Here is a 233,865-nt window from a genome sequence, read left to right as displayed (position 1 = left end):
TTGGGGGGCGGAGAGCTTTCTTGCTTATACTTTAGGCTGGCTCCGACTGAACATACAATTTTAGAGTCACAGTTGTGCTTTTTGTCCAATGTCTCTAAGTCCCATTGTGTGTAATTAGGAGAGAGCGGTCAGATTCAACACGGCGGCACTGATTAGGTCAACACAACAAACGCTGGAACTGAATTTCTGTGAAATGTGGGCTAATTGTAATTCGGACGCACCTCATGAACAAGGGCACGGCGCCCAGAATGTGACACGTTCCGCAATATAAAATGTCCTATTAAGTGTAATCCAATCTGCTACGGTTCCTATTTTAATCTGCATCACCACAGCTGGGTGTTCTGAGCTCCTAAAGCTCCTTCCAGCATGAGTGTTTGCCAGAAACACTCGTCCTGGTGAATAAGTTTATTTACTTACTAATTTATTTTCAAACTAGTGAAGAGGGGGAGTGATGGTTGTGGCAAAACTGACCAATGCTTAAATAAGGTCCAGATTTTTTTTTAATTTGGCCCCTTTCTTACATGTACTGCTTGGTCATTGTTGAATTCAACACATCTGATAACACAAAATGAACTGAATTGACTGAAATAGTGCATTAGAACATTGAAAAGTTGATTTATATCAGTAATTCAAATCATAAAGCTAATTACATACAATTTGATAAATGTAATTTATTTTGTACATATGTACATTTAGCTTTGGTAATTATAATTTGCAATTGAAGAAAAGTAAGTCAACATTCAGCATCTCGGAAAGTTGATGTATTGCATAAGTCTGATAAATGATTTGATACCAAAGTATTATCTTGTGGCCAAAAGAATCACGAGAAAAAGACTGAAAATATCAGTTATTGTCCAGGAGATAGTCTCATGTAACGTCATTTTCTCGGACACTGAATCTTGGGATTTCATAAGCTGCAACACAGAAATGCAACACCATGTGTAACCTGTTGGATCCATTTTAGTTACACATTTGTGTTTAGGATCACTTAAATAAATCTACTTTTTCATCAGACTGCAATTTACCGAGTTGCCTCTACACCTCTGCTCAGGGTCAGATGATTAATAGAAAAGATTTCTTGACCACTTGCAGTTCAGAACACGAACATTTCAGCTGTAACTCTGCAGTCCTGCAACATGTGAACCCTTGGCAGACTCACTGGAAGTCCTTTTTCGCTGCATTAGCTTTTGAGTTGCGCTGCCTGGATGTGCTGCTGTTCCCAGGAGCAGAAAGCGTGCAGATGTTTCATACATCTCTATTTGAGTGATATTAATTTATGATGAATGCTTAGCCTGTAATATGCCAGCGGCGCAGCTTTTTGAACGGGAGCAGTGTTGCTAAGCGACACAGTTTCTGCTACATTGCTCGAGGGGAATCTAATCAGCCATAGTGCTATAATAATTAATGCCTTAAATATCATCTGAGCTGCTGCTGGCGGCAAAACACGGTCTGATGTGTTGACAGGTCCCGATAAGAGTCCAAATCTTTGGTTTAAGTGAATATAAAAAAGAGGAGAAAATACATCAGACTGTAAAGGTCCTATCTATGGGGTCACGGTCAGGTGAGACGGCAGACCGTGGGTCAGCGCGAGCGCATTGAGGTCAGCCGATGCGCAGTTTGCGTGCAACTGACGCGTCGACGTCCAGCCATCACACACCAGAAGGAATCAGGTGCATAGAACATCTCCTCTAGGAATTATAAACAGCTGTCAGGCTGCAACACAAGAGGCTTACCTGGCCGCGCGACGGAGGCTCGTGACGCAAGATGGCTCGTTCCTAATGTTCCCTTCAGGGCATCACGTGATAAATCTGAACCTGGAAAGTAAAGGCTAGTCTTTGTCTTAGAAGTTAAAAGCCAGTAAAGTCGGATTATAAGTAACAAAAAATAAAGTTTTAAGAAGTTTTGGTCTGGATTAACAAGATGGAGCCAGTTCCTTACAGTTTATCTGGATATAAAAAAAAATATCTAGAATTATTCTCTCCAGACGATTAAAGCCATTCAAAGAAGGTCAGTTAAAAGTTACTGTATGATTATGCATTTGAAAAGAGCAAATAGTTAGTTTTGGTTTATATTATATTGATCTGTCACATCAAACCCCAATGAAATGCATACAATTTTGTGATTGTAATGTAACAAAAAAGCAAAACAGGTCAAGGTCAATACATTTCAAGGCCTTATGTCAGCAAACCAAAGATCCAAGTCTTTTCTTTTCTTTTTTTTTTAAAGAAAAATACCTTTCATTTGTCGCAGCAGCTCATGTTTTTGTCTCATATGACATTTAAATAGATAAAAATCAGTTTTCTTCCACATTCTTTTCTAGTAGAAGCCTTTAACTGGAGAATGCCTCACAGGAAGTGACAGCAGCAGGTCCCTAGAAAACAAGAGTTGCTGCTGAATATTTAGTCCCATTTTCTTTACATTACAAACACTAATGTCACACTGAAATAACGACTGTGCAGATTTTGACAATACATTGATTTGAAAGCAGATACAATTGAGATGAGTTTTCTGTGTTTGAGCAAGAATCCAAGCTGCTTCTGCAAAATTAGATGCATCCAGGACGGATCTCCGACCCCTAATTCACTTTATTGCTAAACATTATCGAAACAGGTGTTTACCTGAGATTAATGTTTGAGTTCAGTTTTTTTTGCCCTTGCATTCTTTTGGTCTCTTTCGCCTGTAGCGTCATTCACCTGTCATGCAGTAAAACCTTAGCCTGGATAATACTCAGCGCGATCAGCATGGCTTATCTCTCAGCTCAGGTGCTGTCAGTGGGACATACGTAGGCACCAAAGTGCTGACTCAGACTGAGGAGACTGGGTTAAAGAGCAATCAGCATGACTGACAGCTGGGTTTATTATCATGTGAGTGGCCTGTTTACACAATTAATGCGCCGTTTTATTATGCAATGCTACAAAGAAACGGTGAAACGTGTCTGCACCAAAAAGAGGGGTGAATCTAGACTCGAACAACAGATTTTTTTTGTTGTTGTTGTTTGCATTAAACTCACATGTTACATCTCATCTCAGTATTTTGTGCAGTTCTGACTTTAAAACATAAATCCAGTCACAGACCACCAGCTGTGCAGGAGCGTGGCTTTAAGAAGTGGCTGCTGTGAATTAAAGCAATCCTCCATCAGTGGTTTCATTTACCCGTTGCCTTGGTGACAGATGCAGTTCAGTCAACTTTAGCAAATCAAAAGGGATAATGTGAATGTCCAACACCTCCAGAGAGCTCGACTGTAGAAAGAGGAATATGGATTTGTCGAATCTATTGCCCTGCAGTTTGGTCAGTGGCAGGAAATTTTTTTTATCTTTGTGTCCTTCAAGACTAATCAAGTTTTTCTAAATGACTAAATAATGCATCTGTTGCATACTTCACCTACGATGTTGTTTGAGAACTTCCAGCTTTGATTGGATATTTACATTAGATATGTAAGTACCCAGTAAAATGGAACAATCTGCTATTTGTGGTGTGCATATATTCAGAGTAACAGATTATGTAAGAGGTTCCATTTCCATTAATATTAGTCAGGGTTAAAAGAAGGAGAAAGTTTTTCCTGTAGGGCTGAGATGTGTTGCAACCTGAAACCTGCCTACGCATCGCTCCATCTGGATGCAGAGATGATGCTCGCTTTACTGTAAACAAATGGTTAACCTTCTTTTCATGAAACAAGTCATTGTCCCCTTTACCTAAGAGCAGATCCGCAACTAGAAGGAGAATTTTCGGTTTTGCCTCTCCGCTGTCTGACTTCAGCTTTGTCTTCAAAGATTTAGTCTATTATTTTAACCTACAGCCCCATTTAATCAGGTGAACCACCTGCCCTGATGCCCAAAAGCTTCCAATCAGCACACTGGAGGGACTCTTGACAGTAACTTCAGCAGCTTTAAGGTATCAGTTCCTGATACAATGGAAGGAAGTGCGTCACAGGAACGCTGAAGCTCGAGACAAAGAAGAACGGAACACAACTCGGGGCACAAACAGCTCAGAGTAAGAAGGGGAAGTGTTGTTGGAGCATGTAGTGGAAGAAGTGAACAAGTGGCAGGGTCTGAGAGAAGAAAGCACACGAGTGGTCGGGGGACTTCAGCCACCTGCAGCTCGCAAACAAGCAGGATCCTGACGTTTCTTCCACTTTTACTGGACGGCTTGTTTTTGACGAAGGAAAACAAATTTTCCCTTTCCGGTTCCACCTCGATGCAAGAAACAGAAGAGAGGAAAGTGTTGGCTGCCTGACAAAAGTGGGCTTATTATTATGTTTTGGTCCTCCTGCGAGTTGTTTTCCTCGTTGCTGGCCCAAAACAGTCAAATCAAATAACACTGGAGTGGCGCTCGGTGAGAGCAGCAACAGTTCTCTCACAATGGGCCAGTTTATCTTCGTCTGTCAACAAGGTTGTCAGTAATTTATGAGCACACGGGTCTGAGAGCAGACTGTGGGTTGTGCAGTCTGGAATGTTAATGGATTTTTTGTTGAGAAGTCCTGCTGTTGTTGACCTTAGCCAACAAACATATACAGCTGAAAGCCAATACATGTATGTATGTATTGTATGTAAATAAAGCCTGGTTACCTTTTTTCTCACTGTCTGACATTAAATCTGACCGAACTGTACCTATTTCAGCTCAGCTTTAGATAATCAAAATTACCTGCATTTGCAACAAGCCAAAATTTTGGGAAAGCCAAGATAATGAACAATGTCATGACTTCCTAAGCTCCCGATATGTTTATTTACAACATCTGAGTGAAATGAAGGCACACCTGTGGACACATCTTAAGGAAACGCCTCAAATGCAATCCGTCCTTGTATGACATCATGGAAAACTCAAAATAAATCCTTCAAGATATCAGGAAGAGGATTGTGGACTTCAACACTTTGTAGCCTACTGTATATGTCCATACAGGTTATACAGGTGTGAACTGTATGAATCAACCCTCCACAGAGACCTTATGTTTGGAAACTTGACCTGTTGGAGGATTATTGAGGGAGTGTTTACCCAGGGTGGTTTTGTACTGGTTTTGTACTGGTTTTGTACACCTTATGAAGTGCTGAGGACCCCAGAGCTCTTCGCACTACAGTTTTTCACCCCCCCACACACACACATGCTGATGGTGGCGAGCTACTGGATAGTAGCCACACCAGGCAAAGTGGCTGAAGTGTCTTACCCAAGGGCACAACTACAGAAGAGAATGAAGTGGGGATTGAACCAGCAACCTGCCGATTGCAGTGCAAACTCCTACCACCATCGGCCATTAAAATTAAAAATAAAATTACAAAATGAGAAAAACTATTTAAGGAAAATGAAAACTTGTTTAGCTCCATTGAACAGGACGGAAAATAAGAAGGAAAAGAGAAGGGGAAGTCATGCAGCAAATACCTCGGGAATTGAACCCAGGACAAAATCGTCGATGACAACAGCCTCTGCGCATGGTGCATGCACTATACCGACCAAGCCGCCCAGCACGCCAAACATGAACACTTTTGCCGGTTACTGTTCTTTTTGCTTCTCTAAAAAAAAGCTGTTTGTGATACAGCTGCAGTCCATTTTTGTAAGTCACTACAATAAAGTACAGCCACTTAAATTCTAATTGTCATGCAATCTAAACTGGTTGCAATGATGATAGTGCTATTCCAGCCATTTTTCAGCTAAAACAACCTCAATCTCAGATTTCGGTGCAGCTCCTTGTGTATCCTGCTGGTGTTTATTTATACAACACATAACTCAGAGCACTCAGCACAATTATGAAGTACTGTTGTTCTCAAGTCGTGATTAAAATGCAAGATCAGCTTGCTGCCCCCATCTCCAACTGAGTCCTTCATACAGGACGCATTATGGTGAACACAACAATCTATGTTTCGGTCTGAAGCTTTACATCTGAAATGGTTCAACTGTTCAGCTGCTCAGTCTTTGTTTATGATGCTATTTTGTTGTCTGTGAAAATACTTCCCAGAAGTCTCCTGCTGAACTAAAACTGAGGGTGGTAAAGAGACTGTGTTTGCTTGGGATTTTCACCTGAGGATGACTTAGTTTCAGAGCTTTTGATCCGTTCTGCTAACTGTCTGCACATTTCTTCCTAAAGCCAGGAAATACTTACAAACCACTTGTCCCTGCCTCTGAAAATTGTCCCAGGAAGTGGTAGCAGTGTTTAGAAGCCTTCCCTGATCTGGTGCTGCCTACAGGAAGATTACTTGTGGCACGCTTTTACATGTAATTGTGCATCTACGGAAACATAAAAAGATATTGTGTGTGAGCTCAAAGTGCATTTGTGTCACTTCCTGACACTTCTCTTCACTGCAGAATAGTCTTCATTGTTTTAACTGTTGAGTTGAGTAGTTGTTCTGGAAGACTGAAAGATTCTTTAATGTGCTCTTAAATCCTCTCACTGCTCATTCTTGGAAATGTGCACTTCAAAAACCAGAAACACACAGTAGTTACTTAGGATTTCACTGTTGTTGTGCTCCTCCATAACACGCCTTTAAAAGTCTGCCCATAACCACTATTTTTACTTTAAAAAATTGGACTTGAATAAAAGTGTAAAGAGAATGAACAATGAAATGCAGTGAAGTTTGAGGCTGTAATATGTCAGGACCTGGAAATGTTTAGTTGTTATTTAATTATTTTTAATAGCACCATAAAACATGGTGAATGCGAACTTGTGTAAGTGAACTTTGCTCATGTTTAACCTCTTGTCTGTGTTCAGGAACTGCTTAACTGAAGTCTCAGTGTTTTGGGGGGTTTATTGCGCTTCTTAAATTTTCCATGGTTTTCTGAATGTGTTTGAAAATGTGGTGCAACCCTAATGCATGATTGTTTTGACAGTATGACATGAAAAAAATACATGAGTGTCTCATCATCATCACCAACAGTGAACTAAACCATATAACGTGAATCTTTAAAGCATTAATGTATTCTTACTGTTTAAGGTGAAGCTCAATGATCAAACCAAACCTAGAAAAGGAGCAGTGGCTGATCTTCTTTCGGGGGTTCTTCCTCCTCCAGTGCGTCCATTCCTTCCAGCTCAATGGAGGCTTAATGTGAGTGTTGAAAAGTGGAAAATTTAATTAGGCTGCCAAAGGGGGTTTATGTCACTTGGCACGAGCTGTCTCCATCGTCCGCCCCCTCCCTGCCCCCCGTTATCACTCCCCCTCCTCTGCTCTCGCCCTTTGCTCTTCTTCTTCGTCAGCTGCAGCAACCTTCTTGTTTGCACTTCTTCTTGTACTTTTAGCCGATCCTCCGGGACATGACCCACCAGGCCAAAGAGGCAGACATAGGTCAACAGTTTAGTGCAGAACAGAGCGGGTGTGAACTGATGTGTGGATACACTGAAGCAGCAAGGTTGCTTCTCGTGACATAATTACTGCCAAACTGTCACCACTTAGGCTTAGATTGGTCCTTCTATCTGGCGTTGAACCTTTAAGCGAAACTAAAATGTGACAATGTTATTCAAGACGCTATTACGTGGTTGCAGCAGACTGTGGAGAAGTTTCATAGGTACTCTCATCGTTTTGGATTATAAAGAAGCATTTTTGACTTAAATACCTTTTTTGTGTCTATGTTTACATCAGGTGTGGCTGGATCAGTGTCCCAGGAACAAATACCTGCTCTCAGGCCTGTTTTTGTCCCCACCCATCACGCACACACACACGCCAACTTTTGTCCACACTACTACACACTTTTCTCTTCTGAACATTGTGTTAAATCCTTCAAGATTCTCAAACCTGCTTCCTTCAGAGACTCTAGTTGTCTGATGATTATGCTGCCATTTATCAGAGTACCTGTGCTTCATTATAATAGAATATTTCAATCCATCTGTTGCATAAACACATGGATGCCAAAATGGAGGGGATGACGTCTTACTCTGCTGTTTTTAGTTATAGATGAGCACAGGCTGCACCTGTAACAATTTGATAGAAATAAATTCTGATTAAAAGTTTTAATTAAAAGTAGCCATGTCAAACAAAAAATATTGGATTCAAACAGAATGTTCCCAGTTAAATAATGTTTCTTTATTACATGCAGTTAAAACCAGACACTTGTGCTACATACCAAGGCACACAATTGTTTTTACAGTCTGACATTAAAATTAGACTAAAATCTTGAAGTTATTTCTTTTGCTTTGGTGGAATTCTTTTGAACACTAAAACTTAATTTATACATTTTGGTATCCTTCCACTAGGTTCGCATAATGATTGACAAAATATTCCCTTAGCATGTCAACCAGTAAAACACTCACGGTTGGGAGAGTGGTCTCAAACTTGCAAGCTTCTTTTATTCTTCAAATGTACCAATGGTCCATGTGGCCAAATTGTTCATCTTTACTGTAGTTTCATCACAACACACCTCTAAGTGTATTTGTAATCTGTAGCATTTTATTTTGCAATAGGTGTAACACTGTCTTCCTCTCTCACTGGCCTTGCAGCTCATATCCATAGACTCATTTCACTGTGGATAACGACACTCTTCATACGGTCGTCTGCTTCTGTTCTTGGGCAGAAATCGCTCGAGAAAGGATATGACAAATGGAGTAATTTGTGGGCAAACAAAAACAGAATGCTTGAAAGAAAAAAGCCAAACCACAACCATTATTAGCTGCCCAAGAGGTCAGTGTAACCTCTTGCCCACCAGTATATGTTTCGTCTCTGAGGTAACCAGAGGTTCTACTCACAGATAGTCTCCCCACAACACTACATAAGGTTTAAAACTGGAAGTGGTGACAGATAGATCCTTTCCTTTGTCATTTAGATGGAAGGATGGTCAGAAGGCAGCACTCTAGTACGTCCAGCTGGAATCGGAGGTGTTGCTATGGAGATAGTCGACGAGACAGCAGTCTCTCACTTGCGGCTTTAAATGCTGCATAGTTGCAACTGTAAATAATCCACCCTGTTATACAAGGGATAAACATTAGAGGGACGGAGCGGTGGTTGTTTCCTGCAGGTCAGCTCAAAGCTGTGCTCTGCTAACGGCTCAGCTGCCCAGCCTCCACCTTCAGGGACTCTGCATTTCATGCATCTTTTTTCTTTTTTTGACTAACATGGCTGCCTTCCAGTCACCCTCTTTCTTAACAAACTGTCCACCAACCGCCAAACATCATGAAGGTCATCTTTATCTACTGAAGAAAATCTCCATTCTAGGAATTTCCTGAAGTTTGAGAACATGCAACACCATTCTTGGAATAGATGAAAACAGGGTTTTTGCATGATTGCATGAATCCTATCTGCACTAACTCAGAAGATAATGCTGGGAGCTTTGCTTGGAGTCACCCCAACGAAACATATAAAGATCACCCTCAGAAGTAAACAAGAATATTTCCACTTTAACTTGCACAGGTAAAGGAGCAAAGCAGATAGCATTGCTGGAAAATAAAAAATAAAAAAACTAAATGTAAAGTCTGATGATGAAATATTTCTTCTTGGTTACACAATCTATCCACTGAGTAAAGAGCAATAGCCCTCCAATAACTGAAATTGCTAACGACTCATTTTCGGATACTCACTTTGTGCAAATCAGCAATTCGTCACGTGGCGGCATCACATTTTGTCAGTCTCAAACTAAAAACTTTCCCTCAACTCGTCAGGGAACATCCTCATTCTTTCTGCACTCTCCCAACTTATGGGTATTTATTTTTCCAAGGGAGGAGGTGGTTGGGGAGGAGGAAGGGAAGCGAGGAGTCTTGTCACATTACATGTACCTGTCTGCGCGCGTCTTCACTTGCAGCTGTCATCCCACCTGACAGGTCTATCAGTGTCCACGGCTGATCGGAACGCGTCCCTCAGCCTGACAGGCTGAACCGACAGCGCCAAGATCCAGACTGACAGCTCCCCAGGTAGGCGGGGGGGTGAGGAAGGGAGAGATGGGAGAAGAAGGCCACAGAGTAGGGGGAGTACAATAGTAAATGGTCTGTATTTGTATGGCGCTTTATCAAGTCAGAGGACTCCAAAGCATGTGATGCCACGGAATGTGATTCACCCATCCATACACATATTCACATGCTGTACAGTACCACTAGAGTGCATTTATAGACGCCTTTACTTGTTCCACTATTTGTAACTTTAAAGACCTGTTTGGAAACAGACTTTAGAAACATTATTTGTAAATGACAAGGCAAAAACTGGTTCCTAGAAAAAGGTGCACATTTGTAAGAACTAAATGTTTTCACACCTATGGCTGAATTATCTTAAATCCCCATTTGTTGCTGTCAGTGTCAAGTCTTCTTGCTCACATTTCTACATGCTTGGGATATTTGTTTTGGAGTATTTTCTTCTTTAATAGATCCTTAGATCAAGCTCAGCAGCAAGCAGAGCCAGGACTTTTTTAGATTTGTTCAGATAAAGTCACATGGAAACCAGATGCACCTGAGAAACATTTGTGTGATAATAAAGGATGTGAATTCTTATGTACTGTTTCACTTGCCATTGTGCTCAATTTTGTTTAGACCTTCTTAAACAAAATAGTGCTCAAATTTTGATTCACTATCACTCAAAATGTGGAACACGTAGATTGTTTCTGTTCCTGTAAATTAGAGCGTACAAATGCTTCAAGCTCATCAAAGCTCTTAAAGCTAATTTCACAAAATCATCTGCTTAGATGTGCATATCCGATCCAAATCTTCTAGTAAAGAAGTCTGTTTTGGCTAAGAGTCTGCAGAGGAAACACTCTGTGCCAGTTTCAGTATTTTTCACTAAACTTGTCATCTTCTGTGACGATCGTGCACACTTAAGCGAAGCCAAACAGCTCGCTTGAGGAGCTGTATTCCAGAGAAAATCAACCACCTGCGGGAAGTGCTTTAGTTAAGGTTTAAACCAAGTGTCAATGATTGCACCCACAGGGGGTGGAATAAAGAGAGTCCCCTCCCCAGTTTGAAGAAAATCTCTCTTTATCTTGTCAGGGGCCATCGAAAACAAGCTCCTTCCAGTAAAACGAGACAAAACGGGAAAACCTAAAAGCTCCTGGGCGAAAACTCATCTGATCAGCTTAGCTACGCTCTCCTGGCGTCTCGTGTATGAGGAGTAATTAGCAATTAACAAGCAGGGTTTAACTGGATCCAGTTATTAACCAAAGGTTTGAGCAAGGAGAGGTGTTTGACACGGGACTGCAGCATTTCCTCAAGTTTGGTAACAAAGAAAAAAAAAAGTAGAGTGAGGAAGCAGTAATTCTTTTTTTTTCCTGAATTCCTAGATCAAACAGGCTGCAACAAAGGCCTCAAAATCCCCCCTCCACTCTCCTCCTCCTGCTCTCTTTCCAAAATTAGTTAAGCCTTTCAGCTCCATCATCCCCAACATGGCTTGCATCAACAACCCTACGCTGCTCTGCAAATGCCGCACACGGCTCCTGAAATCCACCCTTCCCTTTTCGAAACATGCTGGAGATCAGGAGCAAGCCGCGAGAAACGGGGAAAACTTTGAGCACGCTGCTCTGCAAGGCTCTCAGCAGTCTGCCTTCTCTATGGGTGGAAACGTTGCAGAAAAGAAGAAAGATGCGGAGGAAGAACGACAGATCGAAAGAGTCGGAGTGCAGTCACACGAGAGGGGAAGTAAACTCCATTAGGGCGCCTGTCCACCTTCGCTGACACATTCGGGCCTTTTGGACGTTTCTTGTCTCCCTCAGATTAGCTCACTCTTGCGGCCGTTTGTCATCTCTCAGGGGGATGATTCAGGATTTTCCGTCACTTTTACAGTCACTCATTTTATATGTTTGTGTTTCTCAAAAGTTTCCCGTGACTCCGCTGACTTCTGGGATGAAGTGGGAAGGGTGACTCTGAGAGTTGCTGGGTTTTTGAGTGATCCTGTTTTGCACACTTGTCATTTCCTGAAGGCTGGCAGGTCCTTAGTGCCTGCAAGCGTCATGCTTATGGGTTTGTCTGTCACCACTACGTTAATCTAATGTAAATATTCATGCTTCCAGGACACCTTTTTCTGAACAAAGGTGAAACTCCTTAAGGAAAATATGACAGCTGAATTTACATTTGGGAGTCCAATCAGTTTCATGGAACAAACATCATCGTCTCATCAGTCTGATCACCCTGTGTCCGAAGATTCCCGACTAAAATTTCCAGTCTAATTATTCCATCTGACTGCAGTTGAAGACGGTCGGATTAGTGGATTTGGAGAATTAGCTGTGAGGGTTGGCAGACCTCTGAACTGTGATTCAGAGGGCTGAGAAATACATCTTCAAAAGGTACCTTCACAGGATCATTAACGCTGGATAAATCCATGTTAAGATGTCTAAAAGCGTGTTAAGGTGAGCCGCGCTTAGGTGCAGACGTGTGTTTAGACGGGAGGCTAACTAGATGTGACTCTGCAACACAGTTTAGGCCACTTTGGAGGGAATTGTTTGAGTTATTTAAAGGGCTTATGTCAGCTTGGATCAACATCAGCAACTGAAGGAAAACTTCAGGAGGGAATGCTTTCCCTAATTGACACTCCAAGTTGGTGAACTTTACCTTCTGTGGTGTTATAATCTCCATTTAAGCTCATGAATCAGTGACTGTGCTTTTAAACATTAGGTTAAACTCAGATGGTCCAATTCTTAGCGGGAGAAAAAGGGAAAAAAATTAAAAAATTAAAAAAATCAATCGTTACCTTTTTGAGCTCAGGGTTGTGACGCCTGGAGCCCGCTGTCATTTCCAACTATTCTTTTCTTGAGCTTGTTAAAGAAGCTGACCCCCACCGCCCCTCCTCCCTCCCCTCAAAATAAAAGCATCTTATCCTGCGGCTGACAGACGAGATGTTTCGAAAGCAGGTCGGGAAAGGTTAGAGCGACAAATGCGGAGTGGGGCATTGAAAAATATTCTTTGCTTTTTTTTTTTCTTTTTAAATTACTTTATTTAGAGGGTTGATGCTATTAAATGCCCCAGATACATTCAGCCTATAGTTCTCAATTAGACCTGACAGTTGCTGCTTTACAGACAATAAATATAGCGAGGGGCTGCGCCTCTGGCCAGGAAGGACCCCGAACTAGGAGCCTCATATTTAATGATGCAAACAAGTGAACATGCACACACACCCCCACACACATTCTTATCTTCCTGTCTCCAGATTACAGGAACACTGTCGCCCTGCTGCAGCAAACTGCTTTCTGAGGTTATAGATTTTTTTTGAAATACATAAGTTGGAAAAGTGTTTGCAAGAAAGACACAATATGATGAAACATCACTTAGGTAATTTGTGCACATATCTCTTGTGTTATTGTGTCATTGTTTTTCCTCATTTGCATGAACTCCTTTTCACTGCAGCTTTAACCAGAAGACATTCTCTAGCTATTTTTTCCAGCTGACATACAGCAGCTACTTGTCCAATGTTTATATATATTTTTTGCACAGTAAACGAGCTCAGAATTACAGCCGGGTTAAAGCTTTACACCTTGGTGTTACGTTACATTTCTGTTGGTGTGTTTTCACTGTGTGCCACCATGTGGAAACTATTTCTATCCACATGTCCTTTACAATCATGCATCAGTTTATTCCTCCTGGTAAATGTGGTGTTATTTGACAAATTAACCAGATAATAAATCATATTTTAATTGTGCATGCTACATTTCATGTGATTCTAATTTCTGATTGGCACACTTAATTCTCAGGAAAGAAATATGATCAAACCAAAATATCTCTAGGCAGCATCTTGCTGACAGATAATATTTACGGGAATCACATAAGTCTAGCAAATGATGAGTAGGTTCTAAAACTATACTTTACATCATTAGTTATTACAGTAGGTATGAAAAATGACCAAAAATGAACACTTTTCAATGAGCAATGTTATGCAAATCCATCCCACAATGTATTTTATATTTTCTTTCTAAAATCTTCGGGAAAACAGATATGCTCAATACAAAGACAATGACAGTCAGGAGAAAAGTGTTTTACTGAAAGAAAATTTTGGAATAACATTTTTGGGAATAACTCAAAGTATTGTCAACATGTCAGTAAAAGTCTTCACCAATCATTTAAGACAGGAAACATTCAAGTGAATAAGAAAAGCTTTAAAGTATTTTAACATCAACAGCTGTGCATAACTTGATAACAATATGATGAAAGCAAGTAAACAAAGCTTGTTCTTTCAGCTCCTTTTAAAGCAAATTTGTGCATGGAGTTTCCAGACGTCATACATAAAACAATGTTCATTGTTAGAAAAAGCGCAACACAAGCTGTCACGTTAATTTTCTGTCAGAGCTTCAAGAATGATGCCGTTTTACTCTGCTGTCAACACTTATGATGAATCTTCATGACGCCTAGAAAACAAAGTTCTACAAAAAAAAGTGGCTTCTCCCATCAGCTTCAGTGAAAAAAAAAATGCAGGATTCAAAGTCTTTGCAGACGAACCCCTCCGCTCCCTGCCCCCCAAAAAAAACAAGTACACAAGAACACAAACAGTGACACACTCCAGCAAATGTCAAAGCGAGACGAGAGCTACAGTTTCCCATTGGCGAAGGCTCCCTCCTGGAACTGAGGGATGAAGCTCTTGAAGTAGGCTCTGAAAGAAAGATCAAGGTTGAAGATTTAGGCTTGTTCTTTCTAATCACAATAAGTAGCACTTACAGTAGGACCTATACGCAGCAAGTGTTACATACTTTGCCCTTTTGGCCATCTCGTTGCCATCCCAACGTGGGCTGTAGGGATACGACGTCTGCACCTGAGAATAGAGCTGACCGCTGTTGGTGAAGTGGTACACGGACTGGAAGGTGAGGGCGGGCTGATCCCTGGGGAAGTACAGCGGGAGATCCACTACAAGGTGCAGAAAACAATGGACGAATGTTAGGAAAAATCTAGCTGAACACAATCATTAGGTTTGTGCTTGAGCCTCCTACCATGGACTAGGAAGCAGAAGTCTTTCCACATGAGGAGTAGAGTGAGTTTAGTGAATCCCTCTGCGTCGTACTCCACCACCCCCCTGAAACACGCCACACTGTTTATATCGTTTTATATTCATTACTGAGTTCTGATGCAGATGTGGAAAACCGACTCACATTCCAAAGTGGCTCAGAAAAGCAGCGATGTACTCCCTCCGTTTGTGGTAACCTTGTATGACATACTGTACCTGGACAGAATGAAGCAAAAATATGAGCGGAAAAAAACACAACCACAAGCATTTCAACATGTAGGCTCCCACATTTTTAAAAAACGAGGAGAAAACCTACATTTTTTATACAAAAAGTTAACAAAATATAAGTTAATCTCTCAGTAGATACAGTTAATCCCAAAATTATTCAAACCCATGACAGATTTAGCTTTAGTGATCTTTTCAATTTTTGCTAACTTTTTTTTTTTTGACTTGAAGTAAAGGTACATATTATACCGCAAATAGATCGCCATTGTGATATCAGTGTGCACAATATTCTTCTTGCAAAGGACTGTTTGGTCGAATATTTTTTGGCTAATATATTCCAATGAACTTGTACAATAAACTCAAATTTTGAACAAGGAGATCTTTAAATCTCAAAGACTGCAGCTCAACACCAAGATAAATCATCGAAATAAAGTGGAAACAAGCAAAAAGCTGGTCAGCACTTACAAGGGTTTAAATGCGGTAAAGTAATAGACATTTTCCATAGATTATGGAGAACTGAATGGATAATTTTCGAGTAGGACTTTAAAAAGAAAAATCATACTGCTTTCAACTTTATTTTTATTCTTTTAAGACAGAGCATCTCTCTTAAAAAAATACACCATGATTTTATGAAAACTTTATATCTGCCAGAGGTATAAATCATTGTGGACTGGTTACAAATATAAGATGCTTATTTCTAATGCTTTAAAACAAAACACTTATCTCAGTTTATTAGTGCTTCAATTCGCAGTCATGTATCTGTATATCCACAATCATCCTCTCAATCTTAAAAGAAAACTTAAGCTGACAACGCATAATGTTTTTTTTTAAATTACTTGATTGACATTTACACAGTGTGTATCGCGTACTAGCCAAGATGTTTCATCATTTTGTGCAGAGTAAGCTGCATATTTTGGGTTAGTCACCCTTCATGTATGAACGATACCGTTTTGTAATAGTAGTAATATGTGGCACACACACCCACACACACGCCGTTGTGTGTTTGATCGGTCTCATTTCTTGAAGAACTCTCAAACAAAGACGCCCATTGTGACTCAGGCTTTGGTTCAATTGTGATTACTCCAAACGGTGGAGGCGGCTGTGCAGCTTTCTGAAAAGCTGCAAGGCCACATAGTCAACGCGTGTTTATTTAATTACACTTTGAGCCTGTATGGGCATCTTAAAGGAAGTGTGGATCACTCAACTTTTACACAGACTCTGACAATGGACTTCCTGCTCTGCTCTCCCCCACCCCCAGCTACTGTCAGTGTACTACCACCTCCTATTGGCTGCCTGGAGCTTCGGGTGATGCAACATAGTTGATCTTGCTCGGCAGGTATTCAGACCTGCCCGCGCCCATGGCTGCTCGCCTGTGCATTCATTTATTGTGTTTGCTTGTGGCTGCAGGGAAGATGATGCAATAATGCAGGTAGCGTTTCACTGCTTTTGCTCATTTAGTTACATTGCGACCCATTCCTGCCCCGATCTTTTATCTGATTTTGTAAAGATGAAGGCTCTTTGGTTGTCTAAGAGTCCACTATGTACAGTGTAGAGTGGGCAGAAAAAAATGAATATCCAAAAGAAAATATTTGATAGAATCACTTTCATGTGTGGAAGAGGTTATATTACATGAAAATTGTACCTTCAAATCATGCTTGATTCAGTGCATTTAAAGGATACATGTGCTGCCCAACAAGAGATAAATATGGACTAAAAAAGCTCTCCATGTTGTGTATGATCCAGCTCTTCCAGGCTGTAATTATATAATTTTCCAGAATCACTGGTCAAGTTGTCTGTCTACTTTTAAATGGAATCAGCATTTGATGATTCCAAATATGAGCATTTACTGCAGATACTTCTATATGAAAAAAACAGAAAGAGGAAAAAGGAAGATGGATAATTGTACCCGCAAAATGCAGAAGATTAGTAGGTAGATTGGTGCTGCGCCTGCAGTGGTGAACAGAGACCTGAGCCAAAAGGTGAGGCTCTCGATTTACCAGTCGGTCTATGTTCCTACATTCATGACCTCATCTATGGTCATGAACTTTGGGCAGTGATCAAAAGAATGAGACTGTGGAAACATGACAAAGGAGTCTGTTCTCTCCTTCCAAGATAGGGTCAGAGGCTTGGTCATCCAGGAGGGACTCAGAGTAGAGCCGCTGCTTCTCCACATGGAGAAGAGGTGGCTCGGGCATCTGGTTAGGACGCCTCCTGGACGCCTCCCTGGTGAAATGTCCTGAGCATGTTCCACAGGAAGGAGACCCAGAGGAAGACCCAAACTGGAGGGACTATGTTGCTCAGTTGGTCTGGAATCACCTTGGAATTCCCCTGGAGGAGCTGAGAAGTGGCTGGGGAGAGGGAAGTCTGGGTCTCCCTGTTTAGGCTGCTGCCCCGGCAACCAGACCTCGGATAAGCAGAAGAAAATGGACGAACTCTGTTTTTTTCCCCCATAATTATCCAGACCAGAAATCCAAAAGCAACTCTGAGTGGCAACCCTATGCAATATCAACATTCCCACTGTGGATTTTTAAGACCACTAATAGAAAAATGGGCTCATATGAAGTTTAAGACTCACAGAAGTTAGTTCACTAATAACAAACTACAGTAGATTGGTATCAGATAGCTCTGTTTGTGTCAGCAGTGTGGTGGATGTTGAGAATGAAAACATCCACCACTGGGACCAAACTGTCCCAGAAAAAATGTAACACCTAGAGACATGAGGGAAATCTGACCTCGGTTTTGTGTTTGTATTCTTCCACCAAACATTCAAGAGTCTTTTCCAAGTTCACAGAGGTTGCTTCTGCGCTTCTAAAGCAGCAACCAAAACTCAATAGAAGAAATGAAATGATCTGTGCTGCAGATAAGATGCAAACAAAAGAGCTCAAAAGACAGCATTTGTCAGCAGGCCATGATAGCGTAACTCTGTGTAGATTTGTTAACTTAAAGAAATCGAATAATATTTTATCTTTACGGCTAAGTCTTACCAACAGTCGTTCTGTGACAAGATGATTCATTCTAAAGATCAGATTCAAATATAAGAAATATTGAGTCACGAATGAGTCATAATATTTTAAGAAGAGTGCCAGCAATGCTTGTTGCTCTTTTCTTTGTGTACGGTTAGGAAGTGGCTATATGGATTAATCATCCTGACGATCCATATGTTCTGCCATGTTGCAGCACCGCCATTAACGTGGAGGGCAGAGATGACAGTCGGTCAAACCAAGCATTTACTCAGCTTAATTCTGTTGCTGGTTTATTTTTAACAAGCTAATTTGAAGTTATTATAACTTTGAGTCACATCCCTTATTTTGGAAGTATCTCTAAGAAGTTGACACATTAGTGTTTTTCTCAGTTTAATTGTTGCTAATGGGGCCATTGGCATACAACTCACACCAGATATTAGCAACAATGCAAGTAATCCAGACATGCAAAGAAAACAAAACAAATTAGTCCACAAATTAATTTGTGTAAAGTAATGAAATAACACAATAATTATTGAACAAATTTATAAAATTGTTTTCCACGAGCTATTTGTTTTACGCATAATTTCATTTTCAAAGTAAATTGTTTAGATTTTTTTTTGTGTGGATTAAATCGACTGTTGGTTAAATTAAATAGTTAGCAAAGAAAAACGTTGATGTGTCCAATACTTATTTTTCCTCTGTACATGAATCTATTGTTTTGTTCGCAGAATGTATTATGAACACTGTAATAGTTTGTTTTTTTTTTACAAAAAAATGAAATTTGGTTTTTCTTCAGGGTTTTTTCTTATTTAAAAAAAAATTACATTACTATATTACAAAATTTGTGAAAATAATTGTACAGGTCTTTCCACAGATCCTAAAATAAATTTAGGATCTGTAAAACACATGAACACACTTTGATATAAACCATTCCATTTTACCTCTGGCTGAATGTTAGGTCATTGTCCTGAAGGAAGTTAAAAAGTTAAACACTTTTTAAGCCTTTGACATATTTTAACCAGGTATTTCTAGTATTTACATTCAGGTTTTTTTTTTTTCTTTTAATCAAATCTAAAATAAGATAAGATCAATTTTATTGTCCAGTGTTAATTTTCCAGTGCACATGTAGGCCAACATGTTCAACTCAAGGTGCTCTGATCAAAACACCTTCTTTCATATGTTCACTGTGTCTCCTACGTGGCTTGTAGCAAACTCCAAACACGACTTATTGCATCAAACAATGGCTTCCTTCCCGCTTCTTCTTAAAGGCTAGATTTGAGGAGTTCACATCTAATAATTGAATTTGCAGCTCCTCCAGAGTTACCATGGACTGATACATGTTACTGACATTATAGTAAACACATCTGGTCACTATTTGGTAATTGGGTGAGTTTTTTGGGGGGGCACACTGGATTTTAATTAGAGATATCAAAGGAGCTGAATACAAATGCATGCCACACTTTGAAGATTTTTATTTGTAAAAGATGTTGAAACCTATGCGTCAGTTGCTTTCCTTTTCACAATTAAGGAGTACTCTGAGTCAAGTTCATGGGAAATTGGAGTCTTGCACGATGTTTTACAGTCTTCTGAAAACCACATTAAAAAAATAAACATAATAATATTGTCAAAGTTTGTCATAAAACACCCTGGAAGATTAGACCACTCGAAATGGTTTGAGCTACCCATCAGGACTACAGAGCCCTTGCTGAAGCAGAAATGGCACATATATAGTTAACAAAATGCGAAGACGATCGACTTCAGCTGAATACCAGAAGATGAGAAATCTGAAGTGTGTTGGATGACATACACAGTGAACATCTGAGATCAAACAAAACAGAAAACTGAGCAATCAGAAATTCTTAAAAATGTTTGGTTTCCCAAAAGAAGACAAATTGAATTTCCCATTCAAGCTTAATTATTTATTTTCCTGCTTTGTTTGGATGTTGTTAAATTTTCAGTGGTCTGGGAATTAAGATGTTCTCTGCCGAACTGTTCATTTGTAGGATCAGAATGATCCAGCTAAACCACTTCAAGACAGCAGATCTGAAACCAATTGAGTAATGTCGTTAAGGTGTTTTGAACTGAACATTTTGTGCTTGTTCTTTTTAAATAGAGGCCGAGACGTTCTGAACACAACTCGTCTCTTTTTTTTTTCTTTTTTTTTTTTTTGAAGGGAGCGGCTCTGACTTGAAAAACCAGAAGGCAATCAGATGCATCTTTTTCCTCTTGCTCCTGCTGGTCAGACTGTAACATGAACAGGAAGAGATGGAGAATATGTGTGTGAGAGGTTTGGAGGGAGGGGGGATGGGCATTTTGCCTCGAAGGAATTGGCATTACACCGCGTTCATGCTGCATATCTGCTTGTCAACCTGCGGAGGCCAAAGAGCACTCAGACAGCCTATGGAGGCCGGCCAGTACGCCCACGTTGCATCGGCCCGACACACGTACATGAACACGCACTCTCACACACCTTTCGGTAGATGTTGCACCACATATACAATTACTGATTTATACACCTGAAAGCAGTCACATCAAGGGTCCCCGTGCACATGCTAAGGACATCAGCAGGACATATTTTACCTTGTTGGTGAGTAACTGACACACTTGAGGGACGTAATCAATTAGGCATCCTCCGCTGGGGAACGCTGGGATGTGAAGTGCTGAGGAGCCTCCCAGAGCGCTGATGAAGAAGGACACAGAAGCAACAGTTAGCAGTCGTTCTCATTTTTGCTTTATGTTAAATATCATGTATAATGCCGGGTCTATTTTTAGAGGTATTTGTGGCTCCAGGAGCAATTCAAGACCGTGCGTGACTGTGCCTGACTTTATGCGAGTGAGCGTTCACTGCACAGCACAACAAATCCAAAAATGAAGCACGTTAACATTTTCTGCAGTCTACCTGAAACTGAGGAATTACAATTTAAAAAAGAGCAAGTCAAGCCTGTGGCATTCTCTTCATTCTCCTTCAGTTATTATTTTGACGTCCATCTGATTTAATCCTGGAGCACAGCTCCATTAGTGATTAGCGCATGCTTATTTAATCTGGAAATCTGCTGCTGCAGCTCCCTGGTGACTAACCCACTGCCGAAGCGACTCCCTCGTTTCTTTCTGATCTGGGGCAAAAACTGAGGGAATACCCCGAGGACGAGTTAAAGGTCTCAGGAAACTGCTTTAATGCTTTAAATGCTCATTTAAAGACAAATAGAGGGGTGGGAGGGGTTCTTCCACAGATTTCTATTTTTAATTTCAGTTTTCAAGACAACAGGGAAGTCACAGAAGAATTAGAAATAGTTTCATCCTATGAAAACATAGGGTGAAGCCTCTGTTTATGTATAGATATATGGTGCAAAAGTGTTTTTGTCAGTTTATTAAAGTTTTTCCTTGGAATTTTGCTGCTCTTCCATAGGCTTTTGTTCAGATTCTGGAGCATAAATATATATATTTTTTTCTAAAGTTATTGTAATTTATGAATAATGGAGGCCAAAAAATACACACAACATGACAGACTAATGGATGATATGGATGGATGAATTATTTAGACAGCGGAGTATGAAATGAAGTTTGAATATACAACTCAATACAACAGAACATAATCAGCATTCTTTTTCATATCTTTCTAGATATGGAAAGCACTTCAAATCTTATACTTTTCCAGCGTGTGTGCAGAAGCCTTGCTAACCCAAGGAGATGAGGAGACGTCTCCTTGGGTTCAGTGTCTGGTCGTTTTTGCAGTTTGTACTGTTTTTTTTTAAAGGCAAGATTGCAGATACTGCTCATCTACTAGAAGCAGCTTTTAAAGCCAAAGGTTTCTTCTTTGTCTTTCAGTTGTCCATTTAACATTTTCTATGCTGTCATATTTCAGAAACTGGACTGAAAAGGATCTAAAAGTCAATATTAAAATAAAATATTACAAGAATGTCTAGTACCGGTAGTTTAGAAAAATATAAGTTATACTTTAAAAGGTTTCAAAATGTTAAAGGATTAGTCAGTTTCTCCAAATCCTAAAGTTTAGCATCAATCTCAAACTATTTATTTCAATTATCTACCATATCGTCTCCGTCTTTCAAACTAATGCTATAAAAAATAATTTCAGTGTTAGCTAAACATCTAAAAAGTGTCTATGCTACAGGAAAAACGGACCAAAAATGAAACAACCCATGTCTTCGAATGTCGTGTTTATCTAGTGTCATTTAAAAAGACAATCCCAAATTAAGCAATTCTGGGTTGTCATTCACCCTTCATTTCTGACCAAATGCACATTTGTGCATATTTCTGACTTCTGAGTTGATAAAAAGGCAAAAAGGTATGAATTATGCAATATTCTTGCCAAATTATAGAGATGGAAAATGCAGAAGCACATAAAATGGTGACAGTAAAAGAAAGGTTGCAACAGCCTGCTAATGCAATCACAGTACTAACCATGGTCAGAAAATTCTTCCCAACATGTAGGAAAAAGTTTCTCGCTTCTACAGTAAGTGACAAATCTAAAAACGTAATTGCACAAGACGATTCCAAAGAAGCGCAAGAGAAGTTATGAGAAAGGTGTCTCTCCTCCCACGTGCTCCACCTTGCTGCCATGAGTCAAATCCATGGCTGTTTACATGGGAAGAAAAAAAATGCCTTATTGATGTCACACAGGGTCAACAGGAAGAATCAGGTGGAATCAGAACAAAGAAATTAAGTTTAAGCGAAAGTCTGCAAATGAGAAGAAAATGCAAGTTTATATTTCAAATTAAAATAACAGCAACGTAAACTGGTGCACAGCTGAATATTAACGAGGCTCTATTCAAAGAAAAGCAGGCCATGTCATGAAGACGTTTTCATTGTCAAAATCCTTTTCTCAAGAACTCCAAAGCTACCATTTACAGTAGGCTTTGTGCACATAATTAGCATTAGCCTGTGCACCAACAAATGGTCAATTGAAAATAGCTCAGAGCCACTAGGAGAAAAGCTTTTGAAAATGAAAACCTAAATGATGCCCATCTATCCTCCCACAGATCTAAGAATAGCTGCACATCATTCAGATGGAAATGTGGACAAGAGCTACAGAATAGTTGGCTGTGCGTTCGTCATTCATTTGTGTCATTGGAAACTATCAGATCAAATGTGATGCACGCTGAAATTTGTTGCTTTAACATTTGAAAATATGTGAAGGCGGACGATTAGACAATGAGTTTAACCTTCCCTTCTCCAAAACGTCTGTATTTGTGTAGACCATTTCCATCTGATTAGTCAGACTCTTCATATTTAGCTTCAGTTCTAATGAACAAAAATAAAAAACAGATGGATAAATGGGGCGCAGATTCCCGAACACTACTTCACACCATTTAATAAAAACAAAATCAGGAATCAGAAATTGTAACTTTCCAAGCACAACTCAAGCTGAATTCCTTTTTCCATGAGGTTTTGATTTAGTCTTTAATAGGTTTCATGTTTCTTAAAGTTTTATTAGTTGTTTTGAATGTGGTTTTCAGAATTAGGGTAAAATGCTGAGAGATTTATTGGTTTATAACAGACTTTTACGACAAGAGGGGCTTTTAGTCTGTTAAATGTTCCAGACTGGCCTGCAGCCGTCACTAGCAAACCCAAATCCATTTTACGGTGAAAATTCGGTTTTTATTTTGAAAAAAATGATAAAAAGTGACAAATATAGATATATTTTTTTTACCTCACATAGACTTCTGAGTAAAAGCTGCACAAATAGATCATCTTTTATCATCTATTTAAAACAGGCTTGTATGGAAAATAAGACCTTGTGTTTCAGGGAGTTACTTGTGTATAACAGGTTAGACTCAAAAAATAATCAATACGTTTGATAACTTTTAAAATGACCAACATTTGATTTTTTCTCAGACATTGGAAGTATTATTAGAAATAAAATGCATCACGATTAATTTTAAGTGAAAAAGAGGAAAAAAAGACATTTATTACCTTATTTAGATTTTTTTTCTTTTTGTTTTGTAAAAAAGTTAAATATTTGCGCATGTTTGTTCTATGAATGTCCATGAGCCTTTAATTTCTGAAAAGCAGAAGTTGAGCATTAAGAAATGCATTCAATATCTTGCCTTTTTATCAGGAACATGTTATAGTGAAACATAACATTTCACTATATATGATTGAAAAAAAAAGTATAAACTTGATAAGAACAGAGTTGAATGATGTTTTTTGCCCATCTGTCCATCATTTGTCCATTCATGCATCCATCCATATTCTTTACCCGTTTGTACTTGCTGGGATCTCTGGTTCCTATCTCCAGAGGTCATTGGTCAAAATGTGGGGTACACCGGGCAAACAACCATGAGCACACACACCTATGAATAATTTAGAGAAACCAATTAAACTAACAGTGGTGTTTTTAAGACTGTAGGAAGAAGCTGGAGTACTCAGTGAGAACCAACGCATGAATGGTACTCACTGCATGCGTGAGAACCACGCATGCAGTGAGTACTTGTACTACAATTACAACTGTAGTACAATTACTACAATCGTAATTGTAGTAAAAAGGCTCTTTTTACTTTCATGCAAAAGGAGCCTTTTGCTGCAAGCTACCATCTGCGCCCCACACAGCCAAAGCTCTTTACCAGTTCTGTTTATTTCTTATTATTTTATTTCTCAATGTCACTTTGTCTCTGCTTTCATTCTCATTAGATCCTGTCCTCTCAGTGTTTACAACATTTCTACAGCATCAAACACTGATACACATTCATCATTAGTCACAGATGCTATACCTGGGTCTAATCACCAAAGCCAGCATTTTGCAGCAGCTGTATACATACCAAGACACTCTGTCCATGCCCGGTGGAGACTTACTTACTTACTTACCTAGGTGGACTTTGACCTTTTATGTGCATTCTGGAAATAGGCAACTTTTGGCCAAAAACACTTAAACCAATAGGCGTTACCTACCAAGTAAAACTAACTAGAGCAGTATTTCCTTCCTGGAAGTAATTGATGTCAGGTTTTACAAGCTTTCAGGGCACAGACTAGTCCTTGTTAAACAATGAATGTAATACGCCAGGTTAAAGACCCGACAAACACTTGATTATTCTTGGTTTAGTTACCAAAACATGGGCAACAATGCGCATACCGGTCATGAAAAAGCACTGTATTACTTACAAAGAGGTGTTCTCAGACTCTGTAAATGTTTTAAACTGAACCTCCTGTGGGTGGACTCAGAATCAAGACATAATGGTGTTTAACTCTCCCAAGTGGCACCCTGAAGTGTCTCCGCTGCCGTCTCCACTGGTGACACCACTCTCAGCACTACCCACACATGTTGGAGTCATCGTGCAGACATGCTGCCTGAGTCGAACCCTCTGAGCAATCCAACCCACTGCATGACATATTTACAGTAGAATGTGTACATGTAAACATGCAGAGTCTCATGCAGTACAGTGATGGGGCTGCCTGTGACTTCATCAAATGGAGAGATTATCCTGTGTGACTCAGGTGAATGGTGACGAAGCTCGGTTTGTTTGTTTATGTGTGTGTTTTATGCGTGTGTGAGGGAGAATTGGAGGAGCGTGTGTAGCAGCGTGGGAAAAGATAAAGGCTCCAAAAGAAGGAGGGCAGCTGTGATTCATGATGAAAGTGAAAGATGAGGCCAAGATGAACTGTTTGGGGATTCAAATGTAGCTTCAAAAGGAGAACATTTCCATTTTGATTGCCTTCATTATTTCCAAAAGCCTGGAAGGCAAAACGAGTCTCGATGAAGACTCTCTGGACAAAATAGCATTGTGTGGTTCCTCTGAGAAGGGACGAAGAGACCTTTGGCCTTTGGCAACAGAACTCAGTGACCTCTCCTCTGAAAGTAATGAAATTATGCAAATCTCCCTATCTCAACCATTGGGATAGAATCAGTTTATGAAATGCTTGAAGCACCACTTTTAGAGTGGAAGTAAAACCTTCTGAGACCTGGAGAAAGAAGGACTTTAAACATGTAGTCTTTTTAGAACTTTTATAATTGTAAGCATGTGTGAATGTGTAATTATAAATATGTACATCTACCTATCGTATATCCATGCAGGGTTGCAGAAGGGCAGGTGCCTACCTCCGTCGGTCATTGGGCAAGAAGCAGAGTACACCCCTGCTTCTTGCCCTGATTACGTCTGATAATAAGTAAAGTCAAAATTCAACCAATACAACTCCAATTATGATTGTTAGAAATGTGTCTAAGGAAGCCCAGTGATTGCTTTGAGCCTTTGACTGTGCAACTATCACTCATAATGAAGATTTATTTTTAGTTGACTTCAGAAGGATTGTCTTCATCATTGATGGTAACCTAAAGGGTCCTGAAAGTTGTTACTATGGTTATTGTGTTGTCCACTATAAATTGCCATTATTTAGGGAGGAAAAACAGACTTCTAAACCTGAGAGATGACCTAGCATTTTGCATACGAGACAAGTTGGTAAAAAAAAAAAAAAAAAAAACTTTTAATGTGGTTCATGTAAAGCTTGTCACAAGGACAATTTGCACTAATTTCTTTAGATGAATATAAAAATGTGTCCTTTGTCAGGTTTCAGATCCTTGGTCCAGCTTCCAAAAAATCTTGGAAAATTTCAAATCTAGATGTTTTTTCATATTAATTTGAGAAAGCCACTCTAACTATGAAACTAAAAGTTTATTTTGTCAAAATAAATCTAAATTGGGAAGGATAGTAAAAAGTTTTTGATACGGAGAAATCACATTTTTATGATTGGTTCGTAATGTATCCAAACTAATAGTTTGTGCAAGATCTATGAGGAAGTACTACAACTTGAATCTTTTTCAAAACAATTAGCTGTGTGAGCAAACATTTTACTTTCTCAAAGCAAGAAAAACTTTGTTCATATTTAATGATTTAGGAAAGGTTCTGAGATGAAGAAACTCTGCTTTTCATAACAAAGCAACATCTGAAAGTTTCCTTCAGAGAAACATGCAAAGTAGGAATCTTCAAGGAGACAGGAAGGAGGCAGCAGCCTGTGCTGGAGTGGGGGAGAGCTAGCCGTCTGCACTGACATCTCAGACTGTCAAGACTGCTTCCCGAGCTGGTGGAGAATTTATTTTATCAGACTGACAATTTATGACTGTGACAAGATGTTCATAAAACCTTGAAAAAAATAATCTGATTGAAATGCAGAGACTTTCAAAGTCAATAACACACCTCTACAAACCCTGGAGAGAGGACACACGCAAACAAAGTGTACACCCACACAAGCCGACGTGCAGATGTGCACGCTCAGGGTAAAGCATGTGTGGACACACAGAAACTGACACACACAGAAGCACCTACAGGCAAATGCAGATACACAAACATTAGTCCACTGCAGCCTAAAACTGTCTCTCTGTGTTGATTTTTCTGGGCTCCTAAATCTGGTTTGGGGGCAGAGACGGTGCCCACTCGATTCTTTTATGCAATGCAGCAGGTTTTCTGGGGGAAGAAGAGATGTATCTGACTCGTCTCATGGGCTTGGGAAAATCAGGTAAACGAGATGCGAGTGTAAAAAAAATAAATAAATAAAAAATTAAATGAAAAAAGGCTAGAGTCCGACCAAAAAAAAAAAAAAAGATGCTGTGAGAGGGAGGCTACAAATTAGCCAGAAATCAATGTCTGAGCAGATAAGTGCTTCTTTATGAGGAGTCCAGAGCCAGAAATAACCAATGGGATTCTGATGGCAAGCTACAGCGACACTAACTCATTACTTCCTCTAATCTTGCATTACCACAGGTGCAACCTCAATGAGCCGTGCTAATGAGCACTTTTATTGCTGCAGGTATCTGCTCCAGGAGACATTCCCTTCACACAGATACAACACGAGTGGAACTAAAAAGAGTTAATTGTTGAAGAAATTTCTCAAAGCGGTTACATTTAGTTTTTAATTAATTCTCTTGCCTTCACCAGAAATAGTTACCAAAGCTTAATTTTGTTGTTTTCATTGAACACTATCCCAAAGCACAAACAAAGTGGAGTTTAAGTTTCCAAATTGAAGACTGGGCATTTTTCTTCAAGATTTCAGGGTTCCATCAACTACAGCACACTGTCCAACTCCTGACCATCACACTAGTTAGTTCTACACAAACTGCACACAAAAAGATCAACTTTTGTTACATAATTTCGAAGATTTTTTTAGATTGAGGTATGATGTGTTGCTTTTCAATATCTTTTAACATAACGCACATTGTCAGACAGATTCTATTTAAGCCAGGGGTGTCCAAAGAGTGCGACAGACTGGCGACCTGTCCAGCATGTACCCCACCTCTCGCCCGAAACGTTCGCTGGAGATAGGTACCAGCACCCCTCCCAACCCCACTAGGGACAAGAGTCTACAGAAAATGGATGGATGGATGGTGTCCAAAGTGCGGGTAAGCGGACATTTGTGGCCCTCAAGATGATATTGCAAAATCCCCAACTGTAGTACAAAGATGATAGATATTTGATCAGCACAGGTAGTTCATATGTTGCAGCAAAGATGTTTGAAGAGTGTGACCCAACTCTTGTTCTTGTTTCTGTAAATAGCCTATATTAATTTAATCTAAAATTTCAAAAATTATATACCTGTTTATTTTAACAAGGCAGAAGTATGAGAGCCTTTTTATTTTTAGTGTTGAGCATGTAAAAGTAAAAAAAAAAAAAAGAAATCACAGAGAAATAAATGTGTGCATTTTCATGAAAAGCCTCATTTTTGTGCCCCACAAGTACATCTAACTTTACAATTTCGGTAGGCGTGGCAAAAAGTTTGATGCCATTCATTTAAGTGATTTAACAAGTCTACAGATCAAAAAGTAATTAGTGTGTGTAAAATAAAACTGAACTCTACTTTCTAAAAAAAATTGGCTAATTGGAATTAACGGATGATTTAACATGGGGCGCAGGGTTACTTTTCCACATTAGGACAGCATATTTTTGGTATCCGTCATCTCTTAATAAGTGAAAATATCATTTGAAAACAGCATTAATGCCAATATGTTGTCAGCAGAGTAACCGACAATGTCAAAGACCGTTTAAGTTTAGCTTTAAAGTCATTATTCTCAACACTTATGATCTTCAAGAATCTAAAAAGATTCATTATGAGTTATCTGGTGTTTGTAGCTAAGCAAAGCTGGTTGGGGCCTGTTTAAAATTATGCAAGCAGTCAACTCTGTTTTTTTTTTAATATCCTAAACATCTTTCTTTTTTATTATCATCTTGTAGTAAATCATGTAGTAAATTGATGAAATATAAAATAGATTAATTTCTTTGATACAAAAAGAACTGAAAAAGTCCATCAAAAACACAGGAAAACCAAGGCACGTTGTTCTGGCCTGTCGCTTCATGTATGATGACTTATTTGTGTGATTCAGGACACTGATTTATTGTTCACATTATTAAGAGACTCCTTAGATTGTGAATGCTGTTTTGTTAAAAAAAAGTGCACATAACTACTTTACTACATAGACTTGAGTGTGTGAAACAGCAGTAAATGATGCAATGAAAGTTTCACTTAAAAATTTATATCTCTGAAGATGTAAGAAAGAGGTGAACCTTGCTGGTACTGGTCTTTGATGTCTGTACCATAATGGTTTGGTCCACATGACCTTGTGAAACCAGAAAAGAAAGAAAACTTGATTTAAGCAAACAGTTGTTTCTCAGAAATAAAAATGAGTTTGCTTGCTGTTGTATAGTGAAATTACATTCATATCTATCTACTGAATTATTGGTGGAAAATGATGAATAAATATTTATGGAAAATTTTTTTGTCTGCAGCATTTGTTTAGCAGTGCATTTGAGATTGTTGACCAGACTGGTAAAAATGCAACACACTCCCACTTGACCTGGTTGATCCTTTTGATAGCATTATTGCCCTTCCTGATTACTTTTTCATCCCACTGTGATGCATGAAGCCCATATTTTAGACCTGATAACACCACAACCTCCACCCCAACAAAATCTATTAGAGACCTGATTTAACCTGGCAAACAACTTCGCATCAAAGCTTGAATTATTTATGCTCTCTAAATGTCTACATGAATTTAACAGCTACTTTAAATGAGTGTAACACCATCCGTTTCACAGTACATTTTCTTCCAGACGTCACGTAAAATATTATATAACCAATGAACACTGAATCTTAAGCAGGTGCGTTTTTTAAACCCGCAGAATGGGAGGTTGGGAGGTGTTGCACTTCAACTAATCAATGATTTCTACAGGAGAAGCAAATAAATCAGAGGGCTGTGCAATGGTGCTCATATGCTCAATGTTATTGGTGAAAACGTGGGTGTTTGTTGGGGTACTTCAACGTGTTTTTTCCCCCTTGTCGCTCTGAAGGGGCTGAAAACATTAGAGTGATGTTGCGTTTGAAGACAGAGGGAGGAAAAGCAGCAGAAAAAGCAGGAAAAAGAGAGGAAGAGAGAATAGGAATGGAGGTATAACACTGTAGCTCAGGGGGCTTACTAGTGTGCGTTCAGCGCGCTTAGATCCAAGCCCCTGCTGAAAGACAGCAAAAGTGAGATATCAAACAACTCAGGAGTGATGGAAGGAAAAAAAAGTAGAGAGGTGTAAGCGAAGAGAAAATGAATGCTGTTTTTTTTTCTCCGCGCTGCGTTTCAGTTGAGCGAGGGACGACCTTGCTGGTGAGAGCACAGCGCTTTCCTCTCTTTTAAGTCCCACTCACTCGCTCAGTTTCCCTTTGAGGATCAGCCAGAGGGATCAGCAGAGGAGAGAGAGAGAATGATGGAAGCATAGAGGAAGACGGAGGGAGAGGAGACGAGCGGCAATGCATGTGGAAAACAAGAGGGGCGAGGACGGGGGTGGAGAGCCATACGACCGAGGAGACAGGAGTTAAAAACTTAAAAAGATCAAGCTAAGTGATGGATAAACATACAGAACTCGACTGGATAGTATTTTCTAGATCCTTAAAGAAAAATCATGTTGGAATATTTTCCATATATAGTTGTTGCAAATTCCCAAGTTTGAAGAATGAAAAAGAAAACTTTTTAGAAAGAGATGGGAAATTACTTTGAAAAATTAAAAAAACAAACTTAAATTGAGACATTGGTAAACATTGTCGTCTACTGTATATTACACTTTACTTTCAGTCTCAAGTATGATAAAGCTTTTTTAATAAAGTAGATATTTCTGATCTCACTTTTTATTATTATTTTTGCATCATTGCTCTTCTTGATCAGCAGTACATACAATGTTAGTCCAAATGTATTTCCTTGTGCATGTATAGCCTGCTTGATTCTGTTGTAACAATCACAGATAAAAGTTTTAGTCTTTTGCAAATGGAACAAAAACCTGAACTGTTAAGAGCCACGAACGAGCATGATGTATGTAATGGATGTTTCCTAGAGTTTAGTTCAATAGCCAGACGAAACGAAATTATGGCTGGGTCGCCCAAAATGATATGGCTGACGATCGGATCAGTGCTTCTGTGGCGTGTTTTAACGTGTCTACAATACGTACAGGACAGAGGTAGGTATGTTAATCTACTTATTCAAGTCTAAATAAAGCAGTAGGTAGTAAAGCCCAACTTCAACAATACAATCATACAAACTATAGATTCGGGCAGGGCTAAATAGGAAAGCATGAGACACATTAGAATTTTTTTAATTCATAAAATACTTTTGTAAATTAAGTGTTTGTCTATTAGCCAAAAATAAAACGCAGTTTGTGGTTATAATGTTGCAAAACGTGAAAAGGTTCAAGGGACATAAACACATCTGGAAGACTCTGTACACAAATACAGACTGACAGAAAAATTGCAAAAACGAAGCAGCTCTGAACATTTTAATGCCGAGTAGATGTAGCTGATATGACACCCTGCACAAACACCAAAGCTGAGACAGTCTGTGAATCTGTCACTTGTTACAGTCACAACTTGATGGAAATGAGGATTGATTTAAACATTTTCCAAATCTGTTTTGATGCAATTTTTTTTTCCCTCTTGGCTTCATGAGATACTGTGAACATTTGTGATAACTGGAATCGACGCCGAGCCTCTTGAACGTCGATCAAATGCTTTGCTAGAAAAACACAGACGTGTGCAGGCGCGCTGCAGCAAATGAGTTTTCCTCTTCAGTGGAGCCAATGCAGAGATAATGGGCAGCTACACAGGAGCAAAGACTAACAAGGGTCAGTGGGGACGCGGAGGGAAGCTAACAGGGTTACACATCTGCATAAATACAAGTATCTGCATGCTAAATAAAGAAGCGCCCTCGATGGATGCAGCGCTGATGCTAAAACTCACAAATACGTTGCGGTCTTCAAACAACGGTGAATAAGACTTCTTTTTTTTTTTGCCCTGGGTCATGAATTAACACACTCCCACACAGCTGACAAAAAAGGTGCACAAAAACATGCAGCAGAGCATATTCATGGATAGCCTTGATATGCATATGTGCAAATATCACGAGACAAAGCGGCAACATTAAGCAGGAGGAGAGGGTTTGGAAAATGGGAGCTTGGCTCAATGAAGCGCTCTTAAGCCCCTGCATTTTGTGATGTTTCTGAGAGGGTTCGTTTCCTCTCCTCCTTTATCCAACCCCCCGCTGCTCCGCCGGCAACAACCCCTTATAGCTCCCCACTCTCTGCCGCCTTCAGCCTCCCTCGGTCTGCTCTCTGCACGATGCTGGCAGAGTACAGACTCCAACGCCGCTGAAACGCCGTCAGTCTGGTCACCAATGCCCATATGCATACGTTTTCTGTCATTTTAATAAGGCTCTTCATGATAGCCTCATCAATCGACATGTCCATTTAACCAGTGTTACGCCTTTTAAAAGCAAGCAAATCAATTGGTCAAAAATATGGAGCAAAGGGAGACAGATATGTCTGAGACATCATAATGTTACTTGGGTTTATTCCTGCATATCCGCGACCTGAAATAATTGAGGATTATGTGGGACAGTCAGTAGGTAGGTGACCTTTTGTGCCGTGTAATTAGCTGCTGCATGCGGATAAGGTCCTGTTCATGTCATCCTAATGAAGAGGAGAATCAGCTTTGTGTGTGTGGGTGTGTGTGTTTGGGACTCATTTATGTTTTTCTCTTGTATTGAAGTGTAAATGTTACATTTCCAAAAAAAAAAACCCAAACACACACCCAACATATTTTTAAGTTTAAGCACATGAGAATATTATGTAAAACCTTTTAAATTAAATTTCTACTACTGAATGTAGTTACTTTTTGGAAATGAAACACCTAAGTAATAACACTAGAAATACAGGTGATTACTCTATCAAATAATAGAGTAACCAATGATACCACATCAGTGCCATGCATGGAATGCTAAAAAATGGGTCTTAATTAAAAGACCCATTACCCTTTAAAAGGTGATTTATTTAAATTTTGAAAATAAACTCTAAAGATAAAGCACCATCTGTTGATATCTTCTATATGCTGTAAAGTGAATATAAGGCTAGATTTTGTTTATCATTGCCATTGTATTTTGCCAAGGGCATTCATGTATCTAAAAACATGAATAGGTGGATGCACTATTACTCTGCATCAGGGCAGAGTAAATAACCTTTGCAAGTGATGTCACTGCCTCATTTGATCTTTTTCTGTATTTATTGATGTTTTTAACCTCTTTGGATGAACCTTAAATACACAGTGTAGATCTCAAAAACGTAAAACAATTATAAGATTTGTTATTTAGACAATAGGTCAGATAGCCTTGTTTCCACTTCAATAATTCATTGTGCTCAGGTGAGTCAATCTTCATCAGTGCAGACAAAGCATCTGCATAACATAGCATGGAAATTATATAAATATAATTTATTTAAACCTATTTCTGATGAAATCAGAACAAATGTCTCTTTTTAGGTTAGTTAAAATTACCAAAAGTATTTCTATTTGTTAAATGTCACAATAAATTATTTATTAATGTCTTCAAAATCAGAGGTATTACATATATAATGACTACTATCTCTACAAACAATGAAGGAGAGCCTAGATGATGATGTCTTGGCTATAGAAACTTCTGATTGGTTAACTGACACATTTAGGTTAATTGAAAGCACACCTGTGGATATGTCTTGAGTTCACACGTGGAACACACACTATCTTGTTTGACATGATTGGAAAGTCAAAAGAAATCAGTCAAGATATCAGGAAAATAATTTATGGAGCTGCACAAGTCTGTTTCATCCTTGGGAAGAATTTCTAGATGCTTGTGCTGCATTCCTCTGTTCAAACAATTATATGCAAGTATAGACATGATGGGAATGTCCAATTACCGTACTGCTCAGGAAGGAGACAGGTTTTCTGTCTCAGAGATGAATATATTTTGGTCAAACATGTGTAAATTTACCCAGAACAAAAGCCAACGATCATTGAAGATGCTGGATGAAGTTGCTAAGATATTATCATCATCCACAGTGAAATGTCTCCTGTACCGACTGAAAGTCCTCTCAGCGAGGAGGAAGTCATAACTCCAGAAGAAACTGGACAAAGATCTTCACCTTAAGAGACATGCCCTGTGGTCTGATGAAACAAAAGTGGAACTCTTTGGCAATTCTACTGACTGCTACATTTAGAGGAAAAAGGGGGAAAATTGGAATAACTGTGGAGTAGAGGAGTGGCAGCTTCCTGATGGGAGGTTGTTTGTTATGGGTCTTCCAAATGGATAATGACCTTAAGCAAACAGCCAAAGTGGTTACAAGGTGGCTTAAAATTATGTAATGTGTACAATGATCCTACTTTTATGTTACAGTATGGTTGAAATCAGTTTATAAACTCTTCACTGGAATAAGTAATTACTTTATAAAAGAAAAATGACTAATTCTAGGTACTTAGGAGAGTAAATATTTCGCATCAACTGTCTGTTGCAAGTAATGTTGATCTTTGAGAGTCAGATATTTTCTTCCCTCTGATTCTTAAATCTCTACTGAATTATGAACTGATTTTCCTCTATATGTTTGCAAAATACATAATTTAAAAGTGGGCAAAATGTGTCAGCACAGTAAGAGATGATTTCACTCATGAATCAACCTGTCACCATGGTTCTACAGGCATTGATGTTGAGTCTGTGAACCCAAATTAATGAGTTTAATTCTGGCTTCTCTAGTTGTTGCTCTTCCCTCTGTACTTGAGCCCTTAACACTGTAAAGCCACTTCTTTGGTGTACTCTGCCTCCATTAAAAATAAAGAGCTGTTCAATTTTTACAAGTGGAATATTAGCTAAATATCCAGCTCAGAATGCTGGATATTGAGCAAAAGAAAAAAAAAAAAAAAAACTTTTAGTGGTCTTGATTAAAGCTTTAGATTCGTTGAATTTTTGAAAGTTTTTAAAAATGGACAATGCCTGCTTTTTCTCTGTCATAACGTTTGCAAAGAAGACACATTTTTAAACATTCTTACGGAAACTTGTTGGTCAAACAGCATCTTGAAGATGCTGTAATGATTACACCCGCATTTACATGGACCCATTTACTTGCGAGTGTTCTTATGGTGACAGTTAAGGGGTAAAAAATTTCCACAAGCAATGAAAGTTTTGGCCTTTCTGCAAAAATGCTATGTGAGGTAGAAAACAATCTCTGAACACACACACAATCACCATGGTGACACATGCTGGGAGGATGCGTTTGTTCAGCAATGATAACAAATTTGATCAGAGATGATGGAAAGATGGATGGAGCAAAATATTAGACAATCCTGGAGAAAACCTTGAGAAATGGCTCTAAATACAGCCAGAATGATAGGGGAAGTCCATATCTCTATTATATAAAACTCCAATAAATCCATTCAAGTTTGGGGCTTTAACTTGACTGTGAATGTGAAAGCGCTCAAGGAGTGTGAATACTTTTGATAGAATTTGGATTATCCAAAAAATAGAAGACAACTTGAGCTGTTTGTAAAAAAAATGTAGATTAATCTCGCTATAGACTAATTTGAACCTTTTTAATGTCTGTGTGTTGCTATTTTGCACCTGTAGACTTAAGACTGCAAAATATAACTTAAAAAAAAAAAATCTTTTTTTTTTTTTTTACATATTTGAATATATTTCCTTTTATTTGGAAAGGTTACATATTTGGAAATATAAAAAAAGATCAAACAAGTATGGAAAAATAAAAGGAAAATTAGATGGAAAAGGGAAACTGTGGAGACAAGGATGTAGAAAAGAATGAAAGACAGAGGGAGAGACAGAGAGTAAAAAAAAGCAGTGGTGGTGGGAGAAGAAGCATCTTAACCTGGTGTGACGGGGCGTGTGCTTGTAAATAAACATCAGTCTGAGATTATTCCAAGCATGGACGGCCAGACCATGAGGCCCTGAGGTTAGAGTGGGCCCATACCTGGCTCTCTCTATCAAACACACAAAACGCATCTACCCATACAAGGACACTGTGCTGAGAGCAAAGCCAAGCTGGAATACTGCTGCAAGCATGCAAACATGATAAAACCAGAAAATGGAGGCATATCCCTCATTTGGGACATTAAAACACTTGTTCATGCATGTATAGAAACACAAATCTGTCTCGACTACCACACAAAAGCAATAAAACGAGAACAGACAAATGCACACAAACACACACAAAATGTAGCAAGAGAAAAAAAAAAATACTCTGGATACACCTGCAGCAGGCAAACAGCTTTCATAAAAGTATTAAACCACCACCTGCAAACACAGACATGTTTTACAACCCAGATGTGTGCAGACATCTAGTCATCCCTGGTTGACACAGACTCTGTGTCATCCATCCAGTTTTCCCATTTTTACTTATAGTCTTTAGGAAAATGACTAATGAGTTCAGACATAAACGTGTAAGATTATCCTTAGCGACATAATATGATGCAAGATGTTAAACTTGCTCACCATAGCTTTGATTCTAAAAACCAGAGGGACTGATGAGTGAGAAGCACAGAAAGGACAACCACAGGTAGGGACCAGAGGATAAAACTTCCTCTATCTTTACCAGCTTTTGAAGTGAAGAAAACATGTAGCATGATAATCTTAAACCAACTAGTTCAGATAGATAACTAAACTGTGATCACAGTTAACAGATAATTCTCAACAGAATTGTATAAAAATAAATGAGGGCTGGGTAAATGTACTCACTGCTCAATGCTTGGCGAGAGGTAGAGTTTTGGGAAGACCTGGGTAGCTTCAGCATCCTCAAAGCTCACTGAGAGAAGAGCCACATCCTCTCCTGGGTCCAGTGTTGTGTCCTTGGGAAAACAAGGAGAGGTCAGTAATGTTATTTGGATAATTGGACCCAGAACATTACATTTTGAGTTACAAAAATAAGGCCTGGTGAACATCAGTACTGGGCAGTAAGAGCGTTTGACAACGTTACAAATCAAATCATATCTATTTTGGATTTTGTCTGATTCAAAACGGCTGCACAGGTTCATCTATAGACATGCAACCCCACTAATAGGTTCAAAGTCGAACCTAACCACATACTTTTCGTAATCATCAACAAGCTTTTGGTCTAATTCTGCCCAGATATTTCAGAACCTGTCTTGGCAGGATTGGTGAAGCTCGTCCAAACTGGTTGGTTTCTTGCCTAGACCGAGTTTTTAAGCACCACCCGGAAAGGGTTTGGTTTGGGATGGTATCCCAGCAGCTTGGTCTGGTTTATCCATCTAGATGTTGATTTGAGGCTAAGGTGAAGAATTTAGTTGTCCTACTTCATTATATCCCACCTACTTTCTGAACTGCACCAGGAACACATGCAGAATAACAGCCCCACAGCAGGACACTATCATCACCATGCTTTAAAAATAGTACATTGTTCTTATGTTCTAAAGCAACCCCTGGTGCCACAGTGGCCAAATGACACAGCCTACATGAGGTCAAAAATTCAACCAGAACAATAACGTATCAAAGAAACATGTTCATTGCTAAAGTGCAAAGTATCAGCTAGATTTTGTAATTATTGTGTCAACAATAAGTGCATCACACTAGAATCATTACCTTTCCACCAATGCTTCTATAAAAGCATGAAAGTATTAAAGAACAGCTGTATTCTCTCAGATGTGGAGTAAACAAGACTGAACCCGGCCCATTTCATTCCTTTATTAATTGCCAAGAGTCCTGAGGTCTGACACCTGCTAAAATGCATTTGACCTATGCTTACAGCTGCACCTGAATACATAATTTGCAGATGCAAGGGGAGGACTGAGGCTGTCACTGTTGCTATGCTGCTTTTCAACACCATCACCACTTAGCTCAAAAGAAATATACAGTAAACTGCAACCAGCAGTAAAAACAGGAATAAGAGGACAAGTCTGCATAGGGTGTGTTCATCTGGCCAAAACAAAAATGAACAGGAAAGACACCAGTGGAAACATCTGTTTTGCTTCATGCAGCATTAGCTTCAACAGCTGCACCATAAGCCTGAGTTTATGACTGCGAGTACCAATCAAATCGGCTGTAAGATGGATGCAGAAGCCACCCGGAGCTGCTCCCTGTGAACATCATCTGTCTCTCTGAGGTTGTAATTTCTACTTCTGTGATGTTTTTCCTGAAGCATGGCTACTGCTATTAGGGCAATTCCACATCAAGTACTATTCTGGCCTCACTCTGCCATCAGAGGCTCTGCAGCGTTAATCAAATGTCTTACAGATGGTTTGAACTCATCCATTTGTTATAATCGTTGCTTGCCATGGTGAGAGGAAATCTAACCACCATACACGATGGACAGAGCCACAATGCAACTAGTTTACTGTGAAGACTATTAACTAATCACACGCTTTGGTCTGCTGATCCCAACATTTCCTCCTGAACTAGACTGGAAGTAATTTCGTAACAGTTAATTTGATGATTGTTTAATCAAAGAAAAGGATAATTAACTAAATGGGGATAAAATCAATAAGAATAGTTGGAGCCCCAAGTGAAAGAGATGTGGAATGAAAAAATGCATTAATTAGCAGAGAAAAAAAGAGAATATCCAGATATTTAAGCTCTGTTGAGTGCCATGCAGCCTGCCCCATCACAGCTGATACATTAGCATCTACAGACAGAAGACGAGGAAGGCCGAGGAAGACGGCATCCAAAAGTGTTGCCTGATGAAATCAGCTCACATCAGAGCAGTGTGCATCAGTAAACAAGAACTGCTCTCTGCCTTACAGCAGTGCTGGGGGCTTCTCTCGCTGACAATATAGGACAGATAGGAACAGGCATGGTAAAGTGCGGCCGGGGTAGGGAGTGGGCTTTGGGAGAACATTGGTTTGCTCCAGTTTGTAGCTGTCATGTCCAGTCTCATCTTTAGAGGTGATTTAATGGATGCTTTCTTTGGACTTAAAGAGAGTAAACAGATGGATAAGAACCAACAGGAAGGTGAGAGGGCCAGGAAACGGGCACAGGACGACTCTGGACGGGAAGCGGCGGGCTGCCCCTCGATTTGGTCAGACCGAAGGCGCTGATGAAGGGCGAGCCTCTTTGTGGAGTGATTCAGACTTATCTTGTTCCAGAAGACAGCGAAAAGCTGTCACAAGTCACATTGAATCAGCAAAACAAACAAACCAAATCCAAAGGCAGACCCTTAAACTTTAAGTTGATGCCATCCTAAATTAATGTGCTGTCCATAAAACTGAAATAAGCAGACAAAAATAGTTGTTCTTGTTCAGTGGAGTCTGACAATACAGAATAAGCTACTTCTACAACTTTTGCTTGTAGGTTTCTTTTTTGTACAGCACATATCTAAACAGAAAATGAGAAATAATGAAGAACAAAAAGCATTGTGGTGTTTTCTCCCTGGGCAATTCAAACAATTAAGTTAAAGATCTCCTCAAAGTCTCACATAGTACTATATAAAGTGAGTGAAAAAAATTACTACAAAAGAGAGGACAAAAATAATACCAACCATTAAATCTTCCTGTATTTTAAAGCTGAATTTCAGTGGTATTTTATGTGTTTTTAATTAATATTCTGCAGCTTTTTAAGCGTAAATACAAACTTTGGGCAAAAATATGCTCTGTTGAATCCTTATTGACAGGTCAACAGAACATGTCAACGTTAGTGATGAGGTCTCAAAGGGTTCTGGTTTTGGGATGGAACATTTCATCCAGAATAAAATCTCCAATGTTTAGCAGATCACACTCAATTAAATGTATCTATGAGCATTAGTCATGTCAGACACTGGTTTCTAATGGTGGAATAAAAACAGTTCAGTTCTTCTTTAGTGAAGTCCTAACAATGCAGGACACTTCATGTGACCCTTCAACATTTTCAACAAAAAAAAAACAAACAAAAACCTTGTAGAATAGATTTCATTCAGTTAAAATTAAAATTTATAGTTGGATTGAAAAATAAATTGAAAAATTATGACATTTTGTTTTATAGTGGCTAATCTTTGTCAGCTTGTCTACCCGTTTTTTCAATATGTACTTCTGAAAAAAACTCCACTGATAAGCAAATGATTCTCAGCTACATTTATCTGTGAGAGATAAAAACAATCAGCTATCACAAACACGTCTAAGACCTAAAGATGGAATGGAGTGCCAGTTATGACACTGTATTCAATCCAAATAAGACCAAATAAGAGACTTATCAAAAAGTAAGTCTCTTATCAGTATATTTCAGAAATTATGAAATCTTCTGGGCATTTGTCACTCATAGGCCAGATAAATGAAATTCCTAATCTCTAGGTAGCAACTGGTGACCTAAAAGTCTGACTGAGAGTTTTACCTGGAACTTTATGAAGGAACCCCATCTATTTTGTGCAATTCAACACAACTACTGGTAGAGAAACAAACCCACAGCAAGATGCGGCTTACTACCATACTTTATAGTTGGCAAAGTGCTACACAGTGACACTTGGCCAAAAATCATCACCTTGACTGCTCCATACATGCTGCTCACCTTAGTGGCCCAACGTTTAAATTTTTTTGGGTACCTTTGATATCTAGCATATGACAGAACCAATCAAGGACAAAACAGTACCTAAAAACCTTCTTGTATCGACATCAGTGTTATATGTTCCAAGTGCAGTCTTATTTGTTAATAAGATTTTTTTATCAGCCACTTTCTATGTAACATCTAGTTCATCTAATTTTTGAACTCGCAAGTTGTATGAGCAGATGTCAACTGCTTCCAATTGCTACAATCAGACAAAACAGTGCAGCTGTTCAGATAGTAATGCAGGAAACTTGACTCACATGTGTCTTAAAAGATTTTTAAAATCTGACATTACATGCTTTTTCAGGAATCGCTGAAGAATCACAAATCAAAATCACTGAAATATACAAGGTATTGCAGAAACTCAAATGTTTGTTTCTTGGGTTCTTTCTCTACATGTAATGATCCAAGACAGAAAGACTTCTTAAATACCACTTTTAAAGTAAATTAAAGTGTAGAGAAGCAATTAAAATGATTTACTTGACAGTTGGTTTTGGTTACGGAATATACAGAGTACTGAAAGGATGCTGTTGAATTTCAGCGGTTATTTAGATGTATTTTAAAACTCTAATGCTCCTCTTCTTGCAAAACTTAACAGACCCATACAAGTGACTTGTGGAAAAATAATCCGGATGCTAATGTTGACCTTTCAGCCTCCTTGCCTTGAAACCTCTACTCAACCTTGGAAAGAAAAACAGACTCTAATGAAAGGAAAGGACCCCAAATGGCCATTAACGTTTCTCCCCTTATAACAAATTCACTTGAGTCAAAAGGGGATGTCAAAAAAAAGATTCTGCTGCAAAAGCTACAGGCTGGACTTTAATGAAGAGACTTTATTATTGGTAAGTAATGAGCGCTGAAATGGAGGCGTGCATGAATGAGGAGTGCATCCTGCATCCTGCTAATGTTTCGATGTCGAGGCAGTATATTTACTACGTACCCTCAAGAAGATGACTCAAGTCTTCAAGGACTGTCTTCAAGAGAGGAATCGAGAAGGACGTACATGGACACAGAAGACAGAGGAAGCCTCCCAGTCAACCCTCTTCACGTGTCCACCACCCAACATCCTCCTTTAATCTTTAACCACATGAATGCACACGCACACACACACAGGCTCCCTTCCCTGTGCCTGTCCTTGTGCCTTCGATGTCCCGGCCTCTGGCATCTCCTCAGTGTCAATTGTGACAGGTTGGAAATGTGACAGCTGTCCTTATGCCGGACCAAGTCTGGCCAAAGTCACAACAAACACACACATACAAACACGCTCATCAGCGATCGCTACACATGCAAGGCCTCATTCTCCAGGGCTCAAACGGAGGAGGTGAGGGCACTTTGTCCGCCTTCTTCGCCCAACTTTAAATGTCATGCCTAGCGTAATGGGGCAGCTTGACTGACAGCAGGGCTGTTGTGTGAGGACATGTCCAGCTTCAAGGCGAGCAGCTTTGAGTGCTGCTGTACATATGCTGGACACTCTTATCCCTGCACAGCTGCCTCATGGCCACAAGAGAAACGTGAAATTACAATAACAGATCATCAACAATGACAAGGTAGAGATAACTACCTAAATAGATCCCTTGCCTCGTCAAACAGGAGTAATCAATAAATTTGAAACAATATTTATATTTTCTTTCTGCTGTTCAAATCTATATTGTTTTACCAACAAAGACAATTATACTAATCTTAAGAGAAATTTTAACAATCTGTGTTGAGTGCTATTTCAAAACAACTCAATAGAGTTATGTCATTGAAACTACAAGAGCTTTTAAAAAGAAATAGCTTTCTGCATCCTTGGATAATCATTGCTTTAGATTAACACAACATAACTGTTTGTGTTAATCATTTATGATTGTGAGTCCTAGCAAAAAGGTAGGAAAATGTTTATAAGAAGAAAATGTTAAATTTTAGTCCAGAAGAAAAAGCAGCACACGTAACAAGATAATTGATTTACTAGAGACTTGAAGTGCATGTTATTGTCCACTGCCTGCTTAAGGCCTGTGAAGCACACACTTTGCTGTCTGTTGAAATACATCAGAGTTGCAGCTATCAAATCTTCAAATGTAATTTTATTTACACCATTTTCTACAGAGTTCTCAATCATCGTTTGTAGCAAACTTTTAAAGTACAACTTCAAACGTTCACTATGGTTTAATGACAACTATTACTAGAGTAGGCAATAGTAGATTTCACAAGAAGACGAGTTATGAAACAATTTTACAATTCCTACTCCCACAGTGTCAAAATCACAAAAGACAAAAAGTGAAGAAGAATAACCGGTGAGGAAAATTGTTCTGACGAAAAGAAAGAAACAAACAAACAAACAAAAAAAAACTTGGATATTCAACCACAACTTGAATGGAGAGAACACAGGTAGAACCATAAATCAAATGTAATTTAATTACAAGCCAAGCACCTAGAACTGGTTGTACACAAAAAGCTTAATCTCAGTGAGAAACTAAAGGGGGCAAGGTTGGTCATTAGTATTTTACTGACAGACATACTACATACTGATGGTATAAACTAATTGAGAAACATATTTATTACAGTTGTGGGTCCTTTGTTTGCAGGGAGGTGTACTTCATGAATCCCATTAATCCTACTTTCTCCACCTCAGTGTAGAGAGCTTGCAGCAACATGTAAATGTGGCCTCAGTGTCTGAGGGAAACTAACGCCTTTGTCTGTCTCCGGCAGCCTATCAGCTCATAAAATCATGCTGGTAGATAATTAACCAGGGAGCTCTGTGTTGCTGCATAGTTGAAGCCCGTGCCAGGGATACATTTTGACATGGGGACAAAAGACCAGAGATTAAGGAGCTCCACCTGGAATCAAATTGGTGGACCAGCACCCAAACACACCTTAACATTACCCAGTCGCTGCTGTCACGAAAGCTTAGTGAAAAGGGTGTGCAGAAAGCCTGAACAAGGTGCATGTATGCTACTCTCTTTCTGGACAACATACAGTATTGTACTATGTGATGTGGAGGCAGAATTGAGCTAATTCTGCAGGCTATGGCCACGTTTAATGTGTTGATGAAGAGTAAAAGATTTTTTCCCTTTATAAGCAAAATTAGAGTTACTAGACATGTTTTAGAAGTCGGTCTGAGCCTGGTCCTGCCCCTCCCCACGCACGCTGCTCCCGATGTCCCACTAGGTTGGTGCTGCCCCTTTCTCTTAGCATGTCAACTAAGTTAAAAATTTATAGGACAGTACTTATTCCTTAAAGGTGTTTCTATTAACATGCATTTACCCTATGGGCAGTACAACCTGTGCCCATTTCTTCCTGTATCCTGTTAGGTTGGCGTCACTCGTCCCTCCACATGTTAACTGACAGCTGGGACTCCTATAAGTTACTTCTTAAAGAGCATCTTTCACTCCAAACACATTTTTAACTCTTTGTATTGTAACATATCTGAAATAGACCTTTTGCAACAAAAACGACTCATATTTTAAAAGAAAAGGTGCTAATACTGCCATGCTTACTGCTCTGCCTAAAAATACCTCCCCTAGCAGAACAGCCGGAAGTAACATAACTGGAGGGGTCCGTTCCGGACTGTGCAGATAAAAACATTGAACCAGGAGGAGGTGACAGATCCTGAACATTAAATCGACTACAGGTTTATGATAGAAAGAAATTAACAGTCAGTGGAAGAATCCGTATTGGCATTACAGCCATCAAATGACTCTAATTAAGAAACAGCTTTTTCCACGTTTCTTCTGATTTATCTTTGGTTATGAGCTCCAAACCCTTGAGGTTCTTGTCATCACCCTAATCTTTATCTCCCTTCACAGATTCAAGTCAGGATTGTATGGGACATTCCAAATTGTTAATATAACTTTCAATCTTAACTTCCATTTATATTAAGTTATTTAATTATGGGTCTTTATTGTAATTAGTTTTAAAATACAACATTTCAAATATTGTAACAGTAAAATCTTGATTTGTATAGTCAAATAGCACCAGTAGTTAAACTTTCCAAACATAATTTTTTTAAATAAAACTCTCCAGTCCTTAGTATGTAAATTCAAAAAACAGATAACAGGTAAGAGGTATGAATAAACTGTTTAAATAATTACCACATTCCTTATATTTTAAAGACACAATTTCACGTAATTTTCCACATAATTTCAGACCTGTGTTTATTTACATTCACTTTTTAAGTGTTTTTTCAAGTGCCGATGTACGTCTTTCTGCAAATGTTGGTAATGTTGGTACTTATTATGACCTTTTTGGTGAGTCAGTCCAATCTAATTTCAAAATTTTAGAAACCTGTAATAGCAGGAAAGAGGTTAAAAGTGCAATCTGTTGCAATAGCATTAACCGATGAGTTCTCCACCCTAAACGCCCACAAGTTTTGCATTCACTTCATGGAGATATGAGTGACCTCTGTCACAAAGTCACAAGCACTCTGTTCCCTGTAGATTTCAAGCAATCTAATATATTAGGATCAAAATGGTATAGCTGATATCTGAGTAGAAATACTGTGTAATGTGATAATTGAACTGGAGGTCAGTCATGCAAAGAGTGTACACATAGGAAAATATGCTCCACTGCGCCATGTTTCTCAGTGAGACAGTCAAAATCGGCTTCATTTAAAATCTGGTACCGACACAATTAGGCGAGCTGGTGAAATTTTCCTGTAACAAGCGTCATAAGTGTGACTGGGGCCAAGTGTAAATGATAGCGTGTCACTGCAATGATCTGGCCCGCGCTGCACAGCTTGTGCTAAGAGTGTGATAGTGGGGCTCACAGCCACAAGGGTGACTCAAAGTATGTGACATTGCATGTGGAAAATTAACGAATGCATATGGTATGTTCATGCTGATGACATAATACAGAGTGAGCCATCAGTCGACTGCCTCCTGATTTATACATCATGGTCCCAAGATGATGCCAAACATCTTAAAATGTATCTTTCATACAACATTTGCTGTACTGTGGAGCAAATGATTAAACTATCACACTTGTTTCTTTGCTGTAGTATTTCTGAGGCTGATGAAAGTGACTACATTAGGTTCAAAGTGCATGTTCAAAGCTGTTTTTATCCATCCCACTGTACTAGTAATGAACTATTCCAAGCTTAACTGGGATGCAGTGTTGGTTCTAAACAACTAGGGTTTGAGCTACTGCAGAAATTAGAGACATTCAAAGTAGTTAGAGACAGATTATGACTGCATTGGTCAGGCTTGGCTGGGCTCCTGGGATTTAGGTAAAAGTGCACCCAACCTCGATACCTTTCCCCCACAGTTGGGTGCAAAATGGACTTACAAGAGGAGCCTTAAGGTGCAAGGTTGTTTTTGCTCTACTGGGTGATGTATCTTATTAGTGGTGTTGCTTTGTAAAAATGTTTCCTCAACCAGAAAAAAAGCTAAGCAATCCCTCAAAACTAAAGGTGAATCTTGGTCTCAAGCAGTAGAGTTTGTATTTCGAGGTGGCGTCCTGTGTTTACCTATGGTCAGAAAATTTGGGACAGAATTCTCATTTCGCTCTAATAAATGTGACTGACAGCAGACAAAATATAAAAAATATAGGTACAGTAGAAAAGAGAAACTAAACATAAGTCACAGTGCCATCTTCTTCTATTTCTTTGCATTCATACAGTCAGAAACTGTACATGTGTTGATATTTTGTAATTAAAAATATAAACCAAGGTCTCTATGTTGGGGATTGAAAATTCATGATTTATTTTCTTTTAATCATTAAAGAAAGAAAATAATATATAAATCCATGAATAATAAGAGTCCATTTATAAACAGGTTGACATTAACTGAATTAAACACCATGTGTTTGCTGTTCTAGTGAGAGCAAAGATGTGGAGAAAAATAACCTGACGTGTGCACACTGCAATCTTCATGCCCATGTATTTATAAGTGTTATCGTGTTTATCGTTTGCAAGTTAAGGCAACTTCTCCAGAGCGAGACCAGTGAGGCGAATGGTATATATACTTTTTAAGTGCCTCGTTGGCCAGTAACCACTCAAGTCCAAAATCAGCCACCTGCTGGGTAATCGGTACATTCCCACTTCTGCAAAAACCATCTTAACTGCTGTATTTTGCCTGAAAGACCTATTTTAAAATGGACTGCAATTATATTACCCCAAAACAATTTGATGTGCAGTCTGGATGACCTACCATCTGCTGAAGCAGACACATTCAAAGGGTTTCTTCAATAATGTCTCCTTTCAGGTGTTTTTATTTCAGCTATGAAATGAAAACAAGAAATTACGTAAACAATGTCTCCATATAGTAAGCTTTCAGACAACATGAAGGTTGATCCAAAATCAGCTAACTGTTCAGCGCAATAAATCCATGTCAAAGTTGGTTGTAGCTTGAGCTTGGTCCACATGCTAAGATACTCATGCTGATTTCTGACTTGATTTTCTTTTGTATTGTTTTTTTCCACACTGAAGACATCTCAATAGCCACAAACTATTGTCATTGCTTCTTCTTCGTCGGCCATGTTTTTTTACTCTGAACTCATGTTTAATCTTGTGAGGTTTTGCGAGGTTTCCAATCTGACATCTAAATGTTTGTGAGTGAAAACTGTCCATGCATGGTGTGTTGTCTTTGCCACGCAGCTGGACATCACAGGTTATAATACCAATAGTTTATTTTTATTGTCGTGTGTAGGGTCTCTATTCAGGCATTATGGAAGCTGCATATATTCGATTTTACATGGACTGTTTAAAATGGCATGAAAATAACTGAAAATGACTTGATAATTTCTTCTAATAAGTGACTACTTAGTTCAGTTTAGAACTACTAAATCTAAATTAGTATTTCTTTTTTTTTTTGCATGAGACACCCAAAAGTATCAGGTGAAAAAAATTTGTACAATATGAAAATTCAAACCTGTATGATCTGCACAGCTAAGATTGAAACAGTCATTATCCGCATATAGAGAATACATGAAACTGCCTCCCATGATTATTTCAAAAGTAGTTGGTACCTTTATTTGTGAAAATCATTAAAATATCTTGCTGAGGCAAGACTTAAAAATTCCACAGATGATCTCCCTACAATCAAACTAAGCTCGAGCTATTTTACAAAAAAAAAGGCATACATTTCAGTGTCTTAATGAACTGAACTTAAAGAAAATGCTTTCTTACTGAAAAATCCTTTTTGCAATATATTTAAACAGATTTGTAGATACAGGCCTTAGATTAGGGGTGTCAAAATCCAGTCCTCAAGGGCCGGTGTCCTGCAACTTTTAGATGTACCTTTGCTGCACCACACCTGAATAGAATAATTAGGTCATTAGCAAGGTTCTGGAGAACTTATCTACACAAGGAGGAGGTAATTAAGCCATTCCATTCCAGCGTTTTGTAGCTGTGGCACATCTAAAAACTGCAGGACAGCGGCCCTCGAGGACTGGAGTTTGTCACCCCTGCCTTAGATGATCAAGAAATACTGGTAAAATCGCCAATTGTTAAATAAACTCATCAGTTTATGAGGAGGGTTAGCACAATTATGAGCCATTTCAGAAGTTATGTTGATTTCTAGACATTTCTGCAAAGGAGCAAATGCATCCATATTGCATCTAAACAACAACAACAACACCTTAATAGCTTAATGACTTTAGCCCTGATTTTATTTTTCACTCATTATAAACTGGTCAAACAATCAGAAGATAAACTGTAGAGGATCAGAAGGAATAAAACATACACTTATTAAAGGAAAAAAGAAACATATAGATAGCACACAACTTGTTTGAGAGCGCGGGCGGAAAGTAGGCCATATGGAAGTAATCCCACGGAGAAGTGCGCGGGGGGTGTGGGGTGGGCTGAGGTTTGGAGATGGAGGTGCGGGTGAGGGGGGGCTTGGGCTATACTCCTGAGACGGCAAAGCAGGAAACTTCTGATGCTCGGCTGGGGGTACAGGCAGGTGGGTGGGAATCTTCATTTAGAGATGCAGTGTGGGTGGTTATGGGAAGCGGGGGTGGGCGTTGGGGTTGCGGGTTGAAGATTTGCAGAGGGAGATGGGAGACGAACATGACCTTTGGTTTGCAGGAGTCAAACTGGGGTCACTGGAGCATCGGGGAATGGATTTGAGCTTGGTGATCTCTTATAACCCCTCTTAAGGCGGCGGTTTCTCTCTAACAGCCTCACTCATATGAGGATGCTGAGGTGCTCTCCATCATCTCCCTAAAGGAGATTGTTCTCACATTTATTCAAAAAAAGAGGTAATGGAAGCTTTTAATGCTGCACATGTTGAAAGGCATGAGTGTTTGATCATTTCCTGATATAGAAAACAGGCACTTTATTTTTATCTGCGAACAGGGAGGTAAAGAACATCGATAATACGGTGGGTTTTTAACAAGCACACACTGAACTCTATAAAACACTTTCAAATTAAAACAGCCTCTTTATTGTGAGTCCTCAAAACAACAAAAAAGGGAGAAAAAAAGCTACGCAATGCAACCAACGTATCGCCTGTGGTGTCATCATCATCAAGGTGAGAGCTACTGAGAAAATATGTGCCCTGAATGCATGACATCATGATGCAACATGTGACTCAGATACAGTGAGGAAACTGTTCATCATGTGCAAACAATTATCAATTCATCACCGTCAGAGCTGTTCTGTGGTATTAGTCACCGCATATGCTCCCACACCTAGCTACGATATGATAGAGCAAGACTTCATAGGCCAAACGTGTCATCAGCAGGATGAGAGTGTGCCGAGATAGTGAATGATGAATTCTCACTTCTGATGAGAAATCTGTAGTCAGGTTCAGGGATGCATAGCAAAAGGAAATTGGTAGCGCACAATGGGGAAAGCAAAGCAAAAATGTCTCTGTTCTATAAAAGTACCTAATTTTTTGCTCAATGATTTTGCACATTATAAGGAAAACCAAATGCAGTCATTCACTATAAAACATCGTAATTGATGTACCTGCTCTGGCTTGAATTTTGGGGGGAATAAACTTCCCTAATGCAAAACATTCTTTTCAACACATCAGTTTCATATGGAGAAGAAATACTGTTAAAAATAAGATTAAATTCAGAAATAAATCGAATATATTTATTTTGTTGCACCATTAAGGGTGTCTGATAAATGTCTGATCAAAATATCAAACATAAATTACTATTTAAATTTTTAGATATTATTTATCTCTGCCTCATTATTTTTTCTTTATGAAGACCTTTCTGTTTTTACAAAAGTAAATTTATTATTATTTTCTGCAGCCCTTTTATTTTCATATTTTTCCCTTACTAATATATTTACAAAAAATATTTTTCTAGATACTTTTTTTGTCCTTTTCGTCTAAACATGTTCCCCACCAGCAGAGTTCCTTGAGCTCATTTAATCCTATATTTTTGTATATACACATCGATTTTCACCCTTCGTATATAGGGTGGCTGCTCTACATTTAGACTATGGACCGCCCCTCATCTTTCTTTTTTACTTTCTAAATCTATGTAGCTATATATTTATAAAAAATAAAGCCTAAATAAATATGTATAATAATAGTCACCATAATAATATTTTTTAAAAATTAAACTGCTATTCAAGGAAGGTTTCTGTCCTGATTAAGAGTTAAGTCTCTATAATGTCAGCCCAATGTGTTGCTTTAATATTTCTCATGGCATTTTAAAATTTAATTAACTAATTTAAAATTAAAGCCCCATAAATCCAGGAAGGTTACTTAAATCAAAGATATATTTGATTTAGGTATGATCCTAAATCAAAAATAACCCTAATTCAAATAAGCTTGGAAAAATTATCTTTATTTCCAAGGTGATTGATTCAATTCAAACATATCACCTCAAAGTACTATTGACATATTTGCTAAATATTTTAGACCCATCTCACCAGGATCATCCTGCAATAGTTGGAGCTTAGTATATAGTGTTGAGTCTCTTCTTGTAGAAATTTTTAAATAACTTCCATTGTCTCAGCTAATTGCCAATGTTTAGGGCCAATCAGCCAACTGCTCGTTAGTTCTGTTCGTTCGTTCGTTAGAACTCTTGTTGCCTAGAGAACAGCTGACAGAATTAGACATTCTTGTTACATATTTGTTTCAGAAATGTTAATAAATATTAACAGTTAATTTCATATTTCACATCAGCAGAGTGAGACTCTATCTAATAGTATGAGTGGCCTGTAAAGCATAGATATAATTTAGACAATTTTAGCCACTGACAGACGTTTGTGAATAGGCTAAAATATCAGACTGAGAAACTTTCCATGACACAATCAGACTTGGGTAGGCCTTAGTCAACCTTCCAGCTCCACCGAAAAACAAAATCACTTCACTGTGAATGTGCTTTTGGTTTCTTTAGGCCTGTTTTTACAGGTCACCCTTGTTTTGACCTGACACAGAAACTTTCCTTTCTAGTCCCCAACCAACAGTTTGTTTGTTTTTTTATTTGACAAAAGAAACTGTTGGTAACAATCCTGCAGCCCTTTTATTTTCATATTTCTTCCCTCACTAACCTATTACACATTTATATGTCCCACTTTCTACTGATAAGGTTTTCTGAAAAAATAAAACTGAAACTTTAGAAAGTTTAAGTTCAATTGAAAAACAAAAACAAATATTTCTCTACTTGTAAGTTGTTTAGTGTTTTTCCTTTATGTGGGAGATGGCAGCTATCCAACAGGTTTTCTTTCAAACTGTTCCGGCCCAGAGCTGCATTTCTGGGTAATGTAGCATCCTTTACAATTTTAAGGAACTCCAGATATAGTTTGTTTAGAGGAAACATAAGCTCAGGCAGTTCATGAACATAACCTTGCAGGCATATTCCATGTTGGACCTGATTTTCCTGCTTTTGCCCAACAGAACGCTGAAGGAGATGCATATCAAACCACACCATTCACATACCTTCACACCTCCCACTTAATACTGATAAGATTTTCTGAAAAAGGAAAACTGAAATTTTAGAAAGTTTAAGTTCAGCTGAGAAACAAAACTAAATATTTCTCTACTTGTAAGTCATTTACTGTTTTTCCTGCATGTGAAAGATGGCAACTATCCATTCATTGAAAATCTAAAACTGAAACAGAGTGCTTAAGGAGTTTACCAGTAATAAATCTGTCATAACTTCAAATATTTACATTGGGCTCTGTGGGTGTTTCAGGGCGTGGGCACCATCAACCACAAACTGATATTTACAGGAATGCGGATCATAAGCTTTCTGCTTTTTTAAGTTTTAGGTGCTGGTTGCGGGCTATTCAGCTGTCCTCATGCACAGTCACATCTATTCCAGGTAATACACAGTAATTCATGGTGACCTCACTCTCCTCATGACCTCAGTGCACTGCTCTATTTATATAGCAATGAAGAATTATGAGAGTGTAAAAAACTATTTACTTATAGTGACTTATCTGAAAGCTCAACCTGACATCTCTTTTCAGTGTTACCAGCAGAGGACTGGACGTTCTACACAAAGTTGCTCTCACTTTACGTTTTTGTCTTGGGTGCAAGTCCAGTGCTTCCAGTAATCACTAAACCCACACAGTCACGCTACGTTTTAAACACCTACAAGTGGCAAAAACATGTTTGGAAGATTCAGGGGAAAAAAATCCTCTTTTCTTCAAGAAAGCTGAATGAAAACACTGCATTGCAAATAAATTTCTCTCTGCAATTTGATGAGAATTATGAGTCAAAGTTTCTCCACCAGTCTTAAAACACTTAAGATAAAAATAATGGAGAACATAAAAACCTGAATCATTAAATTTGCTATTAAAATTTGAGGAAGCGCAAAATAATTAACTGCGACTGACTTAAGACTTGTGAGACAGGATATGCAGTGCACAATGATGAATGGTTTTCAAAGCTGAAATCTAAAAGGTGTGGAGTGTATTTGAATTTACCCCCATTACTCTGATACACCTAAACAAAATTCATTTTACCCAATGAATTTGTTTCATTGGGTCCAATGAAACAAAATTTTAATTTTTGTTTCATTATTAATGAAACAAAATTAGTAATTAGGTGACTAATTAGTTACTAATTAGTCACCTAATTAGTAAACAGAAAACAAATACCATAAACAAACTTTTCCCAATCATGAGAAATGGATAAGTAGTAGATATGCACAAAGAGCAATCCTGGAAAAAAAATCTTTTAGATGCCGTGATTTCAGATTTCATACCAGAATGGAGTTCCATCTTTCTGTAGGATGGTGAACCTAACTGTGCCGTCACTGAAAGTCCCAATAAAATATGTTAAAGCTTGTGACTGTTAGGTTCCAAGTACATTTGTAACGGGCTGTATATAAAATGTGTTTTTTCCAGAGAAACAGGTGCTTTTTCAAAGATGCCACAGTGTTTGCTCGCACGCACAAATGATTAAAAACATAATTCTGCCCTTGATGGCTGGGCTGAAAACATCACTTTCTTACACGCGACTACACAGGTGCCCTTTGATTTCAGCTCTTTGGACACTGCATGGCTGCACTCTACTTTTCCTTTGTCACAGCCTGAAACAAGAGTAAGATGAAAGGATTTTATCATTAACAGAAGCAGTTTAATCCAGACTCCCTTTAACGTTTTCATTGTGAGACAATTTCTCAAAGCAGAACAAAGCCAGATGTTACAGCACCTGGCAGTGATCACAGCAGGCTCCCCAGATCTGCAGGGCTCATGAAGGAGACAAATCAGATGTAAAACTGGACCTCCAACAAAGTTGTTCGGCAGATCAGTCAATTAAAACAATAAACAATGACTTTAATTAGTTTCTGTGTCCTTCTCTGTGATCATGGCATACAAACTTCAAACAAGTGTCGACATGTGTTCAGGTTTTATGAACCAAAAATGGAGAGAATTTCTTAAAACAAAGAGTTTTAAAGCTTAAACCCAGGACTTTTATGCAACTCAAAATATTGTCTACTTTAAATGACATAAGTAGAATGGAGCTAGCTATTCTTAGTACTGCTTTTTGTGTCTTCCTCTCTATTTACTTATTAGCTGAAGTTCAATCTCTTAGCGGTGGATTCTCTAGATAATCTAACCGATACTGCACATGGATTTACCAATACTTGGTGACAATAAAACACAAATAAGCGATTCTTACAGAATAGCACTGCGGAGAGCATAACACAGAGAATCTGCGGCAATTATTTCAAGCAAAATTGTTAAAAACCAACAAGGGAAGGTTAAAACATTCTGTAAAGGAGCTAGAGCTGAGATAGCTGACATGCAGAACTGCTGCATCACCTGCCAAGAATGACTGCCAGAAAGAGACTTATGATCTACCAGTTAGCATCAATGTGCGTGCAGCTGTATTCCAGCATAAACCATCACCATCATACCAGTCAATTTAAGTCTCAAGAGGCAAATATATCCTTTCACTCGTACCTACAAAGAGAGAAACTGTCCAATTTAGTGTCTCTATACATACATTAAAATAAAATATACATGCACAACTACTGTATAAGTCATATAAAGCTAAAATTTAAATCAACTATGTTGTCAGACAAAACCGTGTACATAGTGATTGAAGACCACAGCTAAACTTATTGTTGCATCACATAACTGCTGTTTCATTATTTCCTGTACTGTACTTTGGTTTTGTGGGTGTTTAAAATGTTCCATAAATAAACTTGGTATGGTATAGCTGTATTTGCCATGTTAGCAAAATCTTAAACTTACAGCAGTTCCTGTGTGCTTGCAGCGCTGCTGTCTGAAAAGGTTTGCCCACTTTTTGAGATAAAAGCAACTCAGTTTGTATTGATGAGGATATTTAAAGAATACATTTTTTTTAGCATTATCATTAATACAACCCTAATAGCTACTTCTACTATGACTATAGAAAACATGTATAGGAGTTATTTTAAATTAGCACAGACCAACATAGTATCATTTCTTAAACCTCAAAGAGACAGAGGAACAACACTTTCCAAAAGGGGAAGTAAACGTTTAATGTGTTTTATAGTTCTCTAACGATGATGAATTTTAATAATGAAAAAAATAAATTGGAATTCATTAAAGCCAACCAGTTCTTGTGAGTACCATCTTACTTGGGAGTGTAGGTGTTAGTCATAGAAATATGTTGCCAAGTGTTTCAGCCCAACTCGTTAACAGATCTGTGGCAAATACCAGAGAGTTTGGGAGGAATTTTGCAGGCTATGATGTGAAGGTATGAATTCATCTGGACACATCTTTTTAATTTGGACTTGAAACACCAAGAGAAGTCTTTCCTCTTCTCACTGACATCAGGCTGAGGAATGATGTAACATTTACGTTAGATTATTACCAAACACCCTGTGGCCCACTGTATCCTCCTGTTTTGCAACTGCATAAAGTGTCTTGCAACAGAGAGGTTTCTGTTTGCTGCGTCAGCAATCTGCAGAGAGGAATGTGCATTTCCTGCCATCAGTTTGGACTGAAAGCTGCTGACCATATTTGGTGCTATTTTGTAATAATTCCAATTGGAAACCAGCTATTTGACATTATCTCCAGGCAAAATTGTTAATCACAAATCTGTAGTAAAGAAGTGATTTCTTGAGAAAAAAAAAAAAAATCCATTTGACTTCTTCTGCACTCTCACATACGATTTGAGTTTCAGACCTTTTATGCCTGACATTTAAATTCATCTTCAAGAGCACACCAAGCTATAATACATCCACCGTTTAAAAGCCATATAATTGTTTATCTGCATGGAAGCATTGGCTGGCCTTTTCAGATTTCACTCGCACACTACATTAGTGAAGCCCAAACTGGCAATTACTTGCCGATGTCTTTTGGGGAACTTGCTTTCTGAATAAATGCCACATTCTCAGTCTTGCACGAATATCCCATCAATCAACAACCTCTTTCCAAAAAAATCTAAATGAGGATGTGGCTTTATTAAAGAAAAAAAAATCCAATATTAAAAATTGGAAACAGATTTATATTTGGAGTTGATATCAGAAGTAGTTCAAGCAGTAGGGGAAGCATAGCTCCAGTTTCTGGAAAAAGTGACGTGCAAATTGACAAATTAAATGGCTTCTATGAGGTATAATAGTACATCCCAATACGTAAAATCACTCTGTAAAAGTTAATCCCAGTATTTCAATTCAAAACATTGGAAAAGAAACAAAATAAATTTAGATGTGCAATCCTAGGCTGGGGCTTCTTTTGGAGGCAATCAATCTGTGGTTCTGGTGATGTGTAAAAATAGCAAATGAGTCTTCAGCAAAATCTAAATAGTCATCTCTCTAAAGTTCGTCAGTAGAAGGATACATGAAATGTTCCAAAATGTCCTAGTTTACAACACTGCTGACTTTGCACTTGATGAAACACGAAGGACCAACACCAGCAGATGGCACGGCTTCCCAGATTTATGTACTAAAAATATTTATTTTGCCCCCTTTTCTGCCCCCCGTTATTGATCTTTCATAATTTTCTTATTTTCGGAGGGACTGAATTTTCAGTTTTCTTCAGATTTATTGTTAATTCTGCAAAACATAAGATAATTAAAATTACATTTCTTCCTAACCCATGGTAAGTGCTACATCATAAAAGACAATCACAACAACAACAAAAAATAATAAAAATAAGTTAAAAACATGAAAAGCTTGTGTCTTGAGTCTGAAGAGTCTAAAGCAGCATACTTATAAGGTGTGTAATGACTTCTTTTTGAGAATATTCAGCCTTCGTACTGCCTGTGGAATAACGCTGTTTCATAGTCTGGTTGTGCTGGCACGGACCCTTTGACTCGGCCCCTGTGTGCATGATACTGTATGTTCACTTGTCCTTTAAAAAATGGATTTCTTAGCAGTAACATCTGCTCCGTCTGACTGGTCACAGCTGGTCAAGCTGAAAATTAGTAGATGCCAGTCAAAACTCAATCCATCAATGCACCCCTAAGCCTTTTGTCATTTGATTTGTTGCTCATCAGAAAAATTTTATAATTTCAAATTAGAATATTCTACCCACCATTCTATTTTTTTTAGTTACTGTTTATAAAAAAATGGAAAATTGTGCTGTGTTTATTCAATACCCATCAAAATTCTGCTGCCTGCAGCCAGTGTGCCAGGACTAATGATTGTGTTTTTTGCAGGGTAGTCATTATGCCGCCACCCCTTCCAACAGCATAATTGTAAGTTTTAAGGACATTTCTTTTACAGAAAAAAAAAATATTTTCTTAAAATTGAAATTTCCAGGTATGACAGAAGGTGTGTCTTTTATTAATATAATTTAATATTTATTTCCCCATGACAATCCCATAACCCCAATTTTGTTGATGATAAAAAAAGGAAACAAATTTCCAGCTTATGAGCTTTATGACAATTTATTTCCATGATGTATGCAAAGATTGACTAAAATTTTTGTCTGCAGGCGTGATGCAAAACAGAAAGGGGCAAAATTACAATGCATATGCAATTATACAATGCATAGGTGCAAAGTGGGGCTGTGAACTGACTTTGAGTCTTTACGAGTTTTGCTTCATTTTTGCTTTATGAGTCATTTTGGGATTTTGTACTTTTGGGATCTTGTTAAGTTTAACCTTCTTTAGTGGTTCTTTGCTTTTGTTTTGCATCAGTACTAATTATCTTCTCAGCCAGTTACTCATTACCTCCCTCATTGTATTTATAGATCCGGGCTTATAAATGTTTTTTGTTAGATCCTCCTCTCAGCCACCACTGTGTTGAAGTGTTTCTCATGCTATGTTTGTCCTGTGTTTTTATATTTAGAGGTTGCATCATTTGGATTTCATGACTTTTGATGTTTTCCAAATAAAGCAGACTTAAAAATTCTTCTGCATGAGGTTTTTATCTACACTGGGTTTTTACCTGACTCTTTCGCATGTCACACAGAGACAGGCATAAGCAAACTAAACTGCCACTTGGGGTCCCCAAACAAACAGGGGCCTCCCATAAATAAGTGCATATGAACACAGACCACTGGTCAAAGAATTGTATATGTGCTTTATTATATTTGTTTGTTCACTATTTTAATTTAGGATTTAACTGAATTAGCAACTTTATTTTAAAAAAGTGCTGCAAATTACTTTGTTAGATTAAAAGAGCTACAATCTGATGCTTTGAGTTTAATCTGACCGTTTGGGCTCAGTTTGTTCACAAATAGATCTCAGCAAATAATAACCAATTTTCCATTATTAGTTTTAAGCTCAGCCAAGCAAACTCTGTCCACTCTCTCAGATTTCACTAGATCTATCATGAAACACTGTTATTTATTTATTTCAAGTATCACCCCTTGAGATGTACCATCTCATTTTCAAGGGGATCCTTATAAAACGTAAATATAATCAATAATTCAAATTATTAGTGAGGGTAATGCTCTTAACAGATAGAGGGGCTTCAAATCTAATTCTGCTTAAGGCTCCATAAAACCTTGGGCCGGCCCTGGTGACAAAAACAGCTTTCAAATAACATTTAATGAAATAATTTGTTTCTATTATGAGTAATAAAAGTAATGAGCAAACAGCAGCTCACATTCAAATGGTAAATAATGGATGTAGTGGCTCCAAGAGAGGCTGAACAAAAAAAACAGAGATGAGACAGAGCTGAGCCAGAGGAGCAGCACACATCATGGGAGTAACCTGCAATTATTTTATAGCTCTTAAGATTCCTGAGCTCTTAGTCAGTGTTTACCGTGCAGGGGCAAGGCAAGGCCACAAATTACAACCGCTGCTTTGGCACCAAATGCTCATAAGTCACGCACATGCATAGGCCTTCTTTCAAAGTGGCACACAGGCTGAAATTTAAAAAAAAGCTAACGGGTAATGAAGACAGGTCAACCCTTCTGTAATCTTCATTCCTAATATTTGTCTCACATGATGTTCAAAATCTGTAGTCAATTTAAGCTGCATCAGTCACACCATACGATACAGCGAATCTTCAGCAGAGCTCTGCTTTGTCACATTCACCTGCTTGCAAAGTGACAGTTATAAGTGAGTGGGTGTTCATGGATCTGCATGTGTCTGTAAAGCGTCCACAGGGTTGTTTTTCCAGGTCTGTGGAGAGAATTGTGAAAGACCCATCATGTGATGAAGTGGGCTATCTTCAGCCACGACTTCTCCAAAAGCTCAACTGCCACATGGAGAGGGACAGCAAACCGCAACAACGACAGCCTCATGGGAGGTTGAGAAAGGAGTAGCAATTATGTGGCAACCGCAGAGGTAAAGTGACCACGGCTGCTGCAGGCTGATGAGCCTTCTGGCTTATCTCTTAGGAAGCTGAAGTAGCCATCTAGCCCACACGGAGAGAAAATTGGGCATAAGATCAGGTTAGAATTTGGACAAATACAAAAATAACCACCAATGGCTTTCATGCATTCCCGTGTGAGGATTCAGTGATGTTGGGTTCCACATAAGTGACTTTGTGTCATTTTGGAGCTTACTAAATCCAGGTTCCTGAAGGGGTGGTGTGGAGTTGTTAGTTACAGAATTACTCAGCTCCTCAGACTGAAAACTATGGTACTATGGCATCACAAATACAGCCCTGAAAGACTTTAACAAGCTTACTTCTGCAGTTTTTAACGCTTAGTCATGAAGACTTTACGTTAACGTGATAAAGCCAACCAAATGGTGGTACTCAGCAGCCTGTAGCAATACACAGACCAAATTTTCCATTAAAGTCAAAACTTAGATCTAAGAATGTAATCAAACACAACGTCCTGTAAGTATCATTCACTTTCAGGTTTGGAAACAAATGGGGTTTGGTCATCTGTATCCTTTGTGACAAACCTAACTAGAAACATAAAATCTTGCAAAATGTACAATAAAGGATTCTGCATACTGCAGTTCATGTGGAAGACTTTATCAAGAGTGCATAAAAGAAATCTGTTTTTATTGCAATTATCACTGGACAGTCTCATTAGATTTTGAAGTGCATGTTGTTAAAAAGTCAGACTTTCCGTCATGGACTTCTAATTCTGGGCCCCTATTGTATGTTTTAATAACAAGCAACTTCCAGCTTTCCCCTTCTGAGTAAGATTAAATCAAATTACATTTTATAAAAGCAACATAAACACATAAAAGTTAACTTTTTAAAATAAAAATAAAAACATACTGTCCCTATAAATCCAGTATGTAATGTTTTGAAACAATAATTTTGTTCTGTATTTTCCCAGCAAAGCCTGGAAAGTCAAAAGGAAAAAATTATGCATGAAGTTCTCTGTAAGAGCCCTGACTCATGTTTGGTTTAACATTTCCCTTCCACGCAGTCAGACACAGATAATCCTGGAGAGCCAGAATTTTCCCTCAAATCAATCAAACGCCCATCAGATCTTGTTTGTCACAAATAAGTAGCATCTTATGGTCAGTTGTTCAGTTGGTTTATACATTTTGTTGTTAATAATTTTGAAATTGAGATAAAATCAATCCATCTAAAGACAAACTTTTCTGCTTACGTCACATAAGGTTACTGAACAGAGTTCCATTGAGTCTCTCCATTTATTATTCCATATCTGTAAGCTGTTTAAACTTCCCAATCAAAAAGTGTTTACTTGTCCTCTATATGAATGCACCAGAGTTGTATATGTGAAAACTGCTTGAATGCGGGAGTAAATAGAGTCAAACACATAAGGCTGCACTATTTCCAACAGAAATGCTTCAACATCTGTCTCAAATTCTGTTTAAAGTCACTCGTCCACCACAATGTTTGCTAATGTCGACTGATCAGCTTCATTCTTGTGGCTTGTGTGATGTCATGGACCCACGGAGCAGATTTAACTGTTGTTATTTTTTGGTGGGCTTTGGAAAAAGGCAGTATGTTGTGAAATCCTGTGCAGGAAATTACTTTCCTGCACTTCATTACTAAACTGTGTTCATTTTGTGAATGTGCATTTAGTTAGGAAGAAAAAAACATTTATAGTATCTTAAAAATGCCTTGATCAATAGTTTTGGCTTAAATCCTTAATTTCATTAGCAGCAATAAAGTGGCTGTTTTTTTTTATTTATCACAATGACAAAGTAAAAATGTCACAGTTAAGAAAAGCTGGGATGGAACACCATTAGTCTGTCTTCATCTTGAGTGTGGCTCTGGGTTGAGAGGAGATCCCAACATAGTGCCACAGAGGAGGGAGGCTGTGTTAAACAACATGTTCTGAGACAATTCCTGAAGCAAAATGAAATACTCCTTTCCCAGCCTCACTTCATCTCATAAAAAAGCTTACCTTAAAAAGCATTCAGCATTAAAAAATATATATATATTAAAATGAGAAATCGGGCACTAGGTTCTCACTTCTATAAATGGTGTGAAAAGGTCAAAATGGTAAATGGACTAATTAGTACAATTTTAAAAGTTTGGGGGTATAACTTTTGCTGAAGACTGATTTGAGTCTTGATTACATGGATTAAATATATATATATATATATATATATATATATATTTGTTTTAAATAGAGAGGAAATGAAAAGACAGTTCAGCGATGGTGGCGCAGCCAATAAAAGGAAAGAATGAGAGCCCATGGCTCTGCTTCACCCCGACCCTTCCCGTTGGCTCCCGCCTGTGGATCTCCGAAGGTTAAAGCAAGCACGTGCGGCAGGGGGAAGGGGCAACAAGGGTGTGCAACCGAAAATAATTAGAGTACAAATAATTAGATACAAGAGCTCTTAGTGAAGCATGCATAGCTTGTACAGACAAAAACAACCATGCAGGGATGCCAAGGGCTTGGTGCTAACATCCCGTGGGTCGTTTTTTACCAGAGGGACAAATGGGGGAAAGCAATGCTTAGCAGGAGGGACAGAGAAAGGGTCCAAACTGAGCAGAAGCAAATTAAGTAGTGGGAAAAAAATTTGGTGAACAGTCATACTTGGATAATGAAAACAACTCACTTTGTATAAACATGAGAAGTGAGGTTTAAAAAAATAAAATTTTTGTGTAAAACATAAACTGAAGTCTAAAAATCTTATATAGGAAGCAGCCATTTCCACGGGAAGTTTACAACATTTTTATTTTTAAATGAAGTTTTAAGCTGCATTATGAGCAACACAACATGACTGTTTTTATTCATTCTATTTTTATTTTTTATATATACAGTATGTATGTATGTATGCATAATCCTACAAAAAGATGGCAGGATAGACCATTCTAAAAAAAAAAAATACAGGACAGAAACCAGTATTAACAAGTGGCACCATTGCATGACCTGTTTTGCAAAGAAGAACGGGCAGCAATTTCAGTCACCGGATGTGCAGAGCTGGTACAAACATGCCCTAAAATATTTGCAGCTGTAATTGCAGCTAAAGGTGGTTAGACAAAGTATTGCATCAGGGGGGCTGAATACTTTTTTTTTTTTTTGCACACCACAATTTCAGTTTTTTTATTTGTAAAATAAATTTTTAATTATATATAATTTTTCATTCTACTTCACACTTTGTGTTGGTCTTTCACATAAAACTCCAATGAACTATATTTAAGTTTGCGGAGGTAATGTGACAAAATATGGAAAAGGTCGAGGGGTATGAATACTTTTGCCAGCCACTGTGCTTTACATTTGAATGTCACTAAGTGACTGTGAACTATACAAGCACTTAACAGATGTGCCAAAGCTGCTGCAACACTGAGTTACTTTAAATCCAGGCTAAGAACCTGATTGTGTAGCACATCCTTTGATTCATAAGAGCACATAAATTAATTCTAGTCTGGATTTCAACTTTTTATAACTTTAATTTATTTTGCCTCTGCAATGTAATGTCTTTTTATTATAGTTTCATCATGTAAAGCATTTTGTACTGCCTTGTTGCTACACAAATAAACTTCTACTAAAACAACAGCGACAAAGTTTATTGTAGCACTAATTTGTCCTTCTAAATACAGTATCTCTTCAGTAATTTGTTTAGCCCCTGGTATGTAGGGTAGAAACATGAAGGGTCAGATCCCCAGATAAAAGTTTCTGCAGCCAGCAAAACCTAAAACCAGTCATCATGCATTCATATCCCAATGCAAACAAAAACATAAACAACAGCGAGTGCCCGAACAACCAACGACAGAGGCTCGAGGACCCAAGCGCATCAATCTTTCTCTGTCGCACACATAAACACACAAGATCTGCAGTCACTTCATAGCTGGTGACACGGGTCACTGCTTGTGGGGAAACAAAGCTCAAGTGAAGCGAGAGCGGCGAGCTCAGTCACGAATGTGGCGTCGGACCACGCTCATGAGAGTGGACAAGAGACAAGCTGGAGCTGCTCTTGTACTTTACTGAGTACAAAACCAAGGATAGATATAGTGGTGGATAGATATTATGGAGATGGGGGCCGTCAAGGGGGAGGTAATTTATTCATTGTTATCATTTCATTAAATATTTTTTTGTTTTAAATTTGTTCTTAAATTTATATTTGCTTTTATTAGATTTTGTCTCATATTTTTCCATTTCTTTGTATTAGATTCTTCATAGTTGTTTAAATTTACTAATAAATTGTTTAACTTAGAGTTTTTTATGTTTATGTATTTTTCACCTGAGGTTACAAATTTAGTTTTTGTTTGCCTTTTGATGGGCACAGGTGATAGTTTTAGTTGTGCAGGCATTACTACAAAAAAAAAAAAAAAAAATCTGAGTTGTGAGAGGGGAAATGCCAAAGCTAATTAAAAAGGTGCAAGCTACTGCAATTCCAAAGGGATGACAAGCAAGAGATCAAGGTGCAATCAAAGCCCGAGACACTAAAATAGTGCTCAAGAGAACTGCATGGACTTTAAAAAAGAAACTGCCAACATCCATCTGTGTGCATCTCACTTTCCTTCATGTCTGCTCTCAGCGTCCTTCCCTCTCTTTCACGCTGACCCACTCCCTCCCCCCAACACCCTCCACCACCTTTGAAAATAACTAAATAAATAAACTAGCTCTCCTCCCTCCACCCCGAGGCCGGATGGTCTGTGCATGAAGGTAAACATGTCCACTGTCGTGAGCTCAGACCATGCGGATGCTTCGCTTCAGGTAACGGTCGTCCTCCACGGCTCTGTGCCCACCAGCAACATCTCGCCGTTCGCTAGCGAAGCACGGTAGCTTGCGTCTAAACAGATTTCTGCTTCACTGCCAAACTGGCGTTCCTCAAGCAAGGACATCCATGGATTTGTTAGAAGGTTGATTAAAATCAGGGTCAACAGTCCAACCTCCATCTACAGCACCTGATTTAGAGTTAATATTCTTACTCCAAAGATACTTGGTTACTTACAAAGTAAAAATCTTACATTTAAATGGTTATGAACTACTATTTAAGAACAAAAACATATGAGCATATAAACTATCTGTTTGGAGCTGCAGTGTTTGCATAGACATTAGCCAGTTCACAGACAGTTTTATCATTTTTGATAATTCAATTTGAGCAACAGATCATTAAATGTTTAGCGGGATATACCAGTGTCTAATGATGCTCTGGGGCATAGAAGAGTAACAACAACTGGTTTAATTGTCAGATGTATTCATGTATTCAACTGAAGAAGCCGAGTTTTTAATTGGCCAAGACAGAGATTATTTTGCAGGAAAAACTAAGCTGGATTCAGCTGTTCTTTCTGGTAATTATTAAACCAATGGAGGCAGATAAGATCATTTGATAAGATCGGTTTCGCATGCAAGTATCAGCCAATTGCCGACCACCCAAAATTAAATAAATCAGCACCGCTCGATTTGTGCACAACTATTCCTTATCATTAACATTCATTTTGAAAAATAAATACATTTTTCTATTTTTCATCACAATCAAAAACATGTATGTTTTAGATTTCAGACATGTTCTTGCAGCCACTTGACACATCTTTTCAGTTTCTGTGCATATGGAAAAGAAAAAAAAATAAATTATGTTAATCACTACAATCTTGCATGTTTCATCATTGACCTAATAGAAGGCTTTAAGTTGAGTGGCTAAGCACATGTACATATTTCATACAAAGGATGTGCACGATGTATAATCCACTGAGTATTAAACTTGTAGTTCCACCGCTTCTTTGTGTGGGATTATATAGAGTTTTTTCATCTGCTCTGTCAGAAGCGATTGCAGGAATAAATTAATTACACTTCAGCTGCCCTGCAACACCACAGAGTTGCATGCAGAGCAGAAATGTGCAATGCATGGAAACGATTGACTCAAGAATACACACACACTGACAGAAGCAATCGCATGACAACTGTCAAAATGAAAATTCAGGTCATCGGTTTTGGGATGCGGTCCAGTACTGCCTATATGCAGCACGGGCCCTTTCCCTTGGAACGCGTAGGTGGACAAGGTGTAGGCTGATGATGTTCATTACTTTTCTTTCTTCAAGTCTTCAAGCACTCCCTTACTGATACTATGTATACCCCCAGCTGCCAAATATGGCACAATACTGAGAGCGTATATGAAAAAGATATGATAAGGGTGACAGGAACATTAATATATGTTCGAGATTTGGTTTAGCAGTCAAAAAAACTAAATATTTCAGAGTTACTTGACAATATTGTTTCACAGCTTTTAGGGCCACCACCACCCACTGGCTAAAGGTCAGCGAGTGTGTGCATCCTTTCTGCAAGTGACAGCCAGCATGTCACCAATAAAGCTTCCCTCGGGGCTCGGCTTAAACCTTTTTCTTGGCTAAAATCTCACAGGGACAAAAATAAATGAAATCAAATTCCCAGAATGAGGGGAAATGTGGCTGTGAAATGTGACTGACTTGATGAGTCCATTCACAGCCTGCTTACAGAGAGAGACGAGTCTCGGGGCCTCAGGTCTGACGAGATAAAGCTGATGATGGTTGCTGTTTCCCGTATGTTTACCATCACGGGCACAGGCCAGGCTGGAAGAGGCCGGAGAGTGGAAGCCTCCGGCCTCTAAAGATCATCAGCGAGGGAAGAGAAAGAGGGAGCAGAGACAGACATGGAAATATTTATAGATATATTCAGTGTGTGTGTGTGCGTACTGTATTCAAGCTAGGCTGCCTGCAGACACCACGCGGCTCAGAGCAGATTCACAGTGACAGTTGCTGATTAGTCAACTTACAGCCTCTCAACACTGAGGCCTCCACACACGCATACACAGCTGCACTGCAGTTCATTTGAATAAATCCCTCTGTTATTGACACAAACATTCAAAAGACACTGACATATGTAAACAAATGCATACTTGTAATAACCAAGAACAGCTCATGTAATGACTGATCCTGACGTCTGCAGCCGCGTCTGCACAGCATACAGGAAGTGTGTGTTTCGACAGATGCTCATGGTTGATGTGGTTTCCAGGTTGGTGTGGTAACTACCTTGAGAAGATAAACTGGGATGTTGCTGAAGTCCACTGGGAGTTTAAGGAGGAAACGGGCTGAAAACTCTCCTGTCTGGAAACACACAAAACAGAAGTGGAGAGTATCAGAAAAATGAAAGACACAACATCAAATAAATTCAAAATGAATTTAAAGCTTTATATAAACAAGTTTTATTTAAGTTTCTCATAAAATGTCCCGCTGCTCCCAGAGTGTTGGTAAACATTTTCCAAATCAAATCTCATACTAAACCGTACCACAATAAAAACATGACAATGCTTTTAATGTTCATGAATCAGGATTTACAGGAAGACCAGAGTTTTAAAATAGTAGAAGCCTGCTTTAACCTTGGTATCCATCTTGGACTAAACTTCAACAAGTAGTTTAGTCCAAGATGGAATAACAAGTCTGGATTTGTACAAGCTATAAGCTATATGAGTTACAAAAGGAGAGTACTGTTTTTAACAGAACATTAAAATTCTTAAAAATTCTTGAACTGTTTTAGTTCCCGATATAAAGAAACAAAACATGATCGAACATTAACAAATTAAAATTTATTATGGTCTGACCTAATACCAGATTACCTTTAAATAGATGGTGTTATATATTTTATCTTATAGCACAATCAAGTACTCATGTTACCTTCAATTGTTATAAAAATTCTCTACATATCAGACACAACTTAAAATAAATTTGACTTTGACATTTGACACATTGAAATTGGCTGCCACGGAAGATTAAAGTATTTCTCAAACATCCATGAAAGAATCCAAGCTCCAGGTATGTTTGTAATGAAGGAATAATATAGTAACATGATATAAAGCTCAACAAAGTGAATTTTACATAATGCCCCTCTCTTAAAATTTTCTCTTAAGAATTTTTCAGGAGATTTTTTTTTCCATAAACGGGCCAGGGTATGGCCTCTCTCACCCAACTGTAGTGTGTGCATGTCATGCGGACACAAGAATCTGTCTGATATCAATGTATTTATTTTTTGCAACCAGTGCTTATGTTTAGTCCTCAACTGTTGCAACCAGTACTTCTTTCCATTTGATTTGCCATTTCCAATAACAGATCAACATTACCATGGTGACACGACAGCACACATCAAGGTCCAAGACCACCTATCAACAGACACGGTGACGGCCAAGTTCAGTTAGCAGACTCTCAGACGTTTGTCCATCCCACTCTGTAAGGGCCACTGCTATTTAACAAGCAGCACAGAAGGAGTTTAAGTCTTCAACACCGTTAGAGGGAAAAGGTTTTTCCTGATGTGAAAAGGTACAGGATATGTCTAAATAACAATGAAAAATCAGCCTCAGAAAAGAATGAAGCACAAACTCAAACTTAATAAGAGAAATATAGAGTTTGCTAATGAAGGAAAAAATATTTCTACCAAAAGACTGCATTAGTCTGGTGCTTAGAAGTGAAGTTTTAGCAAAAACATTTGTCAGATTAACTGCAAAATAGTTCTTATTGATTTTTTTTGTCACAGAAATTAATTGTAGGTTTATTTAAGATGACACATATTGCTTATTTGATTTTTTTTTAGGTAAGTAAATGTCAATAATGCAGCATATTTTGTCTTACTTGATTTCATATTTATTAAAATACAAGAAAAGATTAAAATAAAACTACAGCACACACATTTGAGAGAGAAAGAAAAAGGAGAAAAGTTAAAGAAATTCAGGAAATACAAATGAATATTAATCTGCTCTTTTTCTTTAATTAAAATTAAATGTGACCAATTCTCTCCAGTCTTCTTGACTGGGAATTTCTGTCCTTATGCAGCAAGACTCTGCTGAAAAACATTGATAATCACCATCTAATATCCTTAAACATATATTCTCTGAAGCTTTTCCAACACAGAACTTCACCAGTTGGGTTTTGTGGCTTCCTATTCTCAGAATTGTTTTTGTTACAAATTTATACATAACGACACATGTGGCCAACATCAGATAACAGCAATTTAAAGCAGGAAGCAAGACGTCTTATGACACAATTGTTCCTGTTGATTGTTTTTAAATTTCTTTTAGATTGTAATCCTGCAATATTACAAAACAAGAGTCATATGACAATTGCAACATTTTGTTGTCCGAGGACAGCATTACTTTAGTTTAATTACATGTGACTTATCTTTCTTTTACTTCAGCATCTTTTTTTTCTCATAACAATCCTGCTAGATATATATAAAAGTTCTTACCCAGCTGTTTTTCCGTCCAGCATAAATCTCCAGATTCCGTCCGTAGCTGGGATCTTCCAGCAGGCTGTCGTACTCAAACAGGAGCCGGGAGCTCTCGCGCAGGCGCTGGCACTGGTACTGATGGTACTGCTGGATGAGCTCCTTCACCAGCTGAAGCAAACTCTCTGGGTTTCCAGCATCCCAGTGGACCAAGTGCTGGAGAAGACATCAAAGATGGGAAAAACAGAAAAAAGAAAGGAATTAAAGTTGTACTATAGTGTAAAGTAAATGAACAAAGAGCGCTGTCTAGGCCTTTTCATGATCGATTAGAGCAAAGCAGGCAAGACATTTTTTTAAACTGCATATAGTGCAAATTAAACTCAACTGTATGCACCTAAAATTTATTTTTTATACTGAACTACTTGTTTCAGATATTTTAACTCATGGAAAAGCAACTTTAGTGTGGTATAACTATAAGGAGCAGAAAATAGTCCTGTTGTAGCATCCGGGAAAAATATGGTAACTAAAAACAAATGTGTCCCAGAAGGAGGAAGAAAAGTCTTATTCCTATTAAAAGAGCATAAAGGAAGCAAGCTGTGCTGAAGGATGTCCTGATTTACATTGATATGGAAAAGTACTGAACCATCTGACTCCAGCTGTAAACAGCAGTGATATTTATACCGTGGATAATTTACTGTCAAATGAAAGGCTTAGAAAGAAATTTATCTAGTTTTAATTTTTGTTCCTAAAGATGAACAATCTATTCATGAATGGAATGTTAAAAATGTTTATTATATGTAAACAATAATATTGTGACAAAAAATATTGAATGACTTTGCTCTTCTAATGTTACTCTCAAAGTGCCTGCAATATATAGGAATTATTTTCAAATCAGGGCAAAAAAAAGCACTGTTCATTTTTACATGTATATAACACAGTTTGAGTCTTAACTCCATTTTAAACAAGAAAAAAAATCCAATTTTGCCACACATCAAAATTTTTTGAGGTTATTGTTGTATTTCTACTGTGCTGTATTTTAAAAATCAGACAGTTTTCCCTTCTTTCGGCTCCAAACATGTCCACAGTCAAGACAATGTCAAGTACTTGTGATGTAACATTATAAAACAATGATTAAAAAAAAAAAATCGTAATGCAAAGGGGGAAAACAAACAGCCCAATTAGGGAGGAACCTTTAAAAAATAAAACAAGTGAAATTAATTAAAGAGATTATGATTAACATAAATGAAGTCATGTTGTCGTGGGCACATTGTCCTGACATTTGCTTATTTGCATCCTTCAGCCAAAGCTACAATTAGCAGTGAAGTTACTATGGATTGAACGGATCTCATTGTTCAAATGTATCAGTCAGAAGAATTAGGATATACGATAAAAAGACAAGGCCACAAACTATATAAAGAGACAAAAGAACCAGAAAATAATCTCCAATAGTTTATGGTAAGCACTGTTTGTGATCTACCATCTTCATAAAGAAGTGTTCCAAGAGAAAAGCCTCCTTTTTCAAAGAAAGCATCCAGACCCATCTAAATTCTCCCAAAGCCTTGTGGATCTGATCTGATTAAACCAAATTTGAACCTCTGGTTATGTTATCAGGTTTATTATAAGGTTTGTCCAATTCTAAAATGTTTGTTGGGCTCAACACAAAATGACACATTGCCAAAAGAACAGAGTTTGCAGAGAGATCATTAAAGGTTTACGTTTTCCAAGCCAGAGTTCAGAACAAAATCTGTTAGAAAACATCTATCCTCAGAAGAAGAGAGCAGATGTCAGAGTACCAATCTTTAATAAAAGTTAAAGATTGCTTCAGGATGTGTACACTTACTGATTAAATGTATAGGTTAAATGCCCCACTAAATTTTAGAAAAGTTTTGAAACTCTTTATTACAGACAACTAACATTTCATCACTCTGTGTCAAATGATAGAAAGGAGAAACTGAATGAAATTTCTTGGAATTATAGGTTTGCAATGAGACCTAAAAATGAAAGTGACTTCTCCCTCAATTCATTCTGAAAGTAAAAGAGTGTTTTCTAACTAAACGAGCCTTGTAAATCTGATAACATAAGCATCTTGGCAAGGTAAATGTGTAACTTGGCTGCACACAAGCATAAAAAATGAAAACCGGTCTAAGTAAAAACCAGGACATTTAAATACACATCCGTTCAGTGGGAGGATTAATTGGGGTGGGAATTAACCATTAATACCAGCTACATTTAGATGACAAAAGCAGGATGTTTCTGACTTGCAATAGCTTGTCTCCACAACTGTCTGTCTGCAGGCCTGTATCAGCCCAAAGGAGAAAGCTCCTATTGTTTCAGGAGGGATTGATGGCAGTGGCAAGGGCAGGCCAAAGAGAGTCGGTGACCTCATCATCCTGGTCCACCAGTAGTTACCAGCAATGCCTGGATTCCCGAAACGAAGGGGGAGAGACGCAAACAAAGATGGGCATTGTCCAAAAGAAGCAGTCAGAGCCCCCGGGCAGGAGCGAGCCGAGACCGAGGAAGTGCTGTGTCAGGATTGTGACAGAGAATATCAGCAACACTCCTCTGAGGAGGACGAGAGCGAGGAGGGAGGGATCCGAGGTGGGAGAGGGAGCAGAAACAACACTGCAGAGTTCAGGCAAGTAGGCCAAGGCCAGACGGAAAGTGGGCCGAGTCTCTGCACGTTTGCTGTCTCTGACGGGTAAATTATGAAACCGTAGCTGAAAAGAAGTGGAAAATAATGTTTCAAGCTATAGCTGTGATGCACAGGGCTGATATGTTCCCAACAGGACAAGTGCTGTTGAGAAAAAAGAAGAGGAGCATGATTTGTGGGTGTGAGGACAGCACAGCAGTATAAACACTTCATGGGTAATTACAGCTAAAGTCTCCACACGGTTAGTGGTTAAAGTGAGCTGCTCCAGTGGCCAATGACAGAGAGCCTGGGCTTGTGTTGTGCTGCTCCCACATCAAGCAGATTGTTTTCCAGGAATAAATGAAGGCCACTAAAAATATGTTTCAAGCAAACTGAAACAGCAATTTATTGTGCCAACAAAGTAAAGACGAATATGATGAAAAGTCCTCTCATAGCAACAGCAAAGGACGGAAGATCATTAATGATTAGTTTCCTTATAAATGCATGACCGTATGGTTCTTCTATTCATTTTCTTTGAAAGGAAAATTCCAAGGGCAAAAAATAGAGATCATGTGACTCCATGCATTAAAGTGATTTGCACAATAGATCAGGGGTGCCCAAGGCCAGTCTTTGAGAACTACCACCCGGTAACATTTAGATGCATCCCTCCTCCAACACACCTGGATGTAATAGCTGAATTCTCTCAGCAGCCGTCATCCAGCTCAGGAGAGACCTGGTAAGAAGCAGTTCATTTGATTCAGGTGTGTTGGAGCGGGGACGCATCGAAAAGTTGCAGGAAGGCAGCTGTCTATGACTGGACTTGGGCACACCTGTAATGCAAAGGTATAGTAAATCAGCTTCAATGTGGGTTATTCTCACATGTAACCTAGCAATGTAACATGTAATACTTTATCAAGTCCCTGAGAGGAAATGAGCAAGGGACTCCGAAAGGACACACAAACTGTCGAAATTGTTTTCACCTGGGAAGATATTTATGGTTTGGCAAATGATCCAAGAGGGCATCACAAACTGTGGATGTGCCTTGAGGTCACCTAGAGGCAAGTTTGGAGTAAAGAGACATATACAGTAGATCCTACTGTAGTTTTCTGTGTTGTTCCATTTGTAGCAAACTAAGCTGAGTGTTACCAATATATCAAGGAGTGGTTATGGCTTTAAAAGCTACTTACAGCTTTTACTCACATAACTAATTATTGTTGTTTGAAACAATAAAAAAACCCAACTGAAAACAAGCTTACTTTTGCTATGCTTGATGTGTTTATGAGCTGAAAATAGTGGATGTTCTTTTTTTTAATACTGTAATAAATACAAATAAAACCCATTTTTTTAGTATTAGACCTTGCAATCACCAATTGGAGTTGACAGAAGGTAAAATGGCTCTTTTACCTTGATGCTAGATGGAAAAGTTCACAGTGGCTGAATCAAATGTTGGGACCAGAAAGATGTACACAACTCCAGAAGCTAACTGTGCAAATTCAGTCGTAACAAATTTTATTGCATAAATACAACCATTCAATGAAACTTTTCCTTCAGTGTAGCTTTGGAGGGAATCAAAATGACAAAACCCTACAGCTGTGTCACAAAAAGGGCACCGGAAAGGCCAACAACAGGAGAACGTAACAGTTGTTTATTTCATGCTGCTCTGAATGTTTGGATTTTCTGTTAACAAGGTAGAGCCTGAAAGCTGAAGAAAACATTGGTCAAACATAAGAGGTAAAGAAAATAAGGAGCAGTGAGGAAAGAGAAGCAGCACTCATGCAGTGCGAGCGTGGCCGTTTGCAGACATGTGAGTCTGTACAGACTCTTCGCTGAATTGATTTTGCACGCTCTGCTGAAGGCTGTGTATGCCAAAACAAATCTATGTGTTATTTTATCTTTTTTTCCTACATGAATAAAATAAGCCCTGCGGAAAATGTACAGATTTGATACATGAATATACACAAAAAGATGCTATAGTCACAATCTGAGCAGTTTGAAAGCTGAGATTTAACGTTTGATGAAAGGAAGTGAAAAGGAAAATCCATCTACAAGGCCTTTGGATCCGTCAGTTTGGAAGAAACCGCTTTCTTAGGGCTTTAACCACAGGGGGTAAGTATCACAGGCCCCAACAATAGTCCCCAGTTCAATCTGGACCTTGTAATCCAATTATTTTGTCACAACGCACTAGCTAAACCTGTGTCAGATGTTTTAAGCACTACCTTGGCTGATGATAAAACACGTCACTTGAAAAAATAAACCACTGATACCTTCTATTTCTTTGAAAAAGAGTGCACATCTTTAAGAGCAATTTCTAATCGTATTACCAGAAGATATTAGGATTTGATTCATTATCAATGTTAAAAACTGCATATTATAAATATAGTGGATTAGCATTAGCGGGATTTTCCATCTTGGGTATTCATAGAGCAGTGAGTCGAAGTTGTTGATAAACAACAGTCGCGAAGCCAACATCGACATAAATATTACAAAACATCGTTCCTTTTGAAAAGGAAAATGCTCTCGTTGCCTATTGATTTATTCAGTTAAATTACATTCCTCCAGATTAGACAGACTTAATGTTTTGGGTCTTACTCTAATACACAAAAATACAAATGAACCATTTATGTTGTATTTTCAAGCACTCTACGTTAATTTTTTTCGAACTTCACTCTGGGATTTTGATAAATAATTTGCATGGTTGGCATCTTGGTCAAAATTATTTGTAAAAAGTGAAAATGAACATTAAATGTTTAAAACATTAGCCAGGATTTTTGGGAAAAAGTCTAGTCACCTATGACTAGACATAGAACTAGATAGAACAGTTTTGTTTAAAACCGTAGAACTAAATGTACACTCTCTCAATGATATGGTCAAAATCGTAAGAACATAAAAAGCAGTTCTAGAATATGTAAACATGAAATAAATTAAACTATTATTTGATATGTTTTCTGTATCATTCGGATACAGCTTTGGAAATTCAAGTTGTGCTGCTTTTCCTTTTAAAGAAGAGATGTTCTTCTGGCATTTTTGCTTACAGTTACACACTAATATTAAGCATGCTTTCCCAGGCCTTAGACTATACGATGCAGCTGATATTTTGGTAATTTCTCTTAGCATCGGAATGAATTTACTGCACCATTTACTACAGCATTCAGTGGCAGCTGTCTTTATTAACATATGTTATGGTAAGGGCTATTTACTTTTTATGTATTTACCTTATTGGTAAATAGATACTAACATGAATAACATTTGATCTCACCTAAAGGTAAATAAACGTAATTTTTTTTCCCAAATCAGTGCCATCTTTTCAGTGATTTCTTATGGAAACTATATGCTGATTGAATAATTCAATAAGAGCAGCATCTTCCTTTAAGAACAAAATGTACTCCTAATTTGGGCACTGAATAGACCTAAGTTGACAGAATTATGTCTTCCTCTGCCATGCGTCTGTATCATCTTCGATCCAATATTTATCTTAGGCCAATGAGAGAGAGACTGGCATCTGAAATTGCCAGAAAATTATATAGGCCAAAAGAAGATATTTGTTTTTAACGTCTTTAATGTGATTTTTATAGATGCTGGCAACCTGATCCAATAAACCGCTGTAGACTTGAAAGTGCAAGGCATTAAAAACTCCCAAGTATTAAATTAATCTCTGTTAGTCTCTAATTCAAGTGTGGGCTCACACCCTGTTTTGCCCCCAGAGAGTGCCAAGTGTAAGATCAAGCTAAATTGCTCTTGTCATGTGTTTAAGACACTTGGCATTCTCAGCCCAGCATTTTTCACTGCGATCTGAGCGGCTTGTGTCCAACGCAGCAGAACTTGGTGACAGAAATAGCATTTTCTGACTACTTTTACTCAGGTTCTGACACCTCCTCAGCCTGAGATCAATCCACTGTGAGGGGTTGACAGGAGGGTCCCATCTTTTTCCTGGCACTTGCATCCCTTATTTTTCCCTGTCCATCAGCTGGTGTTTCAAAATTACAAGACCCCCTTTCCATCAGCCTTCTCTCCTGGCTAACAATACCCTGCCCATTAAGAGCATTCCCAGACCTGTCAGGGAGCCCTTCCAATAATAAACTCCAATAAAAGCTGGAACGCATTATTCCCTGAAGCAGGAAGGAAGCAGGAGTAACAGTTGGTACACTATGCCCACTATGACAATAATCTAGCTTTATGGGCCATCTGAGGCCCTTTGTTAGAACAGTAACATGGGACGAGCCGGAGTTGTAGATAGGAAGCACTCACCAATGTTTGGCATTTAGAATCGCCAGGGGTGACGTGAAGCCCGGACAGTTTCCTTTTTCAATATGGAAGAGCGATTAAAATGCCTTAGTCTCCTTGTTCATTGTGGGAGTTATCCTGAAAGCTTGATTACCTTGTCTCAATGTGCAAAAACACTTATCCTACAAGTCTTTACCAAGGTTTGCTGATTAGGTCTGAAACACTTGCAGGTTTTCCTGGTTAAATTTCGGTAACACAAGGTAGTGACCGATCACCAAAAAATAATGGGCTTGAAACATAGGAGGTGATATTACTCCCTCTCCATTCATTTCATTTGGATCTTGTACAATGAGGTGACAATCGCTTGCCCTACTCCAGCCAAGAATTTCCCAGGTGAAATTCGTGCATGTGAAATTTGGAGTTTGTATACCTAAACGTGGACATGTGGTCTAGCTACATGGCAAAAGGAAGTTGAAAAATCAATAAAACTTTTATTGATGTCCCTTGTGTTGGGTTCACCATGAGTGGTGGAAAAGTTTTGCCTTTCCCATTAATAATACAAAGCCAAATTTCACCTTTGGCTAGAAATGTCATTATTGAGCTATCACTTAGAGACAGGTTGAAGTCTTTTTCATAAATTCATTGCACTATGGGAAGCTGCTGCAACACTATTGTCTCTACTGTTTGCTAGAGACCTGAATAAGATTAGTGTAAACCAGAGCTCTGCTTTATGGCAAGCCGACACAAGTACCATAGAGCTGTGCACCAAATCAGGAGGGTTAATTCCACAACTTTATACAATTGAACTCTCGTCATTAATCCACAAGTAGACATGACATACTGCAGTGCACTGAAACCCAACAGATCAGTGGAGAGAAGGATTGCAAGGAACTAAGTCTGGATCGATTGTCTTCTGCTGGACGCCCCGGGATAATGGTTGTTATACTTTAGTGGAGCCATATATTTTGACAGAAGTCACGCTACAGATGTGGCTTTTTTACTTTTACCAAACTAAGACAGAGCATCATGTTCACAACTTTTCCAAGGTTATTGTTACTGTTTGTACAGAAATGTTTATAAAAGTCTAAACAAGACCTGAAGAATGACGGATACTAAGGAAATACCTTTTCTGTTAGGAATGCTAACGCATTAGGAGCAATAGTACACCAGTGAAAATGACAACCATGAAAGTTGCCATTGGGTTTTAGTACACAAGTGTTCTAAAGAGCTATGTCACTGTTTTAACATCTCTGGATAACATTTGCTCAGCTTTAGTTGAACGTTTTAAATACCCATAGCAGTCAAACCTACAATAAATTAATCTATACTTAAATCTAATATATAGCATGATGTCTGTTAAGTTGCAAGTGTTCTTCTAATATTGTTTAAAACACAGTTTTTGATTTGTGAAATCATGGAGTATATGTTCAAAGTGGAATTAACCAGTTTAGCCTTAACCTTTGCATTTTTCAGGGTTAACCTGATCTGAGGTATAGCAAAACAAAAAACAACACACACACACACAAAAAAACTCTGGAATTACTTTTTTGTTTGGTCTTTCACAAACATAATAGAAAAAATCCTCACACCCAGCTAAGTTTTGAAACCAAAGTAAAAGAAGAAAATACAGTTCAAGTTTTTCTTCAAAACAAGCTCAGACCAAGTCTGAAATAAAAGTATCTTAAACTTTCTATCCAAAGATGATAAAGTTGAGGCATAAAAATATAAAATGTGAAAAGACAAAACAAAAAAACAACCTCACCAAGTGTTTAAAATCTTGACAGATCAAGACTGATTGATCTGTCATGATGATTTCACATCATGAGATTTCATGAAATCAAAATAGCTACACAAGGAAGGTGCAGCAACAAAGACACGATGGTGTTTTATGTTTGTCTTCCTATTCTTAAACCAAAAAAAGGAAAAATTAATGTACATGAAAAATAAAAATAAAAATTTGACAAAATTAAGCAAGTTTGTGTATACACAGAGTTTTCAATCTCCAGACTGTTTCTCATCTCTCTAGTTCAGAATTGCAAGATGGATAAGTGGGAACACGTTTGTAGTCATGTAGTGAGGCCATCAAGGTTAATCTCGAGTATCAGGCGCAAGCTTATGCAGCCTGAGAAGCATGCTAAACGCTGGGAAACTCCCAAAACGTTAACTGCCTGCATGCATCGCTGGGCAAGTCTAGACCAGAGCAATGATATGCTGCACACAAAGAAAAGGGACAGAGGAGCAGACAAATGGTAGGATCGGGTGAGTAGAATCTAAAAAAGAAAGGTGCAGTTAGAAATAACAGCTCTTATGTGCTGCACACTTAACTCCTTACTCATTATAGAAGAAAAAATAGTTTGAGGTGAGAATTGCAGTTTATTTGGTTTAATTTAGTCTCATTAACAAAACTAACAGAAAACTAGAGGAATACAATCCTTTAAATATTGACAAGTAAAAATCTTAACAACATAGCTATGCCGTTAGACATTTTGCTCCACGGCGGTCCGATGTTTGATATTTCTGTGGATGACCAGAGTCCTACACATGCTTCTTACACATTTTCTATATTGAAATTCCATACTTTGCCATTTTCAGTTGATTGACACAAATGTTTATAAAGAGCTTCTACAAAGTAAACTTTATTCCTATGCTCCAAAAGCCATGCATAGCTGTGTTCTAAAGCATTTAAAGAAGGTAAAATGTCAGGATTTTACAGATTGCACGTGCAACATGTTGCGGGCTGGTTTTCAATTTTTTTTAACCTTATCAGTTCCTTAAGTCACAAATATTTATGTATTGAATTTCTCATCACTATAGTTCTGTTTCTAAAATTTGCATTTTATATTTCAACAGATATAGTACAGAGCAGAATGTAGAAACATCAGAAGCATTTTCTACACTTATTCTGGTATAAAAACCAGGGTTCCAACCCATTTGTCATGTTAAACTTTGTAGTTTGAAATGTTTAGTTTTAATTTACTTTTTAGCCCTTTTTAAAGTACAAAAAGAACAGTGTTTATTTCACAATGGCTAAGTTTTAAATATGAAACATGCACAAACTGGTTAGTATGTTGGAACGTCCCCTTAAATGTCACTGATCCACCTGGGAGGCATAACACAGGTCTAGAACACAATTTCCACTGGACTTTCCTAAGATCACAAAAGGTATCTGCATCAGATGTCTTTTTAGTGGTATCTGATCAATGTGTTTAAACTTAGATTTAGACTGAGTAGGAACATAAGCGCAACATTGCTTTGTATTTACTTTATAACTAACTGCTATCTAAAATCTTCCCTCAACACCACTAAAGAACCAAAAGTAACACTTGTATCGCAGTTTGAGCATCATTGGGAATAAAGTGTGGAAATTCAAATATTTTTCCATATCCAAAATACCTATGTCCCATTCAATTTTTTCTCAGACTGTTTTGTATGCAGGAGCCCTGTTTTTATATGAATAGCTGTCAGAAAGCAACGACTCAATAAATTTACATGTACTGTGTAAAACCACGGAAGTCCTGCGCTAACCTTTTAAGGCTTCATATGCATCCTGTGTTGTTATTGCATCACCTCTAACTCATCAAACACGTGGGTGTGTTTGGGAAGCTTGCAGCAAATTAAGTAAGGGAATGGGTGGTGAGAAGTCATGATTACATACCAGTGTATAACAATCACAAACTGGTTTTTGTTAATTAAAAGAAAATGAAGAGAAGCTCCATAATTACCATACCAATACATGCTGTAGCATGTGTCCAAAACACAAAACTTCAACAACAAACAGTTTTCCAGTCAGATTTGATCAAATGAGTTGCACTTTATGCAAATTCTTGTACAGAACATTGCATCAGTGCTGTCATCACTTACTGACAATGGACTGCATGATGCAACATTATCTGCGTAGTAGATTTAAACTAGTACTGCTCTCCACCTTTCCTCCCTTCCTGCCTCGACTGTTTCTCACTTCCTTCTTCTCTCTCTGGTCATTTTTCCCTGTAACCCGTGGGCAGAGCTGTTCTGGTTCTTTCCTGTCATCGCTTTGGTTAACATATGTTGTTAAACCAACTCCTCTTCGTTGTGAGAGAAAGTTGGCTTGGGCTACTGGCTGATATAGGGTGTGATGTGACTGACAACTAGAAGGGGAGAAACTGTTCTTAGGAAATATCTGATGAGAAAAAAAAATGTTGAACCAGGTCAAAAAAAATCTGTGTTGTAACACTGAGTCATAGCATTTTTATCCAAGTTTCTCACCAAAACCACATCTACTAAAGATGTAAAAAGCACAGATGCTCACCAGCTTTTAAAGTGCAGCCTCACACATATAAATGGGAACATTACATCAGGATAATCATTTAGTTTAAAGGCAAAATCCACAGCACAAAACCTTAGTCATTAAAGCATGTGCATCAACCACAGTAACAGTTTTAGAGTTTATCCCCAACATTTTCCCCTAACCTGTAAAAAGTATGTAGTAAACTTCAGAGATAAGCAAGGTGATGTCCCAAAAATCATTTCTTTCTTTACACAGTTTAAGATTAACAGCTGCTTTTCATTAAGCTACAAGTTACCCACAGTGCTCTTTAAGCTTATAAACTCACCCTTCTCTAATGACTCAATCAAAATTAATTTATTGCAGTTTTATTGTATACTAAGTAGTACGGGTGCAGTTTCGCCATTTTCTGGCTGATGACTGATCTTTAAAAAGTCTGACCCACCGACTATTATTTTGGCCAATACTGATTTGTTTGTGCTAAATATAGTGACAAATTTGTTAAGTTGGCAACAGAGGGGTGCCTATTGTTAACGGCACATGTGCAGACATGACCTGGTGGGCAGGTATGTTAGTCTCACTCTCTCACAGCAGAGCAAAATGGGACAGTATTTACTTCTGTGAATGTAAATACAATCAGTGGATAGGATTGGTTTCCCCTGCAAGTATCAGTCGATCACCAATCATCCAAAATTAAGGAAATCGGGCCGAGCGATTGGTGCCATCCCTACTAAATAGCATACCACAAAATAATGCAGGGTTTCTCTCTGAAATGTAAAACAGATTAGGCCTGACATTAATCTCTTGAATTATTTTAAGGTCTTTTTCTCTTAAATCCAAACAATTAATTTTATTGGATTTTTTGTAAACTTTTATAATACCACTGTAATATATATCTAGATATAAATATGTATATCTATCTATATATATATATATTTAATATGTTATTTAATAATACGTTTGCCCTACTCAAGCAAACATAGATAAAACGATTGTAAGTTTTATCTATTTTGAATCATATGAAAAAAATGCTCACCAAGAGAAGAACTAACTAAAAAGATGAAACTCTTTTTGTCCATGTAATTTCAAATATCTCATGTTTGCCAAATATAAGACTGAGCTGAAAATAAAAAAATAACCCTCCGTTTCAAATTACAACTGTGTAATGAATCTGTTTCTGATACACCCTTCATTTCAAATGGAAACTGGGTTGAAATAAATGTATTGTACAGTTGTGAGTTTTCTGATTTAAATTTATTCAGTTAGATATAAACATTACTTACACAAGAAAAGGTGATTATAATGGGATGAAGCAAAATGGGCTCCTTTCTTAAGATCAGTTCAATTGCACATATTCTGGACACTAACACGTGTCTTTGATGAGTTAAAACTAAATCTTCCACAAAAATATATTTGGAGGAAAACATAGCAGAAAGATATATCTAAGTTCACAGAGTGCATTCACTCTGTGTGTATATAAAAAATATATTGTGCTTTGTTTGTTCAATAGCCCCTGGGTATCGTCTCTTTAGACGCTAATGCGTAGCACTTGTGTCACTGTGTTGACAACGAACCCTTACAGAGACTACAAACCTTCATTTATCCTTGCTTAATCTAAGTACTACTATACTTTAGATCACTTTTGCTTTTTAAAAAACAGCACTGATGTCTCTGGATAATTATTTTGTAAGTTTCAAATATAACTGACAATTTATGGCGGACCTCAAGAAGTTAAGTGTGAACCAAAGCACGAAACAGATAAAAAAGATTCTAAGTTTTATCTATTTTGAATTTTATCAATTTTTTTACCACAAAGGCTGACTTTGTCATGTGATTTATTGATTACTTACATTTCCAGAGTAGATACATTTTTATTAGTTTTTTATGGAAATTAAAAAAAAAAATACTTCTAGTAACTTTGCAAATTTGGTCTTCAGATTAAAAATACACAGAGGGCATTTGATAAATCAGTTTAATCCTGATATATGGGAGCCGTACAGCCTTAAGCAGGATGCTAACATAAAGAATAATGCTGGTAAAGTGGCATATGACTTTCACCAGGGACAACATATAATCAAAGCCATGCAGCGTGTGAGGCCTGACATGAGTGACCATCTATAAACAAAAGAAACTCAGAGGTGGGCAGCAATGGTGGCCAATTACCCACAGTCCAATCTGCTGCTTCCAGTCAGCCTCTGCAGTACAGCAACTAACAGTCAACCTCTATAAATGTCTTATTCCTTTGCTCATGGAACCGTTCTGCAGTAAACGGTTTATTTGTGGGACATGTGGCCTCTCATCATGCAGCTGGTGTATTTAGGTCTCTTTTATCCCCCAATGCATTAAAGTTTGAGCCTTAAAAGGACTATTTTGACCCATAATTGTTTTTTGCTGCCTAGTTTAAGTTAGAACAATGTGATCGTTGAAGACCAGAAAAGGAAAGATACTCATTGGTCTGATAGCAGATTTAATGGCATCTGATATTGTTCTGCTTTATTAAAATGCTTTCATTATTTAATCATCATCATCATCATAAGAAAGTTGCACTACAAAGCTTTAAACATCCAAATTGAAAATGTTGGAAGACATTTTTTCATTGGATAAATTAAAACCATTTTTATTAATGATCTTAAGAGGAACAGTGTGTAATAAGTACTGGCAACTAAGCTGGACATAGCAGCTGTCTGAAATGCTATTTACCTTCTATCAAGCAAGAAGCTAGCTCATATGAGTTGGCTAAATATCACACTAAAGAAAAACAAGTAACGTTGATAAGAGCATATTCTGAACCTCGGTTGTTTATTCATTTACAATTAACATCCAAATTATTCATACTTCTGTCAAAGTCAGATTTAAAATTGGTTTCTTGCAGTAGATGAGACATCTCTCAAAAGATTAAAACAAAACTATGTAAAAGGAATATTTATTTGGAATAAAAACTAAAGGTTTTAAATAAATGGCTCACATAATCTTTAAAGCAATCAAACCTTTCTTATAATTGCTGCCCAGCTTTTTGCATGTTTCCACTGGTATTTTGATGGATTTATTTTTGGTAGTAAGCTCCAGGGCCTCCTTGTCCTCAGCTAAATCTTTAACTCCACCCACAGATTCCCTATCAGATTTAAGTCAAGACTGGCTGGGGTTCTCAAACATGTTAATATCACTTCCAGTCAGAACAAAAACATGTTGTTAACAGATTAAAATATTACTATAAACCTAAATCTGCCCCACTTTGATAAATATTGATAAAGCATCTGCACTGAATCAAATTAAATAGTCTGCTCAGTGTAAAAAAAGAATTTAATAATAATAAAGGAAGAAATTACTACAAGCCCCACGGTTATAATGAGTGGAATGGTGGTCAGCTATCACTTGGCAAAACAAAACTACAAACCTTAAAAGCACTGACTAGATTCCACCATCTTTTTGAAGAAAAAATAAATAAATTTCAAACAGCTTATTACCCTTTCAGAGTGTCATGTGTTATATCCTGTCCCTCTCATGTAGCAACAACTCATTCCTCTGTCCAAACAGAAACATGGATAACAAACCTAGTCGAGTCCTGGTGACAGCAGGGAAAAACACAGGCCTAAACAGAGGAGCTAATGATACCCTTGGCTGGCTGTAAACAAGAGCAATGTTCTCGCTGAGACATCAAGAATTCCAGCAGCCAGTGACAGAAGACCTAAAATTAGCCTAATGTTTACCCCCGCTGGATGACAAAGGCCACAAACACACTGCCTGTGAGTCCTTCTTCATGTAGATTACTCTCCAGTCAATAGAAGATTGTATCTTTAAGTGTTGATGCTTTAATTTTGAAAAAACCATAAAGATCTGGAATTTATCTGGTTTTAAAGTGAAACAGTCTGGTTGAAACTGGGTGGTTATTCCCAGTAGATAAGGAATTGCTTGGAATCCACAGGTTTTCATGCTGAAAAGGGGATGTCCTTACTGAAAATCTACAGGAAAAAGAGAGGGGGAGGAGTGAGGGAGGATGATTTCAGGCGAAAAAAGCCAGGAGAAGAAAGATTATGAAAGCGTGAAGTGCGAAACACAGCGAGAGTATAAGTGAGAAAATAAACAAGTGATGGGCTGCCAAGCACTGGCTCAGCAGAGGTACTTCCCCTTATGTGCACAGCTGGATTTATGAGACGGTGAGCAATTCTGCCCTAGTCTTCTCCCAGACTCTGACACAAGCAGGGGAATTTAGCTTCACCGAGTTTGTCTGCTGCAAAAATAGCTCCGGACAGCATGGCAGCAGCCTCCAAAGAAAACACAAGTCAAATTTCCACTGAATACATACATAATTGTCTTCCTGCTAATATACTGGATCTATAGAAGGTGAAAAGTATTAACAGCTAAAGCTACATATCCCACTTCTTTCTGAAGGAAAGCCAAACACTTATTAAAACAAACAAATTAAAGAAATTCTCTTTTGGTTGCAGTTAATATAAAGTGAATAGTTCAATAAGAATGTGTAGAACCTACTGCCTCCTACAGAAACACTTTTGCAAGCAGTGAATGTACCAAACATAAGCTGTAGAAGATCCCAACACTCTTCTAGTGAAAGTTACTGAGTGAACAAGACTCGAAGTTGACCATGTGTAATATAATGGACGTGCTTAAAAATAAGAAACCAGAGGAATTGAAAGACGGTTCTGGAAAGGAAAGAGTTTTTCTACAGAAACATGCTAGAAGTTCATTGGGCCACAGAAGTTAGATGTCAGCAGATAAAAGGAAGCTGGACATATAACAACGTGCTGGACTGGGAACTTAGCCAGCACTTTTGAAATCTCAGTTAAATTACAGATATGCTAACACTGCAAGGAATACAGAGGGACTGTTTCGAGTTTCACTCACTGTGCTAATCAGCTTAAATGCAAAGATAAGATGCAAAAAAACAGAATGAATCATAACTCATTTTGTGCATTTCGAAACTTTATTAAAATCCTGTGTATCTGCAAAGCTTTGTAACAAAGATTTGAGTTTTATCACACAAAGCATGATGTCACCTGTTCTCCCAAACCAACAGAAATCTTTTTCCATCTCTAGAAACTTTTCTTAAAATCACAAGGTGCATAGATGTTTTCCAAGCATTACATCAGAACAGACCAAACACTCCTTAAGATAGATACGATTGATAGACCATGTGCAGCCAACACTCAGTGTGCAGATGCTTCTATAAAACAAAGCAATTTTATTCACGATTCCAGCACTTCCTGAACGCCCAGAATTTCTCCAGTTACAAAGTAAGGCAGCATTCACAAAACCGCTTGAATTTGGCTAGTCGTTAAAATTTAAAAGTCATGCATACACCCTGCCCAGGCAAAATATATATTTGGCCAACTGATGGCTGCCAATGCTGGCCACACATAGTGTTATATAGATTTTAGTAAGCAAGATGCTAAAGAGAGAGAGTCATGGGATTGAGGAAAATAAAGATTACTCATAGGATTTAACAGCAATATCACAATCCCATGTTTTCCCTACCATCAAGTCCTAATCCAAGCTTAAACTTTACTTCACCAAGACGACCGCAACTTCTGCAAAAACATGATGATACATGCTCCCATTGTCTGTGAACCATACAGCCATTCCTTATCTTATGATCATAGTCAGGTAAAAAAAAAATAAAACAAAAAAAACAACAAATTTTTGCCATTATGGAAATCTCTCCAAAATTGTCGAGACCTGTTTTCGAGTATTACAATCCTATGTGCAATGTTGTGACATCTGACAGGCCTGTAAAATCACAGGCCTTTTATTACAATCATTCAGATTCAAATTATATGGCTGATCTGAAGCAGCACAAGTTAAAATGCAATAGCTTTTATAATTAAATGCAGGAATGTTTTCCAGTCTATGTTTGGCGGATAAAACCAGAGTGTTGTTTGGAGATGTAATAGACACACTAAGAGTTATTTGGTAGATTCAAGCTGAACATTTTAACCCTATAAACATGACTTGGATACAGCAGAATCAAACATCACAGTGGGGGAATATGCCGATACTTCAATGGGATTTTATACAAACAATAAACCAACACAAAGGATTTGTAGACAAAATTCCAAGTGGTAAAGTTAAAAGTTTCTTTTCAACCATGAATTAACAATTAAGTATGCTTCCCAGACATATAAAACTTGTGTTACTGGCAGTAAAAATATCTTCTGGGGTTTTAGGAAATTTTTCACAAACACACACCACTAAACACATTGCTTCAGCTGACATGTTGGTACCACTAAAAGCAGCCCCAGTAATACCAGTGGTATGTGAACCATAATATGTGAACCATGAATGTAAACCTTTCCATTGCCGCTCTGAATCTCCACCACAGTATCCAGTCTGTTGCAGCCTCTAACAAGCACTTGGAAGATTATCCTGTAGTTAGCTCCATCTATCAATTCTGACCAAATTTTCAAGCTCCGATTAAAAAAAAGTATTCCTACAGCATGATGCTACTACCATCATGTGTCACAATAGATATGGTGTGTTCAGGATGATGTGATGTGTTAGTTTCCCTCCAAACTTACCGTTTTGCAAGCAGCTCACCTATACCAAGGTGAGCTACATATAATAATTATATGGTCTTAAAAGCCAACTGGTTAATAAATATTGACCCAGTCAGTCTCTTTGTTCATTCCTGCATGTGCACAAATTGCTTCGGGTGACATTTTCTGATAAAAAAAAAAAAAAAAGATTCTTGGAGACAAATTTCAACAGAAAACAGATAAGAAAAATAAAGACGACACAAATACCAAGAATTTCAAGTATGTTTCCTGGAAGACGTCCATTAACATCAGCATGAGAAGTGATTAAGACGTAAATTAGTGTTGAACCTGTATTAGTAATCTGTGTTCTCTTTCTTTCTCTTTCTTTTTCTTCTTTTGCTCTTTCCTTTGGTTTGTTATTTTGTTTGTATTTCCTTTTAAATTCTGTAAAGCACTTTGTATTGCCTTGTTGCTGAAAATGTGCTATATAAATAAAATTACCTTTACCTTTCTAGCAACAAAGATTACAGTGAATCACAGCTTTGAAGAAACAAACTTAAAGGAAGATCTGAAATCAAAACAAAGTTTATTGCGCTAAAAAAGAAAAAAAGTTTGTAGAAGATGAAGGAAGCAAGAGCCAAACTGAGGTGCCAAAGGTGGACATTTTGTCAGAAAATATTTGAAGATTGTACTCACGGGTAGTTCAGAGGGCTCAGGGAGAAACTCTGCATCTTCACCAAAAATGAAATCTGGAGGTAAGTCAGGGTACTGAGCGTTGAAAATTATATCCCCTGAAACAACAGAGAAAATATTGAATAACTACTTTCTGTTGCATTTCAACTCCTTTAAGGATATTTTCAGTTAAAATAGTTACTGTATTTTTAGAGGAAGAATCTGATGGAAAATGGCACATTCTGGCAACATTCTGTTTGCAACATTCTGGCATTATTTGAACAATGTTTACTTTACCCTAATCTTCGCAAACATAATCATTTGTTATTTATTTATTTATGATCATTTTAGTGGGGCTGATATTTATTCAAGTCATAAATAAAGAAGTCATAATGCAAACAACTGGTATTCAGCAAACCAGGTAACAGAGTCAGGCAAGAAAAGGAATGTGAGCGTCTGTGTCGATGACTGTGCAAACAGAGTCATGTAGTCTACAGGTGAGGAGGAGTAATCATGGGTGCATGAGGGGGAGGGGAGATTTTCTATGAGTGCCACTCCTTAAAAGGTAAATAAAGGTTAAGCAAAACTGTAAACTGAAGGAAAAGTCTTATGTGTTCCTTGAAAAAAAAAAGTTATCACGAAACATCTCTCTTTCTCTTAAAGACTTTGACAGGACTCTAAGGCCATTGTTTAATCTCCATGTAAGATAAAGGCAACAAAAAGTGAAGAGAAGTGAGGATGTCTGATCAGAGAGGGAGTCCTGCAGGATCCGTCAACAAGGAAGGAAAACTGTGAGCCATCTGAAATATGGCTCACTGTATTACGATGAGAAAATATGTATCCGAGATGATATAATAATACAACCAAAATGGTCATATCATGTTACCAAAAGAAGTAAAAAGGAAACATTGAGTAAACAGCAAATCATATAAAATTACATCTAGGAAACAAAGCAATATTTCAAGTGTTTATTTCTGTTAATTGTGATGACTTACATTTAAAACAAACATAATTGTGTGTCATAAAATTGATATATCAGATCAATACGTTTTTTTCCTCATAAAAAAGTGATTTCTGAAACAAACCTTTAATGTGGCCATTTTACAGTGTCCAAAGTACATTTGGAGGGCCTTTTATATCACTCTGAATGGTTTTCTGAATTTGGTTGCTTTTGCTTTTATACCCACCATAAAAAAATATATGGTTTTCTTTTAATAAGGCCTTTGTGAATAAACATTTTTATTTCATTTACAAGCGCCAATTCATAAACAATAACACTTTTTTTTTAATTTAATAAAATATTACATTTTGGTCCACATGACAAAAGGTGGACACTTGTGGTGAAGACTGCTCACTTGACAGCTGTCCAGCTGCTTCCTGCAAACAGGGTTAGCCATAAGAGTGTTGCATCTAGGCATATAAGAAAGCTAAGTCCAAGGAAAAAGTGGGATAGAGAAAGGTGCACAAGCAACAAAGTCTTGAGATGATTGTGAAGTAAAGCCCACCCAAGAAGTGGGTTACAATTCAAAAGGTGTGGACTACAGCTGGAGTCAGAGCTTCAAGAACCAACAAACAGATTTATGCAAGACATGGGCAACTAATGTTGCATTCACTGTCTTAAGCCAATCCTGGTTGAAAACTTTAAAGAAGTTTTTCAGCATACTAGCAATACATTAATCTAAGAAAATATTCAGTGATGCAATAGATCTAAAACAACAACAACAAAATAGTTGTCTGTTCCAACACCGTCCACTGATTTCTGTTCATTACAGGTCAGGTTGAGGAGGTAAACAGGTCAAAGAGGTGAACCTAATTGTTTTTGCAGGAAGGCATTCTGCTGTGCAGGCCTGCAGCTTCCCTCCAAGCTGCCCCTGACCATGGAGCTCTTCATCTTATGAACACAGCTTACAGAGGAATTTCATTATAGCTGATTGTGTTTGACCATGGACCACATTTCAAGACTACTTGTGAGAGTTAGAATAAATATGAAACATCAAGAAAAAAATTGTTTAATTCGCTTTTGCAACGACAGACTGAGACTGTGCACTTATTATGCAGACCAACCACAATCTGCTCCATTGTGTCAACACACGTGAACAAGACCTTGAGATATTTGAACCCCTCTGCTTCAGGCAGTTAATTCACTCAGATCAGAACATGGTAGAAATGTCAATAGGTTCAAGAGTCCCTTTACTTTTGCCAAGCTCCATGGTAACTGATTCATCAGTGTACTCAATAAAAACCCAAAAATTACAACTGTTCTTGACAATGTGTTTCTGAAAATGACGTCAACATGGATTAAGGTTAGACCACATCTTCTAATTATTCCCTTTTGAATGTCTGTTTCTTGGACTTCTACAATCAATCTGAACATCAATCTAACAATAAAACCACAGTCTGAAGACAGCTGCTGCTCTGGAAAGAAAACCACCACATAACCACGAGTACACTCTCCTTGGGCTGGTTCGCAGTGTTCTAACATTATGTTACACAATTCTATTTACGTGCTGCAAGACGCTCCTCTTCTGCTTTTTTGTTCTTCCAGCAAACGCCTGATAAGCGTCAACACGTGGAAGCGTTTTTTTCCAGTGTTCAGAGTCAATCGAGGAAACAAGGGGATGTGTTTAAAATCTGTAACAAACTCCTGGCAGTCTTTGAGAAAACTCCAGGCTCAGCTCCAGAGGGGAAATGGAGGTCTTTAAGTGCAAACTTTACAGGTTATAACTCAGGCCTTTATATGCTGCTTTGTTTAAACAGACTACAATGAAGATGCCTGAGTCAGAAGCACTTCTTTTTTTCTGTCAGAGATGTAAACACACTGTTTTCAACCAAAGTAACAAACAATAGCGAAGATGTGTTCAATGACAGAACGAAAAAGATGGCATTCTTGTAATTTATTTTTTTAAATTTCTACAAGGCATGGGCTTGTATGAGCTTTCACATTATGGTGACCTTGAGCAAAGTGCAGCATTTCCACACAAAAAAACTTCAAAATAAAAAAGAATAATAATCTAAGTGTTTTCCATTTGAAGTAATATATCAAAAGTTGTTTAAAAATGCTATTCTTATCCTAGCTATCTTTAATGTGAATAAGTTTTATATTTCCATGTTTACAGCTGGGTTGTCTTCCTCCCAAAACACTGCCCCATATCAGCATTTTTGTTCATTGTTTTAATTCCAAGCCTGTACACTAACTGCTAAGCTAGTACCAAAATTCCATACATAGGTAAAAATACAAAATAAAAAACATTGAAAAGACGTGCAAAATGATGAGACAAGACCTTTGATCTCACACGAGTCCTGAGCAAAGAGTAACAGAGCTCTATAAATTTGAAACAAGCAGACAATGTCAAACAGATCCCAATCAGAGATATAGTAACAAACAAAGTTTTTCTTAGTATCATAATTTTCAAGGGGTTCTGTACGTCATGTACAGATTCCTCAAGCATAGCCACAACTTCCTGCCACAGGTCGCAGTCATTTCAGTCTAGGCCACATTTTGTGAAAGTTAAGCAAAACCTTCCGCCTTCATTTCTGACACAACTTTTCTTTCTTCCTTTGCATATAAATGGATCTACAATGAAACACTCCTCTCCTGAACCTCTGCAATTTAAATGCTTCTGTTTTCATTCAGAAAGAAACGGAAAAGTGTGGGCATTTGTTTAAAAAGCTTATCTATATCAGATCAGCCACAAAAACCTGCCATACCACTCTGACTCACAGTTCCGTCTTATAGTATGTAATGAATATACGGAGCATGTGAGGTAATGGGTTAGAGGCCCCATTTAATTTGAGATCAAAGAGTAATATTGATGGCGTAAACATGCGTCGGTACAGGCTAAACTGAAACTTTATTCTGCGAAATTTTCTTATTCAAAAAGCAAAAGACTAATCGCCAACGATGTTAGATGTGTGAGAACAAAGATCTGGCATCCTGTGAGTCATTATAATTCCAGTGACAGCAGGTTGAAATTTTCTCCATGAGGCTTGCTCACAGAGGAAAGTCTCAGATATGGACACTTGATGGAGAACTCAGCGACCCTTCCAGTAAAAGCAAAGAGGCACAAACAACTGGAAACTGTTATTGTTTCATTCATTAAGATGCTAATTATTTGTCTAATTTTACTCAATTTCAGGAAGGATTTTATGCTGTTTAGTCTTCAATCTGCAGTTCTTTAAGCCGGTCAGCTGTGACATTCCATCGAACTAATCAAAATCAGTCTGACACAACCAAAATTATTTCACTCATTACATTCTTTTCTCAGGCAGCAGACCTGTTGCTTTACACAATAAATCAATTAACCTAAGCGCCAGTGGAAATCACCAGACAAGCGTTCAGATTTCAGAGTAAAAAGAGCTGACAAATCAAAGTAAAAAGTGGAATCAAAATGCGCCACGCTGTGCAATCAGCATGATTAGACTGCAAATGATTACCCTTAAATTTATGTTGCTCTACTGGTGTTTAATTTAGGAATATATAGCTACATGCCAAATAACAAAAAAGCCTGATTTGAAGCCCTTAAAGAGGCTCAGCTGACCCCAACTTCCTGCTACTTTGAGACTTGATACAGAAGAATTATGTTCATGAAAAAAATGGCATGTCAGTATTTATATTCCATTAATCGTTTCACATCGTGTCACATTACTACCATAAACTTGAACATGTTTTTTTATATATATTTTATGTGATATACCAACACAACTGCATGTAAAGCGGAAAAAAACAGAGAAATGATTCTCTATTTTGTGTTATGGAAACAGACATGAAAAGTAGTGCAGATATTTTTTCAGCCCCCTTCACTCTAGAACCCCAAAATAAAACCCAATGCAAATTAATGATTCCTTTTAGTAGTCAGATTAAAAATTTTCATCTAGCATCCCCTCAGGTATGACCAGCTTCCTTGTCCCTGTTGAAAAAATATATATGTCCCCACACCATGATGCTGCCATTACCATGTAGCACAAATTGTTTGCATATTGGCCATACATTTTAATGTGGTCTTATCTGACCAGAGTTCCTGCTGTATATACAGGATCTCATTAGCATTTATACTAATAAGGACTTTTTTTTTTCTTCATCCATGAAAGTAACATTGTAGCAGTGCCTGACTAAAAATTGCCTTCCAATGTGAGCTGTAAGTCAGTACAGCTCCTCCACAGTTTTCATGGCCCTCTCGGCTGTTCCGCTTATATATGTCCCCGTAGATGTCCATCTGATTTGTGTTTTATGTTCACAATGTCTTCTAACAAACCTCTGAGAGCATGACTTTGTTCTTGCAGAGATTCATTTAAATTCAGCTGGAACTATTTAATAATATCTATTTATTGATTATTATTTAAGTTGCTATCTTACAGGAGATTTTTATTTGTTATACATCCTAATTAGGTTTAATTTTCCTCCCATTTCACAATTTTGCAACTACTATTTCTAGTAGCCTATCGTTCAAATCCTGATAAAATACATTTCAGTTATTTGATGTAATGTAAAGTTCGGGTAATTTCATTGATTTATTTATCCCTCTATGTAACAAAATACAGAGACAATAACGTTTGAAGCTAAACTAAATGTCAAAGAAAGGTAAGACAAGAAGGATATGTTACAAAAGTGTTTTGGAAATCTAAGCTGAGACTAAAAAAACAAATAGAGTAAAGTTGCCAACTTACATTTAAGGGTTTCTCCAGCGTAAGGGATGTGGAGTTTGAAGCGATCACAGCATGGACCAGGAGTTAGAGATGTGCATCTGGATGTCAAAGTTAAATAAAACGTTATAGAAAAGTTAAGTGAAACACCACCACGGTACACACAAAAATCAAAACAATTTGCATTTACTAAAAATTATGAAAATGTGAAGGGAAAAACATTAAATGTTGCCAAATTTTAATATTTATCCTTCCTATATGTAAAATTAAACTGTCAAACGTTATTGTTAATATCCTCAGTTTAAACTCTTATTTTATAAATGTAATAAATCACTTCCTTTCTGAGTATTAAGCATAAAAAACTAAATGTCACAATATCTAAAGAAAAAAATAAGGAAAAAAAGTTATGGTTTTCCAAATTCATGTCACATTCAAAATGCATTTCCCCTGTTAAGTCAAGGTTTTTGTTTCTTGAAGAATTTAAGACGAAACTGTAGATCCTAAAACCGTGACTGAAAGACTCAGTCGTACCCTGTTTTGAGGTCCGTGACCCGGAGGCAGTTTGTGGAGTCCAGCCCCACGCGGCCGTTCCTCACCACACTGCACAGCAAAGGTCGCAGCTCAGGTGAGATGCGGTGCAGTGCAACCTCAGGCGACATGTTGTTCATTGTATCAATGATCAGGAGTCTGCAGAAAAACGCAGCAATCATCAGTTAAACATCTGTACAGATTTACTTCAAAAAAGAGACACAGAGCTGCCACTGGTGAGGGTTTTGAAATAATGAACAAAAATACATTGTATTGTGCTTTTTGTTTTCTATTTGACATTTTAAAAACTGAAATTAATTACAGTTGTCTGTTTTGAAGTTAACTTGAGAGATCTTTGGAAAAATTTAAGTACCCTAATCCTTGTATCTTTTTCTACAATTCGTCATCTTGTTAGCAGAGCCAATAAGATGGTTTAAATCAGAGTTAGGTTATGAAACAATATCCCAAGTTTTGGGTAAGGTAAGTTATGGACACTTGCCTTACAGGCTTATAAAGGAGAGCATTAATCAGAGAAGCAACTAAGAAGTCCATAGTAGCTCTGGAGGAGCTAAAATATAGCAACAAGATTAAACATATATATATTTATATATATATATTTATGTGTGTGTGTGTGTGTGTGTGTGCTCCATAAAGTTGGCTTTTATTGAAAAAAATAATGGCAATAGTTGTTAAACAAAAGTACCAAGAAGTGTCAGTAAATGTTTTTAATCCACATGTAAAACATGTGTGGCGAAAAACTGACTTCCTGAACACGCTATCCTCAAAAGAACAATAGAACAATAGAAGCATCATGCTATTAGTAAACATTTCTTAAGCAGAAAGCTGGTTATGAGAAAACTGATTGAGCTAAATGTATGACAGTCCTGGAGAAAGGCTGCAGCACTCAACACTGATGTAAATGTTCAACTTCAATCAAAAGAAGTCCAAGTGTTGTAAAGCCAGAGAACTAGAGCTAATTAACATTTTCAATGCAAAACGTGTTCTTTTAACAGAGATTAAAAGAACACCAGGGAAATATATTTTAACGAAAGATAATGTTTGAAACTTGCGATTTTTTCTGTCATTTGTTAATGACAGAAAAATAGAAATATGGGAAACTATAACAAAGTCATTAACATCTTCAACTTTCTAATGAATTTAGATGTATTTAATCAGTTTAACGTGACTGCAGTTTTTTTGCATTTGGGACTTTTTCCTCACGCGTGCTTTCAGTTTAAATTTTTACTGAAATTATTTGTAAACATTTTCTTTACATACATATTTAGCCTGACAGAAGAAAACTCAATAACCCTCACAGCTTTAATTTAGAATCAAAACATTTACAAGTGTTTAGAATGAACATCTTTAGCTTACAAGGCTAACCGCTTCACCTTCGCTATATTAATACAAAACTAAGCGTTCAGCAGCCTTGAAGTGCGCCTTGCTTTTCACTACCTATTTAAAAATATATAACGATGAATGTTAAATTACCTCAAAGAAACGAAGGTCTATATTTTGAGCGTTAACTCCAATGTTTACTTCATGCTTTGAAACTTTCCGGTATGCAATGTTTGGGTCCTGGTGATGGTCCCATATTAGTTGTCTGTTGCTATGCCTGTCATAATAAGAACATTGTTTTTAAAATTAGAAACAAATATTGACATATTATATATGATTGTATTGTATATTTCACTATAAATTAATATAAATGAGTAAAACAAAAATAAAAGCATTCATGTTTGAGGATACAATGATCAGAATTGAAACGGCAGTGGCTTCACCATACAGCTGTTATAATGTACTTTGCCCGTCTTCAGATGTTCGCTCTACAGGAGCAAATTACACTGGAAGGTAAATTTTCTGTCGAATTTTGTCTAAAAAGTTGTGCCCCTGTACATTGTAATTTATAATAGAGGCCCTCTAATTAAGAAGGGTTGTCTAACCTTTCAGATTTTGGTGTAGTTCTTTTTAAAACGCTCCAAACATGCAGAGTTCAGTCACCGTCCAGTTACTTTAACCTGCACAAGCTTGTGGATTGTAAATATTTATACAGAACTTTTTATCACTGCAATCTCTGGTTATTTCGTTCAAAAATACCGTCAACTCTATATTGTACAGCTAGACACATTCATACGCTCTTTGTAACTTTTAGCGCAAGACGGTTGTAAGATCAAATGCATGAGGTCACATGCCATGAGAGGAGTCAGAAAAAAGAATTTATTGTAACTGATGTCATCGCAATTAGGACTGCATGATAAATTGGATAATTACTGTTATTACAATATGTGTTCTGCAAAGAACTGCTTGAACAGCAATAAATATTAGTTAGTTGTGTAAATTAATTGCTCTCATGTAGGCAATTATTTGCTGCTGTTTTTAATGGGCATTAGGATTTTATGGGAAAGTCATTAAAAAGTACATCGGCATTGAAGAAATTCTTATACATCACCTGAAAGCATATCTAAGTTATTGAATAAAATTATTTAATTGGGAAGGAAATATAGCTCTTTCTACTGTCAGAATAACTTAGTCATTGTATGGGGACTATATTTGTAATAAACCAAAAATAAAGGAACAGACAAACACTAAAAAGCTATCTGTTTACAGTTATGTATTGGATTTATTCCTGATACTGTGTGTCACTGATCACAATATTTAACAAAACTTGCATCTGTACAGGATTCTTTTATGTTGACTTGTCCTAAACTGAAGCCTTTAATTTATTCTTCATTATTTGAAGTTTTTCAGTGTCTTTGAACTTTTACTAATTTGGAATCCATGACTCCCTGCTTCCCTTGTATCCACTCTTCAAAATAGGAAAAGCAAAAGAACATGTCATTGAAGTAAGGTAGATGCCACTTAGTCTTCATTAGTTAGAAAATGACTGCTCACCTATTGCCTATATCGACAAAGTGGCAGACAAGGATGGCCTGGCACCAAGCTTATTTGTCCTCCAGATATAATGAACAGTATGGTAAGAAAGGTATATAAATTAATAAAACCATCAATCATAAAAGCTCTCTTATGCAGAACTGCAACAAAGAGTTGCATTTTATGCTCATCAGGTCTCCATAACAGCCACTGGATCCATCTAATGGCTCGATGCCAATTGCTTTCCAGAAAGCAATGCAAGAAATTATTATTTTTTTGTTCTACCATTACAAACGTAAATTTTGTGAGAAATTTAATCTAATTGTGAGCATTGGTCAAATGAGGCTATAATTTAACTTTCAAGCATTTCAAACATTCAAGGTGAGCAGCTCTTGGCCACCTTTAAACATAAGTTAGGTCATGCGATCATGTTAGGTCTGCAATCCTTGTTAGAGTGCACGACTTAGAGAGATTGTGTAGAGGAATGATCAAAGATCCCGCTCTCTTTATGCTACAAACCTAAGAGGTATCTTTCTAGCAAAAATGAGTTTGATGAAACATTAGCAGTAACATTAGCATGCTATTAAGTATCTTGCATGAAGATGGTTTATTGTTAAAAAAACCATTTATTTATTTATTAATATTAAGCACTGGATAAATATGCTTCAATTCAAAGCTATGTTCTGTAGCCAGATCTCTAACAAAGATTGCAAACAGGGGCTTAACTTGTGCCGTGAGAGCCCGACATGACTCATACGCCTGCAGCCAGACCCGACTAGTGTCATGGCACGTGTTGTACAGACCAGGTGTGGCCCAAAGGTCAACAGTGGTTTCATTTGAAGCCAGATGAGGAAGAGTGTTTGTGGATCAAACATTCTTTGCTGTCTGGGTTTACAGCATATCAAAACATATCCACATCCTAAATACTTATTTTGTTATGAATAAAAAATTATCTGAAATGTCAACCTGCAGCGTGGGTGGATATTTAGTCTTTGCTTTTTGATTATTTTTATACCAGCTGGAACAAGTGTGTAAGGAAATTTTGACCTATACAGGCAAAATCAAAGCAACTTTGGAAATAATATAAAAAAATGAACACAGATGTTGGTGCACACAGTATTATCAGTTATGTCTGTGCATGGATATTATGGCTGATTCATGGCTGGGAAAGTCCGCCTTCACACTGGTGATTCAGGCTCAATCTGAAAGTATTCACCAAAAGAAAAACAAAAAAGCCCCGTGCAGGGCATTCGAGACTGGTTATCATGCACATATTACTGGTGGGATTCCTTTAGAGGCACAGGGAGTTTCTCATTATACAGTCAGATTTTATCTTGCAAAGGATTTTAAGTGAAATTACTCAATTTGAGTAAGCATGGGAGAGTTGTACAAAGTACTATCATTCTTCATAAGGTCAGACTATATGGCTCTCATCATAATCACGGTTTTCATTGAGGGGGTTCTAAGTTTTCTTCCTGCGGAGAGAAGACAATGCGCTGTGAGATGTGGGAGACAGAATCGAGCCATCCTACAGCCAGCGGCCAAGCTTTCCAAGTCTCCCACTGCCTATAGGAAGAGATTTAAGGAGATTAACACGCCGGCATTAGCTCTAATACAAGCAGGGGATTGAATTAATTACAGACTTTGCTTGGGCTGTGGTGCATTCACGGGACATAGCATCAAAATGCCCCCGCCCCCCCTCCAATACCTCCGGTAAGGCTGGGATATATCCAACTCAGCTCTGTGATGAATGCTCTATTTTTACCTTCTTCCTTGTTTCAATCAAGCTCATGCTAATGTGGGAGATAAATGGGGCGAGTTTTATGGCCCTGGAGAAACTAGTTTACATATTTTCCTTGAGATGCTCCCACTGCATTTAGTCTAATGTTATCTTTTATGTTGCCCAAGCAATCAATAATCTCCAATATGATGAACATGTGATCAGATCTTTGAAATATAACTGAGGTAATGTTTCTTCTGTTCTTCAGATCATGAGTGACAGGGCTTTTGATGTTGTTGTGGTCGGCTCTTGCATGACTGACTTGGTGAGGTGAGTCCATTTACATACTTACTTTCCTGTTGCCTGATATCACATTTAAAAGCATTATGTTTGATGACAAATCTCAAGTACAGCACAAAATCTCAGAAAACTCAATAACGTCCTCTGGTTGGCCCAGGAGGAAACAAGCTAGATTCTATTTACCATATAAGGAAATGAATTTGAAAAATGTAAAACTGAGTCCTCTGCATTTTCATCTGGATCCTGTGTGATGCTTCTCGGTTTGTGAATAAAATCTGACTATGCAGTTTATCATCATGTTTAGGATTCTTTTATACCAGTAAAGTTGTGAAGAAATCCTCACATGCGATGTTATATCAACAGCATAATCTCAAACTAAAAAAAAAAATTCAAAAATCCAAATTAAATTGAGTACATTTTATTCAGTGGTAACAAAAAATCTTAAATGGAATGGTTTTGTTTTACTAAATCTCCAGTCACACTCATTGGGAACCATAACAGTTTATAGTAATTTACTTTTGTTAAAAAAAAAAATACATATACAGTATATATATATATTTTCTTGAGGTTGATTATGGTGGATAGGAACTTTTAATGAGCAATCCATGACCTTTTGTTCTGCTGAGGTGTAAAAATTACATGACACAAATTAATAATAGTGTTTTATTTGCAATCAGATTTCAAGTGTGTGCTGTGGACTTCTGCGTTTTGTGGTTATTAATTATACAAATATTAATATAGACCCAGTTACACATGCATTATTGAAAGACTTCTTGCTCTAAATGTGTTGTCACTTTGTTGAGGGCTTCCCCTTTAGCACATTTTTGTATGCCTCTGCCTTATTCCAAATTTTATTAATGTAATTTCCTAACTAAAAATTATACTCACACTCAATATGACAATGTCGAAAACATTTTTGAGTCCTTTGCAAATTTTATTAAAAACGGGAAATCAAGAAATCACATTTATGTAAATATCCATAACGTTTGCTTAATACTTTGTTGGTCCACCATTGGCAGCGATTACAGCCTCAAGTCTTTTTAATATGATGCACAAGCTTAACTCGCCTATATTTAGGCAGTTTAGCCCGTTCTTTGCAGTTCTTCTCAATCTCCACCTGGTTGGATGAGAGATGTCTGATCAGTCAGATCAACTCTGGACTCTAGCTTGGCCATTGCAGAACATTCACAGAGTGGTTCTGGCCATGTGCTCTGGGTTGTGGTGAGCAGGACAATGACCCAGACTGAGGTCAAGAACACTCTGGACTAGTCTGACAGTTCCTGCTACAGCACAACATTTCCATAGCATGATTTTGTCACCACCAGCTGTGCCTGATTTCCTCCAAACTGGAGAACTGGTGACAATAATATTTCAGTATCCTTCCCCAGAATTGTGCCTCAAGACAATCCTGTTTCAGATGTCTCCAAACAATTCTTTTGATTTCATACTTGATGTTTGCTCTCTGACGTGGCCTGAAGACAGGCGTGTACCACTTAAGGTGGTTCTTTAGGCCCTTTCTTGTTGCAACATATAGCTGAAGTTTGACCTGGACTGTTACTGCGGTGTAGATGATATGTCCTGTGGTTTGTGTCCCAGTAAAATGAGCTTGTTATTGCTTGCAAAGTTAGCCGGAGACAAGATTTTCAAGCAATTAATGGTGCGGATGTTGCTGGTTGAAATCTCCCTGTAGCATTAGTTCTGGATTGTAAATGCGTTCTTTGCAAGAAGGAATCTGAAACTATAAATTTGCTACCAGCATTGGGAACGGAAGTAGAGCTGCAGATCTATTAACACAGATTTTATTGCAGATTTTATTAACACCCACCACAACCCCCTTTTCCCCTTCAGGGATTATATTTTGACATGCATGCCTGTGGAAAATATGGCATAGAGACTGAAGGGGGTTTTCCATCACAGTTTTTTAAAGTGGACTCCGTCGCAAAAATAGAGGAAGTGGTCTAAAGTTAGACCGCGCTGCTGTTTTTCAGTATTTTTCCTAAAGATGTTACAGAAAACATGAGTAGCTTGACAGTGTATGTGTGACAACCTTTAGAGCAAGCTCTCGAAATCTTAAAGGTTTTTCTAAATTGCAATCTCTCCCACATCTAAAAAGCACATCTTAAGCAAATTCACTGATCTAAGATGATGTGGATGTTAACTGTAAATCAGCTTGCATAGATTTAAAGAGTGCAGATAGTCTTGTATAACTGCTGCTATTGAAAATGTCAGTGTTGCATCATCCTGATATGTGGTGAGATTTGTTGAGCCAAGTCGGATCCATTCCCACAACTGGTTAGTCATCGCCTGCACCACAGTGTGTTAGTTGAAAACAAATTCTCAGCCTCTTTGTGAGCAATGACACCTAAAGCATTTTTAATGTCAGAGCTGAAGCCAACCGAATGTGGAAGAGTTTTGATTTATTTTTTAAAGGTGTTTATGTCATGTTTTAGTGAGTTCCTTAGTCATGAAAAACACATGCTCTCTCCTACTGAGGGGAGACGCTTTAATTTTGGCTCTCATTAGAAACTCAACCAGCGACTTTTTGCTTTGAAGGGCAGGAGTTGTCAATTAGAGCCTTAATAAGCTTACGGAAAACGGTCTGGTTCTGGGCGGGAAAGGCGGGGGGATTTTTGGATGGAGGTCAAAATCCGGATAGTGGAGTACAATTTCAGCTCTTCAAAGTGATGCATCTGGCTTTGAAGGTGGAAATCCAGTCAGGGTTTTTGGCACCGTGTTAGTCAAATATGGCCCACAATCTTAATTATCTTTTTTCTCCTTTAGATGCTCAGCTGTTTCTCACTCTGTCTTTTTCCAGTTGTGAATTCTTCAAACACACGAGCAGCCAGGAGTTATTTCTACCATCCATAGCACACTGAAAAGAGGTGCAGATCTGCTTCTCATACTTTTAAAGCTTTGTCAAAGAAATAACAGCGCCCCCTGCTGCCGTAGCTTTCTGACCATTTAGAATAAACTTTTCCTTGAAATTGGGAGCAATAAAATAGGTGTTCTCGTAAAATAATGGCAATGTTATTACTATTTACATAAATTAACAATTGCAAAATAAATAAAAAAAAAAACATTCAAAGATAGTTTGTAGAAATCAGCATCGCAAAAGGTTAAAGCTGGAGGGAAGGATTAGTTTTTATTTATTGCAAAGATTTCCCACCCTTCTGGTAGATATCTTAATTTGGCACTCTATATTTGTCTTTTACTTTCTCAGAAAATGTTTTTGTATAATGTCAACTAGATAACTAGATTTTGATCAAACCTGTTTCATTTCCAGGTCTGAGAAAGTTATTTTTCATTTTCAAAATTCCCTTTAATACAGACTTTTTACTTTATTATTATTATTATTATTGTTGTTGTTGTTGTTGTTAATAAGACAGGACATTTAATAACTAGATCAGTTAGTTTGAATGTAATCAGAATATCAATCAAAAACAAAATGATTATGTTTTAGTAGAAAGATATTTATACTTAAATAATTATTTACGCCACACATTTATAGGTTGTATAAATTTGTACAACTGGTCAAATTAAGTATTTGTTCTTTCTGTTGATTTACTTTAAGGAATAACTACATTTGTTGGTTGCACTTTATAATAGGATTACACCTTATAAATTATTCCTTGATAATTAATAAACAATTTATATATTATTAATAAGCACATAATTATCAAGTTTCAAGAATTAAGATGTTTTCTGGAGAGTGGTACGAAGTCACTTTTTAGCAAGGTATTGGTTGCTTTTACATCTTCTCTCTCCCTTTGACGTATTGCTGTATGACTTATAATTACTGATTTATGAACAGTCATTGTTTAGTTAAAAGGTAGTTTATTAAATGTTTATAAGTCAGTTATAGAAAGCTTTATGTAAATAATCTTATGTATTTATGATACAGTAAGATATTTCAAGATCCACCTGTAAATCCTTATTATGATCTATAATTGAATGAATTAAATAAATTAAAGCAGTAATGCATCCATGGCTGTTCCAGACAATGAGTATACTGATAAGTGGCTTGTTATATGGAGCTATAGGCTGCCTCTGGTCACTAACTGCATAATGGCAGCTTGCACGTGGCTCAGATAAATGGTGTGAACAGAGAATTAAACACCCACATATGTGCCTATTGTTAGCAAAGCAGTTCACTGGTTGTCAATGTCAGGTGTCTTGAGCTCGCCCCCCTTTTCACCTTTTTCTGATTTCCTGGAACCTCAGCAACAGGATTCTTTTATGGACCAGCACAATTACACAACAAGGATCTAAACAGTCTCCTGGGCTCAGAAAAATCACTTCTGTGACTCATAATTTGATCTAAAGGTCATTGCACTTGAATTAAATGAGTTATTTTGCAATAATGTAATATGCATCCTGTTCTAGAAAACTTCTTCTCAGGTTAAACCTTGATGTCCGTCTGGGTCTTATTTTTAAAGTTTCCGGTCCACATTAGAGCTTAGGAAGAAAGTTCAGATTGTGGAAAAAATCTTTTGGGTTTGTTTTTGTCCTCATTTACTTCCTTGTGATTCTTCCCAGCAGCTGAGGCACAGACATAGGAGAGGGAAATGAGAGTCAGCCTCAAAGCAAACAATCCACGTCATAGAACACCTGCTTTGGCCTCTTGGTTCCGTGGGAGAAAACACACTGAGGTCGCACTTTAGCACATAACTGTGCTGTTTACTCGGTGCACTCACCACAAACAACCATAGCCAAGTGTCTTTCTGCATTTTATGAGACGTGGGTGGTTTGAGTCAAGAATTTGGAAATATGTTTGTCTTTATTGACACTTATATGTCTTCAGGTGGAAACAAGCCAAAGATTTATTCATTATTCTAAAGCTCTAATGTCAGTCCTTTTAAGAACTATAAATTTATTTAATAGTGTTGGGAAAACCTCATAAAAATTCAAATAACTTCATTTAAACAATGTTCACTACCTTTATGCCAACATCCCATCAAGAAAAAAACATCATGTTTTGTTTAGTTGTTTCATTTTATCTTTATTCGTTTGTAATTTTCTGGAAAACCAATAGTATCTTTTTTGAGATGAGATACAGCTTGAAGAAGAAAAAACCCTCCAACTAGCACTTTTTTGATATTTCATTGAATCACAGTTTTGGAAGAAATAAAGCAATTATTTATTTTTTTTTCAAAGTTGTAGCTGTTTTGTCCAAAAAAGCATGCTATGTTGTTACTCTAAAATATGTCTTTACAATGAAAAACGGAAGAATAATTCCTCTTTTATTTCACCGAGGGAGTTTAATGTTGGCTTAGTTTAGGTTTTCTGTACTTAACTCAGTGTATATTAGCCTATCTTTTATTAGTTTAGCATAGCTTAACTTTGTTCAGCTTATTTTAGCAAAGTTTGTTCTGGCTGTGATCAGCTAAGCTAATCACAGCTAGTTGTGATCAACTAGCTTAATGTAGCTTAGCCTAGGTTTAAGTTTAATGTAGCTTAACCTAGTTTTTTGTTGTTTTATGTTGCTGAGGTTAGCCTTGCTTACCTTTACCTAGCTTTCTTTGTTTAGCCTATTAGCTTTTTATCTTAGCTAGTTTGGCATAGTTCAGTTTATCATAAAGACTTACTGACCTTTTCCGTTGAAGAAACCAAACGTAAGTGTCATAAGTGTCGTAAGTGTCAGGACCATTGTAGAATGACTATGATTCACATATTTTTTAAAGAGTTTTGCTGCTTCATTTAGTTTATATTCCAACAACTAAGCTATCTAATTGCTAACCATAGATCTTCACCCAGATATAAAAAAAACTTTTTTCCCCCTCTACCTACACTTAACACATGGTTGGTATTCTGTTTTAGAGATATGAAACAGAATATCTGTGTCAATTTAGTCAGATATTGCAAAAATATTTTCCCAAGACTTAAGACATTTGCTTGAGTTGGATTTTTGTGTCTTGTTCGGTCCATTCCATATTATATTCAGTCCCCTTTTGAGAAAGTTTTATGTAAAAGACTATTCAAAACAGTGTGTAATGTCAAGACAAAACTTCCTGAGGAAAATAAATGTTAAAAAAAAAGTTACAAAAAAGTAAATTTGTTTGTAGCATTCAAATTATACAAAGGTAACAATGCATTCAAAGGACAAGTGTGCTTTGAACACCTACGTGGGTGTTCACCTACCTTTACAATCTTTGTTCTTTTTCCTAGTAGATGAATTTCTGCCTCAATAGCCTAATATTCTGCTATCTTGAGATTTATTTTCTTTTCCCTGTTTTAACACACTGATGCAAAAGCACCAGGATTAAAAAATAGGGAAAAAAAGCTGCTCAATAACTGGAAATCCTGTGTTTGTGTAAACTTACAGTAACAGCACACCTGTCACAAACATTCTCACACACACACTTAGAGAAATGCATCAATGCTGTCAAAAACAAGTTTATGATACCAGTTTGCTACCCACAGTCCTAGTGGCCTCAAGCCAGTAGTGCCCAGGGCCAAACCACAAAGCCCTCACATGTTGCCATAAGGCTCTATGTTATCTCACCTCCTACATTACTCACCATCTATTCCGAGTCTGAGATTAGTGCATTCATCGGATAGACATCTCCTTCCATATACACCTGTCACATATCATGCTGAAGTGCAGGGTTGAACTTTACCAACCAGTGAATCAGACATCAGGCAAGTTGAGACATCTATGTTATTTGTTTGCATTATTTTCCAATTTTGAAATGGTGGCATTGGATTACTCAGGTTTAAGTAGAACGATGCTTCTTTGAGCGATGAAGCAATTTCCAAATCCACATACTTACATTTTCCCCCCTGTAGTTTAGCCTGCCCACTGCATTCCTGTGCTATTCTGCTCGATTCTAATCTTGCTTACAGCACAGTCTGGGCTTTCTCCCATTCACTAGAATTCCCTCCACTTAGATTCTCTACCAGGCCAATCAGCGAACAGAAGATGTGTACAATGACAATGATTTTCTGTGCTGTTTTAGAATTGTAGTTTGCCTGTAGTTTTAGCAATTGTAGTATAGAAAGTGAACAAAGCCTTTCAGTTGGTGTTGGCCAAATATTGAATTCACATTAACAGCCATATGGTTCTGCTCAGCACTTCACTCTCTGCAGTGGGAGATGGTTGTTTACAGTGCAGGCAGTTTCGTGTTTTATAATGTTGAACTGGTGATTACATACATAAAATACAAACATTAGTGATTGGTTACATTTAAAACTACAACAGTCAACGCCTTCAGGAAGTAATTGTTTCTTGATAGCCAAGAGCCCAGACCCTTTGTCCAAAATAAAGTGATGGACAAGAGGCTGGTTTTTCCCAGGCTACAAGTGGTTGTGCTATGTCGCATTTCTTCATCTATTAAAATGTTCTTTACATTGTGTTGAATCTTGACTTGCAAGACCTCCAATCAATCAGCAGATTCTACTGGAAATGTTTCTCACACGTTTTTGTAATAATTGACTGCCGCAATGTTTATTTTTCTCCCCAGCCAGGCACCAAGGCTACCGAAAGCAGGAGAAACAATCCATGGTCACAAGTTCTTCATTGGCTTTGGAGGGAAAGGAGCCAACCAGTGCATTCAAGCAGCTAGACTGGGGGTGAAAACTGCCATGATCTGCAAGGTATGAAGGGACATGAAGTTTTCAGCCAAAGCCAGGTGCTGGTAATTTGGTTGAGTATGGGTTGAAGTTAGAATTTCTTTGGCATAATTAATCAACTCAGTTGAAAGATAAGTATTTTTACTCGTCCAATTTTGTCTCACTTACTACGAATACCCAACCATCAGATACCATGGTCCGCCAACTTAACAACTCCAACAAACCTTTTAGCTTCGTTCCTACTTCACAATATCAACTGTCCATGTCTCATTTTTTTCATGATCAATACCATAGCGCATGCATTTGCCCACCCACGCCTGCGTGCCTTCAAACAAGCGTATTCCCAAACCATACAACCTCGAGTCTCCAATCAGCAAGCTCAGCGCGGCCTTTCAACCTGCGCACTAAAGCGCCAAAGCCCCACCTCAGTCAGAACAAAGAGGCCCAATCGATAACAAACTAGTGCGGGAGGAGCTCTCCGGGCATGGGGAGAACCCAAAAATAGACACCCAGGCTTGTCAAAAAAACATCCAAGACGAAAGGCCGCTCTTCAAAGAGAACGGGGCCAAGCAGCCAATACCATTCCAACCCACTATCACAGGCAGCTAGATATGCTCGCATTGAAGCACGTTTTTTTTAAAAGCGTGGGTTCGAATTGGAAGCCTCAGGGCAAGGTGGGGACCCCTTTCACAACCCGAAGTAGCTACAGATGTGGACATCCCAAAGCGGATAAAGGAAAGAGGGGAAGGAGGGAATGGAAACGATAGCGAGGTGGGCATGAAGAGGCGTTAAGGCGGGGTTATCGTGTCTTCAAGGCTTGGCGCAGCTGGTCGTGTGTTTGCGGGTGTGTGCATGTCTTGGCTTTTGTTTGTTCGTTTTTGCACAATTTCGGCAGCGGCACCATGCCAGTATGCTGGCAGGGCGCACCAAAATCCAGCCCAACAGAGATTTGAGTATTTCACTTTTCAAAAGTTGCCGCTAACCAAGTCTGACCCTACTTGACACTCTCTTTGTTGGAATCGTTTTGCTCTCAATCTCCTCTAGGTTGGGAAAGACTTCTTTGGAGACAATTATATCCAGAATTTCAAGGACAATGATGTACACACAGGTAATATTCTTGCTGTTTTTTCTTCCACACTCAAGCAAATTTGGTTGTCATTGTCATAGTGCACTACATAAGACTCCCATTGGGATCCACATTTTTCTGGCATTTTGGATTAATCATTTTGTTACATCAGCACCTTTAGCTCTATTGCTTTGGCTAAAAATGTTTAACTATTTCTACCAAAGCTGCTTTTCAAATATTGTCCTAAATCCCTTGTAACATGTTTTCAGCCAAATGCACACAAAGCAAGTGGTAGGTACTGCAATTCTGGCATTGTCTTCCATAAGTGTATAAAAACCATCTAGCACTAAAATAGATTTGCTTTGCTGTAAAGACAAACATTAAATGCATTTAAACATAGGCACATTTTCTCCTTTTCTGTCTTAGACTTTGTTTGGCAGACTTCAGATGCAGCCACAGGAGCCGCTTCAATCACCGTCAACGATGCAGGTAAATGGTTGTGCCGCTAACCTGTACTGCCCTGCTGAGATCCAAAAAGCTCTTTGAGATGGAGAAATGATTTCATGCATGCACAGCCAAGAATACCTGTAGGCTATCAGCACTCTTTTTTTCTTCTATAACACACACACATACACACAATACACCCGTGTATATCTCTACATTTAAGTAGTTCCAGGAGATTTACTGTCAGTTACTGAAAAAAAAGAACTTATCTTTGGATCTCAATCTTCATCCCCTTTTTTTGTAAATGAGAGTTGAACTAAAACAGAATCAGTTAAATATTGTTTTTTTATATCCTTAACCCATAGAAATACTGAATTGTATTTTACCGTGTCTCAGAAGGGTCCTGCAAACTAAAAGCTGCTTAAACACAGTTGCCTAAGATTATTTGTGCTCATTGTCATATTTACATCTCAACATGATTACATTTTGAAATAAATGGATGAATTTCTATTTCATTTGTTGGGCTTTGCTGTCATGGTTTTGGGTGTTCTTCAAAGGAACAATTGGTAATGGATCTTTGAAACCAATTAGAAATTGCTCATTGCTCAAGATTGAAAAGGAAAAGAATGTCAAACACTCAAAAAAGCAACAAAAAAAAAGAGAGATTTTTATTAGATTAGGTGACCAATTTACATCTGTATTCATGGCCATTGCCAGGAGGCATGATTAACATTAATTACTTCTTCATTACACCACATATTGATGGGTGAAATATATTAAACAGAATATTTTGACTTTAGAGTTGGGGCATCAGGAGCATGACTAGAGTGAGTTTGACAAATGCCAAATTGTGGTGGCAGAGCATCTTAAAAAGGAATGATGGTGAACCAGTGATGGGATCATGGATGGGCCAGTTCCCATTGATGCTGGCTTGTGTAATCCAATCCAAAAGATGAGCTGCTGTAGCTCAAGCTGCTGAGGATGTTAAAGTTTCTTACTGGCCACTATGCTAGTCTGATGATTATGATCTCTCACTTACCTTATGTGGATGGATTGGGCAGTTCATGTGGATCTCTTAAGTGGGTAACAAACCCACTTTTCATTAGTAGTGCCTTTTTCATTGGCACTACTAATGAAAAAGGTGAGTTAGTGAAAGCAGGATGTTGGTTTGGGAAATTATTTGAAAACCTTGCAATTCATGTTGATGTGAAAGTGACACATAACAGGAACTGCATTATCTCTTGCTTCTGTCAGTAGCATAGTTTATCCTGCTACAAAATAAAGAAGTAATAATGTTTGATTAGCACAAAAAATGTTTTGAGATGTTGACCTTGCTTCCAAATTCCGCAGAGCTCCATCAATTTGAACTTTTGGACAAACAAGTACAAGCAATGGACTCACCAATTTACAAGACCTACAGGATCGGCTGCTAACATTCTGGTTCCAGATACCGCAACACACCTTCAGGAGTCCAGTGGAGTCCATGACTTGACAATTCTGGGCTTTAGCAAAAGATGAACCAACATACTATTTGGCTGGTGGTCATGGTGTCATGCCTGGATGGTGACAGAAAACTGTCAAAACTAAGATTTTATTGAGGTGGCTAAATTTGGCTAGCAGCACCTAGCTTATATTTTCTCTCTGAAATGCAACAAAAACACTAAGAGTGTGCTTATTTTTTATTCCATCTTGGAATAAGCTTTGTTGTGTAAATGAAAGTGTCTTAGAACCTGGTATATATCCTGATATCTAGAATCTAAAGATGGTGTAATTTCTTTTTACCATGTATGTACGGGCTTGAGAGTTTGAATTGGGTTTAAAATATGTCTGCTGCTATCCTTACACATGTTTTTGCATTTCCATGGGCAGGTGAAAATGCCATTGTAATTGTGGCCGGTGCCAACATGCTTTTGGGCGAAGAGGAGCTGCAGCAAGCGCTTACTGCAATCAGAAAAGCTAAAGTCTTGGTGTGTCAGCTGGAGATCAGTTTGCAGACTTCCCTCCAGGCTCTGCAAATGGCTCATGACAATAAAGGTCAGTGTAACTATTGCATGTACAGATGATGCTTTTGATAATAAAATTTGCTTTTAAGTAATGAAACTGTGTGATATAAACATCAGGTTTGATCAACTAGTCAGATCTTTATTGTATGTTGTGTGATGTTGGCTGGGAGTGTGTGAGGACAAAGCTATTGGTCATCAAGGATTCATGTTGGGACAGTGGAAAGAAATGTGTCCAGAACTCTTAGCCAAAAGGTCTGAAGACACTTTCAATGTAATCCACTTGTCTGGCGGCCATCTGGGTTTTCAGATATGTGTGTAAACACTACTTTTGTCCAAATCTTCAGTGACGACCCAGTTGAGCCATCTTCTGTGGCCCAAGAACAATTTTTTGAGTTACGAATAACCAAAATTGGACAAGATGTTATAATGTTGAGCTTTCTATTTCCCAGTCTATTCTTTGAGAAGATGTCATATTCACAAAGAGCTTCTTGCTGGTGGCCTGAAAGCCCTTTCCACCTTTGTAGATCCAACATTTTTTTTTGTCTTTGGCAGATCTTTAATCTTACTGACAGTGGTGAAAAATATAGGTCCTAAGGACTTTAGTATTCATTATACCAAAGTTAGAGATATCTGGTTGATCTTTGTGTATGTTGGAGGCAGAATACTTGTTTGTTTGTAGGAAATAAAACTTAAGTCATTCAGACCTGGCCAGGCTCCATTGCAATGTAGCAAAAATGGTGAAAAAGGAGATTTGTATACTTGACATTTTCTATTTGAGTGACTTTGGACAGAATGAAAGTAACATGTAAAAATAAGAGTCATCCCAGAGTTACAGCTTTCTAATATTATTTCACCATAATAATTTATACCAAACGTAAAAGAAAGCAGCAAATAACACTGTCCGTAAGTCCATTTCTGGATAAGGATTCTCGATCATCTTCACCTGAGAAGCTTCATTTTTTGTCCCCACCCTCTGTCTTGTCAAACTCAACCCTCCACTTTTCTTTTGTCACAAGGTTACTGAATTAATAATCTATTATTAGCAGCCCTCCGCGTCACAGAAACATCTCGGGAGACTGTCACCCCTGTCATCAGAGACTGTCGTCCATAATCGCTTGCTGCAGGCTGCCAGTAGCAAAGAGTCGCAGCCGTAACCGTGTTGCAGATGGGATACCCAGATGGCCTCTCCGAGCGCCCCGCACTCCCCTCCCCACCCACCCACCCTCCGCTCCATGTCAGCTTGGCATGAAGCACCAGAAGAGATGCAAGGCGAGCGCAGACGTTTGGCAAAGATGCCACCTCGACGTTGCTGCACCAGAGCGTTGCGTAAATGGAGTTCTCTGGAGGAAACGGGTGTTAATGGGTTTAATAACGCGGGGGTGAAGCGACGCTCAATTTACGCAAATGTCACCAGCGAGCAACACTCGCTGCGGATGCCAGTTCCTAGAAAGTCTGGATAACCTGTGAAGAAAAAAAGTTTGATTTATGCCATTATTTGAAAGGAAAATATGCGGAATTATTGCCACCAACCATTTAGTATAGAGAAGTTAATGGAAAAAACTCAGTTCTGCTTATTCTTCTTCCATTTACACTCATTTTTGTCTCTTCCACTGCCTTAACAAGATGCTGCTATTATATTTCTCACCAGATGCAATTAGAGCCTCTTTAAGCCCTTTCACATACTCACTGATGACTCATCCCTTTTCTGTGTGTATGCGTGTTCCTGTGTGTCTCACTGCTTTCTCGCTGGCCTTGTTTTCCATCCACCTTTCGTCCTAAACCAACCACGTCAACAATTTTTTTTTTTTTGGTGCTTCCTTAAAACTCCTCTGGCTGCTCTCTCAGCTCATGTGCAACCAGACTTTGAACCAGCCAACATTAAAAAGCCCAGAGTCATGAAACACACGTGCCCGGCTGCCAGACGTGACTCAGTACTCACACATCCCAGAATTGCCACATCTGTCCCAGCAGCTGTGAGTGTCCGTGTGCTTGTGTTGGTTTGTGTGGTTTTATTAACACCTGGCTAGAAAACAAAGCAGTCTGAGACAGACAGACACGTCAGTCTGCGTGACGTGAAGACACACCATGCATAAGTGGATGAGGGACTACGTTCAAGCTGCTCTCGTGGGAATATTGATCAGATTCCTTCCATGGATGTTTTGCATATGTTCATCTTATGCATGCTCAACACCTGCACAATAAAGTGACTCACCCTTGTGCGCAACAGCTGTTTTGACAGCAGGAACAAAACATAATCTGATTATTGATGATAGCTTGAGTAACACAAGAACATCAGGGTGTATCTTAACTACAGCAAGATCATAGAGTATTAAAAGTGCACACCAAAATACAATGTTCTCAGAAGAAATTAAAGATAGATATAATACGCCTGATTATAGTAAGCAAATGACTTATTCTATTTTGTTCTGTGGGAATTTTACAATGAAAATAATTTACTGCCTTTTAATAAAACAACTCATTTAATAATTTCCCACCAAATTAATATGCAGATGTTTAAAACAATATCTCACTCATTTCATATTTTTCCAATGTACACACTCTCTTGTAATCTATTAAAGGAGTTGTTCTCTAGAAGTTCTGAAGTTCTTTTAACAATTTCCTATGGACTTTGGTTGCTGTATCACAAAGTCTTTGGCACAAAAAGTATTAAAATAGCTGACGTAGAAAAATTTATTTACACTATATTTACGTCCTTTGTCAGTTGGAACATAGTGGGTCTCAAATGCTCTGAATGCAGACTGGGTTTGCTGCATGACAAGGTTGCTGTCTGATCACCTGCAAATGCCTTGGAGGAGGGAGGGGCTCAAGGCAGCACTCACTGCTTGCTGTAGCTGCAGTACTATTGGTGCTTTATGTGCTGTTGCCAAAGTCTCTAAATACAGGAAAAAGTTACTAGATTTGTCTCTGTTTTTGTATTATTTTAAAAAAATGCTAGAAGGGTGTCAACAGATGGTAAATATAGCCACAAAGTTACTAAGTTGGCAGCAATGCTGATGCTTAGACCTTCATGATAAGCATTTTCCTATTTGCCAACATATATAGCAAGATAAGAAACAATATGACTGCAGCTCTACACCATTATAAAGTCAGGGCTAATGTTATTACCAAAACAAATGTTTAAATCTTTAATGTGAAGGCCTGTTGTCTTCATCAAAACTGCAGAATCCATGTTAATTTACATCATAATGCAATCGAATAGCAACATTAAGAAGGATAGACAGAGTAATGAACTCACCATTTCTAACAGCATTTGCTTCGGCAGACAGATTCACAAAGATGTTTTTGTTTTACATACACGGAGGCATCACTTTCCAGAGTTTATGCACTTGTCTTGAGAACTAGTCAGTCCGAAGTTGAGATAGGAAGACTGAAACAAGTTGGGTCTCCTTAGATCACGAGTGCAAATACAGTAGAAGTATTTCATGTTTGTTGAAACAGACATTATTTCCACTTTTACTCTCCAGCAGCCAAGCATCCACCTCAAAGTGCCAGGTGGCCAAAGCCCTGTGCAAACCCACGCATCTGTTCTCTTCTGAGCCCACGCAAACACACATGCACACACACTTCTGCACAACAGACTTTGATGTCACCAGCGTTGATATGTATATTTCCCTCCAACTCTCAGACTCGCGCAAGGCTTTATTTTGTACACAGAGATATCGGAATTAATCACCTCGTCAGGCTGGGCTTATCCTCGCACATACACAGAAATTGTGGTATTAGACGCATTAATGCTCTCATGAATATGCATTAGACAGTGATTTGCAACACATACAGAGGATTACTTGTGACACACAAATTCACTCTCATATACATGCAGAGAGGGTCACAACTCACGTAACACACACACACAGACACGCACAGACACATATATATACATGGTCATATGCACACCTCATGTTGAAGTTTTTCTCCTCACGCAAACCTGCTAAATGTTGCTAGATGCGAGCACTTTTCACCATTTATTCTCTTTTTCTCACAGAATGCTAATTTAATTGTTTAAAGGGTTTCTTTTTATAGCAGCTCTTCCACTTGAGCGTTGCTTTCCAGAGCAATCCCCAGCGGTCGCCTGCAAGCCTTTGTTCCAAGTGAAGGTTTAATTAAGGTGTCTTGGCAGCGAGACTCAGAAAAGGAGAAGACAAAAGATCTCACCAAGTGAAACTGTTAAAATCCTTTCAAAAACAAGCTGACAGCTGTATAACCGGCTGGATTATTTTGAACATTTGCATTTTTCAAGCTCTGTTCAAGCTATCAGTTCTGACGTTTGACGCAGTAATCAATGAAATGGACGGTTTTTGTTTCTTATTGCAGTAAGGACGATCTTCAACCCAGCGCCGGCCGTTCCTGACTTGGATTTCAGTTTCTACAGGGTCTCTGATGTGTTTTGCTGTAATGAGTCCGAGGTGAAGAATCACAAATAACACTCATGGATCATGTTACTATTCACTTACATGCACCATCATTCCATCTTTCTCAGGCATGCATGTACAATAAAACTGAAATTGCCATGCAAAGCAATACATATATGAAACCAGATTTTTCCATTTAAAGAAATCTAACTTTCTTTTCTCATTGACATTAAATCAGACTGAACTTAGCCTGTTTAAGTTACTATGTTGTTTTTTTTGCGTTTTTGTATTGCTTTCTTGAGATTCATAATTTACATACATACATACATACTGTGTCCTTATATAATTTTGGAAAGCCAAAACGATAGTGTCATGACCTTTGTTTTTGTAATTATTTAACTCTGCCTGGTCACCCCTTTGAAAAATGGCAACACATAAACTGGCTGGGTGAACCCCAGGGACCGCTGTGTGGGAAAATTCCAATAAATCAGCAATTTCAGAAGCACTCAGACCATATTTAGAATCAAGGACCAAACCATGTTAAAGTCACTTTAATCCCCTTTTTTACTCATTCAGGATCAGTGACATGGGGCACCCTCAGTGGAGTCCAAACCTAAACTTTGTGACAGCTTTTACTTTGGTAACAATGGAGCCCACGCAATGTGAAAAAGTCTGTAAATTGGGCAGAAAATCAAATTAGCTACTTAATTAGGACAGCTGATTCTGAATTATTTCTAGCTGGAAAATGGGTTTTAAATGTCCACCTGATCGATGTACAAAAAAGCTCCAGTGCACAGTGATAATTTAAGAAATTAAACTCCTAAAAAAATACCTTTTTTTATGTTGTTTGAAATGTTGCCTCTTACATTTCAAACAACATATATTTGAAGATCTCCAAATGGCAACATCAGAAGTAAACTGAGATGTGAGTTGAAAATGGACCTCTGAACAGATGCATGTGTGCTTCCTGCTTCATGAACTCCTGTCAGCCCATCTATAAATCATCTATTGAGCCAAATGAACTCACAGCTTTCAGAAAGACAAAAAGCATGTCTCCAGAAAATGTACGCCAAGACACTCTGAACACTAACTGTCAGGCGATAACAGACGAGCTGCAGGGGGCAGGGATTGATGGGAATGGTAGTAAAAACAACAGGGCAGATGTGCTCTTTGGCGGAGTTAGTCACCCCCCTCTGGGGATGAGGTGGATGTCAGTTTAACTGGGTTTCTTTATTTGATGTGGTGATGCGGGGCGTCGAGGTGCTGTCGCCAGGTGTGGGAACATGAAAGGGAGAGTTGACGAAAACGAAACATGTCTCCTCTCTTTCTTCCCCCCCTGATTGTCAGGTCATGGAGGTGCTGTCATATTATTTACTGTGCAGGGGGAAGAGGTTGAAAGAGCACTAAAACATCCCACCCACGAGTAGGTGTTTATCATACAGTCAGATGATTTCAGATCATTTTTGATCTAGCTAGACAAGCTGGAATATATTCCAAGATAAAGATGTGGTGCTTTACATAGAATTCCAAACAAAAAAGCAATCATTTTGGGGTATAAATTTAAATGGTAATCTTTTATTGAACATGAGCCACATTGTTTTTTATGTATGTATATACTTTACTTTCAAAATATTCAAGCCAATGATATTCTAGATCTCAGACTAATATGCTTACCCAAACAAAGCAGCTATTTTTAGAGCAGGCTAATGAAGATTTTTATAGTTGTCTGATTCCAGAAATACTGCTAATGTTGCTGAGGGTTAAGCTGGATATTATTTCTGAGATTCATGCCTGCCATTTACTTCTCACCTGGATCAAGACCCAAAAGCTCAGCCATTGATCCTTACAGATATTCTCCATTCAAGCTGACTATTTTGCAGAGGAATAGCAAAAAATATCAATTAGATGTGCAAAGCTAGAAGAGACATCCCTCAAGAGATTTTAACACAAATTGCATTCTTGCAATTTGTGCTATTACATTCTTGTGCTATTTACATTCCTCTTCACAACTACTTTATGCTGAGGTTTATGGCTGTGATGTATCAAATTGTGAAAATGATCAAGGAATATGAATATTTTTTTCAAGGCACTAGATTCAGTTTTGTCCTCGTGTGCTGCTGTTTCTGATCTTTACAAACTGATATGTCACCAGGCTCTCTAAATTATGGAGATTGTCACTTGAAAGGTCTGAGTTTCCTTTTAGATCTATTAGCATGAGAAGGATAGTTTAATTAGGAAGTGATTTAAAAAATTGCCCTTATGAAATGTATTAAAGTGTACAACCCTTTCATGAAGACACACTGATTTAAATTCCAACTAAATAGTCATTTTAGCATTTTTATTTTACATCTGCAGTTTTTTAAGTGATTAAAAAACAAAAAATAATGATATTGAAATCCTACAACAGCCTTGTTTTGTTTTGAATGCATAAACATGTACCTTACTTTAAATACACCCACACTGTTAGCAGATTTTTAGTGCATATGCTTTAAAGAGAACAGGTCCTCTTGTGTTTGTGCGTGCACGCAAACACATGCACTAATGCGCACACACACACCGGTATGGCTGAACAGTGAGGGAGCTGTAATTCTGCACATATTTCTGAACACAGAGGGAGGTAGATTGATTCCCTGCCCTGGTGTGAAGCCGATGACTAACAAAACGGTTCTTTTTCTCCTTTGGCATTCGAGTTGGCTGCGGGCTCTGAAAGCACCGGTTTATTTTTGAGCTGTCCCAGATCACCGCTTACTCTGACTCTCTGACAGATCTCAGTTTGGGTGAATCTAAGCGGGTAGATCGCCACATGTGTCAGCTGCTGGTTGGCCCTCCTGTCCGGACGCTGTAGCCGACACGCACCGTGCACAGACAGGCGTGTCTCACAGGGACATGCCCCTGCTCAGGGTACGGAGGAGAGAAAGAAAGGCTTTGGGATGACAAAGTACAAGGCACCCTTTGATCCTCAACCAACATGCCATCCTGAAGGGCTTAATAGTCAGGGAAACCACCTTTGATCTCTACCTGAGGACCATCAGGTCTGACACAGATTCTCTCACACACACTTTAATACATAATAGTAAAGTGGTCAGAAGAAGTCCTTCAATAATCTTCACCTGCAACTCACTGTCAAATTAATGTTTAATATTGACACCATTTTTATAAAACATTTTTACTAGCTTAACAATACATAGTCTCTGTCTTTGCTTTTAAATGCAGGATTGTTCAATAGTGCCTATAAAAATATAAAAAATGTGCATTTCTTTCCAGCCTCCACCGAGTTAATTCTTTGTAGAGCCACTGCAGCTTCATTTTTCTCTGTGAAATAGTTTAAGCTCTATCAGATTGGGTCCGGGTTTTCATTTGTCGAACCACACTACGCATTCTGTTTCTTCCACTTCTCAGATATAATGTACTCTATGTAGGTTTATTCCAGTAAATCACATTCAGATTTGTGGTTGAACTGTGGCAAAATGTGAAAAGTGAATTCTGTGTTTGTCCTTCAGTGTAGCTTCAAAGAACCAAAACTGTCTGAAATTACATTCCTCTGGCATCTTTTGATCTTTTTGTAAACCCAAAGAAATTTTATCTTGATTCATAGCGTCAAAGTGATATAACTACAACTGAATTATGATCTAGCTTTCTTCTATTTGATATCCAGTACCATGGTAGAAATAATGAGTAATTATGTTACAGTGCTGCTCCACTCACCAGGGAAATAATAGCAAACACAGGCTGAACTCAGCATACGAGACTGTGCATGTCATTTAACATTTTTATTTTATTTTTTTTTTTTTGCAAGACTGTATTAATCTGTTCACACAAACACCAGTTTGTTGGGGAAACATAACAAACAGGAGCTCTGTCTGTGCAGAAATCAATCCTAAAGATGGCTGCCATGGTTCCAGCCTTCTTTGATTCTCATCAGGTCCTGCTTTATCACTGTTTTATTATTCTGGAGCTGGATGATGTCACAGGATCTTCCCTGGGAGAACTATTTGAGGCATGCAGACTGTTGTCCAGTTCTGAAAGCCTTCCACAGAGTGTTTTATGGGTCTTTCTGACCACGACCACTGTGTAATTAAAAGGCTGACTCATAACAGTGAGCTGCTACTAATTAGAGACATGGTGACATAAATTACTATAATATATTTTACTGTGTTTATTAAATGACAAAAGGCAGAAAATAAAGCTTTGCTAACTTGCACACTAAACACCACACACTGCTGCCTTATTGTTTTATCTTTGGGAATTTCCCTAACCAAGCGTTTTACTTATCCTCCCAGTATCCCCCACCAGTATGGGTTTTTTCTGACCTTTCATTTTAAATCCTAACGTGTGACTAACTTTTCTCCTTGACCTAAAAGCTGTTCAATTTCTCCCGGTTGCCTCCTTGCAGGCAGAGCTGCTGACCAGCTACTCGGTGAATAATGTGGAGGATGCTCATCATGCCGCTCAGGAGCTTCTGAGGCGAGGCTGCACGGCAGTCATCATCACTTTGGGACCCCAAGGCTGTGTGGTGCTTAAGGCACAGGATAAAACTTCGACACATGTACCATCTACTGCGGTCAAAGCAGTGGACACAACAGTAAGGAAAAGACACATAGTTATATGACTTGTCATGTGAATGGATTTATACCAGTATATCATAAGTTTTTTTTTAAGTAATAATGTGATGGGTACTTTATAGTTTTGTCATTTTGAAGGAAACTATACATCAATAAATAAATGTTTTGGTTTATTTTTGTTTCTTATTGTTCTCTAAAGATAAAATAAAATAATTTATCTTTAGAGAACAACTGTTATTTATGCTCTTCTTGATAATTGTAAGTCCAAATGGGACATTGTAACTGCATTTAAAAAAAAAAAAACTTACTTAATTATTCAAAACTACAAACTAAGCCTTTTACAGTCAGTTTTAAAAAATTTGATCAGAAAAAAAGAATCATATTAATGTTGAATAAATATCAAAGAGAAGCTTTCAAATATCTCATATAAAAACGTGAACCGAACACAACAGCTTCACTGTTCAAATGGTTTTATAGGAAAATGATAGAAGTATCATTCAGAACCAAATAAACCAAAATTAACCCTTTGACACAGCTAACGCATTTCTATTGGGGCAGTTTTAAAGTGTTATATTCATCCATCCATACATCCATTTTCTTCCGCTTTATCCGGGGTCGGGTCATGGGGGTAGCTGTTTCAGAAGGGAGGCCCAGACTTCCCTCTCCCCAGCCTCTTGTTCCAGCTCCTCCGGGGAATCCCAATTCGTTCCCAGTCCAGCCAAGAGACACAGTCCCTCAAGCGTGTCCTGGGTCTTCCCTGGGGCCTCCTCCCGGTGGGGCGTGCCCGGAACACCTCACCAGGGAGGCGTCCAGGAGGCGTCCTGACCAGATGCCCGAGCCACCTCAACTGGCTCCTCTCGATGTGAAGGAGCAGTGGCTCTACTCTGAGTCCCTCCCGGATGACTGAGCTTCTCACCCTATCTCTAAGGGAGAGCCCAGACACCCTACAGAGAAAGCCCATTTCGGCCGCTTGTATCCACAATCTCGTTCTTTTGGTCATGACCCAAAGTTCATGACCATAGATGAGAGTGGGAACGTAGATCGACCGGTAAATCGAGAGCTTCGCTTTTTGACTCAGCTCTCTCTTCACCACAACAGGCCGCTTCGCAGCAGACGCTGCACTAATCCACCTGTCGATCTCCCGCTCCCTTCTTCCCTCATTTGTGAACAAGATCCCGATAATGTACGGATTATATTCAATCTGTAGAAATATCAGACTCCTGTATCAGTTGATAGATCAGTTTTAAAAGCATGTAGTCTTATTTAGTTTATTCTTTCAGTTTACATAACTGCCCTAGTCTGAATGGGGTCTATTCACTGTTCATGTCACTTAGTTGGAAATAAGAAGTTCTAAACTTTTTGCTCAGTGGAGAGAAACAGTATGAATCTGGAAATGCTAGACCATCATACAAACCTAGTTGATCAAGACGAAATGAGAAAATCTCCACCTGTACATTTCCCTTTGTGGTAAGAACTGCCATCTGAGCGGACAGCTCTGATGTCTCCTGTCAATCAGCTCCAGCAGCTCGTTGAGATCTGCCAGGTCTCTTTAATTGCAAGCTTGTTAATGTAGAGTTGTGCATGTGTATAGTTTAGAAATGCAAATTACAAAGTGAGTCTGCTGCGTTTTTTGCCCACTAAAAAACATAATGCTTAAGCTGTTTTTTATAATACCAAATAAACAACCTGAAAAAAGTATCTCATATGAGGTTAAGATATTGCCGATCATCCATAATTGATTTTAAATTGTTGTTTTTGTGCATAAATTTTTTTTGGTTCCCAACTTCAAAGTTTGATGTGTTTTGTTAACATTTTATGTGATTGACCAACACAAAATTACGTCAAAAATTATACATGACTTTGAAAATTGTTTCTCAATTAGAAATCTGAAATGACATGTAGGTTTATTCAGCCCCCCTCAAAAAAAGACTTTTTAGAAATAAATGCAACATGTTTTTCTCCTGTGGAGACTGAATTTCTTTCTTTGCAAGACAGCTCAACTTAGTCAGATAAGATGGACACTGTCTTTGAACATCTTTTTCCAAGTTTTGCCACATATTCTCAATTGGACTTATGTCTGGACTTTGACTGGGCCGTTTTATCACATTTATCTAAACCATTTTATTGTTGCTCTGGCTGGATGCTTGATGTTGTTGTCCTCAAGTCTTTGTAGCCACAAATTTTTCTAATTTCTCAGTTGCTCCCTCCATCTTCCAATCTGCTCTCTTCAGAATCTCTGATCCTGCTGAAAAATAGCATCTTCACTGCATAATGCTGCCAACACCATATAATGCATCACAGACTGCAATATTATAACATAATCCTAACAATTAAAGACAATTGTTTGCAATGAGTTTTATTTAAGAAGACCAGATTATGAGTGGCTGAATATAAGAAATCTGTTCAATCAGTTTCGATGTTACCCTCAGCAATAACTAAGGGCACATGAAAATTAAATCATCATTTTAGATGGAAACTCCTTCTTTTTAAATTACTGTAAATGTTGTCAGCCCTGAGCTTAGCTGTTTTTAATGTTTTCACAAGTACCCATCAGAGTGTACTGACGCTTTCAATCTAACTAAGAAAACTAAACAATTAAATGAAAAACTTTGTAGTTAAGTTCTGTGACTGTCATATGGAATCTGACAGGATAGTTTATCCTCCTAAGCAGAAAATTTTCAGATTCACACTTGTTTTTTTCTGCCTCTTCACCTCAGGCGAACACTAATCCGTTGCTCTGGTAGATTTATGTGTGGATGTGGTGACCACCATCAGCTTCCTCTAATCTTTAAAAGAGTCGTTGAGTCATTTCACACCGGCCTCTGTGGCTTGTTTTCGTCACACAAGCCTGGGCTCGATGTTTCCTGCCACTGAGGGTTTTGTGAGGTCTGCGTTGCAAGCACGTCATCGCACAGCGGTGTTAATCACATCTTCAATCAGACCTGAGAGAGAGGGGATTATTGTTTGTGCAATGGTTTAGTGCATAATACTTTCCTTTGGGACTTTTACTTTGCAGTCATTTTCTTAAACTGGAGCTAAACTTTTACAGCGCACCAAGATGTACACTTAAACCACAGCCGATATTGTGACAGAGAGGAAAAAGCAACAAATTAAAAGTGACAAGGCTCGCGTGTTTGTATCTGAAGTGTACAGCAGCATCTACTCGTCACTTTCCAAGAACTAACCCCCCGATTTCGCTCAGTCTGTTACCACCACTAACCCTCATAATGGCCCTCGAACCCCCTTCAGCCTCTCTTCCATGACTCACCTCTCAGGCCTTTACCAGTCAGCAGAAAGCTGCGGTCGGGCCTGCTTGCATGCCCCCATTACCCACTTCTTCTGTTCTTTGATAGGCCTATAAATCTCATTGTGTTTAAGTCTTTTGGACATCATAATCCCTCTTCCAGTAAGTCTTCTTTTGTTTTTGTTTTGTTTATTTCACTGAGGCAAAAAATTTAACAGGTTATCACTCACTTTTCCTGATGATGCAATCCGCTTGCTGATGATTATCTCTATCAAGAGTGAGAAGCCTTTTTAAAGAACTATTGTGAAGTATAAATTCAACTATGAACAACAACTAGCTGACTCAACTGCGGTTTCTTGCAACTTTTAACCAGGCTACTGTTCTGCTTTGCACCACAGGCGGCACAACAAACTCTAATCAAAGGGAAAATTTGGTTATTTTAAAGAGCAAAAACGTGGAGTAGGTTATGAACTGTCAATATCTTCAGGGTAAGGGAAAATATTGGAGAATTAGAGAAACCTTCTGATGAAAGAGTTGAGTTAACAGCATAATGGGGTCAAATCAAGAGTTATTTTCAACCATTCAAGCAGTTGTACAGTAGAAAACCACAGTATTACTGTTGCATTAGATACGGTAGTTGTTAAAACACCTTTTTCCCCCCAATCAAACAACTTAATTCTGTTGTGTTAAATGGCTGGGTTAAGGACAGATTATAGGGTTCTGGGTCTTTTTATTGCATAGTTCCCGCATATTTGAAACACACAGAAGTATCTTTTCCTAAAACAGTCTGGATGGAATTTTGATCTATATTTTCAAGAGTCAGTGCAAATCTAATTACAGATGAAAAACAGTACAGTTGAAAGAAGATTCTCTCTGACTGCTATCTACAGGAGATCTTGACTGCCTTTAACTACAAGTCATAACCACACTTTATGACAAATCTTTAAGCCTATGGATCTTATTTGGAGCACTTGAGTCCTTCCTGTCACTTTACTTTTCCAAACATCTGTGGCTCTGTCTTTTTAAGTGCTTGATGAGAAAGTGACTAGACTTCCTATCTCCATACTTGAAGTTGCTTTACCTCTTATTCAAGAGGCTTTTTTCGTGTTTTCAAGTAATCAAGTATGAATGCATTTGCCGCCCTTCTCACACACTCTGTTTCATCATCTTCCCCTTCTGCATCTGTATGAATAACACTTTACACAGGAGGAGCAATTATGGTCTGAGTCAGGGCCATGAATCTGGATGAATAACAAAGCAAATCATCCAACTCTGGGTCTCCCCTGTCGCTTTTGTCTCAAATTGAGTTCAGGTTTCCCTTGCTGAGATCAGAGTCTGGGCAGTTTTGTGTGGAAGGAGTATACTCACACAGAGCCACTTTGCTTCTGCAGGACGTGGGTGGGCCTGGTTTCCACTGCCCTGGGAGGTCTAAAAGGTAGACAGTCCTGTCTAAACCAGACATTACAGTAGTCCGGTGGGTCCAGTGAGGCCAATTGTTCCCAGTCTTCTCCAAGGAGAGCAGGAATGAAAGTACAGATTCCTTCCTGGAAGACTGAAGCAAGGGAATACCTCCTGGTTATGGTATTTTGCCACATCATCATGCATGGTGGGCTGTACGTGACCCACCATCTGCTGCTCAGTAATACAGATGTCAGACCATACCTCTGCCACTTTATAGTCATGTCAGTCATTCTGGGTTGTTCAGAGAAGAGGGCTTAGATAAAGCACAGAGGAGGGATCAAACATGTGAGGGGCCTAATTGGTCCAATTAAATGTGTGTTTGATCTCTGAGTCTTCCTCCCTCGCCACTTCAGAGTCCTCGGCCGAGTGCCACAGGAAGCTTCCGGGCGCGAAAGCCAATGTGAGTCATTGCTGCCCCTCAGTTGGTCTCCGTTCTCCCCGGGGAGCCCTCCATTGACAGAGGCAGTAAGCTAGGAGTTAACTGAACACAGCTCCATCTGTCACCCAGGAACGGCAGGCAGGATCTCAGAGGGGAGCTGTGGAGGCTGGAAAGGTTCAGGTTTTTTTTTTCTTTTTCTTCTTTTTTTTTTTTTCAAATCTGCATTTTCTATAAACTGTCCATCTTTAGTTTTCACTGGCGACTGCTGTGGCATCCAAATGCTTTATTTCTGCAAAGATCTCATGTCAGTCAAAACATGTGGGCGCATCCAGTTCTCTTCTGATTATAAAACTTCTCTCTCTGTGCTCGTCTTTGTCTGAAACCAGAACAACAACTGCTGTTTGTGTGACATGTTCTGCTGTACTTCTTTATTGCAAGCACACTCTGTTGTGTTTCTGTAAGATGCTACAAACTTTTTGAAAATCTCTGGGGATTTTCAGTAGCTGCATCTGCATCCTATTGCATTTTCAGTTCAATGACAGAATATTTATTGAAAAGAAAGAAGTGAAAAGAGAGATTTTGACCCCTGGTCAAACCCGACCAACTACGAGGAAACGCTTGATGGAAATAAACATTGATTAATGAATGACGTATGAAAACGACAACTTGGCAGGGATTCAACTCCATGGGGAGTATTCAGAATTAACTGTGCTGCAGAAAAGTTCTCGAAGCACACTTTGTTAATCTTGTAAGCCTGCCATCATAAATTTCTACTTCAGAGCAGAGAAGAGGCAGAGGAAAGGCAGCGGAGGTCAAGACACGACGGACGGGGCCGACCAATAACAGCATCACGGCTCGTCCGGAGAAAGTGCTTGTGTCATTTGACTGACAGGACTCCAGATCTAACCTTCGCCAAAGTGTGTCGAGGGCATTGGTGGGCAGCTGAAGGGGGTAGCGCTTGTCATCCCCGTTGAGCTTCATTCAGCTGATCCAGGAGCGTCAGATGCCAGTCTCGGTGAAGGAAACTTCATTTTTAAGACAGAGGAAGGTTTAATGGTCCTTTTCAGTCATTTAGGCTGGATTCTGATTCTGACAAAGTCACTCTTCTTAACTAAATGTATTTTTACAGTTCCTTAAAGTGGTGAATCCATTTGTTTCAGTTTAGTCAGCAGCATTAATTCTGGTAATATATAACAGGCTTTTCTTACAATGAGATATTCAGTCCACTCCAATCTCAGTTTGAATCTCTCTAATTTATTCCAGTACACTTCAGCAATCAGTCAGGAAATGAGCTAAGACAGAAGACATGCTCGAACCCCATGCTGCACCAGCTAGGACCAATAGCCAATAAATGTGCTGCCTGCTCTACCGCTATTGGAATTTAACAGTCGTGGTTTATCCGTTTTATTCTCTGACTATTAAGTTGTACTAAAATGGCTAATGGCCTACTTCCTTCCAGCTTCTGTAGTGGCAATTAACAGCTTTAAAGATTTTAAAGCATACAGATACAGTCATTTTTAGTTCCCAATACATCGACATCGACGAGTTTCACTAAACCCCCTTATCTCATTATTCCGTTCAACTCTTATCTAGTGTTGTGCAAAAGTCTTAAACCAAACCTTTAAGAATACCTGAAGAACTATTGATCAAAAAGACTTTAAAATATTACAAGTATTGCTTCTTTGATGGAAAGTGAAGGGGTTACACTCAGGTGGAATCTATGGTGCAGCATTTTGTTATTATTCCAGTTTACCTATCAAAATTTCCACTACAACATAAGACAGCATGCACTGCCAATACGCCTCTGATAAGCATGTATCAATAGCACTATGTATCCAAGTTGGGTACCCCTGCCAGTTCTTTGTCTTGAACCCAGTTACTGTGCTAATGTGATAATACTTTGTGCAATTTCTTGTAATATTTTACAAGGTTCGGATATATGATTATTTGATTATTCCTTTTTGCGACATTGCCATGATCCAGAGGCCTGGTATCATGCTTAACAGTAGGTGGAAGATGCAGTTTATTTAGCATATTCAAGCAGTTTTATTACACTGAACAACACTGAACACAACCTGGAATGTTTGCTGCCTAAAAGTTCAATCTTAGTCTCATACAGCCAAAGCACAAAGTCCCAGAGTTCAACAAACTCCACGTTTATGCTTGCTGAAGTAGGACAGAAGAGGCTTTTTATTGCATGCCTACTAAACATGATATATGGTATATAGATGGTGTCTAATAGTTGCTATGGAAACTTGATAACTTCTTTACTGCAGTTCTCTGACAGTGAGTTTTTACCTCCCTCGCCATCCTGCTCTCTGGGTGGTAAAGGAGGTGAGACAAACGTGGATCCTGTCCAGTTTCTACAAAGAAATGGCCTCTGTGTGCCGTCGTATTTATAACCCAGGGCAAACGTAAGCTAAAGATAAAAATGGCTTTAGTTACTTTCCTTTAACAAGGTTTGTTTCGGGAACCAATACGTGTCACCTGTGATTTTATGCAAAAAACATTAGACGTTAAAACTAAACCAATTTTATTTAACTTTTCAGCATGGGATTAAGCGTCTGCAATAAATGGTGAATTTATTTTACCGTGTTTTACTCAACCTTGCCAAATATTTGTCCACATCTGTATAATTCGTTGTCATACTTGTCATAATAATTGTTAGTATAGTATTAAAATATAGATTCCTTTTTAAATACCACAGATTTGTCTTTTAGCTAACAGAAACCTGTTCCAGCCCCACCTTGTCACAGTGTTAATAGACAAAGCCAGTTGTTTTAAAAGGGATTCGAAGGCAGATTACTGACACGACAACAGGTGTATTAGACTGAGAGTGAATCATAAAGAGGGCTGAGGTTAAATAAATAACTCTGTCACAACGACAGAGATTAAGACCTTCTTGTTTCTATGGTCACATCACCCAACCTGTCCTTCCCAACATGTTTACAGCAGAGGATTGCTCAAATCCACTCAAGTAGCATCCCAGTATCAGTCATGACACATTTGCCTGGGAGAGGGTCCAGATCCGAACCACGGGGGCCGTCTCCTGCAAAGCCCAGCCTCCAAACACTGGCTGCAGAATGGCCTGGCCCAGCTGAAAGACAGACATAAACACTCCATGGGTTTAAACGTGGAAATCCAACGGGCCTGTGAAATGTTTCTTCTCTGATCTCACTCTTTCCAGCATCCCTGCACTCCACGCAGAGGAGGATGGGGGAGGGGGAGCAGTAATAACGGCCTTTTAAATGTCAAATCAGCACCATTTGTGAATGCTGGGAACACAGAAGCTTGTCAGAACCTTCCTCCTCTCTGACCGGGTCACGATTGGTGGTTTTTACTCTGCCTCCTTGACTTATCCCCAGACAAAAGAGTTACTCTGAAGATGGAGGGGGGATGGGGGGATGAAGACGGAGTGCAGCGAACTCCTCAGAGCTGTGGTGATGAGTAATGGCATGGGCTTGTGAGAACCAGCGTCGGGGGGCCGTTTGCGGTTAAACATGAGCGTGTCCCTACATACCACTGCTCCTTTTCCCATCAGCGAACCCCCCCCTCCCTTACACCAGACAATCCCCTCCAAGGCGTAGACAGCACATTCCATCTTTATCAATAGAGCAAGATGGAAAAAGGAACGATTTATGAGGTAATACCAAAACTGCTGCCTGTTACAGTGAAACCGCATGTTTCTATAAACAGTTAATAAAGCAGCCTTTTTATTTTTTAACTTTAAATTAATTCTTTTTGCAAGTTGTGCTGCCATATTTTTTTTTATAATCTATTATTCTTAAATATTTTAATATAATAGCTTGACCATTTTTAGCAAAGTTATCAGTAAAAAACAATCCATTATTAAACCAAATCAAAACTCATTTTTCAGGTTAATATTTAAAAAGTAGCGCATTAAATGGCAAAGTTCTCAATGATGTTTAGTGCAGAAAAAGCTGACTGAGACATTCTCTCCCCTCCTTTTATTTATTTATTTTTTATAACTGGTTGTAGGTTTATGGAGTTCAAACGAAGTAGATAAATGCCACAGCACCCCCTACTGTTCAAGCCTCTCTGTTTTGTTTTCACGCTGTTAAACTTCAGCTTTTTCCATTTTCTCACATTTGAAAGTAGGAGAGGTCTAAAAACGTTAAGTTGTTTTCTACTGCTGATAAAATGTTTACACCACAGGTTTGTGCAAATGTGATGACTGTTGAACAGACGCTCAAAGGCCATAGAGAGAAAAAAAAATCCTGAAGGCATCCTTTGTGTGATTTTTAATGTAGAAACATTACATTTTTATGGGGGAAGTGGTGTGAAAAAAAAGGATTGTACAAAGTGCAAAAATCAAATTAATGTATTTTCCCATTTAAAATACACAATTAATGATTTTAGATGTGAAAAGCCCACATCACCTCTTAGTAATTTACAGTTACTGTTGTACAATGTGTTACTATATGTAAAGAATTAACCAAACTGAATCATATATTGTTTTATTTTGCAGTTAACAGTAGCATTATTTGATCAACAAACATTGAGCTGTACTGAAGAAGAGTCAACTGTAATCAGTTTTTTTTTTACATTTATGTTGTATAAGATCTGTCTTTATTTGACGGCATTTACGTGCAACACTGGTCAGCAACAATAATCACAAAGATAAAGATTAAAGGATCTAAACTTTACCAATAAAACATCCACAACACCATTACGACACCAGAGGCTGAACGTTTGATACAAACATGGAACTATGCTATCATGTTGTTCAAGTATCCTTTTTCTGATCTGTTATTCTGAAATTTTGAGGAGCCTGTGTGAATTGTAGCCTCTGTTTCCTGTTCTTAGCTGACCAGAGTTGTACCAGAGTTGCAACTGGAACCCATCAGCTTCAATGTTATGCGTTCAGAGATGGTGTTTTGCATCTCCTGGTTGTGAGGCTTGATTATTTGAGTTTTAGTTATTTTCATCTGACGTATGATATCAACAAAGCTTTTTCTTCATGCAACTGCAGCTCAGTCAATATTTTATCTTTTGACACACTTAAGCAAACCTAAATCTTCTTTCTTCCCCATTCTGATGCTCATTTCCAACTTCAGCAAGTTGTCTTTATGAACTCTAGATGACCAAATGCATTGAATTACTGCCATGCAGTTGGGTTGCAATCTGTGATAACTCACAATTAAACAGGAAGTGGCTGCTGAGCATGGCTCTGCTAGTGATTTCTGGATCTGGAGCAGAGTTTCTTCCAATTGAATTTTCGTGAAAAATCTGCAATGGAAAGCATCCAGAAAGCTTCCTGAAAGACACATCTTGTTGTTGAAAAGATGCCTGCTTAGGAGAGCAGAGGAAACATCTACGGAGTTTGCAGAGACTACTGAAATTAGGTTGAGAACCAGCGTATTATTTAAAACTGACAGGAAACTGGGGAACCATTGTTTTGTACCTTTTAAATATTGGAAAAATATTCCAAGAAATCACTGCAGTTCATGAAACTTTTAAGGATTTTTTTGTTAAATAGAAATATGTTGGAACCCTTATTTTCTGTTGCATTTAATAAAATGGCATAATAGAAACCTTTTTGCAGAGAATGGGAGGCAAAAACAAATTATGACTGATCTTTGAGGATATCCCAAACATTATCAGAAGTTGGAGGATAATGTGATATTTACAATTTTGCTAATTGTTTGAATAGACGTTCAGCTACTGCTCTGATTAAATAAAAATCAAATTAAAACTTATTTGAAGGATATTAAAGATAAAACAAACCGAAGCAGTCTTGTTATCTCTTAAAATGCACAATATATTATTTTGGACCTTTTAGCCTTTACCACAATAATAAAAACAAACGGTACATATTAAACCATCACCTCTGATCACCAATAAAATATTTAAGCATCACATATAGCTTGGCTCCACTTCGTTTTGCACCCAGTGAAATAATTCTCACTTCTTTGAGTCAAAATGTTCAGAAGTGTTTTTGTTCCTCTGCAGGGAGCTGGCGACAGCTTCATCGGAGCACTGGCGTTTTACCTGGCTCACCACCCTGACATGCCTCTGGAAGAGATGGCACGCAGAGCCAATCAGGTGGCAGCGGTGAGCGTGCAGGCCGTCGGCACCCAGACATCATTCCCGTTCAAACAGGACCTGCCAGCCAATTTGTTCTGAGACTTTTCTCTAACTGAACCCCGTCTTAATTGACTTAAGCGTCTGAACTCACACTCAAAACAATGAAAATCAAAACAATGTATTTAGTGGACATAATTTATTGAATTAACCCAAACTGACTAAATTTTACACATATTTGAAAATAACAATTTGACATATTTGATACAAAAGGATGCTTGTTGTTGGTCCTTTTTTCTTCATGTTGAACTCCTCCAGATGTCTTGATCAATCCTTGAGATCTTCCATTCCAGCATTAGCTGGAAGACTCCTCTTCCAGCTAATGCTCTGTATAATCCGTGTAAATAAAACTGTCTGTTCATAACATGTCCATATTCTTTGTTGTATTAAATCGATCTGATCTTCCTCTTCTCAAAGAATAAGACGTGCTTTTTAACTGCAGTAAGAAACAGAATGAAACAAGATAAGAGATAAGATCAAGATAAGATCAGAACTGGAAGTAAAAATAACACAATTTCTGAAAATTAAGTTCTTCTGCTGGAATTTTGTGGTTGAAATGGAATCGCACTATAAATCCACCAATCAATGTCCAGAGATTAACTGGTTTGTATTATCTTTGATCAGATGGCCTTTTTTGTATTCCTTAAATCCATCAAATCTAGTAACTCTCACAATTTAAATCAATTAAAAAAATCAACCAACAGTATGTACTATGATGCTCTCTCATCAAATTTATTAAATAAAATCCATAGGTACAACGACAATAATGCAGAAAAATCCAGCACAGACTTAGTGCGACGCATGCTGCATTTAGGACATTAACGTATTTTTTTGCGAGAAAAATTGGGAAAACCACATTCTCTGCATAATCCAATGGTACGGCTGAGGAAGAGGCGAGTATATATATTGGACTTCCTTCAGGTGCTTTTGAAGGAAGAACTCTTCCTCACCTTAGGTATTACACGAGATTGTTTGTGAAGCAAACCAGCAACCTAGTTCCAGGTTAGGCCTCATCTTACCAAACGGGTCATGTTTTCGCAGCACCAGTTTCTCTCTGAGTCGATTCCTCTTCGTGTTAAAGAAGTATCCTGTCCCAGCAGCGCTTACCATCTGCACCAAGATGGTCCTGAGGGAAAAAGAAACAGGTGAATTCATTACCAATGTCTTTGATCACTGCAGATATAACCCATATGTAACTTTGGTCAGAAGTTTACACACTCATCGTAGACATGAAGGACATTCATTTTCATCTTTTATTCATTAACTGAACTGTTCCTTTTTTCAAATTAGTATGCCAAAGGCAACAGCAAAAACAAGATGCGGGTCATAAGTCTGAATTATTTGTGATTTTATTCTAACCTAGTTGAAACTTCCTAAACAGGCTCAACAAAATAAACATAACATATATTTTTATTTGTTTTAATTTGACAAGATCACAAACAAGAGGCTTGATAACCAACAGTTGGTGATCATGATTGACTGAATTTGCTCGTTTTTCTTTCATAGCACACAAAAAAAAAAAATTTCCTTGGCAAACCCAGAACAATGAAAGACTAAATTAATTCAATAATGATTTAATAAGAAAAGTAGCAAGATTTATAGAAGCTGGGAAAGTACCAACTGACAAGTATGGTGGTGGCACAATCAGCATGTGGGGCAGTGCTTCAGGGGTGCTGAAGCACATCAAGAAAAAGAATGGGATGACTTGGAAGAAGGGATGCTTCTAAATGTTTCAACTTCGTCTCAAATCAGCATCTCGAGAGTTAAAACGTGGACAATTGTGTTTTCCACCAGAATAAAGAAACCAAACATCCAATCTGGTGTTGATATTTGGCCAGGCCAGTGTAGCATCAGGAATGATCTGACCTGACGAAAATTGGTGGACTATGTTTAAAAAAAAAAAAGAGTAGAGCTCAGGAAATTATGTCAGATGTTTAGCGATGGCAACAAAAATGTGCGTTCGGAGTGCAGCCTGTGAATGTTAATAACTGCATGCATCATTTTGACCCTTCGTAGATTAGGGAAAAAAAACAATTTACTCGTTACAAAATGGAATTAGTGTCTTTGATGAGTATCTGTCAACATCTCAAAGCTTTAGATATATAAACACAATCGTTTCACTTACTTCGATTTTGCTTTAGCCACTGAAAAAAAGAGCAGAAAATGTTGACTTTAATAACAAGCCTTACGGAAGAAAAACAACGTGTTTATTCTCTTTTTCAGTCTCATTCGGCGTGAATAAATAGTTAGAGCAGCATACATATTTGTACTGCAAGTAAAAGCTACATTTAAAGAATCAGTGGGAATATCCATCAAGCTATTTCTCAGAGATTATGCTAACTTTAACACGTAAATGTAGTGTAAATGTTGCCGTAAACAATAAGTCCGTTTCAGAGCGGAGAATAAAACCAGAAACTCTATAATGTCTTTCATACTCACAGTTCACGCTGGTAAGAAACATTTTTTCGAATTTACTTTACGAAGATAACGTGAACAAATAAGTTAGCATCAACAGGGGTCACATTGAAGTGTTGCACATCCAGTGCAAGAAAGGCACTTCCGGTATCTCTTAAAGGCGCAGTACAGCAGAGCAACATTGAGGGAGTACATGAGCAAGCATGCTCGACTTAAACGGGGATATATTCAGTGAGCTTAATGTTATGTGCGAGAACATGACATTTGTAAAAAGTGTTTTACAAATCCATCACCATTAAGAGAAAACAGATCTAAAAACTAATGGAAATATTTCACCAACTGCTAAGAAGGGGATGAGGAAAAAATAGCTGCAGGAAATCAATTGCATATTTTATAGGACAAGAAAATTTAAGAACTTTAGGGAAACAAACAAAAAAGACACTGGAATGTCCCAGACCTTAAGTAACATCATGTCACTCCAGTGAAAATGAATGGACCTGAAACTAATAATGTCACCATGGAAATCCCCTTGCTTGTGTTGTAACTTAATATTGTAGCCACAGAAACAGTGGTGCAACAAGTGTTTGAACCTGCCCTCAAGGTTGATTGTATGACTTATAAGACCTCTGTGGTAATATTTTAATAAGGTTCACCCATGCATTTTTACTTCTTTGTGAACTCATTGGTCAAGACATCTATAAAAAAACTGCATATTTTAATACATGTTCTTGAAAAGCAATCAGAACATCAGTCTTTATGGAGGGCCATAGTATATACTATTGCTTAGGAAGACATTTTAAGGGAACCAAACAGTATACAAACTATACAGTTTTTATTGCTGTTGTTTTTATTTATTCATTTATTGCTTAAAAGTGTGTTTGAGTAAATTTATTTTCCTATTGTGCTTATTTATTGATTGTTTATGACCATTTTAAGTTCAAGACAGGAGTGGAAAAGTTAAACCATGCATGTGGAGATTAAAAAAAAAACTTCATAAGGAAAGAAAAACATCCATCACAGGAGCTGGACAAAGTGTTCAAAACCGTGAGAAAAATCGCAGCAATTCTAAAACTATTTTTCACAAATTACTTCAATATCTCCATTAAAAAGAAAACCTTTGGCATGTAGTAAAAAGAGAGATTAACTGTATTGTGGAAACCAAGAATTTGGGCTAGTTTCAGAGAACATAAAAGCAGGTAAGCAGATTTCCAGGAACTGAACTAGAAATTACCTTGTACAACATTTCATGTACACTCATTTGTACTTACAGCAACATTGATAAGTGGTTGTACATATTCTTTAAGGCCCATGAAACCAAATGTAGTTTTTGTGATTTTCTTCAATGGTTCGCTAATTCACCCTCCGAGTACGTCATTCAGCTCTTTTTATTTCAAATTGATGTGTTCCTGGAAAGAGAATAATGTCTTTACTTTATTGGAAAAGCATTAATGTTTAAGAACCATTATAAAAATAGGGGTAAGTAAGTCTTTTCAATCACAAAGGGCCCTTCAGCTACAATTCAAGTATTAATTTTATTATGTTCTCAAGATTAAAAAAAAACTAAAAAAAACCTTGCACTAATTGGCTATGTTCTCCAAAGCTCATCCTTATTAAAACGGAAGCTCCAGTGTGTGTGACAGTGTGGTCTCACAAGTATTGAGATTAGATAAAAACAAGAAGCACTAAGTAAACAGGTACAAATGAGACAAAATGCAGCTGTAATAGTGAACCCATGAGGGGGAGAAGGCAGGCATTAAAACGGAAATGAACATGAATGTTATTGGATGGGGCCGAGCGGCACTGTAACCAGGCAGAGAGCAGCTGTCAGGATGTGTGTGGAGGAGACTGCGTCACTAAAGGATAATTCTGAGAAGGAGGCTGAGACCACAAGCTTCGTCTCTCCTTCTCATCCTCCTCTTCCTCTATCAACACCCCACCCACTCTGCACTCTCCACTCCGGACGTTCGGTCCTCTTTCCGTCTCCCACTTCAGCACATGGACGGATGCTCATCACTCTGTCTCACATGCTCTTCCTTTTCATTCATAACCCAGTTATGTCACAGTTTCCCTCTGCTTTATTATTATTATTTTTTAAATAACTCTAATCTAGAAGGGGCACAGCTTGACAACAGGTATTTGGCTATTCAAGCCAGTTCTGGGAAATCAAAGTCTAAGTTTTAATTGATGAATAATTACCAAAAATGAAAAGTTTAATAAATAGCTTTTGGTTTGAAAACTACAAATCTCATTGAAAGTATTCCTCACTTTAAATGAGTCTCAATTTACATCATAAAGCTGTCAGCTAAATGTGTTCACCTTACAGTCCTAGCCTTTTACACACCTGCTGTAGCTGTAAATGCTAACAGCAGGTGAGTAAGTGTGCCAATAAAGTCTTGCCCTGATGTTTATTAATTACCAGTATTAAATCAATGTCCTTTCAAAACAAATATCAAATACTCACATAGAGGATCTGCCTGAGAAAAACAATTCTGAACGGTTTCAACTAAGTGTCGCCGTGAAGCCTCCATCCAAGTCATTGGATATTTGGATTGTTTACCAGCTCTTGCATCAGCCCAAGAGCTGAATTGGAAATGGACAAAAGTGTTGATGATCATGTCAGAAATGTGAAGAAAAAAACTAAGTTTGTATGACTTTTACACAGAAATCGGACAAAAGCAACATCTGAGATGTAATCACTTTTTTTTCAGGAAGGTGATCCAGTTCTGATTTGGGATTCAGACTCTTGCTGATTCCGTTTTCAATTTTCTCTCAGTGTTCATAAGGCCCCAGCTGCATTGGAAACTGTCAGATTCCAGTGGAAGGAGTCATCATGGGCACATAATTAGCCAATCGGAAACTCGAGGCCATGCTGCTCTAGTCAATAAATAAGAAAATCGATTATTCTTTTACCATACATTAAACTAGAGAAAAGGTCAGAATTTAACTACAGTAATGTACTGTAAAAAGTGATTGGTTTAAAACAATGCAATAAAGTTTCGACTAGATGGGAATGATTACTCTAATAGGTCAATTTGTTGCATGATTTGTTGAATTGATCAGGGAAATTAAAAACCTAAAAGGTGTTAATCTTTCTTTCTCTCTTCAGATTTGATGGCACTAGAGCCGTTTGGTCAGAGTTATTGAACAGGAAATAGGATAAAAACTGAAAGCTGGACAAGGACAAACAAACTCTCATATTGCGAACCTTTTCCACTATTACACCACACACCACATTAGCAGTTATCTAATAACCATTTCCTAAAGAAAATCAATCCCTGTTTATTAAAAAACAATTGTAATCCACAGTGTAATGTAATAAGAAGCCAGAGGTTGGGGTTGTAAGGGTACTTTTTTGGAGAAATCTATAAAAAAAAATAAAAAAAAGCATTACCAACCAAAGCCAAACATAACAAGATGAGCTGTAAAAGACATAAATGGATAACATTTAGCTAAAACAAATATAATAATAACTACAAGACAAAACAAACACTTAGGTCCATGTATAAAAACTCAATTGAAACAGCTATATTTTTGCACTAAAATTTTTAAAACTACTAAGAGAAGGTAATGATTCCAAGGTAAGAATGCTCTGGAGATCATTCATCAAAATTCATGCTTAATTAGTCCATCAATACTGAAAATGTTATATGGACAAAATTGGTGTCTTATATGCTTTCTTAATTCAATGTTTCATTTTTTTTGTTTGTTTATTGTTGCTTCTTGAAAAGCAAAGTTTATGTTTTTAAAGGATCAGGTTTTTTAAGGATGATTTGTGTTTTCAAAAGAGTGCTTCATGTCTTCAACTATGTCTGCAGGAGCTTTTGTGACACTTCATTGGGCTGTAATTTATTAATATAAAATGATTTATCAATGACTTTGTTTACTATGTTTGTTTACATCTTAAATATGTTTTACTGTTTATTATTATGCTTTTTTAAAGATTTCCATATAAATTCCATAAAAAATAACATGTAAAATATTAGGGTTAAGCATCAAATTTTGATTTGATGCTAAATCAAAATTTGCCTTTTTGATTCATTGTAGAATCAAAAAGGCATCCAACCCTTTTTCCCCTCATCCAACTTGTTTTCATTCCTAATCTATTGGTGTCATATCCAACTATTTTTATTGTTTATCAAAACTGATTCAACTGATTATTGATTCAAGTTTTATATTATAATGCTTATTATGCACAATTGAAAGTTGTCAAGAATCCAAAACACTTAGCACTTATTTGAGCTTGGCCTATTTTAGATATTTTGATGGCCCTGCTCAGAGCATCACTATGTTGTGGCAACTTACTGCTTCTCAATTCTTCATATCAGGTCACCTGAAATAACCCCAGAATGTTGCTCTGAAGCCCCCATGCCAGCTCGGACTACTTGTGTACCGTCGGGTTTTTGAACTCTTGCTTTGTCCTTACATGAAACACATCTTCTACAGTATTTTACGTCTGAAAGTGTGGGAAACAGTTTCTGAATTAAATGCTGTCTGATTTGATTAAATGCGAGATAATAAGTGTTTACTTAAACTACAGGCTGCTGATTATTAATAATTTCAGCCACACAGTTTCAGAAACACCAACAAGTCCCCCACTTACTGTCAAAACAACTGTTTGCTGTTCTTTTGACCCACCAACCTGATCACAGCAGGTGATATGGTGAGTCATGCATAGACTCTGAGGCACCAACACTTTGCACTGGTTCACAACTCCCTGGCTTGCGTCAGCACAATGTCCTATTAACTATTATATGAAGGATGGAATGAATAACAAGAGCTCATCTCATGGAGCGTTTTTTCATCTTTATTTCCAGATCACATCTGAATCTCACATCTGAATTTGCACTGAAGCAAGAAATCTGTAGCTACAGAAGCATAAAAGCAGAATGCTGTTTGGTGCATGTATGAAGCATCAGGGTGCATCTAATGAGTAATTATGAAAGGAGAGGAACAAAAGCAGTGGGCATTTTTGATAAACTGATCTCAAGACTTGTTGCAATAGCATTAAATAACCATTGTGTTGCAAAAGCTAATCTTTGCCCTATTAAACCTCAAATTAAAAGCATTTGTTGCCTTTAGGGTTTTGCATGTCAAGATACAATAAAATAATTGGATCTTTTGAAAGCTATCTTAATCAGTCTGTGATTATGAACAAAATCCCTTATGGTCACTTGAGTGGACATGGTTTTATAAGCAATTTAATATTTGCATTTGTGTTGATACTGATGGGACACTTGCACGTAAACATTTTCAATGGAATCCAGAGTATCAATCCAAACGCTGCAGTCTCCAGGCAACCACTGCAAACAGTGTCCTTCAACCAACAGGGCCAGAAATGTTGAGCACCTCAGGAGTATTTTGCCAGACCTTCTGTAATATTATAAGTAAAAATATTAATAACACAGAATCATGATAAAAGCTTAACATGATTAGTAAAACATTGAAGTTTTGTTTTTATACTGTGTGTTTCAATAACTCATCTGTCCAATAACATGGATATCATGTGTCACTTTCTGAAATATTGACCATTATTGTGACTATGTTATTTTTAAAAACCATTAAATAGATGTAAAGTCTGCTGCAATAAAGCATATTTTTGTTTTTAGATTGTAACATAGTGGCTTTCTACCAAATCAGCCATTTTGCAGACTGGTTTGAATGTGTGGGTTACAATTACAGGGTTTTAATTGATGAAACTTACAAGTGCAGTACTTGACCTATAGGATGGCTGACATGCTAGTGGTAATGCTAGTGACAGGGCCTATGATTGTCTCTCAGATATTAGGTAGGTATGATTGAGATTGTCTTTAGTTGGTAGAGCTGAGGAGCAGAAATCTGATGAAGAAGAGAACGAATTGCCACCTGACAGAACTCTAGAACAAAAGTAAAACATGATATATCAGGAGATAAAAACTCAACTAATTTAAATGTATGAAAAAACTAATCAAGAATAATAATTCTCACACGAGAAATAGAAAATAATCACTCAATAGAAAATAATCGTGTGAGATTACAAAATCTCACATGATATAATTTTAAGTTATTTAGATCTATTTTCAATCAGTGTGTTAAAAATGTATAAACATGTTTCCACTGAGACACTTTAAAAGTATTAGCAATTTTTAATTGACATTTGTCATCACTGTGTCTGCATAGAACAGGGTGTATTTAATTTATTGCAAGGAAATGCAAAATATTTCTTTCCCATGCCCCCTAAGAAGAAAACCCATAGGAAGAAAAATCCAGTGTGATGTTTCGAAATTTTATGAATTGAGTGAATATATGTAAAATGGTATTCAGTATTTTTTAATTTTTTCCTAATAATGAACATGCTAACGGAGGTCACTCTGAGTTACAGCTCTTGGGTTCATATCCACCGTGGGGTAAATTTTCTGGAAGTTCACCCGTTGGATGATTAGCTAAAATGTGTTCCTTTAGAAAATAAGGGTGCCCCCCACAAGAAGCTGCCCTGGCGGTTGCCCATGTCACCCACATCAGAAACTGCCACTGCTCCAGAGTGGTAAACAGTCAATACTCCTTCTTGTTTAGAAGTTGTTAAGGTTTTTTTTCATACTTATTAAAAAGAGCAAACTTTATGTGAGCAAAATGAAATAAACTTATGTAGATCTATTTTATCTGCTCATCGCTGGAAGTTCAAAGGAGCAGAATATATAGATCCTCTGGGCTAAAGTTCCTTCAATCCAGAGTACTTTAGTTTAAATCACTAATTTTACTAAACACAGGTTTGGTCATTACAACACCACAGTAATACTCCAGTGGAGTAAAGGTTTATAGGTAACAAACCCGTGAGGAGTAGTAGCCTAGACAGCAGTGTCATCCCTGGTAGTCCCCAGATTCAGCACCATCCAGGGTGGTGATGACACGCTGAAGAGCACAATGTTGTACCTGATTTAACTCTTTGGGTAGACTCTTTGCCACGCTGTGACTCACAAGTCTGCAGAAACATGCAGAAAGTGAAATGAGTCACAATCATTTGAGTTCCCTGCTGGGAAATAAATCTCAGGAGACAAATGCTGACTCATCAAGGAATACAAAAAGATTTGCACAGATTAACGAGAGCTGGAGCCTTACCAACAATGATGGCGCATCTGTGTTGCAGGCCCTTATAATACAGAGAACAGTAAGGATAAGGGTAAAACACAGTGAAAAAGAAAATGTATTCCCTCTTAAGACCTCTTGAGGAACTCATAGTAGAAAACAGACCAGATTCTTAACGCCAGTCTGTTCATAAACTGAACCACAGTGAGAAATTGGAAACAGAGAGGTTTTAATCTTGTAAATATAAGTTATGTTGAGTGTCACGTATTTATTGTGTTGTTTCTCTAAACACGATTCAATCATTAAACATCATTATAAATGTTCTCGTTGTGGAATGGGCGTGTTTCAGTCATGACAAAACATGAAACCGTTGCAGTCAGTGGTAAAGCTTCACCTACTTTATGAAAATAAAATTTCATGTCCCCCTGCTTTGACTGGGAAAACAACTTTTACTACTGAAGAAGGGGGCATGATTTATTGCAGAAAGACTCTGGAAGAAAAAGCTATCAGGCTATATCTTACTTCTTAAAACAGAATAAATTGCATAATTTTTCTCTTTTTTTGATGCAGTTTTGTGGTCCATACGCTTGACCCATTGGTGGCGGTAATGCTTCCTATAGTTGTTTACCAACCACCATGACAACGAAGAAGAAGAAAAATAAGGAAGGAGCCATTTTGGATACGGTGCTTCAATATTTAGGAGGTGGGTCTGGCTTTTTGTCCCCCCCAAGTTTATGTGCTGTATAGTTTAAAGCAGATGTCCCAAACCCTGTTCCCACTGTCCCACACCACAAGGCAAGATAATCTCACTGAAGTGCCATGGATTTGTTGAGGTTAGGCCTAATATAGAGAAGAAATATATTTTTCAGACTGTAATATAGATTCTAAATTCAACTATGTGGCTAAAAGATGAACTTTTGTCTATTTTATCTTCTTTTCATCTTAATTTTTATTTTTTAAACCAGAGACATAAAAAAAACACTTTTGATTGTAACTTCTGACCAGTCTCTGGTTATATTACTCTTAATAAAATTTCTTCCATCCCCCAAGTTTTTGTGCACAAATGAGTTATTTTAACAGTTACACAACCCAGTGGAGCGTTTCATATCCAGCTTCTTTTATGAAACGTCACTTGGTATTTATATTGCTTTTTTAGGGAATAGCAGAAGCTCAGAATAATTACACATTTAATGTTGAAAATCCTAATTAAAACAGCAGCTCTCATAATGCTGTTTTTTTAAAATTTCTTTTCTTTGGGACTTTCAGGACACTTTTACACCCACATCTTTGCTTTCATTGGAGTGCTGAACCAAAACACATTCTCTCTGGGGATTCTGTCAGCTTGTCCTCACTTTCTGTCTTCAATTCATTACCAGTGAGGCTGTTCCAGAAAATGCTGCATGATCACATCACACCCTGCCCTTGTCTTGGCTGTCACTGGGGCTTTTGAAGAAACTCATCTGCGTCTGAACATCTTTATTCAGCTGTCCACTATCACTGGGAAAAGCACAAGCAAAATCTCTCTCAGGGTGGATGTTTTTGCTTTAAGGATGACCCAGATTTGACTGTTCGCGTTCTGCCTCGCTGTGAGAAGATCTAATCTCATGTGTACACTATGCTGGAAGTCTCATCTCTCCTTTGTTTTTGTGTAAATCCTGTGAGCAACATTTACATTTGAACATGCTGTATTAATAGTATCCTGTGTGGCATTTAAAAACCAGTACAGCTGATTTATTTATTGCCATCATTTTTTTAGTTGGCATCCTATCCAACGCCTGTTTAAAGTCATCAACAAGAGCTGGTGAAGGCAAAAACAAACAGCAGAAGGGCCTGAATTGTCTCCCCACTTGCGTAAATGGAAGCAGTTGAGTCATTCATGATGTCACACACCGATGTGCATCTGATTGCTATGGTTACACCAATCTCTGGATAATGAAGTTCTCATATTGGATTTCCACAACACTAGCAGGTCTGTTGAGATAGGCTTACTGTCTGTCTAAGATGATAATTTAAAGAGTTTACTGTAACAGAAACACAATGCTTAAGAGTTGACCTAGTGTTTGTCAGATTTCAGCTGATGTTAGCAGCTTTGAAATAGTGTTCATAACATGATGAGTTTCATTAGTTTTTAAGATTAAGTCTCACAAATGGTCGAAAAATATATTTTGACTAAAAACTTCAGTTCTGCCTTGTGAGGACTTCAGTCTGCATGCTTAAAATGAAAAAGAGGAGATTTTTTTTCTGGGTTAGGAGGAAGGTTATTGGTATTTCTTAAAGGAATCAACATTAAAATTTCAGTAGAGATAAAAGAAAACCAAACATGTAACACTAATAAATTATCTCCTCATTGCTTATGAGCTATATGAACAGGAAGTGACAGACCTGATCTGCAGGTCTTTAAGACAAACATACTTTTCTATATGATTAAAATGTAAACATTACAAACAACCTGACTCTCCGTTGTCAAGAAGAAAATAATTTTAATGGTCCAATCTGAACTTTACCAATGTTTCTTAAATAAACTTTTGTGGCAGTAATGGCCTTTATGCACAGTAATCAGACAGAAAATGGATGGAGATAATGGTGTAAAACATGTAATAAAGGTAATAAATCAAATCTTGATTGACTGAGCAAATGACTATCTCTACGTCACACTGCCATAAATGTTATTACCTATTGATCCCCCTCATGAAATAAGCTAAACCTCTTCACTGAGTGCAGTCTGACTTTTCTAATAGACTAGGTTTTCTGTCAGCTTGATTTTCTCTGTGTATTTGAAGATAGCCCAGGCTTTTGGGTGAGGAGTTCTGAGGAGGTACTGGTCAACCAATCAGAAATTAAGAGTCCAATAACCATGGCAGCAAGCCATGGTGGAATAAATATCTGAAGGACAAAACATATGCAGATGTAAAATATTAATAATGGAAAAAATGGTAAAACAACAGCTCAGAAGTTGGGAAAACAATTCATAATTTTGGGAAACCAGTAAATCAATTTGAGAAAGCTGCTCTAACGGTGTGAGGAGTAAAACAACCAGTTTGAGGTCTTTATTTGGCCTCTAACTTTCCCAGATTCTGGGCAAAAACAGCCAATGGAAGAAGCGCCATAATTCCCAGTTTGCAGAATTTGAAGTAAGTGTTGCTGACATCTTAGTGCTAAATAACACAGCACACCTTAAGAGGTCTATGTGCCTCAGATCCTCAGAGTCTGGATTGTACTTTAGACACCACGGGGTAAATCACACCTTCAATTGGCTGATCATATTTCTCAATTCTGTCTTACAAAAATATTTCATATTCTTCATGGATTTGTTTAATGACCTTGGGATGATTTTGTATCACTTTTACATTACATGTTGATTTCTGTCAAATAAACTTATCTACATTGACCCTCTTTGATCATTGAATGAATAAAAACAAACCATATGGTACAGAAATGGAAAGAAAAGCTGCACGAGACTGTGGATATGGCTGTGAAATGATTTGTAAAATGTAAAGAAGGTTAAAAGGTGTTACCATACATTAATCCAGTTCTATATTTAGCCTAGATCTGCCTGATGAGTCCATAATCGGCTGCTGCCTTACAGAGTGATGACCACCGTGTTTTCAAGAGTAATGTTATAAAACAGGCATCCAGTGTGTCCTCCTCCCATCTGTTCTCGCTCCTCGGTCTCTATTTCTCCATGTTCCATGACGCAAAGCAAGAGTGGGAGTGGACAAACCTTCTGCTCCCCGAGAGGACTGAGTGGGCTGCCGCCATCCGCTTCGTACGCAGCGGCGATGCAGCCAGAGATGGAGGTTTATGGCAAAGAGGAGAGTGAGGGAGGAGGGACGTAGAGAGGAGGGGGGGAAGCTTTTGAACAAAAGTGAGTGAAAGCCTAAGAGAAAGACATGGTGGAGACAGAGAGACAAATAATGGGACTGAATGGGGAGGCAGGAGAGGAGAGAGAGTGAATGATAGCTCAGACTGAAGGATGTTTTTAAAGGGTTGGAAGGATGGTATGAGGGAGACATGGATGGGTGAAGAAGGAGCCTGTTAATGAGGAGATTAGGACATGAAGCAAGAGGAGAAGACCGGTCTTAAAAAAACAAGCCAGAATCAATATTATAGGGCCTGAAGTAACACACAGCATTAATATAGCAAATTAGTAAGACATCAGAACCATAAAGCCAAGAACATAAGAGCTTCTCTTAAACTTCTTTTTTATGTCTGTTACCTTTTGATAGGTATAGAATCAACTTAATACTTTTATTGTGACTAATTACTGATACCAAATAAACCAGTCATTAATTAATTTTCCATACCTTGATTTGTGAAATGAACAAGTCACCCTTTAAGAAACCTCCCCCAGCCCCAAAATTAAAATAAACTGGCTTGCTTAAATAAATATAAAGAAAGTAATAAGTGGTTAATGAAAAGAAGTGATACAACTATGGCTAATCCTGCTGCCAAAAGAACGGTTCTTTGTACGTTTGTGTTAGTTTAACTTTTAATTGTGTTCAACTGTGTATATTTCAATGTAAAAGTTAATTGCAGCACAAGCAGCACACACATAAGAGGAATCATTTGTAGATCAAATTATGTGACAGTTTTCACAGAAATATCTATTTTTATATTATTTTAACATTATCTAAAGTTTGGTTTATGGTTACATTAAAAAATATCTCATCAAGTGTAAATGTTAAAGAATTGTATGATTCTGATGTCATTAAGTATTCCTTTATAGTATAAAAATAGATACATTTATTGTTTTAGGCTGTGGGACATTCCCTAATCCAGACTCATTTTTGTTGGTGGCCCATACTTAATGACCATCCTACCCTTCAAAGGTTATTTTAAATTCATGCATAAAACTCAGTTCTTTCACAAGTTTTTAGTTTCAGTTTCAGGTTATATGTTAAGCAATGTAGTTAACGACAGTAGCCATTACAAACGCACACAAGGTTTTAACAGATTTGAACTGAACCAGGATGTTTGCTTTGGAGGAAAGGGCCCTTAGCTTCTGCTTTTTAACGCTTAAGTCACGATATAAGGAGAAGACAAGAGATAACTGTCACACTAGATCTCAAAAAGTATTTACCAGATATGCCTTCAATTTCTCTCATCAGTCTTCTGTACCAGTTTCTGTCTTGTCTGTCTTGTCTTTTTTATCAGCTTTATATAGAAAAAAGCAGTTATAGTAATGTCTCCGATGTCCTACATTGTCTCTAATTATGTCTGGCTTTCTTTAGCTGTTTTTTTTGTGCCTTTGTCTTGAATAACATTTTTACACAATGAGATTGTTTTAATCTTTTATAACCTCTCTGCAAAGTATGGCCTTAGCTAAATGATCCAAATGATCAAGTGTTACGAAAATCTTAGACAGCAGTTAGATTAACTATACTTGAGAGACAGGTGAACACAAAAAGACTGAATGCGCAACTAAAAAATGATTCACCAAAGAATTAGTCGGATGAATTGTACACATGTAACCCGATTGTAATAGCTTTTTATTTTTAAATGTTCTAATGTTTGTTTTCAGTTGAATTACACAGGATATGTCACATTTAAGTTGGACAAACTGGGTGTGTATATTTTGTGTTCCTGCTATAATTACCTTGGCCATTCTTCTTGAGCAATTTGTCTGAAGGGTTTTTTTTTTTTTTGTCTATTCTTGTGTTTTGTATTCTTAGCAGCTTGGTGTTTGTTTATGCTTTGTTCAGTCAATGCTACTAATGATCCCAGTATTCCCCTGTATTTACCTGGTTTTATTCATTCCCAACAGTCATCCTCTTTCAGTTGCTGTAACCACTCACCCGTTTCAACTCCAGCAAACACTTTCCCAGTAGGTATCCTGGTGTGCTTTTGCCCATTTTAGCTTCAGCTGATTTCTCACTGGGTTGCCTCCAGTATTATTCACAAAATTTTTGATTTCATTTGGATTATCTAACTATCTTTAAATGGCAGTGACTGCCTGCAATTGGGTTCTGCAACATCACAAAACATGCCATGGCTATTGATTCTCATGTAATTTACTTAGTTTATGACTTGATTTGTTGTGGTGCATTAAGCGAATTAACTCATAAAACCCTTTTTCCTCAATGCAATGAAAACATTCAGTTATGCTGATCCAATTTAATTGCGTCTGGACAATGATCCGAGACACCCTGCAAATCCCTCTCAGACTGGCCAAAAAAAAAAGAAAGGGCAGGATTTCGAAGTGGCCTAGTTAAAGTCTGGCTTTAAATTCCATTGAGATTAAGTGGTGTAACATTAAGCAGGCTGTTCATGTTAAAAACTCCCCTGTACAGATTTTCTAAAACAGTTCTGCAAAGAAAGTGAAAGGGCTTGATGGCAGCCCTATCAAATGTTGCACGGCTGGTTGTTAGATTTAGGAGACAATTACTTTTTTCACACATGGCAAAGTTGGTTTAGATAGTTTTTTCTTTAATAAATACAATATGTACTTGAAAATTGTATATATGTATTTTATTTATTCAAGTTAACTTTGTCTGAAATTAAAATTTGTTTAAAAATTTTAATCTTTTAAATCTTAAATGGGATTTCAGTGAAAGACAAACTGTGGAAAAATGTAAATGGGAAATGGGTTATAGTGCTACAAACTCATTTTATTTTAAGATTGCTCCTACTTGTAGTTTTGTGTTTTTCACTAATCTAGCTCTTCCCAGTTAAGAATAAATGGTCCTCGCGTTGACCTCTGTCTATTTTCTGATCCCCCCCCCCAGTCCTCCTGCCTTCTGCTGCTTATCTTTAGTAACCAAACCCCCTCGTGGTCCATTGATGGCTATTTTACAATTTGGCTAAAAGCAGCTCTGATGTAACAAGCGACACCTTCTGTTTCCAGGCAACCTCAGCAATTATGCTACTGCCAGAAGAGAGGGAAAGGGAGGAAGTAGCACCCCTAGGCCCCCCGCCTTTGTTCATCTTGGCTGGCCCCGGCTCCATCCGTCATCTAAGCCCAGTGCTTCCATGCAAGGCCAGTGACGAGGGCCATAGCAGCATGCTGCTCTTCCTGCCGCTCTCATTAAATCGTCTCTGTTTCCTGTACTGCAGTGGTCTGGTGAGGACGTCTATGAGAACTCGACTGGCTGTACAGAAACTCTCTGCTGCCCTCTTTTGTTCAGTAATGCTCAGAATGACTTCCACAATCTGTTAGCCTGTAAATTACTAAAATGGGTATTAAAAAAAACTTAAGAACACTGATTAGAAAGTGCTTCACACAATGATGTAAATTATAATCAAGGATTAGAAGTGAAAGTGATTTTAGCATTTGAAGTGGATTTTATTTCCTTCTCAAAAGTAAGTTTTGTTCCTGTGCTAGATTTATGCTCTTTGGCATAAATCTGATAGACATACCTCCCAAAGCTGTCATTTTCTACTATTTTCTGTTTCGAAATATCAAACAAAAGAGTCTGTAGCAAATGTTTGGGCATTTTGCATTAGTGGAGTTTCTTGCACAATTGTCAGCCTGCATGAGTTCCCTCTTCCGCAAAAGAAAATGTGACAGGAAATTTCACTAGGTGCAACTATTAAGACAAATATGTTAGGCTTTTGATATGCCAGTAATATATGCTGTAAATGAGATGCATCAGTTGGTGGTAAGAAACATCATTTCAACCAATATCATGTGGGGGGAAAAAAACAATATTGAGGTTTAAAAGATTACTCACAAGTCACAAATATTAAACTCTTGATGACTAGTAATATCAACAAGCATATTACTTTAAAGTAATATGCTTGTTTATATTTGAGAAAGCTAAACACAAAGTAGTAGAATATCGGAGTACAGGGGACCCATTTTTCATGCAGTGATGTGAGGCTCTAATGGAAACCAAACCTCGGAAGTGTTGTCAAGTCATCATGAATTGGTACCTGGCAAATAAATGGGCACGTTCAATGATTTCATACAATCAGGCTGTATTTTCACAATAATTTCACCTTTGGAGTGTGTTACCCTTAAACTCCCATCAAATTGTTTCAGCAGGAAAGAACATACCTGGAATAGTACTCACTTTAGAACAAAAATGTTTTCAAAGATAAACATATTGTGGCTAATACAAATAATTACACATTTGCATTGCAATTTTAAAACCTGAAGATACACCTTTAAGGAGAGTCATGGCATATAAAAAGTTTGTTTAATTTTATCCATGTTCTCTGTGAGAAGGGAGGACTGTCTCATTGTTTGTCATGTGGTGTCATTTGATAAAGATAATCACGGCTTAAGGAACAAGACTGACCTGTGGTCAAGGCAGCTATTTTTGGTGGCAGTGTCAGCATCAGCTGTTTAACCTAAAACTTAGATCTGTAGTCTCTGTTTTTCTCAGCAGTCATCACAATTCTAAATGACATAATGCTTAAATTGGTAACTTCACCCTTCGTTTGATACCGCTGCACATTTTAGTCACACTTGGATCCCTCTTTACTGCAACAAGAAGAGAAGTGTAAAAAAAGAAAACCATGTAGGTTTTTTCCCCCAACAAGACTTATGACATTTCTTAGAGGTCAAACTTCTTAAAAGTAGGGTTCTAAAAAAGCAATGTGTGCCATTTGTTTTTGAAAAGTATAAATATGAACATTTACATGTAGTTCTTCCATGAATTAGGAAAATCCATTCCTCAACCAGTTATCAAAAGTCAATAAATGTTCTTTTTAAGCTTCAGAAAACCAGAAAGCTTTTAGTTTTAGTTTATTACTTGCTCAATGTAAGACTTAAGTATTTCAGGAAAATATTTAAAACAGTTAAATTCATTAGTGCCAAATCACAATGAAATTACATCCTGGGGGTCGTTTTAATACAAAGACTGGAAACAAAACTTTAGTAAATTTTTCTTCATTCTAGTCATTCTTCATATAATAATGTACTGCCATGGCTCAAGTGCAGTATTGTGTAAACAAAATCTGTGAAGCAATATAAAAGAGACAGAGACTGAGACACGTATTGCGTAAGCAGGCAGGTACTTTGTGATTTTAAAAAAAGACTGAAGAGAAAATAGTGGCCTGGAAGACTAAAAGTAGCCTCTCCACCACAGATGGCCCCCACGCTTTCCGCCAGTGGGTCAGTGGGTGAGCAAAGAATGGAGGCGAGAGGAGAGGAGAGGCTGTGGCTGTGTGCCGCCATCCAAGGGAGAGCGTGGGCGAAGTGGGCAGCAGGAAAAGAGAAACACAAGGACTTCTAAGGCCAAGTGGGCCGAGGTATACTGTGAACAGTGCTAAAAAGAGACATGATGACGCGCAGAGGTCAGTCGGACGGTTCGTCATGAGCTATTTCAGCAATGAAGGAAGGAAAAATGTTGACATCACAGTGCTCACATCACTTTTTCACCCACATTCTTTCTGATTATGCAATTGTTAAAGCTGATAAATTTGATTTGTGAAGAAGAATCAAGTGTACATACAGTTAGTTTCAGCAGAAGCTCTCTCTGCTACTCTGTCTAGAATAGGAATGAGGTGAAAGACACAAATATTACGACAATTGTATCCTCTATTTTTTATTTATTTTTTTAATAACATGTTCTCTCCGGTAGTGTTGCACTCAGAACTGCTGTCAGAGTGTCCAAGTGAGGCTTTCTATGTGTGTTCTCTATGTAAAAAGAACAAAGAATGTAAAATTATTGACAGGATGTTTTTCATGGTCCTGTCCAAGGAGACATAGTCAAACACAAAGAGATAAAGTGACATTTAATAGGAAATTATTTTTGCACAACTAAATATCTTAGAGTTATAAGAATATGTATTTTTATTTTTGTATCTCACTGAAATAAACAAATACCCTTACACAATTACGATAAAGCAGGAATAGCCTGCCAAGTCCGAAGGAAATATGTAGTACCAGCCAAAGGCCACCAGAGGGAGAACGGTTGTGGTTGTGTTTACTGCCACAATACAATAAAATACGTACACAAAGACTGTAGAAAGTTTTTTTTCCCTTTTACTTCTAGCCATTTTAGAGATTTGTATTGACTTTATTTTAGTTACTGTAATCATGCCTAATTTTGACTCTTACCTGACCTGTTAATGGGGTTTCTGTTGTACCTGATGATGAGAAGCAGATTTAAAGTGTTTCAGTCATTTGATCTTGGAAATAGACTTGATTTTCTTGTAAATCAATTGGTTTCCTCCCTAACTTAATAAAACAAGTCAAATGACCCCATTTTGTTAACTTCTTTGTTTAAAAGCTCAAAATTAAATTCTTGCATTGCTGCCCTGCTAGATTGAATCTCCACTGCTTTTGAATCTGAAACTGTTACAAATGTGACTTCCTCTGAACTAGTCATCCAAATCTGCTTTGTAAGTTTACGATAGTAGCATTAGATGAGCCGAAGTAAACCCATTCCTTATGCTTAAGATAGATCAAGCCCTAACAGCATTCCTGTCTTAACTGCTGTCTTAAAGGACCTTGTTACTGATGAATCCTATTGTGAGATTAGTGACAGCAACAGAAGGGTACGTATAAGGAGATTTACAGCAGGAAGAAAAAAAATGCCAAAATGTGTCTCAAATCAAGAATGGACCCTAATGATGGAAAAATTCAGGTTTGGAACTGAATGGGTGGAAACAAAGCATCTCAACTTCGTCCTACGAGACATCCTCCATGTTTAATTGTGCAGGAGGACTAATTCTTCAGGAAGTTAATAAGCTCAAACACACCCTGAATGCTACCAGAGCAGAGCGTGTCTTGAAGATTCATCCTTTCCAAGAATTAGTCTTCTTAACACCTCTCACACCCTAACATGAATAACTCACACTTACTCTGTTCTTCTTTACCTTGTTAATGTGAACTTTGTCCCTTTTAACTGATTTAGCTCTTAATGCTCAACAAAGGATTTGAACTTACTTCAAGTTACCTGCTGTAAATTGTTAAGTGCTGCTAGATTTAACATGCAAAAAAGCACATAAACTTTTCCGAACTCTGACCTGATTTCAAACCAAAGTTGGCATGTATGAAAATTATGGTGGTTATTAAATTGAAAAAAATAAAAATAAAAATATATAAATAAATAAATAAGTTGTGTAGCTCAGCTAGAAGGGCAAAAATATAAAGACATTTTAGATTATATGTATAATATATTTTTGTGAAAATGGTCTCAATATGGTATGCTACTTTCAGTAGGAGGTTAGTTAAATAATCAAGTGTTGTTTAGCAAAACTGACAAAATGAAATGGTGATTTGTTCCTGATGTCAGTTTACACCTACAAATGAAGTCACACACAAGGAGATGTTAACTACTGCTCACAATACAAAGTATTGAGAATGTAATTATTTTAATTTTACATTCTCTATTTTACATTCTATGTAGCACTGCTGTAACATGATTCAAACGATCACAGGTACTAAAAAGTAGTGAATATCTGCAATTTTGATAATGTTTTATATGTGCAGAGGATAAATTAGATGCTGAACTTTGGGATGTTTGTGACGTGTGATTTTCTTACTTTTACTTGGTGTTTACCCTGTATTTGGAGGATCTGAGGCCAGACTTTCAAACCTGAGAACATCAACTGTCAAGCATGGTATTGGAAGCATCATGCTGAGAGACTGGTTTTCTGTTAGTTACACTGATGCAATGCACAAAGCGAATGGGATGAAAATGAAAATTATCAACCTTACCTTAAATCAACAGCTATGTAACATAGACTTGGTCACGATGTAGTGTTGCAAAAGGAAAATGTTGAAAAAGCTGGCTTTCAAAAAGGTTATTCAGGCTACCCCTCAAATCTTGGAATGCCTTTTCCAAAGGTTCAGACTCAAGTGTTTTAAAAGTTGAGTTGAGAACCATTTGCAATCATTTCTTGACTGTAAATGCACTCAAAAAATGATAAACACTCAACCAGAGTAATTCCAGCTTTTTGGGTGGCTTCAAAAAACATGTGCGATGCAAAGGAGACCTGATCTAACAAGTATGTACACATTTGAGCCTGTGAAGAGCCTGCTGATACAGAGTCTGACAACATCCTTTAAACATACCTCAGAACTTGAAAACACACAGACCTTTCTTGCCAAAGAGACAGGGATGCGAAGAGGAGGCTCTTCTCATTGTGAGGCTCTTTGTAGGCTTGAGAAAATCCTGATTAAATTCTGATTTCATCACCAATTCTTATATTATGAAAGTCAATAATGGATGTTGTATCATCATTTGAGTCACAAAAAAGAAGTGTACAAATAAGACATTAGTTGCCCCAAATTCCTATGACATTCATCCCAATGATGAGGGAACGTATCTTCGCACTGAAAATGTATGTATGCCTTACTTGAATAATCTTTGGGTGCAGGTTTTCAACTCCTGAAGTGCATTTCATAAAGTCTGAAGATGTGACATCGTCTCTCATAAGCATTTTTTCTCACAAGCAGTGTAGGCCCCGTGACTGTCTGAATCTTAGACAATTTTTTTGACGTATTTCTAAAAACTTGGTATCAGTCAGAAGGGAAATGCTGCCCTCATGTGGTTTGTTGTGATTATATTTTAGAAATATTCCAGCTTGCTATACAGTATTAATGACTTTATTCAACACGCATTTACATGGTGTGCGTATTTCCTCTCTCAGCATTACGTCAGATAGTTTCTGCTCGCTAGGAAAAAGAACGCTGGTCCTGAGTGTAGCTGACCTCCTGGCTATATTCAGAAGCAAATTGGATTTGCATTGAGCTTGACCTGGAACCAAGCCACAGGTTGCTTGGAAAGTTTACCAGGTCATTGACCGGAGGAGTTAAGAGAGAAAACCTCTCTTGTTCACACACAAACACACATGACGAAGCTGTTGTGAAGGCAAAAGGTAAAACATGTTAATAAAAACAAAGATTTTCTAACAGAATGACAAGGAAGCTTCCATAAAGCATAATGCAGCAATCTCCCAAATTATGCCAGAAAAAGTGAATAACCTGAATATATATATATATTTATTTAGCAATATAAATCAATATCTGCAGTGCATTGCAAAAAACAGAAGTTTTATTTACAAAATGCTGTTGTGAAGACCAAGTTTGCCACATGTGCTCACAAGCATCAACAGCTACAGTGAAGAATATGCTTTCTAAGATGACATCACTGAAACTGAATACCTCACTTACACCAATTACACTCGACAATTTCCTCCTCTTCGCATCCCTGTCTCTCTGGCAAGAAAGGTCTGTGTGTTTTCAAGTTCTGAGGTATGTGTAAAGGATGTTGTCACACTCTGTATCAGCAGTGAATTGGTTTTTACTTTAGCTCACAATTACTTCCAGAGTAATCAGTGTCAGTATTTCTCCTGGATAAAATTAAATATTTATTTGTCTAGTTTAAAGATCTAATGAAAACAATCCTACAAGCAAAACCTGTAGGATTGCAGGTGTGGTGGAGAAGTGGGGACTGGCGCTATCATTGACTGATGAGAGGTGGGGGACAACCTACACATGCAACTAGTCCATCACACGGAAACACAGAGACGCAAAGGACAATCAATGCCAACAATCATAACTTAGGGCAGTGATTCCCAACCCTGGTCCTCAAGGCACACTGCCCTGCATGTTTTAGGTGTTTCCTTGCTTCGGCACAAGTGATTTCGATTGACGAGTGTTTGCTTAACTGCAATCACTTGAATTAGGTATAGTAACGCAAGGAAAGATCTAGAACATGCAGGGCAGTGTTTTGAGGACCAAGGTTGGGAAACACTACCTTAGGGCGAATTAAGTATTCATTTGAACTAATAGTCATTCTTTTGGACTGTGGGAGGAAGTCAGAGTACCCGGAGAGAACAGAGTACAAGCATGTGCATGGGGAAAACATGCAAACTCCACACTGGGAGTTTGCATGTTCTCCCAATCCCAGGTTAGTGACGTAATTTGTTTTATGAACAATGTCTGACAAAGCTGAAATTTTGTTTCTAGTTAGGAGTAATATTATGGCATTCTGTTAACCTGGAATGTTGATGGGAAATCTATCAGTGGGTAAAAAGTATTTTCTATGACAACTGAATTTAAGGCATCTATAAGATTAACATAAAAGACTGCCTGAGGAAATTAATCCTTCCTGAAAAGAATAAACGTAATCAGAAAAAAGGGGGGTGGGGATCAGATACAGGCACATGGGAATGGTTTGTAAAATCAAGCCATGTTTTAAATGTATCTATGTATTTGTTTAAATGTAAGCAAATAAATGCATTTGTTTACATGTATGTTAACCTAATTTTATTAGGTTAATATACAACTACATACTGAAATGTAGTTGCATATAGGATTAGTGGTGTTCTGGGTGTTCTGGCTCATTAGTTCAAGGCAATAATAAAATTGCACCTGCAAGGTCAAAGTTCTCTCAAATGAAATTTGAAAATGTAGGTTGCTGACCTATTTTGTTGTAAGAAAAATTATTGGAACGTCTTAATTTTTCTTGGGAAAAATATTTCTGTTTATCTGAAACTTTCTAGTGAAGTATAGTAAATAACAGTTTGTCGCATGGCAAAGGAGCGCAACTATGCTGTCCTCTACCATTAAAACTTCAAAAATAAAAGAGGCTCTTCAAAGTTAAGATTAGGTTACCTAAGAAAAATAAACGAGGGCTTGAAAACACTGTGAAAGACTTTGAGGAGAAAAACATTTTTTTTTTATTATTGACTTATATTAATTATAAGTCGTTTTTGATTTAACTACCATTTTTAAATGTATTTATTAATTTATGTCATTTCTATAGTGCATATACTAAAAATGTCAACAGGATTCTCTCCGCAGTGTGGCTTTAACTCTTAGCTCCGCCCATTGGCTCAATATCGACCAATCATAAAACACTACGAGCCTGTAGAAAAACACTTAGCCAATCGGCGTGCACTACGGCCAGAGCCGGAGCAGGATTTCTGTGTTTGTGTGTCCGATGATCAGTCAGGCTGTGTGTGTGTGTGTGAGTGTGAGAGTGAGAGTGCGTGCGTGTCTGAATGCGAGCGAGTGTAGTGTTATTTTATTATTTTTAAAGGAACATCTTTGAATTAAAGCTGTGTTAGAGTAAAGGAAGGCTTCCGGAGGAGAACATGTTAACCTACCTGGAGCATACGAACTCAGATGAAGTGGTAAAGAAGTAGTTTGCTGCGTACAGCTCATGAACACAAGACGCATCTACGCAGTTTAACTAAATTCGGTTTAACATCTTTATCGACATCGGCTAACCTGAAGTTCAGATTGATTTTTTTTTTTATTTTGTCGTAACTAGTAGGTTTTCAAGTAAAATGCCTTCTGTAGGTCGCTCAGGTTAGCTAATGAACTTGTAATCGTCATTTAAAAGACATCAAAGTAGCTAATTATTGGTGATAACCATAAGCTACTTTACATAAAATGCTAAAGACACTGACGAAAAAGCTGAGAAGACATTCACTCAATGAAATCCATCCTTTCCAGCTGAAGGTAAGTTGGAATCAGTTTCTGTTAGAAAACATGGTTGTCATTGCAGGGAAAACATCTGAGAAAGACATTAGCCTGAGTGGGTGCAGCTTGGCTTTACTTTAGTCAGATTGAAGTCCTTGTAATGACTCCTGCAAGGGGTAATAATGAGTTAATTACCATTATTTCCTTTTCAGTTCTCCATTTTGCCTCGGCATTTTTTTTTTTTACTTTTGTTTTCTCAAATTTGTAGTTTTCTCTGCCTTTGAGCTCATTACAACTCATTCAATACCTTGTTTGAAGGCATTTTCAACTCTTTTCCAGATGTGAATAATATAGCCTTTACTCATGCTATCCTGTGTGTGTGTGTGTGTGTATGTATGTGTGTGAGTGAAGGAGAGAGAAAGAGAGTAAGACATTTGCACTAATTTTCTTCAGGCTGTATAATTGCTCTACGTGTCAAAACAAACATTGAACAACAATTTAGATCTATAGACAGACTAGAAAAACAAACATTGTACTTTTAAAAACTGCTCTGAGCCATAATTATCCCAACATCTACAGTTTTCCACAGCTGAACCCACGTATGTACTCTCCTTTGTCACTGCTTGCTCAGTTTGCATAATGCCCTTTTTTTACTTAGGAGAGGAGTGAATGGTATCCTGCATGGGTCACTAACTTGCTCCATCTATACTATTGTGCATCAACCGACTGTATGTCGGTCGCATGGCTGCCATTTTGTGCCAAATTGCTCCCGTTCAAAGGCCCAGCTGAGGATATTTACATTGAAAACGTGCAACCTCTATTGCCCACATTTGTTTATGTGTTCTCACTCAGTGATATAATCCTTTCCTCTGTATGATGGGGAATATGAAGTTCTCTACTGCAGATTATTATGAAAACAACCCCCTCATTTTGTCCACAAGTGGATACACTGGCTTATTAACAGTTTTTTTCCAGTTAGAACAGTACTCAGCACACCACATTCAACTATTTGACCTTTTCCAGAGACAAGGTCCATACAAAGATTGGGAAAGTGTTACTGAGCACTATGCTGTGAGTCGTTATTGGCTCAAAGAAATGTATCAAACCCAGTAAATTACCACTTCTTTATAGTACCCAAATGACTGGATATTTGAGACTTTCAAAAATCACTCAGCCAGTTTTTCCATGACAGGCTCTGATTAGAAAATACTTGTTCCTCCTAATATGTTAATTACATCAAAACAATGGAACAATGTCATAATGCCTATCTAAGAGGCTGTAGTACATTTTATTATGTTTGGGCTTTATAAAACTGATTTAGTACGTCAGACCTCAAGGAGAACAGGAACTTGGCATCAACCTGGAAAAGCCTGACTGTTAAGCATTGCTAAGAAAGTGTAGGTGCTTGTCCATGCAGGTTCATTGTGATGTTTTTTAGATGGAGTACAATGTGGAAACCACCACTTCATCACAGGGCTCACATTGTTCTTAGGTGTGGTCACCAATTTACCTAACAGTCATGGTTTGAGACTGTGAGACAAAGTCAGAGTACCCAGAAAGAACAGGCAGTCTCCATGCAAAAAGACTCTAGGCTTGGAATTCGATCCCCGGATCTTCTCTCTGCACGGTGGCAACTGTGCTACCATGCAGCCTACTTTATGTTTATTAATTTGGGAATTACAGGGTAGAAGAAAATGGACTTCTCATGTTTACAAAATCCTGAAATATAGTTTTATGAGGCCATTTGACTCCGGCATTTTTAGCATTTTATGCTACAGTTTTCATGCAGTCTGGAGAAGGAAAATTTAGCTAGCGGTGGGCCCCAATCAGGCCTCTTTTGTGTCCTGGAGATCTGACTCCTTCAAAATTAGGCATTTGCTCATACAGTTTTCATATCTGATTGCTATTTAAAGATAACATTTACTTATGTGCTTAAAAAAATCATAGTTTTTCAGAGCAGTAAAGTTGTCTTCCATTAGTATTACAGTTATTCAGCCATGATCTTCACCGTGTTTTACCAGACATGATGCATAGAGCTATAGTTGTGCTCATGTTTTGATCCAGTTGACAATTTTATTCACTTTGCTAAAGTGCTAAGCTAACATTAGCAAGCTCACTTTGCTGTGACTGGTTGATGGATTGACACCTAATATATTCTAATAGCAAAGTTCAGAGCTGGTGAAATGGGACTGATTGTATTGCAGTGGGTTAAAAACATGTAGATTGTCATGGAAACTCTAGATTTCTACTGAAAAGTTTAGGTTTACATCGTGTACACAGGCAATAATGTCATTTGCAAGCTGTGCACAGGAAAATAGCAATGATTGTTGAAAATTTGGCTGTAAACAAACACAAACAGAAAAAAATAAAAAATCCACAGGCAAATTGTTTGCTTCCTGTACAGCTGGTATAAAAGTAGTAGATCAAGAATAGGTACTGAGATTTGAGTTTACTCTTAATACTAATGACTTATAAATACTTGGACCTCAACATCTTGACTTTTAAGTCATTCCTAAAACTTTATAAGTATTCAACAAAGAAGCATTTTACAGGTTTTCTAAGATATAAAATAAAACGTAAAATAAAACAATCCAATATACAAACATGAATGCTATATAGGTGGAGTCATTATTTATTAGCCAGTTGCCAGGACATATGTTGGAGATGAATTTATATTGAATTGCAGTGGTCATTGTAATATCAGCATGTGAAGCACTATCATTGTCAAGGACTGCTTAGATATAATATTTAGTGGACCATTGCATTTTAAAGCCAATATATCCACGCTCTGCTTCATCATAATATAGTTGGCCAGTAGTTGGTAATAGTTAGCCAATGTAATATAGTTGGCCAACTCTTACTGCCCATAACCTCCACACTGGATAATGATTTCAGTGAAGTTTATAGAAAGTAAAATTTTGATAACAATAAAAAAGAAAAGAGTGAGGAAAATATGTGTTTGTCTCAACAGATGTCAGTAAAAAATATTTCAATTGCATGTTTTCATACTCAAACATTTATGAATAGACCCATTCGATTGCATGGTGTAGTCAACTCGAGTCTGTCTAAAGTGTGGACTGTAGATACATAAGTTATACAGTAGCAAACCTAAACTTTGCTGTGAAAATTATATATAATTCTAGAAAGTCCAATTCAACCAAAATTTCCAGTTCAGTAGACGGCATGAACAGGAGCCAGTTTGGTCAGAGAGAAATCCTAATTGTTAATGTTTAAACAGCAAAACTTGGTCCATTTATTCCCATATACATTTATAAACCTTGATCTGGGGTTAGCATCTTAATGAAAACTATTTATCTGCACTTTGATTCAGGAGCCACCTACTCAAGCTTTGTATTACAACTTTATGCATGCTTGTGCCATGTTCTTTCTTTGCTGCTTCTGGTGCACATGTGCAGCAGTTTCTTGGAGGCTGATTTACATGGAAGAACATCTGAAGCAGCATTAGATCCGTGCGATTTGTGCTGTATCTCGGTTTGTAATGCTGCTCTGCCCATGCAGAGCTCACTCACGCTGGCCTTTTATCTGGTATTTTCTAAAATTACTTCCAGCAGAGCACATTTTTCAAATATTTTCACTGATTGGGTTTTACTCCTTAAGTGAGCCCATATTTTTTTTTAAATTGGCATGGCTTACAGCAGGTTCTCTTTGATGTTGTTCCATCTTGTTCATTAAAAGTAGCTGCTTATTGATACAAATGGTTAACCAAAGTCAGATTTCTCTGAAATCAAGACTTCTTCTTTTGTTTCTGAGGGCTGGTTTGCACACAGATTTTAAATTGGAGTTTGGTCTTCATGCTGTAATCCAGGAGCTCAAGGTGATCAAAAATCGGCCTAACTTGAGTTAAAAATCCACATGTGTGCAAGAGAAAAGAAATCGACCATCTCTGACCTTGTACCGGTGTGTTTTGTGAGGCAGTGTCCGTGTCAGTTTGGAAGGACGGAGCAAAGCTGATATGTGTGTGAACTGGGTGGTGTGAGTACGCTTTGACATTGCCATTGATCCAGCTTAGCAAGCTGCTCAGTGATGCAGGGGGCTGACAAGGATTTCATTCAACTGTTCTTGACACACAAACACACAACTCTTTGTCGAGGTTAGCGTGCATGGATAAAAAGTCGTTTTTTAATGCTTAATCCATCCAATCTGCTATTCTGTCCACCTTTTTTGTCTGACCTCTGCAGTACTCTGCAATTAGCTGCCTAAATAAATAGTTATGAAGGTCTAATATGAATAAAGGACAGTGGCAGCTAGTAAATCAAGAGGCTAAGAAATAAATGTGCCACTGGATTATGTTAGGAGGCATTAAATTTATACATTTCAGTCAAAAAAGGGTGCTTATATCTTTTTAAAAGACTTATGTAAATATTACTTATATAATTGTATTTATCAGCCACACCGAGTCTTTTAAGCCAGACAAATTTTTGGAATTGGATCAGTTTTCCCTTGCAAGTCAAATACACAAGAACTAAAATAAAATCATAAATTTGATTCATTAATGAAAAAAGTTACCATTTTCAGTCTATAACCACAACGACCAACATTTCTTTTAATGAATGGTGTTGATGCTAATTATAATAATGATGATGATAATAATAATAACATAAAGATCAGAGAAGTCTCCTTAAAGCTTAAACAAGGATGGGCAAAGAAAGTAATTATGGGCCAAGAAACACCATCTCATTTATTATATTTGACATTTTTGTCTCCGCGTTTTGTTGCATCTGCAGGGCCCAAAAGGATCCGAACGAAAAGTGACTGCTAACTTTGCAAAGATTAGTGTCGTATTTATCTGAGAAGATATTTAGAGCCCGATTTCTATTCCTCTGGGCCTTAGACATTTAATTGGTGATATAGGAAATAGGAAAATAGCATTTCAAGTTTTTTTTTCCTCAAAATTGGATTCTCTAGGAAAAAAATATAAAGTCTTGCATACTTAGCTATTGAAATCATTATTAAATATCATCTATATGTCATTCATTTTGGGTTGCCATGTTGTAGAATTAAATAAATAATAAAATATAAAATGCTTAAATCCAAGGTTGAATTACATTTATATAAAATCTGAAGATTTTGTATCACATCCTATTTCCATTGACTGTGATTTTTATCCATTTGGATCAGTTGAATGTTATGAAGTAAGAGAGATTAGGTTCTCCTATGACCAGATCTAGATATTATTCATAGGAGTTGCATAACCATATTTCCCTACTATTGGTACATTGTAGAACTTTTCTTCAAACCATAAGAAGTCAAAACTTTTACAAAACATCCCTCTGACTGCTATGAACTAAAGTACTGAGAATTTTTGCAGCTTTTGCGTGCTTAGTCATATAGAACTTTGTGTTTTTGAATATGAAAAAAAATAATAATAATTTCCTTTTTTAAATATACTTTTTCCAATGTTATTGTTTTATTATCCAGTAACACATGTACATAAATAATTTAAAGTAAAGATGGCTGACTTGACTCCCTCCACAGGGAATGTAAGTTACAAAGGATTATTGCTAAAGAAGCTGGCTGTATTCAAGCTTGTAAATAGAAAGTTGAGTGGAAGGAAAAGTGTAAAATAAAATGTGAATGTATGAGCCTAACACAAGATCTTCTTTTTGCAGTAAATTATTAAAATAGATGCATAGTACCCTAATGGAGTTACTAGGCATCTCTTCAGCAGCTGAAAGTTTACCTTTTAATTTTGAATATATAAATATTTTGTGTACTGCAGTAGAGTTTGAACAAGATACTTCCTTCTCACCTGTTTTTCATATCTACCACCAGACGACCTGTCTAACCATAAGCTGATTGTCAGTTGGGCAGGATCTTGTTTTTTGCTGCAGCAAACTGTGAAACTATGCCAGAGCAGAAACATTATCAGATGTGGGTCACAGAAAAACACATGCAAAGTTTTCAGGTTCCCTCTTCCACAGTAACAATCCCTCCTGTCAGATGCTGTAAATATACAACAGACACTAAGGAAAGAGTCCAAAAAGGCACATAGTCAAGAAACCTACTTTGAATATGGAGGAGCGAAGCTCACTGGCTGTTCATATAATTGCAGTGTGTCTGTGTACTGACTTAAACTCCCATTTATGTTGATTTAGTGTTGTGTTTTGGTTCATCACTGTGTTTTTCACTATGGCTACATGTGAACTAGTCCAGTTTAGAGTCAGAGATGCAGTATTACTAAGACATACGCCCATATCTTACACAAGGGTCCTCTGATCCATGAGCAACAGCCTTTGAGGTGACTCCCGGGGCGAAGGAAATGCCAAATCATTACTGTCTGCTTAACTTGTTGTCAGAGAGACAGTGATCGCTCTGTGGAGAAGTTTCCAGACAGAAGCTCCAAAAGCTAAATATGGTGGAAAAAATGAACTCATTTCAGGGAATACACATTGCTCTCTTGAGGACATCTATAAGTATTTGAGCAATGATTGTAGTTTTATTGCTACTTTCCTGCACTTTTGTATTAGAAAAGAAAAAATTTAACAGTTTCATTGATGATGGCTGACAACAGTTAATAGCACTTTACAGTTTAGCTTAAGCATTGTGTTAAAAGACATTCCCTGCATGAAGTTGTTGAGTAATTTTTTTTTTTTAAATCAAAACCCCTTGAATGTAAATAGCTCAGAAAAGCCTGACAGTTGTAGAAATACTATCCAGTTGAGAATTCTGGACATTCAAGCCTATTAACTTATATAAATTAATTAAGACATGAAAATCACTAGGGAGTTATTTAAGTATATTTTGATCCAAACTGATGATTAATTAACTGCGATCTATTGTGTGGTTTACTCTGACATGACTCACTACGTAATAAGTCTTCCATCTTCTCTTGTGATTGCATACACAATATATTAAATCTGATTTCAAACATGAAAACGGGGAAGTTTTGGCTTCGTGATGCAGCAGGACTGTCATAACAGAGCTTTGCTGAAGAGGCTGCTAAACCAAACAGTGGAATTTCCTTTTAATATCATTTGAATAGATCCTTTGGTTTGTTGGGATTTGGAGCTTTGGCTCCTGTTCCCCCTTTTCACACGTTCTGAGAAGCTTCAGAGCGAAGAGTGTGTGTGTTTTACACACTGTAAGCATATACACACACACACGCACAGATGGCAGCTGCTCAGCGAAGCCTCTGAGTGGTAATTACTGAGTGTGAGGCGCATTACTTAACTCTTAGCGTTGCATACTGCAGGCTATCTGTATTGTTTCTGCTGCTGTAAAAGAGGAATTGATTTTTTTTTTTTTAGACGGGCCTCTTAGGTCGTGGGAAACAAAGTCGGCAGTTTGTCAACAGGATGACTCAACTTTATGCGTCTATTTTTATTGTAGAATAAAATTGGGTTTGTTCTTACTGTTTGGAGCTCAACATGAATTGTTGCTGACTTATTGCAGTAAAACTAAAAAGAAAACATTTAAAAACAGCCAAAGAAAGATCATTGTTTCACGTGTTTAAAATGTTGCTTTCTACATTATGTTCATCTGTATGTAAGTAGTTAGTGTACGGTGTACACTTTAAATTTTTCCAATTGCGGTGTGTATTAGTCTGGGACTACTTAACACTGAGTTACTAATTCTGCGTTAAGTTTGTCTTGATAGATTTTTGATCTGGGAATAACGTTACAGCTAATGGCCGACATGGCGCTTCCTTGCAAATAAAACTGTGATAATCGCCACCAATTTTGTTGCTTTTTGTAATTAAAGCTGTTAAACACAGCCTCCTTTGGTGACCGTGTTGCTACAGTGTGTAAAATTACCAAAATGTAGAGAAATTTACTGGAAATTTACTAGTCTTTCTAGCGCTAACAGCAATAAACCTGGTCATCAAACATAAGTTAGCAAATTCCACTGGCTTTCGTATTTGAGTTTAGGTTTGATGTTCCCTCCAGGTCCAACCAAGAACTTGGACCAGGAGCTGCACATTACATTTACATTTAGTTTTTGTTAACTTGTTGATCTCTGTAGATATCAGGTAAGATTATGAGATTATGAGTAGAATGAATTGTTTTGATTGGTCCAGTTATATGTAGACCTCCAGCAGAAGAAATGCAACTTAATTTTTTAATAATGTAATACAGTAGTAGTCGCCTGCCTTACTTAACTGTAATATGTGACAAGCTGAATGGTTTTTTTTGTTTTTTTTAAGATTTCCTATCATGGCAGTGGAGAGGGAGGGGAGAGTGATGACTCAGAAGGCGAGAACCAGGAGCTCGCACAGATTGACAGAGGTACATGAGCCATCTAAATAATTTTTCTTGTAAATAATGATTCACAAAATTCTGGTTTATTTTTACTAAATGCACATAGATAGTTGCATTTGGATATCTTTAATTTTTCTGACTGGGATTCGTCCTGCTCATTCGTGCTTTAACATCTTCAGAGAGACGGAGAAATTGTGCCCTCACCCCTCTGGCCACTAGCCAGCAGCACAACCAGGGTCCCGTGTCTCTGGCCCGGTTACGACGCCTCCGTCTCCTACTAGATGCCAATCTGGACCGTCACTCATCAGAGGAAGAGCTGGAGCGGATCAGCTGCGGCGACAACAGGAAGTGGGTGTCCGGCTTTCCCCAGCGCCACAGCGACCATCACAGTAGCCCCTCCAGCGATGAAGAAGTGCGGGACCTGTGTGGCTGTCGGTCGCCCCCGGCCTCAGTCAGACCTCTGGTTGAGCCCAGTGCTGCTTGCCTGGCTGCCTCTCCCAGCCCTGTCCTGTTTAGCTCCAGCCCGCCACGCAACTTGAAACCACCCACAATGAGGTTTCAGCTCCAGGTGGCTCAGCCACTCGCACGGCCCATCATCCTGACCCACTTTGACCAATCAGCACCTTATAGAAAGTATCGGCACAGCTACAGCGGCGAACCGGGGAGACCCAGTCTGGACCTGGAAAAAATGCAACAGGTTAGTTTCCCAATTTGTCGCCGAAAGTCTACCAACTCTGCAGAATTACAAACTGTGGAAGAGAAACGGTTTGCTTGTTTCTTTTCACAAATTACTCACCAAGTGGAAAAAGCTACTTTGGAGCTTTGCAGGTTTTAGTTGTGGTTCAGTGTAGCTTTTATTTCCTTTTACAGATGTTTATAACCTGTCTTAGAAAGTTAGTAATGAGTAGGAGCAGCACTTCAGTTTGAAGTCTATACAACATATTGCAGCGAGAAATATGCTTTTACATACAGTTTATATGTATCTCTGATGAGAGATGTTAAGTTGTGTTATTAGCTCTGCTTTAATTCAAAATCAGACTTTTAAATTGGACTGCAGAGGCAAAGAGTTCAGTTTGACAGAAAATGAACATCCAGTTGAATTATTATTATTGCTTTAACATGTTTTTTAAAACTCTGTTTATTTCAATTAAATAAACAACCTTTTTATGTAAAGTAAAACTCTAAAACGATCTTTTTCATCAATTAGTGGCAGAATTGGCTACAAAATGCATACATATGGTGCATTTCTCATTCAATGTTAGATATTATTTGCTCAATTTTATGTTAGATTATGTTAGATGTTAGATTTTATATATTGTCATTCCAAGTGAAGCTGTGAAAGCTTCATGTCTAATAATTGAGGTAGCAGACTGACGGTGATAACAAGGAGCACACTATTTTAGCAAGAGTTGGAGTTGCAGCCATTATCTCTTTGCATTAAAATGGCCTCCCATGGAGGAAACCGCTGCAAAGAGTATCATCGCTAACTAATAGAACAGTTTTCTGGCTCCTTAATGACTTCAAGTTGAAAGCTTCAGCCAGCAGCGATGAAGACTATTGGAGGTTGAAGATCATCTCCTCCTGAGAGGAACGCTACAGAACTGTGTTGCCACCAGTGCAGAGGTTGCTACACGTTTGCAGCAAATAAGTCATTCATGTCTAAGAAAAGAAAATATGACAGACTTGAAGGAAGAAAAAGGATGGACAGCAGAAAAGTAGTCCAAACATATTTTAGCTGATAAATCCTCATTTGATTGGAAAATGATTTGTCTGTCAGAGAAAACAATGACTCAACCAATGTGTTGGGTTGTTCTACTTTAAAAAATAAAAATAAAAACCACTCTGTCAGTGGGAATTGTAGAAGTTATGAAGAACCGGGATCAATGCTGGCATTTGATGTTTAAAATACGCTGTCTGTTCTTAAGTATACCACAGAAACATGTTGTGACACAAAGGGAATCTTTTAAGGCATAATATTAACACTAAGAAGCGTGCAGGACAGCTCAAAATGCAAAGAAAGCCTTCCATTTCCGTAGCTGGACACTCTCCACCTCGGTGGTCCTGCTGGAGAGGGATGAAGGAGAGGGAGGGACGGACGGCAGATGTCCGCGCTCATTTCTCACAAAGGCTAGTGAGCGAGGGGAAACGACGAAGGGGTGGGAGGCAGAAGGAGAGGATTAAATAAACAAGAGAAAAACGATAGCCGCTAATGAGTCATGGAGAAGCTGGTCCGCTAATCATTAAAATCCAATAGACCTGTTGGCCCACACCGTGGACGGGACAGTATGTGTGCAGGGAGGGGGGGAAGATGCAGGTTTCAGGGCTCCATATGTCCATGTGGTGTTTTTTTTTTTTTTTTGAGGGAAAGAGCAGAAGATGGGAGACAGTGGGCAGTGCTGATCGAACAGTGTGTGTGCATCCATCATCCAGCCAGCATGTGCACATCCTCCTGCGCGTTTTACAGTATCCGTCTGTGTCTGTGAGCGTGTGCACGCTCAGTCAAGTGGAATGGGAGGTGCTGCTGGGTATACAAAAGGGGGCCTGCAGAGGTAGCAAGCAGACTCAGCCGGAGTTTCCCCCGATTAACCCTTTACATGAACGTCCTGGAGGAGAAACTGTAGAACAGAGTTAAAAAATGCAGTTAAGGGTTTGCAAATTTAAGGAAGTGTGCAAGAAAGCAAAAGTTTCAATTGTTCTAGGTAAATAGAAAAATATGCAAAGCTTAAAAAACAATAAAATTTTTTTTACACATGTCCCCTGAGAGTTTGGTCACAGCAAGAACAAAATGCTGCATATATGCGTGTCATAATTTTATTGAAAAGGAAGGTTAAAAGGTCAGCGAGTTGCTTTATTTAAGTCCCCACTAATCCCTCGGTAATCCACGTCACAGATGAGGTTGAACCATTTGTTATTGTAATTATCCATGGAAGAGCAACAGTTTTTGTGCCAGATGCAGGTCATATACAGTGTACACTTGATGCTCACGTTTAATAAAAAAAAAGTGTTTTAGGAGACAAAGCAAGGCATCGTAGGCTTGAAATTTGACCCACAACTGGAGAACCCGCTGGAAGAGGCGAGCAGATTTCTGGATGAAACTGACCGCTCTTGCCTCTTTCTTGTAAACAAACATTTGAACATGTGTGATTTATTTTGGAAGAGGGGCGTTCATACTTTATTAGCAGCAGCTGGGCCATAGTCACAGATACACTGAAGACTATATCACTTGGATTTTAACATAAGGTTGGTTAAAATTTGATCCCGTGTAACTCTGGCACGAAGATCAATCTCTGATCTAATCTCTCCAGTTTCAGAGGGTTGTTCCTTGTTACATTACCACCATAAACTTCAATGTTTTTGTTGGGATTTTATTTGACAGATGATGACCAACACAAAGTAGCATAAATGTTTTACCAGTGAAAATCTGAAAAATGTGTCTTGCATTTGTATTTAGCCTCAGCACTCAAATACACCTAAATTACATTTCTTAAATACTCATCTCACCTTAGCCATGTTTTTGCACAACTACATTTTGCTGCTTCTAGTATTTCTCAGTATTTAGCTACATTCGTCAGCCAATCTACATGACAAAATGTGAATCATTTTGCAGGATAGGGTAGTTCTACTGTTTTGGCAGAGAAGACTAATCAAGTTGAGACTAATCAATTAAAAAAGGTGATGTGGTTGATTGTGTACAAAAATAACAACAACAAATGAAACAAAAACCGTGTCCTGGTAAGTGTGCAAAGTTTAGGTTTATATTAATGCACAATATGGGATCCCAGACGAAATCAGGTGCTGATCTGAAGTAAATTGTGTCTCTTAATCTGGAAGATTGTTGTGACAAACCAGCAACTTCTTATTTCACAACTGCACATCACATCTGGGTGAAATTCACATAGAAACGTACAAGAGCATATTTTGAATCCTTGGCAAGGAGCCTAATTTCTGTTTCCACATTCACATTTAGGTGATCTGCTCTCCTAGTTGTGCCACTGACACAGAATATATCAGGGTTGGCATGAGGTGAGGATGAGGGCAAGTGGACTGCAGCTCTCTGTCCCATATCACAACAGCAGGAGTCTTGTGTTTCCATTCTTTCCCAAGGTCCTTGGAAGCTGCCTCCCCAAACTTCAGACAATTTGATGATTGTGTGGTCCCTCCGCCCCCACTGTGTGTCTTTCTTTTTCCTTTTTCTGAGAATGGCGAAGCTGCGTGGACATGGAGGGCAGAGGGAGACAGGATATTGCATAAGCCTCAAGTGTTTAGTTTTAGTCAGACAGATGGATTTGCATCCTGATTCACCCTTTTGTCATGCTAAGATATCACATTTCACGACTGAAATGTTCTGAAATCTTCTGTACTCAGTAGTGTTCTGTGGTAAAGTTCACTCTATATATGTATATATGTATAAATAACATTTTTCAGAAAACTGTTCATGCTACTGAACATGTCTGTTCTCCACAGAAAATGCTGCTTAAGAAGAACTGTGGAGGGAAAACTCGGACAATGAAGATTCGGGTGAGTTTCTTGTAACAACGTTTTCATAAACTAGGCATTTTAAGCTAAATTACTTGTTAAATCACTTGGAATTTAAATTTTAAGGACATATCTTCTTTCTAAATAAAATTGTAGAAACAGACATTAGAAATGGATCTATGCAAGGTGTTTGGCAGGAGGTTCACTAAATGTAACACACTTTCCTGGAAAAGCAAAGTAGTGATTTACACATAGTTCTACTGTCAACTTTAGTTAGTGGTGATAAAAAGTGATTGCTTGTCAAAATTGTATACTTATGAGGTTGCATTGACATTTTACCAAAGTTTAATATTGCTCTCAAGAGTCGTTGGAGCTCTGTATAAACGATTATCTGTGGGATTTGTTCCTTAAGGTTTCACAATGCTCTCAATCCCAGCTCCGCTTTTCATAGCAGCTTGATGCACCTCTATTTTTCTGTCTCTCACCAAAAAATGACAAACATTGCTATTTGGAATTTTTTCTGCCCACCAAAAAACTGAAAGTCATTGTGTGGAAGCTAAAAGAGTGACACCAAGCTGCTTGTCTGTCAAGGAACGGACTGCAGGTCATCAACCTGAGCAGATAGCCCAACTAAATAATCAACTTCTTTTTGGTCCAGTAAAAGAAGTCTATAAAAAGCAGACCAAAATATCTTTTTATTGACATAACTATAATTAAGTGCTACAATGTTTTAATTTGTGATTCATTTAGCAGCAGGTTAATGTGCTTTTATACACAACCAGCTTATCAAGTTATTTCTTCCTCCTCTTTGCTTTTTTTGTTTCTCTACAAGAAAACATACGCAATGCTCTTTTTCCATCTTTGTTTAATTTTTGAAAGTAAATGAATTGGTTTTAGGTGAATGTAAACGCAGATGCAGGTTGCACAGGAAGGACTATTTGTCAAGCAGAGGATGGTGATTTTCATTACAGATAAGGTTGCTCCGTTGCCCTGTGAACAGCCGAGCCGGTCCTGTGGCCGGCTCCTTGATCTCCATCCAACTCCACACTGGGACGGCATCTGGCCTTGACGTTCGTTCCCATGCCTTCCTAGCTGCAGATAATCTGATAGCACCATCAGCTCCACACCGCAGCGATGCTTTCAAGCTTCCTTCGTCAGGTTTATCACACCCAGCGACCTTTATTGCCCAGCTTAGTTGCTTTAAGAGGGCGCTGAAAGCTTTGCAAAGTGTCCTGATGGATCTGAAGAACATCTACCAAACTGTGTAAAAAAAAAAATTTGTTTTGTTGTTGTTGCTGTTTGAGGGGAAGCTCGACTGGAATGAGCCTCGGCTTCTTGGCGCGGAGCAGCCCACTCCAGAAGGACGCGCAGTGTGCTGAGAGAAGTGACGTTATTATCACGTTGTGTGGGATAGTGTCAGTGGAGCCTTATCACACTCTTGTTTATGTATACACACCAACTGTGGCCGCAGCTCGTGTGTTTCATGCACACCAGCCGTGTGTGTGGAGATGGAAAGCGAGGATGATCTTTGAGTGAGTGGCGGTGAGAGGTAGAGGAGGAGGAAGAGGAGGTGGAGTGCGTGCGGTTCCCTTGTGGTGTTTTTCCAGGGATGGAGTCATTTTCCATTTATAGCCTGGGCCGGCTGCGATCTGTTTAGCTCCACTGTAACACACAAGTATTACTCATTATCCTTCATTCTCTCTCACTGGTTGTGTTGTCCATGTCGGTGACGTCCGCAGGCACTGGGTCCTTTCCAGCTTTTAGATTTTTTTTTTTCCTTGTAGCTGCACACAGCAAGTCTTTGAGCTGCTTGGAAACAGTTTTTTTTGTGCGCGCCACTCATCTGTTTCCCCGCCTTTTATCTGCAAACGCTCGATTTCCTGGCTGCGGACCAGAAGAGACACTGGATCTGATGGGGCCCTACGTTTCAAGCAACTCAAGCATGAGAGTGGTCGCCGGGGTCAGGGAGGTCGGCAGTGGTGTGTATGAAGAGGAGGGGTCAATTGGAAAACAGATTTGGCTGCTTCTGACTGTTTTTTTGTGTGAACGGGACACCATGTTGGAAGCAGAACTGATGGCGTCTGGAATCAGCTGCCATGAGACGTTTTTAGCTGGCAGAGTGACGACTGATGGAAGTGAAGGAAATGGTCCAGTTATGGTTGCAGTGGATAAAAGAACGTGCTGCACAGCATTACTTCAGTTTGAGCTGAGGTTAATTACAAGGATGTGATGGAGGTCTAATCAAAAATATATCCTTTGTTGTAATAAAAAAACAACTTTTCTGCCAACAAGAGAAGTGCCACATTACACACAGACATACTGTACTTTAATGGGACCGTATGTCCAAATAAAGTGACGAAAAGGATGTAAGACTGAGTATTTACAAGTAAAAATCTGAAAAGTGTGGCATGCTTTTGTTTCTTAAATCAATACTTGAATCAATACTTGGTAGAATCACATTTTCCTGCAATTACAATTGCAAATCTTTTGAAATGGATTCCTATCAGCTTTCTACATCGAGAACCTTGGTTTCGCTAACCGAATATTTTCCATTTTTTGACCTTTTTATTTTTTTCTTTTAACAATGACTGAATAGTTTGAAGACCATCCGTCATTTTTACAATTCACACTCCTGACAACTTGCTGCAGAAGCGCAGTTGTTTTCAACTCACAGAATGCATGTAACTAAATCGATCGAAAAGCTTCCCATGAGAGCATCAGAGCATCATGTCAGACCTGGATGCTACAGTGGATCTCATGATCTGGCAGCTGACACCACATTGAAGGGTTATGGAGGTCATGGAGCGAGTCTGTGATGCCTGAAGGTCACATACCTGGGCAGCTGAACCACTGATGCAGAAGGAGCACCCTATCTTAAATTTAAATACATCAATACTTGCGCAAGCACTGTATGACCTGAAGACTTCATAGCTACTTCATTCAACTACAGAGTGAATAAGGCAAAGAGAGCAATATTAACATCTAAAACCAGATAAGGATCACATCCTGGAAGCCGTTTTATAATCAGAATAAGTTTATATTTAGAGCAAGAGGTTAACTCTCAGTATAGCCTGGCTGCTAGGAGTCAAAGCAATAGCACTGTTTCCTCTTACGGTATTTAACCATGAGCACAGCAGGGAAATATTCAGGGGGCTTCCTGAAGTTAGAATGTCAGTCCTCTCTTCTCAATCTTGCAAAGACAGCAAACAAGCATTTTTTTCAGACTCTTACAATTTCTACAAATGCTTTTTCTTTTTTACAAACTTTGGTTAATTATGATTTCTCTTTATGAACAAATAATATAAGACCTAAGAGCAGCTTTTAAATGATTTCTTGTCTTTCTGTCTTGAGTGTTCATTTGTTATTTAATTTAGAAGCAGAGTTAGCATTTTGAAAACTGCTGTCTCCATGTGTAAACTCTCATAAATGTTGAATCCTTCACGTAAATCGGAAATTTCTAAAATGGAAACACCTGAACTGATAGCAAAACAGTTCAGTTTGAAGGGTCTTCACTCTGTAACAGTCTGCATGCCGAAGAGTGTTGCTGTCAGTGCAACACAGAGTGTTGCAGAGTAAACATACCCGTGTGGTATGTTTAGTGATCTGGGTTTTGGGGTTTCCCTTCTACAGTTCTGATTTATGGGAATGTTCAATCACAAAATGTTTGCAGTGTGTTTAGAAGTTTTAATCAAATTTTGCCTCTGCTGAGTTTTGTCAAAATTGTTCGGACTTTCAGAAATGTTCTGATTACTTCATTGTAGTATAGCTGACTTGCAGCCACCATATGGAGAAGATCTTTTTAGTATTCACTTTTATGTTCTCAGTTTCCCACATCTCACTTTTTCTTTTTTGTTTTTTTTTTTACTGTTTAAATCAACACCACGATTCAACTCTCCTCTGGTTGTGGGAATTGTTGCTGAGTTACAGCAGCTGGATCCCTGAAGCCGTTGGCTGAAGGTATAAAGCTACACCTGTGGCCTCACTACGAAGGATTTATCTGAGAGAAACCAGTCGGTCACAGCGATACATCCATCTCAGTTTTCAGTTTCTTTGAGGAATCGACTCGTCGCAGCCCTGGAGAAAGTGCAGCCTCACTGCCAAATCCAACAAAGTAATTTCCTGCTGTTTCCTGTGGGGAGGAAAATGACTCTGGCTAATTTTAGAAAGGAGGGGTGGTGGTGGTGAGGGGTGATGGGGGAACTCTCTGCAAGTGGGGAAAGCATTATTGTCCCTAAATCTCCTCCAAGATTGAAACAAAATCTGTAAAAGTGTTTTTCCAGAGGAATCAGAGGCATTTAATCCTGTTGTTTATGAATTAATCATTTTTTTCTGTCTTTAGAATCTTACCGGCATTCGTCCTCCGTCCAGGTACACCTCTGACCCCGCCATCTTCGCCTTCCGCTCCCTGAGCACAGCGCCCCCCTGTGGATCCTTGACTCCGTCCGAGGACCCTCCTTGCTCCTAAGCAGACGTCATCACCACCTCCACCAGACTCCACCCGAAACCACTTCACCATCTTCTTCTTTTTTTTTTCTAAACTCTGTTGCACGTGAAGGACTGAGCTTTGGAAAGGTGTTCATCTAAAGGTGGAACTGTTGCACTCTCAGGTAATCCCTCCCTGCCCCTATGATTTCTGCCGGAGCCAGGACGCGACTCGGCAGAAATCACTTTGTATAGTTGTAATTCAGGATCATTCATTACACAAACATGGACCAAGAAGGGGTTAACCTCGCTGAAGACTGTTTGGATCACACACAGAAGGGAATGATGCATGTTAGACAATCAAGTGGTTCCAGGGTTTCTTCCTATCTAAACAGAAAAGACTCCTCTATCCTGTTACTGTTAAACTGAGATGGCGGTCGCATTTATCTGTCTGAAACTACTTCTCTGGATGTGTTGCTGCAAACACCATACTGTAAGGTCGCGCTATAACAAACATGTATGACTGTAGTTGAATAGTCGACTCTCGATGACGACTCGTCACTCGTCGGAGTTCCTCGTATTCTCTTTTCTTGCATGAATCCCAGAACGCTGCAGAAACTGAGGTCTGGGGAAACATTTATGACTGTAGGGTTGCTGCACATTTGGCTAATCTGTTGTTCTGGATAGCCTACACGTAGTGTGCCATTTCAGTTTTATTTTTTATTTCCAGTAATGTACCTCAGTTACATTCTAGGTAGAAGAGGACCATTGGTCTATCTAAAGATTACTTAATGCCTTGAAATGACATTCCTGCTATATTAAGGTCTGAGGTACTTCCCATGCCCTGAAACGAGCTCAAACGCGTCACCGTTGTAACTAAGACTTCGCCGAAATGAATGTAACATTGTGACATGTTTTCGTCCATTGTTGCACTAAAACACAATTCAATAAATGCTCTGTGGCCTCTTCTTTATGAGATTGTCATTTTATTCCATAATATGTTTAAAGCAGTACAACACCTTGCAAAAGTATTCACACCGTTTAGTCTTCCATTTAGCAGAAGAGACGGATGGGAGAAGGGTGGAGGTGTGTTGCAGAAAATGAACACGGGACATCACCCTGAACATACCAGCCCTATTATGAAACATGGTGGTGGCAGCATCATGCCATGAGTATGCTGTCTTCAGCAGAGACACTAAAGCTGGTCAGAGTCTATGGTGTGGCTTTGGATAAAATGAAAAATGTAATGTTTTGAAATATAAATATTAGAAAAAAATGCAATTTAAGCACATTAATAGTAGCATATATTTTTAGATGTTTTCTTACGTTTCCACAAATAAGAAAAAATGTGTACATCATCTTTGTGCTGAAGTTGTTTTCCTTTACTTTATAGTCAGAGAATTAAATACTGGTGGTCATATAAAAATACAATTTCCTTAGATGTTTCTTGAAAATTTTAAGTTGTTTTTTTCCAAAATATCATTTATGGTCCTGAAGTTTTCTTTAGCTGGACTGAGGGCAAAAAATGGCACTTTGGATTGTAAAGGTGGCAGACCCCTGGTTTATAGGAACATTTCTAGAGCTTCTTACAGGGCAGTGCTTGAAGAAAACCAGCTAAAAGCTGCAAAGACTTGAGATAGGGTCTCACTTTCTAACCCTAAACATACAGCCAAAGCTAGAATGGAAAAGTTTAGATCAAAGCATATTTATGTGATAGAATCTGTGGCATGACTTAAAAACTCCTGTTAAGATGCTTTCCACTCAATCTGACTGAGCTTCAGCTATTTTGTAAAGAATGTGCAAAAGCTTTAATCTCCACATGTGGAAAATCTAAGACATGGAGCTGCAATTGAGTAATCCATCCGTCAGCTACACCTGCTTACAGGGTCGCTGGGGGCAACCGGTTATCTCCAGCGGTAATTGGGTGAGCGGTACACCCTGGACAGGTCATACGTTAAGCAATCATGCACACATTCGTACCGAAGGGCAATTTAAAGAACCCAATTAACCTTAGTCATGTTTTTGGAGTCTTGAGGAAAGCCAGAGTACCCAGAGATGCTACAGTGTGATTCAAACCCATAACTGTTCAACTGGTTCACCTTGTAGTCCCATCATGCCCCAATGTAGGTATGCAAGAAAGGATGAGGAGATGGAATGATAGATGGAGGGGAAAACTGATGATTAGTTAGATGAGACGGAAGGAGAGAATGGACTGATTTGTGTATAGAAAAAAACTGATAAAATAGGTTGATGAATACCAAAAGGGTTGAGGGGATAAAACTATATGGATGAATGATAAAGAATCAACAGATGGACAAGCTGATGATTAGTTAGCTGAGAAAGAACTGGGTTAGCGTAGAGAGGAATAGATTGAATGAGTGGAGGGATAAACAGATCCATTAAACCTTTAGAGGACAGGAAAGAGAAAAGCCAATATTTCTCAACATTCAAAGACTATCTAGTTCTGAGAGATAATTAAATTATATTCTATACTGCAGAAGAACCATGCATATGAAACTAACAGTCTTTGATTCTCCAGAAGCGCACTTTAATATGAAATATCCCTTTACTAACACCTGGTGGTTAAACAGAAGATTGCAACCAACTAAAATAAAAGTTGAGTTTATGCAAAACAAAAACAGAACTGCTCAAAAATGTTCTTGACTGTCTTGCACTTCGGCTTATATGAGCAGATTTGTTTCCCACCAGCTGACAGAATCAAAAACTTTTACTCTTTGTAGTTATGTACTACTTTATTATTTTACAAAATAGAGTTTCCATTTATTATTGTTGTGTTTAAAAGACAGTAGCAGAGAGGGTGGGACGTGTGGCTGAAGTTTAAGACTGAGTGGGATTTCACAGAGAAAGGAATCACCAAGCTCCCACAGAGACAATCTTGTTAAAAAGAGAACTTCGAGAGGGTTGGGTTTGGACTGTGTGTGGGTACGCTCATGGAAACACACACTCCACTTAGCTTGAGTCATTATCAGCTTACGTTTCATCTAGTACGCCATCCAAGTGTCCAGATGGTCAGAAAAGCTGCTGCTATGCTCTCCCTCTCTTCTTGATACACACACACACACACTCCCTCCCTTTGCAGGGGAGAAACGGTTAAAGGTTACGCCAGCGATCGACTGAAGCCGAACGGGAGCGAGTCGCAGACCGGGTGTCAGGTTGGTTCGTCTGCAGGAAGAGCAGCTAAAGAATAAAAAGCTGGATGATTCAGATGCTGCTTTGTCTCCTCTGATCCAAATAAAAAGTGGTAAATTCAACCGCTTCCATTCCAGCACTGAGGCTGACGATGAGCCGCTCCCTGCTCGTTGACATCTGTGTTGGTCCTCCTCAGTAGCCGTACTTGTCATTGAGGTGAGTTCGACCGTCTCCTGTCTGACCTGTGAGAAAGGAGGAGGCTGTGAATCACTTCCTCATCCAATCAGATGTGTCTCTGAATAAAAGCTCCCGCCTGGCAGCTGTTTCAACACTCCTTTTATTCCTGTTTATCTTAACGCTTGAGAAACTCTGATGTGCATTCCTCGGCGGCACAAATAAACCGTAAAGGCCTGTTTATGACGTGCAGCCCATGTATTTCTTCCTCACCAGCCTTAGAAGAGATTTAAAGGAAGGTATAAGAGAAATGTTTAAAGATGTGAGGAAACAACTTTTCCACAGAGCTGCCTGATGAGCTGGGTGGGTGATTTAAGGTCAGCTGACCGGCCGGTTGTTTACCTGCAGGCGGTAGCCACACGGAGTAATCAGGGTCATCCTGTGGATACTGTCCTGACAGCTGCACCGGAGGCTGTGGAGACACATCAAGGACTAGAGTCAGTTCATAGTGAGCGCCCAGCTAACACATGGGAGGTGTGAGAGGCCTACCCTGCTGGGGCCCATCACTCTCTTCTTATTCCTGGGAATGGGCCCTGCTGCAGCGGCTGCTGGCTCTGCTTCGCCCCCTGCCTTTGACTCTGTGAACAACGCAAGTGAAATTGCAGCGTTAAGGTTGCCTCCAGCTTTACAGACAAGAAACAAATTCACATAATGATGAACTCTGAGCAGCTGGAGGTCATTATACAAGTTTCGTCTTTGGTGCTCAGTAATGTTCTGTAAAATTAAGGTTAAAAAAGGCTGAAGGTTTGGTTTAGTCTGAAACAGTTTCTAAGAGTTAAGCCACCCTGGTTCTCTGGGAACCAACAAAGCAGTAGCTCCTAATGCAGGATGGAAGACTGACCTGGGCTCACGGCGGCTGATGGCTTCAGAGGAACCTGCAGCTCTGCTTTATTGCTCTTCTTCAGCTTTTGCTCTGAATATGATACAAACGTAAAATGATCAGATTACAGAAGAAAAGACAGGAAGATAAAAAAGAAAAAAAACAGAAGGGAGGAGGGAAGGAAAGACAACTTCTATACAGAGGGATAAAGAACAAAGTCTGGAAATACAAATATTTTTCCATGTCTATTTTGCTTATGGACATGGAAAACTCCTAAATAAAATTTGACTGAACTAAGTTCATCACCGGCTCACCATCCTTGTTTTGGGTTTTAAATTCCTCTCTTACAACATTTTTATTCTGATGTCCAAAAAGGGTTTGAAAAACAGAAATTACTTTTGAGGAAAATCCAAAGTAGTGCAAGAAAAAGGTCTCAGGAACCATGTGCATTTTTATGAGAAGGTTGGTAGATAATGCTGCCACCTAGTGGCATGAAAAGGTCAGAACCAGTTTGAAAAGCAGGACCAAACAGCTGTTTTTACCTTTGACCTCCTCTGAGTCTTTCTGCTGACCCAGAGGAATGCTGGATTCTTCACAGTCAGATTTAGTTTGGGTGGTGCTGCATTCCTCTCCATCATCTTTACTCCTATCTGCCGCCGCCTCCTCCTCTTTTCCCTCTTCTCTCTCCTCCTCTTCCTCCTCTTCCTCCCCTGTGGGTGGAAGCTCTTTCATGTTGAAGAGCTCAGCGGGCAGGTTGGGCCGCTTGGGAGGCAGCTTCTACAGCAGAGAAGAGAGGCTGAGCAGCAAAAACCGGAGGACAAAGAAGAGACTTATCCTAGGGAGCCGGAGCACTCACCCCTATGGTTCCTGTCTTCAGTTTGAATTTGCTTCCTCCCTTCATGGCTCCAAACAGCGGTAAGCTCTTCTTGGGTTTCTCCGCCTCAGAGCTTCCACTATAATCACAGCAAGCTCAGCTTTATAAACAGATCTGAATCAAACAGTTACGCTTTTGATGGGGCGACATCTCACCCGGGGAGCAGCGAGGGCATCTGCGCCGGCCGAGTCAGATCCACCAGTCTCCGGAGCCGCTGGGCCTCTTTGCGCAGGTCGGCCACGTGTACGTGGAGCTTCCTGCGCTCCACGCCGTCCATCGCAGCCTCGCTCCTCACCGCCGTCATGAAGGCGTCCAGCGAGTCCTCCGTGGAGGAGGCCGAAGAGCCTGCAAGGAGGAAACACGAAAAAACACGACGACTTTTCAAAGCGGAAGTCGAAAAGCAAATGTAGAGTTGCTTTTCTGCAGGTGGAGAAAACGCACCTTGTCTACCGCTACTTAGCCTTTTCTGAGCGTCTGCCAGCTCCTTCTCCACAGAGGACAGCTTGGCCACCTGAGCAACAGTAAATAGAAATGTTTAATGCCTTCACATTGAATTGTAAAGAAATGACAGTAAAATGATATTTGTCCACATTCACATTCAAAAAACATTTATTTTCCAGCTCATACTGGAAGAAATACGGCAATTTTGGGTTTTGGGACTTTTGTTAAATTTTTCTTTATTTTGCTTAAAAGGTTTAATTGTTCACATGGTTGTATTCTTTTTTTTTTAAATTATTTTTACAGAAAGTAGAGAACAAGCAATTTGCTGGTAAATTGTTGTTTGGAATTGGCAAGTTAAAGTTTTAGAACTCTAATCTAACCAATATAGAACTTGGTCAGAGCTTCATCAATTTACTAGTACATTTTTTGATTCATATTTTAAATGATTTTAATGTAAAATGGAAGTAAAATCAATTTTCAGTTTGTCTTTAATGAACCAATAATATTAATTTTTTCATGACTTTAAACTCTTTATTTTCTCAAACGTTTCGTGCGACATTAAGAAAATATATAACAGGAACAGAGCCAGAATATTCACTACACGGATTTTGTGTAAAGTGACACTGTGATAACAAAACAAATGTGTGTGTTGTGCAGCCTGATCAATGATAAAAACTGACATAAACAATAACTGTCTATAAGAAAATTTATTTTGTTGGCCTCTAAATATACATCTCATTTTTTATTAATCTAATTTTGATGTGCATGATGAACACATTTAAAAGTCACCCAAAGTAACTTGTACACCTGTCTGTCCTTAAAACACCAAGCTTTTTATTGTTCCACATTGCGTGTAAAAACCATGTGTCACGTTTACCAAAGACTCGTAGGTCTCAGTCCGCTCCTCGATCTTCCCGGCCTTTTTCATTCGCTCCTGCCTCTTCCTCTCCACTGTGCCGGTCCGATCCAGGAAAGTGTCGTCGTCGCTGTCGTAGTAGTCCTCGTCCTCCCAGTTTTTCTTCTTTCGTTTGCGTGAGACTGAAACCAAAGGCAGCTGTAGCAGCAGAGTCCAGCAGATGTTTTCCTCTGGGCCGAGCTCTCACCTGCTTCCTGCCTCAGCAGCCCTCTGGCCTCCAGCATCCGGCAGGCCTCCAGGCAGCACTGGACGGCTGCCTCCTTCTTCTTCCCCGTGTGCGTCACTTCTGCAACCAGCTGTCGGCCCAAGGCGTCGTCCACTGGCAGCCTGATGGGATGAACGTGTGTAAAGTTTAAAGGTGTTTTTTGGGAAACTTGTGACATGGGTGCATAAGCTCACTAACTTTATCCTGCAGAGCCACGTGCCATGATTTTTGTCTTCGTATTCAAACTCCAGTTCCTCGCCTGAAGGCAGAAACTCCAGGTTAGACACTCAGATGAAACACAACAACAGAGAGACGGCTGGGCTCTGCAGAAAGTCACCCTCTCTGTCGTAGAATCCCTGCAGAGCCTTCTTCGGGTCTTTCAGGTAAGCTGCCTCCTGGTCTTCGTGGAACTCGGTTGAGAAGGGGTTTTCCTCGTTCTCGTCTTCCTCTGGAGCTGCATCTTCTTCTGCAGGATGGATTTATAGACGTAGAAGCGTCAAACGAAGCGAAGAGGGCGCTTGACTCAAAGAAAGCACATTCACTCACCCATTCCCCACGTGCATCCAGAGTCTTCCTTTGATGCTTCACTCTGGCTCTTTTTGCCTTCGCCATTTTCCTCATCCTCCTCTCCGTCAGAGAGGTCTCCCATCATCCTCTTCTCAAGCTCTGCTCTCTGTTTGCGGGCTCGCTCCCTCAGCTCCGTCACCGTCAGCTCAGACTCCTCTTCCTCATCAGACTCCGGACCCTGTGGAGGAAAAGCGAAAGACCTCAAGTTGGGGACAACCTCGAATATTGTTCTGCTGGACAATCGACTCCTGACTGATGGTCCAGAGTTTAATTTTAATTTACAATAGAAAATTCAAAAAGCTTTAAAGAAGAGGAAATTATGTCAGTTATCTGACTGGGCAGGTTTCAGGTTCTTTCATAGCTGTAAATTAAATCATGATAGAAAAACTAAGTACACTCCTGCTGGTTTAATTGTATTCAAGAGGGGACAGTGGCAGTGAGGTGCTGTATATCTTAAATGGACAATAATCCCAAACACAGACACTGTACTTAGTTATTCTCCATTTCAACATCATAAAACGGCTGAATGAAGACTGTCTGGTATCACGTTGCACATAAATTACTTTTTTTTTCTGGAATTACTTATCTGTAGAAGAGGACCTACCTGCAGTATAAACAGCCGGGTGCTTCCTCCAAACTTCAACACGTGTCCCACCTTCAGTCTGATGTAGGTCTTCGGGGGGATCCTGTTCTTGTTGACCACCGTGCCGTGTGTGCTGCCCAGGTCGTGGACATAGAAGCCCCTCTCCTCACCCACGCAGCCCTCCTCCCCGGTGTGGCCTCGGTACTGGATCACCGCATGATACCTGGAGATGGACGGGTGCTCCAGTGAGACGTCACACACAGGTAGCCTCCCGACCACAAAGTAGCTCCGGTGGGTCAGGGTAACAGTGTCCACTATGGTGCCGTTTTTGAGGATTTCCAGTGCGTAGGGGGATTCTGGTGGAGGACCCCCCCAGGGGGGCTCTGTGTATGGAAGAGGGGGGAACTTCCCAGCTTGGACAGGAGCTGCCTTCGCCTTAACTTCTTGTTTTTTTGTCTTGTCGACATCTCTGTCATCTTTTCGCTCTTTTTCTCCAGCAGCAGCAGCATCGGTGGCAGCTTCACACACATTGTCCACCTTGTTTTCTGCTACGGTGTTTATACGTTTGGTAGCAAGAGATGGTGCCGCGAAAATAGCCGGCTTTTTAAAGGTATCCCCTATCTCTGTATCAGATTTGGTTTCTTCTTTCTCTGTGGGCTTGTTCCCCTCTTCAGTGTCTAAATGTTCCTTCGTTTCCAATTCTGACTGTGTTTCTTCCTCCATATTTTCCTCACGTCTGTTAGCACGGAGGAAGCGTCAAGGTTTATTTGGTGCAACAGAGAAATTAGTCCGAATATCAAGTCCCTAATATACAAACAAAAACACTGTCAACGCAAAAACACAAGGCGTGTTATTAACATACATTAGATTTGTTATTTTAAAGCAGTAAAAATATTATTTTAATTCTATCAAAGACTGAGTTTAAATGGTAACGGAACTAATCTGCAAGTCCTCTTTAAAGCACGGACAAAAGAAAATGAAACAACACTGAAGTTACCATTTGATTTGTATCATATTAAAGCGCCATCCCACCAATTGCAAGGAGTCATCAACTCTATTTCAAAATTTAAAGTACTTAATTTGGACAAAGTTGGATTTTGCCGAAAATAAATACAGATTCTTTTAAACATAGTTGTTGATCCGTGAAACCTTGGTATAAAACCCCTCAAATGACTATTTATTAGTTTAGATTACACTAAATTGCCATTGTACAGGCAGTACAAGGATATTAATAGTACAGCTCTTCTTAGGGCATTTATAAACAGTCAAAACACTTAAGATTAGTGTGACATGGACAAAAAATAGTTATGCATTTATTCAGTCCTGTAATAGAAATAACAGACCATTAAAAAATAATGTGAATTATATGGATAAATAATAACAAAAGGAACATTTATCATAATCCATGCTAAATAAATAATATTAATCTGTAAATGGCCTTCTCACAAGTCATTGGATCGTCTTTTTTCACTGCCTGACTTTAGAGATTTTTTAAAAATTACCTTACTTTTAAAATTTGTTAAGAAATAATGTTCTTATTTGTTTCAGAATGAAAGTCATAGATCTCTTTTTTTTCAAACAGTATTTTATTTATTTCTTGAGTTTTTCTATTTTCACAAAAAGAAGAGGTCTAAGCAAATAATAACTTGTATTTTAAATAATTTGATTTCAGACTGATTCAGGTATGAACATCAAAACAGCATTAAAATATTCTTTATTAATACATTGTAGGCTTAAAAAATAATATGTGTTACAACGTTTTAGACCTTGTCAAATAATCCACTTTAGATTTGACCATTGTAGTGTACACAATTTTGAAATTGAAAATTTAAAAAATAGGTTTCCTAAAGGCTGCGGAATGGCCCTTTAACAAAGAACTCGCTCGGTAGCATCGAATCAGATACGAACTTCAACGTCGTTCAACGCCGTTAGCCTAGCTGGTATCCAGCTTCCGTTCGAAACCGAAGACGTTTTGGCTTTAAGTTATTCGAGGGTAACTTCTAAGCTTTATTTTATGTAATTATTATCTATATAACGAAATACGAACAAAAAGTGCCTCAATTTTAGCTTAGCTCCTTGTTGTCGTATTATACGGATTTGTTCTGTATTTTCTTTTGCACAAACTCCAAACAAAAATGTGATACTTTTTCTTTTATTCAACATTTCCAGATGTAAAAGGTTTCTTTAATTATGTTTTTCAGTTCGTTTGAATTAGCGAGAGGAACTCTTTATTTCGGCTTTGCTTAATGCAAAAGTAATATGTTATTTTGTTTTCATTTTGATATATTGTGTGACTGCCATCCGTCTCGACTTTCATGTCCAGGATCCAGTCACTGACACTTTATAAAAAATTGGACTAAACTAGCTGAAAGAGTTTACTAGTTAACAGAAACATGCACATGTTGAATTAGAATATTTAAATATTTAGCTAATTTACTTACAGTTTGGAGAGTTGGTTACAATACCTTGCAAAAAAATCCAATGCAATCTGGATATTTTTTACATTGAAGTGTGAAGTACAAACTTCAATGTACAAACTTCAATGTAAAGTTTAGTGAATTTGAATGCGATTTTTTTTAGACTGATCAACACAAAGTAGCAAATAATGACTAAGGGATCGCATGGATTTAGTGTATTTAATTTTAATTTGTTGCCTTTACGTGGCAAACTGTTGTAAGCCCACGTTAAACTTCTGTTGCTTCATCTTCATGATGATGTTTGTTCACTGAAGTTCTCCAACAAATTTCCCATGCCTTCACAAAATACTTGCAGTGAAACTTGAACTCTTTAGTAATAACCGAACCTTGGATGGTAATTTGATGCACTACGTTTTAATTTGAGGTACCAGAGTAGGGTGCTGAACACAAATAGATGCTAGACTTACAATACTTTGTGAAAAAAAAAAAAAAAACTATTTTTGTAATTTTCTGGAAGTTTGTACATGAGTGGTCTAGAGGTTTGATACAACAACAGAAATGTATTTGTTAGTGATTGCAATGTGACAAAATGTTAAGAGGCCTAGAAGTGTTAATATTTTGACCAGGCACTGCATGTCAGTTATTTTGGTCAGATTTTTTTTCTTAATCAACCTAAAAATACTTTATTTGATAAGGAATATATTTCTTCTGCTTTCTTTCATGCTTAGTCTCGGCTCAGGTCTGAATCAATCATGATGCGTTACTGGGGTGAGATCCCTGGACCATCCGGGGCTCCCCCCAGTCGCAGCTCCTTCGACCTGCTCCAGCGCGAGTTTCGCTCTGTGGAGATGCAGGACCCGCCCCTGCACCAGCCGTCAGCCCAGCGCCCCCGGCCCACCACGATGCTGGATATCCCCTCAGAGCCGTGCAGCCTCACCATTCACACGGTGCAACTGTGCCAGCACGCCCGCCGCCTGCGAGCTCTCCTGGCAGCGGCCCAGGGCCAGGCTCAGGGTCAGAGCTCGGCATCCTCAGAGGGCGGCAGCCGACCAGAGGAGACTGAAGCCAACCTTCCGCTGCGCCCTCCCACTCCACCCGCTGTGCCTGACGATCTGCTGCCTGTAGACAGCAAAGACCCCCAGCAGCCCTTTCAGCTTCGCCATAGTGACCCTGAAAGTGAATTCTACAAGTACGTTTGAGATGTTTCCTCTTTAATATTCAACATTGCACCAATGACAGATACGGATACCTTGCAAAAAGTATTCATACTCAAACCTTTTCAGATTTCAAACCACAAACTTCAGTGTGCTTTATTGGGATTCTACTGTATGTAATTGACCAACACAGACTAGTGAATAACTTGCATGTCAAAGAAAAACATTGCGTAGTCTTCAATATTTTTAACAAATACATCTGAAAAGTGTGGCCTGCATTTGTATTAAGCTACTGCTGCTGTGGGAGTCTTTCAGACAGGCTGAACATTCTTTTGGTGGGCGAAGTGGGAGCTCATGACTCGATATATAGTAGCCAAGAAAAATTACAAACCATTTATTTTTCTTATTTATTCTGTATACTTTCACCAGACACTTTGAGACAAGACTTGTGGTTCTGTGCTGAAGAATCCCTTTGTGTTTTTCCGCCCTTTCAGGGGTAAAGGTGAACCAGTCACAGAGCTGAGTTGGCCTTCCTGCAGGCAGCTCCTCTATCAGTCAGTAGCCACGGTGCTGGCTCATGCCGGCTTTGAGTCCGCCCAGGAAAGCGTCCTGGAGACCCTGACCGACCTGGTCCATGAACACTACCTGCGCCTCACCCAGCTCCTGCGAGTAGCAGTGGATCGTGAGGCCAGGCTGGGAGCCACGCCCTTCCCGGACGTGGTGGAGCAGGTGTTCCACGAGGTGGGCATTGGCAGCATGCTGGCCCTCCAGCGCTTTTGGCAAGTCAGGATCAAGGACTATCACAGCTACATGCTGCAGGTGAGATGAGTTCAAGCTTATTTAGTTCTTTTTTTATTATTATTTACAGCAGCAAACAGAAACAACAGTTTTTGTCTTCTAGGTTACCAAAGAGCTGTCAGAAGAATATGAGCGGCTGGTGAATCCAGAGAAAGCTATGGAAGACTCCAAACCTCTAAAAATCAAGGACGAGCCTCTGAGTGACATTCCCTTCCCTGTAAATGAGGAGCTGGAGGCCGACCTGGCCTCTGGGGACCAGACTTTACCCATGGGAGTCCTTGGGGCCCATGCAGAGAGGCTGGCAGCAGGCTTGGATGCTGACCACTCCCCTCACACTTCAGGTGAGACCACTGCTTGTTGCCTCTTAAGTTGGGTGTTACTAGCATTTTTAATCACAATGTATTATTTAAAGACTTCCCTTAATGTAACATATATGCTAAAGATTCAACTGAAAAACAAACACAATAACTGCAATAACCTGGCTGCATAGATGTGCACACTCTTCAACTAGTGATTTGTGTTAGCAGCAACAGTTTGATTCAGTTTCAGTTTCCTTACATCTAATATACAGGATTTGATTAACCTGATGTAGAGAGTAAGTCAGACTTACTCTCACTGCCAGGGCAAGATTTTCCTGGTATTTGCTCATTTACATCATTTGATTAAAATTGCATAAATGTTTGGTACATTTTTTGTTCAGAACAATAACTACAGTTTTAAGCTTATTTCTTCACAAGGTGGTGGCGCGGCCAACAACTCCCCTCTTTGGCCCCAAGTAAAGATGGAACCCCAGGACGGTGACGAAGGTCAGGGTGCTGGTCATCATCACCACGGCGTCCTGAGTGGAGACGTGTTCGAAGAGGGAGATCCCATGTCCACCATGAGTGAGTCTGGAGGAGCCATGGCGCCTTCACCAGGAGGAGCGGCGTCTGAAGGCAGCTACGCTTCGCATTCGCCTGACTCGCTGATGGGAACGTCGCCAGTCTTTAACCAGAGACCCAGGAAACGGATTAAGAAGTTGTAAATATTTAAAACTCAGAGAATCTTCATGTCTGTCTTTATCATTCTACAGTGAAGACAGAAAAGTGGGGGGAATTTTGTACTTTTTGTTTTTTAGAAGTGTTTTCTAATATCTCAGAAATAATTGTGAAATATAATTATTGTACTTTGTTAATAAATGAAAAAAACATTTTCTTTACTATCTTGTTTGCTTTTTGTCATCAAGATTTTTTATTAAACTGTACAAGAATTCTCACAGCTGGTACCATGGGGACCCAGAAAACTGATGCATGGTTTAAAAAAAAAAAATTGCAGAGTATTTACAGAGCATCTAATTCCAGAATATTTTGGTCTATGCAGAGGTTCAGAGACTACAAATTACCAGGGTTCTGTGGCTGCATGACAAACCCGATTCATTAAACCTCCACCACCATGCTTGATAGTTGTTTAGCCATTCAGGGTGGAAGAAAGAAAATATCTCTTAAAAATGCAAAATATAAGAAATGTTTAGTTATCCCCTACATTTGAAAACTGGTAGTTAGATTACCTAAAACTATTTGATTAAATTTTCAAAGCCAATAAATGAAGACCAAAGATGATTAATAAAGTCAGTAAATGGGGAAGGGTAATAGATAAAATACTGTTGTACTAATGTTTTTTGAGAGGGAAGGGAAGTGTTGTTCATTCAGATGCAACTCTGTTGTGATCTTTTGCTTCTCTGGTTGTTTTTATTAAATGATATGACAGGATAGAGATAAGCTGATTTTCTTATAACCTAATATGAAAGAACTGCAAGGGCATCTGAACACACACACACACCATATATATATACAGTATATATATATATATATAATTTAAAATTGTACTGTTTTCCTTCCCCGTTCCTTTGCTTAATATGAAGCATTCCTGGGTTCTCCTTCCCTCCCTCTGCAGCACTCTTTACAAATATTCGAACACAGTGAAACAATCAACATTCCTGTCAACCTGAAGCTGCCTCACCACATTAGCGTCTGTTTCAGTAATGAGGCAAAGCTTCGGATGCAACACCAGAAGCAATTATGGCCTGGTTGTTTGCATCGTGCAGGCAACATCAATCCAGCCTTAATGGCAAATTAATTATGCAATGCATAACTTTGCATCCAGAATGAGCAGGGCCTTGCTTGAATGCAAGTGATTTTCTTTTGTGTGGACCTCTTTCATTTTCACAATTGGACAGGTAATGGTCTGTTCCCCCGGAAAGTGCTGATGGGGGTCGTATAAGTATTGATATTCAGTTTGAGGTATTGATTCACTCTTTTTGCATAGCTGTGAGAGCCAGGTGGTGGTTTGATGCAGCTGGAAATCCATCTGAGTAATCCAGAATATGTTGGAAAAACTCAATATTTTAGCGCCAACACTGGCTAGAAAATGTGCCAGGTGTGATGATTGATGTCCGCTATTATGTTTCAGGAAGCTGCCACCAATAACCCATGTATGGCCGTGCTTTTTTATTTGCCAGATTTTTCCCCTCCTCAAACCATGGGAGAAAAAAAAGAAAAGGCATCTCTTTTATTAATTTTAGGGTTAATAACAATACATAATAAACATGATCTGGTCTGTAAGTTTGAATTGAGGTGCTTCTCTACCAGTACCTTATGATTTAAGAATGACACATCAGCCAGATGATGCTAATTAAAGGGCTAATTATCCTCCTCCTCCTCTTCCTTCTCCTCATCATCTTCATCATCATCATGATCATCATCAGTGTGACTACCTCTTTATTAGCTTGCTGTTCTGGAGCACACAGGTGTGCTTCAGGTGTGTCTGCGAACCGCATCTAAGAATGTTCGGTTCGCAGACACTAATAATAATTGCGTGGAACCTGTTTGCTTTTTGCACTGTTGTGATTAAGTTTAACTAATGTTAGATTTTTTTATTATGTTAAAAAAATAAACATTTTACAGGTTCTGATATGTTAAACCCTGAAAAGACATTTGATGAAAAACCTAACAGCTAACGAGTTTTGCTCTGAAACAGTAACAAGCTATTTTCTCTGTAAAAATAAGCATAAAATGACACATTTAGATTCTAAACCCTTGAACGTACTTGTGATTTTAATTCACTACATATTTCAGCCCCTGTGAAGCGTATGTAGCCACCCACCCCCTTGGTTTGTCAACAGCTCGCGAGTTGCTTTGAGCTGCAGAGAAAAAGGTGTAATTATAAAAATGTCAAGCTGTTGCTTTTTTGAAGCAGGGGTCTCTGAGTGGGGCCAGATCATGCTGAGAGCCAAAGAAAGGACCCAGCAAATGATTAATTACCAGGCTAGGTGCAAACCCATTCATTTGCCATGAAATTTAATCTCTCCAGCTGAGATGTTTGCGAGCAGAATGAGGGATAATACCTGCGCAAGCCAGCTTGGAGAGACCTGCAGGGCGGTTAAGGTCTTTAAAGTTTTTCTGTACTGATCCTAAAGTAGTATCTCTGATTCATTCCAATCACATTAAACAACCTCTGCACGTGCATCTGAGACAAATAAAAATTATGAGATGATGATTTAAAAAAACTAATGAATGGCCAGACATATGGGATGTGACAGGAATGAAGCTACAGCCGTTTGACTGCAGCTTTGAGACAAGAAAACTGATTACCGTGGCGTCAGCAGTCGGAGTCAATCAATGGATATTTACTTTCGGGTGATGTGGCAAAAATATTTTAAATTAAGCTGCAGACAAGTCTGAACATGGAGACCATTAATCTCTTCATCTATTGGTTGAGCTTAATACTTGGAAAATATCAAAAATAGGAGTCAACAATCAATAACGTGGTTGATGTAAAATCATGTACCTCAACACAGTGTGTGTATTAAATAACCTTAAAATAGGAAGACTACAAAGTTAAAAGTCATGCATATTGATTTAGATGTGCAATATCTGAACTGTAGAGTGAGAAATAAGTAATTGACCATTTTATGAGTTGTCAAAATGCTTTTTAAACACAAACAGCTATTTACTTCTCTTCCTATGCCTTTTTGCACATCACTTGGCACTTTTTGCATTCCACATTATTATGTGTATTTTCTCTTAGGGACAGCTTTACTTTTTTGTGCATTGCTTGATTTTTTTTTTTTTTTTTTTACTAAAATCTGATGTGAATTCTACAGAAGAGGATCACGGTCACTGAAAAAACAAATGAATTCTGACTTTAATCTCAGAATCTGAGAAACAGTTATTTAATCCCCATTAATACATCAATTAGAACTTTATTAAACTTTATTAAAATGTTTAATAAACCTGGTACCCAGGTTGGTTACCAGGCTTGCCCACATCAAAGTAAGGCTTTTGGTTCACTCCTCTGTTCAGAAGATTGTTACATTCTCTTGGCTTTTTGGCTGTTGCTTGACAACTCAAACATTTAGTCGCCTTCACATATTCCCTGTACACATGGTTCTTCTTTAATCCCACTATTTTTGGTGCGTTTTGGGTCATTCTTCTGCTAGAAGACCCATCCATGACCCATCATCTGCTGAGGGTAGAAGGCTCTCATCCAATATTTTCAGGTACACCATATATGGCATCCCTTTTTATTAAAGAGTATTATTTGTTTTTACATACATATATGTATGTATATATATGTATATACATACATATATATATATATATATATATATATATATATATATATATATATATATATATATATATATATATTAGCTTTATTTAATATATAGCTTTATTTAAACAAAAAAGCTACAAAAAAGCTATTTTTGTAATTTTCTGGAAGTTTGTACATTAGTGGTCTAGAAGTTTGATACAACAACAACAGATATTTAATGTATTTTTGTGCCAAGCTATTCAGTGATTCAAGGACAAAAGCATTAAAAACGAACCTAAAAATATGCTTCACAGTTTTCCATGCGATGTCTCCTTTCTCAGCACTGACTAAATAACATCTCCCCAGTCTGCCACTGGAGGGCAGTGTTGCTCCTTAACCGCAGCTGCACTTTGTTCTTCAATTCCTTATTCCCCCTCTTTTCTTTTTGCATTCATCCAGTTACCACAGAGACCGGGGCACTCCCAAAGCCGTCTGAGCGAGAAACACTTCATGGCATCACAGTGCTGCTGAGATGCTACCAAATGAATACATTCCCCCAACGCAGGGCAATAATTAGCTTGCTGCTACTGCTGCTGTTCTGTCCATGTCTCTGTATGTCTGGGCAGGAATACACTGTAACATCAAAGAAGGAATTAACACAAAGAGCACAATCACAAGGATTTGTGCCTTGTAATGTGAAACACTTCTGCAGGCTTGCTTCATTTTCCAGATCTCACCCTCTTCTGATTGATCCCCCTCATAATTCTGCCTTTTATTTGACTAATTAACTGTCAATCATTGCAAGCAGTTGTTCAGGGCTTGCATTTGCAGACAGAAGGATTAAAATTAGGGGATCGGTGCACCATTTGTTTGCATTTCATTGCAGCAAGTCATAACATAAGGCTCTCAAAGCACTTTAAATGAAGGTACAGATATTATGAAGAATTCCTAATAACAGCATGAATTGTACATTATGAGCTCATAGTGTTCAAACTCATTAAATTGACACAAATTTTACATATAGAAGAATCAAAATGCTGAAATAATCTGGAGATATCATTTGTCCTTGGAAGAAATATATTTGTTCCATATGTTAGGCACAAGTTACCACCAAAAAGGAATCAAAACAAATAGTCACTTAGTGGGCAGAGAACATAAGAAATTACACCTCCTTAGATGCTTTTCTCATTCAAGTATATAGTCACAGTACTCCAACCTACCTTACTCTTTATAAAACAAAACGTTCGAGGAAAACCTGTGGATATTTTTTAGAATGTCTAGGACATCAACATTGTGCCATTTTTACCATCCTTGTCTGTCTATTATGGGACATGAAGGAAATAAACCATAAAGGTTCTGATTTGATTACCAAGAGTGAACAACAATGAAGATACAACTAAATGAATCACTGTTTATAAGGAATAAATGTTTTTTTAGTTAATGCAGCTCATGTTTACATTTCAAACCAAATAGCATTTCAAACATGTGAAAGTATCTTTGCATCTTTGGGTCTTATCTTAAGGATATATTTGTATAGGTGTGTATGTATACTGCTAAAAAAAAATAAAGGGAACACTTTAAGTGTTAAACACCTGTTTAAGTGTTCCCTTTATTTTTTTGAGCAGTGTATATTTTTAAGTTCTTCCAATTGAGAAAGCACTCATCTTTGTTGCTTTGTCACAAACCGTTCACAAATAGATTGGTGGTTGTAATTTGACAAAATGTAAAAAGGACCAGGGGATATTATTAGTTTTACAAAGCTCTGTATTTATGTGCAACCGACACATGATGGACAGTCATGTTTCAGTTGATTTCCAAGAAATCAGTACAAAAATAATCTCTTTGTTCCATGTTATACCAAATTCACCTGTCATACTTAAAGAGAAGTATCATATTAATCTCAACTGAGATTAATATGAACTTAAATATGAGTGTTAAAAAAGATTTATGTGACATCTGAAGTAGCTATAGCAGCTGTGAAGTCTGTTAGGCAGGTTTGTTCTGAACAGATGCATTAGCATTTCAATCTTCATTGCTGCTTCAGTCTGTTCTTCCTCTGTCCCATAGTTTGAAATCCTCTATGCTGGACATGGCAGAACAAACGTCTGCATTCTCAGTTTTAGCAAGACTTTAAAACTATTCAGTCCATCTTGTGTGATTTAAAAAAAAACTTTGCAGTTCTTAACTTTCAAAATGAATTTTTTACGAGTAAAAACTAAAGCCAGCCCCTTATTCTATGCGTTGCTTCAGACGGAAGGCCTGAACCCTCAGCAACTTTGAAACGATTGGATTTAACTTTACCAAATCCCTAATATTTGTCCATGATGTATGTAATGCACCAGCTCTAAAAAGTTTACCAGAAATATAGTGTATAACCCAATGGGGAGTATGACATCTTTGCCAGTGACAAAAAGTTTTAAACATTTAATTGTTAACGTAAATTGCTCAATCTTTGGAAGCGTGGCCAACACAGACTGAACTCTTTGTTCACTTTCCCTGCTGCCATTGCCAAACTACAACCCTATATAACCAGACTACAATTTTAAAACAGCACAAAAATCAACAGCATCATTCAGAACTGCTTCAGTTTGCTGAAATTCAACTGGAGAAATTGAGATCAGTAAGAAAAATCTCTAAAGGAGCAATGAAGGGAGATTAAAATCAAATGGAATTGCAGAGGACGACAATAGCCAGGCTACTAATCCCTCTTCATATTGCTGATAATTCAATCCATGTAACCAAGTTAATATTAATATTAAAGTCTTAGGGATTCAACTACTAGACCACATAAATGTTAGAGGTGGATTACTACAGCATTAAATCTCCAAATACCTTTCCCTTTACGTGACAACAATTTTTACATCTTAGGCAAAATGTAGAAAAACATTCTGACATTACTTTACTGGATAACAGGATAATATTATATAAAGTCCTAATACTCTCACATCCTGAAAAGTCAGTCTTCCAATGAAAGGCTGGATTGTTAATCATCACCAACATAGAAGCAACATTTTCAGCAACAGTAAAACTGAAAAGCAAACCATTTTACCACAGTATTTCCCGTCCCCATCTTCTACCACCGTCTTCAGCTTCAAATGAAAATCCCCAAATTATGCGGGTCTGATGCTAATGTGGCACTTATGCAAAATAACATTGAAATACTGCCTTTTTGTGTTTTTATAAATAGCATACAAGAATCATACATTTTTGTGTTTCAAATAATTTCTTTGAAATAGAGATGTTTAAATTTAATCCAGACTCATCAAAAACAATGAAATAGCCTGTTTGTTTGTCACCAACAGGAAAGTCTAGTTTTAGTGGGGTCAGTAGCAAGTGGTCACACAGCTGCTGCTTTCTGCAAGTGCTTGCAAATTATTCGTAACTTGTTTCTCACTCTGTTACTTTCTTTGTTCTTCAGAATAAGAGTTGAGAAATTTAGGGCAACATAGAAACACAAAGGAGAGGAAACCATACACAAACAGACTCAAAATTACAAACAATTTTTTTTTGATTTTGGTTACAGTACATGCAGTGAACATGCACATGCTGGAAAGAATAGTGACTGGGTTGAGTATCCAAAACCTGTGCTTCCAAGAAATTACTCAAGTAGGAATAAAAAAAGTACTTGGTAAAAAAAGAAAACTCTCGTCCAGAGTAATTGATCAGAACATCTTATTTAATATTTAAAAATGATAGCAGACAGATAAAAAGCATAAGATCATATGCAAAGTTTGATATTTTAAAGACTAAAATGAAAACAATGCATACCAATATATTACATAACAAAAAAAAATCTAATTAAGCCAGAAGAAACACTTTTTTACATTTTTTTCTCAATATAAAACTTATTAAGCCAATGTAATAGGTAAACTAATATAATAGGTGATGTGTGTCAGAGCAAGGTAAAGCAATAAATAGTGTTTACTGCATCTTTTTCACCTTCATATATCTCAGCAATATCAACAAATACAAAATGACATCAGCACAACAAAACCTGTGTTCAAACAATTTTTTTTTTTTTACCCCTCCAGGGGGTCTTTTGTGGGCTCTAGTGTCCCTTATATGATAGTGGGCTGACAGGAAAGGAGAGGAGACATGCGGTAAACATCGTCAGGTCCGGGAGTCGAACCCGCGACGGCCACGTCGAGGACTCAAGGCCTCCAAATATGGGTCGCGCTAACCACTACGCCACCACGGCACGCCCCATTCAAACAATAATTTGACAGACTGGTGACCTGTCCAGAATGTACCCCGCCTCTCGCCTGAAACGTTGGCTGGAGATAGGCACCAGCACCCCTCCCGACCCCGCTAGGGACAAGAGTGTTAGAAAATGGATGGATGGATGGGAGATTTGACTTGAGACAGACTCTCAAAGACTTGATACTTAACTTGGACCTGGTAATAAAAACTTGTGAATCCCTCTGTAAGATTCTGTCCTAACATAAAAATTAAGGCCTCAGGCTTTGAGGTTATCCAAATTATAAAAATTAAGAAAGAAATTAAACCTGAAGCCCACTGAACTAGGGATCCTACACTTCATGGCTACATTTATACATAGTGTCCATAGAAGAGATAGAACCACTGACAAAGAACAAACTGCATGGAGTACAACATTCATTAGCAAAAGCGTTTAACATATCAACAGTAAATATACCAAGTTATTTCCAAGACTGTTGAGAGATGAGTTGATTCCTAGTACAAATGCAATACTCCTGATCATGTGAACGTCAACTCCAGACAACACAGAAAAAGCTTTGTGAAAGGTTTATATTAGCGTTGTCAGGGCCGAGGAGTCAAATCGGGATTAAAAAGAGCTGCACAGCGACAGTTCCGGAAAAAAAGAGACGAGCTACTGGGTTGATCCACCTTTGTTTTTGGAGTCTGGCTGTGTGGAATCTGAAACAGGAGCTTTTATCAATGTGTCACGCTGTGGGTGTGAAGCTGTGACACTCGATAGCAAAAATACTACTCCATCCCATCCTGTTCTTCTGGGCTTCAACACATTCTCCAGGCCTGTCAAACACTTTTTAGACTGTGCAAATCTTTGGTTCTGACAGAGTCTGTGACGTTCACTTTTTGTTTTGATATATGCAGCACCTTCCACAGATGACAGGCATTAGTTGACTTTCCCTCCATGTAGGTGTACATGTGCAGCAGAGTGGCTGGAAGAGGTTTTTTAGTGCTTGAAGTGATAAAAACTTGACCAAATCTTCCTGTGAAATTGCCTCTGAGCACACTTCAAGGGGAAAGTCAGGTTCTTACCAGACACATAAGCATGAACGCAACACGTCTCCTTCTCTACCTCTGCCACCTCCTCCTCCTTTTCATCATCATCATAATCCTGTGACAGTTGATTGTTCAACTCCCACTCTAACTTAGTCATGACTTTGTTCAACAGGAAATCAACTTCAGTTTGCTGAAATGTGTTATCTTCTGGACCTTTCATGCCTTATTTTGCTAATTATTTTGTCATAGATGATCCCATGCTGGGAGCTCAGTGCTTCTCCTTGTTCACTTTGTCAGGTGTAAAAAACGTACACTGTTGTACCTCATCAGCGTCTGAATGCAAGTTTCCTTTTCCATCCCTGTTGTGTGTCCTCTTTGTTTCCTATTCCTGAACTTTTAGAGCTCTCTTTTTCGGTTGAGTCTGCAGTAATAAGTCTCAACAAAGGGTCCGCCGTTTGTCAAGTTAACCTTATTGATTCGTCGTCTCCTCTCTGGTGCATCACACTACTGCCTCGGAGAAAACTTTCTACATGGTGTCTAACGAGAACCCCTCGGAAACAGAACTGCAGCTGCTGCTTTTTGCTGCCTCTTATTAAACAAAAATAAAATCGACTGAGCAATATTCACCCTCCTGGCAAAATGAAAACCCTCCTCAAATGAAAACTGAATAGAAAAATATATTCTGCTCTGTCTGCTTGCTGAAAAATGGTCAAGAAATGAAACACACTCCCAGAGTTGGACACTGAACAGCTGAAAGATCAGGTGATGTTCTTCTTCGGCCTACAGAGAGAGACACAGGTGTTCCCGCTCATGTTAAAATATCTGGTTTGTGTTATGCCAAACAGTAAGATCATGATCAATAATTGCCAAATGCTTCTCGAAAATAACAAACATTTGTCACTGAACAAAACTTTGGTAACCCACTTATATAAGCATGGACATACTTACCCTTTTTATTCAGTCTTCTTTGATTGGACAATGTTTGGCTAAACTACATTGGAAAAAATTCTCCAAAGCTCTCAGACTGTAAGAAAATATCTTGTCTGCAGTCCTAATTTTGTGTGGTCCCATGAACTTTCTTGCTTAGATTTGTGTCTGGTCTCTTGCTATTCTATTCCAAATCTTATAGCCTCTCAATTAGTTTTTATCTGAACCTTATAGCAGACATGTGTAGCCACCTCCATGACTCACTGTGTTTGTCAACAGACAGACCGTAAACATTTGTAATTTGAGCTTATTAGCAAGGCATATCCAGAGATTCACAAATAACAGGCTCCCAAAGCTTCAGTATAACAATTTAAAAAAATTTCATTTATAAATAATTGTCATTGCAGAAACAGAGCCATATGGTCACAATATCTTAGTCCCAAGCAGTGGAGTAATTGTTATGTTTTCTATAATTACTGTATGTTAAGTTTAACATACAGTAAAAGTGAGGAACAGGTATCACATGGGACCAAGCTGGCTTTGACCTTCTGCTAAAGTCAGCTGAGCTCATATCTCCAAGGACGAAGCCGTTTCAGACAGGCCAAATCCCCACCTGTCTATTGTAGCCACACGGAGAACCGTGGCTTGGGATTTTACACTGAGGCTGCTGTGGCGGTAACACCTGACCGGCGGCGACAACACCTGACCGGCGGCTACAACGCTGAGAGGCTGCTGTGGAGGCAACACCTGACCGGAGGCTACAACGCTGAGAGGCTGCTGTGGAGGCAACACCTGACCGGAGGCTACAACGCTGAGAGGGGGTTGCGGCGGCAACACATGGTAGGCGGCTACAACATCTGAGGTGGGTCTCCATACCTGAGCTACGGCTACAATGCTGGGCTGCTATTGCTGAGATAACACCTAGCGGCTGCGACTACGCTGGGTTCCCACTACAGTATCTGACTGGCGGCAACAAAGCAGGGTAGCTGCTGCAACTCCTGAGCTGGAACTCCAACGCCGGACCATCAAATTGTTCAGAGTAAACGGAAATGTCGAAAAGAAATACGAAGCAAAGTCGATCCACGACAGAGGAGGAGTTTGAGGAGATAAAGAAATCCTTGGATTTCATGTCTGGTGAGATAGCAACAATCTCACAACAACAAAAACTAATAATGAACTTAATGGGGGAGGTTAAAGAATTGAAGAGACAGAATGTAGAGAAAGACAAGCAAATAGCCTTCCTGGAACATCGTGTGGCTGATTTGGAACAGTACATTCGAATGAATGATGTTATAATTAGTGGGTTGGAAATGAAGCCACGATCATATGCCCGGGCTGTTACAGAAGCAAACAATACCGAAGAAAGGGATGAAGAGCAAGGAACTTTTGAAAAACAGATAATATCATTCTTCAGCAATAAGGGAATCAGCATTGATAATAATGGCATTGAAGCTTGCCATCCAATTCCACAAAAAAACAAAGGACTTAAACCAGCTATTGTAATGAGATTTACAAACAGGAAACACAAAAATGAACTCTTAAAACAAGGAAGGAAATTAAAGGGAACCAATGTTTATATAAATGAGCATCTAACCAAACTAAACGCAGATATAGCAAGACAAGCACGTTTTCTCAGGAAACAAAAGAAAATACAATCAACATGGACCTCAAACTGCAGAGTCTATATCAAATTGAACGGTTCACCGGAAGAAGCTAAGATACTGTTCATCAGAAAAATTGAAGAGTTGGACAAATATCAGTGAAACATGATAACCGGGTAACCATGATCAACTTTCTGAAAACCAGTGATGATAAGAAAATATATATATGAACATAGACACAGATATTGACCCCGACAACAATTTTCTTGATTATTTGAATGACAACTGCCATTACTATACTGATGAGAACTACAGCCAATGCTATAATTCGGATCAAGAAATGTCAATTATTCACTTCAATAGCCGTAGCCTTTATGCAAATTATGACAAAATAAAAGAATATTTACATCAACTAAAAAGGTCATTTAGCGTTATAGCAATAACAGAAACCTGGCTCACCTCTGAGAAGGGAGTAGATTTCCCACTGGAGGGGTATGAGTTCAATTACGTTAACAGAAAGAATAAAAAAGGTGGAGGTGTTGCTTTGTACATTAAGAATGATCTAAAATATAAGATGCTAGAAAAAATGTCAATGCCAATTGATGAAGTTATGGAATGTATTACTATTGAAATCCAATTTGAAAAGCAGAAAAATATAATGGTCAGCTGTGTGTACAGAGCACCGGCATCTGATACTGACATCTTTACAAATTACATGGAAACATTGTTTGCTAAGATGCATCAAAAGGTAATTTTCATCTGTGGAGACTTTAATATTGATATGCTGAATCCACATATGGTTAAAAGTACATCTAACTTTATTGATTCTATACATAGTTTAGGTTTATATCCACTAATTACTAAACCAAGCAGAATAACAACACAGAGTTCAACCCTGATTGACAATATATTTACTAATTATATGGAAAGTGAATTGAGAAGTGGACTTCTTATAAATGATATCAGTGACCATCTACCAGTGTTTGTTATACTTGAAGATGTTTGCAGAAAAATAAACAAGGTCACAAACATCACTTACAAAAGAATAATATCAGAGGACTCAATAAGAGCATTAAGAAAAGATCTTCAATCACAGAACTGGAAAGTGTTGTATGAAGAAAGAAATATTGATAAGGCTTTTGACATATTCACCGAAATATTTAAAGCATTTTATGATAAAAACTGTCCAATCGTAACTTGTAATTACAGGCAAAAAAACAAACATAAGCCTTGGATTACAAAAGGCATACATAAGGCATGTAAGAAAAAGAATAATCTATATAAACAATTTATAAAATATAAAACGGTTGAAGCAGAACAAAAATATAAATCTTATAAAAATAAATTAACTATTATTATGAGAAAATGCAAAACAGATTATTATTCTAAAATATTAGAAAATAATAAACTAAACATTAAAGGAATTTGGAAAACTTTACATAGCTTGATAAGAAAAAATTCTTCTAATACTACTCACCCTAAATATATTATTTATAATGATAAAACCCTGAATGAAAAAGTTGGGATAGTAAATGGATTTAATGAATATTTTGTAAATGTAGGGTCTACGTTAGCAGAACAAATAAATAAATCAAACCCACTGGATGGGGATTCATCGGAAATATGTATTAAGCAAAATACATCATCTATGTACCTGAAACCAGTAGACAAAATTGAAATTAAGGAAATAGTTAATCAATGTAACAATAAAAAATCAATGGACTGGAAGGACATTAACATGTCACTTATAAAACAGATAATTGATGATGTGGCAGATCCTCTAACTTACATCTGCAACCTGTCATTCATTTCTGGAACATTTCCAAATGCAATGAAAATAGCGAAGGTTATTCCTCTATTTAAATCTGGAGATAAGAATATAATTAGCAACTATAGACCAGTGTCACTTCTCTGTCAATTTTCAAAAATACTAGAAAAAGTTTTTAGTAAAAGGTTGGATAATTTCATTGAAAAGCAAAACATTCTGACTGATTGTCAGTATGGTTTTAGAGAAAAAAGATCAACTTCGATGGCACTGATGGCATTAACAGAAGAAATTCTAGACAATATGGATAAAAAGAAATGTGCAATTGGTGTATTTCTGGATCTCAAAAAAGCTTTTGATACCATTAATCATGACATGTTATTAAAAAAACTGGAAAGGTATGGCATTAGAGGGGTGCCATTAAACTGGATTAGGAGCTACATTGGAGATAGGAAACAATTTGTAGAATTAGATGGTCAGAAATCAGATGTACTCAACATAACCTGTGGAGTTCCGCAGGGATCAGTTTTGGGACCCAAATTGTTCATTTTGTATATAAATGACATAGTTAAAATATCAAATCTTATAAAATATATTATATTTGCAGATGATACAAGTATCTTCTGTACCGGAGAAAACATTCAACAACTCTCTAAAGTGATCAACACAGAAATAGAAAAATTACAGCATTGGCTCAAAAACAATAAATTATTTGTAAATTTAGATAAAACCAAATTTATGATATTCGGAAACAATAAAAAACAGGAAAATAATCCAATTAAAATATCAATTGACAGTGTTAATTTAGAAGAAGTACATGAAATAAAATTCTTGGGTGTCACATTAGATAATAAATTCAGCTGGAAACCACACATCGGACAAGTAAAATCTAAAATAGCCAAGAGTGTTGCTGTTATAAGAAGAATTAACTTCGTACTAGACTATAAATCTTTGTTTATTCTATATAATACACTCATTGCACCACACCTGACATATTGTGTGGAAGTCTGGGGGAATACATACAAAACAAATTTACAGCAATTATACCTCTTACAAAAACAATCCATCCGAATATTACATAAAGTGGGATACTGGGAACACACAAACCAGTTATTTATTAAATCAAATATACTGAAATTCTGGGACCTGGTAACATTTAAAACGACACAATTCATGTTTAAGGTCAGACATCAAAAACTTCCACACAGTATACAGGAAATGTTTGCTGACAGAGAGGGTGGGTATTATCTAAGAGGTGAAGGATATTTTAAAAAACAACATATTAGAACAACAAGGAAGAGTTTTTGTTTATCTGTGTGTGGAGTAAATGTCTGGAATGGATTGAATGATGAGTTAAAACAAATTACAAATGTAAACCAATTTAAAAAGCTGATTAAAGCAGAGCTCATTTCAAAATATGCTGTATAAGATGTTTAATATCCAATAGGCTATAATGTAATTGATGATATAAATAGTACTTAAAATAATTTTGTATAGTTATACATGATGGAAAAATGGAAAAAAATTTCTTTTTGATGTTATGACAGTTCATTGTAAATACATTGACAAGTAGGAAAGGGGCAGGACATTATAAGATGTATCTTCTACCTGCTCCTTTTCGAACAGAAAAATTTTGCATGTCACATGGGCATAATAATTTGTTTCATATTTTATTTCTTAAGTTGTTTCATTCCATTTTATTTTATTTTCTTTTTGATTGTTTTAAAGTCTGTTCGAAATAAATAAATAAATAAATAAATAAAATCCCTTTGAATTTACTCCATAAAATATATTGTGAAGCCATAGTTGCTTTTTTATACACTCAGAAACAGGTTAATGAAAACCTGTGTCTCTAAGTCTTGTGATGTATGCTCTCTGGTTTGAATGTGTGGCCTTCAAATGGCTCGGCTACACAAATGATTCAATTACTCCTCCTTTTAAATGTGCAAGCAGAGATAACGTTTTGCTGCCAGAAAAGGAGGAGAGAATGAAATTAGGCCCAGCTAACTTCTCTTTGCCCTCTACACTTGTATTATGGTTTTCTATTAAAGCCCCCTATCTTTGTCGTAATGAGTTCAGTCCCTTTACAGGAGAAGCATCCCGACGTTTGCACAAAACTCACTTTTGTTTATGTTCAGACGAACCCTGAGCATAATCTACCATGAAGGTGTTGAAATAATGCATGAGTAAAGCAAAAAAAAATAAATAAATAAATAAACGGTTTAGCAACTTTTTTTAATTAAAAACCTTCTGGGGTAAAAATGTTCCCCTCTAGCCCCCTTTTGTTTCTATGCTTCATTTTCATTTGGAAAGGAAATTATTGTTGCAACCAAGTCAAACAGTTTCAAAGCATGTTGACAGAACAAAAAGAAGCTTGATGAAGCATGAAGAGATATGTATGTTGAAGAGTTATTTTTAAGTTTGATTTTCAGCTTTAAGACCAAACCAGAAGAAATCCATAATATAAAAGGAAATTTGGTTCATTTGAAAAAGGTTTTAAGGGAAAATGGTGCAAATATTCAAAAAATAAGCTGGACTTATTTGGAGTTAGCCTAATACACTCAGTCCTTTCAGGACAATTTAATAACACAACAGTAAAATTGAGCACTAATATTTAACATCAGTTATATTTGTGTCCATGTTTAAAAAACATGTCATGTCATAGAAAGCAGAGTGATGCATCATAGTCATTGTACTTTACAGTCCTCCACATTTATTAGCTCCCTCTTGTAATGATGTGTAAAAAGCCTTACAGCAGACATCAATAGAAACCTGGACAGAAAACAAAAAATGGAACTAACTAAAAAAACTAAATCTGGTCTTTAGGCTGTTTGAGCCAATACACATGGTCAGGTAATCAATTACAGTAGACAGCTACAATCGTCTCGGTTCTCTGAACTGGAAATCCTACAGAAAACCTGAACTAAACAGAGGAGAGGATCAGAAACAAGGACAATGCATACATGCAGTAGTACACTACAGTGTATAATTACTTTCTAAAGAAGGATCTGCTACGTCTTGCATTAAATTGTCTTATCTTACCATACAAAAATAATAATATAGTTCTGATCAAAGCATTTTGACTTTCTCTCCTAAGTGTGACACACATTAGCTGTTAGAATCAGACCTTTACCAACGTTTTGTGGTCAGTTTCTGTTCAAATCTGACTTACCATGTGGCATCAGTAGGTATTTCCATTCAGCTGTTTCGATGAACAGCACAAGTTGATAAACAAGACCAAATTGCACAAACAGGCAGTAGAAGGGGAAGAGCTGTAGTTACTATGGTAACACCCAACATCTCATCTCATTCTGGACAAGGAAAACCTTGATCCAGCAGGAATTAGGGAGTGACAGGCAAACAAAGTGATAGTCGGTGCTAGTAATATGGGGTGACTGTTGTCACCTTATGCTGCTTGCACTATGCACACACATGCACATATATATATATATATATATATATATATATATATATATATATATGTTTTATTTGTACTTTAAATTTTATCACAATATTTTCTGGTACTATTGCGATAACAATAAAAATGGCGATGAAAAACTATTTATTATGTATCTTTTAGGTAACTCTAGGGATGGGACTGCATGGCACACATTCAGAGCATCACAAAAACAACCACTGTTATTGAAAAATGTTCCAGTTTGAAACATGCTTCTTCAGGATGCCAGTTTCTTAACTAATTGTTATTCATATCACATAATGTTCACGTTTTCAAATGTTAAGATATTTTGTTACGTGTGGAACAAACAGGAGGAAATAGTAAAAATAAAATTTCTGATAAAACTCAATTTTTTAAATACACATCTCTTTTTTTTTTCCCATTGAAGAGTTTCTGCGGCACTAGTGGCTCATATGTTTTGCGACAGTAGGCAGACAAGAAAGAGGGTGGAGGACATGCGGCAAAGGTCGCCGGGACCAGGAGTCGAACCCGCGACGTCCGCATCGAGGACTAAGGCCTCCAAACGTGAGGCATGCTAACCCCCTGCGCCACCACAGCACGCCCCAAATACATATCATTAACCGAAATTTGTTGAGACAACAAAGAATCAAAATTCATAAGAAATATTTACAATAAATGATAACAACATTAAGATAAAATAAATACCCTCCCCTCGACGAGGGTACTGAATACAAATAGGAACAAGTTCATTCAATATCAATACTTTAAAACTCTCGTGCTCTACTTCTTTTTTGTCACCTCCTTCATACATTTCAAAACTGTAGACAAGTGCTGAGCTTATTAGTGAGGATTTAGAATCACTAAACCAGGAGTTGTGGGTGCTGGCTCCCAGAATAGCAGAAAGCCAGTAGTATAACTGCAGACATCTGTAGAAAGAATGTGCTGTGCAATAGTTCATGACAAATGGTGTTTGAACAGTGAACAAGCATATTCTGCTCATAAATAAACATTTTGTTGTGTTGGTGTGACATTTTGAACTGAAAAGATGAAACCATATAAGTTAGGTGATGTCTAAATTCTTTCAGGAATGCTGCCACAAGTTACTGTCTGACTATAAATTCTGTTTGCAGCAAATCATTACAAGAAAAGGGTGCTCCATGAAGATGCTTGACATGAAGAAGTTGACAAATTTTAAGGCTGCCATATTCATTTCTAGTAATAGTTAGGGTTTCTCTTTGGACAGACTAGTAATGTTAGTTGAGCTTGTTTTATTTGCTCTTGACTGATTTGTTCATAGCAAACAGCTGCTGTTTTTTTTAATATTTCGACAATAAACTTAATTTTCAAAATAATTAACAGCATCTGTTTTTAAGAAACAAGCTTGGGGTAACCCAGTCTGGTCTCATATGAAAGCCATAAGGCTGTGGATGATTTTTTTCTTAATTCATGAAATCTTCACATAGAAAATGCCTTTCTGTAGTTCCCCAGGTTATTCTTTTCTAAAATCAAAAGTAGTCTGAATATCAAAAACAATAAAAAGCAAAGAACAAAGCATATTCTTTGCAACAACAAGGATTAAGGATAATAAAAGCCTCTTTTTACAAATAGCAGGTCTTATCAGTATTTTGTTAAATTTGGGATTAAACCTCTCAAATCAATTATTGTAAATTAAAATGGTACAGCATGGAAACAATCTGGTTCTTGTATAATGATAATAAAATCAGGGATGAGAAAGAAAGCCTGTTATTTTAGAAAGTTTAATATCTTACTTAACTCATTTATAAAATCTTTTGACATAAAAACACACTGCAGGACATATTAGATAGTAGGAAAAATTACAAGCAAGTAAAGCTTGAGATTTTTTTTGTTCTTTACCCTGCTGGAGTACTAAAATTAATTTAACACCTGTGGCCTTTATGGTCTATATTACACAGTATTTTCTGTGATCATCGCTACACTCTGCAGACACCACAATTCAAAAGATCAATCTTGGGTCTGTGCATTCTTATTCTCACTATAACAAAATATTTATCACACTTAAGGTGTGAGAACTATTTTGAAAGCCTAATGGCTCAAACAACACAAATTACAGCCTAGTTCTTTCCCCACCTGACATTTGCAGAAATATTAATCACATCTTGGCATTTGGAAATGTGAATCCCAGCTTTCACTGGGTAAACGCTACTCTCCTTTGGCTCAGGCATCCTAACTGAAGACGTCTAGGAGTCTAAACGTCACATGCAAGTCCTGATTAAAAGAGGAGCTTTCTGATCACCACGTTCACTACCAGTGGGACGGGTTACTACTGAATTCAGATACACTTAGAAATGTTTTGCATTCTTTCACATCCAGTTATGTGTAGCTTTTCACTTTTTCTCTCTTTTAAGTAAGTTTAAATGACAAACTCCCTTTTTGGCAGCTGACTGCCATGGTCCATAATCTTGTTAAGGAGGGGAAACATGTTTTCTTTGTGAAAACTCAAGCATCTTTGGGACTTTCTTTAGCAGATTATTGACGACACTTTAAGCCATACAAAAACAGAAAACTTTCCAGTTATAAAACCATAACTTTTTAAAGCCTTAATATATCTAAATAACATTAACTGGCCACTGCCTGTAAATAATTGTTACTGACAGATCTCAACTTAATCTCACATATTTCATGAACCATCTTACATTTTTAATCTCTCCAAGTCTTTGTTGTTTTTTAGTAAAAGTATTTATTTTTTACAGTGGGCCTCCATTTGGGTTGAGCGACCAGCACAGCCCCTAGTAAATAGCTAAAATCTAGAAATACTTGAGACCCCCTCTACACACATTTACAACTGTCTGCTTTAAAAGTTCAGATCCCAAATATATCTCACTATGCATTGTGAAGCACATTTGAATATTAATATTAATTAATAGCTGGGTTTCAGGAATATGTGAATTTTGAACCTTGAATATGTGCCCACTGAACTGTTCTTTTAAACCATTCTGTTTAAGTTTATCAATGAATCTCTGCATAGTTTTGCTTCACATAGAGTCAGATTTGTTTCTGATGCGTTTTTAGTGTTCCAGCATGAGAAACATTCATCTTTTGGCATTACATTCATTCGTGTTGTTTTATGCAGAAAGGCAGTTGAATGTGTGCTTTAGAGTTAACATGGATTCTGTAGAAGTGTTTGCCTTCCTCAGTCATGTTTGCTTTTCACAAGGTGTAGGTGAATTTTTTTAACCCAAGGAGAATGAATACATTTTCTTACTGGCTTTCTTATGTCTTTAAATGACACATGAAAAGAAAATAAATCTGCAGTTTGTGTAAGACGTCACCAAAGAAAAGCTGTCTTCACTCTGTTCTTTTCTCTGTATTTTAATGCGACAATATATTTTAGGGTAAAGGATCATTTGACTTTTTGCTGTTTTAGGAACAGAGTAAAAGTTTCATGATTTATTTTCTCCTTATTGATACAGAAGATTCATAGTACCAGATAGAGTTTTTGCATGTGTGTATTTTACAGTTTATGGATAAATTATTCGTTGGATCAGAATTATGAAAATGTCTGCAGAGTTACAAATTTAAATAAACACATGACTGCATCTGTATATGAGAAATGGCACCAAAATAAGTTCACAGTTAGTAACTTAAGAGGATTAGCTGTTGAGTATGCAAATAAACCTCTCAATAATAATCCAGTGGTGAGATCGCCAACTGTTATGAATCACTAGATTAAAAGATTGAGCCTGAAAGGAAAATTTAACATGAGTTTGTCACGAAGTAGAAGCAGAAAAGTTTGGCTTCACACCGAAGGTAAAATCTGGCATTTAGAGGAATCAGGTTTTGGAAAAATAATTTTGAAAAACCAATGCCATTAATGAAATCTAGAAACTGACATTGCTATTGAAAAATGGTGTGTTTCTAAGGTATTTAAAGTTTCCGACTTAACCATATTTTTCTGATGTTTCTCTGGTGTTTTCCAAAACTCCTCAGTTTTGGAAACTTTGAGGAGTTTTTCTCAATAAAAGAGAGTATCCCTCTCAATAAAGGGACACTCTGAATGTGTCTCTAACTCTGAATAAAAGAGCCACTTTCAGCTTTGGTGTGGATCTTTCTGAAAGCCTGTCAGTGTGTTTTGCTTATATTCTCCTATCTCAGTATCGTGTATCTATCCTGGATGTGATTCCCTAAGATATGATGCCATAGGTGAATAATGCTCCATCACATTCCTAGACATCTGATACTTCAACTTTTATCACAACTGTGAGATATTATGTAAATCACACATATGCACTACTAACACAAAGCCCTTAGATACTTTAGGTAGATACTTTGTCTGCACTGATTAAATTCATCACCTTCATGTGATAAAATGTCATGGCTCCAACTGACAGCAACTTGAGCCACTTTCTGGCTTGACTAAATAAACTAACTACTTGAGCACTTCAGGGCAATCAGAAGGTTTTACATGGTAAGAAAACAAATCCCAGTATTTGTTCAATTTCTAATTTTAGCATTATGAACTTTCACATTTATTATGCCAACTGAGGCTTTAAACATCTGAGCTGGAGCTCTTGGGTATTTTGCTATTTGTTTAATGGATTGACCTTGACCATGATTTGCTGGAATGTCCACTCTTGGGCCAACTGTCTTACAGGTTTTCTAATAATGAATGATAGTTTTAATGATGAATTTTAAAAAGTGTGCAAGAGGCCAATCAATCCCAGATTGACACACTACAACAATTGCTTTTGTAAAGTCATAGCAATTATATTAGCACAAAAGTGTAATAGAAATCAAAATCCTGCTTTTTTACAGAATAGTCACATCCTATGGATACAGAGTGTTTTCATTTGGCACAGCTAGCCGATAGCTACATTTGTGTAAGTCTTTCAAAGCAGGGTAGTTTGCTTAATCTTAAAATTCATCCTTGTAATTTTTTAGCTTTTGAAATGAGTCATAGGGTGTGTATTTTGAAACCCCTTTTACAGTCCTCTTCAAAATATCGACACAAGCCTTTATGTGTTGGTTGTGAATTAATATATGTCATTGTGTATTCGACATATTTTCAAAGACCATATAAAAGAGGCCCCTAAAGAGATGCTGTCTTAATCTATTGGATGCTTGCGGTCACATCAGCAATGACACTATCAACGCTCAACACTGATAATTATCCATTCAGGGGTCGTCGTGCTTCATATTTTTTCTCTGACCTGATGGTGCGTCACGGTTGCAGCTGGACACACATGAGTGGTTTTAGACTCTGCAAAGCTGATAAGCATGCAGTGGTGATCGAAGTGATGAGGCCAATGTTACCTGAACATTTCACCCTTGCTCACAAAATACTGTCATGCAGTCTTGAATTAGGGTGAGTGTATTTGGTTTCTACTGGTCCACCGTTTAAAACAGTAGGACAGCAAGAGGTTGAAAGTGTTGTATTATTTTAGGTTTTACAGCCACTACAACATATTGTATACTGTAGTAGGATAATGAACATACAATGCCGGTGGCCTCTTGTTAGATGTCTCTTTGTAAGTTGCATCTTGATAAATGTTTGGCATGACTCATTTTGGGTACTTGAATTTTCATGGTAGAATTAGTGGAGATCATTTAAACATTTCGTTTCCTGCTACAGACTTGACTTTTAGGCATAATCCAAAGCGTTCAAATGAGTAGAGGCCAGGGTCAATCCAGAGGCATAATGTTAGCCTTTTTAATCCACTCCAAAATCAGTTGGGATGTACATTTGAAATCATATTTAAACAATCATTGGTGTTCATTTTTTTTAGCTGTTGATTTGAGGTAAATTAGAAAAAAATGACTTAGTCCACCTTTTCCATTATTCCACTCACTTTGTTTTCTGTACCACTTTCAGTGGTAGCATAAGATTCCCAGAGCCTAATGCTGCCAACACCATGCTTGACATTTGGCTCACTATTCACTTTGACTCATCTCAACATTCCTCCTGTTGTAGCCAAACAGCTCAGCTCTTGACTCCTCTAACACAAACATTTCTCCAGAAGCTATTTGGCATGTACATGTTGACAGCTGCAAATGTCAGTAGAGGTTTAAGGTGTTGATTTTTGTTGAAGCCGTTTTTTTCTAGCACCCTATAAGTGCATGACGTTAAATTGGCTGCATTGTGGAGAGTAACCCTGGTGTTCCAACATCTTCCAGTAAATGATCAGCTAAACTCCTTGAAGACTATTATCTCAAATGTATCTTAGAATGGATGAAACAGAGTTCTCCTATAGTGATGGTCATATTGGAAGATCTTTCCATCACTTAGAAGCCAGTTGTGAAGTGGAACTATACTCAATTTCACAAATGTTCACAATAAATACTTACATTAATGTCTATTGTATCTACTATATTTAGATAGGTATTCACTACTAAACTTAATTACTATTTCCATAAAAATTAAATGTACAAATAATAATGACTTTTATATAATTGTAAATCAGTTCAGACAATGAGTTTTGGTGTTTCTTATGTTGATCTTCAGCATCCTAGCCAATTTTATTTTGCTTGAGGGAGACTGTTTGGACCAGATTAGGGAAACTCTACAACACAGTTGGAAACAAACATTAAAATTGATTCTAAGATAAATAAAGCAGGCTGACTTTAACGGCCTTGACCTAGACCTGATTTGAAATGTATAAACTATACCTAAGGCAGGGTCTCTGCCAGGAAACCTACCATTTTAAAAACGCTCCATAATACTGAAAAAAGAGTGGTCAAAAATCCAATGAGAACAACACCAAGACCTTACCAATGGCCACAAAAATGATATGGTGTCTCTGCATCTTGCCATGAGACATTTAACCAGACATTAGTTATATATTTGAGCCTGTATGTATAATGTTGAACATGGGTGGGTTGGAGGAAATCTAGAATACATTCTATTCCGTGCCTCCTTATATTATGTTACAATCCATTAAAGAAGTTTGCTGTTAGTCAATTATTGCTTGAAAAATTCAATGGTCAACAAAATGCATACATACTGTATGCAGTACTGATGAAGAATGCATTTATAGTTCTGGCCTTCAATAATGTTGTATTTGGATCACTTTAATGATTCAGTAAGGAATTTTAAATGACCCTACACTGAAAGGCTAAAGGTACTTTAACTTTGTTTTCACATAAATTAAAGTTAAAGTCTGATAAGATGGACATAAGATAATAATCCTGCTGTGTTTCATCAGAAATAAATGTTCTTATTTTATAGTAATATAAGCAGGATGCATGCATTAAAAACAAAATAAAGTCGCTTGTTGCACTGCTTTGCAAAACATTGTAAGTTTTCAGTTTTGTTTAAATAGTCTCGTTTTTAAAAAATTGCTTACAGCTATCTTTGTATGTGCTATGAATATCATAAAAAAGTTTGAAGACAATATCAACCCGACAGCAACACAATGTCTGTTTGTGTTTGTCATCTTCTTTATTGTCTGCTGTGGCTTTGACCTTTTCTTTTTTAAGGTGGTCTGCTCATCCCGATGACTGACAGCTGCTGAGGCGTGAACTTGACCGGTGTTGCTGCTCCTGTCACGCAAAAAATTTAATACACCTGCAGGTGCTATCACTGTTCCTTCATGGTTGAAAATGAAAAAAAAAACAAAAAACAAACAACAACAACAAAAAAACATGCTTAGTGGTAATGGAAAGTTTAAACAAAAATCTTGCTTATAAACCTGAGCTAAAAGCTGTAGGTATCTTGTTTAGCTAAACTCATTGTAGCTTCTTAATTGGACTCAGATTAAAGGTAACTGCAGATTCATTAGGTGTTATTACAGAGCTGCTAAAGGGCTTGCTGTTACTCAGACTCCTCCTCTCTGAGGGAGAATGCTTCAGCAAAACAACAACACAACTCAGATTATGGATATCAGTTTTATTTAGTTTTTTTCCCCCTTGTGAGCTCCACTTGATGTCTAATACACAGATTTCCTTTGGGAGTCCTTTGTGTGTTGATGAATGCTGTACAACAACTGGAAATGTGCCGTGAACATAAAAGCATGTCAGATCCAATGCAGGGCTGCTTCCAGGCACGTTGGGGCTGAAGGGGGATAAGCTGTTAGAGAAGTGTGTCTTCTGTTGAGTCTATTTATCCTAATGGGTTAAAGCCTCAGGGAGGAGATTTACAGGGCTTCCCTGCAGCAGATACAGCTGTGGGGAGGATGTGACAATGTGGTGAGAAATTGGGCATTTTGAGGACGATAAACATGGAGGTTAACACCAGGTCAGCAGGCTTGGGGGACACTGATGAGGGGAACTATATGAGAGTATTATCCTCATTGATTAATTAATTAATAATTACAGTAAACTAATGAAAAAGTGGTTAACTAATATTTGAGTGATATTGGGATTTAATTGGATACTAGATGATTCTGGGTCTGTGGATCAATGAATTACAAACTTGGGCATCAATGCAAAACAAATTGGCTCCCCAAGACAAAAGTAGGGCAGTGTCAAGCTCAAACTTGAGTACCTCAAGCACATATTTATGTTTATTCATTTAGGAGAAAGTCTGGAGATGTTTTGCTATTGAACAGTGACTTACTGACCTAAACCAGCACAATGTTCACAAGATGTATCTTCTTAATGAGACCAGTTTCCCCGTACTTTACTACAGAGGTGAATTTGTTTGCTCTGAAATGCAAAGAATAAGGTCTGAGCTTATGGTAATACTAACTGCAGCATGAATACACTGTAGTGTTACCACTAGCCATTGTATCTATGTTAACATTAGCAGCTGTGGCAATGCTAGCAATAATGACTGTGGCAATGAGGGATTTATCATTTGAAACAATGCTTGCATTGTAGCAATGTTTACATTGTCATCTGTGGCAAAGGTAACATGAGCAACTGTGACAATGTTAACATTGGCAGCTGGAGCAATGCTAAGGTTAGACACTGTGGCAAGGCTAACATCGACACGATGACAAAGTTGACACAAAATAAAATATTATCTGTTGCCTTTGACCACGCTTCCATAAGGTGTTAGCCTACTGGAGGCTATTTCAAGGAGCAAGCAAAGAGTAATTTGAACTACTGTGGTGTTTTAAATAGTGCAAGACAATAACGAGTCAGTCTTACACAGATCTTGTGTTGATAATTTTTCAGGAATTGAGTAAAAAATCTTATCCTATCAAAATTTTAGCTCTTAACATCTAAGAATTCCCTTTGTTGTCAGTTTGTTTTTGCATCTAGTTATCAAGCAACCAGTCATTTTCAGAATTGGAGGAAATTGCACACCTCCTTTGAGTTATTATAAGAGTCAACATGGGACACAAGGGAGACCAGACTGATAAAAGACTGATGAAATTTAGGACGTAGCTTCCTGTTGTTCTCGCCTTAATGGAGACGAGACAACATTCACAGGAAATAGAGAGATGAAAAGAACACGATAACCTGAAATGAAGTGTGTATGAACGATTACGTTTTAGACATCACACACCTCCTGGGGGATTAAGAAAGCCATTTGTACTGTATTGATCTTCAAGTCTCCACTTCCACTTTTCATATATGAGGACGTTTAAGCTCAGAAGAATGAATCTAACTTTTTAAAGCTCACCTGATGGCATTTTTTGGTAAATGTGTTAAACCTTGAAACCAATTAAATATATTAAATTTCTGCTTACTAATTGCAATTTGACATGCTATTACACATTTTATGACAGTTCTTTTCATAGGTGGACAAAAAATTGTTTGGCACCTTTAAAAATGTCATTGTCAATGTCATAATACATTGCTAATAACCATAACACCTTTTTTACTGCTCTTGTGATCTTGGAAGAGCTTGCATGTATTTGAAAATGCAATGAGTATTTGTAGATCATTCTAATATTCCACCACCAGATGACAGGTGGCTCAACATCTCCTTCAAGGGATTCAAACACTGTTTAAAAAACCTTCTAACATGCCAAGCTCCATCTGCACATCTGTCTTCTCCTCTTTATTATCCCATTGCCAAACTTTATGACCCAAAATAAAGTCCATCAGTGTGTCCATCTGCAGCAGATAAACCACTGGTTACCATTTATGATTGCTTCCTACAGACCCCATTATATTGCCGTGTGAGGAGTTTGGAGGCCATTTGAAAACCTCATACTTTTTGTTATCTAGAGCATTTATTTACGCTGTAAAAGGGCAGAGGAGCATATACAAATATTATAAAAAGTCTTAGGTTAGAAAAGATGAGTCACGATTTCCATTTTTCTCTGCTGCATATCTAAGTTGTGAACTTGTGAAAGTCCTACAAATTTAAGGTGACACCTTTTGACTAATCCTTTTCACAAAATTAAAAGATAATCTTCTCCTTTGTTACTTCTTAGCACTTCTAGTTTCTAACAGACTGCTATAGTAAACTCAGTTTTGCTGTCAGGACTGGCAAATCGCTTGTGTCCATTGTGCCTTCTGTTTGTTAAGAATGAGGCATTTTATTAGAGAAGTAAATAACCCCTGCAAATAAGAATTTGATTTTCATTGTAAATACTTACCTACATTAGTATTCAAACCCTAGCCATCTATCTAACAAAATGGGCCATGAAGAATTGAACTGGTCTTTTCTGACAGGCTGTTATAATAAGAAACGAGCCTTGAACTTAAATCTGTACTGCTTCGATTTTGTATTGTAAACCTAGACATTATGAGGATGATGGCTTTGTGAGAATACTCTTGTCCCATTCTGCCAAGAACATAAGTAATCTCCAAAAATCAATATGATTATGATGATGAAAACACTTGGTGCCTGGAGCAAAAAGAAGTGATCTGTAAAAAAATAAAAATAAAAATGTTTCTCTTGTTTATTTATTTTACATCAGTGTGAAACAAACACTATGGCAGAAGGTCAACAGAAAATTCATGATACTTTAAATTGTGTTCCAGAAGCAAATGTAACACAAAAGTCCCATGGATCACATATGGCTGGAAAAACATGCCCCTAGGATGGAAAACATATTAACTCAGATAAGAGTTCACAAACAAAGAATGATAACCCACTTCTTGCTGCACACTTTCCTGGGTGTGTGAGTCAGAGAGAGCCTGTTAAAAACAGGCTTTGTCTCGCTGATGACAGTTATACTGTTTACTGCTGGGCAAAAACCGATTACTAAAAAGTTAATGTCATGTTCGTGTCTAAATGGCGTGGTTTAATAACGTGGAACCATGTCTGCAAGAGAAGAGGCTGCACAGAGTTGCCCTTTACTTCTCACTTTACCTTCATCTTTTCTTGCACAGTGGGATTGAGCAGTGGATTGAGTTCTGTGCTGCTGACCTTTATCTGAAAGTTCCTAAATCTTTCTGGTGCTTTCTAAGTCTTATGAACAACTCTCAAAACTGGGTTTAGTGATTGGAATCAACTGGGGGCAGCTGGTGTAACCAGCGATTCCTGTACCAGTAGTTTAAACTATCAGCTGTTAGTCAAAAAATATACATGATGTTGAGTTGTTTTTTTTTTTAATCAAAATGCAAAAAAAAAAAAGTGAATAAAACTGGAATTTACAAATAAATACAGATTTTTACATGATTCACAAATGAATGCTTCATGTGTGAATTATCCACATGCATAACTAATGATGAACAAAACCTAACTGCACAGCTGGTAGCACATCCTGCTTCTCCCATCTGTCTTAGATTCAAAGCAGCTCTGGAGCTGTTGCACATTTATGGGAATCCACTCCTAAAGAAAACACACTTTTTTGGACACAGTTTATGAGCTTTTACTCTGGTCTCTGAATCCACCTTTTTTTGTTGAATTTAATTGACTGAAAACTGTCAATTAATACAAAAATACATTAGGTGAATGGTGAGAATATGCCTGTGTTCAAATTTGCCCTAAATGTCTGTATTCTGTTGATAACCAAGTGTCTGCTCGACTGTCAATCGTGTGGTGAAAACATCATCATGTACTTTTAAAAAATGTATATGTTTTCTGTTTTGTCATGCTTGATGATTTCAGATCATCAAATACATTTTTAATATTGGACAAATATAGCCTGACTTTAAAAATAGTCTTCAAATGATGGTTTTATTTCTTTAAGGAAAGAAGCTATTTAAAGTTCTATGGGGAAAATAGTAATATATATATAGGGCTTTTTTTAAGTTTCAATAATCAGACAGGTTTTATTACTGTCTGACCTATAGAATCAAGAAACCACCTGAACAAAACTTGTATGAGAACATAAAGTAAGCCAGAAGAACTAAATAATGACACATCGTATCACCATCTGAAATTTAAAAGATGAGAACCAAAGTTATTGAAATCTATGAGTTTGATTACAAAGATGTTTCTACGTTTTATGGACTTTTGTAAACCACAGTGAGAGGCACAGTAAAAAATAGTCCGGGGTTGCTGCGTTGTAAATTGCCATACATTTTGCTCTCTGGCTGAAAAATCCTGAAGGTCATAAGTCTGTTGGAGGTTTTAGAGTGGCCAAGCCAAAGTCCAAACTTGAAAGCAATCTACAGTAGATGCTATGGCATGATAAAAAATCCTCCAATGTTGCCAAAAACAAAATTATGCAAGGAAGAGTAGGTCAAAATTCTTCCACAAAAGACTCAATGCAAGTTACTTCAAATGCTTGAGGACAGATGTTTGGCTAACTAGTCAAGCCTAGAGGATAATTACCTTTTACAGGCCATCTTGATTTGAATAGCTTTCAGGTTATCATCGTCTTTTATTTAAACTTGTTTGATTATCTGAAACATGCAAGCAAGTGTAACAGAAAAGTAACAGCTCAAAAGGTATTTAAAAAAAATAATTATTTGGTCTTCGATACCTCACAAACTTTCCAACTTCAAACTTATGAATCAACATTTTACACAGTTCAAAAAATAAAATTTCCTCTACTTGCTGAATGATTCATTTCAGACCATTCATTAAAGGCTGTGGTGAAAATGGCTGCTGTCTCAGACAGATTTATGTGTTTCAGGAAAGATGACACAAATGACAAAAATAAGAGAGGGGAAATTGCCTCAGCTTGGTAAGAATAACAGGAGAGTGTCACCAGCTAGTGTCTTCAAAGTGCTCACCAAAACAATAAAAAGAGGATTGATCTTTGTCAAATTTGTGTGAATCTCCATCTTCTGAACCCAAACAATGTCTTAAATCTAAAGTCACAAAGCAACTTCTGTCACGTCTGCCTGGTTCTGACTTTGAAAAACCCAGTGGCTTCATTAGTCTGTGGTGACTGCGCCGAGAAAATCAAAAGTTCCCCTTGTATGTTTCTACAGATTTATTAAGAATGTTTAAAATGCTGCCAGGCCGTCAGATGTTGGGATAAAAAAATATAGAGGGGTGGAACAATCTGGAAAAGTTGAAGTGGTTCTAGAAAATTGCTGGTTCTGACCACAGTGTTGATGGGCCAGGACAGAAAAAAATGTCCTGTAACAATGCTGATGATGATGATTAGTTACGTGGATTGTGTGCCTTTTGGCAAAAATTATGCACTGAGTTATATTAACAACCTACATATGTCCTGGAACTGTCATGCATCTTATGAAGAACACTGTTTTAATGACTGCTGCATTAGTCTCAACAAGGAAGTACTGCTCATTAAGAATTTTTATGTCCTCTGGGGTTCAGACTCAGGCTGGAAGCGGCGATGTATCGTTAAATCTGACTCAGCTTTAATCAGTGTTCATGTTCAGGTCCGCCTGCGACACTAGTGCTCTTACTGAAAGGCTCAACGCTTCATTCAGGGTCCTCCAACAGCCTCTGTCATCTCCACTCACTGACGCTGTTCTGCAGACAGCGTGAGATTTTTATGCATAGTCACTTCGCATGATCATCCGATTCATTGTGACAGTGTCTATGGCGCTGAAATGACATTGTCGTTATTGTCTCCAGAGCATAGAGGTGACACGGCCTTGTTCCCACCCGGCCGCATGAAATGGGACCTTTAAGAGGTGACCACCGAAGCAGAGATGATTACACTCATTTTCTCTACCAATTCTGACGCAGTGATAACTCATGGTTTTCCTTTGTGCATACATGGTCTCTCATCTGGAAAAAAAATTACAGAAGCTTGACAGAATATCAAACAAAAACACATTATAAGCCCTTGTTAGGCTACTTGCACAAGTACGTAGCAGAATGAATCTGTTTGTGAATGTAGAATCTGTATGATTTGCTTGTTAAACTGGATGAAATGTAAGGTTAAAGGTCACACAGGAAAAAAAAACAGTTAGTGTAAAACTTATCCTTTTCATTTGTATTTTAAACACAAAGACCAGTTTTTAGTCATAATGTGCCCATTCTAAGGACTGGTTTGAAAATAAAGCCACAGGAATGAAAATGAACAGTACAAACAAACATTTACATCACTTCCATTAAAGTGAAGCTCATGTCTTGGAGGAAGAAGTTTCTGTGGAAAAGTGCTCCACTAGTAAAAGGTTTTGAATGGTCAAGCTGAACTTCTGAAATCGGTGACTTTGTCTCAGTTGTGTGATGGAAATGCCGTCATTTTGTTCTTAACCTCATGTTGTCCATGTCGAGCAGGATGGATAGTTTTGTGAATAAATTGTCTGAGGCCATAAGGATGTACGTACCACAACCAAAACACTAACCTCTTTCAGCTCAGTTCTGGTCCGATGCAGTGGGCAAAGACTCCCACCGATACCATCTGTTCTTTTTTGTTTTCCTATAACGTAGAAAATAAAATTAGATGTTTTGGTAAGAGCACGGGTGTTGCAGGCAGACCTGAGCATGAATGGTGATTAAAGCTGACTCTGATTTAATAATACATCACTTCCAGTCTGAGTCTGAATGCCTCATAAATCATAATTTCCTCCTCCTTCAAACTTGTGAACACGTAACAGTCGTTTGTCTCTGCCATGATCGCTGTGTTTACTGTACTGTTGTAAACCACACATATGAGAAAACAACACAATGCACACTGCAGCAGGTGGGGTTTCACAGGAGCTTTTTTCATTTCATTCGCAGGTTTGCCTTGTGGCGACTGTGGCACAATGGTTAGTGTTGTTATCTTGCAATCAGAAGGTAGAAGGTTATAGGTATGATTGCAGCTTCCTCCTGTCACATATCAATGTGTCCCTAGGCAAGGCACTTAACCTGAAGTTGCCGATCAATATGTAAAAATGTGTGTGGGTTTGTGAGTGCAAATGGTGAATGTGTAAGGTGCTGTGGCTGGTCAAAATGACCGGAAAAGCACAATATAATATAATATCCACTGTTTGTGGATCTTGAAGAGTGTGTGGAAAACAAATGTCTTGAAACTACGTGACCAAACGTCTGCAGTTTGACTTCCGTCCAACTTAAGAAGCAAAAGAAGCCTCTGTCGTGTAAAACTCTGCACTAGTTTCACTATGAAATCTACATAGAGAGATTGCAAAGCCCTGTGAGTTAATAATAAAAAGTGCTTTAAAAAAAAGTCTTGCTGTTTTAAAGCAGATAAAGTCCGACAAGCAAACAAATAAATAAACTAAGTCAATACAAAACAATCATCATATTTCCTTCTAAGTTTCTATGTGGACCTGTTGCCTTTGCTTTTCATCAGCTGGCAGAAGTCAGCAGTGCCTCTCACATACACATGAAGGAATCCAAGATCTCCATTAAAATGAGGAGAAGGCTCTAGTTTCTTACACCACTGCGCCCCATTGCCTCCGCCTCTTCCCTCATCACTGGCAAAAGGTTTGTGTGAATACATCCATATAATTGGATTCCTGGCCTGCAGGGAGTGACAAGTGGAAGGAGCTGTTTGAACCAGGAAAGAGGGATGATGTGCAATTTTGGGACTTGACGGGAAAACCTTCTCTGTCATTATCAAGTGACTACTTCCTAAAATCCTAACCACTGGTGTGTTTCAGACAGTCATTTAGTGAGATCACATCAAAAGATCACTTAAAGGCATCAAAAATGTAAAGCCAATTTTTTTTCCCACCTACTTTTATTATAATTTGGTCCTATGTACGGGTTATTTCATTTCTGTGTTTACCTCTAGAAAGCTGCAGCTGACTGGAAACCAGGCCAGACCATTACGGCAGAACAAAATTATCATCCAAGACTGGATAATTTCCCCAAGCAATAGTTTGCTATGCCAGGTCAATCAGCTTTACGCCACATTATCCTCCCTCATGCATTCTCAAATTTAAACATGTGAGGTCTCTACAATTTGTAGCATCCAGTAAAATGGTTTTAAAAACAATTTGAATTATTGTTTAAAGACTAATTTAGCGGTAGAATATGAAATTGTTTTCTCAGTGGAAGTAGAATGCTCCGAACTGGTTTAACTGGATTTTTTTTTATTTATTAATTGATCTTCAACATCCATCGGAGCATTAGGTTTAATGTGTTTCATCCACTTGTGTTTCTTTCACAAGTGGATGCTAATCTCTGGGTATGTAATTAACATTGAAATTCAGTTCTAACATTCAATTAGGAAATAAAAGGATTAAATGTTTTCATAACAATCCTGTTCTCAATAGTAAAGTACTTCGAGTCTCTGGTCATTTTTCATCTCAGATGTCAAAATAATGATCTAAAATCAATATAATTAACATATTTCAGGTCAACAAAATACTCTCTGTTGACATACAAATTAGGTATGTATGATTTGTTAAAGAAATAAGCGGCAGTGTGGTCAAAGACATTTCATTATTAACTGATCATCAACAACCGTTTATGAAATTTGCCAGTTGATTTGGCACGTATGTGGACATAGCATGTGTGTGCTAACACAATGTCAACGTGGATAGACATCAAGAGTAACCCTAAGCACAGGTTTAAAAAGTTATTTACAAACTGTTTGAATTCATTAACTATACAGAATAACTGTTTATTTACAAACAGTTTGAATTCATTAACTATACATTGATATACATCTAAGAAAAATGTCCATCTTCCTCAGATCTTACATTCCAGCAATTTCTCTACAAGGTTAAATGCTCAGAGAAATGTTCAAAAACCCAGGATTTCCATCTCAGAGTCTACAGGCCTAAGGTAGCATGTTTAATGCTGAAGCTTACAGCACCACAATTTCAGAAGGCTTAATCACACCTGTCTGAAAGGGTTAAAACACAAAAGTTTCTTCCTCATAAATAAACTATGACAACAATCTGATCCAGATCTGAAGCTATGTTTCTGACAGCTGAAACATGGTCCAAATTGGGTCAAACAGGTAAACTTAAAAGTGAAATTCTCATTCACTGCATTGTAAGCAAATACAAGATTCATTATTTTAGTCGGAAAAATATCTCCAACCAGATAAACCCCTAGCAAGACAAAAACAACCAATCATTCTGGTGAATTGTTCCACGTCTTCTAGTCAGATCACTATGCTTAAAATAATCCACAGATATAAAGTTTTTCACTCCCTGTCTATTCTTGCTTTGTTTCACAGAGGAAGCGAAAAGCATGAAATTGTGACATTTCTGAGGGAAAATAACTTAAGTGACAGTTATGTAAAGCATGAGAAAAGAAGACTTTTTCGTGAACTTGCAGTGAGTAAAAAATTCAACACATTTAAAAAAAAAAATATTGCTATTAAACTATGATGGCCCCAAAGTTTACTATCTATTTCTAAGACTGAGATTAAGTAAGTTTCGGTGTAATAAAAAAATTACCTTTAATAATAATGTCAATTTATCCCTCACTCAGCTCTTTTGACTGGATAGTTTGGGGGATCTGCTCCTTGCTTACACTGGGGTACAGACGTCTGATGCTCTGGTAATAAAAGCAAAGGGATACTGGAAACACAGCACCAGCACACTGTTGTCAGCAAATAAGAGAATGAGGGATGGTGCCTTCTTTACTGGATAGATAAGATGCTAATGGTGGCTCACCATTTCCTGTCTCAAGAGAACAGACAGGAAGGTCAGAGGTATACTGTCTACAATGCCTGAAGCATTTATCCAAAACTACAACCAGATCATTTATTAACGTCTTCACTACAAAGAAAAATGAATTAAACAAATTATTTGTATAATCCTAATTTGAGTAGCTTAATGGTTTCTGTTATCTTTGTGTTTCCTGTTTTCTCTAACAGGCTCCAACACATCAGACACACATGTTATGATGCAAACAGTCCTTTTTGGGATGTACAGACGCATTGATGGTCAAGGCTTCTGAGAGATTTGGCATTTTTCAACCTCCTTTTGCCCTGGGATCTGCCACTTTCAAAGTATTCAGCATGATATGTGAAAGTGGGATAAAGCAGCAACAGTGTTCAGCAAAGTCAGAAAAGTGTTATATGAGGACATCATAATCAGAACAGATAACACAAACAAATTCTCAGCCAGATTTTAAAGCAGTTACATGCTCACACTGACAGTGGCTTTTTTTTTTTTTTTTTTTACAGTATAACAACAAACAATAGATCAAATGAGTCTGTTTGTGGTGACAAATCCACTGAGGATTGTTGTTTCCCCCAACTCTCCAAATCATTTCCATATCCTTCAGTTCACTGGTTTGGTTTAACAGCAAACAACTTGAGTTTTGCTTTTCTGTGGCTGTAGCCTCGTCTTTGTTTAGTGGGATCGTCATGTGTTTACACTCCACAGTTTAGCATGGTGGCAGTAATGCAGCATCAGCAGTGTCAACAGTGGTAAAAGAAGCATCGTTGAGAAAAACAGAACTTGTCAGTGGTTGTTTTTCTTATAAAGTAGTTGAATTCCCGCGAGCTTTGAGACTGCAAGCAGGAGAGAATCCATCTTTGTCAGCTTAAGGCTGTTTTGTGGCTGAAATAACCATTAAATAACTACTTCTGGTTGTTTTATCTGATTCACTTATGATGTAGTCGGATATCGGCTCATGACAAAAGATAGAGTGCCACCGTGAAAGGGGATCTGGAACATTCATTGTCCTGGCATATAATCCAACATCCCACAATCCACACAGCAGAAATCCTAAAAAAATCTTCCCACCTTCTGACTTATTGCTCAACTGCTAGCATTGCACAAAAGTGTTCATATGCCCTCAAATGTATTTATTTTGTCAGATTTTACTCATCCACCAACTTCCATGTATTTTGCTAATATTTTTGTGATTGACTAACATAAGTATTCAACCCACTGAGTCAATATTTTGTCAAAAAAAAAACTCTCTTCAGTCACAGCTGAAGTTTTCTATGCCATTTCTCTATACGGTTAGCAAATTCAGAGACTTAATATTTTCCCCATTTTTCTTTGTAAAGCAAAGAAAAACACACAAATTCTCATAGAGGATGAGAATCTGTGTGTAGCCAGTTTAAAATCTTACTACAGATTTATAACTGGATTTAGAGCTATACTTTGATTGGGTCATTTTAAACAAGATTGATTTAAATCCCAGATTACACCTTTTCCCATTATTTCCTGGGTTCCCTACAAGGTTTCCAAACAGAACTTCTCATAGCATCCTTTTACCAATGTCTTTCTTCTTTTCACTCTTCCATCAAGGCCTCGATTACCAACACATTTGTGCACCTGAGCTGTGGATATCTGCTGCTCCTCCAGAGTTAATATGAACATCTTTGCACTAGTATGATTAGGGTTGACCTTTCAGTTTTGATTGACAGACAGAACCTTTCCATGTCTGTGTGAAGGATTAAACGTTGCTTTGACAGATCTCCAATATTTGAGATGCTGTGTTAGAACCTAACTCTGCTTCAGTTACAGTTGTCAGGGTCCTTCACACTGTATGATGGCAATGCTGTGACATCAGAAATAGATCTAGGCAGAAATCATCTTTGAAGGGACTATTTTTTAAATTCAAGTTAAATGACGGTGTACACAAGCTGTGTAAAAAATAATTAAGATTATCATTAATCTTAGGGTAGAACTGCATTTTTATCAGTTGAATACCAGGTGGTTTAAGTTCCTAAAGCAACTCAATTCAGTCCCTCCTTCATAATTTCTGCATTATGTCTTTTATTGCTACCTTAATCCAGAGCGTTACTATTCTACAGCCATCTTAAAGAGTATGAAAGCAGTCTCCTTTTTGAACACACAGGGCTCAGTCTGTGGCTCTAAAGCTTTTTCTTCCTGATTGATGTCACGGAGGAGTGAATTTTGCCTTTTATTCACTGCAGTAGAATATCAGCAGCCCTTATCAGTGGAATTCCTCACCACCTCCTCACACACAGGACAGTAATCTGCCTTTTCCGGGAAGAAAATGATCTTAAAAAGACAACTGCTTAGAAGATCTGGAGTCACATAAACTGAAGGGCTAAAACTATAAACCAGGCGTGCAGAAAAAATTGACAAGTACACTTTACCAGAGAATAATTTCACCAAGAAAGCGGGACTGCTGTCTGAGCACTTCGGTCTTGTTTCACTAATGGAGAGATGAGTGCAGAAGATAAAGCAACAAATACAAAGGATTTGTATTACACTAAAAGTAGATTGACCCATGGGATCCCATCCACAGTCCTACAAGCAAAAGGTCAGACTGGCGCACCTGTTCTCCTTACCGTCTCCAAGGTTTTCCATGAACACGTGTTATTTATTCAACGGGACTTAATTAACGATGCCCAGCTCAGTGTACCGTGTTAGCAGTGATTTCTCGAAGGAGGTGGCAGGGTAATTCACATTAATTCATTGTGTGGCAAATAATCCTCAGGTGTAGGGTGCTATTTTGTGTCAGAAATAAGAGCCATCTGCTACATTATACATCAAACTTTGACTGAAAATGGCAGCACTTTGTGAGGAAGAGTTACATAAATTAATGCTCTCTGACACAGGATTTGGAGCTTTGGGTGTATGTAAGGGTTGTAGATTGAAAATGAAAGTTTCCAAACTAAACCTCAAGGTAGCAACTAACTTAAATTTGATACTTTTTTTCAAATTTTCTTTATAGATGTGGCCAGCTGTTTCTATCTTCGTCTTTCCATTTCAAGCAACATTTGCGAGCACTTAGGTCTGAACTTGACTTTATATTGAGTGGAGCTTCTGGAAACATCATCCGTCACTGGGCACATTGTGGGAGCTACCATTGTTTAGATGTTTTTCTTCATTTTGTTCAAGGAGCACAAAAAAAACATTTATTGCTGTCATGTACAGAAATAATGGAACAGACTAGAATTATCTTAAAAAATGACTTTGGCCTGTCAGATGCTGAAACTCCCACAATGGTGTAAAATTACAACTCAGATATGACAAGGAATGCATTCTGACCTTTAAAAAACACAAACTCACATTAAAATCATATCCTGTACTGTTTGTCTGTGAGTTAAACATTGTGAGATACATAATAGTTAGCATCCCAAGGAAAAAGCATGTTTTTGGAACTGCTAAATTAAGACAAGACATTAATCAAGAAGTTAAAGCTCGGATGTAAATGAATCTTCCAAGGGGACAAATATGAACAAATTAGTTAAAAATATTCTGTAAGAAAAACAAAGTCAATATTTTGGATTGATCATCACAAAGCTCCACTCTCATTCCCAATGAATTAGTGGGCAATTCTGAAAAGGTATGTCAGGCAGGCAGGCAGGTAGGCACATAAACCTGTTGGATTTGCTATCCTTGGTTATAAATATCTACAAAATAGAAAGCAAAAAACAGGTGAAAACAGTATCTTATCTAATCCATTGATAAATTTGATACTGGAAGTAAATAATGTCATTTTCATACTGTTTTTATTTTATTCAACTAAGAAATGTTAACAGATCACAACAGTAAGAGCCTTAATATCAGTGTTATTTAAAAGTGAGCTGTGTTTCTGCAGCAGAACGTACCGAGCTGGCGTAGCTGTAGTAAGCTTCATGGTAAAGGTCAGGCTAATCTGATATTTGCACGGAGAGGATGCCTCAATATCCCAGCCTCCCAGTTGGGATGCCTGTGCCAGTGGACCTGAGCCCTACTTGCTTGTGCTGTCCAGTCAGCCATGAAGAAGTGATGAGGTCCCCATGTGCCACGGCTGCAGTCCCAACCAATAAATCTTGCCTGGTGAGAGTCAGAGGCGGGGATGTACTAATTGCTTTATTGATTTGGATTTTTGTCCCAGGACAACACCTTATAAACACATCAAACAGACAGGGAGGCAAACATAAGAGCCTAAAGAGCTTTACGGTCATCTTTATTGTCACACAGGCTGTGAAACTAATCTTTGGAGCTGTGATTGAAGCCACTTTTTGTTGTTCAAACACACATCACTGGCCATACATTTTCCCAAAGAGAAAACATGCTGTCAGCGCATCTGCTGATGTTTTTCTCCAGGTGATGCTGGCAGTAGAAAAAGGAATAGGGGATTGGCTGTAAACTGTCTAACAGGGATGCTTGTCTTCATGTCTTGTATAACTCAGTCAGTTCACTTGCAACAAAAGTGCACAATTTGAGTACTGTGACCTAATTAAATACAAATCTGATTATCATTTGTCTACCATAGACGTGTTGTAACTAAACAGCCAATGACACAGTTTAGTTATGCACCATTGGGTGTTTTAAAAGCAAGGTGGCTCTGCAAAAACACAGTGGGATGTCAAGTGCAGCCTCTAACTCCATTAAGATATCTGGCAGACTCATTTTTAATGAGAGCCACTAGAGATTAGTTGAAGTACAGCACAAAATTACACCTCTTATATTGAAATATATTACTTCATATCAGAATGACTGATATTGTTGCTGGTTTACATCTTTAGCGTGACTTAGCTCTGAGCCTCTAGAATGTGCTTTTGCCAGTTGGTGACTGATATGAGAGAGCAGGTATCTTATATGACAGACTGGAGGTCAGAAGCTATTTAATACAGACCAGTTATGTTTGCACAAACTATCCTGCTGTTGGTCATGTTTTGTTTGTGAGTTAAGCCAGCGAAATTTGGTTTAACATTGAGGAACACCAATCTTACTCATGCACCAGGATTCTTGGATTGAAAATGTTGGGAAGCCGAACTGCACTGTCACATAAAACACATTCTTTTTTTCTGATCCAAGTCACTCATGGGTTTGCATAATATTGCAATATAAGGAATATTATTGCCTTTCTCACATACCAACCAAGGGTGCAGGGTTTATCTCTGTTGTGTTCTCCTAAAATGACTTGTTATTGTTCATTGATGGGTTTTCACTCACATATAAATGGAGTAAGATGTTGCTGTATTACATTGTAAGGCCAGGTTGGTTCTCAGTTAGGGGAATACCGGTACAAACCCCCCGCCCCCCCAAAAAAAACATGGTTTGGTACGTTTCAGTTAGGCAAAATGTATAAAAACATGATTATGTCCTGGGACAGGATAAGCCAATGCACACAATGCAGTCCATCTTCTGAAGTGTGATCTTAATGTGCATCGAGAAAGAAAAGAAGTTAACAGCAGATGTTAGTGGGAATGTGCAGCATAAATATTATGCACGTCATTAGGTATAAAACAACACTTTGGCACAAGTGTGCTCAAAACTGATCTGCTTAATTGGTGTATAAATTGTAGCTTGTCAATAATCTTTTCTGATTAAGATGGTTTTTTTAGACAACATGAAGGCCACAGCCTCCTTCTGTTTTGATTTCTCATGTAATTCTAACTCTAAATGTGGTGAAAATGTGACCTTAAAGTAGCCCTAAGGTAATTTGTTGTAAAATAGCTCTTTTTGCATGTTATTCTAAATTTGAAATGACTAAAACAATCAACAGAGGAGATGGGAAAGTTTCATCTTTCTTAGCACCTCATCCCAGCCACCAATACCCCCCAAACCCACCTCTGAGATTAAAAGATGTCTCAGTTAGATTTTTCTCCAAGCTGTGAAGACTTCTCCCTCTATGCAGAGAGCCTAGTAGAAAATCCCTGAATAAATTCCACAGATAGACAGTTTTTCTTTATTGTTTCCATTTTCAAAGGTTAAAGCTGACTGCTGTTCAGTCCATAGAGAGAAGTGAATGACCAAGGAAACGGTCTATGAAAAACAAGGCAGGAACACTTCAATTCAACAAAAGACAAGCGAGGCAAAGTCCTGTGTCACTTTGTTATCCAGAAAAAATGAAAAATTGTTCCAGAACAATGAACCTAGGATTTATAATTCGTTTAGGCCCAGCACCTGTATTACAAAGACACACAGCTTTTTAATTAGAAAAGCAATACTTTTGACTGTAACATTATTGTTGTTTGTAGGAGAACAGTAGCAGTATAACATGTATGTTTTAAACTTTTAAAATAAGACAGTCCTTTCAGTTGAAGAAATTAAATGATTTTTTTCTCTATATGCATTCTATTTCTATATGCATGTCTAGACATGCATATATATATATATATATATATATATATATATATATATATATATATATATATATATATATATGCATATATATATATATATATATATGCATGTCTAGACATGATAAGAATATCCAATCATTATACTGCTCACAAAGGAAATGGGTTATGTGTCCCAGAGTTTAACGTATTTTGGTGCGAAATGGGTAAATCGACCCAACAACAAAAACCAAAAAAAGCCTTGTGAAGATGCTGGCTAAAGCTGGTAAGACATTGTCATTATCCATAGTTGAACGTGTTCTGTACTGATACAGCCTGAAAGTCCAGCAAGGAGGAAGCCATTCTTCCAATAGAAACACACACAAAAAACTGATTGCACTTTGCTAAGACACACTGGGACAAAGACCTTCATCTTTGGATGAATGTCCTGTGGACCAATGACACTAACATGGAACTGTTTGACCATAATATATTCTCCAAACATAGTGATGGTGTTAGCGAGAAACTTGTGGAAGGAAATCCAAAATGACTGACTGTGACACAGCGCAAAGGCAATGCTACCAAATACTAAGGGAAAGTACTCTTTGTGAACTTCTGATTTTAAAGACAATAACTGAGAAATCTCAGATATTTTTTTTCTCTCATTACTTTGACATTTAGCAAATATAAGTAATTTTAGTCATTCTAACAGACCTAACAGAAGAGAAAACTGGAATACTGAAGCACAGTCAGAAAGACAATGCTTGTCTGAACATACAACATCTATGTTTACTGTCTGCTTTTTAGTTGTTGAATTTTAATTTTTCCCTTCAAGCAATTGTACTTTAGTTTGGTGAATTATGAGATGGCTAGATTTGACTCAAGGTATTTCAAATTCCTGGGTGGTGTTGGCCTTTTAGGTCTCACAGTATTCCTATGACTATTTTAATCTAGAAAGGTTATTATTGATGACCAAATATAGTGCTTCATATATAAAACCATCACTCTTTTGCAGCTCATAGCAGGAGTACAGAGGAATTCACATGCACGTTTTTTTTGTTGTTGTTTTTCCCTTTTAGAAATTATGTGTTAACTTCAGACGTGGGATGTATATAGCTATGATGAGATCCAAGTTCAAGCATAATTAAAAAAATGTAAAAAAAAGTTCCAAAAATATAAAAGTAAAAGATTTGTTCTCAAATCAAGGAATTTAAAGAATTTTAGTGGTTTTACTTTCAAATATGAAGATTCCCTATAATTATCCTAGTAAGGATTATTTGACTTCCTGCCTTGAGGTTGTAAACTATACTGAAAAATCAAAGCATGCTGTCGATCTTACTGAATGGATGGACACACATGCATGCAAGTGTTTGTGCCAGAGAGGCAAATATCCCACTCTGTGGACTCACTCTGATCAATTCACTGAAAAACGATAATGAAACCTGACACATTGCTGGATGTGTCTTTTGATTCTGAATCAAACCAACTCACCATGAATGCACAAAGAGCCGTAAGACTGCCATCAAAGACAGGGCAGCCAATCACACGGCAGGATTGTGTTGAATCATCTGTATTGATACAGTATGGGGATGTCATGCCTGTTGCACATGAAAAGGAGAGGCTCCTATCAGCTTTCAGCAGATTGCAGTGACTGCTCTGCTATATGTTACAGCCACAGAGATAAGGAATAACTCCCACGATAGCTCAGAGCTTCATCGACTGATTTAACTAAGCCAGAAATTTCCATCATGTTGGATATGCAAACTGGTTTGTCATCATTATTTAGCCAAAGCAGATGGTCATCACTGGAAGCGGGGCCTTGCATGTCAATGACATATTTAAAATCACTGCCTTCACAAGTGCACAAGCATCATACAGAGGTGAGATGTCAGGATTGTGTGCGACATGGAGTGAAAAAGCAGAAAATATTTGTGAGCAGCAAAGACAACAACGAAATAAGATCAATGATGGTGTAAACACGATCTCACTAGATCTTATCAAGTTACAGCGGGAAAAATAAGTATCAAACACATATTACTTCCTAGTTAATGTATCTGGGAAAATTAATTAATACATAATAGTAACACATGCGATATTTTATATGAATTGAAAAATAAAAACAAACAAGCAACACAACAATCCAAAGTACACAGCCGAGGCAACTCTGATTTAATTTCAGATAAATAAAATAAACTGACCCTGTCATTCACCTGGATTTAATCAAGCTAATTTATAAAAGAATAAAGAGCAGTAATTAGGTCATTCATAAGAGAAATTTGGTTGGACAAGTGTGTGATGTGCATCTGACACTTGAAAAGACCTTGAGGTTTTCATATCTTGTTGATTTGTTGGAAATAAAAATAAAAAACACATTCTGACCATCATGGTAGAGTGGAATGCAAACAAAATAAATAAATAAATTGTGATTTAATTTTATGTTATGGTGGTTTAGATTCTCAGTCATCCAGGATGTGAAAATTCTAAGTTCTAAATTAAAGGACAACTAAGCTTCTTCTCTGGTTTCTTGAAAAGGTTTCACCTCTCATCCTGAAGGCATCTTCTGTACTGTACATGGTTGAATGTAACAGGCTTACGAACTGTAGTCAGAACAATCATGGGCCATTAAAGTCACTAATGGGGCTATTAGGAGATGTGAGTCACTGACCCTACACTCCACTCCAGTCCATTTTAAAAGTAACACCACTTTCAGAGGGAATCTGGTTCATCTCACGGATAAAAGACTCAACATTGAGACTAATAATACTAGTCTGGTGCTGAGAGTAATGTTATTAGTTATATTAGTCTAATTTTATTCTTATCCAAGAGAAAGAAAGTATCTTATCAATCAAATCAATAACGTTTTAGCCCTTGGTTAAGGAACTACTGAGATCTCAACCCCACTGAGAGCAAGTAATCAATATTCTAAGTACAATTGCTTATGTAGGTTCACATTCAGTCAGGATTTATAAGTTTTTGACTTTAATCCTTTTTCCAAGTTAAAATGATTACATATTTATGCAAACTAATCACATTTTTTTGTTGAATACCCTGAACAGATTTCACCTCAACCCCAATCTTTTTGTGGTCACAAGCAAGTTTTTGAATGTATCCAAGAACCTGCATTTCTGAAAAGTGTGAAAAGCAATTCAGTCTCAAACATTTGCTTCCAATCAGTTTTATTGCTGTCTTCTTCTGAGTTACAATGTCAGTAGAGCATTTTTGCAAAAGGACGTTTGAAATTCTAAGACATTTAATTTTATTTTATGGATGGGCTAATAAATGTATCAGATAAAAATAGTTTAAGACACTGCATCTTTATAATAAAAATGTAGAAAAGCTGGTAGCGTATTTGTGAAAATAAAAGCAGGGAACATTTTTATTGTTCATCAAGCCTTCATGCATGCATATATTGATAAAACCCAGCTCCCTGTGTAAAAGGCAAGGGCATGCACTGAAGTTTAATTAACATTAATCAGCATAATAGAATTGCCACAGAAACTGTATAATCCTCTGGACCAAAGTAACGGCTGCATGAGGAAAGAACGTGGTCGGAGAGAAGAAAATAAAAATCACTACCATTACAGACAGAAAATGAACAAAAAGAGTTCATGAAGCAGTTTAATGGTATTACATCCTCCCAAAGAACAATACAAGTAAAAAGTAAAACTGCTGGAGAAATGATGCATTAAAGGCCCCACAGAGAGAGGAAGGGTCTGAGCAAAAGTCTGTAGGCGTGATTTCTGCAACGGCTGTCTCATTAGGGATGTGTCGCTTCCTGGCAGTGATCCAAATTAGGACAGTGTCATTACGCTCAAAGCTCAATACAGCTGCTGAGCTGACTGGTAGACAAGAACAGACCTCACTGGACTGCAAGTTAACTTCCCCAAACTAATTCTTTCCTCCTTTCACATCAGGGATCTTACAGTATTTAGAAAAAAGTGAAGCTACAGTGAGAATTTATAAATTTCTTCTTAGACATCTATGTAGTTTTGATATGAAGGTTAGCAAAATATCTTTGTTTTCTTCTCCTTTATCCAAATATAAATGGAGGACTTAATGTTGAAATGCAATAAAGAAGAGTTGATTTGTGCTAATTCACAATTATTGAGACACGTAGAAAAGTTGTGTAAAAGGCAGTCAGATAAATTCCCCATTTATAGTGTAGGCGAACGAACGTAAGATGGAGGTGGAGGGGAGGAAATACACCAGGGGACAGACGAACGTAAGTCTGGGGTGGGAAGACGAACGAACAAAACCTAATGTGGGGTTTGGGGAGAGACGACTGGTAGGCCAGGGGACGAACATAAGACCAGGGGGGCACCTTCGTTTGTCACACTCAGAAACTCATCTACCAGCCATGTACTGCAACGATGATATGAAATTTATTGTGCGGTTCATCCGCAAAGTTACACTTACCCTTTAACCATCAACTACTCAGCCAACCGCCATGTTCAGTCTATCCGCTCACCTGTATAAATACTCCTTCAGCGCTCTTCCCGCCGTTCGCTTTGAACCAGCAGCTCCCGGAGGAGAAAGGCTGCCGTACTCCAGGCATCATGCCAGTCATTTTAAGGATGCTTATTGGTCCCCCAAAGACGATGAAAACCCAGGCATTATCATTAATCAATAAAATCCCCATGGGCGGAACTTGACAATTGGACGCTATGCCGTCAACACTTAGCTTTCGTCAACAACTCCACGCAACCAAATAATGTTCCAGCTGGAACACAGTGCGCTAAATAATGAAACATAAATTAACAAAGCTTCGAGGCAGGTACATTTTCCTTGAGGAATTTTAATAATCAAGGTACTCAAATCACTCGAGGAATCGTTTCAGCCCTACATTAAACTGTAAATTAATGCAATACATGAAGTCCTTGTCTGGTCAATACGACCTGCTGAAGTGTTTTACAATTAAGCCAAAGTCACTCTGTCAAACATGGAACCTTACATAAATTCAGACATGCAGACCAGTATTCAACTTCAGGTTAAGTGCCTTGCCAACTCAACATGTGGCAGGAGAGACAGAATTGAGCCTAACACTATTCAATTGCACAATCACCACTCAACCCTCTACACTGGTTGCTCTGTGGCAAAACCTCACACTAAAATGTGTTTTTCTTAATTGTAAGTGGAAAATCGTCATGATTAACAAAAAAAGTCTTTCAAACATTTATTTATGTGTAATTATCGTATTAAGTGCTCCACTTAGTGATACAGTTTCTGAAATAAAAGAGCCCTTCAATAACATTCTAATTTATTGAATGGGTCTGTGGGACAGGTGTCCAGTTCCAGTCCGTAAGGGCCAGTGTCCTGCATGCATGTTTTAGACATGTCCCTGCTCTGCAACAGCTAATTTAAATTGTTGAAGTACCTCCTTGCATATATCATTATGTTTTACAGAGGCCTAATAATAAACCATTTATTTGAATCAGTTGTGTTAAACCATGGAAACATCTGAAAAATGCAAGACGCTGCAGTTTGAGGATTTGGCCAAACTGATTTGGTCCAATAGAGTGTCCAGGTAGTTTGATTGTAGATCACTGCAAAAAAGAAAAAAAAAAGTGTTAGAAAATGTAAATATAAAATTAGTTCCCTCTTTTAAAGTTTGATCTCAGTCAATATTGCTGTTGATCCAAATTACAGAGTAGATTTAGCATTTTGCTCATCGTGTGTGAGCAGATTTTAGGGAAGCACTTACAGCTCTGACTATCTCAAACATTGCAAGTTGGGATTGATTTTCTATTGCTGCACAGATTCAAACAGACTGTGTCATAGAAAACAATGACATTTCACAGAGAGCATGTTTTAGGCTGTGGGGACAGTAAGGATGCGCTTCCAGGGTAATAGCTGTGACTGAACATTCCTGAAAGTCACCTCTGCCTTGTTTATTCGAGCCTGAACATAACTGAAGTGGTGTCACTCGCTCTTCCACATGAAGGCTGGATAAAGTACTTGACTATAATTGTCAATAAATGGCACCTAGTGAAATGGACTGAATTCCTTCTTCTTTTACTCTGACTTTTTATCTCTCCATCTGGAGCTCTCATCTACTCTCAGCTCAGGAGCTGTTCTCCTTTAGCTTATGGATTACAGACTTCTGCATCCCTGAATTAGAGGAAAAACAACCAATCAGTGACTGTGTCACGTGGGTGAGTAAATGGCACTCATTATCTCTGCGGTTGTTGATGGTTACCATCAGAGCTCCCGGGAAGATTTTACTGAAATAAAACCAGTAATTTGAATAAACAACAACAAAATTAACAAGAAGGCACCCTACCATTTCTTGCTGCAAATTGCAATTTTATCAGTGCTAGTTTTGTTTTGCAAAATAACGAGGCTTATTAAAAATGTCATAATTAGTAGAAATATTCCTTTTAGTGTTACATTTAAATGAGATTTGTTAGGATAATGTGTTTTGTTGTTGGCCCCAACTTTTCATTGTACTAACTTATGTCAAGAAAAAATTGACCAATGCTTTTTGTTTGAAAATATTTTTGACCTTATTACCATTAACTCTCCCTCAGTCTAAGAATATTTCACACCGTCATGATCCTTGAGTGATCTTGTGTTGTCATGTGTTTTAGTCTATTCTATTCTATTCTATTCTATTTCATGTGTTTCTATTCATATCATCAAGGAAAAACAGGAACCTGCAGCAAATTGTCAAACTTGCTTGCATTATTCAGCTCTTCTTGTTGATATGCTTGTAATGTTTCCATCCATCCATCCTGAGTGGAAAACTCAGCGATTCTGAAGTAAAGAAACATCTTATCATTAAAACATCTGTTGAAATAAAATAAAACTTGCATTACCTTTCAGCTTAAATCTCAGCTCCCCTTTGGGAGATACTCATCAGCCGATGAAACCATCCAGCGTTTTGATTTGTATAGATGAAGGCTCTCCGAAAATGAAAAACAAGTCAGGCTGGAATAATCTGAGAATTATCCTTTAAGTCCAGTCTTTCACTTCAGTGCCTTTAATGTGAACTACAAGAAGCTCTGACACAGCTGCAGCTGTAAACATTGAGGCCGATAATAATGAGGAAAAAATTTAACAGTGGATTACATGCATGCATTGTTTTCCTTTTAATCCCCGTGTGAGTGGAGGTAATTTGAATCCTGAGCAGGAACTGCCGACTCTGCTACTAAGTGTAACAACAGCTACTGAGAGGTAATTAAAGAATGCAAATACACAAAGTTGCTCCTGCTGGATAATGCAGATGAGGTGGACTGTAAACAGCAACAGAAGGTTTTTTTTTTATTATTTTATCTCAAAATGAAGTCAACGTGAAAATAAAGGATAAAAACAACAACATTAAGGTAAAAAAAATATGGAGCAGGCTGCCCATAAAGTATAAAATGATGCTTGAAATACTTAATATGTGTATTTTATTTGGATTTCTACGTGGATGACTAAGAAATCATTTCTGAAATTATGTCTTAGAGCAAGGAAAATGAGCAAAAGTTATTAATTTTTAGTTTGCCTGCTGAATCTGAAAAGTTTGATGATTCCTATTACTTTGATCCCACTAATTAGAATCCAGTGCAATCAATTTTAATTATTCATTAATTAACCACTTAATAATAAGTGCTTCGATTTATATGAGAAATAGCTAAGAGCTAATTTTAGAGGACCTGCAGAATTCCAAAACTCGGGTGGGAGAATCTGTTTACAATGCCAATATAAATCATCTTGTGCAAATATGTATTTTTTTGGAAGACAGGCAATAAAGAAAGCCATTGTTGAACAAGGTTTGGTTTGAAACTCACCATGAATCACATAGAAAGAACACTGAATAAATGGAAGAAGGCATCTGGTCACATGAGACCAAATTTGAACATACTGACTCAAAAGCAAAATGCTCAGAGTGGCAGTCAGTGAATACTGCACATCACATAAACACACACATTCCTCACTGTAAAGCATAGTAGTGGCAGCATCATGCTCTAAGAAATATTTTTCTTTAGCATATCTTGGGGACACAAAGGCAGACAAATCTGACAGAGAGGTTTAATTACAATCCTCCAAACTGAAAATCCCCTTACAATGACAAAGGGATGAAAACAAAAGAAATATAGTATGAAGGAACCAACGACTAACAAAACAGAGATCATAAATACACGGATGAAGGTGATTACTGGCATGGCAAGCAGGATAGTCTGAATGCAAAACTTGTGCAAGCGAGTTAGGAGCACGGACTGAGGGGGAATTAATTATTTAAACAAAATGGTTACAGGAGGAAACATTGAGCAAGATAAACTAACTGAGCAATGGAAAAGCAGATTACATTAACATATGTTGAGAAAATATAAAAAAATAACATATAATGAAAAGCAAACTGATTAAACTCAAAATCATCAAGAATGTGAAAATCAAGCTAGACAGAATTAATGAGAAGATGGATTTAGCTAAACACATGATAAGTAGATTCGGATGGAGGTTCACCTTCATGTAGGAGTTAACATTTATGTTCTTTCGATTCAGTCTGACTGAGTTGAGGAATTTTACTTCTCTGTTAACCTTGTGGGCAGGATTTTAAGTCTGTAGATGTTCAAAGCGGGCAGAGAAATGCCACAGAAGACTTGCAGCCGTAATTGTAGCTGTAAGTGATTGTATGAAGTATTGATTCACTGGAGCTTTTGTAAGGCTTTTGCAAAGGACTGCAGATGGATGGGAGCATGTAGTAATCTGCTACAACCCAGTTTGCTTTTAGGTTTCCACACGTGACATTCGATGCAGTATAATTTCTACTTTAAATAAGACAATGAATTTATCTCCATGCATACTTTTCCAGTGTCATGTATTTCAAACTGATTTATGTTTACATAAACTTTGTAAAGTTACAAATATAGAAATACATACTATATCTATTTAGTGTGATTTATATTTTCCTTATAAATACATCCATTATTCATGGGAGCCTAAATTGGGGCAAAGAAGAAAGCTTTCTCTTTCTTGAAAGGAGAAGCGCAATATTTCCACACTGCTCTTAACTAACTAGGTGCATTCCCTCAGGTTTTAAAGGAAGGCTTTGGTACGATAAGAAGAAATGCGGCGGAGATACGCAAGCTGCAAAAGTTGGAACAAGAAACTTTCTTTCCACAGAGAAATACTGGATTTCATAAATTAGAGTACAATGAAGTTGCAGCACGCACCTTCTGATGAAGAGAGTTGCCTGTGGGATGAGAGAGCTGAAGCAACTTTTTTGCTTCCCCACTCCTCTGACAGAAAGCCACACTAACAAGCCGACTTGTTTACCAGCCCAAAGGAAGGCCTTTCTCAGAGCGCCGAGAGGACAATTTAGTCCCAGAGCTTGGCCTGTGAACGCATAGTTGACTGCGAGGCGTCTAATGTAGCATATCAAATACAGGCAGAGCCCAGGGGGACAGGAGCCGGTGTGCCGCTACTTTAGGCACCTGTCCAAATGCCTGGCACAAACTCAGACAGTTTAGAGTGCTCTTCATATGCTGGGGGAGAAGATAAATAGTGCCAAGAAACAACTTGCATCAGAGATGAAAACGCCAACACACTCCAGGGAAATTCAACCTATATTTGA

The 233,865-nt window shown here is 37.9% G+C and overlaps 6 protein-coding genes and 1 long non-coding RNA gene across 11 annotated transcripts; 4 read left to right on the top strand and 3 right to left on the bottom strand.

Moving 5' to 3' along the window:
- Nucleotides 1-13,834: 13,834 nt before the first annotated feature.
- babam2 (BRISC and BRCA1 A complex member 2) lies at nt 13,835-94,135 on the bottom strand. 2 transcript variants are annotated; one of them, XM_028001216.1, is made up of 12 exons: nt 94,028-94,135; nt 92,540-92,695; nt 92,033-92,109; nt 86,393-86,487; nt 68,116-68,310; nt 65,913-65,987; nt 37,011-37,120; nt 20,579-20,678; nt 14,956-15,026; nt 14,797-14,879; nt 14,560-14,713; nt 13,835-14,462 (listed from the first exon to the last, which is right to left on the bottom strand). In XM_028001216.1, exons 2-12 carry the CDS (start codon nt 92,674-92,676, stop codon nt 14,399-14,401), a joined length of 1,161 nt encoding a protein of 386 aa, XP_027857017.1. In that variant the 5' UTR covers nt 92,677-92,695; nt 94,028-94,135; the 3' UTR covers nt 13,835-14,398. The 2 variants fall into 2 exon arrangements, with proteins under 2 accessions (XP_027857017.1, XP_027857018.1); XM_028001217.1 differs by lacking the exon at nt 13,835-14,462 and adding an exon at nt 17,352-17,439 and having other exon boundaries at nt 14,647-14,713.
- A 161-nt stretch (nt 94,136-94,296) lies between these two features.
- rbks (ribokinase) lies at nt 94,297-128,996 on the top strand. Of its 2 annotated transcripts, none has more exons than XM_028000874.1 (9): nt 94,297-94,387; nt 97,396-97,457; nt 104,888-105,020; nt 106,041-106,104; nt 106,489-106,551; nt 108,376-108,540; nt 112,842-112,933; nt 117,273-117,461; nt 128,499-128,996. In XM_028000874.1, exons 2-9 carry the CDS (start codon nt 97,399-97,401, stop codon nt 128,670-128,672), a joined length of 939 nt encoding a protein of 312 aa, XP_027856675.1. In that variant the 5' UTR covers nt 94,297-94,387; nt 97,396-97,398; the 3' UTR covers nt 128,673-128,996. The 2 variants fall into 2 exon arrangements, with proteins under 2 accessions (XP_027856675.1, XP_027856676.1); XM_028000875.1 differs by having other exon boundaries at nt 94,371-94,387; nt 104,892-105,020.
- Nucleotides 128,755-131,221, bottom strand: mrpl33 (mitochondrial ribosomal protein L33). The gene is made up of 4 exons (XM_028000876.1): nt 131,070-131,221; nt 130,756-130,774; nt 129,650-129,756; nt 128,755-129,066 (listed from the first exon to the last, which is right to left on the bottom strand). The coding sequence occupies exons 1-4, from the start codon at nt 131,089-131,091 to the stop codon at nt 129,017-129,019; spliced, it is 198 nt and encodes a 65-aa protein (XP_027856677.1). The 5' UTR covers nt 131,092-131,221; the 3' UTR covers nt 128,755-129,016.
- Nucleotides 129,671-146,619, top strand: LOC114134337 (uncharacterized). Of its 2 annotated transcripts, none has more exons than XR_003593372.1 (5): nt 129,671-129,775; nt 138,675-138,807; nt 139,481-140,073; nt 143,869-143,928; nt 144,949-146,619. It is a non-coding gene; the product is annotated as an uncharacterized LOC114134337 (long non-coding RNA). The 2 variants fall into 2 exon arrangements; XR_003593371.1 differs by having other exon boundaries at nt 139,371-140,073.
- A 6,325-nt stretch (nt 146,620-152,944) lies between these two features.
- On the top strand, nt 152,945-171,518 carry LOC114134011 (uncharacterized). Of its 2 annotated transcripts, XR_003593324.1 has the most exons (6): nt 152,945-153,471; nt 161,597-161,678; nt 161,831-162,348; nt 166,116-166,169; nt 170,055-170,238; nt 170,467-170,620. XR_003593324.1 is itself a non-coding variant. In XM_028000195.1 (5 exons), the coding sequence occupies exons 1-5, from the start codon at nt 153,403-153,405 to the stop codon at nt 170,590-170,592; spliced, it is 849 nt and encodes a 282-aa protein (XP_027855996.1). In that variant the 5' UTR covers nt 152,947-153,402; the 3' UTR covers nt 170,593-171,518. The 2 variants fall into 2 exon arrangements, 1 of the variants encoding a protein (XP_027855996.1); XM_028000195.1 differs by lacking the exon at nt 170,055-170,238 and having other exon boundaries at nt 152,947-153,471; nt 170,467-171,518.
- Nucleotides 171,519-172,013: 495 nt separating this feature from the next.
- slc4a1ap (solute carrier family 4 member 1 adaptor protein) lies at nt 172,014-179,110 on the bottom strand. Its single transcript, XM_028000193.1, has 14 exons — nt 178,361-179,110; nt 177,736-177,934; nt 177,527-177,655; nt 177,388-177,448; nt 177,172-177,311; nt 176,946-177,106; nt 176,069-176,138; nt 175,783-175,972; nt 175,610-175,706; nt 175,296-175,530; nt 174,775-174,846; nt 174,423-174,511; nt 174,276-174,345; nt 172,014-173,941 (listed from the first exon to the last, which is right to left on the bottom strand). Exons 1-14 carry the CDS (start codon nt 179,060-179,062, stop codon nt 173,892-173,894), a joined length of 2,265 nt encoding a protein of 754 aa, XP_027855994.1. The 5' UTR covers nt 179,063-179,110; the 3' UTR covers nt 172,014-173,891.
- A 1,137-nt stretch (nt 179,111-180,247) lies between these two features.
- Nucleotides 180,248-183,911, top strand: supt7l (SPT7 like, STAGA complex subunit gamma). The gene is made up of 5 exons (XM_028000194.1): nt 180,248-180,332; nt 181,485-181,945; nt 182,405-182,729; nt 182,812-183,049; nt 183,446-183,911. The coding sequence occupies exons 2-5, from the start codon at nt 181,509-181,511 to the stop codon at nt 183,730-183,732; spliced, it is 1,287 nt and encodes a 428-aa protein (XP_027855995.1). The 5' UTR covers nt 180,248-180,332; nt 181,485-181,508; the 3' UTR covers nt 183,733-183,911.
- Nucleotides 183,912-233,865: the final 49,954 nt, after the last annotated feature.

This window comes from Xiphophorus couchianus, chromosome 19 (assembly GCF_001444195.1).
Source record: "Xiphophorus couchianus chromosome 19, X_couchianus-1.0, whole genome shotgun sequence".
Lineage (NCBI taxonomy): Eukaryota > Metazoa > Chordata > Actinopteri > Cyprinodontiformes > Poeciliidae > Xiphophorus > Xiphophorus couchianus.
This window is presented reverse-complemented; position numbering and strand designations above follow the sequence as displayed.

Bases quoted from the DNA above. Each gene is read 5' to 3' on its own strand.
- mrpl33 (XM_028000876.1), bottom strand. From the start codon at position 131,091: ATGTTTCTTACCAGCGTGAACT. The intron at 129,067-129,649 runs GTAAGATGAGGC...TTCTTACTGCAG, and splicing joins GCGAAAACATGACCCGTTTG to TTAAAAAGCACGTCTTATTC.
- LOC114134011 (XM_028000195.1), top strand. From the start codon at position 153,403: ATGCTAAAGACACTGACGAAAAAGCTGAGAAGACATTCACTCAATGAA. The intron at 161,679-161,830 runs GTACATGAGCCA...TAACATCTTCAG, and splicing joins GCTCGCACAGATTGACAGAG to AGAGACGGAGAAATTGTGCC. The intron at 162,349-166,115 runs GTTAGTTTCCCA...TGTTCTCCACAG, and splicing joins ACCTGGAAAAAATGCAACAG to AAAATGCTGCTTAAGAAGAA.
- slc4a1ap (XM_028000193.1), bottom strand. From the start codon at position 179,062: ATGGAGGAAGAAACACAGTCAGAATTGGAAACGAAGGAACATTTAGAC. The intron at 175,531-175,609 runs GTGAGTGCTCCG...TCTCTGCTGTAG, and splicing joins TGAAGACAGGAACCATAGGG to AAGCTGCCTCCCAAGCGGCC. The intron at 173,942-174,275 runs GTAAACAACCGG...CCTTTCTCACAG, and splicing joins CGTGTGGCTACCGCCTGCAG to GTCAGACAGGAGACGGTCGA.
- babam2 (XM_028001216.1), bottom strand. From the start codon at position 92,676: ATGAACAACATGTCGCCTGAGGTTGCACTGCACCGCATCTCACCTGAG. The intron at 92,110-92,539 runs GTACGACTGAGT...TTTGACATCCAG, and splicing joins GTCACGGACCTCAAAACAGG to ATGCACATCTCTAACTCCTG. The intron at 14,714-14,796 runs GTAGGAGGCTCA...TGCACCTTGTAG, and splicing joins CTTCTGCTTCCTAGTCCATG to TGGATCTCCCGCTGTACTTC.
- supt7l (XM_028000194.1), top strand. From the start codon at position 181,509: ATGATGCGTTACTGGGGTGAGATCCCTGGACCATCCGGGGCTCCCCCC. The intron at 181,946-182,404 runs GTACGTTTGAGA...CCGCCCTTTCAG, and splicing joins CCTGAAAGTGAATTCTACAA to GGGTAAAGGTGAACCAGTCA. The intron at 182,730-182,811 runs GTGAGATGAGTT...TTTGTCTTCTAG, and splicing joins ATCACAGCTACATGCTGCAG to GTTACCAAAGAGCTGTCAGA.
- rbks (XM_028000874.1), top strand. From the start codon at position 97,399: ATGAGTGACAGGGCTTTTGATGTTGTTGTGGTCGGCTCTTGCATGACT. The intron at 105,021-106,040 runs GTATGAAGGGAC...AATCTCCTCTAG, and splicing joins AAACTGCCATGATCTGCAAG to GTTGGGAAAGACTTCTTTGG. The intron at 117,462-128,498 runs GTAAGGAAAAGA...GTTCCTCTGCAG, and splicing joins TCAAAGCAGTGGACACAACA to GGAGCTGGCGACAGCTTCAT.